The sequence below is a fragment of the Dromiciops gliroides genome, chromosome 3, assembly GCF_019393635.1.
Source record: "Dromiciops gliroides isolate mDroGli1 chromosome 3, mDroGli1.pri, whole genome shotgun sequence".
NCBI classification, from domain to species: domain Eukaryota; kingdom Metazoa; phylum Chordata; class Mammalia; order Microbiotheria; family Microbiotheriidae; genus Dromiciops; species Dromiciops gliroides.
The window spans coordinates 260,869,161-261,142,419 of NC_057863.1; the positions used below are offsets into that span (position 1 = coordinate 260,869,161).

At 36.3% G+C, this 273,259-nt stretch overlaps 5 protein-coding genes and 2 pseudogenes across 5 annotated transcripts; 5 read left to right on the plus strand and 2 right to left on the minus strand.

The window, feature by feature from the left end:
• Positions 1 to 567: 567 nt before the first annotated feature.
• On the minus strand, positions 568 to 105,103 carry UBASH3A (ubiquitin associated and SH3 domain containing A). The gene is made up of 14 exons (XM_043996378.1): positions 104,975 to 105,103; positions 101,344 to 101,397; positions 84,492 to 84,678; positions 75,128 to 75,326; positions 52,496 to 52,665; positions 43,661 to 43,869; positions 39,787 to 39,910; positions 31,734 to 31,833; positions 24,013 to 24,135; positions 21,268 to 21,360; positions 15,389 to 15,533; positions 11,637 to 11,743; positions 9,940 to 10,049; positions 568 to 871 (listed from the first exon to the last, which is right to left on the minus strand). Exons 1-14 carry the CDS (start codon positions 105,085 to 105,087, stop codon positions 737 to 739), a joined length of 1,869 nt encoding a protein of 622 aa, XP_043852313.1. The 5' UTR covers positions 105,088 to 105,103; the 3' UTR covers positions 568 to 736.
• On the plus strand, positions 37,999 to 38,659 carry LOC122746048 (annotated as a pseudogene).
• Positions 105,104 to 113,164: 8,061 nt separating the features above from the next.
• TMPRSS3 (transmembrane serine protease 3) lies at positions 113,165 to 163,976 on the plus strand. Its single transcript, XM_043997403.1, has 13 exons — positions 113,165 to 113,185; positions 114,560 to 114,710; positions 133,230 to 133,340; positions 134,208 to 134,324; positions 134,927 to 135,050; positions 136,803 to 136,928; positions 137,743 to 137,786; positions 139,148 to 139,313; positions 140,092 to 140,261; positions 141,029 to 141,124; positions 151,217 to 151,359; positions 153,779 to 153,931; positions 163,865 to 163,976. Exons 1-13 carry the CDS (start codon positions 113,165 to 113,167, stop codon positions 163,880 to 163,882), a joined length of 1,440 nt encoding a protein of 479 aa, XP_043853338.1. The 3' UTR covers positions 163,883 to 163,976.
• A 13,246-nt stretch (positions 163,977 to 177,222) lies between these two features.
• TFF1 (trefoil factor 1) lies at positions 177,223 to 182,695 on the plus strand. The gene is made up of 3 exons (XM_043991618.1): positions 177,223 to 177,291; positions 180,646 to 180,793; positions 182,619 to 182,695. Exons 1-3 carry the CDS (start codon positions 177,223 to 177,225, stop codon positions 182,630 to 182,632), a joined length of 231 nt encoding a protein of 76 aa, XP_043847553.1. The 3' UTR covers positions 182,633 to 182,695.
• A 21,993-nt stretch (positions 182,696 to 204,688) lies between these two features.
• Positions 204,689 to 207,897, plus strand: TFF2 (trefoil factor 2). Its single transcript, XM_043993454.1, has 4 exons — positions 204,689 to 204,812; positions 205,580 to 205,729; positions 206,634 to 206,780; positions 207,803 to 207,897. Exons 1-4 carry the CDS (start codon positions 204,734 to 204,736, stop codon positions 207,895 to 207,897), a joined length of 471 nt encoding a protein of 156 aa, XP_043849389.1. The 5' UTR covers positions 204,689 to 204,733.
• Positions 207,898 to 255,850: 47,953 nt separating this feature from the next.
• Positions 255,851 to 263,569, minus strand: LOC122747434 (annotated as a pseudogene).
• Positions 263,570 to 263,783: 214 nt separating this feature from the next.
• On the plus strand, positions 263,784 to 267,607 carry TFF3 (trefoil factor 3). Its single transcript, XM_043993455.1, has 3 exons — positions 263,784 to 263,865; positions 264,649 to 264,815; positions 267,587 to 267,607. Exons 1-3 carry the CDS (start codon positions 263,784 to 263,786, stop codon positions 267,605 to 267,607), a joined length of 270 nt encoding a protein of 89 aa, XP_043849390.1.
• Positions 267,608 to 273,259: the final 5,652 nt, after the last annotated feature.

Here is a 273,259-nt window from a genome sequence, read left to right on the forward strand (position 1 = left end):
CACTGGTACCTACTAAGAGTTTAAGGGATATACCCAGAGTGGGTGTTTAAGTTTTTGACATTAGGAAAGAATTATCCCCAGCCTCTCAGGAGTATTTTCCTAGAAAAGTAGATGTATTTGGTCTCATTTTCAAAGAGTGAGGCCAAAAAAAAAATACTGCAAATAAAATAAAATGCTTACATTTTTACTGGTGGACCTTGGATAATTGGAAATTATTGCTATACTTCACCACCCGATGAAAACTGTCAAATTTTATTTTCAAATTTTTAGTATTTAGGACATTAGAGATACATGCCAATATAACCGATGCTTAGGTCTTGAATACAATATGAGACCTTTGATGGATTAATGTTTTCTTAGATTGGAGTTCCCTAGAACAAAAATGACTACCAGATATACCACAATCCAAAAGTGTCAGTTTTACTTATACAATTCATGTCAAGAGACAAAAAAAACCCTTCCTATTTATAATTATATATATATATATATATATATATATATTTTAGTGAGGCAATTGGGGTTAAGTGACTTGCCCAGGGTCACACAGCTAGTAAGTGTTAAGTGTCTGAGGCCAGATTTGAACTCAGGGACTTCTGATTCCAGGGTCGGTGCTCTATCCACTGCGCCACCTAGCTGCCCCTATGATAACATTTTACAGTCTCATAAGGTGCTAAGTCATGAGGAAATATTTTTCATCTTTTCATTATGCAGTTACATTTAATAATATAGAGAGCTCTTAACAATCCTGTATCCAGTTTCTCCAATTAAATGCTGAATTTGACCCATGAGTTAATGTTTTAACTGGTGGGTTGTTCAACTGCCATTTGTTTTCTTCCACTTCTTCACAGAAACACATGCCAAGTGAAGGGATCTAGAAAAGAAATTTTAATAGTTTGTTAATGAGGACTTTAGGCCAAGATGGCTGCCTGAATGGAGCGAGCACCAAGCTCCCATACACTTACTTCAGCAAAATCCTTAAATTCATACTGGGCAGAATAATAATAAAGAAATCAAATAAGAAACTATAATAAGTTTCTTTTTTCCCTCAAGAAATACATGGAAGTTAGCCAGTTAGTCACGGAAGTTACACAGGAGCAAAGCTGAGAGAAGCAAAGGCAAATAAGCCTACCAGTGAGGAGTGACCTTTAGGACAGCCTCCCAACACAACCAGACTGGCCAGAGACATCTGTAGCATTGAGGGCTGTCTATAGTCAGGAAGAGCTAAGTACTCACCTAACCACTACCAAGAAAGCCTCAGGTAGGTAAGAAAGGTGAAGGATAGGGGCAGCTAGGTGGTGGAGTGGATAAAGTACCAGCCTTGGATTCAGGAGGACCTGAGTTCAAATCCAGACCCAAATATTTGACAATTACTAGCTGTGTGACCCTGGGCAAGTCACTTAACCCTCATTGCTCCACCAAAAAAAAAAAAAAAAAGGTCAAGGATAGGGACCTTGGGAATTCTAAGATTCATGGTACTGTCTTGAAATTCTGAAGATATCCCCAAAGATCCAGCATTTTAAAACTCTAATATCCAGGGGAAACTATTCTTGGGAGGTGCAGGTCAACATAAGAACCCAGGGTTCCCAGAGAAATATTAAGCAGGGCTGATCACCCCACTCAGAAGGATGGCAGGGGAAGAATGATTGGCCCTGGTGGACAGACTAATTTCAAGAACTAAAGTTAGAGGGAGAAGTAAACTAAAGAAGACATCAACCAGGTGATATTCTCTCTCTCTCTCACTATCTAGCTACCACAGACACACAAAATGCTTTTGCACACAAATGTACTTATGTTATATGAATGTATACAACATACATTTGTGTGTATATGAGTATGTATGTATGTATACAAGCATGTATGTCGTTGATCTATAAATATCCAAGAAAAGGAAAGAGTAGCTTTTTGTTTTGTTTTGTTTTGTTTTGGTTTTTGCAGGGCAATGAAGGTTAAGTGACTTGCCCAGGGTCAGACAGCTAGTTAAATGTCAAGGGTCTGAGGCTGGATTTGAACTCAGGTCCTCCTGAATCCAAGGCCAGCGCTTTATCCACTGTGCCACCTATTTGCCCCCGGAAAGAGTAGCTTTATAAAAACTGCAGGAAGATACTCAAAGAAAAAAATATATTTCCCCAAGGACTACATGAATATTTAATAGAAATGAAACAAGAGAAACAATGCATTAAAAACTATTGATAGGGGGCAGCTAGGTGGTGCAGTGGATAAAGCACTGGCCTTGGATTCAGGAGGACCTGAGTTCAAATCCAGCCTCAGACACTTGACACTTAACTAGCTGTGTGACTCTGGGCAAGTCACTTAACCCTCATTGTCCTGCAAAAAAACAAACAAAAAACTATTGATAAAAAATTGGAACAATGAATTGCTTAGAAAAGAAAGTGACACACTCTATGTAAGTAATGGAAACCTGAAAACTAGAATGGTTTTCTGTTTTTCTTTCTTCTTTTTTTTTTTTTGTAGGCAATGGGGGTTAAGTGACTTGCCCAGGGTCACACAGCTAGTAAGTGACAAGTGTCTGAGGCCAGATTTGAACTCAGGTACTCCTGAATCCAGAGCCGGTGCTTTAACCACTGCGCCATCTAGCTGCCCTGTTTTCTGTTTTTCTAAAACTGGCAAGACTGATCTGATCACTAGATATGATCTTTTCTGCTTCTTTCTGATGCGCTCTTGTCTAAGAGCTCAAGCCATGGAGATGTTGGAACCAGAATTGTACCTCTGAAGAGTCATGGTGCTTGGGATTTGAGCATGAGAGGGGTTTTGGATTGGGAACTGGTACAGTTCTGTATGGAAACCAAGCTAAGCTATGACTCTAATTCTCCTCCCCTCTCCAGAGATGGAGGTACTGCAGGAGGTCCCCACACGTTGGGGGAGTAAGTTTGTATATTTGTGATTAGATCCTTCTAAAATAAATATTGCTGAGTAAAAGTTAGACACTATTAGTAGATAAATGGAACTCAGGTGCCATAACAATTAAACTACCAAATAGAAGTATGTATAACATAATTGTACACACATGCACACACACATACACATATAACTATTTGTGTCTAATGGTAGCCATTTTTAAGGGGGGAGAGGGAAAAATTTACATGATAATTTTGTTGCATATTTGAAAGGAATAGCAAGTTGTACTTAGTAGATTTGCAGTTTCATGTGTGAACATCTTTTTATTGTATTATGTTATGGAAATTCTTGTTTTATTCCATAAATTAAAAGTAAAATATAAAAAAGAAAAAAAGTTTAATTTCTAAGATGTTTAGGGAAGTCGATCAAATATACAAGAATAAGAGCCATTCTATAATTGCTAACTGATTAAAGGATGTGAATAAGCAGCTTTCAGAGGAAGAAATCCAAGGTATTACTAGTCATTTGGAAAAATGTTAGGTGGCACAATGGATAGAGTACTGGGACCAGAGTCAGAAAGACCCAAGTCTATCCAGTCTTGGATATTATTATATTAGCTGTGTGACTCGGGGAAAGTCACTTAACCTTTGTTTGCTCATCTGTAAAATGGAGATTGCACTTACCTCCCAGGGTTGTTGTGAAAATCAAATGAAATAATAATTGTAAATTACTTAGTACAGTGTCTGACACATTATAAATATATAATTTATATTACATATAAATATGAGATATATAAATATTAGATAAATTTAAACTATTCTTTTTATTTTTCTTTTTTTCAGGGCACTGAGGGTTAAGTGACTTGCCCAGGGTTATACAGCTAGTAGTGTCAAGTATCTGAGGCTGGATTGGAACTCAGGTCCTCCTGAATCCAGAGCTGGTGCTTTACCCACTGTGCCACCTAGCAGCCCCCAATTTAAACCATTCTGAGGCACTACCTCATACCAACTAAATTGTCTAATATAAAAAAAGGAAATTTACTAATGCTGGAAGGGCAGTAGGATAATAGGTCCACTCATGCACTGTAGGTGGAGCTATGATCCAATCCAAATATTCTGCAAAGCAATAGGGAATTATGCCCTCAAAGTTATTAAACTGTGCATATTCTTTCACCTATTAATAATACTACTAGAACTATAACCTAAAGGCATCAGAGAAAGATGAAAAGGGCCATGTGTACAAAAAAAATATTTATAGCAGCTCTTTTTGTCATGGCAAAAACTCAAGGGAAGCCCTTTGATTGGGGAAAGGCTGAACAAATGAAGGCATAGGAATATGATAGAATACTAGTGTACTTTAGGAAATGATGATGGTGAGGGTTTCATAAAAACCTGGGAAGACTTGTATGAATAATTCAGGTGAATAATGCAGAGTTGTAAATGGTAATTTTGGCACCTAGAGTAAGTACAGATTTTGTCCCTTTAGTCAATTTTGTAATTCATAATGTAAAAGTAATACAAGATTTTCTGTGTAAGATGGAGAATTACTACAGCAACTTACAGAAGAGAGTTATTGATGATACTTTCATTTTAACTAATTATTCCCATTGTCTAGGAGCTAACTTTAGATGTATCTACTTTGCTAGAAATTTATTTCCTGCCAAAATCTTTATTTCCTCCTCTAAGCATCTGTATTCCCTTTTTGCTAGGTGTGGCCCCAGATGAGGATGAAACCTTACAGGTGGAACACCCCTAAACTGAATGTGGGATTCACTCACCTAGCGCTCTCTGAGTCAAGTTATGTGTTAATTTTTTTTAAAGCCTAGGTTCAATTTCGTCAAAGTAGATTGCATACTGATTACAGGTTGCTCCATACAGAGCAACCTACCTAAGCCTTGGCAGGACTCCAAAGGGTATGTAATCAATCAATTGGAGAAGGTAGGTTGGATACCATTTTCCTAATAGTCAATCATGAGGTTTATCTCCATACAACTACATTTACCCTTCAACATTATCCAGTATTCTTCCATTCTTGTCCCTTTCTCCCACTGTACAAGTTCCTAAGTTGCCCTGCTCCCATGTTGTGCTGTTAAAGCACAATCTGTAACTTAAACATTACTTGGATACCTACAGCAAGTGTCAATGGGAATATGTTCTCCTTCTACTTTCCCCAGTATACCTGCTCTCATCACTGTGCGGATATAGCAGATAGGACTTGGAGGGTGGGCTCTGCATTTTGAAGTCAAGACTTATGAACAAAATCCTTATTCATCCCCTCCTTCGCCCTTTTCTTTTGGACAGAGTGAGCTGCTTATGATAGTAGGATCACAAGATAATGCCAAAAGATTCATTATGGAAAATACTCTCAACATCCAGAAAAAGAATTATGGAGTCTGAATGCAGATTGAAACATACTATTTTCACTTTTGTTGTGATTGTTGTTTTGTTGCTCTTTCTTTTTTCTTGTGGTTTTTTTTCCTCTTGTTCTGATTCTTCTCTCACAACATGACATGTTTAACATGATTGTAATGTGTAACCTATATCAAACTGCTTGCTGGCTTTGGGAGGAGGGAGGTAAGAGAAAGTGGGAGAAAAATTTGGAACTCAAAATCTTACAAAAATGAATGTTTAAAACTAGCTTTACTTGTAATTGGAAAAAATAAAATAAAATATTATTAAAGAAAGAAAGATAATAGGATCAGTGGGTTGTGATCTGCATTGAGAAGCCAGTTATATTAATTTTCTTCCCTCAAATCATTCTTCCATTCACCTAGCTTATCAGTCTTGGTGTTATCTGGAACTCCTCATTTTTGTTCCTTTCACATATATGATTCCTTGCCAAATCTTGCCATCTTTATCTGTAAAACATCTCTCTCATTTCTCCCTCTCTCTCCATTCACACAATCATCATCCAAGTTCAGATCCTCATCTTCTCTTTTCTTGACAATTGCAATGTCTTCCTAATTGGTGTCTCTGCCTCAAGTCTCTCCCACTTCTAAGCCCTCTTCCATAAAGCTACAAAATGATATTCTTAAAGTATATATCTGATCATGTCAGTACTCCACACATTCCACATTGACTCTAGGACCAAACAGAAATTCTTCTGTTTGTAAGTTAAAAGCCCTTCACAACCTGGTTCCAACTTAACCTTTATTTCCTCATTATTCATTATTGCCCTTTTTGAAATTCTTTGATCCAGCTAAACCGGTCTTCCTGAAAAAATGAAATATTTAAATGTGCATAAGAAATAAAGGTATAATACTCATTAAGCAGAGCCATATTAGAAAAAAGAGAGGAATTTAGATTTATATTGAAAACCATCTGCTGAATTGAGATTAGAGATAATTCACTTATGCTTGTTTTTGCATTGTGCTTGGTGATTATCTATATGCTGAAAAACATGATTCCTATAAAGCTGTTATGTTCACTGACTGTTATGACCCATTATTTGATTGTGGTATTATACAAAAAGGAATCTTAAAAAATAATTGACCTGCTGAGGTAAAAATAAACAAAGAATGGAATGATTAGTTGCTAGAAGACAAATGTAATTTACCCATTTCTGCTATTCACCCAGAACATACACAAGGATGTTTAGAAAATAATGAAACAAATTAAATCATACTGTGTACCATGAAATTAGTATATTAATAATTATTTTGAATATTAACAATTTGTAAAAGTATTTTAATGGAGGCAAAAAGGTTTCATATTGTTATTAAATAAAAATCTAAATATTTAAAATACTTTGCAAGATTCTTTTAAAATGTCTATTTTTATATATGTTGTATAATGTATGTAATATATATTATATACATATGTACATTATACATGTATACATCTATAAATAAAATACATATTTTGGGAGGGTATACTGAATTTTTATTCATATAAATGTAGCATGGTAAAATAAAAAAGACTGAGGTTTATAATCAAGCTAGATTTAATATTTAATATTTTGTAGATTCTTCCTCTTGTAAATTTCACATTCTGAAGAAACTTGATTAAAGGTCATGTTTTTTTCTTGTAATTACCTTCAGCTTTGTTTTCTATTTTTTCCAATTACATGTAAAAACAATTTTTTTAACATTGATTTAAAATTTTTTGAGTTCCAAATTCTCTTTCTTCCTTGCTCCTATCCCCTCTCAATGAGAAAGGAAGTAATTTGATATCAGTTATACATGTGCAGTCATGCAAAACACATTTCCATACTAGTCATGTTGTGAAAAACAAAAAGGAAAATAAAGAATTAAAAATAAACATGCTTCAATCTGCATTTAGACACCATCAGTTCTTTCTTTCTTGCCTCCATCTTTGTAACATCATTCACTTTTCAGAGAAACATGATTAACCTGAAATGTCAAATCTCATTAATTTAAACTATCATAGCAACTCCCATCATTTGGGAACCTTTGTCTTATGACTCAAATCTCAGGTCTTGTCTGTGGTTAAGAGATTTCAGAAGGGGAGGTTCAAATGCTGTAGTCTCAATTCTGACTATGCCATTGATAGCCATTCAGAAGAAGACACCCATGTTGTTCAAGATTTTTTCTGTCATCTTGTCGATTGTCATAAAAGACTCGATCAGCTTTCACTCAATGTCTCTGGCATTATTGAGGTATCCATTGATCTACTTTGTTAGTAGATTCACACTCTACTAATAAAGTGATAATGCTCAGACCTCTATACCTCAGTTTACTTTAATGTCAATCATGAGAACATTAAAAATATTTGGAGACTGGTAAACTAAATATCTAAATTCCCTTCTGTCATCTGTGGAAAAACTTGGACACATAAATGGGTAAACAGGACAGTTTCCATTACTTCATTATCATGATAATTCAAAGTAATGTACAGGTGAACCCTAAAAGTTCTAAAAGAAAATTTTATTCTTTATAAGAACATGGTAAGGAATGAAGGTGAGAGAAAGGCAAGGGAAGAAAATATTGTGACAACCGTGGGAAATTTGTAATGCCTTATTGTTGTTTTAATTTCCCTATTCTCCTTTCATCTGTCAAGTCTCAGTGGGCCTGTCCAACATTCATCATCTTTAATAATGAAAAGAATCTCTCAGCAAATAGAGAGTGAAGCTCAGAGCCAGGAAGTCCTAGGTTTAAGTCTGATATTTACTGGCTATATGATCTTGGACCAGTCAATTAACCTTTAAGTGTCTTAAGCAACTGTCTTGGACTATAAGTTGTAAAGAAGGTATTGACCTTTATTGGTAGAGGTCATTTACTCATCTAGAAGATACTTATATTAATCAAAACACCAGTCTACTCCTAGCCCCAACTTTATTTTGGTCCTTCCCCAGTGTTGTCCTCAGTAATTCTGTCCCTTCATTTTAAAATTTATTTTTATGTCACAGTCTCATGCATGTTGGGCTGCTCCCAGAAGAAAATCCCTGTGTAAGCAGAAAGCAATGTCTGAGAAACCTCTGAGCTCATGATGCTGCATATGGTGGTCATAAAGGAGAAAGAAGTGGGGTTTGAGAGAAATATGGGTAGAGAAAGAAGGTATGAACTTTGGCATAGCTAATAAGCATCTCCAGAGCCTCAGACATGTGGAGAAAGCTAGCCCTCACATCTATCCTTTGATTCCCAGACTAACAAGCCCAGACAACTTTCATAATTCCCTAGCCAAAGAACCCATTTAATCTTACTTATTCTAAACTGTGTAACTTCTCTGATTTCTGTTTTGTGTATGTTTTTTTTTAAACTTTTTTTGGTGAGGCAGTTGGGGTTAAGTGACTTGCCCAGGGTCACACAGCTAGTAAGTGTTAAGTGTCTGAAGCTGGATTTGAACTCAGGTCCTCCTGACTCCAGGGCCGGTGTTCTATCCACTACGCCACCTAGCTGCCCCACTTCTCTGATTTCTGACTTACTGCTTGCTTAGATAAATGTTTGCTAGCTATTTCTGGTTGTTATTGTGGTTGTTGTTGTTGTTGTTGTTGTGTGTGTGAGATTTTTGGTTAGAAGGAACTAAGGAGGTTGAGAATAAGCTAATTATTAACTTTTCATTCTGAGGTAGGACTATTTCCAAAGATAGTGACCAGGGAAAATTATTTTTATTCTGACTTCAAAAGAGACTGCATATAATTTTATCCCAGTGTCCCTCTTGGAGATAGAATAGATAGTAAGTGCCCTCCTGCTCTGCCCAAAGATGGAAATAGTAGTGTCCTCTGGAGATGTGTAATGGGGTTTTATAGATCCCCTATTTTCTTTTCTCTCTCTTTTTTGTGTGTGAGGTAATTGGGGTTAAGGGACTTGCCCAGGGTCACACAGCTAGCATGTGTCAAGTGTCTGAAGTCAGATTTGAACTCAGGTCCTCCTGACTCCAGGGCCAGTGCTCTATCTACTGTGTTACCCAGCTGCCCCCAGATCCCCTATTTTCTATAATCAAATATATACTTTCCACATGGGTTGTCCTGGATCCTTACAGCTACCATCTATATTCATTACATGAGTGAGCCAACACTCCTTCCCCACCCCCTACCCTCCCCCACCAAAATCTTCTTAGATTTATTTCTGTAAAGGAAGACAGAGTAATGAACTTACTCCTTCAGAGAAAACCAATTGAATCATCAAATCGATTAGAACTAGGAAGGGCAAAGGATCATAAGATCTAGAAATTCAAGGGATCTTAGTCATCATTCGGTCTAACCCTATCATTTTCTATATGAAAAGAGGAAGGTTGAGGGAGGTGAAGTGATCTCTTCCAGATCACATGATTCTTAGTACTCAAGACTAGATTTCTCTTAGCTCCCAATTCATTTATTTTTCCATAATATTATATTACCTCTTGAATTAGTTTCTCTCTCTCTCTATCTTTTTGTGGGGCAGTGAGGGTTAAGTGACTTGCCCAAGGTCACACAGCTAGTAAATGTCAAGTATCTGAGGCCAGATTTGAACTCAGATCCTCCTGAATCCAGGGCCAGTGCTTTATCCACTGCACCACCCTCTTGAATTAGTTTTTCACTGACTCACTGAACATTGAGACTGGTGGCAGGCATCAGGACATAGTATATAGCACCCAAAGAGAAGATAGCATTCCATATAGAATTTCCTACTGTAAAACCATTTACCTTTCTGACTAGTTGGGCAAAATCACTGATGTCTCTGGGTGGGAGATCAAGTAGTGGTCTAGTGCAGGAGTCTAGAGCTGAACCATGGCTTATAATTGAGATTACACCACCTGGGAAAAAAAAAAAAAAGGAAGAGGAAAGATGACCAAAGAAATGACTATTGAAATTACCCAATGTTTAGGTTGGGGTTCCCTGAATATTTTATACGGTGAAGTCAGGAGTGTGCTGGCAAATGTTTAACAACCAGTTTTCTGAAAATACGATACTTAAAAGGAGAAGATTCAGCAGCTATTGCTAACAATGGGCATCATGACTAAATACTTCAAAGTTTAATCTGCTTTTTTTTAAATCATAAAAGTATTTCATTATTTTCTAGTTACATGTAGAGATAGTTTTCTTTTTTGTTTTGTTTTGCGGGGCAATGGGGTTTAAGTGACTTGCCCAGGGTCACACAGCTAGTAAGTGTTAAGTGTCTGAGGCTGGATTTGAACTCAGGTCCTCCTGAATTCAGGGCTGGTGCTTTATCCACTGCGCCACCTAGCTGCCCCAAGAGATAGTTTTCAACATTTGTTTTTATAAAATTTCTAGTTTCAAATTTTTCTCCTTCCCTCCCCTCCCTCCCCCCTCCCCAAGACAGCAAGCAATCTGTTACAGGTTATATATGTATAATCACATTAAACATATTTCTGCATTTAATCTGCTTTCTTTCTTTCTTTCTTTCTTTCTTTCTTTCTTTCTTTCTTTCTTTTTTTTTGCAGGGCAATGGGGGTCAAGTGACCTGCCCAGGGTCACACAGCCAGTAAGTGTCAAGTGTCTGAGGCTGGATTTGAACTCAGGTACTCCTGAATCCAGGACCGGTGCTTCATCCACTGCACCACCTAGCTGCCCCCTAATCTGCTTTCTTAACATTTTCTCTATCACTTTCTTTTCTTTCTTGCGGGGCAATGGGGGTTAAGTGACTTGCCCAGGGTCACACAGCTAGTAAGTGTCAAGTGTCTGAGGTCACATTTGAACTCAGGTCCTCCTGAATCCAGGGCCAGTGCTTTATCCACTGTGCTACCTAGCTGCCCCAACTTTCTTTTCAATAAAACAACAAATAAATCCTAATTTTTAGTATTTTCTCATATCCAAGGTACAAGTGTTCATACTGAAGATTAAAACATTTGTCTGTTGCAAGCCCCCTGGGTGAATGTATTTTTTATTCCCCCAAAACCTTGAGATTATCTGGGGAATAGAGAGTGGATGAGGTGTAACAGCATAATGGTGGAGTTTTATGTTTTTTTTAATCAGTACATACCTAGGTACACGCATACAAGTCTCTCATACCAAATTTGGTCATAATATCCACAATTAACAGTAGCTACTGTATTTCCCCTTTTTAAATAAAAAAAATGTCAAGCTGATTTGATTTTAACTTGACATATTTACATTTGCTCTAATATCTTTGCTCTAACCTAAGATAGAATATAGGGAATGAAGGCCTGAGAAAAACAAAAGAAACTATAACTTAAAAAATTTTGACATCCATTAAATCAATCCATTGAATGAACCCCAAAGTTGTTGTACTCTAATTCTACTGTAGAAAAAGACACTAATTTATGTAGATAGTAGTTTTCTTGGCTAGTTTCTAATACAGAAGCAAGATTCTGAAGGTAGAGGATATGAAAATAGTCATATTCATTGCCAAAAACATTTGCTTTCACCTGGGCAGGCAGCCACAATCTGTTTCATAGTCATAGAACACCTTTTTACATAATCATCATAACTTTCTGATGGCATCAGGGAGGAGAGTGGGAATTCAGATCTAAAAAAGAGAATAAATGGAACAGTAAAATGTCATGGTGAATCAGGGATGTCCTAGATAAATTTGGGGATTTTTTTCCAAAATAACAATATAACAAAGTATAAAGCAGTTTCCCTAACAAAGCAAAGCAAAGCAAAACAAAACAAAACAAAACAAACATAACAGGGTATTGGTCTTTGGGTGAAGGCAGCTGATGGAATACAGGAAACTTCCAGTGATTCACTGGCTGAGGATCAACCAGATCTTTGGTAGGGTTTTTTTGTTTTTGTTTTGTTTATTTGTTTATTTATTTATTTTTTTGTGTGGAGCAATGAGGGTTAAGTGACTTGCCCAGGGTCACACAGATAGTAAGCCTGAGGCCAGATTTGAACTCAGGTCCTCCTGAATCCAGGACCAGTGCTTTATCCACTGTGCCACCTAGCTGCCCCCAGATCTTTGGTGGTTTTTTCAGAAAAGCAAGCTGTTCTTAGTTTGAAGTTGACTTAAGGAGTTGGCTCCAGAAAAGGGATTGAATGCTTAAGGAATCTCTAAACTCTGTGATCCAGTGATACTAGCTTCCTTGCAGCTCCTTGAACAAGATATTCTGTCTCTAAGCTTAAAGATTTTTCTCTGGCTGTCTTACATGCCTTAAATGCCCTCTTTCCTCACCCCCCACTTCCTGGTTCCCTGGCTTCCTTCAAATATCAGCTAAAATCCCACATTCTCTAGAAAGCCTTTCCTGGTCTTCCTGATTTTTACTACTTTCCTTCTGTTGTTTCCAATTTAGCCTATATGTAATGTGTTTGTACATAGTAGTTTGCATATTGTCTCCCCTATTAGCCTTGAGACTGGGGACTATTGTAAGTCTTTCTTTGTATCCCCAGTGTTTAGTACAATGACTAGCATGTAGTAGGCACTTAATAAATGTTTACTAGAAAAGGGGGAGATTGCATATGGAACCGGACTTATTTTGTATGGTTTGTCTTTTCTCCCTGCTACTTATATCTTGATTTTTTTATTATTTCAGTTTTATTTGGTAATTTAAACACTGGCCTGCTTGTTGATGTCCTCTTCCAAATGTCCTTCTACACTTTTAATTTTTTTAATGATTCATTAGTTTTCTTTTTTCTTTTTAGTATTACTTCCACTATCTTCTTGCTTCCCTTTTAAAAGAAAAAAAGCTTTGTCTTATAACAAATACAGTGATGTAAAACAGATACATATATTGGTTATGTCTGAAAATTATGTCTCTATCTAATTCATTAATTTTGTAATAAGAGGTTGAAAGCATGATTCATCATTAGTCTTCTGAGGTCTTAACTGCTCACAATATTGGAAGAATTGTATAAATTGTTCTCCTACCTCTGCTCACTTCACTATGGAGCTAACCAGGGGTATCTCTAGTCAATTGTCCATAAGGAAATTAATTTTTTTGGATATAGGGAACTGTTAGTGACTTAAAAATACAACACGGTCCTCAGGTCTGAGTAGCCCCCTTCCCTCAAACCGCACATTCACAGTCATACAAGAAAGCATTTGACTAAGTAGGGGAAGGGGGGAATGCAACTATAAATTCTCTTTTTGATCAAGATTTTTCTCATGTATATATTCACAGAAGACAAGACTCCTTAATATGTGCGACTTCAAAGATAACTGTTAAGTGATCCTCCTAGCAAGATCAGGGAGGTCTCCCCCATTTAGGATTTTACCATTGTCACAGAGGATGAGCAAAGTATTCTCTATAGGAGGTGATGTCTGCTAGAAGTTCCTGCTTGCTGATAACTTTGGGCTGGCCACATCTAATCTCAAAACACCACAGGGTTCCTCAAAAAGATCAATGGACATTAAGAATTAAGCAGTCTTGTAATCAATCAAGGAAAATTCAAGTAATTGAAAAGGTGAAGGTTTCTTTGATTGTCACAGAGGGGCAGCTAGGTGTTGCAGTGGATAAAGCACTGGAGGACCTAAGTTCAAATCTGGCCTCAGACACTTGACACTTGCTAGCTGTGTGACCCCGGGCAAGTCACTTAACCCTCATTGCCCCACAGAAGAACCCAAACCCAAAAAACAAACAAACAAAACCAAAAAAACCCCAACAAAAAAGAGAACTTTGTAGTGTTTTGTATTTCTAGATGGGAACTTCATGAAAAATTAAACAAAACTAATAAGACCTGGTAAAATAGTTGCTTGGGTTGTTGCAAAATTAAAGAGATTTAAACTGAGGCTACTGGTTAAAATAGTACTTAGTTAAGCTAGTCCTCAGTCAATAGCCACCTTGTTGCAAGACCATACTCAAAAATCTTTTCCAGCTTGGGATAACTTGAATTTTCCGACACGATGCCCTAGAACATGGAAGAACAAAATAGCAATTGCCTTCTGGGGACATGTACAGGGAGACTAGAAACTCTCCTCTTCCTAACTCTTGTCTTTATCCCAAGAAGGAGGGATCAAAATGCAGGAAGCTATTATTCCTCCCCAATCTATCATTTACAAAGCTGCCAAAATGATTTTAATGTAATGGAGGCTTGCCACACATCCAGATCTCATAACATGAAGGCATTCTGATTCTGGGAGGAAATATCCTGTTTTCTACCACCTGAGTAGGAACAGCTTCTTTTGGTTGGCCGCATAGCTAGAAAAGACTGAGTCTTTAAAACTCCATTTTCCTCCCTGTATATTATTTCTTTTTTTTTTTCTTTCTTTCTTTCCTTTTTTTTTTTTTTTGCAGGCAATGGGGGTTAAGTGACTTGCCCAGGGTCACACAGCTAGTAAGTGTCAAGTGTCTGAGGCCGGATTTGAACTCAGGTACTCCTGAATCCAGGGCCGGTGCTTTAACCACTGCGCCACCTAGCTGCCCCTGTTTCTTGTTCTATTTAGAGGGTCAATATCACACACAGGTCACAATTCAAATCCCTCTTTAAATCCCTTCTAAATGAAGCCTTTTCTGATCCTTTGCTCCATTTCCAAAGTTACCATGTATTGATCTTTTATGTAGTTGTAATACTTATTGATGTACAAGGTCAGCTAGGTGGAGCAGTGGATAGAGTGTGAGCCTTAGAGTCAAGAGGACTTGAGTTCAAATCCAGCTTTAGACACTTACTAGCTATGTAACCCTGGGCAAGTCACTTCACCCTGCTTGCTTCAGTTTCCTCATCTGTAAAATGAGCTGGAGAAGGAAATAACAAATCACTCCAATATCTTTGCCAAGAAAACCGCAAATGCGGTCATCGAATCACTAATTGACAAAACAACAACAATTTGTCATACATGTTAGAATGTAAGTTCCTTGAAAGCATGGAATATTTCACTTTGGTCTTTGTGTCCCCAGCACCTAGTAAGTACATTGATTATACTCTAGTATGTATTATAGCATGTTAAGCATGATACTTTTGTCTTTAATTAATTCAATCTTAGAAGAGTTTTCTTTTTCTTTTCTCTCTCTCTCTCTTTTTTTTTTGGCAAGGCAATTGGGGTTAAATGACTTTCCCAAGGTCACACAGTTAGTGTCAAGTCTGAGGCCAGATTTGAACTCAGATCCTCCTGACTCCAGGTCTGGTGCTCTATCCACTGTACCACCTAGCTGCCCCAGAAGAGTTTTCTAAAGTTTAAATGATGTGAAACATGGGAATCCAGAAAATTAAAGGGAAAAATACAGGGTTGGCATACCTGTAATCGACATCAACATTATACTTTGCCTTGGTCAGTTCAGCCAGTGTCATGAGGGCAGGGATTGTTTCACCTATTTCCCATTTAGTCCATTCAAAGAGTCCAGGTTCCACTCTTATTTTCAGTGATTTCTCTTGTTTGAGTTCTGGATTCAAAAGAATATGCATTTTATGGTGATCTGGGTTATATGTAATTGAACCTTAGATTCCAGCAACTAGCACATAAACATGTCCAAATACATATTTTAAAGAAAATAAGTAAAAAAATGTGATACCCTCAAGAAAATATTACTGAAAAAACAGCTGCACAACAAACCACATCATTATGAAGGTAATGAATGACCCCATCACCTCTATTTTTGTTACCATAATTGTATACCAATAAATACCAGTGTCATTAGTGAGTCTAGTAATTGTATACTCAATAAATGCCAGTGTCATTAGTGAGTCTAGTAATTGTATACCTAATAAATACCAGTGTCATTAGTGAGTCTACTAAAATTATAGACAGTACAGGAACCAGGAAGTTAAGTATGTAAATGAAATCATGACAAAATTAAATCAGTACAATTGTATAGGTAAACTAAGTGTCATTGATATAAGGATGAAAATTCATCCAGAGAAGAAATAAAAACATTATCTAACCTAAAAAACTATATAACTTGAGTGATATACAAATGACCAACTATTAGCCACAGCATTTATTAAACATCTTCAAGATAGGGCCTTAGTTCTCTGTAGGGTAGAATTTCTTTAACAACTGAGTACTTGATTAATATAATGGCAGCAGAGAGAGTTGCAATTAAGGCAGAGCTGTTCCAGGGTAATTGAGATTTCATATTGATCTAAAAGGTCTGTAGCATGTTCCAGGGACAGCAATTCAACAGACTTGGGAGAAGACCTCCCTTTCTGTTGATGAAGGTGGCTGACCTTGACTTCCAAGGTGGACTTTTTTGCCTTTGCTTTTGTGAAAACAAGAAGCAGAAGTCTTCCAGCATATGGGACTAAGAGAAGAGGGTCATCATTGCCATAATAATAGGTATTATGGGGTAGAGCAATGCCAAAGAGATACAGCTTCCTTTGCCCATCCTCCTAGCTATTATCATATAATTTCCCTCCCTTTCCTGGCTAAACTCCTTGAAAAAAACCTCATGTATAATCAAGAATTTCTACTACTTCTGACTTTCTTCAAATCCCTCTGGAAAGTGGCTTCCAAACTCATCATTCAATTGAGACCACTCTCTCCAAAGTTATGAACGATGTCTTTTTCTCCTTATGTTTTTAATTTTTTTTTGGTGGGGCAATGAGGGTTCAGTGACTTGCCCAGGGTCACACAGCTAGTAAGTGTCAAGTGTCTGAAGCTGGATTTGAACTCAGGTCATCCTGAATCTAGGGCCAGTGCTTTATTCACTGCAACACTTAACTGCCCCCTATGTTTTTAAATTTTTTAAAATAAATATATTATGGATTATAAACATTCCTTTAAAAATTGATTTCTGAATTCCATCTCTACTTCTAGTACTCCCCCACATTGATAAAGCAAGAAATATATACATCTGAAATCATGCAAAACATATTTTCACATTAACCAACCAATGATTTCTTAATTACCCAAACTAATGGTCTTTTCTCAATACTAGTGCCTTCTCTTTGAGATGACCTCTACTTTTCTGGAGGTTAGGGATGATTTTGCCTTTATTTACATCTTCTATGCTTGACACATAGTAAACATTTAAGAAAAGCTTGTTAATCGACAGACTAACCAAATTTAGAAGTCTGTTGAACCACTGAGATAATATGCACAGGGTTTGAGCAATTCTTGAGTTGGAATAGATCTGATTTGTGAACATTTGATGACTGTTATTGAGAGACTGGGTAACTTTATACTTTACCAAATAGCCCCACAGACTGGTTGAGGACCTTATAAAGACAATTAACCCGGAGGCAGAGCCAAGATAATGGAGTAAAAGCAGGGACTCATCTGAACTATCCTAAATTGCCTTCCAAACAACTTCAAAATATTGCCTCAAAATGAATTCTGGAGTGGCAGTTCCGATAAAAGGATGGGGCAAAATAATTTTCCAGCCCAAGACAATTTAGAAGGTTGGCAGGAAAGGCATGTCTCACTGGGTGAGAGCAGAGTCCAGTCCAGTGCAGGCCCACCCTGGAAAGCCAGAAGCATGTCTTGGGGAGGGGGAGGGGAAGTGGTAGTTTCTCAAGCTCTCAGCCCACAGATGGTAAGGACAATTGGCCAGAAGGAGATTACAGGTCACACTTTACTAGCACTAGGTGCAGAATTCTGTTGCATCACCCATACCTGGTTCTGAGTCCCAGTCCCAAGGCATGAAGGAGCACTAGCACACAAAAGTATAGGATTCCAGGGGAGTGGGGACCCTGGTCACAGTTCCAGTATAGAAAAAAATGTTTGTGGTCATTTGCAGACCAGAGCAAAGGCCAGGAGAGCAATGATCTCTCCTTAGATCATAACACCTTGGAAGAATCAAAAACTTACAGACCCCCCCAAACAAGCTCTGAAAACAGCAGTACTAAAAAATCCTAAAGTTTGGGACATTATCTCCTTCACCCGAGGAGCAGAGCTGAACTTTTACCTAAAGTTGAAAGTCAATAAATGGGCTAGAAAAATGAGCAAACAAGAAACAAATCATGTGACTATAGAAAGTTACTATAGTACCAAAGAGTTACTTTATAGAACTAGAAAAAAAATCATCTGGAAGAACAATAGGTCAAGACTATCAAGGGAATCAATGAAAAAAATTGTGAAAGAAGGTTTCTGGTTATATGAGGAGAGGAGGATATTGGTAAGAGTATCAGATCCCATGTAATGTGTGCCTGACATATAATTATATATACTAATTGATGCATGTGTTAATTACTAAATGTTTTGGGTATGCTTCTGCTTTATTATTTTGCTTATCATATTCATCTGCTTATATTCTGACATCATACATTACTGTAGATATATTTGTCAGCTACGCATAATTTTATTGTTTCTGCAGGTTGGATGTTCACAAACATGGATGTTTGTACATGTTTTCTAATTATGTATGGTGATTGATGTTATCGTTTTGCTTTGCTGGTATGTTTATTTACCTGTCTTCTGTGGCCATATGTGTTCAACTATAGTATGTTTATGTAATATACCCTGCATGTAATTTATACATGTAGTTATTCACTAAAATAGTATGTCAAACAACATTTTACACTTATATATCTATTGCATGCATTTTAATGTAGATTTGTTGTGAATTGCAGCCTGACACAATTACCTGAAATATTATGTAAATTATACTTGTCCTGATGAGTCTTGATGTTTACTTGCAGGTTTCAAATATGTCAGAACTGATTTTTCAATGGACTTCAAAATTTCTGACCTCACAGATTAGTATAATTGGCTTTAGATGGCAGTGATTCAAGAAACATGCTTTCTTCAGGCAGAAGCCTTGATTCCAAACATGGTTATTTTTACCTCTTTCATTTGTGAGAGCAAGAAATAGAGTTCATGAGATCTAGGAAAAGAGGGTTGCCACTTCAAGAAAGGTGGGGTTACAGAGGTTTATAGACATTGGTAGGGATGTTTAACATGCACCATGCGTATCAGTGCTCCCAGGCACAGGAATCTGTTGATTTGCAGAGACACACATTTCAGAAACTGATAAAGTTGATCTAACCTATGAAAGAATATTTTTCCAGGAGCTCAGCTTTATATACTAATCAGTATACCCCAAATTTCAAGGTCAGAAGAAGAAACAAAACTTTTCTGAAAATTATGTCAAAAGGGAGCTTTCCACCTCTATTTAAGAAAGAATAATCTCGGGGTGGCTAGGTGGCACAGTGGATAGAGCACCGGCCCTGGAGTCAGGAGTACCTGAATTCAAATCCAGCCTCGGACACTTAACACTTACTAGCTGTGTGACCCTGGGCAAGTCACTTAACCCCAATTACCTCACTAAAAAAAAAAAAGAAGAAGAAGAAGAAGAAGGAATAATCTCACCTAAATAACATTGCTCATGAAAATTTGTTCCATGATTTTCACATGAATATTGGTGCTTATATGGTTATATCATCAATGGGTATAGAATCAGGAACTCTGAAGGTCAAAGGGAGTGTGCTCCTCACCTAGAAGTACCCAAGAGGGCACAAGTACAATATGTATATGCTCAATATCCATTGTTAAATGGTATTAACCCAGCCATACCAAGACACTATATCTTTTTTTTTTTTAAGTGAGGCAATTGGGGTTAAGTGACTTGCCCAGGGTCACACAGCTAGTAAGTTAAGTGTCTCAGGCCAGATTTGAACTCAGGTACTCCTGACTCCAGGGCCGGTGCTCTATCCACTGTGCCACCTAGCTGCCCCGACACTATATCTTCTAACAAAGTTGGAATATATTTAAGTTATACATTTGATTTTGCTTTAACCTTTTAGAGTTATGGTGTTAATTATGGTGGTAAACATCAACACTCTAGTGAGAATTAATTATTCCTCTGACTTTCTTCTTTGTTAATTGAGATTAGGATACTGAAAGAAATGGTGTAGAGAATCGGAAATTTGGGAAATGGGAGTACAGGGAAGTGTTGAAACAAATAGGAAGCATGAAAGTATTTGGGGCCAATGGGTGATTAACATAGGCAGACTGATTTCTGTTCAACAGAAGAGAAAAAGCTCTCCATAAAATAAGAAGTGTCCAACAATGCTGTCTCATCAGACGTTTTCATCAGAGGAATGAAAAACATTTAAAATCACTTATTTTTAATTCAAGTACATCTATCTTACATAGAAAACCATAGCAAGTTGGGAATGTGACTAAATTAAGCTAACACAGTATCACTTAGCAAGTAAAATAATAGATAGAACTTGGGACTTTTGACCATGAGATAATTATTTTTACTATTAAGTAGTACTTTTCTCTTCTTACATGGTGGAAAAATATGCCTGCAAAGCCTCAGCCTTTAATGGACAAGAGTATTACTCAGCTCCATTCTTAGTAATAGTGTTTTTGGGAGATGTGTCTATTGTCAATTTCCTCATCCTCTGATGAGGAACTTTAGAGTTGGACTCTGGATTTGGAAATGACCTCAGACTTCATTTAATCCAACTTTCTACTTAATATAGCAATTCCTTCTCTCTCTCTCTCTCTCTCTCTCTCTCTCTCTCTCTCTCTCTCTCTCTCTCTCTCTCTCTCTCTTTCTTGGTGAGGCAATTGGGATTAAGTGACTTGTCCAGGGTCACACAGCTAGTAAGTGTTAAATATCTGAGGCCAGATTTGAACTCAGGTCCTCCTGAATCCAGGGCCGGTGCTCTATCCACTGTGTCACCTAGCTGCCCTTCCTTCTATTTCTAAAAGTATAGTAGGAAAGAATTTAGTTAAAGTGGGAAGGGTGAAGCTTATTATGCTTATTTTATCCTTCAGTGGAAGTTATCTTGCTTTTCTTACAGTCTTGCTCTATTGAGAAATTTTGATTAGGACGATATCTAGCAGTTTTTAGAAGTATGTTTTACAATTATCTGATTACTCTCAGAGAGTAGGTGTGGTGATCTCTCTGAATTAATTATCAGTTAAGTTCTCAGTTAGGCTCAATTCTCTTTTGTCATTGGAAAGAAGTAGTATGGAACAGGGGAAAGAGCACAGGCTGCAAGTCAGGAAACCTAGGCTTTAGTTCTATCTTCCATTTAAAAGATATGTAACCCTCTAGTTATTTGGCCTCTTTGGGCCTCAATTTCCTCAACTGTTAGAAGAAGGGATTATTAGACTAGATGAATTCTAAGGTCCAGTGTAGTACTAACATTATAAAATTCTGTGGATAATCACTGCAATTTTTCCAATGAGATGATGGAAATTCATTTAATTATTTAACTTACCTTCAAGGATGTATTTTGCTGTCTGTATACATCGTAGTGCTGGTGAACAGTACATATAGTTAATTTTGATGCCACTATCTAGTAGAGCTTCCCCTGGAAAACAAAAGACATCAAATTCCTTTTTTAACCTAAATTTAACCACAGATGAGCTATAGCTGACTTTCTTACTAATGTATAGGGAAGAGAAATGCACTCAACCAAATTCTCCCTCAGTATAATGGAAAATAGGATATCTCTTTCTATAGATTCCTTTCCTTTGACAAAATTTTTTCATTACTACAAAAAATATACAGAATGAATATAGGCCAGTAAAGTTGATTTGTAGGGGGAAATCTATCGTCATATACACATTCACCTACACAGACACATGTACACAGACACATTCATGCACAAAGAAGTCAAACAATAGTTTGACATACTGCAGAGAGAGATGATTATCTGAGTTTAAGGATATCTAGATTCTAGTTCTAGTTTTGATACTTCTTGGGTTTGTTTTTTTTGTTTTGTTTTGTTTTGTTTCGTTTTAGTGAGGCAATTGGGGTTAAGTGACTTGCCCAGGGTCACGCAGCTAGTAAGTGTTAAGTGTCTGAGGCTGGATTTGAACTCAGGTACTCCTGATTCCAGGGCCAGTGCTCTATCCACTGCACCACCTAGCTGCCCCTAGTTTTGATACTTCTTAATTCTGTGACCTGTACCAGAATATTTCATTTCTCTGTGACTCATTTTCCTCATCTTTTAAAAAATGTTATTTTATAAAATTTTAAATTAGTTTAAAAAAATTAATTTATTTCTCCTATTATCCTTTCTCCTGATTGAGCAGGTAATAAAAAAAGAAACTCAAAATAGAAAGTCATACATAACTATGTAGTTCAGCAAAACACATTAGCTATGGGGCAGCTGGGTGGCGCAGTGGATAAAGCACTGACCCCAGGGTCAAGTCAAGTCAGGTCAAGAGTACCTGAGTTCAAATCCAGGCCTCAGACACTTGACACTTACTAGCTGTGTGACCCTGGGCAAGTCACTTAACTCCCATTGCCCCGTAAAAAAAAAAAAAGAAAAAGAAAAAAAGAAAATACTATATAAAAAGAAAAAGAATAGTAAAAAAAAAAAAACCACACATTAGCTATGTCCAAAAATGTATGTTTCTTTCTGTATTTGAACTTCATCACCTCTCTTTTCAGGAGGGAAGTGCAATGTGTCATCTTCATTCTTTTGGACTTGTAGTTTATAATTTTTTCTTAATCAGTGCTCTAAACCCTTTCAAAGTTTTTTCTTCCCTTCTTTATAATGGGGTCATAATTGTATTAATTATTCTCCTAGTTCTTCTCACTTTATCACTTCATAGAGAGTTTTCCCAGTTTCCTCTGAAACTGTCCACATCATTATTTAAGGCACAATGATATTCCATTACATTTATATACCACAATTTAGTCCAATAGGAGACTCCCTCTTTGTTTCTAATATTTGGCAACCACAATAAGAACTGCTACAAAGTATTTTTGCACATAGAAATGCTTTTCATATTTCTTTGATTTCTTTGTGGTAACAGGTCTCATGGTAGTATAATTGGTCAAATGAAATACATAATTTTGGAATAGTTCCATTTCCTCCCACATAGTTATTGGTAGCTTAGATGGGTTCCTTTTTTTGGGGGGGGGGGTGAGGCAATTGAGGTTAAGTGACTTGCCCAGGGTCACACAGCTAGTAAGTGTTAAGTGTCTGAGGTTGGATTTGAACTCAGGTCCTCCTGAATCCAGGGCTGGTGTTCTATCCACTGTGCCACCTAGCTGCCCTAGATGGCTTCCTTTTAAAAACTGCCTGTTCACATCTTTTAACTATTTACCTCTTGGGGAATGGCTCTTAGTCTTATAAATTTGAATCAGTTCCTTATATATCATAGAACAGAGAACTTTACCAGAGAAACTTACTACAAAGATTTTTTCTCAGCTACTAATTTCCCTTCTAATTTTTGTTATATAAATCTATTTGTGCAAAAACTTTTAAAATTTATATTATTAAAAATTTCCATTTTACCTTCTATGTTCTTCTTTATCGCTTGATTAGACATGAAAACTTTCCCTATCCATAGATACCCAAATTAATTTCTTCCTTGCTCCTCTAATTTGTTTAAGATTTGGCCTTTTATATCTTAGTCTTTTATCTATTTGGTGCTTATGTTGCTGTATGATGTGAAGCGTTGGTCTAAATCTAATTTTTGCCAGACTAATAACCAATTTCCCTTGGAATTTTGGTAATATAAGTGAGTCCTTTCCTGGTCTTTGGGAGTATCAATTTACTCATCCTTTAAATGAGGATATTGGACCTGATGTTCCCTAAGATTCCTCTTAGGTCTAAAAGTCTATGATGGGGAAAGTATAATTTTGGACATAATATTGAATTGAAGAAGTTATAGATTAAGAAAAAGGGGAAAGAACCAATAAATGCTTTGGGAATGCAACTAAAAATACCAGAAAACCAACAATTAAAAAAAAACACACTTCAATTAATACCAAAACAGAAATCCTGGAAATAAAGAAGGAATTAACTAAATTGAAAACAATAAATCATTGAATTGATGACTAAAACTAGGGACAAAAGAATTAATAGAGTCTGCAAAAATAAATGTAAAGCATAATTTTATTTTTTAGAGTGATTGTATACAAAGTGATAAATCTCCCCATCTAGTTTTAAATGTCAGTTCTCAGTATTAATGACATGCTAAAGAAAAAAATAACTAATACATACCTGTAAGTTTGGACTGGAAAATGCCACAGGAGGATAAAGGTGGATCGTTTTCAAAATTTTTGAGTCCATTCTTCCTTTCTGGCAGATTAGAAGGGAAGTTCATATCTGGTCTATAGTATTTTCCTAAGGAATAAATTAATGTTTTAGTTACAATTAATTTCATCAAGTCCGTGAAAATATATATTAAAAAACATCTTACTGTCTAAGCTCAAGATTCCAGATGATTCCAGAGGTCATCTAATCAAACTTATGCCAGTACAGAGTTTCTTCTACAATATTGCCAACATGTGGTCCTTTAACCTTCACCTTCTTTGAGGTGAAACGCATTACTTCTTCAGGCAGTCCCTTCCACTCTAACAGCTAGGAAGTTTTAAATTATACAAGGCTAAAACCTGCTTCTCTACATCTTTTGGCTTTAATTTAACTTTTCAGCTTTACTGTAACAACAGTGGTACTCACTGATTTGACACTAAAGAATAGATAGTGTTCACAAACCTGAGCTAGCTCTTGATTTTTTGCTAGATAATACACAGACTAAGGGAAGAATATACATATAGAAACTCCCAGACTACTCATTGACCTGGAAAGATGTTGTAGCATCCATGTGGCCTCTGCAAGGAACCAGTGGCATTGAATTGGTGCCAGAAAGAAGTTGAGTCATACAAAGACAGAAAAGAGATTCAGATATTTCATAAGGCATGGAGGGATGAGAGATGGAAATAATTGTGTTCACCTATATTAGAGGGAGACCTGCAGGAAGTGTATCTAAGCAGCCCCAAATTAAAGATTCCAAATAGCTTGAAAACACTATTCAGGGGCAGCTAGGTGGTGCAGTGGATAGAACACTGGCCCTGGAGTCAGGAGTACTTGAGTTCAAATCCAGTCTCGGACACTTAACACTTACTAGCTGTGTGACCCTGGGCAAGTCACTTAACCCCAATTGCCTCACTTAAAAAAACCAACAAAAAACCAACAAACAAAAAAAACACTATTCAACCTGGACCTATCCCTTTGTTAGTACTATGAATCACATGGATTATTTATCTCTACTTGTGCAATCAGCTACTTTACTGAGGACCAAAAGATATAACCCTTAAGCAGTAGCACAAGAATGAATATGGTGTGAGTTCAGCTTTCTTGGTGTTCTTGTCCCCCTGTGTATATGCCTTCACTGATCTCAGGCCAAGGCTGCCTGCACAGAGCTTCTTGTCAGTTTCTTTTGCTGGACCATACCTTCTAACTGTGAATGTAAATCTACACTTTCCCTTGTGTCCTTTTCATTCTTTATACTTTCTTGGTAATCTTATCAAGTCCTTTGAATTAAAATATCAACACCATGTTGTTGTTCAGTCATGTCCAACTCTTTATGACTCCACTTGGGATTTTCTTGGCAAAGATACTGGATTGGTTTGCCATTTCCTTCTCCATAAGTGACTTGCCCAGGATCACACAACTCATTAAGTATCTAAGGCCAGATTTGAACTCAGATCTTCCTGACTTCAGGCTCAGTGCTGTATATATTGCACCACCTAGCTGTCCTATCCATGCCATAGATGACTACAAAATTTACCCTTCTAGTTCTCTGAGTTCTATTTCTACATCACCAATTGACTGATGGACATTTTCACTTGCATGTTGTGCAAGGCATCTCAATATTAACATGTATACAATTGAATTATTTTTCCCCTAAAACCTTCCCATCCTCAAAACTTCTATATTTCTGTTCAAAGCACCACCACCCTTCCAGTCATCTAGGTTCATAATCCTGGAGCCATCTTCAATTCTTCCATCTCAATTCCATCCCCACCCCCATACAGTCTACATGCCAAGTTTTTTTCAGTTCTTCCTTCACAATATCTCTTTAATCTAACTCCCTCTCTTTATTATTTTTTTTTAAACAGGGCAATGAGGGTTAAGTGACTTGCCCAGGGTTACACAGCTAGTAAGTGTCAAGTGTCTGAGGCTGGATTTGAACTCAGGTCCTCCTGAATCCAGGGCTGGTGCTTTATCCACTGTGCCACCTAGCTGCCCCAATTCCTCTCTTTAAATTACTACATTAGTCAACTTTGAACTTGAATACTTAAATATTTTTCTAACCAGTATTCCTTAGTTTTGCCCTTTATTTTCTACACAGTGGCCAAAATAATCGTCCTAAGGAAAGGTTTGATCATATCATTCCCCTGCACAAGAGATTTCACCTACTCTTTACTGCCAATAGGATAAAACACAAACTAAAGCCCTTCACAGTCTGCCTCCAAACTATCTTTCTAGAGTCTAGATTCTAGACTATTTTCATGTTACTTCCCCTCTTACACTTTACATTTCAGCCAAACTAGTCTACTTGCTAGTTACCAAATGTGACATTCTACCTGTTGTCTCCATGCCTTTGCATAGGATGTCCTCCAACCTACAATGTTTTGCTTCTTTCCCTCTGGCTTTTGGAATCTCTAGCTCCCTTTAAGACTCTGTTTAAGTCCTACCTCTTATGGAAGGTCTTTTCTGATCTCCCAAGATGCTGCTGTGATGAGCATGGGATGACTTTCCCCATGCTTGATTCTTCTGAATAAGAGCAAGTAGACCTGGTTGATTGTAAGCATTGCTCATGTGAGTAAGCTTCTTAGCTATATATGTGTATAGTATATACACACTGTGGTAAAAATTATTTGTGGTAAAAATTACTGGAATTTAGCTGACTCATTTGGGAGGGGCCACACCTGGCCCACCCTGAAGTTACGCATGCTACTGAGGTCAGAAAGAGAACTCTCCATAGGCAGTTTTTGAAGGACCTCCCCTTTTGGGGGAGGGAGATTGAATGCTGCTTGAGGGGAGGCGAGTAGTAGAGAACACTCGCACTCGCCCACTCTCTCTTCTCGGTTTCCTGGTGATGAGAGAAAGCTAGTGTGGTGAGTGAACACAATAAACCCTGCATTCCTTTGAATTACCTTAATTGGAAATGATCTAGGGATTGTATAGACTTAGGTTAGAATTAGGAGGATTTATCTGTATTTTTTCCCCCTATTTCCTTATCTTTGATATTTTATTAATTTCACCTTTGCTGTTTAATTAATTCCCAAATAATAAAATCTGATCCTTTGTGGAAAAGAAGCTGCAAGGCTCCTTTCTTATTGGCCTGGGAGAAATATCTAAAAGGGCAGTTTGGAGGGGAGGGAGCTTTGAACTAGAGGTCCCTCATTATTTCCGGGACCCCAATATTTTGGCGAGTCACCCAATGAATGCTCCATATATTAAATTTCAGCCCTTACAACACACACACATATATACATATACACATATGTATATATGTATTTATTTATTACCTGAGTACATGTTATTTTCCCAGGTAAGCTGCTTGAGGGGACTATTTCCTTTTTGTCTTTGTATTTCCAGCACTTAGAATGTTGTCTAGCATAGAAGGTATTTAATAAATTGCTTGTTGATTTTAATTGAATTGAAAATCATCTTCTGTGTAACTTTTGTCCATTAGTTCCTAGTCCTGTTTTCTGGGTCAAGCAGTATTAGCTTATTTCTTCTCCCAAATGACAGTCTTTGAAGCAGTTCATTTGGTTGATCAAATAAAATATATATTAAGCACCAGGATAACAAACTATGTGATGTCCTCCCAAGTTCTTTTCTTCAACAACATCAATTCTTTCAGTGGATCCTCAGGTAAGATAGTTTTGAGTCCCCTAACCATCTTTCCCCACCTCCTCTAGCTTCTCAATGGCCTAACTGGAATATGGTAACTATAGTAGGATATAATAAATACTTCTTCTAGCTGAATTTCCCCCATACTGCTCTTGATTAGTTTGCTTTTAGAGAATGGGGCCCTAAGAAATCAGTCAGCTCTCTAGAAAAGTATAATGCTTAGAAAAACATAAATGATCATTGAATTTTGTGTGGAGGATAGATGGTTGTGAGATTTTAAAGTAGCTATTGCCTGATGAGCTATTGTGAAGGAGACTATCTGAGATCTTTCTTCAACCTTTTAAATTTCATTGGCCATTTCTTCCTGAAGTGTGGCTCGATGTTATCCCACTTACCCATATATAAGCTCTATTCTCTGTATTCCCCTTAGTATCTAGCAGAGTACCTAGAACACAGTAGGTGCTCAATAAATACATTACATTTTTGTTTGAATGAGTATTTTGTTGTAGTTTTATATAGTACAATTTGTACTACAATTTGAAACCTACAATTTGTAGATTAGCAATTGGAGTGTTTCTAGATCTTTTTGGAGTTGTTTCCTGCTTACTATACAATGCTTGTTGATGTGATAAAATGGAAGTTAGGTTCCTCAATGGAATTTATGCCTATTAAGGATTTTAATGTACAACAAAACATAATATACTTCATCTGAGATGCTCAGATCACTTCTGATAACTATATACTGTCTATATGATAACATATAATATACAGTCCATAATGTATATAATATGCATTCTATAATGACTTTTACCTGAGATGCTCAGATTATGTTCCCAAAATTTCCCTCCATATTACACAGTACAGAAAATAAATTAAAATGAACATTACTATAGCATAAAATACAATAAACTGCAAGTCAGATGACTGGGATTGCAACTCTGCTTAGCCAGTCACTAGCCCAGTGAAAAACCATGTCTTTGAGTATCTTTTTCTTTATTTGAAAAACAAGAGTTGAAGCAGGGTTTCTCTCTCATTCCTGAATTCTGTGATTCTTTGAGTGATAACTACTATAGCAACAATAGCCAGGTTTACATTGCAATTTAAGGTTCTAATCCTCACTACAACCTGGGAGGTAAGTGTTATTATTATCTCAATTTTTCAGATAAGGAAATAGAGGCAGAGAAATTAAATGACAAGCATGGTGTTACCCAGATAGTAAATATGGAAATGTAGTTCTGAATTCAGGTCTTCCTGACTCCCAGTTCTGGGCTCTTATCTACTAACTGCCTCTGTAAGCAAAATTACTTGGTTAGTTATATTGTATTAAAGGCCTTCCCCGGGTCTTGTTTCTGAAAAACAGAACCTTTTATATTAAACCTGGGATTTATTCCTAAAATGATCCTTGTACTTTGAAAATCTTTGACCTTATAGCCTTTGAGCTGTTATTGGTTCAAACAAAATAAATTCACTAGGAATTCAGCATTCCTAAGAACTTTCCAGAGACTTTTTATCACTGTTGAATAATTTAGACCAATAAGATTTAGAGCTGCGAATGATTTAGAGCTTAGAAATAACCTAATGTATCCCATGTTAATTTTACACCTGAGGAAACTGAGTACTAAGAAGTTACGACTTGGCCAAAGCCATACAAAGATAATAAGAAATTGAGGAAGCATTCAAAACTAGGTGGGATTTTAAATTCAATGCTCTTTCCACTCTACCTCTTTATTGGTTAATGGTTACAAATTATAGCATTATGTAATCTTTTTTTCCCCCGTAAACATATTTTGAACATTTTGATTTTGTTTTGGTTTGGGACTGGACTTGTCTTGGTATGAGGAAACTGTTTTTTACCAACGGAGACTGGCACCTGCTATGCAATACAGAGAACTGCCCAGGGTGCTGAAATGTCCAGTGGCATACCTGCAGGCATATAACCAGTACATGTAAGGGGTGGGAACTGAACTCAGGGCTTCTTGATTTCAAGGCCAGCTCCGTATCCACTATGTCACTTTGCCTTTCACTGGGAACATATTACACACATGTTTGAAAGGTTACCATAGCAGACCCTCCAAAATTTAAGAGATACAGAGAAGAGGGAGAGACAAAGAGAGTGAAGGCCAAAGGAGACTCTGTCCAAGCCTGCTCTTGACTTCTTTTCACCATCACATTATTGAAGAACTAGTAGTTAGAACCACCACCAGCAACAAGATAGAGAACATAAAAGCACCAGTTTTGAGAACTCTCCCATACAGTGCTTAGATAGCCCATGATAAGACCTTTGGAGGAATCATCACCTGAATCCAGAGTGATATTCCCTTACCTGTGACTGGTAAGGAAGATTTGTTGATATCTGTTCTGGGGGAGTTGGCTGATTTTTACACCAGGGATAGTTAAAAATCTTGGCAGAAGCATGTGAGCCTGAGCCTAAAAGTGATAGCTCACATTTACAAAGTAAGCTTTCAAAGCACATTACATATATTATTCTACTTAATCCTCAAAGCAAGCCTTTGAGGTAGGTACTATTATTAACCCCATTTTAAAGATGAGGAGACCAAGAGGGGTAAAGCACAGAGCCACAGAGTAAGTGTGTAAGGCAGGATTCACACTCAGGTCTTCCTGACTCCCAAGACCAGTGCTCTATACACCATATTGATTTAGGCTATGATCTATAGGCTAGATCAAGATCTTATCTTAAAATTGGTCTAATGAGTCCCTAAGTCTGAGAGGAGTCAATCATGTCATACTTTGATGGACTTGGAGTCAGGAATATATGAGTTCAAATCCATTCTTAGACATTTACTAGCTGTGACCCTGGACAAGTCATTTATTCTCTACCTCAGTTTCCTATTCTGTCAAGTGGGACAATAATAGCAGCTATGTCTCAGGACTATTATGAGGATAACATTAGCTAAATATTTGTAAAGTGCTTTGCAAACTTTAGAGATATAGGTAAATGCTGTCATTAATATTATTATTATTGGTGTGCAGTAGATATTCCATTTATTACTTTTGTTCCTTTTGCTGATCCTATGCCTGCAAGTAAAAACCATGACATATGTGGTAGACATAATTTTATTAAATTGGGGCTCTTCTTCTTTTTTGGGGGTGGGGTGTGGCAATGAGGGTTAAGTGACTTGTCCACGATCACACAGCTAGTAAGTGTCAAGTGTCTGAGGCCAGATTTGAACTCAGGTCCTCCTGAATCCAGGGCCAGTACTTTATTCACTGTACCATCTAGCTGCCCCAATTAGGGTTCTTCTTAGAGATAACAGCAGACTGATCGAGGGAAGGAGGATTTTCTTGGTGGGATGGAGATAGATCTGGATCTATAATGATTGGGTAAATCCCCCCTAACCAGACTAATGAATAAAACCAGTAGACCCCCAGGAAGAGATAAAATTGGCAAATGATGCCAACTTTCTGAGAGGTATAAAGGTTTTGACTTTCCTTTGGACCTCTCTCAAATGTGTGGAATGAATGCTGCTGTGGTAAGCATGGGATGACCTTCCCTATGCTTGATCATTTTGGTGAATAAGAACAAATACATCTGCTTGATGGTAACCATTGCTCCTGGTGAGTAAGCTTGCAATATTAAGGGAATTGTTCTTTTTTGTGTGTAGTTAACAGTGTGATTAATGGCTTGGTTGTTCTTGTTGTTGTTATTTTTTGTTAGTTTTCAGGAAGCGGAGGGGAGGGTGATGTATCCAGAGTGGGAAGAAGGACTCATAGTATTTTTTTGGGGGGGGGCAGGGTAATGAGGCTTAAGTGACTTGCCCAGGGTCACACAGCTAAGTATGTGACAAGTGTCTGAAGCTGGATTTGAACTCAGGTCCTCCTGAATCCAGGGCCGGTGCTTTATCCGTTGTGCCACCTAGCTTCGCCTCCCCCCCCCCCCCAGGACTCATAGTATTTTGAACCTAAAGGTGGATAGAATCTAACGGTAACAATGTGGGGCATTTGTCATATAACATACAATGGTCACCAAGGAATCATATAGAGAAGCTGATGTAATGTCTGGAGAATTGATTTCAACAGATTAATCTAATTCAGAACCAGAGTTTGACTTAACTTACCATCTATAGTTGAACATTGCTGCAACCAAGACTTCCCAAAAATTTGATCCACCCTTTCCCCATGACGCACCACCAAAAGACTTCTTCTATGTGTCAATACCTGAGGAAATCAGCAGAAAAAGAATTTCAAACATTTGCTACAATAATTTAAGCTCAACCTTTGTATAGTGCTTTTACAGACCATCAAATGCTTTTTACATTTTTTGATGCTTAAATCCACTCTGTGAGGGAGGTAAGACAAGTACTATTATCTCCTTTTTATAGAAGAGGAAGTGAAAGTCTAAAGATATTAAGTGGCTTACATGCTATCATACAATTAGTAAGTGGGACTTGAACACAGATATTCTGATTTCAAACACTATTCTTTCTTTTTTTTCCATATAAATATTTTATTATTTTCCAGTTACATTTAGAGATACTTTCAACATTTGTTTTTATAAGATTTCTAGTTTCAAATTTTTGTCCCTCCCTCCACTCCCTCCCCTCTCCCCACGACAGCAAGTAATCTTTTTTTTTTTTTTTTGGTGGGGCAATGGGGGTTAAGTGACTTGCCCAGGGTCACACAGCTAGTAAGTGTCAAGTGTCTGAGGCCAGATTTGAACTCAGGTCCTCCTGAATCCAGGGCTGGTGCTTTATCCACTGCCCCACCTAGCTGCCCCCACAGCAAGTAACCTGATATTAAACACTATTCTTTTTTTTTTTTAGGACAAAGAGGATGAAGTGACTTGCCCAGGGTTGCACAGCCAGTAACTGTCAAGTATCTGAGGCCAGCTTTGAACTCAGGTCCTCCTGAATCCAGGGCCAGTGCTTTATCCACTGCGCCTTCTAGCTGCCCCCTCCCCCAACACTATTCTTTTTAACACCAAACTGCCATAAAGATCATTACTTCTAATAAGATTGTAGCATACTGATATAGAAATAGGACTTTCCCCCATAATCATGGTAATTTCAGCATAGGTCTTCTTTACTTCTTCTCAGACAATACTTTTCACAGCTTCCATAGAATAGACAAGTATTTGAAAATATTAAAAATAGTATTGAAAATTTTGACCTCTTAGCAAGATTCTGAGTTGTGAATGTTCTGCCTCTTTTTCCTGGGGCTCTTTCCCTTTCTTTCTTTAGAGAAAATCCTTTACTTCAAGGATCATTTAGAGGATCATCCAAGATCATTCCTCTATTGTGTTAGAATTTATCTAAGTTTTTAAGGGTCACTTTGATGACGCCAACAATTATAGTTTACTTTCTATTTATACCAATGATTCACTTAACTTTTCATTCAAGCCAAGCACTTAGCTATTATGCCATCTGGTATTTATATACTAAGTATAGGTTTTATTTAATTTTCTCTAGTGCTTTTAAGTATTAACATACTTTTCTTGCTTATTTCTTTTAACCATATTTATTTTTATTGTTGCCTTGCCTGAGATCATGATAACCACCTCTGATGTTTTGAATTCTGATAAAGAATATTAAATTATCCTTCTACAGCTCATTTTGTGTGTTTGTGAATCTTTAGGTTTTGTGTTTACTCTTTTATTTGTGTTTTACCTTGGTCTTCTCTCTCTCTCTCTCTCTCTCTCTCTCTCTCTCTCTCTCTCTCTCTCTCTCTCTCTCTCTCTCTCTTTTTTGGTGGGGAAATAAGGATTAAGTGACTTGCCCAGGGTCACACAGCTAATAAGTGTCAAGTTTCTGAGGCCAGATTGAAACTCAGTTCCTTCTGAATCCAGGGCTGGTGCTTTATTCACCCCTTGGTCTTCTCTTAAGGCTTTTATTATTTCATTGTGTTTGTTTTGTTCTTTTTACTCATACTTTCATTTATTTGTTTATTCATTAATCATTCAGTTCATTTATTCATTCATTTATTCATCTGTGTCTGTTTGTTTTTGCCATTCTTTTGTTGAGATTTTGTACTCTGGCTAGCCTCATCTGGTGTTTTTGAATGGGATGATTAAACCTTGTTTGGGCCCATCTGGATCTAATTAGTGATGCCATTTCAGATAGCATAGTTGATGTTAGGCCCAGTGTTAACCTAAATCTTTGGCTTTGGTCTCAACTTCCCTTTGTTCATTGAGGGTTTCAGTGTCACCTGGTCTTTGTCTTTTCCTTCCATAATCCCTAATCAGGAGTTGATTCCACAACCTTCTGGGTACTTTACTTTTTCCAATACAGTTAGCAATCCCATTGGTCTCAAGCCTCCTGCACAGCTCAGTGGGTGCTAATTCCCTGTTCTTGAGTTGGCTCTGTCTCCTGCTGTGGCTCCCAGTGCTACAGGAAGTTTATTGTTAAGCCTTTTCTCCCCAAGAAATAACATCTGTAAAGTGTACATTACCTGGCATACAATAGGTACTTAATAAATGCTTATTCCCTCCCAATAAATTTCAAAATTATGTTAGGTAGTGTTATTTTTATTATATTGGCCATGAGCAGTGGCTCTCTAATTATTTGTCTATTTTTATTTCTTTCAAGAGTGTTTTGTAGTTAAAACTTTTACATCTTGTATGGGTCCTATAAATTAACTCCTAGATATTTCATGTACTTTCTAGGTCTTTATGAGTGGAATTTTTCTTATTGTTTCTTCCTAGTTTTTCTTAGTATTGAACAAAAATGCTAATGCATTTTGTATCTACAACATTAACATTATTGTATCGTTTTAATTTAGACTCTTAGTTTAGTACACCATTACGTCATCTTCAAATAGGGATAAATTAGGTTCCTCTTTGCTAATGTTTGTACCTTTTATTTCATTCTTGTTAATTCTAATACTAGAATTTCTAGAACTATGAAAAATGATAGTAGCAAGAATGTGATTCCTTGTTTTACCCCCTTCTTTTTCTGCACCTTCCTTTTGTAACTTTTTTTTGGTGCCCTCCCCCCAGACCCCACTTTCCCTTTTGTTTTTAGTGTGACAGTTCTCAAAATGTAGTTCACGGACTCCTGAGAGTCTCTGTGATTCTTTCAAGGGGTTTGAAAGGTCAATAATATTGTATTCACACTAATTTGTATTCATAATAATGAATAAAGTATTCATAATGATTTTGTTGTTGTTGTTCAGTCGGTTTCAGTCATGTCCAACTCTTTGTGACCCAATTTGGGGTTTTCTTGGCAAAGATACTAGAGTACTTTGTCATTTCCTTCTTCAGATAATTTTTCATCATTCATAAAGATACTAAGACATTATAATTTCTAATATGGTAAATGCTGACAGCTATAACCAACATAAACAAAAGCTCTTTGTGGGTTGTTCTCAATAATTTTAAAGAGAGTAAAGGGGTCTAGAGACTAAAAGGTTGAAAACTGCTGTTCTGTTTGAAGAATCACTGTTCTTCATTGCCAATAATGTTAGCTCTTAGATTTAAATCTATACTTCTGATCATACTAGAAAAGGGATCTTCCATATCTCTCCATTGTAGGATTTTTAATGTAAATGGATGTTGAATTTTATCCAAGGCTTTGGGACATTTATTAAAACAATCATGTGGTTTTTCTTATCTTTGTTATTTGTCTAATTAATTATGCTAATTGGTTTGTTTAATGTGTAATTATATTCCTGTTATATATCCAGCTTGGTAATAGTGAATTATTTTCTATGAGAATTTTATTTTTAAAATTGCTATTTGTCTTTATTAGTTAGAGTCGTCTATAATTCTCTCTGTTTTATCTTTTCTATGTTTCAATATCAGGACTATTGTGGGGATTTGGCAGTATGCTTTGTAACTCTATATTTTAGAGTAATTTTTGTAGTATCAGTATTAATTGCTCTTTAAATATCTGATAAAGTATGCTTGTAAAAACATTTGACGGCTATTTTCTTTGTCTATTTTTCAAAAGAATTTCTCAACTTCTTTTTGAGATTGGGTTGTTTTAAGATCTCTATTTCTTGGATTTCTTTGGAGGGGGAGTATTTTATATATTTTTAGATACTCATCATTTTCTTTCATAGTATCATCTTTACTGGCATTCCCAGCTTTACTGGTATTGGGTTTGGGGTTTTTAAACATTTCTCTCTTAAAAGACTCTGGATATATTTGAGCTGAAAAATATTAAATCCTTTGCAATAAGAAAAATTTTGTGGTAAATAAGGCAGGAAATTTTTTTGATAGGTTGTAATATTATCATGGCACCATCATTATGTGGGAGACTACTTTTTTTCCCCCCAAAGAGCCAAGAGTCATGGATCAGAGAAAAAGGGAGGGGAGAATGCAGAGTTGAAATTTTTGCCTTTCCTGAGTGCTCAGACATCAATGTCATCATTGCTGGCCCTGACATTGTTGAGAAGTTAATTATTGGTGTTTCAAGATTCTGGGCTTTGTGTCCTCTTCTTCCCTTCCATTTTCTTTACCCCCTCCCCATTATTGGCATTGATCTTTCTTCCCATCTAGGTGTCAAATTTGGGCTTTGAGAGACTTAACACCCAGAAAGAAGGTGATAGTTCTACTGTATTCTTCCCTAATCAGACCATATCTGTAGCACATTCATTTTTGGAAAGGATAGTGAAAATTTGTGGATTGTCAGAGAAAGACAACTAGGATAGTGAAAAGCCTTGAGGTTTTTCTTTTGGAGGATGGCTAAAGGAATTGGGTATGTTTATTTTATTTTATTTTTGTGTGTGTGTGTGGGGGGCAATGAGGGTTAAGTGACTTGCCCAGGGTCACACAGCTAGTAAGTGTCAAGTGTCTGAGGTTGGATTTGAACTCAGGTCCTCCTAATTCCAGGGCCAGTGCTTTATCCACTGTGCCACCTAGCTGTCCCCAATTTTTTTTTGTGGGGCAATGAGGGTTAAGTGACTTGCCCAGGGTCACACAGCTAGGGTATGCTTATTTAGTAGGAGAGAAGACCTAGGCAGGAAATGATAGCAGCCTTCAAATATCTGAAGAGTTTTCCTGTGGAAGAAGGATTAGGTTTTTTTTCCTGGTTGTCCCAGAGGGCAGAACTAGGAGCAATGATGCAAATAAAGGTTTGATACAAAGAAAAATTTATTAATGTAACTGATTGACCAATGACTGAATTTAATATCTGTGTGGACTTCAGGACACGTGCAAGTATTGGTTTTATTTTGCTTACTACATGAATAAGAGTAGCCTTTCTATTGACTGCTGAACCAGAGTTGAAAATGGCTTTGAAAAGCACAAAGGCCTTGGGTCTTCATCTCACCAGTGGGTCTACTATCACGTGGGCCAGGAATACATGGTTTTTCTGTTAATTATTTGTGGTGTCTATTCTTTCCTGATCTTAAGTGAAAGAGTATTATAGTAAGTTTCAATCTAATGAGCTTTCAAAAGTCAGGAGAACAAACCACCAGAGGTCCAGGAGCCAGAATTTGAGGGCTATCAAAACAACCCTGAGGAGCATCCAGGGCCCAGCTCAGTGGTGCATTGGCACTTTAGCCAAGATATGGAGTCCTTTAAGAGGGCCAGACTTATTTATCAGTTATGCCACATTTGAGAATAAAAGTGGTAGGGGCGGAGATTTGGTACCTCTGAGCCATGTGCTTTGTGCCTGTCTCCCCATGAAAAGTCCAAGGATTTCTTTCATGGTTTTCCTCCCCCCACCCTTCCCTTCCCTTGCTCCTAAATAAACTATCACCTTATTCTAACTACTTTTTGTGTGCAAGAGGGTGTAATTATTTAAAGAGGAATTCCTAAGAACCCCAACTCCCACCAACCCATACCCCATTTCCCACCATATCATTTGGCGCTCGAACATTGTAGGGACGCGGGATTTTCCTCTTTCCTCTTAGCACACAAAACTGGGGGGTGGGAACCTCCCTTCTGGGTTTCCTTTCTCCCTTTCCCGCCTGACTCAACCTCCCGTTTGAGTCACAGAGAGGTAGAGAGAGGGTCAGCTTTCGCACGCGACAGTGGAGGGCAGCCTGAGTTTCCCTCCCTCGCTGAAAGCTCAAACAGACGTCTGGACCACGCTTGGCACACAACCTGGAGGTAAGGCCCTACCTTCTGGGTTTCTCTTCTCCTTCTGCCACCGGACTCAACCTCCTGTTTGAGTCACAGAGAGGTAGAGATGGTCGGCATCTGCACGACAGCAGAGAGCGGCCTGGGACTCCTAGATGTCCGAACCACTCTAGGACCCTCAGACTACACGTTTCTGGAATGAGTATAAAGCCTGCACAAGATGGCACAGTCTGAGGACATAGGTTTTTTACTCTCAACTCTGCAATTTGATGTTGCTTAACCTTGGACAAATCACTTGAATTCTCTGAGCCTCTAAAATAAGGGCTCCGTCTAGAGCAGAACCCGTTGCTGCCGCCGAGATGTTGATGCCCAAGAAGAACAGAATTGCTATCTACAAACTCCTTTTTAAGGAGAGAGTAATGGTAGCCAAGAAAGATGTCCACATGCCAAAGCATCCTGAGCTGGCAGACAAGAATGTGCCCAGGGCAGCTAGGTGGCGCAGTGGATAGAGCACCAGCCCTGGAGTCAGGAGTACCTGGGTTCAAATTCGGCCTCAGACACTTAACACTTACTAGCTGTGTGACCCTGGGCAAGTCACTTAACCCCAATTGCCTCACTAAAAAACAAAAAACAAAAAAAAGAATGTGCCCAATCTCCATGTAATGAAGGCTATGCAGTCTCAAAAGTCTTGTGGCTATGTTAAGGAGCAGTTTGCATGGAGGCATTTCTACTGGTATCTCACCAATGAGGGCATTCAGTATCTCTGGGATTACCTTCACCTGCCCCCCTGAGATTGTGCCTGCCACACTCCGAAGAAGTCGTCCTGAGATGGGAAGGCCAAGGCCTAAAGGCCTGGAGAGTGAGCGACCTCCCCGGCTTACTGCCGGTGAAGCTGACAGAGACACATACAGACAAAGTGCTGCTCCCCCTGGTGCTGACAAGAAGGCTGAGGCTGGTGCTGGGTCAGCAACAGAATTCCAAACTATTTTAAATTTGAGCTTATTCTCCCCAGGGAGCTAGGTAGTACAGGTACCTTTGGAGAAAACATTCTAGAATGGGGACTTAAGCCAACACCATTAGAGAAAATGTCACCCCAACCCTTAGGCTATACACTTAGAATCCTGAGGGGGAGGTGCAGACATACTCTAGGAACTCAAGTCACTAGTATGTGTATAGGGTAATAAGGTAAGTAGATCTTGCTACACCATTATAGTAATTTCAAAGTGGATTAGGTTGTATCTAAAAGTGCCCTTTCCCTAGATGTCTTCAAGCAAAGATTTAATGAACACTTCTCTAGTATGTTGTAGAGAGTATACTTGTTCTAGTATGGTTTGACCTAAATGTCTTAGAAGGTTCCTTCGAATTCTAATATTCTCTTAATTTAATTCCATTCAGAACATTGCTTCTGCAAAGCTGCTATTTTTTCTTTTGTTATTTTTGCTATTCTCTGATGTATTCAGCTTAGTGTCTAAGTGTCTATGAAGTGTCTACATGGAGACACTTTTTCACTCTTCCTCCTCCATTTTCTTTCTTTAAATTTTTTTTGGGTGAGGCAATTGGGGTTAAGTGACTTACCCAGGGTCACACAGCTAATAAGTGTCAAGTGTCTGAAGCCGGATTTGAACTCAGGTCCTCCTGACTCCAGGACCAGTACTCTATCCACTGTGCCACCTAGCTGTCACACCTCCTCCATTTTCAATTTAAAGACATCTTATTCAGATGAACAAGCTTTCAGACCCAAGCATTCTCTGTGACTTACTTTACATATACTTTTTCCCTAGCCAAGAGCCCAGACTTGTAGAATCTTATGCCAAATTTACTTTTCCCTTACAATCCTTGTTTGTCTCCCTGATAGCTCAGGTATAAAAATGGTAGGTATTTGTGAAAAAGCCCAAATATAAGGAAGACCCCTTTCAACTAAAACCAGAAGGATTCAGAGCAGATGTTGGGTAAGTAGGCTTTATGTCTCATCAACAGTATAAAGTTTTTATTGCTAAAATAGTACAATTTCTAAGAGAATTATGTATCAATGTTAAAAAAATGAGATGAAGTTCATAGAGCATATTTCTTATGAATTTTCCTTACAAGCATAATATTTCATTCAAATGTGTGGCTGACAGTAGTTTTAATATAAAAATGTTGATTACCTGCAAAGTCTGCATTTTGCTTGCTTTTGTTGTCATTAATGAGTGATGCAATTTATAGTTCATTGGAATACTGTGTTCACTGTTCTTGGAGTCCAGACCAATGGCTAGACTAAATGTATAAGTTCTGTTAAAAATATAGAAACAATGGAGAGACATTGAAAAATTCAGTCAGAAGTTTGGGGTTTGTGTTTCAAAAAGTAACACCATACCATTCTAAACATCTCATCAGCATCAAAAAATATCTAAGAAACATGCTTGTACATAAGCTATATGCTTGGGGTTTAATAAAGTCTGCTATCTAGAAATCTTCAATTATTATTAGCAAATTCATTCAACAAGGCATTTGCCAAGTGCTCACTATGTATATTGTGAAGGATACAAAAAGAATAAAACATTGTTACTGAAAAAACAACTATTATGAAAGGTAGAGAGTCCTACTCCATTGTCTCATTATAAGGTGGAAGTAATCCTGAGTTCTCAAAGATGAGGAAATCAGAGTGCAAGTTCTGGTAGGTTTTTCTAAGCTAGAAAGGCTTTGAAGTTATGTATGATCCCAGTGATGGATTTTGTTCTGTTTCAAATTCTTTGGCCAAAGACGTCCATGAAACAGGGTTAGGAATATGAAAATGCATTGAGATGTGACATACTGTAAGAGTTTAGATGAGAGAGAATTCTGTCCAATTTAGGAACAGGGAGGCAGGGAATACTATGAGAGAAAATATTTGATCTGGGCCTTGAAGATAGTCAATAATGAACAATTGCAGTAAACACAAGAAAAAACACGTATAATATGTATAGGGAAAAGGATAAAACATTTAATCAGGTGGATTGGAAGCATATTGAAAAGCCTTTTTCATTCCACTAAAAATAATTTCTAGTCCAATTTAAATATTGGTGATGTATCGGGAGAGTGAATAAGCATTTGTTTCTCAAACCCAATTTTTGTTGTTTATATGTTCATGGGTATTGAAATTTTGCCCACTTATTTTAGTTCTGTCCTGTGGGGTTAAGCAGAAGATTCCAATCCCTCTTTAATGTATCATCAGTTCTTCCAATAATTGAAAACATTTATTGTGTACTCTTCATTTTCTCTCCTCCAGGCTATCTGCCAGCCCCATCCAATTCTCATGTATGACATAAATATGAGGCTATTTTCACTATTGCTTGACTTCCTCTGAATGCTTGGTAGTTTATCATCTGTGCTATGATGACTGTGGTGCTACTTCTATTCAACTCACAAGACTCTGTGACTGTACTGGAGGTGTTATATCTCTATACTGTCCCTAATATTCCTGGTGCTGCTCTAGCTTATTATCTCTTTGTCACTACCTTACATCGAAACCTACTGTGAACTGCCAAGATGTGGCATCATCCATTTCCTATTGTCAACTATTCAATAACATTTGAATGCTTCAATATTCCTTAAAATCAATTCTGGACTAAGAGAGGCCTGCGATTGAGCTCATCACTAATAGCTCTTAGTGGAACAACATTTAAATACTAACAGGAAAAACTAAATGAATTACAAAGAGAAATAGGCATTAAAATTATAATGGTGGTAATCTCATTGTATTCCTTTATACCCTAGAAAAATCTATTAATGATTTAAAAAAAAAGAAGTTAAGGACTTCAAAATGATAAACCTTTTGCTAATTATTGAATGGAAATAGAAAGGAGTTAACATATTTTCTATCTGTACATGGCATCTTTTCAAAAATTAATCACATATTAGGACTATATACTGTTTGGGTCTAATGGTAGCCATCTAGGGGGCAGGGAGGGATGAAAAAAAGAAATTTTCATGACAATTTTGTTGTATTTTTGAAAAGAATAGCAAATCATCCATAATAGATTTGCAGTTTCATGTGCAATCATCTTTTTTTATTGTACTATGTTATGGAAATGCTTGTTTTAATCCATAAATTAATTAAAAGATCCTAAGAACTGTTAAAACCCCCTAGATAAACCATTAATTAATTTAAAAGGATAAAAAGAAAATCAAATTATTAGTATCAAAAATGAAAAAAGGAGAATTCATAACAAATGAAATAAATGATGAGATTAGAAAATATTTGCTGCACATTTATGCCAATAAAGCCACAACTCATATAAAATACATGAACACTTAAAAATACAAAAATACTCAATTTAACAGAACAAGAAATCAAGAATTTAACAACCCAATCTGAGAGTAGGTAACTTAACTAGTCAGAAAAGAAAAAAAGAGTACTAAATTATAAATAAATATCATCAAACATTCAAAGTGCAAATAACTCTGATATTATCTAAACTATTTGTAAAAATGAGAAAAATACATCCTTCCATAGCATGAACGTAGTCTTGATATTTAAACCAGAGGGAGTTAAAATTGAAACCAAAAACTATGGACTAATAATAATCATAATGATCTCTAATAATAATTTCTTTATTTCTTGAAGGGCTGCTTGCCCAGACTTTATAATCTCCAGAAACTCATCGTTCTGTAAGATTCTGAAACTCACACCTCATTAGTACCTCCTCCCCCAGCTACCTCTCCCTCTGGTTGGAGAGGGTGAGGACATAGACATGGGAGAGCTTTTCCAACATCCTACACCATTTATAAGGAGGGTGCCCAGGGAATCTACCTCATCAATTCCCACTCAATTGTTCTCCCGGATCCTGGAAAAACTCATTAGCCTATCACTCTGTAACTCATACTTCCTCATATTGTTTCCTACCTCAGCTACAGTATTTCATCATCTCCCTGAACTGGGTGCTCTTCTCCACTCCTTTCCTCTCACATCTTGTCTTCTCCTTGTGAACTCTTTGAGGGAAGGTACAGTCTTAGGCATTTCTTTGTATGATCAGCACTTGGCATAGTGCCTGGCACATAGTAGGAACTTGAATGAATATTAACCCTGACTCTAATAAGCATTCAAATATTTTGTTTCTCTTTGTCAGAGGTTGGCAAATTATGGCCAAAGGATCATAGTTAATGACCCTTTCTGTATACTATTTCACATGTTGGTCTTATCATCTTCCATGGATTCAGTTATGACCTGTGTGCAGATAATCCCTAGAACAACTTATGCAGGCCTGACCTCTCTGCTGACCTTCAGTGTCACGTCTTCAACTCTCTATTAGACATATCAATCTGGTTGTTCCATAGAGATCTTAAACTCAATACATCCAAAACTAATGCAAAGATTTAATAATCTACATTATTGGAAGGAATACTCACAATGATGAAATCACCAATGCATTAAAGTATTGAAACACCTTTAATTTTGATAATATTTTCCAATTTACTAAGTGCTTTCCCTTATATTGTTTCCTTTCATGCTCAAAAAACTCAGGTAGTAACATTTTTCTTTTTCCTTCCTTCCTTCCTTCCTTCCTTCCTTCCTTCCTTCCTTCCTTCCTTCCTTCCTTCCTTCCTTCCTTCCTTCCTTTTTTTTGTGTGTGTGGGGGGCAATAAGGGTTAAATGACTTGCCCAGGGTCACACAGCTAGTAAATATCAAGTGTCTGAGGTCAGATTTGAACTCAGGTCCTCCTGAATCCAGGGCTGGTTCTCTATGCACTGAGCCACTTAGCCATCCCCAGTAACATTTTTCAAACAACAAAATTTGCTTTTTTCAAAGATGATGGCAAAATGTCACAAGCAAACCAGGAAATTTGCTATAAATTTATACAAACTAATAAGGAAACACAAATCATTTAATAACAGTGAGATGATTCTAAAGCCAATACATGTGCACACACATATATTTAGCCTAGTTTGGGGGATATATTTTAGGAGTTGAGTAGTAAGAAAAGAATATGTTCTCCCTCACATATACATATACACATACGCTCTAACTTGAATTGCCACTCCAAGGTAGTATTTACACTAACCTGTGTTTAACCCAAGTATCAGACTCATTGGCTCTCTCTGTGTAATTCTCAGGCACAAAGCCCCTGCAGCCTGTTCGGTGGGAGATCCCAATAACCCATCCTTCACTGGCTTCAGCTTGCTGGGTTCGATCAACAAAGATGTAGTCACCTGCAGTAAGCATCAGCTCGTCCATGTTTTGAGGCTTATACTGGAAGAGCGCTCTCAGTGTCTAGAAAAGTAGAAAATTCTTTTCAGGACTTGCAAAACATACAATTTGAGAAGACTTCTTTAAAATTCCTACCTCCAGAATCAAAACAATGATATACATTGTAAATCAGCAGTGTCAAATTCAAAATACAGGCAGCTAGGTGGCAGCAGGCCTGGAGACAGGAAGACTCATTTTCATGAGTTCAAATCCATCCTCAGACACTCACTAGCTGTGTGAACCCAGGTAAGTCACTTAACCCTGTTTCTCTCAATTTCCTCATCTGTAAAATGAGCTGGAGAAGAAACTGGCAATCCATTTTTGTAGCTCTGCCAAGAAAATCCCAAAAGGAATCATGAAGAGTTGGACACAACTGAAAAATGACTAAACAGAAGTCAAATTCAAATAGAAATGGGGGCCACTAAGCTGTACATTAGAATCCTTATGGGCCACATCTTGACTTAGTTTTAAGATGTAATATTATCTATGTTTTATTGAATTTTTATTTCTTTTGTTAAATACTAACAGATTTCATTTTAATCTAATTTGGGCCCCATTCAGGGGTGTTGTGTGTTGAGTGACATCTCTGATATAAAGACTAAAAGTATTATTAGTCTCCATTTCACAGGTGAGGAAACTGAGGCTCAGAGGGGTAAAATTATTTGTAATTTGTTAAATTATTTGTAGGTGTAGTATCAGAAATAGACTTGAACCCAGGTCTTTCTGACTCTCCACTATGCTGGGTCATGTATCAATGGTGTCAAACTCAAATAGAAATGGGGACCGCTAAACTATACATAAGGATTCCTGAAGATTACGAACCCCCCCTCCATTAACATTCTCTTCATTTTATTGCATTTTATTTATTTCATTAAATATTTCTCAGTTATGGGTTTTTTTTGGGGGGGGGCGGGGCAATGAGGGTTAAGTGACTTGCCCAGGTTTCACACAGCTAGTAAGTGTCAAGTGTCTGAGGCTGGATTTGAACTCAGGTCCTCCTGAATCCAGGGCTGGTGCTTTATCCTCTGTGCCACCTAGCTGAACCCCCCCACCCCAATTATGTTTTAAAAATCTGATTCAGGTGGCACATTTGACACCTCCACTGGACATATTATTTAGACAAATTTAATTCTCTTATTTCCCAATTCTTATGTAAGCCAGTGCTTTCAAATTATTACTTGCCCTAAAGCCTATGGTGTTTGTAACATAAAGAAAAATGATGGAGTACTGATGACAATTATATATATATATAAAAGGAAAGCCTCAGAAGCATGATTGCTCAAAGCAGGAATAAGGTTATGCATAAAGGTGAAGGTGAAATAGTAAGATTTGAATGCTGGCTTTCTAACAGAGGGGGTTATGGGAGAAGTTAAGATCAGTGATGAATCTGCACATGAGTATACTAGATTGAATACTCATGTTTGTCCATGAAATTTACATTTTTTTATTTTTTAGTGAGGCAATTGGGCTTAAGTGACTTGCCCAGGGTCACACAGCTAGTAAGTGTTAAGTGTCTGAGTCCGGATTTGAACTCAGGTACTCCTGACTCCAGGGCCGGTGCTCTATCCACTGTGCTACCTAGCTGCCCTGTCCATGAGATTTAGACTCTTCTTTCCATGACGTGCAGAAACACAGACTTGTTTACCCACTCTTAGAGGAAGTCAAACTATCCAAGCTGGTGCCAATTATTTTGGGGAATTGGGACTGTGGATTATGAGGCCATAGTCTGAGATAGACTTCCTAGCAGCCATTCAGAGACTGATGGTAGAGAAAATTGCAGTGTGTGGTCTGGGAGCTCCGCTCCATTGAGGAGCCTGAGACCTCAGGCACACAATCCTCTCTCCCTCCCTTCTGTGACCTTTTGGTAGTAGCTGGTATAGGACTTTTCCCAGATACCTTAAAGAAGGTAAGTAGAAGGAGGTTTGGAGACCAATATACCTGTTCCATTCTTCAGGAAACAGTTCATTTATGATTTTAGCAGGTTTAATAAAGCCCACAGCCACGGAACATTTGACCTCCTGTGTAATCTCTATATTGAGTGTCTTTAGCATATGCTGAATGCCTGTGAAAACATCTCTCCCTGAGGGAAAAGTGTGGACTTTCCTTCAAAGAGACTCATCATACTATGTAAGGGAAGTACATCAGAGGGATGGTGGTACATGCACAGACATCCTGTAGCAGTCCATGGGAGGCTCTTTCTTCGGCAGAAGTGACATTCAAAAGACTTTAGTCAAGTTCTGGCCTTTTTTGCCTCACTATCTTCAGCCGCATTCTTGGTAGATCGCCATGAATCCTTGCAATTCTGTTAAGAGGGAGGCCTTGGAGCTTTCTCTTCTTATGAAACCCCACAGTCCTGTGAAAAGGACTTGATTTTTAAAAAGAAACTCTTTTTTGGGGGGTGGGGGTGGGTAAAGGACTTGATTCTTGACCCTTGCATTTGTTTGTTTTCCATTTTGGGTGAAGACCAGATTTCAAGGTCAGAAGAGATTGAGTAAATGCTAACTTTTATGGCCAGTGCAGCATTGACCCCTTTTCTTTTTGTATTTCTTTCTTTTCTTTTTTTCTTTGCGGGGCAGTGAGGATTAAGTGACTTGCCCAGGGTCACACAGCTAGTAAGTGTCAAGTGTCTGAGGCTGGATTTGAACTCAGGTCCTCCTGAATCCAGGGCCAGTGCTTATCCACTGCACCACCTAGCTGCACCACCTAGCTGCCCCCCACCCCCACCCCAGTGCAGCATTGATACACCCAGTAGCAAGGAGTGTCCTTTGAGGAGTAGCCTTTAATACCCAGACCAGGGTAGCTGAAACAAGGACTAATTGAGTGATCAGGCCACATATGGAAATGAACTTGGTGAGACCAGTGGCACATAGGAACTGAACTGAATGTGTCCTTGAGAAGTTGTGGGGAAATGTTTATATATGTCCTTTCTATGTCTTTGAAGTAAATATCTTTTTTAGAAGCTAATTGGGATTAATCAGTTAAATGGAACTGGGAGAACAAAAATGGGGGGAAACGGTTATAGGGATTCAAAACAATGAAATTAAATAAGCTCCAACCCCTCATGGTACTCTACAGCTTTGAGGGGGAGGTGCAGCCTGAGAGACTGAAAGAAGAAAGTACAGTATACTTGATAAATATCAATATTAACATAGAGGGTCAAGACTGAGGTAAGGAATTTCTCTAGGTTAAGCATTAGGTGGCATTAGGGGCAGCTAGATGGCGCAGTGGTAAAGCACTGGCCCTGGATTCAGAAGTACCTGAGTTCAAATCTGGCCTCAGACACTTGACACTTACTAGCTGTGTGACCCTGGGCAAGTCACTTAACCCTCATTGCCCTGCAAATAACAAAACAAAACAAAACAAAAGAATGGTGGCATTAGAGCTATATATTGTTCTGTTAAAGAAAAACTAGAGGAAAAATGATGCATCATATCATAGATATTTTTGGAACCTAGCTGAGAGAATTTCATTCCTGCTGAGTCTTTTGAATCCTACAGCTTAGCAGCATTTGTATTATATGGTGTATTTTCTTTCTAAATTAGTTGGCATATGGCAAAAAGGTGCTGACGTCTCTATGCTGTGTATGCTGAGGCCTCAGTGAAAATTTAATCCAGCATGAAACAAAACAAAATAAGCAATCAAACTGTAATCCTGGTGGTTGTTCATGCAGTCAGAGTAAGATGCTTTTGACACTTGTCACCTACCTCTCCTTTTTGTCTCTGGGGATTTAATCAGTTATTCTCTGTAAAAATTATTAGCTCTATTTATTTATTTTAGTCTAGAAGCAACATAAAAGACTACCAGGTTGACATGATCATCTGCTCTTTTGCTTTATGGACTTTATATTAAACATGTAAGGAGTATAATCATAATAGCTCATGCTCCCCATTTAGAAAAACTCCTAATATTTAGACAGAAGTGTAGCTCTCTTGCCCAATTAAAATTTTTTTTTTTTTTGGTGAGTCAATTGGGGTTAAGTGACTTGCCCAGGGTCATACAGCTAGTAAGTGTCAAGTGTCTGAGGTCGGATTTGAATTTAGGTCCTCCTGAGTCCCTCTAGGACTAGTGCTCTATCCATTGTGCCACCTAGCTGCCCTGCCCAATTTGAATTTAATGTTTGTCTAACTATCCTCTGGCCTCTTGATGATTGAGGCAAAAATTCAGACTACCCAAAATTCTGGGATTAAGAAAGAAAGTTTGTCACAGTGTCTGTTAATGAACAGGGAGGGGAAGAATAAATCATTTCTTAGAACTCCCTCAGTCCTTGAAGATTTGGATACAAACAGTCACTTCAACCCAACTCTTCTTCAAAATTCTGTATAGGTTAATTGCCCTCCCCAATCTCTTCCTTTTCTGTCACAATTGAGGTTTTCCTTTTCTTACTCTTTTGTCCATTGCTTCTGGCTACCAATTCCTTCTGGGTCAGCTCTTGAGGTCCCCCTTATTCCATTCAGTCTGTCATAGATTTTATAGCACTTCAAAAACTCTGTGCCATGACTCAATCTGCCTTCTGGCTCAAAGATCTTGATTGTTCTTAAGGCCAAGGGAAATGCTTTTCCCTCTGAACTACAAATCTCAAAATGCCAATCAATACTCAAAATTCATTCGTTTTTCAAATGAAACAAAAGGGGGGACTGTTATGATAGGAATGACGCCACCTACTGGAGACTTACTATAGGAAAGCTCCACCATGAGGAGAATGCCTCAGAGGGCAAGGCCATGCGGCTTTTCCTTGGCGTCAGGAAGTGACATTTGCTCATGGGTACTGTCTATCAAGGCTACCAGCCAATCAATTTGAGGAGCCTCCCATTTGCTGGGAGGAGACAGGAAGGAGGAAGGAGGGCTTGCACGGAGAGCTCTGTTGCTTTTTGGTTCCTGACTTCACCGTGGTGGGGGGGTGGGGGGGGGGGAGAGAGAGAGAGAGAGACAGACACTCCAGAGGATTTCACAGGAAAATTGAGGAAAGATAGGAATGTCAGGCTGTTGGAATTCTGTTCTCAATCTTTCTCTTTCTATCTTTGAATAAACCCTTAAAAACCTAAACTCATTTTATCACTGATTATAGTCAGTTTCCCCCAAAACTGAGGGGACAGATTAGAACCCACATTTAGAATTTTAAATTACACACATGTAACATTGCATTTTACAATGATTTTTTTTGTAGGTTAGGAATATTTCTCTTTTTGGCTCAAACACTTCAGGACATACATGAATATATATATACATATATATACACACACACACACATACCACTTCAGGACATACATGAATATATCTATATTATATATCTATATCTATCTATATAGATAGATATATACACATATATATACACATGCATATGTTATATATCCATGCACATTATATATATCATTTATATTAATGTATGTCCTAAGGTGGTATATACACATATGTATATGTATATATTTGTGTATGTATGTGTATATATATGTGTGTGTGTGTGTGTGTGTGTGTACACATACACAGGGATACACATATCCAAACCCTCACACTCCTATACCACGTGGCATATAGCATGTATATATCTGTGTGTATGTATATGTGTATTGTGACAAGTAAAACTAAATGTGTGGTCACTTTATTCCTGTCCCAAGTGTAGGGAAAATGAGCTAGGGTTTCTAATATAAATTGGAAACTTTAGCACCAGTTTTGGGCATTAAGCATTTATTAAAGCATACCAGGTATTAGTAAAAAGAAAACACCTGGGTCAGAAAGTTAAGAAAAGACCTATCTAGCCTAGAGCTCCAGCCTGGTCTGGTTCTTCTTCAAGTACTCCACTACAAGCCTGTCTGAGCAATGAACTGTGGAAGCTTTTTATGGGTTCCAGAGGAGGCAGTCCTTACACACTGCTTCAAGCTAATTGGCTAGCATCAATCAAATCTATTAGTTGACAGGACTTTAGAGTGGTCACGTGTTGAGGTCAGAGTTCATAGCCTCTGAGAACACTCTCTCTTGGGAGTCAGGCAGGTGTGGCTTAAAAAAAACCTAATTAATTAATTTATTTATTTTGCAAGGTAATCGGGGTTAAGTGACTTGCCCAGGGTCACACAGCTAGTAAGTGTTAAATGTCTGAGGCTGGATTTGAACTCAGGTCCTACTGAATCCAGGGCCGGTGCTCTATCCACTGCGCCACCTAGCTGCCCCATGGCAGATGTGGTTTTAATCAAGTCAACTTTAAGTGAGTTAATCAGCAATGTCAATCACTCTCAGTCAATCCAATCAGTCTAAATCAATCTGGGGCCTTTGGGCACTGGCAAAAGCCCATTATTTTCTTACAGTATGTGTGTGTGTATATGCACACACACACACACACACACACACACATATATATATAGAGAGAGAGAGAGTGAGAGAGAGAGAGAGAGAGCACATTTCAACATCCTTAATGCGCAAGAAACAAAATAGTTTTCATTGCATTTAGATGAAGAACATATAATCTTTTACTTGAAAGAGTCAACTGGAAGGATAACTTCCTTGATATAAGTGTAAGTACTGCTCCTTTAAGATGTGAGCACTTTAGTTGTTGACAAGAGAAGAAAAAATACTTTTCTATAAACAAAGAAGAAATGTCAGGTTTTTCTAGGAGATTAACAGTTTGGTGGCTGAAAGCGGTCAGAAAAAGAACTTCTGTTTAACAAAAATGGCTAAAATCCATGAGTAAAGAAATAGTTTTCAGAAAAGATGGAAGAAAATTGTCAAAAGAAACAGGAAATAGACTTTTGAATAAGTAAAAAGACATACTTTATATTTTACTTCTTACATCCTTGCAAAGAATGCAAATTTTTAGAGACACTGAATATTAAGAAGACTGGTTTGAGGACTAAGAAATGGGTGAAGCTGTGTGGCATGGTGTTCCTGCAGTTCATTTCTGTGTAACTATTTTTAAGGCTTAAGAGGTTAAAATTCACAAAAATGTCTATCTGGCAACTGAAGACTATTACTTGACTAAATGAGGATTGTTGCTTTTATAACTAACAAAAAAGGGAAGTTAATGATTTTTTTACTTTATAAGGAAAAGATGAGTTACTGAGTAACAGAAGGTACTGATTTGAGCCTTTGAAAGTGGTGAAGAACCTGGCTGCAGTGATCAAAAATGGGCAGAAGAGAAGTAAGCAAGACAATAAAGACTGAACAGGAAGGGAAAAGCCAGTTTCTGGCAGATCTGTGTGGAAGAAAATGGCAGTAGGAAGATCAGATGCCATAAAGGCTTCAGCTACTAGTTCCTGATTGGCTGGAGAAAGCCTGATTTTTTTGTTAGAAAACTGATGAATTACCTTTTAAAGGTGTCTACAGTGTGAAAGAGGTGAAGCCTCTCACAAATGTCTATTGCTTTCTACAGCCTAACTCCACTGGTTAAATAGAGAAAAATCAGAAATGACAAAGACAAGCTTTGTAACAGATTTACTGTTGGAGAGGCTAGCTGACAGATGACTAGAAGAAGTAGACTCCAGGGAAGAACTGACTGAGCTTGTTTACATTTCCTGTGTAACAAGAGACTGCTGTATTTGCAGACTGCAGTCCAACTGGCACGAATTTCCAACGTGGCACAGCCATAGCAACATAATGGAAGTGCTTTAGATTTGCCTGGTTAGAGAATTCTGAAGACCAGGACAAGAGTTATTAGAGAAGCAGTTCTATGTGGTATAATTGTTCCCAAATGAACCTATGAGAATAAAGCCTGCGTGAGGACTCAAGTTGTGAGTTACCCTGAGTAGATTATTTTCTTGACTCATGTGTTTACATTTCTTTAAATATATATCCTCTCTCCTCATGGAGACTGAGTGCATTGGTAGGAGAATAGGACCCAGGTTTCTATGTTGTAAATCTAGCCTCAGATTCTTAATAGCTGTGTGACTTTGGGTAAGTCACTTAACCTCTGTTTGCCTTACTTTCCTCATCTGCAAAATGGGGACATTAATAGCACTTACCTCCTAGGATTCTTGTGAGTGTGAAATGAAATAATTTTTGTAAAAGCATTTAGCATAGTACCTGGCACATATGAGGTGCCATGTAAATGTTAACTATTATTAATTAGTATTAAATGGTTAATTATTCCTTCATTTCCTTATGTTAAATTTCTTTGTACTGATTATTAGTATTTTTGTTTTATTGTTAAGTAAATGGTCCTGTTTCAGATCTCATGGTATCATCATTATGAGTAGCTGCCTTTGTGTAAAAGGCAGCTTACAAGAGCTATTATAATGGGGGCTCAAGTGTTATAATAATGAGTATCAGGTATATATTTCTCTACAATAAGTGTTATAGCAATGAATCAGGAGAATATATTCCCCCTAGCATTTTCAAGTGTTACAATCATATATAGAAGGAAGAGATTTCACCCAGAATCCTGAGAGATTTTGAGTACAGCCATGGTGATGCTCCTTTTCTGGGAACTGACACTTGTGAAAGAAATGGCACACAGAAGAAAGTGAACTAGTCTAGAAAGTGAGTGGATGGTCCCCCATTAGGGGGCTCTGGTATGAGATTCACACCAGGAACAACATGCACATATTGACATAAGAATTCTCTTGATATGACGCCCTTCTCTCCTCTTTCCCCACCTCCCAATAAATTAAAGATGAAGTCTTTCTATAGACATTGAAGCCTCATGTCGAAGAAGTTTATATCTTACCTGGTAATGCACAAAGCGCATGTCCCTAGAATACAGAGCTGCAGTCCATTGACAACTCTGTAATTGGTTGATGGATTTTGCCAACTGTTCCAGAGTCTTTTGATGATGAGGATAAAATTTATGAGCAAGGGTAAGATGGAGTTGTTTGGTACATGGCTTTACAATGCAATCTATAAAAAATGTAAATATCATAAAGTTATTTTAGAGGTTTTCTATATTTAAAAAGTAATAAGACATGATATCTCATATTATAGCATTACACTGTTCAATTCTTAAACTTCTGTGTCACTTTTTGGGTTTGTCAATTCCACTCAATCCAACTGTAAGCTTCTTGAGGGCAAGAATTCTGTCTTATGCTTCTTTGTGTCCCTTGCAGTGCACATTGCCCTGAACATAGACTAATAGAATATAGTGGTGTTAAGAGTATTAGAGATTATCCAGTGAAAGACCTTCATTTTACAGGTTACAATTTCAATTTACTAATTCAAATCCAGTCTGTTCAACTATATCTATACATTTGGGCAGGGTTTTTTATGCCTTAAGTAGCAAAAAAGCAATTATTGGTGGTTCAAATCCTAGTCTTCCAAATCAAACATTTCCTAAGGATATCCTTCTTATCACCTTAAAGAAAAACGATCTCAACCTACATATAAGAGGTGCCATATGCCACCACTTAGTGGTAACATCCTTTTGTTTGGTCACTTTCAGTTTTATTGATGTATTTTGGTTTTATATTGCACACATTTACAGATTATTGCCACTTTGTGAGAAGTTTCTTATAACAAAGTAAAACAGTGAATTAAAACAAATATTACAGTGATTTCATCTGAAATATTGTATATCTGTAGAACCCCCACATATCTATTTTAAAATCAACAAAAATCTATTTTTTCTTTCATTTCCCACTCATTGAAAAAATTCTTACAACAAATACGCATAATCAAGCAAGGCAAATTCCACCATATATGTCTCATTCTTCCCCTTTCTGCAATGGATAGAATAATTCATCATTACTCCTCTGGAATCATGCATTAATGATGGGTGATTGTATTGGTCACAGTTCTTACAGGTTACGAAGTTTGTTTTTACAACAAAAAACAAGAATAGTGATTATGACTTCAGACCAGGCAACAACAAAAGTAGACTTAATTTAAAGAACCAAAGGGAGAAATTACATTTTGCTGGAGGGTGACATGGATAATGAATTGATTTCAATTCTTTTTTTTTTTTTTTTTAGTGAGGCAATTGGGGTTAAGTGACTTGCCTAGGGTCACACAGCTAGTAAGTGTTAAGTGTCTAAGGCCGGATTTGAACTCAGGTACTCCTGAATCCAGGGCCGGTGCTCTATCCACTGCGTCACCTAGCTGCCCCCGATTTCAATTCTTAATATGTTTGTGCCCAGTGGCATAGTATATAAATACTTAAAGGAAAAGTTAAATGAATTACAAGAAGAAATATACAATAAAACTATAATAATGAAGAACCTCAATTTACCCCAGTGACCCTACATAAATCTAACGACAACAAAAAGCAACAAGGAAGTTAAGGACATGTATACTATTTTAGAAAAATTAAATATGTTATATCTCTGGAGATAAGTGAATGGAAATAGAGAAAAAGGTCATGGGAAAATGACAGCATGTTAGAGAATCCCATATCACTTGCAGATACCCTAGTGAAGTTTAAAAATGAACCATTTAAAAAAGAATAAGGAGATATACTTCTACTCAGACCTGCTATGCATAGAGGTATGGCTAGAATTCTTCATAAACCTTGAAGTAACAAGCCCAGATAGGTAGAAAGAGTAACTGAAAGCAACTTCATGGCAACTGGAGAGAAACAACCAGAAGAGACCAGCAGTGAGGGAGGGTCCCCAAGCAGCTATCAGTTTAAAGGTTGCTCAGAGCCTCATGGTAGGACATGAGATCTATTGCAAAGGGGAAAAAAGCCCTATGGAGGGGGGTAACTAGGTGATGCAGTGGATAAAGCACTAGCCCTGGATTCAAGAGGACCTGAGTTCAAATCTGACCTGACACTTGACACTTACTAGCTGTGTAACCAGTCACTTAACCCTCATTGCCCCGCAAAAAAAAAAAAAAAAAAAAAGCCCTATGGAGTCTAGTAAGGGGAACAGTTGTGAGCTCCACAGAAATAGGGGAGGACCCTTGAGTGAAGCTCTGTTTAGATATGATCAAGAATTCCTGTAGCAGAAAGAAAAAAAAGCCTCAGAAACAGGGGTACTTAGACCTCTAGCCCAAGCCCAATTTAGCATCCAAGCAACCTGGGCCTGAATCACAGCATGAGACAAGGTCAAACAATTCCTACAGAAGGAGAGTCCTGGTCATGGCACTACACTCAGAATTAGTCAGGGCCTGCCTTTAACCTTCAGGAGTGCAGGAGCAAAATCTGATCAAAGCACAGCCTTTGTCCCATTAAAATACTAAATAATGTGGAGAGGGGCAGCTAGGTGGCGCAGTGGATAGAGCACCAGCCCTGGAGTCAGGAGGACTCAAATTCAAACCTGGCCTCAGACACTTAACACTTACTAGCTGTGTGACCTTGGGCAAGTCACTTAACCCCAATTGCCCTGAAAAAAAGAAAGAAAGAAAGAATGTGGAGAAATGACTTGAACTAAAAGATGCCTAGGAGGTATAATCTGAGAAAGAGAGCAATCCTAAAATAGGTCCAAGAAAAGCAAGGAGTGATCATGAGCCAGAGGTATACTGGACAAGAAGCAGAAAATATAACAAACACCATCTATGTGACACTGACTCTGGGAATGGAATGAGATGTCAGATCCAGCTCTCAGGTAATTCTGAAACCTGAAGTGGAATAATCAGGACAAGGAGTTCAAAAGAAGAATGAGTCTAGGGGGTAGCTAGGTGGCGTGGTGGATAAAGCACCAGCCCTGGATTCAGGAGTACCTGAGTTCAAATCTGGCCTCAGACACTTGACACTTACTAGCTGTGTGACCCTGGGCAAGTCACTTAACCCCCAATACCTGCAAAAAATAAAAAAGAAGAATGAGTCTAAAATTTTGTGACTCTTAATCTACAGAAACTTTCAGTCAGTTTATGATCATTAGGTCCAGTAGGTTTCAACCAGAGATGAGCCAATCATGTTGCCCAGACCTAAACTTTAGCTAAGAGCTTTGCAAGCTCAGACCAGAAGGGCAATAAATTCTCCCTGGATCCAATCACTGTGGGCACATTGGAAGCATTCAGGTCCCAGTTTAAGCTAAGAGAATACAAAACAGGACCAAAAAACCCCAGATATTCCCTTCAGAAAGTGCGCAAAGCCTGGCTCTAACATAATGTCCAAAAGTAAGAAATTAAATTTGGAAGCATGAGTAAACAAAAAAGAATCTCACAATTAAAAATTCTAATATTGATTAATACACCCAAGAGACAAACCCAGAAGAAGAGGACTCTAAAATATCTATAAGCAAAGGCTTAAAGAAAAAATTAGCCTGTATGCAAGTTCAATCATTATTCCTTGAAGGAATGAATTAAATATTTATTAAAAGGATAAAATAATATTATAAATGCAATGAAAAAGTTATAGGAAAGAATTTAAAAAGTAAGAACTATGAAGGAAAGAGTTGGAAATAAAATTAACAGTTTAACACAAGAAATACTAAAACTTTACCTAAGTAACAAACTCCTTGAAAAATAGAATTGACCAAATAGATGCTAAAAATTTCATTGAAAACAAGAACTATTAAAAACGAAGCCTAAACACTGAATAAAGTAGAAGAAAAGTTAAGATATTTCATTTTTAAAAATGACTTGGATCAGGTCAAAAAGAGATAATTTAAGAATCAGTGGTCTAACTGAAACCCACAACCAAAAAAAAGAATGTAGCTATCATATTTCAAAAAAACAAAACAACAACAAAGAAAACAATCATGTAAAAACTGTGCAGCTCTCTTGGAAGGAAGGGCAAGATGAAAATAGAAAAAAAAACTACAGTAAAACTATATAATTGTGGGGACCTCAATATACCCATTTTGGATAAATTAAACAAAATATAAATGATAAAGAAGTTTAGGTACTCAGTAGAAGTTTGGCATGATAGACTGCTGCTGATTATGAGTGGGAATGAAAGGAGTATACATATTCTTAACTGTTCATGGAAGTCTTATAAAAATTGACCACATATTTCTACTCATTAAGAGAGCATTTGCCTCATTTACAATTACAATATGTAGACATGCAATTGGGGTTAAAGGTACAGAATTGTTGGTCATGACCCTGTTCTCTCTTCCACCCACTCCAATCATTCCTGAGTAAATAAAGGTTCTCCTCCCTTTCATAAAAGTCATTTTCCTTTCACAATGGAAAAGGGTGGGCACAAGGAGTCAATTTGCTCCCAGTGGGTGGGAGATACTATGAAGTAAATAAGGAAAGATTTACTCTTTATTAAACATTTGGGTGTCACTCAATCCAATTCTTTAAGGAAACACTTTTTGTTTATAACGTATTCCTTATCTTTCCAAGCAGCTTTCCCCCTGGAATCTATAAAGGGACTTTGACGAAAAATATTCTTAATATTTCTCAGTTTTGCTATAAAAAGGAGATTTTAAGCTGTCACTATTTAAAATCCAAGAACAAACAAGCTATGTAATGAGGATTAACTAGAAACTTTTCCAAGTTAGCAGTAAATCAGGGATATGAAATATCACACTTATTACTTGATATAGTATTAAAATTCTAGCTACCATCAATGATAAGAAAACGAGTCGATGGAATTACCTTAGCACCATGGCATATAGGGAATTTGCCAAGCTTTATCTTTTATTTTTATTATTTAGCTTCCTTAAATAAAGTTTTCCTTGGGCTGTTTTTACAGAAAAATGGTGTACATTTGGATAGAAGCAAATAGTAATGGGATTTAATAATGATCAGTTTCCAAAGATCATCCATAACAATGTCAGGTATTACAATCTTGACAAGCTCCTCATTGCTCCATGGTGCCAACATAGAGGAGCTAATTATAGGTAAAGAGGAGGCAAAATTATCACTTTTGGGCATGTGATACAATTATAAAAATTTTATTGAGATAACCAGTAAAATTGCAGGATATAAAATAAACCCACACAAATCATTAGCATTTGTGTATATCTCCAATAAAATCTAAAAATGAACAGATAAGAAATTTATTTTAAAAATAACTACAGAATGTATAAAAATACTTGGGCAGTGTACCTGTCAAGATATATGTAGGAAATATAGGCAATACAACTAAAGGATACTCCTTACACAAAATAAAGATGGACCTAAATAATTGGAGTAATTTTAGTTCATGAATACAATAAAAATGACAATGTTACCTAATTATTTTACTTATTCAATGAATACTCATCATTATGTTATAAAACTAGAATATACTATGGCATTATTTTATAGAACGAGAAAAATAATAATGAAATTCACCTTGGAGGAATTAAAGTTCATGAATAGTAAGGGAAATAATAAAAAAATAAACATAGGAAGAAGGGGACCTTATAGTATCTGATCTCAAATGAGAGATACCACAGAGCAGAAATCATCAAAATGATTTCATACTAGTTAAGTATCAGTGAGACTGATCAGTGGCAGAGATTAAATATACAACATAAAGAAGAAAATGGTGACAATCACGTTATTCTTTAAACCCAGTACCTCATTTCCCGGGGAGGGGAGGGGGTTAGGTTAAGACCAGATTGCCAACATTCACTTGGATTATGGAGAAAGCAAGGGAATTCAAGAAAAAAAATTACTTCTGCTTTACTGACTATACTAAAGTCTTTGATTCTGTGAATCACATTAAAATGTGGCAAGTCCTCAAAAAGATGGGAGTACCAGATAATTTTACTTGTCTCTTGAGGAACTGGTAGGTGGAACCAGAAGCAAGTTAGAATCAAACAGGGAATAATTAATTAATTTAAGATTGGAAAGGGAGTATGACATGGCTATATATTGGCACCTTCTTTATTTGATTTATATGCAGAGTATACCATGCAAAATAACAGGCTGGATGATTCAAAAGCTGGAATTAAGGTTGCCAGGAGAAATATAAACAATCTCAGATATGCAGATGATTTCACTATGATGGCAGAAAGTGAAGAGGAATGAAGAAGGCTCTTGATGAGGTTGAAAGAGAAGAATATAAAAGCTGACTTGAAGCTTAACATAAAAAACAAACAATTGGCTACTGTTGGCAAACAGAGGGAGGAGAAACGGAAGCAGTGTCAGATTTTATATTCTTGGGATCAAAGATCACTGTAGACAGTGACTGCAACTATGAAATTAAAAAGATGCTTGTTCCTTTAAAGGAAAACTATGGCAAATCTGGCCAGCCTACTAAGAAGTAGAGATATCACCTTGATGATAAAGGTTTGTATAGTCAACGCTATGTTTTTTCTGATAGTTGTGAGAGTTGGACTATAAGGAAAGCCGAGTGCCACAGCATTGATGCTTTCAAATTGTGGTGCTGGAGAAGACTTTTGAGAGTCCCTTGGACAGCAAAGAGATCAAATCAGTCAATATTTAAAGAAATTAATTCAGCCTATTCACTGGAAGTAAATTCAAGTATTGAAGCTGAAGATTAAATAATTTTGCCCAATAATGAGAAGATGGGATTCATTAGAAAGGACCCTCATCTTGGGAAAGATTGAAGGCAAAAGGAAAAGGCCTGGCAGAGGTTGACATGGATAGATAATGTCATGGAAAGAACAAGCATGAACTTGGACAGACTGTGAGAGATACTGGAAGACAGAAAGGCCCAGTGTGCTATGGGCTGTGGCTTCATGAAGAATCCGGCATGACTGAATGACTGAATAACAACAAACAAATCTAATGCAGTTAATAATTAGAAGGTAATTCCCAGATCCTTGGGGAAAAATCTTTGCAGAAATAAAAGGAATGACTCTTATTCTTCCACATTTCAATCAGTTTTTTATATTTCTTGGAAATGATGAGGGGCAGCTAGGTGGTGAAGTGGATAAAGCACCAGCCCTGGATTCATGAGGACCTGAGTTCAAATCTGGCCTCACACACTTGACCCTTACTAGCTGTGTGACCCTAAGCAAGTCACTTAACCCTCATTGGATACAATAAAATAAAATAAAATAAATATATTTCTTGAAAATGAGATCTTTATTAGAGAAACTTATTTAACCGGTGGAACTCTGCAGCTAGTAGTAATATCCTTGTTCCCATTAAACCATGCTCACCAATCATTGTTATAATGATTGTTGTATAGTGTAGGTTGTTCTTTAAACTGTTCTCTTTAGATCAATCTAAAGTTTCTCTAAGAGAAAGGTTTCCCACTACCTGACCTTCCAGTGAAGGGAATCATCCCATAGAAGATAGTAATAGGATATGTCCAGCACCATTTTGCCACTGGCTGTTCTCTCTTTCATTTATTTTTTTACTTACTCATTCATTCTTTTATTCTTTTATTTTTTATTCATTCATTCATTTTTTATTTTATTTTTTGGTGAGGCAATGAAGATTAAGTGACTTGCCCAGGGTCACACAGCTAGTAAGTGTCAAGTGTCTGAGGCTGGATTTGAACTCAGGTCCTTCCGAATCCAGGGCTGGTGCTTTATCCACTGTGCCACCTAGCTGCCCCGCACTGGCTATTCTCAATTCTCATCCACACTTTTGCTCCCATTTGTTTGCTTTATAGCTCTGGTCTCATTCTCAGTGGGAACTCTGAGCCAGAAACCATGCTTCCCATTTGAAGCCTACTGGTTTCTACTTGGGTCAGCAACATCCTCTCACCTGTGCTTTAACTAAATTAATAATCTGCCTTTCTGCCCTTCAGATATAATTATATAACAACAACAACAACAACAAACCCCACATTCATATGTGTCTCTAATGGCTGAATGTGCAAACTGATCGGCCTTAAATATTGTATACTTTGCTACTCCTTGTTCTTTTGGGGAAAACAGATCTCATTTTTTTTTTGTTTGTTTGTTTTAGTGAGGCAATTGGGGTTAAGTGAGTTGCCCAGGGTCACACAGCTAGTAAGTGTTAAGTGTCTGAGGCCGGATTTGAACTCAGGTACTCCTGACTCCAGGGCCAGTGCTCTATCCATTGAGCCACCTAGCTGCCCTCAGCTAAATCTCACTGTAAATATTTCTCCCTGCCGTTCCAGTGAGGGACATAAAAAGCTGCAAACAATAAGCCAAAATGTGCCCTTCCTGTTCTGTGGTCTGGCTCCCCTAAGTTAAAACATGTCTTGTTTCTGGTTATGAGTCCAGAGTTGAGAGGGGGCTCCTTTGCTTGAGAGGGAAACGGTGAGGGCACAGCTCTGATCTGGACAAAGGGGTCATTCTCTGTATTTCTACACTAATAAATCTAGACTGGGTTCAAATCTCTTTTGAAGCAGTTTCACTACTTGTTTGTTCTCACTACATTGCTATCATACCTAAGTATGAATGACTTGCCATACACAATAGAGATTAAGTGACTTAAACTGGAATTCAAACCTATGTTGTCTGCCTCTGAATCCCTCAGTATTTCTACTACTTTCCTTTTAATTTACAGTGATAGAGATTGAGATAGAGATTACATTTATAATTTTATTGATAGTTGGAAATCCACATTGAGGAAACTCCTACCAATATAGGATTGACCCCTTCATTGTAATACAATGGAGGCAGGACTTAGACCCAAGTGTTTCTGACTTGAGGCTGACTCTAGCTAGTGTATCCTAGTGCCTCTCTTGTAAACCCCTTTGTATTTGAAATGAAGAGACCTAAGACAGAATTTCCCACAAGGCTCCTTTAACAAGGTGAGTCCTGATGGCATCATTTATCTGATAATCAGGGTGAATTCAATATTGACAGTGAGTTAGCAGTTTCACAGTTTACCTTTGCTGGCTAGTCTATCACCTTATGGAGGTCATCTTTTAGCTGCATAATCAGTCTCCAACTTTAGAGTAAGAATGATAGTAATATCCCAGTAAACAACTTAGAGGTTAGCATTACAGATGTGTCAGACACATATGCTTTAAATGTCAGTCATGAAAATGTCAAGTACTTATGAGCAATCTCTGAACCACCAGAGGTGACGAATACAACTCATTAAACTGTGGTTTGGGGAGACATTCCAAGTGATAATTCAAACCATGAAGGTGGGGTGGCTATATTAGTCATCTGTACACTTGGGAAAGGCCAGATTTCCCTTGATAGTCATTGTACCAGTTAAAAAAAGTTTCGATTTCGGAATCAGCCCTAAGCTTTCTTTTTTCTTTTCTTCTTTTAAACAGTGACTACATTGCTATCATACCTAGGAAAGAGACAAGACCAATAATCATTTGCTCTGCATTTGAAGTTGTAGAAGATCATGGTGAAATTTGGTTGCCTGGAGAAGTTCATCAGTATCCTAAGTCAGTTTCATGATGGTATATTCACATGGGCTCTGGATGAAGGACAATGCTCTCATGCTTTCCCAATCACCAGTGGAGTGAAGCAGGGCTATGTGCTTGCTCCCATGCTTTTCAGCATGATATTTTCCACAGTGCTGTCAGATGGCTTTAGTGAGGAAGAAAATGGCATCAAGGTCAGCTACTGCACTGATGGTGAACTATTTGACACAGACAGGCTACAAGCCAAGATCAAAGTGGAGGAAGAATTGGTGCATGACTTTTTGTTTGCATATGATTGTGCATTCAATTCTCTACTGCCTATGCTAATTTTGGCCTGACAATCAACACCAAGAAAACAGAGGTCCTCCACCAGCCAGCACCCCACCATCCATGGTGAGACCATTAGTCAAAGTAAATGGAGAAATTTTCAATGCTGTGGATAAGTTCACTTACTTTGGCAGTATACTTTCTAGGAATGTCCACATAGACGATGAGTTTAATGCACACACTGACAGAGCTAGCTCAGAGTTTGGGGAGCTCCGAAAGAAAGTATGGGAAAGGAGAGGATAAACTTCCTACCAAACTGAAAGTCTATGCAGCTGACTTTATTGTTGTATGCCTGTGAAACCTGGACATCTATCAGTGTCATGCCATCAAACTGAACCATTTCTACTTGAATTGTCTTAGGAAGATCCTGAACATCACCTGGATAAATAAGGTATTGGATACTGAAGTTCTCTCTCAAGCTGAACTGCCAAGTGTTCAAATTCTACCCCAGAGAGTGCAACTCTGATGGGCTGAGCAAATGCATGTTAACCTAAAAGACTATTTTATAGAGAACTCACGCAAGGCAAGCAGTCATACAGTGGTCAGAAGTAAGACAAGGATACTCTCAAGGTCTGTCTGAAGAACTTTAGTATTGATTGTGAGACATGGGAGATGCTGGCACAGGACCACTCAGTATGGCATGCGCTCATCAAAGCAGGTGCTATATTTATTTATTTTTTGCAGGACAATGAGGGTTAAGTGACTTGCCCAGGGTCACACAGCTAGTAAGTGTCAAGTGTCTGAGGCCAGATTTGAACTCAGGTCCTCCTGAATCAAGGGCTGGTGCTTTATCCACTGTGCCACCTAGCTGCCCCCAGGTGCTATATTTCTTTTTTTCTTTCTTTCTTTTTTTTTTTTGGTAAGGCAATTGGGGTTAAGTGACTTGCCCAGGGTCACACAGCAAGGTGCTGTATTTCTTGAGCAAAGCAGAATCACAATAGCATAAAGGAAATGTAAGCTGCACAAATCTAGAAACAACTCCATCCCAAATATTCTAATGGACTATTTCTGCCCAACCTGTAGTAAAGCCTTCTGAACTTTTATTGGACTGATCAGCTACAGACAAATACACTGTATCTTGACCCCAACATTGTGCTGTCATGGGTCCTCTTCAAAAACAAAAGACAAACATCTGGTGTCAACTTTCTAGGCCTATGGAAGGATGATAGCATCTATGTAGCACCAAGTTCATAGCTAATCCACTCTAAATTAGGTCAGGACCAAGAGTCTCACAAGAGAATGTGAGAGGGAATCATATATCAGGATTGTGGAAGGGGTCAAGGCTGGAGTGAAGTCTAAGACCACTACTCTTCTTTTAAGATTAAAGAGCTTTAACATTCTAAGTTATAGTTTAAACACATGTGTTGTTTTTTTCTTCTTGATAATACCCATTAAATTGAATTCACATGGATAGTTTCAACAAGTAATTCAGGGCTTAACTAGAAATTTGTCTTCATTATAGTAATTTCCATTTTGGGTGTTCTGAAGTAAGCATACAAGTGCTCTTAGATCTGGGATTCCTGTTTAACAGGTTTAGGGAAAGGAGGAATTTTTGCCTTTGAAATGACAAATGAAAGTCATAGGTCACCATTTGTAAAAGGGAACATGGACCATTGCTGTAGCAATAATGCAGGCCCGTTTCAATCTGGCCTGACTTTTTAGTGTTACTGTTGTTATTGGTTCAGTCATATCTGACTCTTCATGATGCCATTTGGTAAAGATGATGGAGTGGTTTGCCATTTCCTCTTCCAATTCATTTATGTTTCTTGTTTGTTTGTTTGTTCTTTAGTGAGGCAATTGGGGTTAAGTGACTTGCCCAGGGTCACACAGCTAGTAAGTGTTAAGTGTCTGAGGCTGGATTTGAACTCGGGTACTCCTGACTCCAGGACCAGTGCTCTATCCACTGCGCTACCTAGCTGCCCCACTTCCAATTCATTTAACAGATAAGAAAACTGAGGCAAAATTAAGTAACTTGGCCAGAGTTACACAGCTAGTAAGTTTCTGAGGCCAGAATTGAACTCATAAAGATATGTCTTTTTGAATTCATTCTATTCACTGTGCCATCTACCTGCCCTCTACTGTTGTTAATTCAACCAAAGCCTCTTTGTGACTAGTCGAGCACTTTTTTTCTTTTGGTAGGGGGGAGTTCTACATATATTCTGTTTTAAATTTTTTTCAGTAATTTTTGCTTTTATGGTCTTCCTTTCTGTCTTTTTTTTGGGGGGGGTGAGGCAATTAGGGTTAAGTGACTTGCCCAGGGTCACACAACTAGTAAGTGTTAAGTGTCTGAGGCCAGATTTGAACTCAGGTACTTCTGAATCCAGGGCTGGTGCTCTATCCACTGTGCCATGTAGCTGCCCCTTCCTTCCTTTCTTTCTTTCTTTTTTTTTTTTTTGGTGAGGCAGTTGGGGTTAAGTAACTTGCCCAGGGTCACACAGCTAGGAAGTGTCAGTGCCTGAGGTTGGATTTGAACTCAGGTCCTCCTGAATCCAGGGCCAGTGCTCTATCCACTATGCCACCTAGCTGCCCCCTTCCTTTCTTTTTAAAAACACGATCTATTTATTTTTTACAAATGCTTATTAGTTCTTCCTCTCACACCTATTAAAACAATAAAAAAGAAAAAAGAAGAAATCCCTTAAAACAGGTATGTATGGCTCCCAAAAAACTAATTCCCATATTGGTTATCTCCAAAAATAGAGACCTCATTCTGCCTTTTATCATGTCTGGCAGAAGGTGGGTGTTATGTTTATCTTGGTCCTCTGGACTTGTGATTCATCACTGAGTTGGCTGAATTCTAAAAATGTTCAAAGCTATTTTTCTCTAGATTCATGTCTTCATTGTATAAATTGTTCTCCCAGTTCTGTTTACTCTGCATCAGTTCATAGAACCCTTCCCAGTTTCCTTTAAAACTGTCCATTTTGACATTTCTTATGCCACAATAATATTCCATTACAATCATATACTAAAATTTGTTTAGTTAATCCCCAGTAGGTAGCTACCCCTTTTGTTTCCAGTTTGGGACTAGTATGAAAAAAAGTTGTTATAAATATATTTTTCATATATGTCCTTTTCCTCTTTGATCTCTTTGGCTTAGTAGGGGAGGTTGTTGAAGTTTTGAGGTTATTTGCATGGGTGTGACCCAATATCCATTGGAATAAGGAGAGGTTACAGAAATTTCACTTGGTCTAATTTAACTGGAAATGGGAAGTGGGAGGTTAGGGACAGAAAAAGTCTAGATGGTTGATGAAAACCATTTTTTTTTTTTGGGTGGGCAATGAGGATTAAGTGACTTGCCCAGGGTCACACAGCTAGTAAGTGTTAAGTGTCTGAGGCCGGATTTGAACTCAGGTACTCCTGAATCCAGGACCGGTGCTTTATCCACTGTGCTACCTAGCTGCCCCCAAGGACCATTTTTTAAAAAATGCCTGTTGAATATGGATGTGGGAATGATCCAACAAGAGACTTTAAAATGTTGATAAGTTTCTAGTCCTGTGGGCACTCTCCCCACACCCACCCACACATGCACACATCCACACCCACATACCACCATTACCACCACCATCACATACCCTCCCTCCAACACACACACACACACACACACACACACACACACACTTCTTTTGAGGGGAGAAAAAAGGACAGCAGCAGCAGATGGCAGCAGAAGCTTAGTGAGAAGCAGAGAGAAACAGTATCCTCAGAGACAGAACAAAACAGAAACCAAAGCAGTAAGAATGGACTCATTACAATATGATCCTGGGGCCATCAACCGTATGGGGAATGTACCATCTCTCAAAAGGCCAGACATCTGTGGAATACTGTACCTCTTCATGTTGGGAGGCAGAAAATGACTATGCTACTTGATTTCCTCTTGTTATTTAATTTATTAGCCTGTTTCAATTCCATGTGTTGCTATTTGTTTTGTGGTTCCTACTTGGTAGAGAAGTCATTGGATGGAGGTTTTACATAATTGTAATTACCCAGAAGAGCCTATACTGACCTTGGGAAAGAACAAGTTCTCAGAGTCATATTATCTAGAAAATGATAATTCACTTTATTATTAGCAATAATTGTCGACCTCTCTATATCACAATACCTCTTTATTTCCTATATGAAATCACATAGAGAAGGCTTGACTTCTATTTTTAAAAACATTAAAAATAAAACAAGTTTGGTTTCCATTTTTATGTAATGTAATCGAGTAGCCGATTTGGAAGATTATACCAGTATAAAATATGAGGCCAGACAATGTTTAATCCACTTGCAATTTCATTTGTTTATAGGAACCTTGTTTCCATTTAGCAACCTACTGAAAAGTATAATCTTTGGAAAGATATTTTCAACCATTCCTGGGCATTTGTAATATGCCTACCAATTCTTAAAATACACATGAAAAACCTAAAATTCCAAGTTCAAAGACTATGCCACCATTAAGTCTGAGAACTGTTTCTTTCCATTGGTTTGCCTTTGTGGAAGGAAGCTGCACTTAAATTTTAAAGTATCAGGTTCTATAGGCTAAAAGTGTGTCTACAAGATACTGAAGCTTTTGGTTCAAAAGTGAAACACTTCTAAACAAATTATGGAACATGAATGTAATGGAATATTACATGTATGACAAGCATTAAGAATACATAGAAGTATAAAATAGCTTACATAAATGAATGTAAAGTGAAGTAAGCAGAACCAGGAAAACAATATACACAATATCTATAGCTGTGTAGTAGGACACCGCCCCCCGCCCCCAGCAAATAGCCAAAAGTGAATATTGTAAAATTATAAAGGAAGAGGTATGTGAAGACATCTCCCCTCAATCCTTATAAGATGTTGGGGTAGGGAGAGAGTTCCATGAATATAAGGCATCACATGTAATGTTAGAGTTTTTCAATTTATTGATCAGTTTTGTCAAATTTGCTGAATTTTCCCCTCTTCTTCCTCCTTTGGTAAGCATCACAATAAACTGAAATTAGAACCAGAACTCTACATCTCTGTAACACAAAGTGTAATAACAAGATTTTAAAAAATAATAAAGTATATTCAACTACATTGTTCTCATTAAAATATTATTAAATTTGTTTAAAATATTTCTTTAAATTTTATCTTACTTTTAACTTCTATTTTCTATGTTTATTATAGTAGTACAGTAGTACATGTATTATACATTTAATTTATAAATTTATAAATAAATATAAATACATTGGGATGTGTTCGACTAAAGAAAAAAATTATGAGGTATGCAATAAAAGAAATTGGAGACCACTAGTCTAGATCTGATTTCTTTTTTTTTCTTTTTGCAGAGCAATGAGGGTTAAGTGACTTGCCCCATGGTTACACAGCTAGTAAGTGTCAAGTCAGGTCCTCCTGACTCTAGAGCCGGTGCTTTATCCACTTTGCTACCTAGCTGCCCCTAGATCTGATTTCTAATACTACCACTGTGTGACATTGGAAAATCACTTCCTCTCGCTAAGCCTTAGTTTCCTCATATTTAAAATAAAGGATTAGACTAGATGAGCTTCAAGGTCCCTTCCAGCTCTAAATCTGTGGTCCAATATCTTTTCCTCTTCTAATACTCCTTTCTTCTGGTGTCAACTGTAGCACTCCATCTCTTAGTACCCTTCTTCATATAGGTTGCTCTCTCTCTCATATTCTCTCTTTTTTATTGCGGGGCAATTGGGGTTAAGTGACTTGCCCAGGGTCACACAGCTAGTGTCAAGTGTCTGAGGTTGGATTTGAACTCAGGTCCTCCTGAATCCAGGGCCAGTGCTCTATCCACTGCTCCACCTAGCTGCCCCTCTCTCATATTCTCTTGACACACAGCTACAAGAGGAAGAAGCGTTATAATATTTCTTCATTCCCACTGCCATTTTCACAGAATCATATAATTTTAGAGTAGAGGGGATCTCAGTGAACACTATGCTAAGCCATATACAAATAGAATCCCTACCACAACATTCATAAGTGATCATCCAGCCTCTGCTTGAAGTTTGCCAATGGGGGTGAATCCATTACTCCTATTCCACTTTCAGATAGTTCGAATTATTAGGCAAATTTCTCATATATTAATCTCAAATTTGAATCTTGGCAACTTCTACTTGTTTCTCCTGGTTGTGCCTTCTGGAGTTAAATAGAAACCCTCTTCCAGAAGACATTTTAAATATGAGAGAACAGCTATCACTACATGCCAAGGACTCAAAACCCTTCTCCATCTTGGTTGCCCCTCTTTGGATGTTCAGGGTTGTGCTGGATGATTCTGATTAAACTCAATCTTTATTGTCAAATTTTTAGTGTGAGCCTATACACCTTACAGATCACTAAATGCTACAAGTTGGGATTTGATTTTTTAAATTATCTAAACTTTAAAAAGTAATAGAGAAAATGTAATACTGTAGGTTAAACTCAAAAGTATGTCGTGTTTTTGGAGATTTGGTTGTTAAATATTTACCTGTGTATACTGGTTCTCCAGCTTGTCAAGTAGCTAGATGACACAGTGATTCTACTGGACCTGGAGTCAGGAAGTCTTGAGTTCAAATCCAGCCTCAGACACCTGCTAGCTATGTGACTATAAGCAAGTCATTTCATGTCTGTCTGCCTCCCTTTCTTCATCTGTAAAATGGGGGTAATAACAGTACCTGCCTCCCAGGATTGTGGTAAGCATAAAATGAGATAATATTTGTAAAGCCCTTTGCAGACTTGAAGAGTTATATAAACAAGAGACATTACTAGCTATTATTATTATCAATGTTCATCCTAAGCTGTGGCAAACAGGACTGAATATAATACTCCACATATGGAGTACAATGGAATTGTCACTGCTTTATTCTGAAAATCCTGATTTTTCTTAATGAAATCCAAGCTCATTTTAGCTTTCTTGGCTGTTATATTACGTTGTTGATTCACATTAAATTTATAGTTCACTAAAATTCTTGTATCTTTATTTAGCAATCTGATATCTAACAATATGCCTCCCCCCAATCCTGTATTTGTGAAATTAACTTTTTGAACCTGTACAGAACTACATTTATCTCTATTAATTTTTATCTTTTTAGATCAAGCCAAACAAATGGTCCAGCTTGTCAAGATTAATCAATTGACAATTATGTATTAAATGCTTTCTATGTAGCTAGCCCTGTCCTAGGTGCTAGGAAAACAAATATAATAATCAGTCTAGTTATGTGATAAACAAAATTTAATTAAATTTTTGTGTAATCTCAATCTTTCAAAAACCTCTCCAAAACAGAAATTACACACCAGAGATAAACTTAAACAGTTTCTCAGATTTATAACACCAGGAATCAAAAATATTTCTCTTTTCTCCCTCATCTCTCCACTCCCTATTAGCTATAACATCTCACAGCAGAGCCAGAGATATTTTCTCAAAAGTAGAGCTACCTAAAGCAATGGAAAGTCAGTTCAAAAGAATTCCAGATGTAGTTGATAGAACACAAACACACACTATAGATATACACAGAAAAGACCAAAGGACATATGGTAGAAGAAAAGAACCAGCTATGATCTCAAGAGTCCTAGAAGTTGAGTCAAGTTATGAAGAGGAACATGCTCTGGGAGACAAGCTAAGTAATCTACCCAGCTGAGATGCTGAACCCATGGAGAAGCTTTGTGAAGAATCTATTAAGAAAGAAAGAACTTAGACACATGTGATGCCTATCTGTACATTGTACATAGTACCTTACAATGATAATACTTTAATATTGTGTTCACTTTTTCATAGATTCAATGTGTATTAGTGGGGGAGTATACCTCAGGTTCAGGGGGTTATATTTTGTAGCTACTGTTCATACTATACCAACTTAGGAAATGTCTTTGCTAATATGCATTTCCATATTTTCTGTTAATGGGAAGCATGGTGATGGGGGCTCATGAACTTCAGAATTAGGAATGAGTCAGAGTATGCACAACAAAAATGAGTCTGGTAATATAAGCTAGAATTAGGTTATTAATGGATATAAATAGAAAATGGATTTTATATTTTATTTTAGAGGCAAAAGGAGCTATTTGAGGTTATTGAGTAGGGGGATGATAAGATCACATATGTTTCAGGAAAATCACTTTGGTAGCTACTTGGAATAGGGAGAGAATTAAGACAGGCAGACCAATTGCATCTATTGCAATGGTGTAGGCATTAGGTAATGAGGTCCTAAACCAAGTTACTAGATATGTGACTAATGAGGAGTAAGATAAAAGAAGTGTGTGTGGGGCAGCTAGGTGGTGCAGTGGATAAAGCACTGGCCTTGGACTCAGGAGGACCTGAGTTCAAGTCCAGCCTCAGACACTTGAAACTTAACTAGCTGTGTGACTCTGGGCAAGTCATTTAACCTTCATTGCCCTGCCAAAAAAAAAAGAAGAAGTGTGTGTATAGAAAAAAAATTCCCAACTGTTTGGACACATAAGGTAAAGAGGAATGAGGAATTTACAATAACTCCACATTTGGGAATGTGGAAGATTGGAACAATAGTAATACTCTTGAAAGAAATAGGAAAGTTTAGAAGAGGTATTTTGGGAAAAGTTAATTAATTCTGCTTTGGACAGACAGAGTTTGAGGAGGCCAATTTCTTTGGACTGTAGAGTGGGACTTTAATTTAGAAATGTGAAATAGATAGTTGGTAATATTGGTCTAAAACTCAGGTTAGAGAGCAGAGCCAAATATATAATTTGGGAGTCACCTGCATAGAGATGATAATTAAACCTAAGTAAGCTAATGAGGACAACAAGTTTAGAAAACAAAAAAGGAGATCTAGAATAGAACCTTGGGGTTATGTCCACAATTGGGGGGGCATTATATGAATGATGAATCAGCAAAAGAGATTGAGGAGTGGCTAGACAGGTAAACAGAGAATAGAGAGAGAGAGTAGTGTCATAAAAATTCAGAGAAAAGACGGTATATATCTCTCAGATTTGTGTCATTTACAAGTTTGATAAAGATACTATTTATGTTTTTATCCAAGTCATTGACAAAATGAGATAGAGACAACCATAGATTTCTGGAACACTTTTTAATGGAGATGTACTACCAATTTGATATTGAAACATTAATGACTTGGAGTCGTTCAACCTAAATCTCTCCATTTCTTCCACAAGAATAGAAGGATAGCCATTCCCCAGTTGATAAATAGTCAAAAGATATGAACAGGCAGTTTTTAGAAAAATAAATCAAGGCTATCAATAGTCATATAAAATGCTTCAGTCACTGATCAATAGAGAAATGTAAATTAAAACAACTCCAAGGGAACATTTCATACCCATCAGATTGACTAACATGACAGAAAAGGAAAATGATAAATGCTGAAGGGGACATGGAAAAAATAGGTACAGTAATGCATTGTTAGTGGTGTTGTGAATCAGTCCAATTATCTTGTAGAACAATTTGGAACTATGTCAAAAGGGCTATCAAACTGTGTATACCCTTTATTCCAGCAATACCAGTAGTAGGTCTGCATCCCAAAGAGATGAAAAAGGGAAAAGTCTTTTTTAATGTTAAAAAAATATTTATAGAATATCCTTTCATGATCGCAAAGAATTAGAAATTAAGGGATACCCATCAATTGGGAAATTGCTGAGCAAGTTATGATGGAATATTATTGTGCTTTAAGGAATCATGAGCATAGTTTCAGAAAAATCCAAGATGACATGTGAACTAATGTAAAGTGAAATGAGTGAGGAGAACCAGGAGAATATTGTATAATAGCAATATTATAATGATGATCAACTGGGAAAGATTTAACTATTTTAATCAATACAATGATCCAAGACATTCCCAGAAATCATGAAAAATAATATTATCTACCTCCCTTGAAAGTGTCTTCCCTAATAAAACAGCAAGGTCATTCTTCTGACCAGTGGTGATTGTCACATTTTCTGGAGACAGAGACTGAAAACATATCAGAGGCAGTAAAGATATTGGCCATAGAAGGATATTTATTCCAATCTTCTGTACCCTATTCCTCTGTCACAGTGCTCCATGCACTCATTCCATTGTTTGGCTCAAAACTGCCGGTATTATTCCCCATGTTACCACTACTATCGCCATGGTTTTCATTGGTGTTGGTTTTTTATGGCCGTTCAGTCATTTTTCAGTCATGCTCAATTCTTTGTGACCCCATTTGAGGTTTTCTTGGCAGAGATCCTGGAGTGGTTTGCCTTTTCCTTCTCCAGCTCATTTCTACAAATGAGGAACTGAAGCAAAAAGGCTTAAGTGACTTATTGAGGGTCACACAACTAGTAAGTATCTGAGGCCAGATTTAAATTCATAAAGATGAGTTTTCCTGACTTCAGGCCTGGCACTTTTCCACTGTGCCACCTAGATGCCTTTTGGTATGAGTGGTTCTGCATAACCGGTTGGGTTAAAGGTTCCCCCATTTTGGGCAGAAAACCACCCTCCCTTCCTACCAGAGCCACCTGTGTCTCATCTGTGGAGACTTTGGCCTCTCTCTGTACCTCTTCCAGATGGACCTTCAATCAGCACCATGAAGTCCGTCTTCTTGACCCTGAAATCCTCATCCACGACTGGGGTCTATTCCCTGCTCTGGTGACTCACCATGTCTCCTGCTAAAGTTTCTGTCTTGGTCTTTATAATCTTTTCCTTCCTCATTCCATCTATCCACCATCCTTTTGCCCCAGACTTCCTTCTTTTCCCCAACCATTTCCCAGGAATTCACATCTGGGTTCTTTTTCAGCAGCACACTGACAGCTCTATCGATATCTCCATTACAGTCACATAAAACAATCTCACATTCATCCTGGTTTTTGCCTGTAATACAAATCAGTTGTTTCACTTTCTCCTCAAAGTCAGCATTGTTGTGGCCCAAAATCATCTATGTAAATTTAATCTGTTTTTGAGTAGCCTTTTAGCCTTTGCTTGTGCTGCATTTGCTTTTGTATCTTTGTCTGCTCCCAGTTTTCCTGGACTCAGTGCTCACTGATATCATCATTTATTATATATTATACATATTATAAGTAACAGTGCTTACAAGGTAGAATGCTCTTTTTCCTGCACACTGACACCCTGAGCCACACAAAGCTCCCTCCCAATTATATTTTAATCTGGTTTGGACAGCATTTGACAGCAAATTCTTTGAGTTTGACTCTTTTTACTGTTCAGAAAATGGCAGAAGTTGGAGCTGTCCAATTATCGAATTTTACTGTACCAGTGTAATGGATTATTGTATTGGACTGAAACTGATCCTACCCATAGTACCAGGAATTTATGCTACCATATACATCTTGTGCTACATGTCGCATACTTAAACTATGTCTAGAGAATTTCTTTGGTTTTACTAGTTTATTATTCTGTGAAAAGAGGAAATGGGGCTAGTCTGGTAAGATATATTCCTTTTGAGGGCAGCTAGGTGGCACAGTGGATAGAGCACTAGCCCTGGATTCAGGAGGACCTGAGTTCAAATCCAGTATCAGACACTTACACTTACTAGCTGTGTGACCTTGGGCAAATCACTTAACCCTCATTGCCCTGGGGGAAAAAAGGTTAAAAAAAAAGGATATATTCTTTTTTTTGTGTGAGGCAATGAGGGTTAAGTGACTTGCCTAAGGTCACACAAGTAGTGTCAAGTGTGTGAGGCCGGAATTGAACTCAGGTCTTCCTGACTCCAGGGCCAGTTCTTTATCCACTGCATGGCCTACTTGCCCCTGGTAAGATATCTATATCTATATCTATATAGATATAGATATATAGATAGATAGGTAGATAGATAGATAAAGATATAGATATAGATATAGATATATTTTATTATTTTTTGGGGGGGGGGGTGAGGCAGTTGGGGTTAAGTGACTTGCCCAGCATCACACAGCTAGTAAGTGTCAAGTGTCCAAGGCTGGATTTGAACTCAGGTACTCCTGAATCCAGGGCCAGTGCTCTATCCACTGCACCACCTAGCCGACCCCAAGATATATTCTTAACGAAATTATAATGAGTCTTTGATAGATGTTCACTAACCATTTCTTATACAATCTATTACATAATTTTTCCAGACATAAAAATTAAGCCCAGTATTATAAAGTTTGAATACTTTGTCCTCTTTCATTTTTGGAAAATCATGAAAACATTTACCCTTTTTCAGTCATGCAATACCTCACCCATTATCCATAATCATGCAAACATTACTGAGAGTAGTTTAGTAGCTACATTCACCAGTTCTTTTGAGGATGTACTTTACTTGAGCCAAGTGACTTGAATTCATTCAGGGTAACTAGGTGTTTTCATATTATCTCCTCAATTATCCTGGGTATCAACTCCTTATTAGCTACTTTTGCATTTCCAGTGGAAAAGTCATTCATTCTCTTTAGCAGAAAAAAACAGAAACAAAATGATAATTGAGCAACTTTACCTTCTCTCTGATTCAGATACTCCCTCTGCTACCATCACTTAGCAGTCTTTCTTTCTTTAAAATTAAATCTGGATGTCCAGTTCATATTTTTTTTTTTTGGGTGAGGCAATTGGGGTTAAGTGACTTGTCCAGGGTCACACAGCTAGTAAGTGTTAAGTGTCTGAGGCTGGATTTGAACTCAGGTCCTCCTGAATCCAGGGCTGGTACTCTATCCACTGTGCCACCTAGTGCCCCTGTCCTGTTCATATTTTAATTGTAATCTATGGACCTCCATGTAATTTTCTTTTTCAAAAATAAATTCAGCACCTGTCGCACATTTGTCTTTTTTCCCCCTAACTCCTTATTCTTTGAACACACTGGCCTCCTAGTTTCTTACTGTCCTCAGTTCCCATGACCTGTCTCCAGTTTACCTCAACCACACATATGCATTAAATAACTCATACCTTCAATTCCCCCTTTCCCCTATGCCATTAAATGAATTTCTTCTGGATACTAGAATTCCTTTGTATGGCTTTGGCTTATTTTCATATCACAAATGAAAAATTTTCTTATTTAACAATCTCTGTTGTTTCAATGGAAGGTGGTGGCCTACCTGCCAATATAGATGCTTCCGCTGCAAAGTTCATGGCAAATTCTCGAATAACATCTGCAGAACTATCACTAATGAAGAATCCAAGGTAACTGATAGAAGAATGGAGATTCAAGGGGATAGTAGAAGGGAAGGAGCTCAAAATCTTGTCACCAGCTCTCTTCAGGGCCTCATATAAATATTCCACTTTCTGGTCTTCACACTAAGAGAAAACAAGTAAAAAAAACGCACTGTCCCTGAGAGGAATCATATAAGCTTTGAGTATAACTAATAGATAGCTATTGTTCTTGCCAGTCAAAGTGAGACCCTTACTGAATAATCTTTCATCTGTGGGTTGATATCATTGTTTGGCATATAAGCAGCTGCTCTTCCTTCCCCTCATTACCCTTATGCCACAAGTAAGGATTCTTTTTTTTTCCTTCTTAATTTGGAGCACCTGGGACATTCCTTCTCACACATTAGCTTCCAGAAAAGCTATCTCTTATTGGGTGTATTCTCCCATAGCTTACCATATCAATGGGAAAGAATTTACATGTGGAGAACACACATGACCAGAAAACATGACTAGAAGGCACATATGTAAAAAGAAGAGCATGTATGGCCAGGATAATACACCTTTAAGGTTTTAGAACTTCCAATGTTCTCTGGTGCTACCATTATACTATTTTTTGTTACTCATTATCAGTGTTTCATCTCTATTCTTTATTGGGTATTTCATTTCTTGTTGTCTCTATTGGGTATCTCCACTACCAAGTTTCTATCACATTATGGGCTGTAGCTTTTTAGGAAAATATTTTGGATCTTTGTTTCCATCTACCTTGGTATAGTGACTAGAAAGTCTGTTCCTGATAAAGGCAGGCTGAGAGGTCTTTAGTTTCTATCTTAGGTTAAAAGCCTTCTCTTCTACCTCAGAGCAGCCAATAAAATCCAACCATTGTACCTCCAGCTACAATAAAGTTTATTCAATTCACTGTGTCTCATACTGGTTCAAAATTCATGGGCCATAGCAAGTCTCTGAGTAGGATAAAAAAAAAAATCTCTCTGTAAATCCTATTTAACCCCTAATAGGAATTCTGTGCCCATAAAACATGATTATCATTACATGGACTCCCAAAAAACAAAGCCACAGAAGCTATGCAGAGATTGGGGCTAAAAATAAACTTTGTAAGCAACGTCCTCCCTGCTTAGCATCAAAATAATATTGAACATGAACAAACAATAGTAGAAGACTTCAGTCCCCTGGTACACATTGCTCATTCAGTCAACTAGCATTTATTAAGTGCTTACTATAGTTTAAGCTCAGTGCTAAACCCTGGAGATAACAGAGAAAGGCAAAAACATATAATCAAACAAACAAAAATAAGTCTCTGCTTTCTAGGAGCTCACAGTCTACTGGGGGAGACAACATGCAAACAACTATTTATGAATAATTTTTAGACAAAATTTCTTTATTATATATATTCAACTCAATTCAGCAAGGATTTGTGATATGCCTGATATATGCTAAGTGCTATGCTAGGTTTCAGGGGTTTAAAGACAAGAATCAAATAGCCCCCATCTTCACAGAGCTTACTTTTGAAAGAATCCATTTCTTTTGGGAAAAAACATACAGGCTACCTGGAGAACTTCCTTGATCAATTTGCTATACTGTAAGACGGTATTTACCTTCTCTCCATTCATACATATATTGCCCTAGTTCAGGTTCTTATCACCTGGACAGTTATAAGAAGCTTCTAATTAGTCATTTTGCCTCAAGTCTCTGCCCACTCCCATTCTTCCTCCACTCTGCTCTCAAAGCATTTTTCCTAAAGCATAGATCTGATTATCTCACTCAGTAAACTACAGTTCTATTTTAGCTCCAGGATAAAATTATGAAATGCTCTGTTTGGCACTGAAAGTTCTTTATAACCTCATCTCTTTCTCCCTTTCTAGTCTTCTTGAATTTTCCTCCCCTCTATATATTCTAAGATCCAGCTAAATTTGCCTACTTACTATTTTTTTGGGGGGGGGGCAGGGCAATGAGGGTTAAGTGACTTGCCCAGGGTCACACAGCTAGTTAAGTGTCAAATGTCTGAGGTCGGATTTGAACTCAGGTACTCCTGAATCCAGGGCCAGTGCTTTATCCACTGCGCCACCTAGGTGCCATGTGCCACCTAGCTGCCCTATACTTACCATTCCTCAAATGTTACTCTCAATATCTTGTTTGATGCCTTTGTATGGGCTAACTAACATGCCTAGAGTGCTCTGTCTCCTCACTTAAGCCTTTTAGTTTTTATGGCTTCCTTCAAGACTCACCTCAAGGGGGAGCTAGGTGGCGCAGTGGATAAAGCACTGGCCCTGGATTCAGGAAGACCTGAGTTCAAATCTGGCCTCAGACGCTTGACACTTATTAGCTGTGTGATCCTGGGCAAGTCACTTAACCCCAATTGCCTCACAAAACAAAACAAAAAAGACTCACCTCAAGTTCTGCTTTTTGCAGTCTTCCAGCTAATAGTGCTTTCTTCTCAGAGATTCCGTTCCATCTACTCTATATGTATCTTGTTCCTGCCTAGTTATTTTCATGTTATCTCTCTCATTAGAATGCTTCCATGTAAATTTAGGGCAGAGTTAAGGTGAAAGGCACAAAATGACACTGAGATAATGTTGGATTGATACTCAAACTCAAGTGAAATTCAGTGAAGTAGAGGACTAAACGTGGCCCAGATGAGGGATGTACTCCCTGTTACAATGCACAGAGTTGGCTGGGAGCCTAGATTTACACAGGGTTTTCAAACAAAAAGTCTTCCATGGAAGGTGCCATGTTGATGGTGGGAGTGATGGACTCAGGGAGGATCAACCAGTAACAAAATGGGAGAGAGATAAAAAAAATTAACTAGGAAGGCCTACTTAGGAAAAGGAAGGTATCATTATAATAATGCCATATCAACAGCTTGCAGAAGAGTTTCAGCAGACAGTTCTAGTTAGAACTACATTCAGATCAAGTCCCAGTCATGCAGGAGTTGTGTGATAAGATAGATGGTACTAGGAGAGTGGAACCACAGTCTCCTCTGGCTATTCAATTGTGAGCTCCTCGAGGCAGCATCTATTCTTCCCTTTGTATAATCTTTGACCCACATATGGGAAAACTTGAGTTCTAAGTCATCTTCAAATATTGCAATGGAATGAACTTTGGATGAGTCCTTAATAAGGCAAAGATAAGTCAAGTGTCTAAGGACAGATTTGAACTCAGGTCCTCCTGAATTCAGGGCTGGTGCTTTGTCCACTGTGCCACCTAGCTGCCCTCTGAACAATAATATTTTGAGGAGATGGTAGAACCAAGTGAACGTTGTTAATGTGGGTAGAGTCCTGAGAATATTTCTAAGTAATGGTAAAGGAATAAGTAGATAGATAGAGAAATGCTGAAGCCAAAAGATAGAAGAGAAATGATAAGAAGCAATCTCTAGGAGACAAAGGAGTGTATAGAATTAATGACACAAATAGAGAGCTTGGCCTGGACAATGAAAGGGAAACCTCTTTCACAGAGTTGGAGTAAAGGATGAGGGGATGATTGAAGATGAAAGATTTTGAGATATAGAATAGGAAGGTTTAGGGAACCTCATGCCAGATGGCCTTAACTTCCTATTAAAATTGAACACTTGCTGAGATCAAGAGGCATGGAGTGATATTAAGGGAGCAGCTAGGCTCCCACAATAGAGTGCAGGCTTAGAAAAAAAAAAAGGCTTAGAAAGAGCTGAGTTCAGATTTGACTTTAGATACTTAGTAGCTGTATGACTCTGGGCAAGTTGCTTAACCTTATTTGCCTAATGTGATGTTTAAAATCTAAATTGTGGTCGCCTTAAATTAGAAGCTTTAGCACCAGTCCTTGGGCATTAAACATTTATTAAAGCATATGGATATTTCCATGGAGTTCAGAAAGTTAAGAAAAAAGCCTATTTAGCCTAGAGTTCCAGCCTGGTCTGGTTCTTCCTCAAGTCCTCTGCCACAAGCCTGCTTCAATTATGAACTCTCTCCAGCAAACTGATTGTGGAAGCTTTTTATAGGTCTGGAACAGAGGCAGTCCTTACACATTGCTTCAAGCTGATTGGTTGGCATCATCCAAATCCATTGCTTCTGAAGGTGTTCTCAAGGTGTGATTACAATCCAGTTAACTTGAAGTAGGCTAATCAGCAGTTAATCACTCTCACTTGATTCAATCAGTCTAGATTAATCTCCAGGTGGGTCTTTGAGTATCTGCTAAATCTCATTATTTCATCACACTCAGTTTCCTCATTTATAAAATGAGGAGAGGAGATGGCAAATCACTATAGTATCTTTGCTAAGGAAACCCCAAATGGGGTTATGAAGAGTTGGACACAACTGAAATGACTGAACAACAACAAGAAGAGATATTTGGGATTTGAGAATCAAGAAAGAATAAAACAATTTCTGTTTCATTGAGATTAGATTAACATGAATATGTAGTATACTCAATTAGCATGGTTTCATTAACTTATATAACAGCATTCAGTAGTATAGGACTTTGAGAAGGCACATAATAGGAGTGGGATAAGCCAGAGTTGAGAACTGATATGTGTGAACAATGATAGAACAAGGGGACAAGAATTTCAGGGATAGACAGTATATAACTATTATTCACGAGGAGTAACCCCATCGTAAGGTAAACTAGAGTGTAGTGGTAGCTCTGCAGTCAAAATTTGTTCTCTACCTACCTTAATTTGATTTCATTTGATACCAAAGCTATCTTTACTTTTGGCTACTTATACCTGCCTGTTTACTGCTAGAATCCAGAGCAAACACAATCCTAGTCTGCTATTATCAGATATTTATAGAGCACTTACAATATGAAAGGCACTGTGCTAAGGGAGATGTTGCAAAAGTGACATTGACTTTGAAAAGACTTTGATGGGAGGCAGAGCCAAGATGTGGAGCAAAGGCAGAGAATTGGTTAGGATCTCCCAAATTCTCCTCCAAGCAACTTTAAAATAATGCATCAAAATGAATTCTGGAGCAACAAAACCAAGAAAAGGACAGGGTGAAATAATTTTCCAGTCCAAGATACCTTAGAAGCTCAGCAAGAAAGGTCTGTCTCACTGGGGTAAAAGTAGAGTATGATCTAGTGCAGGCCACAGCCCAGAAAACCAGCAGCAGGCTTTAGAGGCAGCATCAGTGACTTCTGGACCTCTTAGCCCACAGACAGTAAAGGGATCAGAAAACTAGTCATAAGGAGATAACAGGCAATCCTTTGTTGGTACTGGGTATAAGACTCTCTTGCATTGCCAGGATGAGAAGGAAGAGCACTGGTATACTAGAGCATCTAGCCACAGGAGTGCAGGGGCCCTGGTCACACTTCCAGTGTGGAGAAGAGTGCTTGTGACTCACAAACCAGAGCACAGGCCAAGAGAAGAGTGACCACAACTCTCCTTTTATCATACTACTATGGAAGTACTAAAAACTTACAGACCCCAGAACTAGTTCTAAAAACCACAGCATGAAAAACCTGAAGTTTAGGACAGTGCCCCCACTATCCTGTAAGCAAAGTCCAACTTTCACATAAAGTAAAAAGAAATAGAAAAAAAACCTAGAACTTTCTATAGAAAACTTCTATGGTGACAAGGAAAATCAAACCACAAACTCAGAAGAAGACAACTAAGTCAAAGCAGCTACATTCAAAGCCTCAAATCAAAATGTGAATTGGACTCATCACCCCCCCCCCAAAGAATTTCTAGAAAAGCCCCAAAAGGATGAAAAAAACCAAATAAGAGATGTACAGGAAAAACTGGGAGAAGAAATGAGAGTGATGCAATAAAATCATGAAATGAGTCAACTGCTTGATAATGGAGGCACACAAAAAATACTGGAGAAAATACCTTATAAAACAGAATAAGCCAAATGGTTAAAAAAAAAGGCACATAAATTTACTGAAGAGAAGAATCACTTAAAAAGCAGAATTGGCCAAATGATAAAAAGATGTACTTTAAAATTCACTGAAGAAAAGAACTCCTTAAAAAAAAAAGAAAAAAAAGAAAAAAACTCCTTAAAAAGTAGAATTAATTGGTCAAATGGAAAAGGAGGTATAGAAGCTTATTTTTAAAAATTCCTTAAAAACTGTAATTGGGTAAGTGGGAGTTAATGATTTAAAGAAACAATAAAATGAAATCAAAAGAATAAAAAAATAGAATAAAATATGAAATATTTGATTAAAAAAACCTGGCATGGAAAATAGATAATTTAAGAATTATCAGATTACCTAAAAGCCATGATAAAAAAATAGAGTGTAGATAATCATATTTCAAGAGATCACAGAGGAAAACTGGCTTGATATTCTAGAACCAGAGGATAAAATAGAAATTGAAAGAATCCACTGATAACTTCCTGAAAGAGATCCCCAAATGAAAATTCACAGAACTCCCAGGTCAAGGAAAAAATATTCCAAGTAGCCAGAAAGAAACAATTCAAATATGGAGCCATAGGAAGGTAGATGAGAGTGTGTATGGGGGGATGGGGAATGGGGTTTGGATGATGGCAAAAAGGCATTCATAAACACTGGAAAATGGAAAGTATCACCAGGTAGGAATTCTTTAATCATTAAATAAAAATTTAGAGAAAGTCAATGTTATTATAACCTAAACAATCTGATCTAAACAATCTCTGTAGAATGAAAGGAAGGAACAGGATGCCTGAATGAACCTCATATTCAACACTCTTGACCACATAAAAAAAAGAATATCCCCATTTCCAAGCAGCACTCCCAAACCTCAACCAGACAATGTCAGCAAAGGCAGAATTATGTCCTTCTCAGAGGACTGTGGGCTACATTTCCTGAAGTTAGCATGTCAGAAGGGAAATCTATGAAATTTCAATAAACAGAAGCACATTTTAACTGTTTCTCTGTAAATAAAGACTACACTTGCATAGGGAGGGTATTTTAAGAAAAATGGCCAGGCTAATACAGCAAGATTTTAAAATACCTCTAAAAAAGCCTAAATCAAATAATTTATGAATTTTTTACTCCTTTGATTCCAAATATATATCCCCAAATACAAACCATAATGTACAAGTTATACAAATTAAAATAAAGGAAATCACAGTTTCATTTATTTGTAGGGTTCTTTACATCAGAATGATCCCAGGGAAATGTTATTTATCCTTTTGTCATCACTGATTTTATTTTTGTTTTGGTTATTTTTTTGGTGAGGCAATTGGGGTTAAGTGACTTGCCCAGGGTCACACAGCTAGTAAGTGTCAAGTGTCTGAAGCCGGATTTGAACTTAGGTCCTCCTGACTCCAGGGCCGCTGCTCCATCCACTGCACCACCTAGTTGCCCCTTGTCATCACTGATTTAGAAGCTAATAGTGTAAAGGAGAAAGGAATATCTTATGTCTTGACAGCACAGATCCTTTGAAGAAAGTATACCTTTTGTGTTACCCACAATTTTCTGTAAAATACTAGATGCTTGGGTTTCATTCTTGTTGTTGAGAACTAAGACAATGATTTTTACTCTTTATAGTACCATATAATAAAAGTCTGAGAAATCCTTTCTTTCTGTAGATGGAATGTCCACCCACAGGCACTAAAACTTCATGAAATAAAATAGGTCCTGAGTTATATCAGGCTTATACACTAAATATAGTTAAACTTATGATGACTACTTAATGAATACAGAGAACTAAAAAACACTATATATAGTTTTTAATATCAGAAATAATTGTTTTACTTTACCATATACTACCATTCATTTCCCCCACATCAAAAGCTATAATGCCTTTCTCCCTGTCTCTCAATTTCTAATTGCCCACTACTCTGAACCCTATGTAGCACAAAGAGAAAATACTATTAAGATATTTTCCCTTAAAACATTTTTTTATTAGCAAAATAAAAACAAGCTTATATAAAATATTATTATAACCTAAGTGATACTCTCTTTCCCTAAGGCAAGAGATCAGACTGCAAAGTTGATGGAATGTTGCTTCTCCCAACATGTCAGCAACATGAGACTGAATAGCATTTATCTTCCCATAGGAGGCTGGAGACCAGGCAGGGTATGTGTGGGTACTATGGTAAGGTGGCCACCTTTTCACTTCACAATTTCAGAGGAAGCTGGAGATCAGACAGGAGAATGACCAGCATGATAGCACGCATGTGACCAAATTGGAAGGCTTACTGTCTCTCCTAATTAGACTCCTAAGGGACTCTGGAAATCAGGAAGGAGTAGGACTCTGTGAGATAGAAATCTGGTGGCCTTTTCGCTTCATGCAAGAGACTCTCATAGCACAATGGAAAAAGTAAGGTCAGATGGAAGGCTCCTTGACTCTCCTCTCCAGTTTCCACATAGATGATGCTCCATGACTCTTCACCCAAAACCTCTGAGAAAGAGGTAGCATATATAAAGTATTAGGTGGGCTCTTGGAGAGAGTTAGTAACATTTGAAGTGATGCATCATGGTATGTGGCCAAAAGGGAACATTTCTAAATGGAGAAGAGGCTCACCCACTAGATGATGGCACACTGGAACAAAGCTCTAGCTATCCTAACCTAGTTATGATTCTGTCTATAACAGAGAAGACTCGTGGTCCTCCCAACTCTGAAGGAAACTTAAAACCATAAACCTTGACATGCTCACTTGCCATGCAACTGTTGCTATTTTTCTGTTCAAAAAATATTTGGAGATGTAAACAATACAATCACTGCCCTTGAGGTTACAAGTGAATGAGGGTAGGGTCTATATCAGGAAAATGTACAATTAGCTGTAACACAAATTAGAATATGATCTAATGAGTAAGAGAGGTCTAACAAGCTGGCATTAGTAACTTAAGGAGGAAAAGAATCACTTCTCATTAGAGAAGGCTTCATGAAGAAAGGGGCACTTCATCTGGGCCTTGAAGATTAATATGGAGGGATTCCTAGGAATGTTGGAAACTGTGTGCAAATACACATAGCTAGAAGGAAGCAAGACAAGTCACAGAACATTTAGTATTGTCAGTATTCTAGCTTGGCTAGTACAGAGACCTTGTAAAGAGAAGCAGTAAGAAAAAAGACACAAAAAAGGAATTTGTAACATACCATGGAAAGCCTAGAATGCCAAATTAGGGAATTTTTTTTTTAAACACTGATGATTTATGTGGATTTATTTTGTATCCTGCCACTTTACTAAAGTTGTTAATAATTTCTTTTTCTTTTTCTTTTTTTTTTTGTGAGGGGCAATGAGGGTTAAGTGACTTGCCTGGGGTCACACAGCTAGTAAGTGTCAAGTGTCTGAGGCTGGATTTGAACTCAGGTCCTCCTGAATACAGGGCTGATGCTTTATCCACTGCACCACCTAGCTGCCCCCAGGGAATGTGTTTTTTAAGAAATAAAGGAAATTGTCTTACCGTGAAGAAGTCACAGAGTGTCACATGGGGGAAAGTTTCATGTGCTCTGTTCTTGCCACACTGGCGTTTGCTTTCTCTCCAAAACTCCTGTAGGTTTTCCAACAGAGGCCCAGTGGGACACAGGTAGAGGGCATATTCTTGAGGGATTGGGTCATCTAAAGAAGGATCATTGTAATGAAAATGCAACCTGCAAGGAAGGATTGGATAATTTGGCCATTTACAAGTCAGAGAGAGATTTTTCACTGTCTGGTGCAAAATCAAAAGAAAAAAAAAGCAAAACTTGATCCTTAAATTATCTCTAAATGTTCTAATAGCTTCTTCACATCCTTAGTACTTTGAGGTCCTATCTGGAAATTATTTTAATGAGAAACGTTTTTCTGATATGTTGTTTCTTGTATTGCCATAGTTTCCTGAAGCATCTTTCTTCTTTCTTCTCCCAGAGAACTATCCCACATTACAAATAGTATTTCTTTTTGTGGGAGGAAATAAAAAAATCAGCATAAAAAAGTCTGAAAAACATGTGCAATGTATAACACATGTGGACTTCCTACCTCCATGAAGTGGTAGGTTAATGGTATCATCATATCTTTTCATTTGAATTCTGTTTGATCTTTATAATTTTTTACATTTACTTTTGATTTTTCTTGTGTGTTCTTTCCATTTACATTGTTGTAGTTACTGAGTATACAGTTTTCTTGTTTCTGTTTGCTTCACTCTTCTCTGCATCATATAGATATGTACAAACACATATATGTATATATTTATATGTGTGTATATGTGTATATGTATATACACATATAAATGTAGGAAACTGGGAAAATTTTTACATCAAGTTTCTCAGATACGGCTCTCATTTCTCAAATATTTAAGAAACCGAGGAACAATTATGACAAAAAAGCCATTCTCCAGTTGATAATGTCAAATGAAATGAAGAAACAGTTTCCAGAAAAAGAAATTAAAGTTATTAGTAGTCATATAAAAATGCGATAAATCACTAATAATTAGAAAAATACAAATTAAAGCAACTATGAAGTACTACTTCATACCCATCAGTTTGGCTAACTTGACAGAAATGAAACAGGACAAATGCTGGAGAGGATTTGGGAAAATAGGTACATTAATGCAAACCATTGGTGGAGTTGTAAACTAGTCCAATCATTCTATTTTTTTTTTTTTTTTGGTGAGGCAATTGGGGTTAAGTGACTTGCCCAGGGTCACACAGCTAGTAAGTGTCAAGTGTCTGAGGCCAGATTTGAACTCAGGTACTCTTGACTCCAGGGCTGGTGCTCTATCCACTGCGCCACCTAGCTTCCCCTTAGTCCAATCATTCTAGAGAGTAATTTGAAGCTATAACCAAAGGGCTATCAAACTTTGCATACCCTTTAACCCAATAATACTACTGCTAGATCTCTGTCCCAAACAGATCAAAGAAAAGAGAAAATTACTCATATGTTAAAAAATGTTTATAGCAGCTCTTTTTTTGTGTTGGCAAAGAATTAACATTTAAGGAGATGATCATCAATTGGGGAATGTTGGAAAATGTTATGGTATATGATCGGGATGGAAAACTATTGTTCTTTAACAAATGATGAATGTGATAGTTTCAGAAAAACCTAGGAAGACATATGAATTGATGCAAAATGAAGTGAGCAGAACTAGGAGTAACTGCAATATTGTAATGATAATCAACTGGGAAAGACTTAGAGTCTTTGATGAACACAGTGATCCATGACAATTCCAAAGGACTCATGATGAAAATTCTATCTACCTCACAGATTGAAGCATATTTTTTTCCTTTCCTTTTCTTGCTTCCCTCCCCAACGTGGCTAATGTGGAAACGTATTTTGTATGACTTCATATGTGCAATGGACATCAAATTTCTTATCTTCTCAATGAGTGAGAAGGGGTGGAGAGGAGAGAATTTAGAACTGAAAATAAAAGTGTATATATATATATATATATATATTACAAAAAGAATGATTTCCCCTCTGAAGACTGCTTTAGCTGCATCTCATAAGTTTTGGTATGTTGTTTCCTCATTATCATTTTTACATAGTTATTGTTTCTAAGATTTTTTTCTTCGACTTACTCATTGTTTACTTCATTGGTAAGTCTCAATTTGGGTCTGTGTCTAAAATCTCCATACCCTAGTACATGGTCCATTTTTGTAAAAGTTCCATGTGGTGCTGAGAAATATGTTTATTTTTTTGCTGTTCCATTAAATGATGTAAGACTTTTTTTTTTTTTTTGTGAGGCAATTGGAGTTGTGATTTGCCCAGAGTCACACAGCTAGTAAGTGTCAAGGGTCTGAGGCCAGATTTGAACTCAGGTCCTCCTGAATCCAGGGCTGGTGCTCTATCCACTGCACCACCTAGCTGCCCCTGATGTAAGACTTTTAATTCTAGATACTTCAGCACTTTGTTCAGTTCCATATTTTCCCTTTTGTTTATTTTTCTGTTAGACATGTAAAACTGGGAGAGGGATATTGAAGTCTCCTATTACTATTTTGTTACTGTCTATATCTTCTTGAAGCTTAGACAATGTTTACTTTATGAAGTTGAATGCTAAGATATTTGGAGCATATACATTTATTATTGATATTGACTTGTTGTCTATGGTTCCTTTCATCCCTGTTTATTCTTTTTTATTCTTTGAATGTTTGTTTTTGCTCTGAAACCATGAAGGCAACTCCTGATATTTTTTGGATTCCCTGAATACATAATAGTTTCCCCCCCCCATCCTCTCAGTTTTATTTTGTGTAGGTTTTTATTTTTTAAATGAGTTTCTTATGATCAACAGATTGCATGTTTTTTTTTAATCCAATCTACCATTTTTCTTTTTATTGTATTGGAATGTTTAATCCATTCACATTGAAAACTATGTTGCTTAGGTTTATATTTTCCTCCATATGTCTCTAATATTGAGTTATTTTTTAAGTTATGGTTTTTCTCTCTTCTGTTGTAAATACAGTATTATGTTGTTTCAATTACTTTAAGATTGTTTTTAAGTAGTCTCTTTTCCCACTGGCTCTCTCTCCTCTATCCCTTATCCCCTCATCTCATTTGTTGCCCTTTGGGTTTTGTTTATTATTTCATTTTTTCCCTCTGCTTTTATCTGGTTATATAATTCTTCCCCCTCTTTTTTCCTCTCTAGTCAAGTTGATTGTCTCTTCTTCTCCTCTCCTTCAAGTAGTCTTGAAGCCTGGAAAAAATTATTTTTTTTTCTTAAATGAATTTTTAAATTGATCCACTGTGTATCTCAGGGTTTTTGCCTTTTTTTGTAGGTAACCTATGAATTCTTTCAATTAGAATTTCATTTTCTATGTTCAGAAGTTTTGGATAGTTGTCTTCTATTTTTTCCTGAATTATGGTGTTTAGTTTTTTGTCCTGTTGTGGTATTCTGAGAGAACTATGAACCTAAGGTTGTCTCTACACATTCGACCCAGAGGAAAATTTTCTTTTAATTTTAATGTTTTTGGGGTTTTTTTTTTTTGCTTTTCTTCTAGATTGTCCTTCATTTATATGTATTTATATTCACAATTAATTGCTTTCTCTTTTAATTCTGTGGTAAGACTTTTCATTGCAGATTCCATTTTTTCTAGTCTACCCATTATTTTTGCTGTACATGCCATAAATTCTGCTTTCATAATTCTCATTTCTCTTTTGAACCACTCAGGAATAGTATATTGTGCTTCAATATTTTCCTCAAATTCTACAGGGTCTCATCAAGTGTTGAATCATTTTCCTTTATTGTGTAGATGCCATTCATAGATGCCTGAACTTGTTTACTAGATCTGGAGGTCATACTTCCTTCTGCTAATACTGTTTTTCCTGTAGATTTATCTGTTTATGTTCAAGGTTTTTGAGTTTTATTCTTCCTGATATATTTGGTCTTTCTCCTCTCTCCCCCTTCCCCCATTTTCCCTATCACTAACTCTCTGACTCTTCTCTAATTATGGTTTCCTTGGGGGCTGGATCTCAGAGCATCTTAGTTTTCTCTTACAGTAAGTAATTCAAAGTTCACCAACCTAGGTCTTTGCCCCAAATGACTTCAGATGATCAGAACTGGTTCCACTAGATGCTGTACTCTTTCCCTCAGGCTTAATGGAGTACTTCATAGCCCCTTCCATACATAATGTTCTATCTTGTGGTCCTGTCCTACTCACTCTATTCCTTAGTTTTTTTGGCACAGTACCAGAAGTCCAGATCTTTACACTGCTATTGCTACAGGATTGTCTGTCCTGGCATTGGCTTTTTTGTCTTTATGAGGTGGTTGGCCTGGCTCCAGACTCTGTTGGTTTTATAGGCTTGTTGGCTTCCACAACAAAATTTAGAGCTTTGCAGCACTGGTGTTACAGGGTTGTGGGCTTTAGTTGGCATTTGCGTTTAAAGAACAGTGGTCACCTGTCTGTTGTGGCCAGGGCAAATTTCCATAGCTAGGGTCTTCACTGCACTTGAAAGAAAAAGGAGGGACTAGGGTGTAGGTGTGAATTTCTTTGTAAGTCTATGTCTGTCCTTGAGTCTGCTAGTGCAGCCTCGCTATTAGTAGTGTGGGAAGTGGGAGAGGGTTGCTGAGTAAACTCAGGGTCAGTGAGCATCAGTTCATTTTTAAAAATCTTCTTATAGGTTATGAATCTCAGAGAATTTGGAGATAGCTGAATCTGCTTTATCTTTGACATAAATTTTGTGTTTTGGAAAAGTTTGAGATATTGTGTGGGATCAGAGAAAATGTCTGTTCTTCAATCTTGTTGTTCACATGACAAATTGAAGTTATTTTTAAGTGAACTTTGTCTAAACAGTATGTTTACTTCTACCTTGAGAGTTTAAATTTAAAGCATATTTAACTCAGATACTTTTCAGGCTTTCTCATTTACCCCTGAAAATTGATTCTTGACTCAAATATAAAACACTTTCTTTGTCTTTATTTTAATAATAAATCAATTGTTAGAGCAGGGCAATATGGTCCTCACAAAGCAGATTTAATAAACTCCCATGAAACCAGGCCAAGAGTTTTTGTATTTGACATGATATTAATATTTTCTCCACCCAGTCCTCTATAAGAGCAACTTAGATTACACAACTCTGGAATGTTGTAAGATCACATAATTTAGAATTGGGACTTTAAAGATCATCTAATCCATTCTTCTCATTAGGCAAATAAGGAAACTAAATTTCAGAGACATGAAGTGACTTGCCTGTTTGTACAGTGAGTTAGCAAACCAAATATTGATAGCAAATACTTTTGCCCAGCCCTACCCTCAAGCAATGAAAGGGTCAAGTAATAGGTAACAGGAAACTGCTACTGTAAGCAGAAATAATAATGTTTACTAGTTTCCCATTCCTTTTTTGCCCTGGATTTCTGATTTTATTGGTGTAAGCACCTCTCAATTTCCTAAATCCTCTCTGCCAATGCAAATCAATAACTGTTTTTCAACTTAAAGTCTTAGAGAGTTGCCTGGGGCATAGAATATGATGTTCAGTGTCACACAGCCAATATGCTTCAGAGGAAGGACTTGAATTCAATCTTTCTTTGCCATGGTCAGTTTCCTGTTCCCTAACATTTATCAGTGTCTTATTTGCTGAACAGTCCTTTGAGAAAATGTAAAAGAGATGATTACTTTGGCACTTGCTTCTCAAAATGTCTTTGGAACTCAGTGGACAACTTTGGAAAGTTGTTTCACCTATCTTGGCCTCAATTTTTTTGGTAGACAAGAATATATTCTTATTTACATTTTTTTTTTTTGGTGAGGCAATGGGGGTTAAGTGACTTGCCCAGGGTCACACAACTAGTAAGTGTCAAGTGTCTGAGGCCGGATTTGAACTCAGGTCCTCCTGAATCCAGGACTGGTGCTTTATCTGTTGTGCCACAGAGCTGCTCCAAGAATATATTATATATATATATATATATATTTTTAGTGAGGCAGTTGGGGTTAAGCAACTTGCCCAGGGTCACACAGCTAGTAAGTGTTTAAGTGCCTGAGGCCGGATTTGAACTCAGGTACTCCTGAATCCAGGGCCGGTGCTCTATCCACTGTGCCATCTATCTGCCCCCCAAGAATATATTCTTAAAGGAATGGTTCAGTTCTACTATTCTCTGACTTTTTGAGGGCAATCTTTTCATATCTTCCCATCCTAGCACTAACTTTCTCAGACTTGCTACCTGATTGGCTGGTAGTTGGAAATGATTGACAGTGGTAACAAACTTCAGGGAAAGAATAATTAAAAAAAAACCAATTAATGTGTTTGTACATATTGGTTCTATTTGAAGCCATACTTTATTCTCCAAATCTGACTTGTAAAAAAATCTAAGCATAGCCTATAATTGGTATCTAAATGATATACTTTTAGGGATATTTGATTGAACAAATTATTGATGAAGCACTACATGCTGTGGGAGAATATAAAGATGAATAAAATACTCAAGGAATTTAAAATTTGGTAGAAGTGAAGAGAGGTACATGCAAATAATTTGAGTTAGGAAAGATTAAATACACATTAGGACCATTGATATAATTATAGGTTTTAAGCTAAAGTGTTTACTACTAATTAAGTAAAAGTAAGTACAAAGTGTTTAAATACCCTAAAAGCTACACCATTTATCCAGAACCCCAGGATGCCTAACTGTTGGACCAAGCTCTTTTTAGAGTATAAAAAGCTTGTCATCTTCATAAAAACATTGATTTGGCACCTAAAGTGACTCCTAATGTCATTGAAGAGACTACCTTCTTTTTAACAAATATATGAGAAAACATGGACATGATTATATATAATATGTATTATTGGAGACAACATCTACATCAATTAAGTAACTTTCCAGTATTTGAGCATTGGAAACTAGACATAACCACCCAGACTACTTAAAAAAAGGCACCTAGATTTTCCCAGGGACTTAAAGGGTTAATTTAAGTAGCATACCACTTCCAGAAACTGGGAAACTTTCTGCCTAATGAACAGGTGTCAACAAATTCAATAAACATTTACCAAGCCCTTACTATGTGAAGAAAAAGTATATTTGACATTGTTTCTGTTCTCATGGAGCTCAACAGTTAGTAGGGCCTTAATGAAGTCAAAGGAGCAGCAACATGGTACAGTGGATAGACTGCTGCCCTTGGAGTGAGGAAGACTCTTTGTGAATTCAAATCTGGTCTCATACATATATTAACTGTTTGACCCTGGGCGAATCACTTAACCCTGTTTGCCTCAGTTTCCTCATCTATAAAATGAGCTGGAGAAGGAAAAGGAAAACCACTTTTGTATCTTTGCCAAAAAAACCCAAATAGGGTCATGAAGAGTTGGGCAGGGCTGAAAAGGACTGAATAAAGGGAATACTTCTATTATGTCTTGATGGTCTTAAAAACTGAAAGAACAGAGAACACATGGGAGGGAGGAGGTGAAAGAAGGGGGAGTGGAAAAGAATGTTAGAGAAAATTATCTCACATAATCAGAGTATACAAGTGGACATTTATACATACAAGGAAGAGGGGTTGGGGGCAGGTGTTGATACTTGAATTACATTCTTATATGAACTGGTCAAAAGAAGGAAGAATACACACACACAGAGTTGGGCAAAGAAATACATTTCATTCAACTGGGAAATTGGATGGAAAAGGGGAATGGGGAGGGGGAGTAGGAAGGGTAGATTAAGGTAGATTAGTCTTAACCAAAACAAATTTTAAGCATGTATAACTTTTGTTTTGTTTTGTTTTTGGCAGGGCAATGGGGCTTAAGTGACTTGCCCAAGGTCACACAGCTAGTGTCAAGTGTTTGAGGCTGGATTTGAACTCAGGAACTCCTGAAACCAGGGCCAGTGCTTTATCCACTGCGCCACCTAGCCGCCCAAGCATGTATAACTTTAATAGCTCTTTTTGAAGTAGCAAATAATGGAAATCTGGAGGAGTGTCCATAAATTAGGGAATGAACAAATTATGGTATATAAATGTGATGAATATTAATATGCTGAACTCTTTTAACATAATGATCAACCATAATTTCAGAAGATAATGATGAAACATGATAACCATCACTTGTTAGAGAGGTGAAGGACTCACAAGAAGACCTTACTCCCCCTCCCCCATGTATGGCTAATGTGTAAATTTGTTTTGATTGATTATACAGGTTTGTAATGAGTTTGAGGTTTTTTGGGGTTCACAGTTGGGAACTTTTGGTGTGGTAGGGTGAGAAGACAGATTTTGCCTAATTAAAACAAATGAAAACATTTTTAAAAGAAAAAATTCATTTCTTACTCTAGCACCTGGCACATAGTAGGCACTTGGGAATATTTATTGACCGATTGACTCCTTCTGAACTATTAACTCTGATTTCTAAAAAATAAATTTCAGGAACTTCTAGTAAAAGGCACCACTAGGATTTGGGTCCTATGTGCCCTCCTCTACCTCGACATAAATGGTTAATGTTTGTATATTGTAAGCAGAGTGCATGTATTAGCCTAAAACAAGAGTCAGCAAATTTTTCTGGGAAGGACTAGATAGTAAATAGGTTCATATAGTAAAATTTTCTTAGTTTCATAGGTCAAGAGGCAAAATCAAGGATATCATATAGGTACTCATATAAGCAGAGAAAAATAAATTCCCACAAATTTGACAAAATTCAAAATATAGTAAGATTCAATGACTTCTGTGATCCTTTAGCATTTAAAGTTTCAACAGTTTTGTGAATTGTGTTGAACTTCCCATAATTGTCTGAAGCAAATATGTTAATCAATCTCTTATAATGACTTTAGGTTAAATATAGAATCTTAGCGTTTTAAAGGACCTTAGAAGCAATTCAGTCTAACCTCTGTCTGTAACATGAATTTATATACTCTACAACATCCTTGATATAATGATAAGCATGCTGAGTATGGGGTCAGGAGACCTGGGTCTGTATTTTCTCATTAACTATCTGATCTTAGGTGAGCCATTTCATATCTCTAAGCATCAGTGTCTTCCTCTGAAAGGGGCATAATGACATATGCTCTAGGCAGAGGTTAGGTAACTTGCCCAGGGTCACATAGCTATTAATTGTCCTTTCCACTGGGCCACCTAGAGATTATTAAGGTTCTTTCCAACTTTAACATATATGACATTATTTAAGCAGTCCTGAGAATAAGGGAAATTTAGTGACTCTCTTAATAGGATTGGGGCCTCAGTTGATCAATAAGAAGGAAAAAGGAGATAGGTTTGAACATTAAGATAGGGGAGAAACAGAAATGGATTAACTAAGAGAAGCAAGAGCTAAGGGTTAGAACTATTAGAATAGGGTCCAGTTAAAAACCTGGGACTTGCAAAGACAGGAGAACTCAGACCTACAAGGCTGCTGTGATTCAGTTGGGGCAGAACATCAATGACCTCAGTGGCTAGAAAAGACCAAGAAGAACTCTAGCTGAAGGCAAGAGAAGTAGAGAATTTCAGAATAGAGGAAATATTTCAAAGGACTGCCAGCCAAATCTATACCTAAACAATATTTCTTCTTTACAGATACTGTGACTGTATGTTGATGTGTACACACACACACACACACACACATTTAAAAGCTGGAAGAATCCTTAGAGACTACTAAATCCAATCTCCTCATTTTATAGAGGAGGAAACCGAAGCCCATAAAGGCCATCATGCATCTCATTAGTGACAGCGATGGGATACAACTCTAGGATTCTTGGCTCAGTGTCCCTGGGTCCTTCCACTAAATGAAAGGGACTCTCATTTCCTATTTTGTAGATAGGTTAATTCTTGATTACTCATGATGAGAATAATAAAGTTATTTTTGTGAATTTAAGACAACTGAGCTTAAAAAATGTTGCTTCTTTTGAGAAGATAAATGTGAGCAAAAAAGCATCCCTTAATTCACATGAACAAGAGTAAGAATCCTGGATATGTGATCATGCCTCCTACAGTTGAAGGGAACTTCAGAAGTCATCTAATCAAGCCAGGAATCCCCACTAAAGTATCCATAACAAAAGGTAATCCAGATTCTACATGAAAACCTTGAGTTAAGGGGAATCCAATAGCTCCTGAGATAATTCATTTTACTTTTTGAGAACTCTAATCATTAGGAAATCCTTTCTTATAGGAAACCTAAAGCTAAAACATGGCATCTTGAGCTGAACTCATGAATTTCATATAGGGTCTGACCAGGGCAAAAGATAGCACAACAGCACTTCTGTCATTCTGGACCTTATGCCTCTGCTATAGTAGGTTAAGATCACAGATTCTGTGCTGCCATGACACACATTAAGCTTACACTCCACAAACCCCCTCCAAGATCAAGGGAAATAAAGTACCGAAATAGCAATGAGGAAGACTCTTATCATGTTTACATATTCCATCAGGGATGGAATCCAGATTTAGCCAAAATTCCAGTTCAGAAGGGCGTGTGAATTCCAAATTAATAAAGTAAAGGGAGGTTTTAGGGTTCAGATAGCAGTAGGCTTTAAAAAAACTCTTTAAAAATGACATGGTTTGGGGCAGCTAGATGGCGCAGTGGATAGAGCACCAGCCCTGGAGTCAGGAGGACCTGAGTTCAAATCTGACCTCAGACACTTAACAATTACTAGCTGTGTGAGCCTGGGCAAGTCACTTAACCCCAATTGCCTCACTAGAAAAAAAAAATGACATGGTTCAACATGCAAAAGAAACATCAGTACCCATGATTTGCAACTGTCCTTTTTTCTTCTTAAAAGAAGTATGTGCTTCTGTGTGTGTGTGTGTGAGAGAGAGAGAGAGAGAGAGAGAGAGAGATTCATGTGATCCTAGCAAAGAAAGTCTAGAGAGCTAGAGAGTCAGGCGTGGAGCTTGGAGAGGAGTGATGACACAATTGAGTCTGGGCTTTTTCCTTAAAGTGGAGATTCTGGTAGTAACCAGCCAATCAGAAGAAGGGGCTGCAGGAGGGAGTATACCTTCAGTATGAAGTCCAGGAGTAGAGTGCTCTTCTAGGATGAAGAGTCAGAAGTAGATCCTGAAAAGGAATGAAGACATGTCTGGCCTGGGATTTTTCCTTAAAATGGAGGTTCTTAGAGGAACGAGCCAATTAGAGGAAGGGGCCACATACTTCATAATATACTCCAACTATGGAGGACTGGCAAGTCACAGCAGCATTCTGACATATAGCTTCTGACCCCAGCATAGGAAGAAAGACTCAAGGGGAACATTGGTTGTACCCGAGACAGCATATGGGCTATGGCACGGAGGAGTAGCAATTAATTCTGGAAGATTGGGTCTTAATCTGCTGTGGACCCCAGTAGTAGTGGCTGGCAGACAGAGATGAGGGCTCTACTGAGAGTAGCAGGCTGCAGGAGAGCAGAGAGCTCTCAGAATTGGTCCTAGTGCTAAAAACACCTAAGCAGGAGAATCAGCGCTGGCATGAATGGTGGCAAAAGGCAGACTGACTGTCTGATGTTACTTGTAATCTAGCACTGCTTGGCCTCTCCATGTGGCTGCCAGGGGAATCCCAAGTGAGGACTTGGAGGGAACAATGGGTGGCATTGTTGGGAAAGTCTTGCTTTCTGGTAACAAGAGGAGAAGTGAACTTTTCTACCCACCTCTCACAGAAGAAAGGAGGGAATCTCTCAGAGGTCTGTTATAGGGGATAGATTTCATATTCCACCCCTTTCCTGCCATGTATGCAAAGGGAGGGGTAGGTTCTACCTGATTCATGAGGGAACACAAAGTGGGGAGTGTCACAAAAAAATATCCCTCACCTATGATAAGGACTGATAACCAGTAGGATCAAAAAGTTTTCTATAATGTCTAATTTAAATGGTTTTACTACCTCTTAATTGGCAGGTTTTCTTTCTTCAAAGATGATTTAGACATGTTCTTCTGAAGGCTTTGGAAATGTTAAGGGGTGGAATTATTGTGGTATATAGGAAGTGAAATTGTCTTTTCAAAATTTGTTATGGGTACTGGTGATAGCGTTGTAGGTATCATTGATGTTCCTGATGCTATTACTGATCATCATTTTTGTTTTAATAGCAGGAGATCTGCTCTATTCTGCCCTTCAAATTATCCTCACTGCATGAGTTGTACCTTTTTAGAAGACTGTATTATCTTTTGTTTTTGTTTTTTTAAAAAAATATTTAAAATCAATGAATATTTTTCTTCAGTTATTTATGTTTTTGTTGTTGTTCAGTCATTTTCATTTGTATCCGTGATTCCAGTTCAGATTTTCTTGGCAAACATACTGGATTGATTTGCCATTTCCTTCTCCTCCTCATTTTATTTTTTATTTATTTTTTTATTGTGAGGCAATTGGGGTTAAGTGACTTGCCTAGGGTCACACAGCTAGTAAGTGTCAAGTGTCTGAGGCAGATTTGAACTCAGATCCTCCTGAATCCAGGGCCAGTGCTCTATCCACTGTGCCACCTAGCTGCCCCCTCCTGCTCATTTTATAAGTGAGGAAACTGAGGTAAACAGGTTTAACTGACTTGTCTTGGGTCAAACAGCTGCTAAGTATCTGAGACCAGATTTGAACTTAGAAAGATGGGTCTTCCTGACTCAAGGAATGGCATTGTGCAACTTACCTGCCCACTATTATGTTAATATTGCTTTAAGATTATTTTAGTGGTGGAAGGTCTCCTTAAAGATTTTTGGGATCATATTCCCAAGGTCTAGGTTGTGGTAGAGCAGCATTTGTTTTATGTAGACTTATTTGGTTTCACTTTAAGGTGGCAGAAAGGCTGTTCTTGGCATCATCATTACTTTCACTTCTTTTAGGCATGAAAAACACAGTGTATGGGGAATTAATATTGAAGGTTTAGTAGAATTTCCACTGCCCATTTAGAATGAATGCCTTTTTGACCTAATGTGGCCAACTGTCATGGTAAATATGAAGGGCTAAGGGAATATACATTTTATCTGAAAAATTTTTAACCTTGAAATTATATCTTAAAAAAAATTTTTTTTTTTGCACAGCAATTGGGGTTAAGTGACTTGCCCAGGGTCACACAGCCTGTAAGTGTTAAGTATCTGAGGCCAGATTTGAACTCAGGTTCTCCTGAATTCAGGGCTGGTGCTCTATCCACTGTGCCACCTAGCTGCCCCAAATTATATCTTTTTGATTGTTATTAAATTGTTGTCATAGAATTTTCTTATCTAAAAGTATCTTGTTGCATTCTAACCACAAGCCTGAATCACCGGAGTGTAGTGACTTAGTTCTGTATGAGGTGACATATGAGAGTATGAGGTTGACACTCAGAATTGTTTTGTTACATTTTTTATTAATGATTTGTAGGTTGCTGTCCTATAATGATTTATTTTTTTGAAACCTTTTCACATCCTTTGACAACTTATCTATTATAAAAGGGCTCAGTTGTATATTTGTGTCTTTCTTTTTATCTTAGTTATTAGTCTTTTATTGGTGTGATTTGATTGAAAGATACCTTTTTCTGCTTGATAGTTTCTCTTTTTAGTCTATCTACATGGACTTAGCTTATGCAAAAGCTTTTAAATTTTATATAATTGAACTTTTATCTTTTCTATTTTATGAACAACTTTTCCTTTGTGGTTTTTTGTTTGTTTGTTTTCAGTGAGGCAATTGGGGTTAAATGACTTGCCCAGGGCCACACAGCTAGTAAGTGTTAAGTGTCTGAGGCCCAATTTGAACTCAGGTACTCTTGACTCCAGGACTGACTGGTGCTCTATCCACTGGGCCACCTAGCTGCCCCATTGTTAAAATTTTTTAAAGAATTCTTTCCCTAGCCATAGCTATGAAACATATCTCCTCCTGTTTTGTAATTTTAAAAAAGTGACCATTTATATTAGGGTTGTACTTCTTTGGAGCTAATTGTGGCATATGTCATAAAATTTTTGCCAAACTCCTTTTCAGTTTTCCCAGAACTTCAAAATCAATTTCTTAATAAGTTATATTCTGGAGTTTATCAATCACTGGAATAGTGTATCCACTTAGTTTCTAATTCTTTGCTACCACAAAAGAGCTTCTACAAATATGTTTATACATGTGGGTTCTTTTCCTTTCATCGATCTCTTTGGGGTACAGATGTAGTAGCAGTATAACTGGGTCAAAGGGTAGGTACAGTTTCATTACATTTGGAGCCTAGTTACAAGTTCCCTTCCAGAATAGGTAGATCAGTTCACAAGTCCAGCAAACATACATTAATAGATCTGTTTTTCCACAGCTCCTCTAGCATTACTCATTTTTCTTTTACTGTCATCTTTGCCAATCAGATGAATGTGAGGTGGTACATCAGAGTTATTTTAATTTTCAGTTTTCTAATAATAAGTGATTTAGAACGTTTTTCATATGGCCATTCATAACTTGGTTTTCTTCCTCTATTTGTATATTTTGACCATTTTAAAATTAGGGAATGACTCATATAAATTTGAATCAATTTCTTATATATTTTAGAAATGAGACCTTTATAAGATAAACTTGCTTCAAAGAGCTCCCCCCCTGCTTTTTTTCTAACTGGGGCTGAATTATTTTTGTTTGTCTAAAAGCATTTTAGTTTTATGTAATCAAAATTGTCCATGTTACCTCTCTGTCTTTTGTTTAGTCATGAATTTTTCTCCTTTCCATAGGTCTGAAAAGTAATTTATTCCATTCTCCTCTAATTTGTTTACAATGTCATCTTTTATGACTAAGTCACAAGTCTTTGGAGGTTCTCTTAGTATGTGTTCTGAGATGTTGATCTATATTTAGTTTCTGCCAGACTGCTTCCTACTTTTTCTGATAGTTTTTGTCAAAGAGTAAGTTCTTGACCCAACAACTGGCATCTTTGGGTTTATCAAGCTCTAGGTTACTGTGCTCATTTGCTTCCATATATTTTGTACCTATTCCATTTCATTCATCAAGTTCTTTATTTCTTACCCAGTACCAAACTGTATTGATGATTATGGCTTTGTAGTATGGTTGGAAACCTGAATATCAAATAGGTTTTTTGGGGGTGGGGCAATGAGGGTTAAGTGACTTGCCCAGGGTCACACAGCTAGTAAGTGTTAAGTGTCTGAATCCGGATTTGAGCTCAGGTCCTCCTGAATCCAGGGCTGGTGCTTTATCCACTGCGCCACCTAGCTACCCCCTGAAATAGTTTTAATGATTGCTACTTTATGATATAATGTGAAGCCTGATAATTTCTAAATTTCATTTTTTTCTAATTTTTCCCTTCATTCCCACTTTTTTTCATTATTCCACTTTAGATCTCAACCTATTTTTCTTCCAAATGAATTTTGTTTTCAATCTAATTTTATACTGCAATTTGATGGTGATGGCAAGAAATCTGTAAATTAGGTGTTATATTATCATCATTTTATGATATAGATATGGCTCAACTACAAGCATTGGCTATTACTCCAATAACTTTAGTCTTCCTTTATTTCTGTAAAATTGTACTTATATAAATCTTTCATATATCTAGACATATTAATTTCTAGGCATTTTATGAATTCCTAGGCTTTTTGTTTGTTTATTTGTTTGTTTGTTTAAATTTTTGCAGGACAATGAGGGTTAAGTGACTTGCCCAGGGTCACACAGCTAGTTAAGTGTCAAGTGTCTGAGGCTGGATTTGAACTCAGGTCCTCCTGAATCCAAGGCCAGTGCTCTATCCACTGCGCCACCTAGATGCCCCCCATTTTTGTTTTGGTGAGGCAATGGGGGTTAAGTGACTTGCCCAGGGTCACACAGCTAGTAAGTGTTAAGTGTCCGAGGCTGGATTTGAACTCAGGTCTTCCTGACTCCAGGGCCGGTGCTCTATCCACCACGCCACCTAGCTGCCCCAAATTCCTACGTTTTTGAATGGATTTTTTCTAAGCATCACTTCCTCCCAGCTACTATTAATACTGTATATAAATATTTATTATGTTTGTGGATTTATTTTGTATTCTGTTACCATTCTGAATCTATTAATCATGTCAATTAGTTTCTTTGTTGATTCTCTAGAGAGGGAAAATTTTATCTCCATATTTATGTTTATCCTTTTAATTTCAGCTCTCATTTTATTACTATAGCTAGCATTTCTAGAACTTTTAAGAAAAGAGAGGAGAGGAGATATCCTTGCTTTTCCTGTGTTTACAATAGGAAAATTCCTAGTATTTATCATTTGTAAACAGTGCTATTAATAATACAATACCAAATATACTCTGCACAAATTTTAATTTTCATCCTTTTGACTATATTACTTCCAAATTAATAAATAAATGTATATGTAACTGTGTGTGTTCCTAGCACTATTTATGATAAAGAATACTAGAATCTAGAAGCTTTCTCAATAAGGATATGAATAAAGCAAGGGCACAATAACTCCTACTTTTAGGCAATGTAATGGAATATTTAGAAAATGCTAGGGAATCAGCAAATAAACTAGTTAAACTAATTAATAGCTTCAGATTAGTAGTGAGTATACATGGATACACACATATATGCTTTTGATCATAATAAAATGATATAATAAAATGACAGAAAGCAATTTTTTACAAATGATTAAAAATGCAAAGTGGGGGCACAATTTATAATATACAAAACTTCTTTAAGCTGACTAACTACCAAAAAAAACTAAAAATTTGCATGTTTTTCTTATATATAGATATAAAAACCATTCTAAAAGAAACTTATAGATGATCATTTTCCTTCCTTAAGAACAAAAGTTGAGTATAATTTTTGCTATGCAAATGACTATGTTCTATTTTTAAAAACCTGGCCACTTAATTTTTTTCTGTCTCCTATTTGATACATATTAACTTTTAGTGTATAGTTTATTTTATTTTTACTTATGAACACATAGCCTAGTACTCTATGCAACTGAGAGTTTAATAAACATTTTGCTGGAATATAGGAGTTCTAAGAGGGGAGAGAAGAACCATTCAAATTGCCACAAATTCAACCCAAAATCCAAATTTACTCACCATTCTGATGCCTCTTCTACTGTCCTTCTTCCCGTAGCTGCTAGTGCCTTTTGTCTGTGGAAATGTAACATAGACCATAGCTCAAGACTTAAAGACACACAAATGAAAAGAAAAATAAGTAACATCCTAATGATCTTTTACAGTTGTCACTAAGTCTTTTAAAGACACAAACAAAATGGAACCAAGAAACCATTTATCAAATCTAGGCCCCAAGCCACGATTTTTTAGAACTAAGTTTAAAAATCCAGAAATGAGATGGATATAAATGGAAACTATGACCTCATTTATACTTATATAGTTCATGTGTTATAAATAGTTTTCAAATATTCTATAATCATCCCCATTAATTATTGGAATGTAATAAAAATTCATCAAATTAATAAGAACTACAAAATAAGTCACAAAAAATGGAGAGGCCCAAGATATGGAGAATTGTAGAATAAAAGAACACTGTGATTACTCATGAAAATGCATCCATACTCACCTTTTAATGCATTTTTTGTAATGTATATTGTACAATGCTTATTTATATAATAAATAAGAGGTATATGGTAGAGTGAGGGAGGTATGGAAGTGATAATAACAAATCAAGCTATTTCTTATTATAAAGATCACAAATTCCATAGTGGGTACACTATTGTAAAAGCCTATACAGTTATACCATGTATTGGTTTATTTTCCACCTGATTGTTTTATTAAGATTTTGAAGCTCACCTCGCAGGATAAGATACCTGATACTCAGGTCCTCTCTTGAACTAAACTGCCAAGCATTCAAACCCTACTGAAGAGAGCGAAACTCGGATAGACTGGCCACATTGTTTGAATTCCAAACATATACTTGCCTAAAAGACTATTTTATGGAGAATTCACAACAGGTAAGTGCTCAAATGGTGGTCAGAAAAATTGATATAAGGACACTCTCAAGGGCTCTCTTAAGAACTTTGGAATTGATTGCATGACATAGGAGACACTGGCACAGGACAGCTCAGCATGGTGTGTCCTCATCAGAGAAGGAGCTGTGCTCTATAAGCAAAGCAGAATTGAAGTAGCTCAAAAGAAACGTGAGATGTACAAATTTTAAAAATTGAACCCAAATATTCACATAGATTATTTGTGCCCGACTTTGGTAGAGCACTCTGAGCTTGTATTAGTCTGATCAGCTATAGTTGGACAAACTGTAACTTAACTCTAATATTAGTGATGTCATTTTGATCTTCTTTGAGAATGAAGGACAACAACCAACCAACTAACCAACCATTTACCACTCAACTCTTTTTTGTAAAAATTCCTGAAAATGTGTTCATTATATCTATACAATTATTTTGTTGAAAGAGAAAATAGTGCTTCACAAATAATGATCTATAGATATCATTAATAACGTTTTGTTCTGTCTCCGACAACCCTGGAAAAGCAAGTGGGGTCAATAAATATTACAAAGAGAAACTAAATCTTTTCTTAAGGAAACTCAGCTGCTGAATGAATTACAAAAGGCTTTTCTATCCTTGAAAACTCATATCATTTTCTTCTAGCCATAGGAATACTGGTCTAGAATGGCACTGATTTGGAATGGCTTCTGAACTAATGTCAGACCATACTTCTAGGAGAGTTTGGGTTGGACTTAATTTCCAGAAAACTATGGCTTAATCTCTAGTTATTATAAATCAACTTTTCCGAAGTCAGGCTAGAACATGCAGTGAGAGAAAGAGGATAATGTATACAAGGTTGGAAAACCTTGGTACATTGGATTTTGGTCATGAAGTGCTTTAAAGGCTAATCAGAGGAGTCTATGCTTTATCCTAAAGGTCCTGAAATTTATTATTATGGGTGTGGCATGGTCATACTTGTGCTTTCAGAAAATCACTTTGGCAGCTGGTTGGAGAATGCGTTGGAGTGGGGAAACACTTAAGGTAGAGAGACTAATTTAATTTTAGACTAGGCCAGAGGTGACAAGGGCCTGTACCAGGGTAGTGGCTATGACAATAGAGATAAAGGAACATATGTGAGAATTCCTGGGGAGCTGAAAAGGACAAAATTTTGCAGTTAATTGGATGGAATGAAAGAGGTCAGGTGGAGAAGGGACAAAATAAAGTGGAGTAAAGAATAACACCAAGAATAACTAAAAGAATGTTGGTGACCTTGGCAGAAAGAAGAAATTTCAGAAAAGGGGCGTATTTTGTGGGAAAGATGAGTTTTATTTTGAGCAAGTTGAGTTTGAGATGTTAAATGTTTATTTTTATATTTTCTGCAAGAAATATTCTGAATTCTGCACTATTAGATGCTTATTAAGTGTTTGTTGAGATGGATTCAAAATAAAGAATGAGACATACAGTTGGACATAGCCAATGTATGAATTTGTTTTGCTGGAGGTAGGGGGAGAGGTACAGTGGGATGAAAAGATAAATGCTCATATAAATAAATGCTAACTCATTTATTCATTGAGGCTGGGTGACTCTTGCTTGAGGTCAAACAGCTGCTGAATGTCAGGCAGAATTTGAGCCAATGGTCTTTCTTACTCCAAGCCAACATTCTATCCACCATACAATGTTGCCTCTTCCTAAGGCAGAAGTCAGGATATTTGTCACTGAGAAAGAGGTCATCTATGTTGGAAACCATTATTTGCCAAATTACGCTAGCCCAACAACTAACAACCAAAACAAAAATAAAAGACTTATTTGTGGTCTAAATGAGAAATGTTGTTGAAATGTTTGTTGAAATAAATCACTTCTCAGCATACTATCTAGCATAGAAAATAGTGTTTGGATGATTAAAATGATAATGATTATAATTCAGTTTAGGGAAAAAAGCATTGAGCACAAAAGGTTATTTCATCCAAATTATCCTATTTTAATGTCAAGATTTCATTTTTAAAAATTTGTCTCTAGCCAAAACCTCCTTGTGCCCTAGCAGTACAATTTATAGAACTTTTCATCCTGGTAATTATGGATCTGAAAACATATTCTTTCTAATGAACCCTGAAGTCAGTTTAACACAGAAGCCTTAATCTAAATTGAATCACAGAGTATCTGATAAATAATGAATCATTGGTGATAACAGTGCCTCGGTTTTCTTTTCTGCAAAATGCATGTTAATAATTTATAACTTTTTGATAGAAAGCATATTGACATGGCAGATGGTGAAGAAGGAACCTAAGAAACATATGATCATTCCATTCACTAGTAAACTTAGCTATACACAAACCTATTTACTACTTTACCTTGGTAGTTAATAAAACCTAATATTTCCCACATTGTTGAGACATATAGTAGACACTCAATAAATTCTTGTTTATGGATTAATATCATACTCCTTGACACACAAACATTTCACATTATAATTAAGCATTAAGCAAACTATTTCTGAGTTACCTGGAGCATGTATTCAAAATATTTACCTCCCCCAAAAAATCCCCAAAACTTTAAAGAATGTTGTTTTCTTTTTAAAGAAAATGAAAAGTCTAATCTTCAGTTAAATTTCTGGAGGAAGAATTTCAAGCTTGAGATATAAGCCGAGAATGAGAAAGTGGTAGTAACAGATGCTTGAGGCTTGAATTTCAAAGAGCTCAAAGTTACAGGTTCTCCAAGGCAAACCTTCAGGCATATCAAAAGCAAAATGTCTAGAAAAGAGTACTCACGCTGTGTGTGCTGGGAACCCCATAGCCAGAAGTGCTTCCAAAAAAGGGAAGGTGATTTGGTCCTTAAGCTTCTTAGAGATCTTTGTGTAGAGCTGAGTTTCTTTAGTAGCCATGCTTTCCTACCCCCAGTTAAATAGGTATGCCTGACAGACTAAAATCAGTAAATTTAGTTTTACAAGGGAAGAAAGATTGAGGTTGTTAAGACCAAACCCTACATCTACTTGTGATCTCTCTGACAAAGCTGACATCCTGTTTGCAGGATGGTGGTTTCCTCTAGGCACTTAAGTAGTATGAATTCTTATTTTTTTTTTTCTTCCTACTACATGCTTTTACTTGAACAAGTCCATAGAGACTCTCGTTGTTCAGTCACACTCGTGCCAGGGAAACCTGTTTGGAAGAAAGACAACTAAATAGTTGTAGCAATCACTTCCAAATTTGTTTGTTTCTTCCATGTTTATGGTGTGACTTTTTTTTGAAAGTCATCTCATAGCCAGTTGATTTAATTAACCGTACTTGCCTGAAAATAAATGTCAGTTTCCCACTGCATGAAACAAATTTGAGGTATGAGATTCTCTTATTAAATATATTTTTTATGAATTATTTTCAGCTTTAAGAGATTGAATTCATATTTATTGCATATCACCTTAGAAGTTAATATTCTGGAGCGGATCCAAGATGGCAGAGTAATAAGAAGCACAGCAAGCTACCCCCTTCCCCCATATTCCTCCAAACATATCAAGAAAATGTACCAAAGTCTTGATTATGAAATCCTAGAAAAAGCCCCAGGGGATCATTTCTAAAGCTCAGGGCAGCATAGAGGACATACAGAGAAGTCTGTGGACTCTGGTGACAAAGTCTGATGAGAGCCAGAATGTATGGAGCATTCTAGTGCAGGGAGAGGCAATGCACCAGGTCAAAAAGTGTCCCCAGATCCAGGGGCCTAAACTTGTGGATAGTGTGAGAATACGTGTTAACTGGCAAATTGCCACTTTCTATTCAGTTCCAGGTCAAAGACTCAGGGCAGACTGAAGAGGAGATATGACCCAGAGGTAGTATTCTGGGGTGTGGAACAGTTATAGGCCCTAGGTTGTATTTTTTTTTTTTTGGTGAGGCAATGGGGGTTAAGTGACTTGCCCAGGGTCACACAGTTAGCAAGTGTCAAGTGTCTGAGGCCAGATTTGAACTCAGGTCCTCCTGAATCCAGGGCCAGTGCCTTATCTACTGAGCCACCTAACTGCTCCCCCCCTCCCCCCAGTTGTATTTTAAAAGGAGCAATTTTAGAAGCAAGCAGCAGCTGGGTGGCTTGGACTCCAGGAGCTTAGCAACATTTCAGGTTGAGATTCTAGCCCTGACTGAAATCCACAGAAAATTAACCAGGGCAGAAAATAAAGGGAAGATTAGATTTCTGTCACTCAGAACCAGCAAAGATTTCTAGCTAGATGATAGAGGCTGAATTCTACAGCAGTCTACTGTTTCTCAGACTTAAACACAGTTTAGGGACTTGTAGAGCTCAAACCAGGGTGAACAGCAATTGTGTTTTGTCCTGGATCAGATCACTTTGGAATACTAAAAGTTTGCAAGTACCCAGCCTGAGCTTTCCCTGATATCCTGAAATAACACATGTAATGCCCAAAGAAAGCAGCAGCAGGAGCAGCACAGATCTTTCCTCCAAGTGCTGTAGAGTCCAATCTTAACATTAAGTTGTGAGTCAGGAAGTAGGTTGGAAGAATGAGTAAACAAGCAAGCAAACAGACAAACGGTAGATTTCTGTAGTAATTTACTACTGTGTCTCCTGTGCCTAACCTATTCCACTGATCCACCACTCTATTTCTTAGCCAGTACTGCCACTTTATAGTATAGTTTTAGATTTGGTATGGCTAGCATACCTTCCTATGCAGTTTTCCTCAGTACCCTTGATATTCTTGACCGTTTGTTCTTCCAAATGAATTTTGTTATTATTTTTTCTAGCTCTATAAAATAATTTCTAGGTAATCTGATTGGTACAGCACTGAATAAGTAAATTAATTTAGGTAAAACTGTCATATTATTATATTAGTTCAACCTATCCATGAGCAATTGATATTTTTCCAATTATTTTGATCTGATTTTATTTGTATGAAAAGTGTTTTGTAATTGTGTTCACATAGTTCCTGGGTTTGTCTTGGCAGATAGATTCCCAAATATTTTATGTTGTCTACAGTAATTTTAAATGGAATTTCTCTTTCTATCTCTTGCTGCTGGGCATTGTTGGTCATATAGAAATGCAGATGATTTATGTGGATTTATTTTATATCCTGCAACTTGACCAAAGTTGTTAACTGAACAAAGAAACAAATAAGAATGATGCCATAAAAAGCTAGTATAGTGACAGGGATGCTCCAAACACAAGTAGAGAAGATGACAATGACTCTAAATCACCTACAAAACATGTAGGTAGAAAATCAACTATGATTCTTGGAAAAGATAAAGCAAGAGTTAAAAAAGTTAAATTAAAAAAAAATATAAATGAAACTATGGAGCTGAAGGAAGAACATTTCCATGGAAGAAAGAAGTATAAATTGAATTAATAGCTTGTCACAAGAAGTACAAAGATTTAGCTAAGCAACAAACTTTCTGAAAATTAGAGTGGACAGTATAGAAACCAATCAACAAGAAATATTAAAACAAAGTCAAAAGACTGAAAGAAGAAGAATTGGCATATATTAGAGCAAAAACAAATGACCTGGAAAACAGATCAAGGAGAAAAAAATGGGAATTATTGGATTATCTGATCATGACAAAAAATAGAACTTAAACATCATGTTTCAAAAGATCATAAAAGGGGCAGCTAGGTGGCACAGTGGATAGAGCACCGGCCCTGGAGTCAGGAGTACCTGAGTTCAAATCCGGCCTCAGACACTTAACACTTACTAGCTGTGTGACCCTAGTCAAGTCACTTAACCCCAATTGCCTCACCAAAAAACCCCCCAAACAAATGAACAAACAAACAAAAAGAAAAGGTCGAGGAGTCAATGTATTATCTTAATGACATTAAGAGAAGAATGGAGAGGGGAAGAGAAATACATTAGTGATAGAGGGGAAAGGACAATTAAGGAAAATTGCCTCACCTATTTTGCAGACACAAAAAGAAGTCTATATAGGAGCCAAGATGGTGGAGGAAAGGCAGTGAGCTCCCAAACTCATGACACAATCGCTCCAAAAAACATCCAAATAACGCCATAGGAAAATGCCCTGAGCAGCAAAACTCACAGAAGAATGTGCTGAAATCATCTTCTAACCAAGAATGGCTTGAAAGGTCAGAAGGAGGGAGCTGCTGTGCTGATACAGGAGTCGGGCCCAACCCCACAGTCACCCTGACACAGATCCAGTCTCAGGAAGTCCTCACCAGAGAAGGAGACCCCCAGAGCCTCTGAATCAGCTGAAGCACCAGTGTCGTCTGGAACTAAGCTCACAGTCTGGTGAGTGGGCTGAGCCCTGGGCAGGGGAGAGAGGGAGGGTCTATGCTGGTGCTAAGGCAGAACTTGGATTTTACACCCCTGCTGAGAACCAGGAGGTAGGCGCGAGTAGCAGTGGCCCAGGTGGGGGAGGGGCACAGGCTCATCTGAGCTGACAACCACAACACACAAAGCTGGTTGATTAGCAAGTTGGTCTGGGGTCATCTAGGACCAGGAAACAGGCCAGGTGAGGGAAGAACCTGATTCTCCTTAAATCATACCACCTGGGACTTATTAAGCTTGGGATACTGCAGCCTGGAGACAGTGCCCCACTTTAAGGAGCTAAAAGTCAAGTAAAAGAAAGGCAAGATGAGCAGAGAAAGGTGAGGACCATAGAAAGTTTCTTCAGTAACAAGGAAGACCAAGGGGCACCCTCAGAGGAAGATGTCAACATCAAGGCCTCTATATCTAAAGCTCCCAAGAAAAATATGAATTGGTCTCAGGCCATAGGGGTGCTCAAAAAGGACTTTGAAGATAAAGTTAGAGAGGTAGACGAAAAAATGGAAAGAGAAATGAGGGTGATGCAGGAAAGACATCAGAAAAAAGTCAACAGCTTGAAAAGCCAAATGGAAAAGGAGGTACAAAAGCTCTCTGATGAAAATAATTGCCTAAGAATTAGGATTGAACAAATGGAAGCCAGTGACTTTATGAGAAACCAAGACACAATAAAGCAAATCCAAATGAATAAAAAAATAGAGGGCAATGTGAAATATCTTCTGGGAAAAACTGCTGACCTGGAAAATAGGTCCAGGAGAGATCATTTGAAAATTATTGGTCTACCTGAAAACCATGATCAAGGAAAGAGCTTAGACACCATCTTCCAAGATATTCTCAGGGAAAATTGCCCTGAAATTCTAGAAGCAGAAGGTAAAATAGAAATTGAAAGAATCCACCGCTCACCTCCAGAAAGAGATCCCCAAAAGAAAACTCCTAGGAATATTATAGCCAAATTCCAGAGCTCTCAGGTCAAGGAGAAAATATTGCAAGCTGCCAAAAAGAAAGAATTCAAGTACTGTGGGGCCCCAGTCAGGATAGCACAAGATCTAGCAGCTTCTACATTAAAGGACTGGAGGGCATGGAATATGATATTCCAAAGGGCAAAGGAAATGGGATTACAACCAAGAATCACCTACCCAGCAAAACTCAGTGTAATCTTTCAGCAGAAAAAATGGGACTTTAATGAAAAAGAAGACTTTCAGATATTTGTGATGAAAAGACCTGAAGTGAATGCCAAATTTGACTTTCAAATACAAGACCCTAGAGAACCATAAAAAATTGGAGCTGGGGGACATACCTGGGGTTGTACAGTGGGCAACTGTCTTGTGTCTGAAGCCGGGTTTTGGCTAGGATCCCCCTGGGTCCAGGGATGATGATTTGTCCACTGTGTCACTTAGCTAGATGATAGCATCTTTAGGGTTAAATTGAGGGGTAAAGGGAATTCACTGGGGGAGGAGGAAGGGCAGAAGCGAAATCCTACATGAAAGTAATAGGAAAAGGCTTATGGAATGGGGGAAGAGATGGGAGAGGATCAGGGCAGTAAATGAATTTTACACTCATTAGAAAAGGCTCAAAGATCTTAAACTCATCAGAGCTGCCTCAAGGAGGGTCTAACAGACACACCCAACTGGGTGTAGTAATCTATTTAATTTTAGCAGTAAATGAGCCTAACACTCATCAAAATTGGCTCAAAGACCTCAATCTCATTAGAATTGGTTCAAGGAGGGAATAATGTACACACTCGATTGGGTGGAGTAATCTCTCTAACCCTGCAGCAAAATAGGAGGGGAAGGGGATCAAGAGAGAGGGGCAAAAGAAGGAAGGGCAGAGTGGGGGAGGGGACGGACAGAAGCAAATCCCTTTTGAAGAGTGATAGGATGAAAGAAGATGGATAATAGAATAAATATCATGGGGAAGGGAATGGGATGGAAGGGAAACAGTTAACAATAGTAATCGTGAAAAAGAGAAAAGGGGGGAAAATTGTACAAAAAATATTTATAGCAACTCCTGGTGGAGGCTAAGAATTGAGAATCAAGGGAATGTCCATCAATTGAGGAATGATGGAAAAAGCTGTGTTATATGATTGTAGTGGAATGGTCTTGTGCTACAGGAAATGACAAACAGGATGATCCCAGAAAAACCTTGAAAGACTAATGAACATCAATGTGTAGTGAAGTGAGCAGAGCTGAGAGGACATTGTGGGTAGTGACAGCAGTATTGTTCAATGAGCAATTGTGAATGACTTAACTACTCTCAACAGTGCAATGATTCAAGACAATCCCAAGGAACTAATGAGGAAGCTTACTATGCACCCCTAGAGAAAGAACAGATAAAAAGAACACTTGTGGATTGTACAAATATAACCTGATTGTGATCTTGTGGAGCAGGGAGGAAAGGGAGGGAGAGAGGGAGAAAAATTTGGGACTCTAAATCTTATGAAAATGAATGTTGAAAACTACCTTTACATGTAAATGAAAAATAAAATGTTTGTTGCAAAAAAAAAAAAAAAGAAATCTATATAGACAATGAGGAAGGGGTAGGGGAAATGGCTGACTTTGAACTGTACTCTCATCTGAACTGTTTAAAGGAGAAAAGGATGTATACACAATTGGGTACAGAAATACATTTTACTCAACATGGAAATAGTAGAGAAAGAGGTGAAGGGGAAAAAGGGAAATTAGAGGGAAGGAAAACAGTCTATATAACCACGGTATTTTAAAGACAAACAAAAGAATTAGGAACTCTGATTATCATAACCAACATTACAGAGCACTAATGGTAAAATATGCTACACACCTTCTTATCGAGAGGTAAAAGATTCGATGAGAATGAGATATGTGCGTATAACCAATGTAGAGATTTGTTTTGCTTGACTATTACTTATTTGCAGTAGGGATTTTCTTTCATTCTGAGTTGGAGGTGTGAATATGGGAAAGAAGGCACATCTTTGCTGATTAAAAACAAAATTAAATTGTTTCTAAAGGAGTTAAAAGTCTGTTTATTTCTTTGGGAAATAATACCAAAAGATTAATTTGTTTAAAAGATATTTGTTCTGCCCAGCTCCAATTTTTCTCCCTTTTAAAAACTTGAAGAATAAAATTCCTATCTTAAAACTTACAGGATAAAATCTTCTTTCTCAGCTACTTAATCCTAGAACATTTCATTCTTCCCATGGAAAACATATGTAGCAGTGAACTCTTTGGCTCTCCTTCTTCTCCTTCTTTTCCTTCTTCTTTTCCTCCTCCTCCTCCTCCTCCTCCTCCTCCTCCTCCTCCTCCTTCACTTGAAACTCCCACACAAGTACTTGAATATACAAATAGGGGCTATCTAGGAGAAGAGGATGATTGACAGCATCAAAACCTGCAGGGACTCCAAGAAAGGCTGTAGAGGTGTTATTGTTCAATCATTAAGTGAAACAGATTTTTTAGAGTCAGTGAATGGTATTATGACCTCACGGTAGAGTACTCTCAGAGCCATGGAACCGTCAGGTGAGGAAACAAAAATTGGGAACAGAAGAAGTGATAATATTCTCCTTTCTAAAGGCAATGGATCAGGCAGGAAATGATAATGGAATGTTGTTTCTTCCCTTCCTCATAGGAGGCTTCATACTAGGTAGGAGACAGACAGAATACGACTATAAGGAACCTGCCTCTCTGCTTCACAATCCAACAAGAGGTTGAATGTTAGGCTCTTAACTGAAACTCTTTATTCTCAGTGTGATAGTCTTTCCAGTACAAAACACTGCCTCTTTCCAACATAACTCACAGGTAGGGAGGGCTAAATGGAAATGAACTTAAGCCTATACAAGGTAAGAGACTGAACCAGCTATAGCTGTATAATTTGCTTTGTCAAATTTCACATATAATTAGGTTTTGATATGATATAATGATTCCTTTGGTTTGCCTCTTTACAGAGGACAGGTACAGACTTGGACTCATCTGATATCTTTTCTTCAAATTATGTCATTTTGAGAACAAGCCAGGGGTGGCAGACCTCCTTACTAATTCACTTATTTTTGCTTTTAGTCATGAGCTGCTACATATTGGGAATTTCGTCTTGTCTTAGTGCCTAATATTTCAATGAATATGGTAGACAACTTCAAATGTGTACTGTGTTTCATAGAGGGATCTGTTGAGATAATTTAGTCCAATTGCTTCATTTTCATAAGAGAGAACAGAGGCACAGAGTGTAGGTAGTGAGTAGTAGCGTAAAGATTCTAAACCTTGAACTTTAAACTCTTTAACTACTATACCATTTATCACTATTTTTATTGGACCAGTTAAATAAAGGGGGCTAAAGAGCTAAGCCTCACCCCTAGTGAGAAACTACCACTTCACTGTCCCTAGCTTCCTATGCTATTCTTAATGAAAATGAAAACAATCTTTTCAAAAGATTTTTTTTTTGAGAGGTCCCTGGAAGGGTTTGATTACCTTACCTGCTCACACTAATTAAAAAAGAGGCAGCCTCTTTTTCTTTCACCTTCCCCATTTCTGTAGTCCTGCCATCTAGGCTATCAGATATCCATGTCCGTAGATAGCTTGAATTTCACAGACCAGAGCAATAATGTCATTTGCTACTATTACTGAGCCGGCAGTGCTGAGTGAATTGGTGAAAATATTTCCAAAGTGGACTAATTTGTTAGACTAGTTTCTCAGTGAGTTTATTTTTATAATGAAAAAGGAAAGCCCTTTTGTTTTGGATGATGGATTCTCCAGAAATGGTGAGTAACATGGGGGTGGGCAGTGACGTATCTTTGAAAAGAAGAATTCCTCATGTTCTTCAGTGTGCTATATACTTGATTACCTGTTTGAGAGAGAAAATTCTGTAGTCATAATTCTGACATTTCAAAAAGCATTTCACACTCTTTCTTTTCTTTTTTTCTCTTTTCTCCTTCCTCCTTCCTTCCCTCCTTCCTTCCTTCCTTCCCTCTTTCCCTCTTTCCTTCCTTCCTTCCTTCCTTCCTTCCTTCCTTCCTTCCTTCGTTCCTTCCTTCCTTCCTTCCTTCCTTCCTTCCTTCCTTCCTTCCTTTCTTTCTTTCTTTCTTTCTTTCTTTCTTTCTTTCTTTCTTTCTTTCTTTCTTTCTTTCTTTCTTTCTTCCTTCCTTCCTTCCTTCCTTCCTTCCTTCCTTCCTTCCTTCCTTCCTTTCTTTCTTTCTTTCTTTCTTTCTTTCTTTCTTTCTTTCTTTCTTTCTTTCTTTCTTTCTTTCTTTCTTTCTCTCTCTCTCTCTTCAATTCTTTATTAATTTCTTTATTTCTTCCTTTCTTCTAAATAATTTGCTGAATGCCAATTGTAAGTTGTAGATACCAGCCATTTAAAAAACAAAAAACCCAAAATGGCTGAAGGATAAATGTAGTAGTTATGTTCGATATTCCACATAGTAACAGAATGGAGAAGGAGGGGAAGGAGAAAATATTAGCATGTTCTTATTTGGAATTAAATTGTACATTAAAAAAAAACATTAAAGACTAAATTTGTGTAATAGGGAATGGGGCTGGCCAAATAGTCTAGGATCAGCTCTGGACCCCCTGTTAAGTGTTTATATAGTTTAATAAAAATGGCTTTGAAACATTACTAAGGCAAAGGGAATACAAAAATAAAGCGATGGAGAAGAATGTAAAACATCTATTAAGATATATGTCTTAAATTTGTATAAACTATAGCTACGCAAAAGTTCCTGACCTCCACATTGGAGAATAGATAGAATTCTTTGATTAGGGAATAAAAGCTATCCTGTTGGATTGGTTGGAAGTGAGTTGCCCCATGCGTCTTCAGACTTTGTTACATAATGGTAGCTAAGGGGACAAAAGCACATAGAGGACACCCAGCACCACCATTTGTTCTCACCCTTAAATAGGTCATATATCTAATGACCAGAAAAACATTTTTTTTTTTTTTGTAGAGGAATAGCAATATTTAGAATTGCCTTGAGAATTAAAATTTATCTTAGTTGCACCAGCATGGCTACAGACAGAACTCTTAGAAAGTTATAGGCTTCACCTCATGAAGAATAGCTTAAGGATGATCACAAGACAGAGGATCATAAAAAATTTGAAAATTTTCTTTCTCTCCCTCTTTCTTTTTCTTTCTTGAAAAGGAGGTGGAAGTGGAGTTGGAAACCAGCCGTGGAAGTTCTGAAGTAGTCAATACGACGAATCCTGAATTGTCAGCAGCTGAGGCCCCCTTTTCTTTTAGATCATTTTTTGGTTTTGATGATTTAAAAATGGAACCTGGTGAAATTGGACCAGGTAGGTTTTTATCTCTCATACCAATGGCTAATGTTATAGAATATGCCTCTTAATAATTTCTCCATGTGTTTTTATGTCTTTGAGGGTAGAACATAAGCTTCTTATGATCATAGGATACTAGTCACAAAGAAAAATGAGTGATTTATGGGTTTAACACCTCTGTCGCCTTTATCTAGGTATACAGAATGGATAGTTATTGAATTTCCTTATTGAAGATTTTCATAAAGAAATGTTTCCCTCAGTAGTTTGTTTTAGTATGTTTTAGTATGTGTTTTAGTATGATGACAAGCAAGTTCTCCCTCCTTTACCTTTCTGGGCCAGGTCATTATAGCAAGGTTGCTGTGAGGAACTTCCTCTAGTATTTCAGATAGACGCTTTTTCTTGCAGAACTGCTAGGAGGCCTTAAGATTATGACTTGCTCAGGGTCAGAGAAGGGATTTGAATTCAAATCTTCCTTTCTTTGAGGGAAACTATCCATTATGACACATCGTTTCCTCCTACACTATTAATTCTTTTTTATGTCTAATAAAATCTTCTACTTTATTTTAAGCCCATTTTCTCTGTTAGTATTCCAGGAGTGTGGAAGCATCAGAGCCATTATGCTAAAAGAAATAACATTGAATTTAAACATATAAGACCTAGATTTGAGTACTGGTGTCACACTGTAGCTATGTGATCTTAGTTTAAGTACTTCTGTGGCACTCAATTCCCTCATCAGTGAAATGAGTATAATATAATTTGTATCATATACTTCATAGAGTTGTATGAGAAATAAGTAAAATGCATGTGAAGAAAGTGCTTTGTAACCTTAAAGCATTATACAAAGTGTTTTATAAATTTACAACAATGTATGTTCTGATAATATGACTGTCTCTCATTAAGACCTTTTATAGAAATGAATCATTATCCCTTATCTACTTTAATTCAGATCAGATTTCTTCTTATGTGAAATCAGGTGATTGGTTTTAAGTTTCCAGAAATATTTATAGTAGGTTGAGGAGGAGAAAGGAGGGAAATATGTTTTGCACCTTATTCTCTGATGCATGGGAAAGGCAAGGTATTTAAATTATAAATGAATGAATGAATGAAACGGCATTTACAGACTCCTTACTAAGTTCCAAGCTCATGCTAAGAAAGTGGAGATATAAATACAAAAGTAAGAGAAGGCCCCACCCTCAAGGAATTTACATTTTAATGTGGAAAAATCACCCCTTCCCCCCCCCCCCATCCATTAGTAGTGGCCAAGGAGAACATTGAAATAAGAATGTTATCTGGAATTGTGAGTAAGGCCATTGGGTAATAAATTGACATACTTCATCCAGGAGCAATAGCAGGTTTGATAAGATCATCAGTGGTTCATAGTTTCTGACCTGAGTCAGTGGGGAATAAAAGTATTCTGGGAAAGATAGTTGGTAAAGAGGTATTTTGTTTTTGGTGAGGCAATTGGGGTTAAGTGACTTGCCCAGGGTCACACAGCTAATAAGTTGTCAAGTGTCTGAGGCTGGATTTGAACTCAGGTCCTCCTGAATCCAGGGCCGGTGCTCTATCCACTGTAACACCTAGCTGCTCCTGGTAAAGCAGTGTAATCCTTAACCCAAGGCTCATTGGAATGCGACATTTTTCTTATTAGTGGAACTGAATGTTCTACCTTGCTAAAGTTTTTGGTGTGGGTTTGAAGAAGATAAGGAGAAAGTGGCAAGAGTAAGAATTGCTTAAGACTTTTCAAAACAATCTGTTGATTTACTTATTCAGAAAGACACTGAGATGGCTATGAAAGACAGGATCATGTGAGAATTTGGTCCAAACCAAACAACTATATTTCATTGCCAGTGTGAAACCATTGGAGCCCCCTAGAAGATGGGAGGAGATATTAATTGCAAAGATAGGAGAGCTATTAGCAAGCAAATAAGGGACCATTTAGCATTTCTAATTCAGAAAAGAAAATCTTGCGGTTTTGATCTTATGTTTTGAACTCTAGTCTTGAATCTGTTTTTTTGAAATTGTAACATGTAGAATGAAATACGTTCTAGTTTAAGATGCCAACTTGAGAAAAAGATCAATGCAATACACTACCAGTAACACATTTAAATTCATTCATTTATTACCTAGAGCTAGTGTTCTTAATCTATCTTTTATCATGGATTCCTTTGGTATTCTTACAAAGTCTGTGGACCCCTTCTCTGAAAAATGTTTTTAAAAGCATAAGATAAAATACTTAAGATTATAGAGGAAGCCAATTTTATTAAAGATATAAATTTCTACATAATTTGAATTTATCCATATATGAATATATGAATTTTTTAAAGACTTAATTTTTCCTGTGGAATTTTACAGACCCCTTGAAATCTATATATAGGCTTGAGTTTAAGAATCCCTCATGGGGAAGGAGTTTTTCTGTTCTCCAAATCTTCCAAATCATCTATTTTTGTTCTTCTACTAAGCAGTCCTCTTTTTCATCATTACTTAATTGAGAGTGAAAGTAACTTTACCCATTACTATTTGTCATACTTCTCTTCTCACTTTCTGTATGCTAACATTCAATCTTTGTTTCATTCAGTTACCTTCTCCTATTTTGCCTTTGCTTATTTTTCTTTTCTTTCCCTCCTTTCAAACCTCTTTCCATGTCTTTATGCATGTATCCTTTTTGAGTTTCAGTAGATCAATATAATAAATTAACTAGCATAGCTCACATTCAAGCAGCATTTTGACTTGCAAACCCCAAAACTCTTAGAGATATGTAGAACATGTATCATTACTCCTATTTTATGGATGAGGAAGCTGAAGCTCAGAGAAATTAGGTGTCTTATGCTTGACCACATAGTCTAGAATTCAAATCCAGGTCTTCTTACTCCAAGTCCACTTCTCTTTCCACTACAATGTGATTAAGCATGTGCTATTTACAAGGCACTAAGATATGCTAATATAAATAAGAAGTGGCTCCTGACCATGATCCAATGGAGATAAAAAAACAAAGCAAAACTCTGTACACAAAGAACAAGGATACAAAATGGAATTTACCAAGTCCATAGAAGACAAATAAGCAAATTGCTATGAAAATTTCCATCACCAAGATCATTTTGGGCGAGGGAAGGTAAAATATTATGGAGGAAGCAGCATCCGAACAATATCTTATGGATGAGTTGCATTTATTATTATTATTATTTTTATTTTTTTGCAGGGCAATGAGGGTTAAGTGACTTGCCCAAGGTTACACAGCTAGTAAGTGTCAAGTGTCTGAGGTCAGATTCGAACTCAGGTCCTCCTGAATCCATGGCTGGTGCTTTATCCATTGTGGCATTTAGCTGCCCCTGAATGAATTGGATTTACACAAAGATGGGAAGGGAGTAAAGGGATGAGAGTGTTTTATTTATTTATTTTTGTTTTGTTTTGCGAGGCAATGGGGGTTAAGTGATTTGCCCAGGGTCACACAGCTATTAAGTGTCAGGTGTCTGAGGCTGGATTTGAACTCAGGCCCTCCTGAATCCAGGGCCAGTGCTTTATCCACTGCACCACCTAGCTGCCCTCCAATGATAGTGTTAAAAGGGAAGAGGGGATGAATTAAAGCAGGAAAGAGTGAGATGAATTCAGGGAACAGTTCATACATGACCCTGCCTCAGAGACTATTTGACATTTTGTCAGAGCTACATACATTTCAGAGGACAGACACACAGATCTGCATATCACACAGTGAGGACTTCTTCACTTGCTGCTAAAAACAATATAGCAGAGTTAATAGGATGTTGCACCTGGAGTCAAAAAGACCTCAGCACTTTCCTGCCTCAGCAATTTATAGGCAGTGGCATATAGAGTGAGTCATTTACTCTTTCTGAAGCATTATTGCCTCATCTTTAATTGGGGTAAATGGCACCTCAAAAGCTTTTTGTGAGGATAAAATTAGGTAACTTACATATAGTGTTTTACAAAATGTAAGTGCACTACCATTTCTGAGTTCTTTTATAGTCTTTGTTCTTTTCATCTCATTCTCATTTTTGTTTTCAAGGTGTTCAAATAGAAATGGTTATGGAACATGTCACTATCTTACTCTTTTTTTTTTTTGCCTTTTAAATGAAATTATTTTTTTAAATTGACAAGCATTTATTTCCTTTCTTTCTTTCTTTCTTTCTTTCTTTCTTTCTTTCTTTCTTTCTTTCTTTCTTTCTTTCTTTCTTTCTTTTTGTGGGGCAATGGGGGTTAAGTGACTTGCCCAGGGTCACACAACTAGTAAGTGTCAAGTGTCTGAGGTTAGATTTGAACTCAGGTCCTCCTGAATCCAGGGCCAGTGCTTTGTCCACTGCGCCACCTAGCTGTCCTGACAAGCATTTATTTTCTTTCCTTACCTCCACATACCTCCTCTCTAGGAAAAAAAAAACACCAAAAAACAATAAAACCCTTGTAACAAATACACGTAGTCAAGCAAAACAAATTGCTACTTTGGTCATAACTATATCACATTCTGCATTCTCTGTCAGGAGGTGGTATCATTGGTCTTTTGGAATCATGGTCATTTACCAAATTTGTCAGAATTCTTAAGTCTTTTAAAGTTGTTTGTTTTTTAAAATATTGTTATAATATAAATTGCTGTTCTGTTTCTACTCACTTCCTTCTGCATGAGTTCATCTAAGGCTTCCCAGGTTTTTCTGAGCCTGTCCTCTTTGTTGTTTATTATAGCACAGTAGTATTAAATTACATTAACATACTTTAATTGTCCAACCATTCCTTGACAAAAATCATCTCTAGTTTCTTTGTCACCATAAAAAAAGTTGTTATAAATTTCTCTGTACATGAGGCAAATGGATGATTCTTGTAGATAAGAGTTCCAGGTCTGGTGTTAGGAAGACCTTAGTTCAGCCTCAGATACTTACTAGACATATGACGCTGAACAAGTAACTTAATCTCTGTTGGCCTCATTTTCTCATCTGTAAAATGGGGATAATAATTGCACCCACTTCCCAGGGTTGTTGTGAGAATCAAGTGAGGTAATAATTGAAAAGCACTGGCACAGTGCCTGAAACGTAGTAAGTGCTACATAAATGTTAGCTGTTGTTCTTGTTGTTATCATGATAAGTCCTTTTTGTCCTTTTTCTATAATCTAATAGAGGTTTTACTGAATCAAAATGTATGTGTATTTGAGTAACTTTTGGGATATAGTCCCAAATTGCTTCATAGAATGGCTGGACCAATTCATGGAGAATTGATGTGCCTAGTTTCCCGTAGCCCTTCAAAGATTTGTCATCTTCCTTCCTTCCTTCCTTCCTTCCTTCCTTCCTTCCTTCCTTCCTTCCTTCCTTCCTTCCTTCCTTCCTTCCTTCCTTCCTTCCTTTCTTTTTCTTTCTTTTTTTTTTGAGTCTAATTGGTTTGAGGTAGAATTCCAAATTGCTTTAATTTGCATTACTCTAATTATCAGTGATTTAGAGCAGTGGTATCAAATGCATAGAAATGGGCGGGACTAAACTGAGCATAAGGAGCTGTGCAGGCCATACATTGACTTTGTTTTCAAATATAATGTTATCTATGTTTTATTGTATTTTAATTGCATTTTAATCTGGTTTGGGCTGTGCTTGGGAGTGCTGTGGGCTGAATGTAGATTGAAGGCCTTGTATTTGATACCTGATTTGAAGCTTTTTTCATATGGCAATTGATAATTGGACTTTCTTCACTTTAAGAACTACTTCTTCACATCATTGATCAGGAAGCATGGAAGAGGAAATTGATAAGGAAAGATATAAAGAGGAAATGAGGATGCTGTGGTGGAAGTCAACAAAAATGATAATGGGATAGTGATTATTTCATGTGTCAAAGAAGGACTCATTCTTATACATTTAGGTCCTTACATATTTTAGAAATGAGACGTTCATCTGGGAAACATGCTTCAAAGGTTTTTCTCTTAGTTAACTGTTTCCTTGTTTAATCCTAGCTGAATTGGGGGTTTCTTTAGTACTAAAATTTTTAAGTAATCAAAATTGTTTATTTATGTTTTATGATCCTTTCTTTTATTTGCTTTATTCTGTACTGTCCCTTTGGAATTCCAGTTGTAGATCTAAAAGGTAAATTCTTTTCTTCTCTAATTTGTTTATGATGTGACTTTTTAAACAAAAGATCTAAGGCATGTATCCATGTGAAGATTTGGAGCTTATCTTAATATATGTTGTCAGGTGTTGATCTAAACCTAATTTTTGCCAGACTGCTTTACAGTTTTCACTGTAGTTTTTGTTTTGCTGGCAGAACAATGAGGGTTAAGTGACTTGCCCAGGGTCACACAGCTAGTAAGTGTCAAGTATCTGAGGCCAGATTTGAACTCAGGTCCTCCTGAATTCAGGACTGGTGCTTTATCCACTGTGCTACCTAGGTACCCCCTTGACTGTAGTTTTTGTCAAATAGTGAGTTCTTATTCCATTAACTGAGGTCTTTGAGAACCTAGGCTTCCTTTGTGTTGTAGCCCTAATTTGTTCCACTGACCAACCTCTGTGTATTTTTAAACTAGTACCAAGTTAATTTTATGCTTATTGATTAGTAGTATTGAGATGTGGTAGTGCTATACTAACTTCCTTTTTTAAAAATCACTTTTTTTTTTTGTGGGACAATGAGGGTTAAGTGACTTGCCCAGGGTCACAGAGCTAGTTAAGGGTCAAGTGTCTGAGACCAGATTTGAACTCAGGTCCTCCTGAATCCATGGCTGGTGCTTTATCCACTGTGCCACCTAGCTGCCCCCAAAATTACATTCTTTGTGAGTTCTTCCAGATGAATTTTGTTATTCTACTTTTATCAAGTAATCTTTTGTCAGTTTGATGGACATAACACAGAATAAATAAATTTAAGTAATGTAATTTTTATTTATTCAGCCTATATATTAGTAATTACTACTTCTTTAATTCTTTAGTCTGTCTTCCATGCCTTCCTTCATTCAGTTATCAAAGTGATCTTCTTAAAACATAGATCTGACCATATCATCCTTCATTTGCTAAAATTCAGTAGCTTCCTATTGTCTCAAAGATGAAATATAAAAGCTTCTTTGGCTTTTAATGTCCTATATAAGCTGGTCCCTTCTTTCCTTTTTCACTTTTTCATACCTTACTCCTTTCCAAATACTCTTTCATTCAATGACATTGGCCTTCTTGACATTTCTTATATAAGACACTCCGTTTCCTAGCTCTATGCATTTTCATTGACTATTCCCATTGCTAGAATTTTCTCTCTCCTTATCTCTACCATCTAGCTTTCCTGGAAATATCAATTAAAATCACACCTTCTGTAAGAGGCCTTTCCCAGTCTTTTTTTCTTTGGTGGGGCAATGGGGGTTAAGTGACTTGTCCAGGGTCACACTTGCCCAGGGTCACACCCAGTCCTTCTTTCTTTCTTTCTTTCTTTCTTTCTTTCTTTCTTTCTTTCTTTCTTTCTTTCTTTCTTTCTTTCTTTCTTTCTTTCTTTCTTTCTTCCTTCCTTCCTTCCTTCCTTCCTTCCTTCCTTCCTTCCTTCCTTTCTTTCTTTCTTTCTTTTTGCGGGGCAATTGGGGTTAAGTGACTTGCCCAGGGTCACACAGCTAGTAAGTGTTTAAGTGTCTGAGGTTGGATTTGAACTCAGGTCCTCCTGAATCCAGGGCCGGTACTCTATCCACTGTGCCACCTAGCTGCCCCACACCCAGTCTTTCTTAATGTGAATTCCTTCCCTCTCAGATTATTTCAAATTTATCCTGTATATCTCTTGTTTGTGCATAGTTGTTTGCATGTCATTTCCCCCATGATATTGTAAACTCCTTGGGAAAAGGGACTGTTTTTAGCCTTTCTTTGTGTCCCTAGTACTTAACATAAAGCTGGTCATGTAGTAGGTCCTTAATATGTGTTTATTGACTTGTCTCAACTTGTCCATAATCATAGAGTGCTTTACAGGTGATTTGTGGAATTCTTGCGTGTATCTTGGTAGGTAAACTATCAAGTATTTTACACATTCTTTGATTATTTTGAATGTGACTTTTCTTTCTCTTCTTGCTGAGTTTTATTTGTAATACATAGAAATACTAGTGATTTATGTGTATATCATTTATATCATGCAATTTTGCTAATGTTATTGCTTAAATATATTTTTAGTTTACTTTCTAGAGTTCTCTAAACAATCACATCACCTGCAAAAAAGATTATTTTATTTCTTCTTTGTATATATTACTTCATTTTCTTTTCCTTGTCATTCCTTTAGCTAGTATTTTCAGTACAAAAAATAGTACTGGTGTACAGCTTAGATATATGTATGTTTTCTATTTTCACTCAGTATTTGCAAGAGATAAATTATATCTACTTTTCTAAAATTCTATCCAGTCCCTTATCTCCTTTCCTATATTTTGGGTTAGATATGGTTAGCTTTGAAAGGGGTTCATTGAAATCCTCCACTACTGTCTATGTCTCTCTGTACTTTGTTTAAGGTTTCCTTGACGTAGCTATATTTCATGTCATTTAGTGCATATATGTTAAGTATTGATATTACTTCATTGTGTATGGTACCTTTTAATAAAATGTAATGTTCCTATTTATCTATCTTAATTAGGTCTTTTTTGTCATTATTATTTTCTTTTTTCTAGTTCAGTTGAAGCACAATATATTTTTAATTGTCCTTAATTCAACTTTTTCTTTGTTTCAAGTGGATTTCTTATAAACAAATTATTTTTGAATTCTACTTTCTAATCTGGTCTGCTAATCTCTTCCATTTGGGAGGTGAGTTAATCCCATTTACATTTAGTGTTATATTCATTAAAACTGTGAATTCCTTTTATCCTCTTATGCTTTTTCTTCTCTTTGTTTCCTGTGCCCTTTTTGCAAGGAGGGAAGTAGAAAAGAAATGTTACACTACTAATATTTTATGCTAGAGACATTTTGCTTCTGCTACTCTCTAAATTTTTTCTCTTCCCCTCACCCAGACCCCAAAGAAAAATATAACTTGGTCCTTACATCAGCTATGATTCTTAGAAGAAATGGAGCAAAAGTATTTTTTTAAAATCATAATATAAATGAAATGAAAACTCTCCAGAAAATAATTAGAAATGAAAGCTTAAGTGAAAAGGCTTGGAATAATTAATAGCATATTACAAGAGGTTCAAACCCTTTCCAAGTGACAGATTCCTTAAAAATTAGACTTGATCCAAATAGAGGTTAATAACTTCATGATATAAAAGTATCAAAATCTTCAAAAGACTAAAAAATAGAAAAAAATATAATATATATCACATGAAAAAACTAAACGACCTCCAAAACAAGAGAAGAAAATAAAATTTAAGAATCAATTAACTACTTGAAAGCCATTATGAAAAACAAAGGAAAAAAGCTTGGCATGCACATGCACATGTGAGTGTGTGTGTGTGTGTGTGTGTGTGTGTGTGTATTTGTGTGTTTATGTTGGGGAGTTACTATCTCTTATAACAGGTGTGCAAGTTATATATTATAACAAAAATGAAGTGGGGCTAGTCAGTATCACTTAAGACTCAATTCCATCTCAACTGATCAAAGGAGGGTAGAACACAAACACATGTATAAATTTGATATAGAAATACATTCAACTTAAAGGGGGAAAGAAAGGGACTGACTGGGATGGTGGAGACGGCAGAACTGAAATGGTAAAGATGATTGGTATACTAATGCAGACATTAGTCACGATCAAAAACAAACTATAACCTTAGAGAGTGACTCATGAAGATGGGTTTAAAAGAATAGAAGGTAAGGTATAAGAACCTGTGTTTGTCATCTCAAGAAAAGGAAAAGAAGCAGGAAGAGAAGCAGAAGCAGGCTGAATCAAGTATATACCATTCATGCTGAGCACACTCAATATTTCTTACCATCATCCTCTTATATGTAGTTAAGTTGCAGATTTCAAAGTACCCATTTCAGACCTAGATAATTATATTAATAACCAATAAATTAATAATTAATTGCAATGGTATATATACTTTTTTCAAAAATAAGAAAAAAAGAATCCTAAATTCCTTTTATGACATAACTATGGTATTGATGTCTAAACCAAAAGGAGGCAACATGGAGAAAGAAAACTAGTTCAATGCCCTTAATGAGTATTGATAGAAGAAAATTTTAAATAAAATATTAGCAAAGACTATTATAGTAAATGTCAGAATGATTATATGCAATGACCAAATTGCTAATCAAGATTGGTTTAATAATAGGAATATTATAAACATAATAAGCCATAAATTGACAGCAAAAACAATAAAATCACATGCAGTAAAATTTTTTTTTGACAAATTACACCATCAGTTTCTATTAAAAACACAAAAACCATAGAAATAAATGGAACCTTCCTTTAAAGGGTAGATAGAATTTATGTAGAACCAAGAGCCAGTATTGTCTATAATTCCTTATAGTGGGGTTAATAGAGACTTTCCCAATAAGATTAAGGGTAAAGCAAGCATGTCCATTAACAGTAGCATTTTTAATATGTGTTAAAAAATTCTAGCTATAAAAACAGGACAAAAATAACTAAAGGAATAAGAACAGTCAAAAAAGAAATGAAATTATTGCTTTTTTACAGATCATATTTATAGTCATAGAGTCAACCAAAAATTAAGTGAAGCAGTAACTTTAACAAAGTTGTAGAATATAAAATAAGTCCACATAAATCATTAGTATTTCTGTATATTGACAACAAAACCTATCAAGAAATAATAGGAAGAGATATTTCATTCAAAATAGATACATTCTACCTACCAAACTACAAATTGGCACTATAGTGAATACAGCTGAACTTTCCTTATAATAACAAAGACAGACCTAAAAAATGGAGAAACATTAAATGTTCATAGGTAGGCCTAGCCAATAGAATAAAAATGACAATACCATTTAAATTTATTAACTTATTCAGTGCTATAACAACCAAATTTCCAAAGCATTGTTTTGGAGATGTAGTAAAAATAATAATGAAATTCAATGGGAGAAACAAACTTCAAGCATCTCAAGGAAAAGAATCTAAAGAGATTAGCAGTCCTAGATCCCAAACTATATTACAAAACAGTAATCAGCAAAATGATTTAGTACTGGTTGTGGTAAAATATGAAAGTTTTTAACAGTCGGTTAGGATAACTGAAAGACGCCAGTTTTTCAAGGACCACCCTTTTGGGGAGGAGACGAACAGTCCGCCTGCTGCGCACATCAGACGGCCTGGGGGACTCGACTTCCGGGGTGGAGAGAACGGAAGTGAGGCTTTTGCCTGCTTGGCAGGACTCCTGACGGCGCGGCACAGACGGTCTCTCTCCAAAGGTGGCCTTTTCGGTTTGGTGAGTTTTTATAAGGAATATAGACTAAGCTTAGACTTAAGACGATTTGTATTGTGTTTCAACTTTCCTATCCTTCTAATCAACATCACCTTGTGACTACCATAACAATAAATAAAAAGGTCTATCTAGAAAACCAAAAGCTTCTTCCATTTACTAGTTTGGGAGATAAATTAAGGGAAAGGTTAAGTAGGGGAGATTTATGATCTAATATCCAATTTTAAATCTCACATGGTTAAAAAAATAGAGAGATTCATCGGTGGAATCAATTTGATCCACAACATGAAGAAATAAAAGATCCTACTAACTATGTATTCAATAAACCCCAAAGCCTCAACTATTGGGATAAAATCTCCTCACCTGACAAAAATTGCTGGTAAAACTGGAGTAAAAAGTCTGGCAAAAATTAGGTTCAGACTAATACCTCACATTATAGCCCAAGACAAACTCCAAATGTATAAATGGCTTAGATATTAAATGTCACATAAATTAGAGGAGCAAGGAAGAAATTACCTTTTGTGACTATGGATAGAAGAAGAGTTTATGACAAAACAATGGATAGAAAGTATTATAGAAGGCAGAAAGGAAAATTTTGATTGCATAAAAGTAATTTTTTGCACAAAAATCTAGGGTTTTTTTTTAATGAACAAGAACTAAATGTTCTATTCTTCTCACCTCACCTCTCAGTTTAAAAGAAAAAAAAGAAAAAGAAAACCCAATAATCAATATGCAGTCAAGCAAAACAGATTCTCACATTATCCAAGTTCAAAAATGTATCTCATTTAGCATCTTTAATCTATTGCCTCTCTGTTGAGAAGTGGGTATGATAGATTATTACCAATCCTCTGTAATCATACACTGTCATTTCATTCTTCAGAGATCCTGTCTTTTGTCTTTATAATCTTGTTAGTATATACATTATTATCCTAGTTCTATGCTCTCTTAATTAGTTCATACATGTCTTTTCAGGTTTCTATGAAGTCATTCTCTTCATTTTTCTGTTTAAGCCTATAAAATTGGTCAAAGTCTATGAACTGGTCATTTTCTTTCTTTTTCTTTTCTTTCTTCTTCTTCTTCTTCTTCTTCTTCTTCTTCTTCTTCTTCTTCTTCTTCTTCTTCTTCTTCTTCTTCTTCTTCTTCTTCTTCTTCTTCTTCTTCTTCTTCTTCTTTTTTGCAGGGCAATGAGGGTTGAGTGATTTGCCCAGGGTCACACAGCTGGTAAGTATTAAGTGTATGAGACCGGATTTGAACTCAGGTCCTCTTGACTCCAGGGCTGGTGCTTTTTTTTTTTTTTTAAGTGAGGCAATTGGTGTTAAGTGACTTGCTCAGGGTCAGGGCTGGTGCTTTATCCACTGTACCACCTAGCTGCCCCTGAACTGGTAATTTTCAAGGAAGAAATCCAAGCTAACAACAAACATGAAAAAATAATTCACGTCATTAATAACTACTGAATGAAAGTAAAAGTAATTCTGAATTTATGCTTATACCCATCAGGATTGCAAAGTTTAAATCCTGCCTTAAACATTAGCTGTGTGAATCGGGGAAGTTGCTTAATCTCTTCTAGTCTCAGTTTCCTCACTTGTAGTATGGGAGTAGAATAGCAACCACCTCACAGAGTTGTTGTGAATACCAAATGAGATAATGTGTGTAAACCTTAAAAACTTTGCAAACCTTAAAGTATTGTATAAAATTAGCCAATATTATATCTTCTTGTTTTCTTTTGTCTATAGATAATTTTTGTGATATCAACTGCTTTGTGTTTAGTATAAGACTATTAATTGTTCTAAATTAGGAGGCATCTCTGGTACTCTCTTGGAAATAGTTATGTGATTCTCTTAAGAAATATGGAATTGGGAGGCAGCTAAGTGGCGCAATGGATAAAGCACAGGCATTGGATTCAGGACGACCTGAGTTCAAATCCGGCCTCAGGCACTTGACACTTACTAGCTGTGTGACCCTAGGCAAGTCACTTAACCCCAAATGCCTCACCAAAAAAAAAAAAAGAAAGAAAGAAAGAAAAAAGAAATATGGAATTGGGGCAGCTAGGTGGTGCAGTAGATAAAGCACTGACTCTGGATTCAGGAGAACCTGAGTTCTAATCTGGCCTCAGACACTTGACACTAACTAGCTGTGTGACCCTGGGCAAGTCACATAATCCTCATTGCCTGGCCAAACAAACAAACAAACACAAACAAATATGGAATTAACTTATGTCTGACAGGAAGCTGGTAAACTGTGTTGCTAGTAATTATGAAGTATTTGGGTGGGTTTTTTTTTTGGTTAATTATAAATATTTGAGCCATTAATGTTGGACCTTATCTTGTCTGACAGCTTTCCAGTTATGCAGAGAAGCTAGAGTTTGTTACCTCCCTTGATGTTACTGTTATGGTCTTTTTTAATATTAACTGTGGACAAACTTTATACAATTTGAAATTTCATTTTGTTGAATTTCTTGTAACCATATAGATTAGAAATTTTTGGAGGAGATCTGCCTTATCCTTGATTTCTTTACTTCTTAAGCCTCTGTAGTCATGTTTTGTATTGATGCTGAATTGTTTGTTTTGTTCTTTGTGCTGCTTTGACTGCACAGTCTGAACTACTTATTTTTACTGTCAGTGGATGATTAATGGCAGCTAGAATTTCTGTGGTGCTTTTTTGTTTTCCTTTTTTGTTGTCTTTAATTGGGAAATATGGCATTAAATTTTCTACTTCAAGGACAAGCTGGATATTGATATGCTCATATAGTTCCTTTCCTCAGTTTTTCAACACATCTCTCTTTTTACTTTTCCCACAAAGTTTTTTGACTCCTCTTTTTTTTGGGGGGGGGAAGGCAATTTGCATTAAGTGACTTGCCCAGGGTCACACAGCTAATAAGTGTCAAGTGTCTGAGGCCGGATTAGAACTCAGGTACTCCTGAATCCAGGTGCTCCATCCACTGTGCCACCTAGCTGCCCCAAAATTTTATCTTTTTTTAAAAGTAATTTAGGTTTAGGAATTTGTTTGATTATCTTGTCCTGGTAAGCAAATTTTATCATGTGAATTAGAGCTGAAATTGCTCTTGACAAAAAGCAGTATGAAACACTTGCATATAAATCGTAAGATCTAATTCCAATTATGCACCGGTGCATAATGAAAGTATTTACGTGTAGTATTTCCTCTGACACACTTTCCTTCTGTCTTTTTGGGAGGCAGTCAGGGTTAAGTGACTTGCCCAGGGTCACACAGCTACTAAATGTCTGAGGCTGGGTTTGAACTCAGGTCCTCCATAGTCCAGAGCTGGTACTCTATCCACTGCAATACCTATCTGCCTCCCTCTGAGATACTTTCACATTTTGGCACTCAGGCTTGCAGTACAAGTTCTCAGAGGAGCAACTTTTAGTGGATCAAGTGGGTACCAACATTCTTACTACTTTAGCCCACAGGCCTCAACTGGTGTTCTTCACAGTGACGATCAGTTATTAAGATGCTATGGTAAAAACAGTAGCTGTAAAATATTGCCATCCAATTATAAGGAGTTATTTTGCCCAATTATTTGCAAAAAATCTAAAAATTTAAGTGAAATGGAAGAATATTTACAAAAACATAAATTGCCTAGATTAGCAGAAAAGGAACTAGACTATAAAAAAAAAGACCTATTTTGGAAAAAGAAATCAAACAGGCTACAAATGAACTTCCTAAGAAAAAAGGCACCAGGAACAGATGGATTTACAAGTGAATTCTATCAAACATTTAACAATCAACTAAATTCCAATATTAAATAAATTATTTGGAATGCTAAACAAAGAAGAGATTCTATCAAACTTCTTCTTCTATGAAATACATATGATACTAAACCACGAAGAGGCAAAAAAAGAGAGAGAAAATGATAGACTAATTTAATTAATGAATATGGATGTAAAAATCTTATATTAAAATACTAGGTAAAAGATTAAAAGAATATCTTACAAAGATTATTCATTATGACCAAGTGGGATTTATACCAGAAATGTAGGGATAGATTAACATAAAAACTATTAACATAATTGATTATATAAATAATAAAAGTTAAAAAATTATATGACTATATTAATAGATGCAGAAAAAGCTTTTGATAAATTACAATACTTATTTCTATTAAAAACACTTGAAAGTACAGATATAAATGGATTTTTTCTTTACCTAAAACTATCAGCAAACATTATTTGGAATGGGGATAACCTAGAAGCCTTCCCAGTAAGATCAGGTGTGAAACAAGGATGCCAGCTTTCACCAATAATATTCAATATTGCATTGGAAATCCTAGCAATAGCAATAAGAGAAGAAAAAGAAATAGAAGGAATCAGAATAGGGAATGAGTCAATAAAACGTTGCAGATGATATGAAGATATACCTGGAAAATCCCAAAGACTCAACTAACAAGTTAAAAACTTCGGATTAAGGAACTGTCAAAAAATTATGCTTCAATCTGTTTTCAGATACCATCAGTTTTTTCTCTGTAGATGGATTGCAATTTTCATAAGTCCTCCAGTTATATTAATTATTGCATTGATGAAAATAACCATGTACTTCCCAGAAGATCATCTTACATTATTTCTCTGCTTCAGTTCATGTAGGTCTTTCCAGAAGAAGTGATTTCTTTTTCTTTTTCTTTTTTTTGTGGGGTAATGAGGGTTAAGTGACTTGCCCAGGGTCACACAGATAGTAAATGTCAAGTATCAGAGGCTGAATTTGAACTTATGTTCTTCTGAATCCAGGACCAGTGTTTTATCTACTGCACCACCTAGCTGCTCAAGGGACTTTTTGTTTTTATTTTATTTTATTTTTGTGGGGCAATGAGGGTTAAGTGACTTGCCCAGGGTCACACAGCTAGTAAGTATCAAGTAATTGAGGCCAGATTTGAACTCAGGTCCTCCTGAATCCAGGGTCAGTGCTTTATCCACTGTACCACCTAGCTTCCCCTGCAACTAACAAATTAGTTGAAACAATAATTTTAGCAAAGTAGCATAATTTAAAGTAAATTCACATAAATCATCACCAGTCTTATATATCACCAACAAAATCCTACAAGAAGAAACGGAAAAAGATACCTCATTTAAACAGTATAAAAGACTTAAAATACTTCCAAGTACACCTGCCAAAAAACCCCCCCAAAACACTAGGAACCATATAAACAAAATTATAAAAAAATTATAAACAAAATAAAGTAAAATCAGATTTAAATAATTGGAAAAATATTCATTTTTCATGGGTAGTCAGGGCTAATATAATAAAAATGACAATGTTTACCTAATGAATTTATATACTCAATGGCATGCCAATTAAATAACCAAAAATATTTTACTGAATTAGAAAAAATAATATCAAAATTCATTTGGAAGAACAAAAAGTCAAGAATATCAAAGGAACTCATGAAAAAAATATTAACAAAAGAGGTTTAGTAGTACCCTATCTTCAACTATATTATAAAGCAGTAATTATCAATGCTATCTTGTACTGGCTAAGAAATAGAAAGGTAGATCAGTGGAACAGAGTAGATAATTTATAGCAGAAAATGAATAGAGTAATCTTGTATTTGACAAATATGAATAACAAAGTTTTAGGGGAAAGGACTCATTATTTGGCAAACATTTTTGGGAAAACTGGAAAGCAGAATGGCAGAAATTGTATATAGACCAATATCTTAAACCATTTACCAAGATAAAGTCAAAATGTATACATAGCCTAGTTATCGAGATATTACAAGAAAAATAGAATATGGAACGTATTACTTATCAGACTTATAGATAGACAATTTATGAATAAACAAAAAACAGAGAGTTGTATAAGGTATAAAACTGATGATTTTGATTACATTAAATTAAAAAAGTTTTATTTGTACAAATAAAGCAAATGCAGTCGAGATCAGAAGGCAAGCAAAAAATTTGGAAGAAATTTCTATAGATAGTTTCTCAGATAAAGTTTTCATATCTAAAATATATATTTAAAAACTTTGTAAAATCTACAAGAATGTGAGTCATTCCCCAATTGATAAATGGTCAAAGGATATGAACAGACAGTTTTCAAATGAAGAAATCAAAACAATTTATAGTCATATAAAAATGCTCTAAATCATTATTGATTAGAGAAATGTAAATTAAAACAATTGAGATATTTTACATAGATCAGTTTGGCTAAAATGATTGAAAGGGAAAGTGACAAATGTTAGAAGGGATGTGGGAAAATTGGGACACATTCACTGTTGGTGGAATGGTGAGCTGATCCAAACATTTTTTAAAATTTATTTGGAATTTTTGCTGACTAGAGTGATGTACACTGAGACTCCAAGTGTCTGAGACTGTCAGGATATCTGTGGATTTTTAAAATACTGGTGAATTGGACTCTGGCAATAACAATTCCTGGGTTAGCACCACAGGTAGAGTAACAAAACTGCTTCTAAGAGTCAAAGAAATTGATGGAGCAGCATGAATTGCAGACTTATTCTACTCAAATTGTCATCATTAGCTAGATATGGAGAAGTTCTCCCTTGTGTTTTGGTTACAATACCCCACCTGCTCTAAGTGTTTCAGTGCAAATAGCAATCCCACCTTGTCATTTAACACATGATATCTTTGTTGCTGACGTGTCCCAGAAACAACTCTATGCAGTGGGAGGTATCAGTAAAATTCCTCCATTAGTCCTGATCCCAAATCCTATGCTCTCCAGGCTATAGACCACTTGATCTGACCCAGGAATCATTATGACAGATGGTCTCTATTTTCTAAGTAAAGCAGGAGTCAAAGTCTTATACTAAGAGAAAGCAATGTCCTCCTCTCTCTATTAAAGTTAGGATATTATTTCCCCCTTGGAGGTATTAAGGCCATCCATCCTTGGGACTATATTGGCTCAGGGAACTAAACATGAATTCAGGCTGTTTATATCACTTCCCGGTTGTCCTAGTACTAAGCAACTATGAGAAACTCCTTGGACACTGTAATACTTGGCTGGTGGATTACACTGGGCAACTCAAGCAAGAGAGCTTTTACTCAGTCGAATCAACTGTCTTCAATGCTTGTCCTTATTGAATATCCTTTTCTTACTATAGTAAGTCATTTTTTGTTAACTGTTCAATGCATTTTTTAGCATCTCATTTGGTTTCAACATTGAACCAAAATGGCCAGAAGATTGGCTTGAGTGAGGCCTATCACAGAACTGATGGGGAGGGAGTGACTTAGAGGATGTTGGGAAATAAATAGCATTTTTCAATTATGGCTGTTATTCTCATTCTTCCGTTTGGCTTATAGATGCGGATGCACTAGCTGCGCAGATCCTTTCTTTACTTCCATTAAAGTTTTTCCCAATCATCGTCATTGGAATTATTGCACTAATCATAGCAGTGGCCATTGGTTTGGGCAGTGAGTACAATTTATTATTTAATAGGTCTTAAAATAATTATTAAAAGAGTTAAATGTTCATGAGCTTCCTCTTGAGATTAGTGTTTTGCTGCCACATATGCTTAATTACTGAAGCAAAATGCCCTATCAGTAAGGTCATTCTGCTGTCTAAAGCAGTGTGGGCAAAATCCAAGGCTACGTCACTAAGGAAATTGAAACAGTGAGAAACATTCAAAAGGAGATACTGTAATTGAATAGTGTCAGGTGTGTCAATATTGGCTGGAGTACCCACACACACACAAAGAACCCCATTCATTCATTTATCAAATATTTCTGCGATTTAAAAAAAACAAGTTGGAGGCAATTTTAGTGAAAATTCATTGTTTCAAAGTCTCTCATAAAAGGAAAAATATTTGCTCATCAATTGAATTTCCTGAAATAATGATTTAATAAGTCAGTGGAACTTCTGGAGCCATCATTCATTTGTTCCTTGTCCACAATAAGGGAGGAAAAAAAAAAGAAAGAATAGGATTAATGATCAGACTATGTTTAAGGCTCCCTCACTAAACTTGCTTAGCCATTCAGTCCTTTTAAGTGCTGGAATGTCTCCTCAGATTCAGCTTTCTGATAGTTTCTACTCTGTGAGAGGAAGCTATATCTCTTCTGGGTTAAGAAACAGAAGCTGAAAGGGACTAGAAAAGATAAAATAGCAGAAAAAAACAGTTTCTACTAATTTTCTTATTAACTTAAAAAGGACTGTACAAGAACTTTCTTATTATTTTTAATTGTGGTTTCATCACAGAGGTTTGTTTTCCTTGTATTCAAACCTGCAATCTTGTTAATATTCTGGGTTGTTGTTTGTTTGTTTTTTAATCCAATCTCCTTTAGTACACTTCAATTGCTCTGGGAAATACAGGTGCAGATCATCTTTTCAATGTATTGAACTGACAGCAAAGTGTGATGGTATCTACAACTGTAAAGATGGAGAGGATGAATACAGATGTGGTAATTTGATTTATTCTTCTGCTTTATTATTGTTAGTGGTATGAGTGAGAGGAAATAAATTCAGTTATTCCTTTTCTTTATCTGTAAAAAAAGTCATACTCATGTTTTTAAAAAAATAATCAACAAATATTAAGTGCTTATTCTATGAGGCCCTGTGGTAGCCTATGTGAATAATATGAAAAAGTAAGTTCTGTTCTCTGCCCACAAAAAAACTAGTTGAGAATATATATCCATATATCTATATCTATATATGTATGTATGTATGTGTATACATATATAGGTACCTATATAGACATATATACATAGCTATTATATGTATTTATACATGTGTATATACACATATTTGCCACATAAGCGATACAGACAAATGTTACAGGGTATAGATTACTGTGGATTGTAGCAATTAGGAGGTGAGATTTAAACAAGGTTATGAATGACACCTGAATAGTAATAACAAACAGAAACAAACAATGGAAGAATTGTAATTAACTTGATAAAGAAAAAGTACTATTTGAATTATAATATTGTATAATAAAATCTTTTACATTCATCCTAAAGTTATATGTCAACTAACCATATTTTTCTTTATATGTTTCTACCAGTCCGTGTGAGTGGACATAATGCTGTGCTTCAGGTATTTGTTGCTGCTGCATGGAGAACTATGTGTTCAGATGATTGGAAAGGTCAATATGGACCTATAGCCTGTGAACAATTAGGTTTCTCAAGGTAAATGAAAAAAAAATTCCAATCTATGTGTTGTTTGTTTTGAAGAGTTAAGTGCAACAGGTCAAAATTTTGAAATGTTATAATATATGGAAATAGTATGAAGTCTTTAAAAGGTTCAAGGTTTAGTATGAACATCAACATAAACAGAAATATATTCTTGCTTCCTTTTTGGCTATGTCCACATGAGACCAGGGGCAACTAGATGGTGCAATGGATAGAATGCCAGGCCTGGAGTCAGAAAATAAGGGAGGGCTGTGCAAGGTCACCAATCTCACTCTTTCCTCTAGAGCTATCTGGGTCCAGTGGCAAGATATATCAGGATGACTGGAGATGGCCCCGGATGTTTAAGGCAACTGGGGTTAAGTGACTTGCCAAGGATCACATAGCTAGTAAGTGTCTGAGGTGAGATTTGAACTCAGGTCCTCTTGACTCTAGGACCAGCACTCTGTCCACTGTGCCACCTACTTGCCCTTGCTGGAATAACTAAACAACAACGTTTGATCAAAGGAACTTTTTTAAAAAATTAGTTTGTAAAAAGTAGTCATTCTAATCTACCAGTGTCTCATCAAAATAAAGCTATCTGAATGAAATTTTCATTTGTTAACTATTTATGTTTTATGTATATATAATGGCATCAGGTAAATACATTCCCCATCCTTATTTCAATTTCTTCTTCCTTTTTCAGTCCTACTCTTTACCACGTTCATTTCCCTTTGAATCTGATCTCTCCAAGTGTTCTATGTCTCTAAAATTGTAGAACTCTCCAACATGGAACTTAAATAAAACTTTACAGTAAACATTCCCCACCCACTCATCCACCCCAGCATTCTTTCTCTGCCCTAAATACACACCATTGCTTCTCAGTTGACAGACTGTTAGCTCCCTTTTAACTATGCTTTCTTTCCCTCATCAGAACTATCTTGCGTCCCATTGCATTAGGTTTTTGCTGATCTGATTATCAAAGGATCATAGATTTCTAGTTGAAAAGTATGGCAAATGGAACCACCCCAAACCCTGGGGGCAAACTTAATATACTAAACCTACTGGCTCTGTCAAAAAAGATGTGGAAAGTGAAAGATGAAATGACTGATGAAACAAATGTTTTATTTTCCCAAGCCTATCAATTTATTAAGCAATGCTTGGTAATTGCCCGATAAACTGGACCAGACTTCCTCATTTTAGGCCTGGACCCTGAATATAGGGGGACACAGGCTTTTATCCATTAAAAGCAATTAATTAAGACCACCTAGTTAAAACCAAACAATACAACATTAGATAATCTGATTTCTAATTGGAGGAAATATTGGGGATTTTCCAAGTTGGGAGGAAGAGAGTAAATAGGTATAATGCCCTGAATTCAGAAAAGGAGGTATCCAACTCCCCCCCAAGTGTCTGTAAATAATCAAAGAAACATGGAAACAATACCTGATTGGTCAGGACAGGGTCAGTTTTCAGATAAGACATATAAGTTGCTTGAGATGTACTTTTATGAGAAAACTTCACTCACTTCCCACAATTAACCATTTACTATCCTAATCTTCCAGTTCCCTCAATTGTACCTCGAAGTCCAAAACCTCAAAGAAGTTAAGTGATTTGTCCCATGTCACACAGGAAATAAATAAAGGAGCCAGTCTAAATCCTGTGACTCTCACTACACCACCCTAAGGTTCTAAGTTGAGTTCAAATTCATCTGAGTTATAAAAATAAATATAAAAGTAATGATAGTGGTTTGAATTTCTTTTTTGTTCATAGCTATATAAGTTCACGCGCTATGAGGGTAGAAGCAGTTGAGGAGGAGTTGCAAGAAGAATTTGTTTCCATTAATCATCTTATACCAGAAAATAAGGTGACCTCTTTACACCATGCAGTATATGTAAGGTAAGTTAATAATTCATTGATGTACATAATTTCTCTACCAACACAGAAGGAAATTCCTCCATGCCTCAGAAAATAGCCTTCATGACTTGCTGAATTTCTTCTTCCATCCACCCACCCCCAAACATCTCATTTGAAGACTGTCCTTTGTGAAATGCCATTCTAATAACAGACATGTCTTTCAAGCTTAATTGTACCTACCAGAGCTTGTGGTGACATTCAAGGACCCAGGATAATGAGGAAGAGTTGGATATTAGCATAATTATGAAATAAATGATGAAACTGTCTAAAAATCAAAGAAATGAAACACATTAGATTCCAACTTTGAGAGTATTGGAAATAGTCACAAAACCATAAATAACTTGATTTAATTCGTTGTCTACAGAATACCCTAGCTGTTTACATATTGCTGGAAGATGCAGGAGCTCAGATACTAAGGATGAATAAAAAGTTCATCCTTAGTAAGAAAAGCAATGAGGATCACTAGTGTTTATTGTTATAGGTTATGAAACAAACTACAAAATAATTTCAGGAAACTGATCAGGAATGAATAGAGACAACTTTAATAATGTGATCTAAGCCATACAGGTAGTCTTGTATCTGAGCTCCTGCATCTTTCTATAGGTACAATTAAGCTTGAAAGGCATGTCTGTTATTAGAATGGCATTCCTATCTCAATATAAACCATACTGAATAATTACAGCTTACATTTTTATGGTTCTTTTCAATTTGCAATATACTTTCTTCATAACAATCTATGAAGCAGCATCATATAGTACTTAGAGCAATGACCTGCTAACTATTATTTCTATTTTAGGGAGAAATGCTCTTCTGGACGTGTAATCATCTTAAAGTGTGTGAGTAAGTATTTTAGAATGTCGAAGAATTGAAAATAGAAAAGGAAGAACTCTCATTTGAGAGAACTAACATGTATGTCTGTCTATTTGTCAATCTCATATTCTCCCAAAAGGCCACTGTGAGTCTCATCTTTTCATATCAAAGGCCAAGAAACATATATAGTATATTTCAGTATAAGAAGGTTAGTTTGTCCCAGATATATAGTAGGGAGTCAGAAAGGATGCCCTTCATGTAATAGGATGGATATAGTCCCATGATATTTATTTGCCATGTAACAGTTTTGGAACAGAAGATTGTTGCTCCTTCCTTACAAAAAAAATGTTGCTCCTTCTTTGCAAGTAACCATTATTTGTTTATTCTCTTGCGGTAGTTCTACTCTTGTCAAACCAGGTCAAGTAATGTCAACAGCAATTTTTAAGCACCTATTATTGTCAGATGTTGTGCTAAGCATTGAGAATGCAAAGGAAGACAGAAAGTCCCATATATTTCTACAGCACTTCAAGGATTTCAAAATACTTTCTTCAGTGCAATTCCTTGAGGTGGGAAGTGCAATTAGATTAGATTACTAAGGGAAAGAATATTGAGATAGGGTATTGTCTGGCATGGATACTTTGGAGTGGGGACAGATGGAGGACACTGGCAAAGGAGACCAAGAGAGATCAAACAAGCAGGAGAAAGAAAAAATGACAACCTGAAAAGATGGCAGAGTTAAGGATGGGAGACATTTGACTATATTTGTAGGCAGTGGGGAAAGAGCTAGGTGATGGGAAATTAGAAAACATGAATTTGTAGTGGATGCATATGGCAAAATTCCATGGCTCTGGAAAAGGACAGAGGAATTGAGAAAAGAGCAGTGAAAAGGCAAAGGAACTATGGATTCTAGAGTGCGTGGAAGGGAGTGTCTTGTTGAACTTTCTAAGTATAGATTTAAAACTATGAAAAGAGGGTGATGAGCCACAATTGATGTGAGACTGCGTGTGGGGGTAGTAGGGCTGAGGAAAGTGGGGGGGGGGAATAGGAGATTACAAGCAGAGAAGTGAATTGACCTTACTTTAATTCAGCTTACTTGATGGTTCTATGTAACATGGCTCCCTCTCTGACAGCAATTTGAGACATGGAGTGGAGAGAGGCAGTGAAAAATGGCTTGGAGGGGCAACTAGGTGGTGCAGTGGACTTAGCACTGGCCCTCGATTCAGGAGGACCTGAGTTCAAATCTGACCTCAGACACTTAACACTTACTAGCTGTGTGACTCTGGGCAAGTCACTTAACCTCAATTGCCTCACCAAAAAAAAAAAAGTCTTGGAAATGGGTCATTTACTAAGGATTTTTTTTAAAAATTACTTTTTGCTACTCCCTCTTTCAGCCTGTGGTCTGAGGATAGGCTATACCCCACGCATAGTTGGTGGAAACATGTCATCACTTATGCAATGGCCCTGGCAAGTGAGCCTCCAATTCCAGGGATATCATCTCTGTGGTGGTTCTCTCATCACTCCTGTGTGGATTGTCACTGCTGCCCACTGTGTTTATGAGTGAGTACTGACATCTTTCATTATTTGATTGCTACTTAAACAGTGCCTGCTAAACCCATCCCCTCCATAATTTCATAAAGCACAATAGTGTTCCATCACATTCATATATAATAATTTGTTTAGTTATTCTCCAATTGATGGGCACCCTCTCTGCTGTAAATATTTTTGCATTACCAACTCCTCCCCACCCCTTGTTTGTATAGATTTCTACTTGCTCACAATAATTATGTGAGATAATTTTCCTTAAGTTTCAATCCATCCCCCTGCAGTACATTCCCTTCCCACTCTCTTTCCATCATTCACTTAAGCTAAACAAGCCTTATAATGTAAATAATTTATCCTTATTTAGTCCCTTATAATTGTCCATTCAGGTTTTCCTTTTTATGTTTCTTTGAACTCCTGAATTTAAACTCCAAGCTTCGATGTTTTTTATCAGGAATGTTCTCTATTCATTTAAGGTTCATATTTCCCTTATAACATTATTCTCTGTTTTGCTAGGTAAGTTATTCTTGTCTGTAAGCCTATATCCTTTGCCTTCTGGAATATCTGATTCCAAGCTCTCTGCTCCTTTAGAGTGGTGACTGATAAATTATGTGTGATTCTTCCTGTTGCTCCTTAGTCTTTTACTTGGAGTTAAAAGCCAAATAGAGCATAACATATGACATGAATGCTAACATTTATTAGACCTTCTGTAACACTAATTTCCACAATATTTTTGGGTGAATATTTTGTTTCATTTTTGTTTTCTGTACCTTTACCATCTTTAATTCCATTTCAGCCTGTACATGCCCAGTTCATGGACCATACAAGTAGGTCTGGTGACCTTAATAGATACACCAGCTCCTTCTTATTCAGTGGACAAAATCATATACCACAGCAAGTATAAGCCAAAGAGACTGGGGAATGACATTGCACTAATGAAACTAGCCATGCCTCTCACTTTCAATGGTAATTTAAAGTGTGGCTTCCTTGTTTTCTTGCTTTTTAAATTAAAATGATTACATGGATTTCCAATATTGTATCTTTTCCCTCTTCTTGGAACTATCCTGAAAAGACAATCTTTATCCATCTCCTGAGTTGAGTTTTATAATTGTCTGAATTCCCCAAAGTAGATGGTATTACATTTCATTCTGTTCTGTGGGAGAATAAAGAAACGAATAAATGCTTGATAAAGGTAGAGAAAACATTATGTCGCATTGAATTGTATTTAACAAAGGCTTGCAAATGGAAACATTTTAGGCATACCTAAAATTCCCTTTTTGGATTCAGTTTAAAATAGGAAATTACTCTACCTTCTCCAAAGAAAGTGTAATATAGTTTTTTCACACTTTGTTACAAATCCCTAGCAAAGGGATCTATAGATGTCACCTAGTATGCTAGGTGACATATACAAAGCAAATTGTAAAGCAAGTAATTCTAAAAAAAGGGAAAGAGAGAAAGAATACATGAAAATAAAAATAAATATTATGTTCAGAATGTTAATATGATCATTGACATATTACTTGTAGTCATCCTTGTTCTTTTTGAGGGATGTTTTTATGGGGAAAATTCTGGGATGAATTGATAGCTCTTAAAATGATCAAGAACTCATATTTTTCATGTGATTTCATTTTATCCATACTGATAAATTCTAAAGTGAAAAGAGATTAAATTTTTACTCCACATTTCTTCTTTAGTTGAATCTAAAAGAAAAAAACCATTTCTTTTGTAAACAGATATGATTCAGCCAATTTGTCTACCTAATTCTGAAGAGGATTTTCCTGATGGGAAAATGTGCTGGACATCAGGGTGGGGGGCCACAGAGGAGGGAGGTGAGTGCTGTAAAATTTAATATTGTGAAATCTGATATGTTAATATATAGATCTGATGGAAATCCAGAGATTTTCATAGGATTATGTGGAATTGGAGAAATTTTTCCTTAAGCAATTTTGGATGATCTTATGTTACATTCTGGAAGAACAAATGGGGAAAGTAGGCTCATTATCACTATTATTATCAATACCGTGGTTTTGATTTTTTTTTTTGTAAATTCCTTTTAGCATCTTAGTTGCCTATAAAAATCTGAGATACTTGTGTCTACTAAGGGACAAATATTTTTTTCTCTGTAGTATTTAAGACATTCTAACCCACATATGTGCCTCTCACAAAAGTTGCTTCAGGTTCAAAAAATTTTGTTGGACTGTATCCACTCATAAATAGAGCTCACAATCTCCTACCAATGTGCTTATCAATGAGTCAGTCAGCAGACACAATTAGTTCAAAGGCAAGTTGTTTCATGAAATGGCAGTAAGAAAAACTTGTGGGAGCAGCTAGGTGGCGCAGTGGATAGAGCACCTGCCCTGGAGTCAGGAGGACCTGAGTTCAAATCCGCCCTCAGACACTTGACACTTACTAGCTGTGTGACCCTAGGCAAGTCACTTAACCCCAATTGCCTCACCAAAAAAAAAAAAAGAGAAAAACTTGTGATAGAACCTTCCTATCATTAACCTGGGACACACATGCATAGCCCATCACAAATGTATATACCATCCAAAGATGATAAGATGGTAAGAGTTGATGAGTAAAGGAATCATGCTGGAGCAAACATATGGAACAAATGTCAAATAAAAATACTCTCTACACTTTTCCTTGTTCATTTCTGTATATATTAACTAAAAAGAAACTGGAGTCCTTTGTAGGAGAGGGAATGTTATATAACATGATATAATTATTCTCTTTAATAAACTTTACAAGACTTACAGCAAGACAATATATGCCAGTCAACTGATAAAATGTTCTTATACTCAGTTTGCTACTGACATCTTTATTTTATAAATGTTCATACTGAGAAACTTCATGCGGAACACAGGTTCACAAAGATTACCTAGCAGAATGAGTAATGTCCCTTATACCAAATCTGAATAATTATTAACAACAAAAAATTATTTTTGTTTTTCAATCTTTGAATTGATTTTAACATAAATTTAATCTTTATGCTTGTATTTATCAGTCATGAAGAACAAGGCAAGTAGACATTAAAGGAAAAGGTTTTTTAAATGTTAAAAGCAAAAGGAACATAAATAGGAAGCTCATATGTCTGGTGCACAGATGTGGAGGGTTCACATGTTAGTGACAAATGTAGCCAGAGCACATGTGGAGGGAACATGTGAAGACAATTCACATGTATATAATTACAAGGCTGTGACTATCTTTTGAGGATGTCATAGCACAGTTTTTGTTGAACATCAACCCTACACTACCTCATGCCCTGTTTCTGTTGCTACTTGCATCTTTTTTTTTTTTTTTTTTGCCACCTACTAGACTTCAAGTTCTCAACTGAGGTGATTCCTCTTCCCTTTTTTAATTTTTTAACTTAACGCTCAGGGGTTAAGTTAATCCAGAGTTTCAGGGAACCTCACAAACAGTCCCTGGGTTTGATAAAAACAGCTTTTTAACATATAAAGAGACTGTGGTCATTTAGTCTGCCCTTTTGAACTTATTTTCTCCTACTGTAAATATCATTGGTCTAAAGTTTTCTAGAAATTGGGTTCAGAAATTCTTAGCAACTTTCAATGCATATGGGGACCTGGTATCCTCCTGCCCAAGTCCATTTCAAGGGAGTTGACCAAAGAAATCCATTAAGAGCTATGTGGGTCTGAGGCACCATGGTTTCTTTCAGTCCCCCAAGATTTTTAGGGTCTTGCTATGAAAATGAAAAGACAATATATATACACACACACACTCACTAGATGAGGTTGCTTTTACACTTATTACTCTTTACCTCAAATCCTTCATTACAGACTCCACTGCCCAGGCAAAAGTGGCCATGAACAAAGATACCAGGTTTTGAATCAATTTACATAATTTTATAGTTGAAGAAACTGAGTTATAATAAATGATCAAGCATCACAGAGTTAAGCAATTATAGAGCTAGATTATCTAGTTTATATGAGTTCATGCCACCTCTCTAAGTTTTGTTCAGTATTCAATTCATTTTTTTACTAATAGATGCTTAATCATGGAATCTCAAAACTAGAAGGAATTTCTGAAGTCCTCTCTATGACATTCCTGAAAAGTAGTCATATAGCCTGTCATCTACTTGATAACATTTCGTTTAATTTTATTAAATTACTATCCATTAGGTATATTGTCCATCTAGTTTTTTTTAAGTTCTCCCTAATGTAAGTATAAAGACCATATTTTTGTTATAGAAGGAATATTGTAGTTCCTCTTCCTTACCTATTTTTTACTTCAGTTTATGTAGTATTAGTAGAATTTGCTTGCAAATCTATCTAGTCCTGGTTTTTTTGTAATTCATTTGTGGCTTATTCAATTTCTTTTCTTAAAATAGTGTTATTCTATTTCCTGGTCTGATAATCTGGGCAATGTATATTTTCATAAATATTAATTTATTTTATTTAGTTCATCAGTTTTATTCATATATAATTACATAAAATAGCTCCCCATAGTTTCTTTTATTTTTTCTTCAGTGGTTGGGAATTCACCTTTTTAAATTTTTCCTACTGCTAATTTAGTTTTCTTCTTTCTTTTCTTCTCATTAAGTTAGTCATCTCTTTTTAAAAAAATAGCTCCTTTGGGGGCGGCTAGGTGGTGCAGTGGATAAAGCACCAGCCCTGGATTCAGGAGGACCTGAGTTCAAATCTGACCTCAGACACTTGATACTTACTAGATGTGTGACCTTGGGCAAGTCACTTAATCCCAATTGCCTCACCAAAAAAAACCCCAAAACAAACCAACAACCCACAAACAAACAAAAACAAAAACAAAAGTGACTCTACCTATAATATTGTTCATTTGGCCCTGAAAATATTTTTGGCTTTCAATTTTTGATTGTACAGTAGGTAAGTGATAAAAAAACAAAACAAAAAAACCACATTGACCAAAATTGTTTATAACGTGACTGTACATACTTATTATACCAACTTTCTATTATAAACAAATACTTGGGCTACCATGTAGAATACAATATAATAAAATGTAAAATTTTTTCTTTAAAAATATTATGTAGGGGGCAGCTAGGTGGTGCAGTTGGATAAAGCACTGGCCCGGGAATCAGGAGGACCTGAGTTCAAATCTGGCCTCAGACACTTGACATTTGCTAGCTGTGTGACCCTGGGCAAGTCACTTAACCCTCTTTGTTCTGCAAATATATATATTATGTACATTGTTGTTGGTCAGTCATGTCCTACTCTTCGTGACCCTGTGGACCATATTGTTCATGGGGTTTTCTTGGCAAAGATATTGGAATGATTTCCCATTTCCTTTTCCAAAGGCAATCCAGTGGCAAACAGAGGTTGTGATTTACCCCAGGGTCACACAAGTAGTAAGTGTCTGAGGCCAGGTTTGAAATCAAGTCTTCCTCACTACAGACCCAATGCTCTGTCCAGTTGGCTACCTGATATCCAATATATACAGTAAGTCTGTAGGGAACTGAAGCATTTATCTCTATCAGAAAGAAAAATGTAACTAAGTATGTTCACATCAAGCATTTATATATCTCAGTGAAAAGTTTTTTTAAATTTTTGATTACTGAAATATATATTTTCAGTCCACTTTACCTTGTGTGAGAAAAAAAAACCATCCAATTTCTCTTTCAAGTTGTGTTTCTTTTTTTTTTGTCTTATTTTTAAGGTTGACATTTTCATTGTTGATCTTAACTAAAATTTTGAATAAATAAATTATATTTTTGTGTAAAGCAAATTTTTTCAAATTAAATTGTGTTTTTACCAATTATCAAATATTTATTTTTTCTCCCTCCAATATTCCCTTTCCTATTAGAAAAAGAAAAATGAGAATAAAACTCTCATAACAAATATGCATAGGCAAACAAAAGAAATTTTCCTTTTGGTCACATCCAAAAGTATATCTCATATTACCTCTTTTCCATTGATTTTTGGGGAGCAGCATCAATCATTGTACTAATGATAGTTCTTAGAGCTTTCCAAATTGTTTTTTTTACAGTGTTGATGATATAGTATGAATTGTTCATCTAATTCTACTAATTTCACTATCTGCATTGTTTCACAGAAGTCTTTCTAGATTTCTCTGAAATCATTGCTGTCATCATTTCTTGCAGCATAATGTTATTCATTATATTTATATACCATAATTGGTTTAGTTATTTACTCAGTTGATGGATTCCCACTTAGTTTCTAGTTATTTGCCTCCAAAAAAGAGCTGCTATAAACATATATATATATATATATATATATATATATATATATGCCATTTTTCCTTTTTCTTTGACTTCTTTTGCATTTAGGATTGGTGGTTCTATTGCTGGACTCAGTATTTGCACAGATTTGTAAGTTTTAAGGAATAGTTTCAAAATTGATTCCCAGAATGGCTACACCAATTCACAGCTACATCAATAGTATATTAATATGCATGTTTTCCCACAACACCTCTAGAATTTGTCATTTTCCCTTTCATCAAATTTGCCAGTTTCATGAGGAAGATTGTCCTGATCCCCTTTAATTCTAGTGACTTTCTTTTGTTGATTACTTCCAAAGTATTCTTTTTAAAGGTTATTTGTACTTAGGTATTTCCACATTCTCTCCCTATTAGATGGTAAGTTACTTGATAGCAGGGACTATCTTTTTATTTTATTTATTTTATTTTTTTGGGCAGGGCAATGAGGGTTAAGTGACTTTCCCAGGGTCACACATCTAGTAAGTGTCAAGTGTCTGAGGTCGGATTTGAACTCAGGTCATTCTGAATCCAGGGCCAGTGACATACTCACTGCACCAGCTAGCTGCCCTGGGACTATCTTTTTAAATAATATTTTAGTTTTTCCTAGAAATGTAAAGAGATTTAAAAAAAAACATTTGTTAAAATTTTGATTTCAGATTCTCTCCCTCTCCCCTCCTTGAGACAGTAACTATTTTGATATAGGTTATACATGTGCAATCATGCAAAAAAAATTTCATATCAGTTATGTTGTGAAAGAAGACACAGACTAAATTAAAAAAAAAACAAAACAAAGTGAAAAATAGTATGCTTCAACCTTCATTGAGACACCATCAGTTCTTTCTCTGGATGTGGATAGCATTTTTCATCATGAGTATTTTTTTTTTATGCTTCAATCTATATTCAGATACCATCAGTTCTTTATCCGGAGATGGATTGCATTTTTCATATGTCCTTCAGGGTTTTTTTGATCCTTGTATTGCTGAAAATAGCTGTCATTCATAGTTGATTATCTTACAATATTGCTGTTACTTTGTATACAGTTCATTTCACTTTGCATCAGCTCATGTAAGTCTTTCTAGCATCCTGCTCATCATTTCTTATAGTACAATAGTGTTCCATTATCTCATCCCACAATTTGTTCAGCCATTCCCCAATTGATGGGCATCTCCTCAATTTCAAATTCAACTTTTTAAAAAAATCTTTTTGTATACTAACCTAGTCATGGTATTACTAGGCCAAAGAGTATACATGGTTTTATAGCCCTGTGGCCATAGTTCCAGATTGCTCTACAGAATGTATGAATCAGTCTACAACTTCACCAAGAATGCATTAATAGGGCAGCTAGGTGGTGCAGTGGATAGAGCACCAGCCCTGGAGTCAGGAGGACCTGAGTTCAAATCCGGCCTCAGACACTTAACACTTACTAGCTGTGTGACCCTGGGCAAGTCACTTAACCCCAATTGCCTCACTAAAAAAAAAAAAAAAGACTGCATTAATGTCTCATTTCCCCCATATCCCCTACAACATTTGTCATTTTCTTCTGCTGTCCTATTTTCCAATATTAGGTAGTACCCCAGAATTGTTTTGACTTGAATCTCTCCGATCAATAGTGAGTTAGAGCATTTTTCTTCATATGGCTATAGGTGTCTTTGATTATTTCATTTGAAAACTTCATATTTTTTGATCATCCATCAATTGGGGAATGGCTCTTATTTTAATAAATTTGACACAGTCCTCTATGTGTTTGAGAAATGAGGCTGGTCAGATAAACACTTCAAATTTTTTTTTCACAGTTACTACTGCTAACTGTATTTTCCTCCATCCTATTCCCTCCCCATGACATTTACTCTATTTTCTGTCTTCTTTCACCCTGTCTCTCCTCAAAAGTGTTTTGCTTCTGACTGTCTCCTCCTCCAATTTGCCCTCCCTTCTATGACCCCCCCCCAATCCCCTTCCTATTTTCCAGCAGGTAAGATAGATAACCCAATTGAATGTGTATGTTATTCCCTGTTTGAGCCAATTCTTATGAGAATAAGGGTCACTCACTCCTGGAACCTCCCCCCATCTTCCCCTCCATTGTATAAGCTTTTACTTGTTTCTTTTATATGAGATCATCATGAGTATTTTGGAATTTTCTTGGATCATTGTATTGCTGAGAAGAGCTAAGTTATTCACAGTTGATCATTGTACAACATTATTGTTACTGTGTACAGTGTTCTTCTGGTTCTGCTCACTTCACTTTGCATCTGCTTCTGTAAGTCTTTCCAGATTTTTTAAAAAAATCATCGAAACAGGGGCTATCTTTTGACTTTGTTTCTCTAGTGATTAGCACAGTGCTTTGCATAGACACTTAAATGACTTGCTGGCTGATGTGGCATGTCTGAATTTTTAAAAATTTTCATTTCTTTAATTAGTGATTAGGGATATTAAAAATAGATTATCTAGGTAGATTATATATCTTCCTTTGAGAATTATCTGTTCATATCCATTTATCAATTATTTAAAACTTCTATTCTTATAAATTTGAATAAATCCCATATGCATATATGAAATGAGACCTTTATCTTCATGTAAAGTCCCTCCATTATTTAACTGCTTTTCTTTTAATCTTAGGTGCATTGAGTTTCTTGATTATATGAAATTGATATTATAAAATAAAATCCATCTATGTTATCTTCTGTAATTATCTTTATCCTGTGTTTGATAATCAATGATTTCTTATGAATAGATCTGAAAGGTTAAAAAAGTTCCCTGTGTCTCTCTCTCCCTCTCTCATCTGGGCCAGAATACTCATAAACATAAGGATTGGTTTGACAAAAATGATGGGGAAATTCAGAAGTTGATAAACAAAAATTGAGAACTTCACAAGGTTTACCAGCAGGATGGTTTATTCATCTCTAAGAAGGAAGCACTTAACTCCACCAAAAGCAAAGCACAAGCAAAACTTAGAGAGATGTAGGATACTTGGCTCAGTGAGAAGGCAGATGGAATTCAGTTCTATACTGATAATAACAGTCCAAAAGTGCTTTATGGTGCATCTCAACTACTCAGTGCTGATGGAGCCCCATTGATTAATGATGAAGACATGATTCCAGAGAGAGGTGTTGAACACTTCAATAATGAATACTTCAACAGACCATCATCAATCAATGCTGAAGCCATTGGCCATATGCCACAGGTTGAAATCAATCTCTCTTTAGACAAATTCCAACTGAAGAAGAGGTTTTGAATGCCATTAGGCTCTTCTTGTGTGTCAAAGCACCTGCTGTTTACACTATCCCAGCTGAGATTTATGAAGCAGGGGGTCCACTGCTCATACAAAAGTCAACTGAAATTTTCTGGGTTATATGGCAGGAGAAGGTTATCCCCCAGGAGTTCAAAGAATTCTACATAGCCCATCTCTATAAAGGTAAAGGAAATAGATTGTTCTGTGACAATCACTGGGGAGTCTCTCTCCAATTCATTGTTGGCAAGATCCTCACCAAAGTACTCCTTAATAGATTATTCTTTCACCTGGAAGATGGTCATCTAACCAAGAGCCAGTGTGGCTTCAGAAAGGGCTGAGAAATGGTCAATATGTTGTTTGCTGCTTGACAATTCCAGAAAAAATGTCAGGAGCAGAACAGAGATCTTTACACAATGTTCATAGATCTAACAAAGGAATGTCTCAGTAACGCATATACTTTTTTGGGGGGGGGGCAGGGCACTGGGGGTTGAGTGACTTGCCCAGGGTCACACAGCTAGTACGTGTCAAGTGTCTGAGGCTGGATTTGAACTCAGGTCCTCCTGAATACAGGGCCAGTGCTCTATCCACTGCGCCACCTAGCTGCCCCCATATACTTTTGATTATAAGAAAAAATTGTGTCCCTGAAGTGAGGGGAGAGAGGACAAAGGGCTATTTATGGTCAGTATTTTGTCCTAGAAAGACTTGTCTAGATCTCAGTTGGACCTCTCATGTACTTAACATATCAGGGTCAGGAAAAAGGGATGTAAACCAATATGTATATGTCATAGAAGTATACATGTCTTCTTTGTATTCCTTGTTTTGATATTTTAAAAAATTATTATTGCTTCAGTTCCTGAGCATGAGATGTGTCTTTTTCCTTTGATTATGTATCTGATATATTTACATGTTTATCCATTTATGTTCATCACTTCAGCCAATTACCCTTTTCATCTTTTTAAAATTTATTTTATTTTTGATTTAATGAAATAAAACAATCATTTCCATAATTCAACAAAAATATGAAATCACAAATCTATTGTGAACAACTTGCTATTCCTTTTAAAAAAGTTCCTTTTTCTTCTTTGGAATTATTTGTGTTAACAGAATTTTAGGTCCTAGGATCCTATTTATAACAAATTCTGTCTTTGATATCTCCTAGCTCAAGAGGAAGAAATCACGTTTCTCCCTCATAAGAAAAGGCTCTTTCTCTTCCCTTCTACCAGTTTTCTGAGGACAGTTAGGGTTATGTCCCTAAATCCCCTGAGAATGGCCATGCTGTTGCCTGTGCAACAGCCAGAGAAATGCAATGCAATTCAATCCACCCATCAATCAAGAAGTATCTATCAAGTGCTTACATGGACTTAGTATTATTAGAGTCCTTTCTTTGTGTTGAAAATTAGGACATTTTATGGGACTACAACATTTGCTACACTTAACCCATCTCTACTTCCCCCTGTCCCAGGCCTCAACCACTGAAAGAATCCTGTTCTTGAAGATGTTAGTGCATATCATCTGTAATCCTTCAATATATTTTTGTAGGAGGGGAGAATACTTACTTGTTCCTTATCAGATTAAACTGTTAAGAATGTAATGAAATAGGTGTATGAGCCATTCTTTCCAAGGAACTGGACAATCAAGTTTTTTTTTGTTGTTTGTTTTTTTTTTAAGAAGTCAGTGTGTTGGCTAGCTCGTAAGCCTCTTTAAAACATTGGATTAATTTACTTCCCTTCACCAGGTAAAATTTCTATCTTTTACAACTATGTGAATTTTTGCTGATGATTTCAAATGTGATGAAGTTGAAGATTCAGAAATCCACTCAAAAGAACTATTTGAACTACTCCCTTTTTGTCTTCATAATTAATTTTGTGACTGTTATTTTTTTTAGGGTCAAAGTGTATGGCATACTATAGTACGTGTTGGAGCTTTCTTGACTTGGGGAAATATATTGAAATATGAATTTGCAAAAAAATAAAGGATTCATTTTTCACTTTATTGAGATATTTATCAAAGTTCCTTTTAATAAGAAGTACAGCTTGGTTAATAAAAATCCAATATATGTATGATTTTTTTGTGAAGCATTTCTATCACATAAAGGCAAATATGCCTACATTGATTAAATGGAAGTTGACCAGTTTATAAGAATATCTGCTTCCCTAACATTATTTATTTATTTTTGCGGGGCAATGAGGGTTAAGTGACTTGCCCAGGGTCACACAGCTAGTAAGTGTCAAGTGTCTGAGGCTGGATTTGAACTCATGTCCTCCTGAATCCAGAGCCAGTGCTTTCTCCACTGCACTACCTAGCTGCCCCCTGCCTAATGTCATCTTGACATAAAATATACTTTCCTTACTCAGACTTATCCCCTCAGTTTTATACATAATTTTAAATCTCCCCTATTGAATAAAGCAACTAGTTAACTGAATTTAGCTTGTGAGAAGGGGACATTTGCCTATACTGAAATAGACCTATACATATTTTGAAACAGGAGATGCCTCACCAGTCTTGAACCATGCTGCAGTTCCTTTAATTTCAAACAAAGTTTGTAATCATAAGGATGTGTATGGTGGAATCATTGCTCCTTCAATGCTTTGTGCTGGCTACTTAAAGGGCGGTGTGGACAGTTGTCAGGTAAGGGGTCTTCACAAAAACTTATTCATAGGAGCTATGAAATATTTACCTATTTAAGCAAAAATACATGTGTACTATAGACTGTGTTGAATTGTTATGTTATATTCACTTCTGTTTTCCTCTCTCTCTTTTTGTGGGGCAATGAGGGTTGAGTGACTTGCCCAGGGTCACACAGCTAGGAAGTGTCAAGTGTCTGAGGCTGGATTTGAACTCAGGTCCTCCTGATTCCAGGGCCAGTGCTTTAACCACTGTGCCACCTTGCTGTCCCCTTATGTTATATTCACTTACTACAGCTATTCACTTTGTGGATAATTGAAAGGTCCAGAATGACCAAAGAAGAATTTGCTTGAGAGGATTTTACTTGATTTTCTTGGTCTGTATTTCAATTAGGGCCGTTCATTGCAGAAATTTGAATGAGTGTCTTCAGTGTTGGTTTGAAGAATTAAAAAAATAAGACAATCTGTTTCTACTACCCATAAATTATTCCTTACAGCTGGTTAGAGATGGGTATGGATTCTGTGGTTCTCCAAATCTGTGTCACTTCCTGTTTTTGTAGGGCTCACAAACAAATAAGAGTTTTCATACTTTTAAAAAAATTTTTGTATTGAAAAATGTGAAAATGATTCTTAGCTCAGGGGCTGTACAAAAAGTCACCAAAAATAGTTGATGGGATAGATTTGGCCCTGGGACCATGGTTTGCTGATCCCATTCTAGAATATCAACCCAACAATGAATCAAGCCTGATTTTTAGCATTTACTATTTTAGAAGCTATATGTGCTTACTCTGAAAATTTAACAATCGACTCTTCAGAGCCATTATAAACTGACTCCTGCAGACCTCTAGGGCAGCTACCAAGATAGGTTTCTAGATTTCTCCTTTTGTAAAGGAAATGTTCCATCTCTATTATGTGTCAAGATTCTTTCTTTCTTCCTTTCTTTTTTCTTTCTTTCTTTGTTTCTTTCTTTTTTGAGGAGGTTTCAGAATTGGTGAAGAGCAAAGCTGCTGTTTATTAATTCTACTTACAGTTCTATGCTTTAATATCTTTGAGCTCAGTATGTAGTTACGGGTAGGTGGAAATATAGGATTATTATGCTTTCCAGTTTATACAAGGTAGACTAACAAGGGAAATGTAGAAGACTTATCTGTAGTCCCAAGAACTATGGAATTCTTTGTGTCTAGGGTGGACATATAAATGAAAATATAATTGAGATAATTGGGAGATCTGATTCTCAGCTGATTTCAGGGGTGAAAGCATTAAACACAATTAAAATCATGCAGGCATTCAGGATAGTAGATTTATAATATAGTTACGAACATTACCAAGGAGTTGTATCTTAAATTTTCCTGGCCAGTCAGGAACCTTGGATTACTCTTTCAAAATGAGGATCAAAGGCCTCTAATGGAAGGACTTAATAATTTTTCTCCTTGGGATTCTACATATCATGTTTTTAGATTCTATAAGGTTGGGAGGAAATAAAGTTCCAGCACACACACTAAAAATTTCTTTTGGTGGGGCAATCAGGGTTAAGTAACTTGCCAAGAGTCATACAGCTAGTAAGTGTCACGTGTCTGAGGTTGGATTTGAACTCAGGTCCTTTTGAATCCAGGGCCAATGCTTTTATCCACTGTGCCACCTAGCTGCCCCACACAAAGGTTTTAACCTGTTGAAAAGACCTCTTTATTTCATATTTTTAAGTTTTTATGTGTACCAATATACACAATTATTTCTGGGGCCAGAGAGCTCGAGACCCTGTCCTTTTCAGCTCTTAACCTAACTAGACTAGGTTCAGTGCTGGGAAAAGGTTGGCATCTAAAGAGAAAGATTGTGCTCTCTCCTGGCACACCTCCCCCTATCCTGTGCAGAGGTGAATCACTTAAAATCATATGTTTGGTTCATTTCTAGAGTTTTTCCAAAAGAGGGGTACTCAGTGTGTAACTTAAGGCAAGTGGACAACTATTTATTTCTTCCATACAAGAAAATGCTTAACATGAGAGACTCAAAAACACACTTTGACAAACACTTAAACAAGTAGCAACTGCACATTTTTGTACTCTCTTGAGTAGGTAAGATTTAAAACATAAAAGTGAAACTCTGACTGCAAGCAACCATTTCACTTTTATTGCCCCGTCCAATTTTCTCAAAGTCTGGAGCACTCTAGGCCATGGCTTGTGTACTGGTGGTCATCTCCTTCTCCAAGATGTCCTGTAATAGATTTAAAGGGCACTTTAAATAACATATCTGCTGCCTACTGGGGGATCCAACAACTCCCAAACTTAAATTCATGAAATTACTTTGAAATGTTCATTCTTTGCTATTTGGTCACCTATGCTTAAGTCAACAATGCAACACAATATAAGAGGTTAATTTTATGGTTCTTCTATCCATTGATCTACGTTTCATTTTGTTTTCACATTAAGGGTGACAGTGGAGGACCTTTAGTTTGTGAAGAGATGAAGATCTGGAAGTTGGTGGGTGCTACCAGCTTTGGAATTGGCTGTGCTGATGTAAATAAACCAGGAGTCTACACTCGTATCACTTCTTTTCTGGACTGGATACATGAACAGATGGAGGTTGGTATACAACTCTATAACCAGCTTCCTCTATTTCTGTTGAAATTGTATCCTAACTTCAAGCTCCAGAGAACTCTCTGGTTCAAACTAAAGAGACTCCATCAGTTCCTATAAAGATAAGTAAGGATTATTCCTTCAACTGACATGTCTCACAAGATGAGCTATTGTTTTAGATAAGATTAGGGTCTACAGAAGTGTGGATAGCTAGAATAAGGTAAAGTAAGAACTCCGGTAGCAACACACATACATGTATATTATCCCCTCAAATATTTCTTGATTTGCTTTGATACATATTTATCAGCTTATAAGGTAATAGGATCTGGAAGGTAATAGATTTGGAAGGGACATGAGGGGACACAGAGTACAACCTCCCTTGCTTCTACAGATAAGGAAGCTGGTGTCCAGAAAGTGATTTACCCGTCACACAGGTAGTAGGTATATCAGAGAATCTATACTCTCTGATTCTAAATTCATTGTTCTTTCGACTATACTATACTGCCTCCTGATGACTGGGGATTTCACCCCTTGAAGTTGTGGCAGAATATTTTTTATATTTTCTTAAGGAAAATGATGAAATGAAGACTCAAAATACCCAGAGTTATTTCCTTTTTCTCCCTCTAATTATTTTATGAAAGGCTACATGTGGAAGTTATCTTCATGTACCAATGGATCTGAGACCTATATAACTCATATATTGAAATGTCAGAAGATGTTCCATTTGAAAACGTTCGTTGGCTACCATTTTGTATAAATTGGACAAATATAATCTAGGAACTTTGCACTTTTGTAAATATTCATCCATTTTATTTAGTGAGTTTTACTGACATATAATATGTAAAATTGTTTTTTAATAACTTTATTTCTTTTTAAATGGTTGTGAATTCACCCTTTTCATCTTTTGTTACTATTGATTTGGTTTCCCCCTTTTCCTTAACAAAGTAGCTAATGCTTTACCTGTTTTATTGTTTAATAATAGTTTATGTTTTTATTAATTAGCAAAAGGTTATTTACTTTCAATTTCATTATCTCTTTGATTTTTAAGATTTCTATTTTGGAATTAATTATGAGATTTTGATATCTTGGTTTCATATTATTTTAGCTATATGCCCAATGCATTGTTTTGTTCTTTCTCTCTATTATTTTTTTAATTAATTTATTTTTTTTAGTGAGGCAATTGGGGTTAAGTGACTTGCCCAGGGTCACACAGCTAGTTAAGTGTTAAGTGTCTGAGGCTGGATTTGAACTCAGGTACTCCCGACTCCAAGGCCAGTGCTCTATCCACTGTGCCACCTAGCTGCCCCCCCTTTCTCTCTATTATTGAAGAAAATGTTGAGTTATAAATTTCTTCTACAGACTAGCTACTTCTCAAAAATTCTGTTATGTTATTTCATTGTTGTCATTAACTTTAATGAAATTATCTATTGATTATATATTTTGTTCTTTTACCCATCCATTCTTTAGGAATAATTTATTTTGTCTCCTATTAATTTTTTAAACTAATTCCTTCAGTGTATTTTTATCATGTTATGGTTCATAAAAATGTATTTCATGTTTTTGTCTTTCTTCATTTGTTTGTGAGGGTTTTCTAATAGCTGCACATTTATGTTACTAAAACACTTGCAAAGCAATTTACAAATATATCATTTTTATCAACAACCCTGTGAGGTAGATGCAATTACTATTCCTATAATACAGATAAGGAAACTGATGTAGACAGAGTTTAAGTAATGTGCAGTTAGAGAGTCAGTAAGTGTCTGAGGTCAGTTTGAACTCAATTCTTCCTGACTCTGGGTATAGGAATCTATCTGTTGCATCAGCAAATTGCCTAATGTAAGGCCAATTTTTAAAAAAGGTATCATACACAGTCGAGCAATATATACAATCTTTTCTTTTGCCATTCACTAACCTCCAGAAGTATAATATATCTAACTTTTCTAAAATTCTATTCAGGGCCTTAACTTTTTTCTTGTTTATTTTCTTTAGTTCAATTTATCTGGTCTGAAAAGATTATATTATAGTCTCTTTCACTATTATAATTTTATGATATATTTCTCCTTTTAGCATTTCCTATAAAATTTTTAGATGATATATCATTTAGTACATGTATATTTGGTATTAATATAAATCCATTGTCTAAGGTATCTTTCAGCAAAATTGTAGTTTTTCTATTTTAATTGAACCTATGTTAGCTTTGTCCTTGTCTGTGATCATGATTTCTTCCATGCTTTTAAAAAATCCACCTGAATCATTATAGATTTTGCTCCAGTTCCTTATCTTAATTCTCCATTAGCCTTTATGTTTTAAATGAATTTCTTATAAATGGAATATTGCTGGATTCTGATTTTTAGTATGTTCTGTTGTCTCCTTCAGTTTTATGGCTGAGTTCATCCATGTTTTCTCAGTTAGGATAATTGTATATTTCCTTCCATCCTGTTCTTTTATACTTTCCTTTAATTGAATTTGTTGCCCTCCATAAAGAACAGAATTAAGAGAGAGATGATGTATACTTAGCATTTGTTCTCTACCTCTGATACAATCTACTCCTCCAGTGCCTCTCTTCTCCTTCTCTTTTACAGAGCCCAATCAGTCAGTCAATAAACATTTATTAGGCATCTGCTATGTGCCAGGAATTGTGCTAAGCACTGGGTATAAAAAGAGGCAAAAGACAGTAGTTGAACTCAAAGAGATTGCAATCTAGTTTGGGAGACAACACACAAATAAATATTTACCAAAAAACGTATATGTAGGATAAAAAAAGAAATAATTTAAAAGAGGGAATTCATTGGAATTAAGAGGAATTAGGAAAGGTTTCTGGTAAATGAGATTTTATTTTATTTTTTTAATAAAGTATTTTATTTTTTTCCTGTTACATGTAAAGATAGTTCTCAACTTTTATTTATACAAGCTTTCCAATTTCAGATTTTTCTCCCTCCCTCCCCTTCCTTCCCCCTCCCCTAGACAGCAGGTAATCTGATATAGGTTTCATATATATAGAGATATATACACATAATAACATTAAACATATTTCTGCATTAGTCATGTTATAAGAGAAAAATCAGAGCAATGACGAAAAACCTCAAAATAGAAAAACAATAGCACCAAAACCAAAAGAAATAGTATGGTTCATTCAGCATCTATACTCCACAGTTCTTTTTTTTTTTTCTTGGATTTGGAGATCCTCTTCTATCATGAGTTCCCTGGAACTCTTCTGTATCATTGCACTGGTGAGAAGAATATAGTCCATCACAGGAGATCAACACACAATGTTGATGATACTGCATACAATGTTCTGGTTCTGCTCATCTTACTCATCATCAGCCCATGCAAGACCCTCCAGGTTTCTCTGAACTCTTCCCGCTCATGTTTCTTACAGCACAATAGTATTCCATTACATTCATATAACACAACTTATCCAGCCATTTCCCAATTGATGGGCATCCCCTCGACTTCTAATTCCTTGCCACCATGTAAAGAGCAGCTATAAATATTTTTGTACATGTGGGTCCCTCTCCATGATTTCTTTGGGAAAAAGACCCCAAAATGGTATTGCTGGATCAAAGGGTATGCACAGCCTTTTGGGCATAATTCCAAATTGCTCTCCAGAATGGTTGGATCAGTTCACAGCTCCACCAACAATGCATTAGTGTTCCAATTTTTCCATAGCTTCTCCAACATTTATTATTTTCCTTTTTTGTAATTTTAGCCAATCTGATAGGTGTCAGGTGGTACCTCAGAGTTGTTTTAATTTGCATCTCTCTAATCAATAGTGATTTAGAGCATTTTTTCATATGGGAATAGATAGCTTTGGTTTCTTCATCAGAAAACTACCTGTTCATATCCTTTGACCATTTCTCAATTGGGGAATGACTTGGATTCCTATAAATTTGATTTAGTTCCCTATATATTTTAGAAATGAGGCCTTTATCAGAAGTACTGGCCATAAAAATTGTTTCCCAGCTTTCTGCCTCCCTTGTAATTTTGGATGCATTGCTTCTGTTTGTACAATTTTTTAAAATTTAATGTAATCAAAATAATCAATTTTACATTTTATAATATTCTCTATCTCTTGTTTGGTCATAAACTGTTTTACTTTCCAAAGATCTGAAAGGTAGACTATTCCTTTCTCTCCTAATTTACCTATGGTATCACCTCTTATGTCTAAATCATGTATCCATTTTGACCTTATTTTAGTATAAGGTGTAAGATGTTGGTCTATGCCTAATTTCTGCCATACTATCTTCCAGTTTTCCCAGCAGTTTTTGTCAAATACTGAGTTCCTATCCCAGAAGCTGGAGTCTTTGGGTTTATCAAACACTACATTACTAGTGTCTAAATGAGATTTTAGTGGGGTCTTAAAGGAAGCCAATGAATTAAGGAATCTAGTAGGCTGAGATGAGGACAGAGTGCATGGGAGATACCCAGATAAAATGCTTAGAGCCAGGAGTGTCTTGTTTGTGAAACAGCAAGGAGGTTGATGACACAGGATTTTATATTTAGAATTTTATTTTCCAAATTACTTTTAAAAAATTTTGATGTCAATTTTTTAAAACTTTGTGTTCTAGCTTCTCTTCCTCTGTCCCCCCAAGAATTCAAGCAATTCAATATGTTATACATGAGCAGCCATGCAAAACATTTCCACATTAGCCAGGTTGTGAAAGAAAACAAAAACAAAACTTCAGATTAAGCAACTATCAAAAATTATGCTTCACTCTATTTTCAGACACCATCAGTTCTTTCACTGTAGATGGATTGCAATTTTCATAAGTCCTTCAGATTTATATTGGATCATTGCATTGCTGAATATAATCAAGTCATTCACAGCAGATCATCTTACACTATTTCTGTTATTTTGTATACAGTATATTTCACTCTGCATCAGTTCATGTAGGTCTTTCAAGGTTTTTCTGATAGTATCTTGCTCATCAATTTTTTTGTTTCCAATAAAGTAACTAAACAAAAAAAATTGTTTCAATCTGTATTAAAATACCATCAGTTCTCTCTCTGTAGATGGATTGCATTTTTCATAAGACCTTCAGAGTTGTCTTGGATCGTTATATTGCAGAAATTAGCCGAGTCATTCACAGCAGATCATCTCACAATATTCCTGTTATTTTGTATACAGTAGATTTCACATTGCATCAGCTCATGCAAGTCCCTCCAGGTCTTTCTGATAGTATCCTTCTCATCATTTTTTATAGCAAACTACATCAATATAGTACTTTAAAGAGAGATTTCCTTACAACAAACCCATGAGGCTGATTATTAAAACAACAGTAATAGATAACTTTTATATAGTACCTTAAACTTGACAAAGAATTTTCTTCACAATAGCCAAAAAAGTACCATACATTTTGCCATCATCATCAATCAATCATCACCCATCAATCCTCATCATCATCCTCATCATTGTCAATCAATCCTCCTCCTCATCAATCAGTCCTTATCATCAATCAATCCTCATCTTCCTCCAATTATCATCAATCCATCGATAAATCCATCATCATCAATCATCATCATCTCACATTACTATTGCCTCTGCTTCAACATTTTTTCACAATTACTATTGTTCACTGTTTCCCTCTATCCTATTACCTTCCCCTAATATTTACTCTATTTTCGATCTTCTTTTACCCTATTCCTCCTCAAAAGTGTTTTGCTCCTGATTGCCCCCTCTCCTACTCTGCCCTCCCTTCTTTCACCCCTCCCTCCTTATCTCCTTCCCCTCCTACTTTCCTGCAGGGTTAGATAGATTACTCACACCCAATTGAGTGTGTATCTTATTCCCTCCTTGAGCCAATTCTGATGAGATTAAGGTTTTTGAGCTAATTCTGATGAGTGTAAGGCTCATTCACTTCCCCACTGCTCCCCCATCTCCCCCCCCCAAAAGTCCTTCCCTGCTTCTTTCATGTGAGATTTCACCCATTCTACCTCTTCCCTTTCTTCTCCCCCAGTGCCTTCTCCTCCCCCTCAATTTTACCCTAAAGATGTCATCATGGGACAGCTAGGTGGCACAGTGGACAAAGCACCCACCCTGGATCCAGAAGGACCCAAGTCCAAATCTGACCTCAGACACAAGACACTCATCAACCCTGACCACCCCACAAAAAAAGATAAACAAAAAGTAAATGCTTTATAGATATCATCCCTTCATAATCAATTCCCACCTGTGCCCTCTTTCTAAATTTATTCCTATCATCTGCCCTAGTACTTGAAAAGCTCTTATGAGTTAGAAGTATCATCTTCCCATGTAGGAGTGTAAACAGCTTAACCTTTTAACATTTCTCATGATTTCTTTTTCCTGTTTACGTTTTTATGCTTGTATTTAAAAATCAAATTCTCTATTCAATTCAGGTCTTTTCATCACAAATACCTGAAAGTCCTTTTTTCATTGAAGTCCCATTTTCCTCCCTGAAAGATTATACTAAGTTTTGCTGAGTAGGTGATTTTTGGTTGTAATCCCAATTCATTTGCCTTTTGGAATATCATATTCCATGCCCTCTGATCCTTTAATGTAGAAGCTGCTAGATCCTGTGCTATCCTTAACGTGCTCTACAGTATTTCAGTTGTTTTTTTAATGGCTGCTTGCCATATTTTCTCCTTGACCTGGAAGCTTTGGGATTTGGCTATAATATTCCTGGAAGTTTTCCTTTGGGGATCTATTTTAGGAGGTGATTGGTGGATTCTTTCAATTTCTATCTTACCTTATGCTTCTAGAATATCAAGGCAATTTTCCCTTACAATCTCTTGGAAGATGATGTCTAAGCTCTTTCCCTGATCATGGTTTTCAGGTAGTCCAATAATTTTCAAATCATCTCTCCTGGATCTATTTTCCAGGTCAGCTGTTTTTCCAAGGAGATATTTCACGTTGCCCTCTATTTTTTTATTCATTTGGATTTACTTTGCTGCGTCTTGGTTTCTCATAAAGTTACTAGCTTCCATTTGTTCAGTTCTAATTCTTAGGCAATTACTTTCTTCAGAGAGCCTTTGTATCTCTTTTTCCATTTGGCTTTTCAAGTTGTTGACTTTTTTCTCATGATTTTCCTGTATCACTCTCATTTCTCTTTCCAGTTTTTACCTCTACCTCTCTGACTTTATCTTCAAAGTCCCTTTTGAGTGCCTCTATGGCCTGAGATCAATTCATATTTTTCTTGGAAGCTTTGGATGAAGGAGCCCTGACATTGCTATCCTCTTCTGAGGGTGTACCTTGATCTTCCTTGTCACTAAAGAAACTTTCTATGGTCCACAACTTTTTCTGCTTGCTCATCTTGCCCATCTTTTACTTGACTTTTAACTCCTTCTTAAAGTGGGTCCCTGCTTCCAGGCTACATTGTCCTAAGCTTCAGAGGGTCCCAGGTGATACTATTTAAAGTGGGGCAGGTTCTTCACCTGCTTGGTCTATGCTCTGGTCTGTAAATAACCCCAGGCCAACTTGCTAATTAACCAGGCAACAAAATTTTGTTTGTTGTGGTTTTTAGCTCCAAAGAGCCTGTGCCCCTACCCCACTTGGGATACAGCCACTCAAGATTTCTTCCTGGTTCCCCACTGGGGTAGGCTAACCGAATTCTTCCTTAGCTCCTGAAGACACCCCTGTATTCTTCCCCCAGCTAGCCATTCAGCTCTCTCACCAGACCATGATCTTAGTTCCAGAAGACACTGGTGCTGCAGCTGATTTGAAGGTTCAGGCATAAGTTTCTCTGCCATAGCCTGCCTGGTGCTGGATTTGTGTCAGCGAGATTGTGGGGTTGGACTCCACTGCAAGCCTAGCACTACAGCCTCCTCCTGACAAACTTCTAATCTGTCTTTGGCTGGAAAATAATCTCAGCCCATATTTTTGTGGGTTCTGTTGCTCTAGTTGTTGTCTTATGGCTGTCTGGAGTTTTTTGGAGTAATTGTCTCAGGAACTCTGAGCACTTAATGCCTTTCCTCTACCATCTTGGCTCTGCCCCTCTTGACTAGTTTTAATGGTCAATGACACAGGATTGAAGAGTACACAGTAGATAGTATGGTAAAGGAATACTGGAAAGGTCAGAAAGGGTTAGGTTTTAAAGGGGAAGGACCTCCAAACAGAAGATTTTATATTTGATCCTGTCGATATTAAGGATACAATGGAGTAGGGGGATAATACAGTCAGACATGTGCATTAGGAAAATCATTTTAGTGGCTGAACAGAGGATAGATTAGAGTAAGGAGAAGCTTGAAGTAGGCATATACTGCAGCAAGCTATTGAAGTTGTCTAGCTATGAAATGATGAAAGCATTCACCAGAGTGATGGCAATGTCAGAGGAGAGAAGGGGTCATATTCAAGAGATGATACAAAGGTGAAATCAATAGACTTTGGCAACAGATTCAATATGAGTAAGGGATGAGCTATAGTGTGGAATCTTGTTTTTTGTTCAGGAATTTCAGTTGTGTAGAACTCTTTCTGACCCCATTTAGGGCTTTCTTAGCAAAGAGACAGAAATGGTTTGCCATTTCCTTCATCAGCTAATTTTATAGATGAGGAAACTGAAGTAAACAGGATTAATTGACTTGTGCAGGGTCACATTGCTAATCAGTGTCTAATGCTCGATTTGAACTCAGGCCTTCGAGACTCTAGGCCACGGACTCTATGCACTGTATCATCTAGCTGCCCAGTGTAGGATATGACTTTATCTGGATTTCCCCATTAGGATTTGGTCTGGTGCATTTTCTATGATCTGTTTATAGGAGATTGTGGAGAAAAGTTCACTGCATTGCTTCCTATTGCTCAACCATATTGGCTCTATCTCTCTTTGTCATTGTTTTTAAATGAACTTGCCTTTCATCTCCATCTGTCAAAGTCCTTTCTTTTAAAGTTCAATTCATGTGTAGGTTTTCCTGATATTTTACTCATTTTCACCTCTTGGTGAAAGTTATTTCTCCTTCTTCAAATTTCTCAGAAAGAACTTTGCTTGGACCTTTCCTTGACATTCATCTTGTATTCCCCTTAAACTATAGTTATTTAGGTTATGTCATAATCTTTTAGTTATGTGAGTATCCCACAAGATCTCCATTAGAGTGTCTGTTTTATGAGAATAGAGTCAATGTCATATCTAGCCTATCACAATCGCATGGATATTGTAATGATTGGAATGGCGCCAACTTCTGAAGACTTACTGTAGGAAAGCTCCACCATGAGGAGAAGGCCTCTGAGGGCAAGGCCATGCAGCTTTTCTTTGGTGTCAGGAAGTAACGTTTGTTTGTGGGGGGAAGAGGAGGCAAGGCTGGCTCTCTCACTCTCTTTCCTCAGGACTCGGGTGGAGAAGGGAGCTAGAAATGCACTCTCCCTTTAATAGATGGATGAATCTAGGCCTTTCTCTTTCTCTTCACCAAATTCTTATTCTCCTTAATAAATGCTTAAAAGTATAACTCTTGCTAAAGCTTATAATTTCTTGGTGACCACTCATTAGATATTTTAGACAGACTAGCTAGAATTTTAGCCCCTTACAATATCATGTTTAATAAATGTTTGTAGAATGGAATAATTAAATCAATTAATTTCCAAGTGAGCTGAGTATTGAGTTAGTCAATATGGCTTACTGGAAGGCTTATAGAAGGAATTTCTATAGGCAACAGGAAAATATGGAAGGATTTAATGAAAGTTACATGTTATCTTCTTCAAGACACAAATGGGAATCATGCATACTTTCAAATATTCTTAGATATATCTGCTGCCTCTGATGTCAATGCAAACAAGTTGCTAACTAATATGTGATCTCTGGGGCGACTGGGAATGTTTTACAAAAGAATTAATAACACATTTCTATAAACTACACTATGGACTTTCTGTTGTGTGCTCCGAAATAATTTTTAATAGCATTCAACAATTTCAGTAGTACTGAACAGAATGTTAAAATTTCTAGAATAGAAAGAGTTTAAACATTTAAAAAGATTAATCAATGTTTCTATTTTTAGAGGGAACTAAAAACTTGAAGACTACATGGATGAGCAAAAGGATTTTTTTTTCTCACCTTCAATTCCCACTGTACAGAAAGTTGTACTGTCCTACTTTGGAAGTAAAATTTTACTTCTTGTTACAGAGGCCTTCATCACTTTCCTTGATTATTCTTTTCATATTTAAAGAACATTTTTGGATATTGATTATAGTGCTTGGCACAGAGTAAGTGCTTAATAAATATTAATATCTATTATAAATAGCAGAAACCACACAAAATGCACTGGTTTCCCCCAGGTATGGTATATCTTGGAGAAATGGAAGGAACTATGCTAAAAGGAATTTTATCATCACTTGAATGAAACACTACGTGGAATTAAAGAAAAGTGTTATTCTTGACTTAATACCTTTACCCCTAAAACCAGGACACTACCAAAACGTTCTTCTTCCAAGATCTATTTACATGTCAAAATCATGTTCATTAATAAATCATTTTCACATATTAAAATTAATTGTTGCTGTTTTTGTTTTGAAATTTTTATAGTTTTCTCTGAGGAGAAAGCTAATTTAACTTTGATGTGAATTAATTAACACTCAAAAGTCTGCTGGTATTAAGAGAAATGAAAAGCTTAAATCCTTGTGTATGGTGCAAGTAATAAAACTCTTAAGATTAAAAAGAAAGCAAAATTACTTTTAACCTAGTGTTTGTTTGTTATTTAAGTCTAAAAACCCTCTGCTGGGCCTGGGGACTCAGTCACTCCCTCCTCTCCCACTTCTCTACTAAAAGGTCCTTCTGTCTTGGATATAGATAGATGGATAAATAAATAGGTAGATAGATAGTATATATTTATTATATTATATATATATATTCATAATTCATTCATTTATTTTCTGCACACAAAATAAATAGTAAACACAAAATACTCACAAGCATAAGTTTAAAGTCTTAAAAAAAGAAGGAAAAATAAATTCTGTTGAATTTTCTTGAGTCTAAACATAAATCATTTTGCAGGATTACTGTTGGGTATTTGCTGTCAGTCAGCTTTGAGCAAAGGACCCAGGGTTGATGAGCCTCTTGAACTCCCAAAATGGATTCCAAGTATAGAAACTTCCATCTCATAATCAGTATTCATTTACCCAAGATCAGGAAAGAACCGACACAGAAAAGACAGTCCAAAACCCAAGATCAGGTTTGGGCTTTACCTGCAATATGCAAGCTGCTCTTACCCTTGTGCTTTATAGGAAGTATATACAGAACATGTTGAAAATGACATCATAAATATATAACTAAAAAGGATGTCAGAGGAATGTAGCCTACCCTCCCACCATTTTTCAGATGAGGAAACTAATACCCAAGAAGATCAAATGAATTGTTCAAGGTCATACAGAAAGTAAGCTTCAGACATAGGATCTGAAGTGATATACTCTAAATCCAGAACCAGGCAGTGCCTATTTCCCTATACAATGGTTTTTCTAATCCAATATATGGATAGGGTATACCCCAGAAATTTCTAGGATTAAAGTCACTCCATTGTGCTTTTATAAGTTTTTTGTTCAATTACAAATCTTACATGAGATGGCAATTGTCAGACACTAAATTAATTTAATATATGTTAGCTTATCTGATTAGCCAGCTAGTCACTTAATGAGATTTTGAGGGAGACAGAATATGTAAGTTATGTTGGAAGAAAAAGGGGGGAACTGGTGGCCTAAGAAAGACCAGGTGAAATAGAATTCTGAGAAGCAGGATTTCTTGAGAAGTGTGTTAAAGGGGAAATGTGCTAAAGACCAACTTTGCCTAGAACCAACACTATTAAACCACAAAAGTAAACTCTTTCCCATGGAAGAAATACAGGAAAGGGAAATGAATAAACATTTACATAATACCTACTAAGTACCAGGCATAGTCCTAAGCACTTTAAAAATAGCTTATTTGATCTTGGCACTATATAGTGTTTTAAGGTTTACAAATCTTTTTTATGTATATGAGCTCATTTGAACTTCACAACAATGTATAACAATTAATACAGTAGTTATGATCATGGAAAATAATAGTCACTATGGAAAATAATTTCCAGATTAAGAAACTAAACTGAGACTCAGAAAGCTAAAGTGATTTACCTATGGTGACACAGTTCACAAAGATCAGAGTAAAGGTTTCAGAACCAGGACTTCTGGAATCCCATGATATAGAAAAAATTATTGAGTGTAATATATATATATATATATATATATGTGTGTGTGTGTGTGTGTGTGTGTGTGTGTGTGTGTGTGTACATATATATGTGTATACATACTAATAGCTATTCCCCAATAGAAAATGGTCAAAGGATATGGGCAAACACACCAAAGTATTCACAACCACATGAGAAAAAAATGCAGCAACTCACCAGTAAGAGAAATGCACATGAAAATAACTCTGAGGTTGTCAAAAGTGACAAAAATGGCAACAGTCAATGTTGTAGAGGTTGTGGGAAAATAGGCACTTTAATATATTATTGGTGAAATGGTACCACCATTTTTAAAAGTAATTCAGAATTATGCAAACAAAATGACTAAAATGTCCATACCCTTTGAACTGGAGACTCCATTACTAGATTTATACTCCAAGGAATTCATTAATAAGAAAAGGTCCCCATGTATTCCAAAATATTCATAGCAGTACTTTTTGTGATAGCTAAGAATTAAAAATGAAGTATATGCCTTTCAACTGGGGAACAAACAAATTGGGATACATGTATATAATGGAATATTAATGTGATTTGTGTGGCAAATACAGAAAAGAAAAAAAAATCTATTTGAATTGATGCACATTGAAATAAGCAGAGCCAAGGAAACAATATACATAGTAACTACAACAACATAAATGGAAAGAACAATACTATACCAAAAACCAAAAGCAAATATAACAAAATCATGTAGATCAAATGGTACTCAAATGAAGAGATATGAAAAGACATTTCCAGCATAGCCTTTCATGGAGTTTACATATTATATATGATTTCAGGCTTTTTCAGTGATTGATCAGTTGTGCTAACTTTTTTCTTTCTTTCCAAAAATTATTATTTGTCATCAAATGGCTCTCTGGGAGGCAGAGAGGAACACAGGGGATAATAGTAAAAAATATAAAATATCAATAAAAACTTATTTAAAAGAAAATCTTCCCATCACCCCCATAGTGAGGTGTTCAGTAACTTACTCTCAGTCATAATGTAATTTCTTTGCTGGTATCTTAATAGAGTCATGTATCTTCATCCTATGTGCCTTTGACTTCTGATAGTCATGGTCATCAGCCATTCCAGGGACACTGCTAAGATACAGATGGGAAGTCCAAAATTCTTGAAGTAGACAAGGTTTTTCTTTGGTCAAAGGGAGTTGATGAAAGAAACCCAATCAGTGACAAAATGTGTCCTTCTACCACCCTGAAATGGTTCCTCTCACATAGGTTTTACAAGAATATCTCATTCACATTAATCTGTAAGAATCTCAGTACTGGACAACAAAGTAATATCAATGCCTAACATATATGCACCAAATGGTATAGCATCTAAATTTTTGAAGAAGTTGAATGTGTTGAAAATCTCCAGGACCAGATGGATTCATGAGTGAATTCTACCAAACTTTTAAAGAACAATTAATTCCAATACTATATAAATTATTTGAAAAAATAAGTACTTCAAAAAAGCCAGGAAAGACATATATGAAATGACGTGGGAATTGAGCAGAACCAAGAGAACACTGTACACAGAGACAGCAATATTGTTTGATGAAGAACTATGAATGACTTGACTATTCTCAACAATACAATGATTCAAGAAAATCTAAGACAAAGAATATTGATACAATCCACCTCCAAGGAAAGAACTGATGTGGATGGAACAAATTGAAGTGTGCTATTTTTCACATTCTATCATTAAGTGAAAAATATGGTGAAGTTTTGCATGATCATATATGTATGATCCATATCAGATTGTTTGCCTCCTCAGGGAGAGGTAAGGGGATGGAGGGAAGGAGGGATAGAGATTGGAAAAAAAATAATAATATTTAATCTGGAAAGGTGGGGAAGAGGTGTGCTGAGAAGGGTACAGGTGCTATATATATATGTATTTATATACACACACATAAATATATACGTTGTGCATTTATGAGTTATTTAGGTATTGTTTATATGGTAATTATATTTAAACAAATTTGTCATATAAATTATCTATATAAATTGATATGTCATTTATAAGATAGTTATTTAAGAATTTAAAATACTAACATATGTATTAGAATATATCTAGGTATTTCTAGATGTAATAATGTAGAAAATTTACAATATATATGTCATACATGTATGTATGTGTATCTTTGACATATGTATAAAATATAATCATATATCACAAATAAAATTTAAAAATTAAAAATAATCTCAGTACTGAACTAGTATAATGTACAGATGATTCCTATGGTTTGACCAAATTTTCTCAGTTAATCTCAATACAACTCCTGTGAAACTTCAGTTTCAAGACCTTTTTCCTCTTTATCTAAATGCTACAATTGAGATAAAGATTTATTCTCACTGCAAGGTATCAGAACTTCTTATCATGTATTTTAAGTGGGGTAAAGGTAACTTGATTGACTTAACATCGTATCCTTATAATAAAAAAAAGGCAATGTTAGGGAAAAGACAGTAGCAGATAAGTCAGTCAGGAAAGTATTTGAGAAGCTGAGCCTTGAAGGAAACTTGGGATTTTAAGAGGTGAACATGAGGAGGAAATTGAGTCTAAGCATTGAGGTCAGCTTCTGCAAAGGCATATGGGAAACAAAGTGCAATGTGTGGGTAACAGCAAGAAGGCTTATTTAGATGGACCATAGAGTATGTAAGGGGAATTAATGAATAATAAGGTTTAGAAAAGTGGGTTTAGAGCTAAGTTGTGAAATGAGTGTCAATAAAAGGCATTTGCATTTGTTCCTAGAGGCAATGGGGACCACAAATAATATAGTATCAGGAAAACTGAGAAGGAAGAGAACATTAACAATGGATTGGTGTGCAACAAGAAGAGTTTTGTATAGATTGATTTTGAGTTGAGTCATCAAGAATTCTGAGAGACAGAGATGAAAAGGGAGGTACATTTCATGGATGTGAAACACCTTGTGCAAATATAAAGAGGTGGGAGATTTCCAAGTCTGGTGAATGACTAACTGTCTATTTAGTCTTGAATATGGCTTTCAAGAAGGAAAATAATTTGGAACAACTCTGGAAAACTATTAGCCAAATTGTGTGTGTGTGTGTGTGTGTGTGTGTGTGTGTTGTCTTAAATGTCAAGCTGTGGAATATGTCTTTTATTCTATAGATCAGTGATTTCCAAAAGTGGGAGACCATAAGTAAGCTGTGTCTTCAACACAAGGGATTTGCAATGATCAATCAAGTAAGGGCAGGTGGGAAGATATGTCAATTTTCCCTGCCCATCCTCAATCCTATGCTTGTCTCCAACAAAATTATCCCAATTCCTTTAACCTGGATGACTGAGATGTTAGTTGTGCCCTTAATAGCAAAAGAGATATATAGAGTGTCATGTAATAAGTTCAGTTTGGGACTCAAGTTTGAGCTGTCTATGGGATATTTTAGTAGGCTGATAATGAAGTGTGAATAGAGTTAAACTAGGGGTGTTCATACAGATTTGGTAGTTATCTGTGTAGAGATGATATTTGAACCCTGATGGAAGCTGATAAGTTTTCTAAAAAATCATGTATAAACAGAGATGAGAAGAGGGCTCAAGAAAGATCCATAAAGTATATTCATGCTAAGGCATTGAGATAGATTATGATCTAGCAAAGTGGACTGAGTAATGTTTAGACAGAGAAAAGGAGAAATAAGTTCCATGAAAGCCAAGGGATGAGAGAGTATTCTGGAAGAAGTGGTCCAAATTACCAAAAACTGCAGAGAGAATAAGAAAGTCATTGATAATCTTGGGTAGGGAAGCTAAAGTAGAATTGTGGGTGTAGGAAGCCAAAATGTATGATAAGAAGTGTGATTAAAAAAACAAAAAAGAACCAGGCTGATCAGGTAGCAAGAAGGAAATAAAACAAATACCATGAGTGTGTACTGGTGTAAACATAATGATAAAATACTTAGTGTATAGTTTCTAATATTAGGTGAACTTTCTAGGGAAAATGTCAGAATTTATAAAGAAAGCTTGTGCTTTGAGTATGAGAAGACATGGATAGGTACAACTAGCACCATTTGAGGAACAACTCACCTCATAAAGATCACAGATTTATTGAAGTAACATTGGTTAGAGCTTCATGCAAGTGAGACAGAGGTCTTTGATCTCTACCTAGGTATGCTTTTTGTTGGTCCCCCCATCACTTACCATTCTGTGATACTATCTATTCATCTATATATCCAGGATGAGATGGATAAATCACAGAATCACAGTTGTTACTGATTATATACCTCATAATTTGAATGATCAAAGTGGGAATCAGAAGACCATGGTTGTACTAGGTCATTTTAGATGGGTCAATAATATTATATTTACTTTTAAACAATGGTATATATGATAAATGGGATATTGTGATATTGTTTGGAAATGCATTAATTGTTTCACAGTAATTGATGGCAATATGTAGAGGTCTAGCTGGGAATTACTGTGCCCTTTCAAAGATCCAAGAGTTGTTCTTGTCAGCACACCCAAATTTAGAGAAAGAAAATGTGGAGATATAATTCTTTCCTCCCATAAATATAACATTTCTTTAACTTTATATTGTTTTTATGGGTCTCACTGACTTGGATCACAATTCTTTTGTGTCTTCAAAGATAATCATTAAGAGTTTCTTTGGTCAAAAACTCCATCACCTTCTGTCTCACCTAACAATGAGCCTTTTTGAACCTAGTCAGGTTGGTTCTTCAATAGAAAATAGTCTGGGGCAGCTAGATGGCGCAGTGGATAGAGCACCGGCCCTGGATTCAGGAATACCTGAGTTCAAATCCGACCTCAGACACTTAACACTTACTAGCTGTGTGACCCTGGGCAAGTCACTTAACCCCAATTGCCTCCAAATAGTCTCCTCCTAAGCTCATACTCAAACCTAGCTTCTATTCCAATAGTATAGCCTTTGAGAACCCAGGCTTTACTCTATGCTAAGCAAATATGGGGATTTAAACACAATCCAGTAAGAGGAAACAATCACTAAGTCTTGTGCTTTATGAGTATTATATCTAGGGCAGCTGTGTCATTTTCTTAAATCTAGTTACCTCATTCCATTTATATAACAAATTCTCCTTGTACCATGAACATGACAGCATAATGTAACAGTTGAAAAAGAATAAATTGGGGCAGCTAGGTGGCACAGTGGATAGAGTACTGGCCCTGGAGTCAGGAGTACCTGAGTTCAAATCCGGCCTCAGACACTTAACACTTACTAGCTGTGTGACCCTGGGCAAGTCCCTTAACCCCAATTGCCTCACTAAAAAAAAAAAAAAAAGAATAAATTGGCTATGCCACTTCCACTTTCTAATGCTATAACTCCTGGACCACATCTGAGGTACATTCCTGTCCCTCCCCACCCCCAAAGAAAAAGGAAAGGAATTACCTTGTCAACAGAGGTTTATATAGTCAAAGTTATGGAGTTTTTTCCAGTATCAATATATGGCCATGAAAGTTGGACTATAAGGAAAGCTGAGCACCTCAGAATCAATGCTTTTAAACTGTGGTGCTGGATAAAATTTCTGAGAGCTCCTTGAACAATAAGAAGATCAAAGCAGTCAATATGCAAAGAAATTAATTCAGGCTATTTACTGGAAGGTAAAATACTGAAATTGAAGCTTAAATACCTAGGCCACATAATGAGAAGACAAAACTGATTGGAAAAGACCCTGATGTTGGGAAATATTGATGACAAAAGGAAAAGGGGACAGCAGAGGATGAGATGGATAGATAGTATCACAGAAACAATAAACATGAACTTGGGCAGAATTTGAGAGATAATAGACAGTAGAAAGGTCTGGCATACTATGGTCCATGAGGTCATAAAAATTTTGATATTACTGAACAACAACAGAGATGATATAAATTAATTGATTCTTTATTTTTTCCATGATGAAATTGTCCAAGACAATGCCAATAGATAAATGATGGTTTGAATTTGTAGAACTTTTGATCATGTTACCCAAACAAATCTGAAAGTGTAATTTGAGGCAGATGTTAGAGTTGGATGCAGAATTGAAAAAAACATACACATTAAATTCCAAAGTGGAAACTGTCCTACTATCACCACATCACCTATCTTTTATACTATAAGATTTACCTATTGCAGTAACTAAAGAGTTGTTGACCAATATATAGTATAACTGTTCAAAGAAGTGAAAGACATTTTCCATGACTAAGCCTCCAGCATTAGCAAGCAATGTCTTAAGTGATTTCAAAGGCACCAATATTAAGCAACATTCACTTTAAAAAAAAAAAATTTTTGCGGGGCAATGGGGGTTAAGTGACTTGCCCAGGGTCACACAGCTAGTAAGTGTCAAGTGTCTGAGGCCGGATTTGAACTCAAGAACTCCTGAATCCAGGGCTGGTGCTTTATCCACTGCTCCATCTAGCTGCCCTCGCAATATTCACTTTTAGACAATTTATTTAGCTTTTGTCTAGTAGTGTTATTGGGGAACCTGTTTTTCTTTTAAAATAAAATAGGAAAAACCCATTGCATAAGGCATTTGTGAAATTTTTAGAATAGATTGCATTTAACTCAGAATAGAAAGAAATGGTAAGAAATAAATGTCATAATTTCCAGATCAATGGCTCACCCAGGCAAAGTTCATTGCCAAGCTACGCTTTCTTCATTCGTGTCTTTAGTAATGTTCTTGTTTTCTCTTTCCATTTTGAGTTTAAAGAGAGCACACATTTTTGCTGAGGCTTCATTGTTTCCTCTCTTTCTTCATTCATGTATACCATTATCATTTCCTTTCATCACCTTCCTTCACAGTGCTTCACTTTTAAGAGGTTCTTGCACAGGCCTAAAGTTCATACTTATTTTGATTCAAAGACAAGAGGAAGAACCATTTGTTGAGGATGTTGGGGAGGGATTTAATTCAACAATTAAATTCAACAAACATTTTAAAGTGCTAGTTACTGAGGACACAAAGACTTAAATGAAACATTTGCACTCTTCCGGGGGATGGGGATAATAAAAAATTAGAATGAAGTTTAAATTTTGACATAGAATCACAGAAGTCAGAACAAAATATGAACTTAGAACTAATTAGTTATCCTGCTGCCCCCTTTTTGCAAATGAAGAGACTGAAACCCAATGATTTGGGAAAAAAAAGGCTCTCTATAAGTATGCAGCTAGTCTCATGCTAAAGGTGGGAACATCTTTAAAACTATGCAAAATTATAACATTGCTAAGATGGGGAGATGATTAGTGGAAGAAAAGAACTGCAGTAAATATAGAAATTCTGATTTCTTTTCTACCTAAACAAGAAAAGCAAAGAAGAAATATGAACAAATATAAATTATCTTCCTAGACAATACCAATTTTTGTTCCATTGTTGCCCTTATTTAAAGATGAACAAGTGAATCTATGAACTCCAAAGAACAAAGCATTTTAAACAAAAAACCCTTAAGTATATGTCTTAGGTACAGAATGTAGAGACCTCCCCCCTTTGTTATTTGTCTAAAAACAGGCAGAGGTAGAGCCAAGATGGTGGAGTATAGACAGCACTGAGTTGAAATATAACACAATTACCATCCAAACAAATTTAAAATAGCCCCTCAAATAAAATTTTGGAATGTTGGAGCCAACAAAAGATCAGAGTGACATTTTTTTCCAGCTTCAAACAACTTAGGAAATCAGCAAGAGATGTCTGTGACACTGGGGTGGAGGGCAAGCCCAAATGAAGTAACAGCATTGGTGGTTTTCTTTAAAGGTCCCTGACAGTGGCAGTGGCAGTGGCAGCAACAGTTTTAAGAGCTCTCAGTCCCAAAATGATAAAAGGGTAGTGCAACTGGGCAGAAAGAGATAATAGGGGACCATTTTTAGGCACTGGGTATATTTGGTGTTGATTGGTAACTCTTATTGCACATACTTAGTTCTGGGTTGAGAAGAACCCTTATGGTGGGTCACAAGGGAGCATGGACTTTCGTCCCAGTTCCAAGGAAAGAGGCAAATTAGCACTTGTGGCTGCAGGAGATTAAGGGGACATGGTCACAGTTCTAGGGTCAAGAAGAGTACTAGTAATTTTAGCTGTAGCAGAGCAGGGCCCTTTCCTGGATAAGGACCAAAGTACCGACCAGAAGAATAGTAACCACACCTCTCTTCAAATCATACTCACATTGGAAGCACCAAAAATTTGCAAACCCCCAGAACTATCTCTGAAAACAGCAGCATGAAAGATCCTGAAGATTAAGATGGCACTTCCCCAAACCCAGGTGAGCAGAGTTCAACTTCAATATAAAGTTCAAAGTAAAAAAATAGTCTAGAAAAATGAGCAAACAACAACAAAAAGAACTTGACTAAAAAAAATATTGTAGTGACAGGAAAGATCAAGAAGCTCAGAAGAAAATAACAATGTGAAAACAGCTACAAGTGAAGTCTCAAAGAAAAATACTATTTAAACCAAAATCCCAACAAGAATTCCTGGAAGAGTTAAAGGAGATGAGTGGTAGAGGAAAAATTGAGAAAAGAAATAAGAGTTATGCAAGAAAATTATTAAAAGAAAATTAATAGCTTGGTAAATTAGGCACCAAAAATACAGAAGACAATAATACCTTAGAAAACAGAATTGGTCTAAGGATAAAAGAGATAAAATGGAAACAAATATAAAAAAAAAACTCACTGAAGAAGAGTTCCTTAACAATTAGAATTGGGCAAAAGAGTAAAAACATAAAGAAAATGTGAAATAACTCTTCAGGAAAAAACAACTGGCCTGGAAAATAGATCAGGGAGAAATAATTTAGGAATTAATGAACTACACAAAAGCTATGATTGAAGAATCTAGACATCATAGTTCAAGAAATTATCTGGGAAAGTGGTCCCAATATCTTTTATCTAGGGGGTAAAATAGAAATGGAAGGAATTCATTGATCACCTCCTGAAAGGGAACCCAAAATGAAAACTCCCAGGAATATTATAGCTAAATTCTAGAGCTTCCAAGTCAAGAAGAAAATATTACAAGCTTCCAGACAGAAACCATTCAAATACTGTAGAATCACAGTAAGGATCTCATGAGATTTATCAGCTTCCATGTTAAAGAAGGATGTACTAGGAGGAGGAAGAGAGAGGTAAAGTGGAGAAAATTTTCTCAGATAAAAGAGGCACATTAAGAAACAGTTTTTATAGTAGAGGGGAAAATGGGGATGTATGGGCAATGCTTGAACATTGCTCACATTAAAATTGGTTCAAAGAGAGTAGAATACACATACACATACACACTCAATTGAGTATAGAAACGTATCTTACCCAATAGGAAATAGGTGGGAGAGGGTAGAATAGATGGGAGAGATGATAAAAGGAGGATGGATTAAGGGAGGCAGTGGTCAGAAGCAAAACAGACTTTTGAGGAGGGATGAGAGAGAGGGAAATTAATCCCTGTCCCAGGGAAATGGAAAAACCCTGTTTTTATCATACTCTCCAATAATTTTTTTAAAAAGTCACTTAGATTCCATAAGCCTGTAGCAGTTAAAGTCATATTATATTACTTTTGTTCAATTGCAAAAATCTGTGATAACATGGGACCCCTAAAACATTCAATATAAAAGAACAATATCATGATGATTTTCAGTTTCTATCTGAAGTACACTAAGCAAGATAATAACAGCAGAGTAATGATAATGATGATATATAAGACTAGATCCTCCAAATATATGCCAAGTTTGTATTCATATACTTTACACAAAGCCAAAGAGCAAAACATTTGTGCCAAAAAGCGTAAGCATGTAAAAAAAAGATCATCAATCTGGTAATAGTTGAACAGATTGAGTAACTTTTGTCTATAAGGATACATTTATTGCCTTTTTAACATGTTTGCAGTTTCTCTCTCTGTGCCTTAATCAATGCTCAATTTTTGTAAAAGTTCTATGTCATGATGAGAAATAAATATATATATTTTAGCAGTCACATTTAGTAGATGCCACAAGTCTTTTAGGTTCAGTTTCTCCAATGATTTATTCCATTCCATGTTTTCCTTTTATTTATCTTTCTGTTAGATTTATCAAAAACTAAGAAAGGGACATTTAAAGCTCCTGCAACTAATATGTCATGATGTCCTCTTGTAGTTCAGTAAATATTTATTTTATCAATCTAGGGACTGAGGTATTTGGAGACTATGTTTAATATTGTCAGTTTGTTGTATATTTGAAGACTGAAAACATGGACCATAAAAAATATCGAAAATGTCCTAACAAAAATACAGGATCCATCTCCCTAAGACAGCTTTATAAAGATAGCATTTTCTTTTAAAAAAGGAGGAAGAGTATTACTGGGAGGAAGTAGGAAAAGAAGACCAATTTTTGTTGATTAAAAATAAATTTTAACTATTTAAAAAAAACTCTATATACCTGTGACCTCAAAATAATATAACTATATGTAACTATTGTTAAGATCAAACAGGGAAGTAAATATAAAGGACTGTGCTTTGCTCATGTAAGTTCAAAGTAAATGTTGTGTGAGATGAAAATAATCATATCTAACAAGAACTAAAGAAAATGGCTATTTGAAGAAATATTAATTAGAACAAAGAAAGACCTTTCCTTCACATTTTTAACATTCTCTTAGAAAGGTAACTAGTCCTATTGACTTATGATCTAGTCATTTCTGTCCCTGCAGTTGCTGTTCCATGAATTCCAAAATCCTAGAATATCTGAGAAGGAGACACTAACTGGAGAAAGCATATCTTCTCAGGCTGAGCTAATATCATCTTCTTTATCTCACCATAAATGAGAAAACAAAAAAACAATGAAAAAACTATTAGCATAACTGCACCCTTCTTTGGTTCATCTTTCACCGAGTCACTTTTTAAAATTAAAATACTTTTAACCTTCCAGAAAAGCCCCTTCACTGATATGAAATGTATCATGGGCAGGTCATGGGATACTCCCATAGGATAAGGGCGACTATCTTTATTGTAAAACCCTGTAACAAGATGACTACACAAAATGGCATTTTTTCTCTATCAACAAACTTCTCCATTGGCTTTTAGTAGGTTTAAGAAACACCTTTTAATCAACTGAGATTATTTCAAGCACAGGACTGCCAGACCCTCCTTAAGTAAATGTTATCTAAAACTCTTTAAGTAAATATAGCTGGGTCTATATAATAAAAAAAATTTAGGCTGATTCTCATCCTTGACACAAATTCTTCTTTTGACCCGAGAGAAAGAAGACAGAAGACTAGAATGGAGTACAAGGTGTTTTGCACACTGTTCATCACTCTGATGCTGGGATTTGGTGTGCTGAGCCAGGAAGTCCTTGGTAAGACGAACTTTTTTTAGCGTGTATTATGCTGCAGCTCCAGAAGTAATAAAATAGATGCCATAGTTTTACCACTCTTGGAAGGTGATCTCTTCCCCATTTTAAGTGCCAAGGTGCATGTGTGTGTGTGTGTGTGTGTGGGGAAGTTGGGGGGGGTCAGATGGGAAGCAATGACTTAGATAAAATGGAAAGTCCATATGACACAATAAGATACAATACAATTTCCTATTAATTTATTTCTCCCTAAATCATTGCTGATAGTAGATTAATTATCATCATCATATCACCACTACTCTTATTACTTCAAGAATGATTGCTGCTCCAAGAAGTGACACGTTTCTGAGAAGAATATTTGGTATAGAAAACAAAAGGAGTGGTGATAAGCCTTGTGGCTTGGCCAAGAGTTAGAGCAAGAGGTATAGCTGAACCAAGAGGGCAAAAGTAGGAACTATGGAGGAAGATAATAAGCAGATAGATTTCAGATTAACATTAAGAAAATCTCCCCAGTAATGAGAACTCTGCCTTTTGTAGATGATATTCAAAATGTGCTATTCAAAATGTGCTATTCAAAATGTGGGTAGGGATTGGACCTCAGGACTCCTGAGATCCCTTCCAGCTTTAAGTCTATGCATCTATGAATGAGGGGCTGGGAGACTGAGAAAGTTTCTATTGAATTAAAGGACAACAGGGGCAGCTAGATGGTGCAGTGGATAGAGCATCGGCCCTGGATTCAGGAGGAACTGAGTTCAAATCCGGTCTCAGACACTCAACAATTACTAGCTGTGTGACCCTGGGCAAGTCACTTAACCCCAAATTGCCTCAATAAATAAATAAATATATATTTTTAAAATTCTTTCTTTCTTTTTTTGCAAGGCAATGAGGGTTAAGTGACTTGCCCAGGGTCACACAGCTAGTAATTGTTAAGTGTCTGAGGCCGGATTTGAACTTGGGTCCTCCTGAATCCAGGGCCAGTGCTCTATCTACTGCGCCACCTAGCTGCCCCCAATAAATAAATTATTTTTTTTAAAAAAGGATTAAGGGACAACAAATGTCCTGATTTGCAAAATAGGGTATAGAATGGCAAAATTCCAAGAAAATATTATTAAAGGGTTAGCTATTAAGCATTAAGCATTCATCAAGTACCTACCATGTGCCAGGCACTGGTACTAAGCACTTTGTAAATGTTATCTCATTTGCTCACCACAGCAACCCTGAAAGATAGGTGCTTTATTCCCCATTTTCCAGTAAAGGGAACTTAGCCAAACAGCAGTTAAGTGTCTTGTCTAGAGTTACACAGCTAGTTACTGAGACTGGATTTGAATTCAGATCTTCCCGATATAAAGCCCAGCACTTAATCCACAGTGTCACCTATCTGTCCCTATCATGAAGCCAATAAATCAGCACTATTCTTTACTAAGATCTACACGAAGTTAATTCCCTTTGCTTTTCTTTTTTTGACAAGCACATCATTAGAATACTTTATATATCTTATCCCAATTTTAGCCAATAATTTGATGAGTTACTCATACTATTCTTATGGAAAGATATGGGACAGGCAATATCTCAGGCAGCTCCTTTTGAAACTGGCTGAATGACTTAACAAAGAATAGTTCAGCGGTTTTGTGTCACTTTGAAAGGAGGTACCTGGTCTTATCTTTTAAATATCTTTTGTTCTCCTTATGCTATTTAATATTTTTCTCAGTGACTTGAGGGTATAAAATGGCATGCTTGTTGAATTTGATGAAGATATAAAATTATCTAGGATGTTTGGAGATAGAGAGTCCAAAAATAATCTCAGTAGAGGCTTGGCTGAATCTAAGATGTTATTGAATAGGTATAGATGTACTTATCACTTTGGAGCTCAAAATGTCTACTTCACAAGATGGAAGAGGAGTGGTTAGACAGGAGTTTGTATGAAGGATAACAGGCTATTCTATTGGACTACAAGCTCAATGTGAATGAGCAATATGATATGTGAGCCAAACAACAACAGCAACAAAAACCAAATATATTCTTAAGCTCCTTAATAAAAGCACAAAATATGGAAATAAGGAGCTGATAATTTCACTGTACTTTCCCTTGGTTAGAGCATAGTATTATTGTATTAAGTTCTCAGTGCCATGGCTTAAAATGGATGTTAATCCTTCAACAGAGCAAAACAATAAGGATAACAAAGAAGCTTACTCTATGAACTGAAGACACAGAGGATGTTTGGCTTGAAGGGAAAAAAAGTCTTAACCTAAAGACAGCCTAAGAATAAAAAATTTGGCTCATATATTGTTGACTCACATTGAGGTTCCAGTAGAATAGCATATTCTGTTTAAGACAAACACATATAACTCTCCCTCTTCTATTTCGCCCTTATAAAATTGATGTTTTGAGCCCAAATGTAAAAACTTTACCTCTATCCTGATTCAACTTAATCTTCTTAGATTCATCCCAGCCTCAGGATGACTATCGAAAAGTACTTGAAAGGTTTTTACTGTGAAATGGAAATGGCACTCATTTGGCTTGGCCCAGGGAATAGAACCAGAAACAATGGTGGATTTTGCAAAGAGATAAATATAATTTTGATGTAAGGAAGAATTTCCCAATAATTTAAGTTCTCCAGAAATAAATAGGGCTGTCAGAAGATTATAGGTTTCATTTCACTGGACAAAGATTGTATGATCATTTGGGTGTGTTAGAGACAATATTATTGTTTAAAAGCAGCATGCTGTATTGGAAATAAAAATGTACTTGAAGTAAACAAAACTCATTCTGATATATGCACTAGCTATGCAATTATTGCCACTTAACTTCTTTGAATCTCAGTTTTCTCATCTATAAAACTGCCATAAAAATGCTTGTCTGAAAGGAGTGTTGTGAACAGCAAATGAGATAACAGACGTAAATTATTTTTAAAACATCATTATTGTTGTTGTTCAAGTATGGGTTGGATCAGGAAATTTCATGCCCTAGTGAATAAGAGGGCTAAACTTGAAGTTGAAAATAAATAAATTCAAACCCTGCCTTTGACCCATATTGATATCATGACCATTAGCAAATCACTAAACCTCTAAGTGACACCTGGGCAGGCAACTGTATAAGAATGTAAGTTATAGATGAATTACTCATTGGTATATGTATAGGGGTTTCTATGGTAGGGGTTCCCCACATTGAGGAAATCACAGGTCTAGAATACCCTTCCACTATTTCCTTTCCCCCCATTCCCTATAAAAAGGATCAAGTAGATCATTTCTGAGATCATTTCTAGCTGATAACTTAGGACGAATATTTAATGGATGAAGACTATCTGATGCTACATGCCTTATTTACTTTGGATTTTATGTTACATATTCTTAGAGACATGTGAAGTGGAGCCAAAGCTAAGGATTAATTGTGGTTGGCCTGGAGTCACAGAGCAAGAATGTAAAGCAAAAAATTGTTGCTTCGATAACACTGTCAGAGGAACTCCCTGGTGCTTCTCCCCTCAGGTTATAGAAACAGAAGAGGGTATGTATCTTTGGAAAGTTATTACTTCTTCTTGCTTATAGTAAATGGAGAGGATGAATTAGGTAATGTGTAATGTTTCTTCCCAAATCTAAAAGCTATGTACTGTGAAGTCCTACTCTGATGTCTCACCATGTTACATAGTTGATCCTAGAAATCAAAGTAGAATACAATTCTGTAATTATATACAAAGAAGGACAACAAATTTAACTTAAGACTTAAAGCATAAATAAAACTTAAAAGAGAAAGAGCCTCTGACAGGAAAGATACTGATTGGAGAGGCAAATTGCAGTTTTTATTAGTTTAAAATAATTTAACAATAACCTTTTCCAAAGTAATCTAAGCTCACAATCTTCCCCTAAAATATTCCTATGCCTTTAAAGCAGAAGTTAAAAAAAATGTTTTTTTTTAACATTTTGTGAGTACTGTGAATATCTTTGGCAGTCTGGTGAAAATTATGGACCCCTTCTTAGAATAATATTTTAAATGCATATAATAAAATATATAGCATTACAAAAGAAACCAATTACATAAAAATAAAGTTACCAAAATATTTTTAAACTTTCATAAATCCTGGGTTAACATAACCATCTCTAAACAGAGAGAAGTTGAAAGAAAAATAAATACCATTTAACTACCACCAAAATTAATAAAAATTAAATCATTAGTCTATCAGGGCATGTATGATAGATTTTATGACCATTACACCAGTTTGTTTCTTTGTACAACCACACACAATCTTCATTCTTATCTATGGTGAAACTATTTGTATAGGGCTTTTGGAAGGCTAGGTAAGTGAAATGCAAGCTTTGGCAGGTCCTACAAAGTTGGAAGGTATAGGATAGGTGGCACAGTAGATCTCTATCTAGAGTGTTGTGTCTGGAGTCAGGAAGACATCCTTCTGGGTTCAAATCTGGCCTCAGACACTTATTAGCACTTCAACTGTGGGCAAGTTGCTTAACTTTGTTTACCTCAGTTGCCTGCTCTGTAAAATGAGTTGGAGAAGAAAATAGTAAACCATTCTAGTATGTCAGCCGAGAAAACCCTAAAAGGGGTCACAAAGAGTCCAATATGACTGAAAGAACAACAAAGTTGAAAAGACTTATTATAAGCTTGAAGACAAATTGCATATTGTTGGATAGAGATCAGTCTCAATAAGCTGTTATAGGTTCCTCATCAGAAGCTTAGGCACCAGTTTAACAGTGTTTTTGGCAACATATGAAAATGCTTACTACCACATAAAAGGGTCAAAATCTACATCAAGAAAGGAAGTATTCACAAAAATGAAATCACAGATCTATTGAAATATTTAAGATGGGAAATTGGTGATTAGGCAATATAAGATTATAAAAACTTTCCTTACTGATACAAAGATTAGATTTTTACATAGAAGAGACAAATGAGTGCTGAAAGTCATCTATAACTAAAAAGTGGTCACCTCGATGAAGTGACATGTCCTGGAATCAGAATTTTAAAGGAAGGAAATAAAAGAAAGAAGAAAATGAACTTGGAAAGAATAGAAATTTATCATGCTGATGCTCAGTACTTTGACCTCTGCCATTGTTTTTTTTTTCCCACAAGTTTCTCAGCACTCAGTTTTATAGTCAATTTCACCAAATGATTTTGAGAGATGACCAACTATTCATCTGGTTTGCTTTTTGGCTCATTTGCTGCAGGGAAAAGATCAGTTGTTAATGTGGAGGAAATTAGTCAGTGGTTCTTATAGAATGAAGTTTAAATTTAACCTCATTGAAATAATTTTATTTTTTCCAAATAGGAACAATGTTTATTTTCACTAACAAAATTATATATATTTTTTGTTTTTTAGAATGCATCTTTTAAAGAACTCTTACTACAGGATCTTGCTTGCTTCGTCTATTGGAAAACTTACTTTATGGCAATGGGGGATGTTTGTAGCTTTTATTGAATATTCTATAACTTTGTCATGGATGTATGTCACTTTTAACTTTACATTTTCAATGAAAAAATTTACCACTTCTTTGAAAATACTTCTCTGATAGTTAATATTATAATTTGAGCTTAAAATAAAAAATAAAAGGAGATGTGAAATTTTACAAATGTTTCTCAGTTCTTTTAAAATATCTAAAATTATTTTACTTCTTGAGAAATAGAGTATTTGCATATCTATTTGCAAATTAGTTCCTAGCATACAATCACAGAAGAAAACACTGTGAGTATTATTGGTTTTGTTATTTGTTCTTCATCTTGGAGAGGACCGTAACATCAGGAGGTGATGTCATGACTTGCAGTGAGTTGGATTTAATTGAGGGAAGGCTGTGCAAAGTCACCAGCCTCACTCTTTCCTCCAGAGCCATCTGGGTCCAGTGGCAAGATATACATCATGACTGGAGATGGCCCTGGGTGTTTGAGGCAATTGGGGTTAAGTGATTTGCCCAGGGTCAAATAGCTAGTAGTGTCAAGTGTCTGAACCCATATTTGAACTCAGGTCCTCCTGACTCCAGGGCCAGTGTTCCCCACTATGCCATCTAGTAGATGAGTGAGTACCATAAGGAGGTAGTCATAGAATGGCACCTCAGTTTTTAAAGAAAGCTATAATCATTTATTCATTCAATAAATATTTAATTGTCTGCTATGTGCCAGGAACTGTGCTAAGTGTTGGGGAGGTAAAAGGAGGCAAAAGACAGTCCTTGACTTAAAAAAAAAAACAAAAAAACCTTAAATCTAATGGAGGAGACAACCTGCAAAAAAATATACAGAACAAACTATATACAGAAAAAATAGGAATTAAGAGGAAAAACATTGGAATTAAGAAGAATTGGGAAAGGCTCCCTGTAGAAAATGGAATTTTGGTTGAGACTTAAAAGAAGCCACAAAGGTCATTAGTCAGAATGGATGAGGGAGAATATTCCAGGCATGAGGGAGAGCCAGAGAAAGTGCCCAGGTTAGAGAGATGAAGTGTCTTGTTGATGTCTGAAAGGTAGTTGAAGATTCTAAATTGGAGGTCAGAAGAGAGATTGGGGCAGGAAAGGTAGATTTGAGAATCATCAGCACAAAGATGATAATCAAATCCTTGTGAGTTTCACTAAGTGAAATAGTACAGAGGAAGAAGAGACAGGACAGAACCCTGAGGGATACTGCAGTTAAAGGTCATGATATGGAAGAGGATCCAGCAAAGAGACAGAGGAGTAGTCAAATAAGTAGGAGGAAAACCAGGAGAAAGTGATGTCCCAAAAAACCAAAGAGAAGAGAGTATCAAAGAGAAGACAGTGACTGACAGTGTCAAAGCTGTAGAGAAGTAAAGGAGAATGAGAATTGAGAAAAAGTCATTGGACTTAGTAACTTCAGGATCATTAGTAACTTTGAAGAGAACAATTTCTGTGGAATGATAAGGTCCAAAGCCAGATTGTAATAGTTTAAGAAGACACTGAGAGGAGAAAAAAAATGGAGGCACTTATTGTAGATGGCCTTTTTGAGGAGTTTAGTTAAGAAGGGCAGATGAGAAATACAATGATACTTAAGAAGAATGGAAGGATCAAATGAGGTGGGTTGATTTTTTTTCAGGATAGGAGAGACAATATTAACTGAGCCAGGAGAGAAGGAGAGATTGAAAACAAATGAAAGAGTGGGAATGACAGAGTGAGAAATCTGCTAGAGGAGATATGATGAATTGGGATCACTTGAACTAGTAGAAGGGTTAGCTTTGGAGAGGAGTAAGGTCATTTCGTCATGTGGGATAGGGGTGAAGGAAGAAATAGTGGCAGAAGGCATTTCAGAAACAGGAGATAAAGAAGAGGGGGGAAGGGAGTTCTTAGTGAATGGCCTAAATTCTATTCTGTAAAATATGAGGCAAGATTCTTAGGTGATAGGATGAGGGAGGGATAGCTCTGGGAGGTTTGATCAAGGATGAGAAAGTTTGGAAGAGCTTCTGTGGAAAGTGGGATAGTGAGTTGATAAGGGAGGTTCAGTAGGATTTCCTGGCAACAGTAATGGCCGAGTTGAAGTTGTATAATTTAAATTTATAGTGGACTTGGAGGGTATGTAGACAATAGCTACCAGGATTTTAATAGGGTGGCAGATATGAATGGGGCAGCTAGATGACAAAGTGGATAGAGCATGTCAGGATCCCCATGTTAAGACCACCCCTCTCTTTTTACTATTAGAAGACACCTTGTTTTCTAGAGCTAAGGCCTAACAAGCAAGCTGTGTTTTGAGCTTGGCATAACAACAATCCTTTTCATTCACCCTCTGTATGAATGCTGCTATTACTAAATCATAGAATTGGCTCAAGCCAGCACCAGGTGGTTCCTGAGCTCCAAGAAGCACCTGAAGGATCCACATTCTGGCCATGAAGCCCTGGTATAAATAGACTTTTTCACTAGGCAAATTTGCCTCATTTTTACTGTTACCCCTTACTGCTATGGCTACACTTCACTGCTTAGTTCTTTGTCTATCCATAACTGTATGTATCAAGACTTAGCCTCACTGCCTTGGGTCTCCTTGGTCTTAGAGGAGACCCTGGCATATGTGTCTAGTTTCCTTCCTCCAATGGAATAAAGAAAACTTTTTGCCTATAACCTCTGGTTTCTTTTTGTTTCATTTTCTTTTCAGAGTTAACAGTTGATACGTAACCTCTGTGGCTCTTTGGTGAGAGGTGACAGTAGGTGTAATAACCTTTGTGGCTTTTTGGTTTATTTTTTTTTAGTAACAGTTGTTTCATAACCTCTGTGGTTCTTTGGTCATTTATTTTCAGTTTGATAAGCACTGGGCTTCAAATTAGAAAGACCTGAGTTAAAATCTGGCCTCAAATATTTACTAGCTATGTGATCCTGGACAAGTAATTTAACCACTATTAGCCTCAGTTCCTCAACTATAAAATGGGGAAACTCTGGAGAAGTAAATGGCAAACCATTTCAGTATCTTTACCAAGAAAGAGTCAGATACTACTAAATGACTAAACAACAAATTACAATAATGGGCAGCTACATGGAACAGTGGATAAAGTACCAGGACCGGAGTCAAGAAGACTCGTCTTCCTGAGTTCAAACCTGGCCTCAGACACTTACTAGCTATGTGAATCTGTGCAAGTCACTTAACCCTGTTTCCCTCAGTTTCCTCTTCTTTAAAATGAACTGCAGAAAAGATGGTAAATCACTCCAGTATCTATGCCAAGAAAATCCCCAATGGGGTCATGAAGAGTGAGGTATAACTGAAATGATTGAACAACAAAAATGTGAATCTCATGAACTTTAAAGGAAGAGAAGCTACTAGGTAAAGAAGGAAATGGGATAACCTGGAAATGGCAATGGGGAGCTAGGAGTATTCCAACTCCCCTGTTTCAACCAGTAAGCGACGGAAAATGAGGGAAGGCACAACTTCAGGGAAAACCAAGTTTCAGCAAAAAACTAGTAAAGGAAAGGAGCAGGAGAGGAGAAATGTTTAAGATGAAGAGATGTTTATTACATATGGAACAGGCTTTCCAGAAGGAATGGCAGGACCAGGTGAAGTTAGGATGAATCTTTGGGCTGGGAGGGTTGAGGGAAATTGGAATGAAGAATGAGGATGTTGGAAGTATAGAGGAGGGTTCGGATAATAATCAGAGTCACTGGAATAAGAAGGGTATGATGGGGGCAGCTAGGTGGCGCAGTGGATAGAGCACCTGCCCTGGATTCAGGAGGACCTGAGTTCAAATCCGACCTCAGACACTTATCACTTACTAGCTGTGTGACCCTGGGCAAGTCACTTAACCCCAAATGCCCTGCAAAAAAACACAAAAACAAAAAAAACAAAGAAAAAGAAGGGTATGATGAGGTGTCTGAATATTCATCATTGAGTGGGGGGCAACATTCCTCTACCGTCAAAGGACAGAGACAACAGGAGATGCTCTTGGCACTGAAGGTTCTTTAAATCTCAGCTGGGAGATTGGGCTGGCAGCAGGAGATGGAAGATGCCTCATGCTGTGCAGATGGAGGTGGCTGATTTGGGGCAGATGGAAGGTGTCTGGTATGGTCTCTAGAAACATTTCCTCAGAAAACACACTGCTCAGCAGGAGATAGAAAGTTCAGGACATTAGGGTACCCACAATATGAGGTTTTCTCAGCTGTGGAAGCTGGTTATGATGCACCAGCAGGAAGTAGTCAGAGTAATAATAGAAACTCTAAAGCCCTAAATACTGTAAATCTAAAGTGTGATGAACACTTCTTTAACTCAATAAAATTGGCTACTGATATTAAATTGGCTATGAATACTACTGGGTTATTGATACAAAATTCACCATTCATTTTGCAGGGTTTTTAGCCAATATGAATCTTTCCAACTGATGGCAATAACTCTTATTATTATTATTTTTCTTCTTCTTTTTTTCAATAACTCCTTTCCCTTTAAACTGGGCACCACAATCTGCTTATTTCTTGCTTTAAACTGCTTCAAAGTCAACATACCATTTGCTAGCCCCAGGTTTTTTATTTTCTTGCTGTAACCTCTGTCCATTTCGAAATGTTCTTCACTAGTTGCTTAAAATAAAGGCTTTCTGATGAGCTTGCTTCTTGTTGAGCACCAAGACTTACAGTTAAGAGAAATAGGATCAAATCCTAACACTGAGTAACTGTGTGATAATGTACAAATCACTTAACTTATCTGAGCTTTAGTTCAAACATCCACAATTTAGGGATAGTAGCTACCTAACTCATATGATTATAACGATGAAAGTTCTATATCAATTTTAAAGTGCTACATCAATGTCATTTGTTCTCAACCAATCAATCATCAAGCACCTCTTATGAGCTTGGGTAACATGCAAGGCCCTAGAAATAGAAAGACAAAACTGGAAAAGGAATTTTCATGGAGATAGAAGCAATGACCCTAGAAAGATAGTTATCAATACACTAGTGAGTAAATGTAAAGCAAATTTGGGGTATAGGGATTTATAATTTTTGGATTATTATTTTTTTTTAGTGAGGCAATGGGGGTTAAGTGACTTGCCCAGGGTCACACAGCTAGTAAGTGTTAAGTGTCTGAAGCTAGATTTGACCTCAGGTACTCCTGACTCCAGGGCTGGTGCTCTATCCACTGTGCCACCTAGCTGCCCCTGGATTATTCTTTGGCTTTGGTTGGTAAAAGCCATTTTGTACAAGGGATGTATATTGAAGGAAAACTTAAAAAGGGGGGGGGTAATAAAGTAGCAAGAAAAATGGAGAGGAATCATGAACCTCAAATTTAAAAATGGTATATTTAGAATTCCACGTGACATGACCAACAAAGTGAAGGATTAAATATTTTTCTCATTCTTTCAAATTCTCAGAACACTCAAAAATATGAGTTATATGCAAGAAGCAAAGTGATTACAGATATCTCCACAGATCAAGATACCAAGTCTCATGTGGTAACAGCTGGATGAACTAATGTCACAGAAGACTAATCCCTAACAGAGTGGCTCAACTCTTGCTTCCCTAACAAGTCCCAGACTTTGGCAAAGTAATATAACAGGAAGCACAAGCTTGTGCTCTGGAACCCATTTAGCAATTTCATTGTTGCTACTACAATCTCTGCAACCACACACTGATTCTTCCCTCAGCCTATCAAAACAAGTAAAAGAAATCATCTCTATCCACCCCAATACTCTGTGTGTGGCAGAGGTGGAAATATAGTAAATCAGAACTCTATTCTGTTTGGAGTAGAAGCACATTACTATAGCAGTTCTCAGACAGAGAAATAAAGAATAGAGGCAACTGTAAGAGGTCATCAGAGTATGGATGGAGCTTCATAAGGCCTGAGGGAAGAGAGACTGGCATCCAGATGGGGACAGTTCTGCCCCACCCACCCCCAAAGACATTTGGAATAGAGTCAGAGGCAGGTGGGAAATGAATTCTGTAACATGGGAAGATGATGAGATAGCTTTGAGGTATGGTCCTGGGTGATCTATCATCTAATGTGAGGGCCAAAATTTGATATACGGAGCATTATTTGGGTGACTCACCTTAATATTGGGGTCCCGGAAATATGACAGACCTTTTAGGTTCTCCCTCCACTCTGAACTGCCCTTTTTAGATATTTCTCCCAGGCCAATAAGAAAAGAGCCTCTAAGCTTTAGTTCACAAAAGGATCAGATTTTATTACTTGAGAATTAATTAAACAACAAAGGTGAAACTAATAAAAATCAAAGATAAGGAAATTGGAAAATAGAAATACAGAGAAATATTCTTAACTCTAAGATTAACCTATTTAATCCTCAGACCATTTCCAATTAAGATAGTTCAAAGGAGTTTAGGGTTTTCCGTAATTAACTCACTGAACCTGAAAGTCCACAGTTGCTTGTGCCACCAGAACAGCTAACACGCCACCCCAAGGGGAGTCACCAGAAAGAGAGCAAACACGCCACCAGTGCAAGGGCCAAGACTGAAAAGACCGAGTTCCGGAAGACGCCTAGCATTCCAGAAGCCACCTGCCTCCTTTCAGGGAGCGTTCAATCTCCCCTCCCACCAAAGGGGAGGTCCTTCAAAAGCTGTCTCTGGAGAGTTCTCCTTCTGACCTCAGTAGCATATGTAACCTTGGGGTGGGCCAGGTGTGGCCCCCCCAAATGTTCAGCTAAAACTGCAATATTAATCTTTACCACAAATAATTTTTACCACACTAAGGAAAAGTATTCAGAAAGTGAATGGTAGAAGAATATTTTAAAAAAAGACTGAAGTTGGCAAAGATTTCAAAAGAAAGAAAACATAGTCTAAAACCTTGAACACAAGTAGATATATCAAAAGAAAATGTATTGATGGTACAAGGGCAGATAAACCAGAACAAATGAAATGAGAGAAATATTTCGTAAAGTATTTAGCAAAGTGCCTGGCTCATAGTAGGTACTGATTAGTGTTTATTCTATTCCATTCCAAACATGTCTGAATAAATATTGCAAGACAAAGGAATCAGTATGTGAAAAGGTAGAGACACCTCTTGATTTCAAAGAGAACATGTAAATGCATGAAGATATTCCCTTCAGGTTAAGAAAGAAATAAGGATTACAAAAATAGAATTTATGGCATATACAACAGAAATACTTGACATAATAGAATAAATGAATCCATGGTGGAAAATTTCACCAAAGAAGTAAAAGAGAAAACAATGGATGAAAAAGATAAATATATAGAAATTAAAAAGTGTTGAAGAAGAGGAGCAAAAAGAAATAAGGTGAAAAGAAAATATGATTTACAAATAAATAAAACATTGCTCTTGAAGACAGGATGTATGAAGACAACTTAAGAATCAAAGATCTCCCAAAAGAACATAATAAGCTTTTAAAAGTAATAAATATTTTTATTTATAGTTTTGAGTTCCAATTTTTATCCTTCCTTCCCTTCTGTCCCCCCTCCCTGAGGTGGTAGGCAATCAGATAGGGGTCATACATGTACGATTATGTAAAAAATTATCATATTTGTCATTTTGTACAAGAAAACTTGAATAAAAGAAAAAATGAAAGAAAGTGAAGAATAGCATGTTTCATTCTGTGTTCCATCAATATCGGTTCTTTCTTGGAGGTGGATAGTATGTTTCAAAAATAATCCTTTGGGATTTCTTGGATTATTGTATTGTTGTGAATAGTCAAGTCATTCACAGTTCTTCATCAAACAATATCGATGTCTCCATGCTCAATGTTCTTTTGGTTCTCCTCACTTCACTATACTTGAGTTCATACAAGTCTTTCCAGGCCTTTCCGAAATCATCATATACCACAGCTTGTTTAGCCATTCCCCAATTGATGGGCATTCCTGTGATTTCCACTTCTTAGCCACCACAAAAAGAACTGCTACAAATTTTTGTACAAAAAGGTCTTTTTCTCTTTTGGGGATAACTTTGGGATATGTCTAGCAGTGATATTCCTGGATCAAAGGATATGCACAATTCTATAGCCCTTTGGGCATAGTTCCAAATTGCTCTCCAGTGTCCCAGCTTCCCCGTACCCCCTCCAACATCCAATATTTTCCATTTTGGTTGTATTTGCCACTCTGATAGATGTGAAGTGATACCTCAGAGTTGTTTTAATTTGCATCTCTCTGATCAATAGTAAAGGACACAATGAGTTTAAAAAAAAATAACCTGAACATCATCATGCAAGATATAATACAAGAAAACTGCTCTGAATTTCTGAATACTGATAATAAAGGGCCAATGAAAAGGCTGTATTGATCACCTCCAAGAATAAGGGGGGAGAGAGAGGGACTATGCGCCAAACTCTGAGATATATATGGCCAAATTTAACAATTCCAATGATAAATAGAAAAATCTTCAAGAATTCAAGATACAGGTTTTTCAATACAAGAAAAAGAAATTCAAATAAATCAAGACTACCCTGTACCCAACAGTTACTGCAGAAGGGAATACATTTATCTAAACAGGAAATCATGAGAGATTGCTGAGAAGAAAGAAGGTAGAATAAAAGCCAGTATAGAATCATAGAGGGCTTAGTAATGAGCAGAACAAACTCCAAGCTCAAAGAATAGATCATGAAAAAGGATTTAAAAGGAAAAGTAGAAAGAGTAAGAATCTCTGATTATGGTTTATGAAAAACAAGAAGTAGATTATGTAAAACTTAAAAACCTGGTCCTGAGCACATTTTTGCCCCCTCACCATCTTTTTTCTTTGTAAAATAGAGTAGAGAGAAAAGGGAGCAAAAAGTAGAATAAGATGGATGAATTATTACACACAATTAAAGATCATAGCTATAAATGGGAATGGGATTAATTTACTCATAAATTGGAAAAAAAGATAGCAAAATTAGAAAGCTGAATCCAACAATATATATTTTTTAGTTTTCAATATTTGTTTTTATAAGATTTTGAGTTCCAAATTTTTCTCCCTTCCTCCCTTCCCTCTCCCTCCCTAAGACAGAAAGAAATCTGATATAGATTATATATGTACAATCACATTAAACATATTTCTGCATTAGTCATGTTGTGAAAAAGAATCAGAACAAAAGGGAAAAACTCAAAAAACAAAAGTAGAAATAAAATGGTTTAATCTGCATTCAAATTTCACAGTTCTTTTTTCTGGCTGTGGAGAGAATTTTCCATCATGAGGGCTTTAGAATTGTCTTGGATCATTGTATTGCTAAGAGGAGCTAAGGCTATCACAGTAGATCATCACAAAATCCAACAATATATTGTTAATGAGAAACACAATTGAAATATATTCACCAAGAGTTAAAATAGGGAGTTGCATCAAAATCTATCTTCAGCTGAATTAATGAAGGTAGGGGTAACAATCATTTCAGACAAGCCAATCAAACAACAACTTGACCAAGAGAAGTAAAAATACATTTTGCTGAAAGCAAAAGAAGGTGATTAAAAGATAATTGGGGAAACCACATTTTGCTGAAAGAGATCATGAAAAATGAATTTATACATTTTTATTTTTTTAAGTTTTATTGCTGTATTTTGTTTTTATAGCGTAGACATTTTCAATTACTCCAACTTCATAAAATACCTCTTGTAACAAAACAGTTGAACTAAACCTAGTAATAGTGACCTCATCTAAAAATGCCCTCATTTTACATCTCTATCTCCCCAAATTCTCTATTTTAAAAAATTAGCATAAATCTATTTTCTCTTCTTCCTACCCCCATTCCACTGAAAAAGGATGAAAAGAAGAAAAGCAAACTTTATAACAAAGATACAGTCAAGCAAAGCAAAACAAATTCATTTAATGACTGAAGACATATATATAGATACAATATACATGTCTATATACATATCATATTTACATATTTATGCATATACATGTTATATATCTATCTATCTATACACACACACATACAATGCTGTACTGGAAATCCATCACTTCTCTATAATAGTATCTTTATCATCAGTGCTCTGGAATAATTTATGAATGGTTATTGTATTGATCTTATTTCTTACAACATTTGAAGCTGTTTTTACATTACTGTAAAAAATGTTCTGGTTTTGCTCATTTTATTGTTCATCAGTTCATTAAAATTTTCAAAATTGTTTATTTTTATAATATTCATATATAGTATAAATTTTGTTTCTTCTGTTTCTGCTTACTTCACTCTGCATCAGTAGCTATTGGTTTTAGATGAATAATTTTTAAAATTATTTTAAGAAAAAGTAAATTTATTACTGTTTCTAGTGTTTTTTAACAACAGAAATTGGTATTATATTCTTTCAAAAACTCCTACAATTATTGATATGATTTATATTTTTATTGAATTTATTATTATTATTATTAAATTGTTCACATTTTTCCAACATTAAATCATTGCTGCATTCCTGGCTTAAATCCAATTTTGTTGTAGAATATAATCTTTAATTGTCCATGTTTTTTAAAAACACATAATGTGAGTGAGATTTTCCCCATCCCTTAGTTATAAGAGATTCACCACAGTTCTAAGTGATTTGATTAAGAAAATAATCAATATATTAACTAAAAAATTTTGATTTATTATATTTAGATATTATTTTGTTACAATTATATCAGGTCAAAAGGTTAAGTCTTTCTTCTGTCTAACTTTCCAATATCAAGCATTAAGTAATATCACAAGATATAGCAGTCAGCAATGCTATATTTTAGTAACCATGATTGACATACTTTTCTTAAAAGAGTTCACGCTGCTGACCAGTGGCCTGAGAATGATCCACCCTATTGTCATCATAATGCTGACATTTATGGTCATTTAGGTAGTTCCTCATATTTCCTAAGAATATGTTCTAATTTTAGAAGCACAACTAATAAAGATTAATAAAATGTTTTATAAGTGTAACTTTTGGAAGGGTATATAAACCCATGGATTGTGTAATTCTGGGTCTTTCAGGTCCAACGCCTGGATGACCGGCTTTATAGGGAGACTAAAACTCTCTCAATAAACCTATTGGCTTTGTTGGGGTACTAACCCTCTCTCAATAAACCTATTTGCTTTAGCCTGGAAACTTTGTTGTTTTTGTTCTTCCGTCGGACTTAAAAATTTCCCCAACATTATTAAAGAATCTACTTTATACCAGGCACTGTGCTAAGCACTTCATAAATATTACCTCATTTGATCCTCACAACAATCTTTTCCAATTTTTTCCTAGGTGGCACATTGGATAGAGCATTGGCCTTGGAGTCAGGAGAACCTGAGTTCAAGATACTTGACACTATTAGCTATGTGACCTTGGGCAAGTCACTTAGCCCCAATTGCCTCAAACATCCAAGGCCATCTCCAGTCATTTTGATGTATATCTTGCCACTGGACCCAGATGTCTCTGGAGGAGGCTGGTGACTTTACACAGCCCTCCCTCACTTAAATCCAATTCACTGCAAGTCATGACATCACCTACTGATGTCATGGTCCTCTCCAAGAATGAAGGACAAACAACAACTAGACAATTTCCTTTTAATTGTGTCATTTCTTCTAGCTACTTTAGTACTTCTACTTCTAGTTCTTGTGGTCATTATATTTATCTGAGATTATTTCCTTCTTTCTTTTGTTCTTTCTCTCCTTCCTTCCTTCCTTCCTTCCTTCCTTCCTTCCTTCCTTCCTTCCTTCCTTCCTTCCTTCCTCCTCCTCCTTCTTCATTTTCCTCCTCCTCTTCCTCTTCCTTGTCTTTGTCTTCATCTCTGTTTCCATCTTCATCTTTGTCTTCTCCTCTCTCCTCCTCCTCTTCTTTCACCTGTTCTTCTTCCTCCTGAGTTTCTTTTTCTTTTCTTCTATCTCCTCTTTTTTTCTAGGCTGTGTCTAGATTGGTACTTTGTGATAGGACCAGGCTTCTCCACTACTTGCTTTGGAGGTGTTCTTCAGGCAAAGTTTCTGAACAGAGTTCCTAACAGTGAATATAAACATTATACTACTGTTTGTTTGGGATTTTTTTTCTCTGTGCTCTTCTGGGCTAATAATAAGAGGTAGGTTTTACTCAATTATTCTCATACTCGAGTGATGTGTTGGTCATAAGTTTTTAGATTTACTTCTTCCTTGAAAATTCTAAAACATTAGATCGATGAATAGTCATGGTTTTCAACCAAACATCAGTATGCATAGAATAACTGTTTGTCAGATCCCAGAGTAATCTCAGTGTGGGAAGGGACAGAGGAAGTACCAACTATGAATGGATGGCCCACATTAAGATTATCAGGATCTATAAGAGGTACTAGATTATCTTGTCTGATATATGTAATAGCTCAAGAGTAATTGGTAAGGAGTTCACTTATATAACCCATAGATATTTTAGATTAATTTTATTCTATCTGCTTCTTAACCAAAAAATTAGCAATAATTGGCATTACAGATATCACCCAAATGAAGTAAGGCTTTAAAAATAAAAAAATAGACACATTGTTTTAGAATTAACATTATTTTTTCATTTAATTCAAATAGATTTCATTGCTACCTACATTTTCTTTTATGTCCCTACTCATTCCATTCCTAGATAGCCATCACATGTAACAAAAAATAAAAAAAATGAAAGAAAAGAAACAAGTTCATCAAAACCAATCAACACATTGAAAAAGTCAGATGTTATGTGTTCCATACCTGTAGAACCCAATTCATATAACAGAATTGGAGAAATTGTCTTTTCATACTTTATCTTCGAAGCCAAGCTTAATCATTATCATTTGGAAATTCAGTTTCAATTGTTTTGTTCCTATTCTTTCCATTTACATTGCTGTAGTTATACGTATTGTTTTCCTGGTTCTACCTAATTCATTTTGCAACAGTTACTGTAGAAGTTGTTGAATGATTTTCTGCATTCATCATTTTAATAAATTTTTACAGCACAATAATATTCTACTACAATTATGTACCGCAATTTGTTTAACCATTCCTCAAATGATAGGTATTTTTTGTTTCCAGTTCTTTGCTATTATGAAAATAAAATGCTCCTTTAAATATTTTAGTGTATATGGACCACTTAATTATTTTTTGTCCTTGATCTTACTGAGTTATAAGCTTAGATCATTGGTTCAAAGAGGATAGGCAATTTAGCTACTTTATTTGCATAATTCAGAATTGAATTTCATTCTTATAGTGAACTTCTAGGTGAGTAAACTCTTTGCCAAGTCCAGGAAGCACTAGAGAATTAAGTGGCTTGCCCGAACTAAAGTTGCAAGAATGTGACAGAGGTGGGATTTGAACCCAGGCCTTCATGGCTCTAAGACTGACTCTATCAACCAAGTAATGCTATCTCTCTTTTCTACTTTTTAGAATTTTTTCTCATCCACAGCTCTACCAACAATGCATTATTATATTTGTATTTTCACAACCCTTACAACATTTACTATTCCCATCTTTGTCATCATCATTCCCATCTTGGCAAATTTGCTGTTTGTGAAGATATTTCATTCTTCTGGGGAAAGGTAGGCACAGTTATATCTCTTATTGTTAGCTCAAAACAGAGTATTGCATTTGAGGAGCATAGTACACATATAATAGACTGCATGTATGTAAACCTGGATGCTACGCAGTAAGATTGTATGAGACCCCACTGTGCAGACACACCTGTTGCAATTTGATGATAGATTTATAGAATCAAAGACTTGGAGGTGTAAGAAACCTTAGGGATTACAGTATTTTAGTTTCCACTAATTACATGTAAAATAATTTTATCATCTTTTAAAAGATTTGAGTTCTAAATCCTATCTCTCCCTTCCTCCCTTTCTGCCTCCCCATCTCTTTCCCTAAGATGGGAAACAATCTTATATAGGTTATACATGAGCAATCATGAAAAAACATTTCCATATTAGTCATTTTGTGCAAGAAAACCAAAAAGAAAATGAAAATGAGGATGCTTTTAATCTATATTCAGACATCAGTTTTTTCTCTGGAGTTGGATAGCATTTTTCACGATGAGTCTTTTGGAACTGTATTGGATCATTATATTGCTGAGAATAGCTAAGTCATTCACAGTTCTTCATCATACAGCATTGCTGTTACTATGTACAAAGTTCTCCTGGTTCTGTTCACTTCACTTTGCATCAGGTCATGTAAGTCCAGGTTTTTCTGAAATTGTCATGTTTGTCATCTTTATAACACAATAATATTACATTACAATCATGTATTACAACTTGTTCAGCCATTCCCCAATTGATGTGCATCCTTTCAATTTGCAATTTCTAGATACCATAAAAAGAATTGCCATAAATATATTTTTACAAATACGTTCTTTAAAGGGGACAGCTGGGTGGCTCAGTGGATAAAGCACTGACCCTGGATTCAGGAGGACCTGGCCTCAGACACTTGACACTTGCTAACTGTGTGACCATGGGCAAATCACTTATCTTCATTGCCCAGCAAAAAACCAAAAATAGTTTCTTTTCTCTTTAAAAAAAAAACTCTTTGGGATATAGACCTAGTAATAGTATTGGTGGATGAAAGAGTTAAATCCCTTATTTTGCAGCAGAAGGAACTCAAATCAAGGAAAGTGACATAGATTTCTCGAGGCCATATGGATAATGACAAAATTTTGATTTGAACTCATTTTCACAGCTATATGCATCCCTCATTGGCAACTTGAAGTATTTGAATTTAATAATGAAGACATCATGGATACCAATAAACTAATTTGAATGTACTTATATAGAACTTTGCTTTAACATTCAACTAACCTCAGTGAAAGTGAAGATACATAATGGGAGGTTGTGAACCATAATTCCAAAATCTGATTCTCCTGAAAAAAAAATTAGCCATGGCATATGTTTAGCAATTCAGGGATTTTACTTTTATACTGAAAAGTAAGAGCTGCGTGATTCCACATGTAAGTCACTCCTATAGGACCTTACACTCTTGGAAGAACTTTCCTTAAAATGCCCATGATCCCTCCTCGATTCTCTTTATATTTGTGTGCCTTATTCCGGGTCAAAATCTTTGACCTTAGCAGGGGAGAGACAGGTCCTGTTTTTCTGTTTCCAGGAGAGTGAGACCATTTGGTCATGAGCAGGAGAAGGGAGATAGGAAATTGGTTTAAGTCAATTTAAGTTTGTTAATAATAGTAGCTGTTTAAAAGACCTGGTTCTGGAGAAAGCTAACTAGTATCCTGTCTCAGAGTATAAACCTGAAGCTCCTGCCACTCTTTTATTAAGGAGAAATATAAAAAAAATAAACAAAATGACCTTATTCCTCAATTGAGACATTTTTTCCTCAGATTCTACAAATAAGGAATCTTCCCCCCCACACCCCGCCTCGACTTAGTAGAAAGTATACTTTGAAGCCTGCATTCTTTGAGGTGTAATTCACAATATGATCTCAAGCAAGTCTCTTTATTTCTTCAAGTTGGTTTATTCCTTTAGAGAGTAAGATTTTGTACAAGGTGATCTCTAAGTTTCCTCTAAGCTCTTCAATAAACATTGGTAGGTAACAATTCGTTTTTTAATAAAGAAGCATTTTTAAAAATTAGTTCACTACTCCTTGATTTGCCCCCTAAGTTTTCTGAATCATAAAGCAAAGTAGAAAAGGGCTTGATATAATTGTTGTTTTAAAAGTCCTAGAATTCTTGAACTATGAATAGCTCCATAGACGTCAATGGGGGAAAAAAATTAAACTGGAGAAGATAAAGTTGTGTAACATGGCCAACAGCTCATTGATAAGTTGCCTACGAGTGTCTTTTATTTTAAATAACCTGTTACACAGTCATAGTCTAATATAGGGCAAAAATCTGAGCCAATTTTCATACTTGACAACTTCTGCCAAACCACACAGAGGGAAGAATGTGTGACCCTCACGTGTATAGTAGCTCACAAACTGACAAAGTAATTTCATTTTAATGAAAAATTCATTTGTTATGTCTTTATTGCATGCTAGGTAATGGGCATACAAAACCAAAATGAAATAATAAAGAGTCCTCAAAGAGGACTTCTCTAGGAATGTCTATGTAAACTGTTATATTATGTCCAAAAAGCAAAAATTTTGTTTCTTCTTTGCCTGAACTTATTCCCTCAATTTCTTTGTCTTGATTTTTGCTGCCGATTAATATTTTTGCTTCCTCCCTTACCTTTTTTTTTTTTTTTTTTTGGTGAGGCAATTGGGGTTAAGTGACTTGCCCGGGGGTCACACAGCTAGTAAGTGTTAAGTGTCTGAGGCCAGATTGGAACTCAGTTCCTCCTGAATCCAGTGTTGGTGCTCTATCCACTGTGCCACCTAGCTGCCCCCCTCCCTTACCTTTTTGAAAAGACTCTCAATTCCCCCCCCCATTATTTATAAAGTTGGGTCTTGGTTTTAGACACATGCCACATATCATATTTTCATTTATATCTATTTTCCAGTATTTATTCTTTTTTTTTAAAAAAAACTAGAATGAATGTTATCTTTTCTCAAAAGGTTTTATGCACTTCTTGATAAAGCTATATGATTTTTTGTTGAATCAATAATCAATGCTAACTACGATGCTGATACTTTTCCTAATGTTTAACCAATCCTTTCTTCCTGTTTTAAATACAGCTTGGTCATAGTGTATAATCTTCATGACAATTTGCTGTAGCCTTTTTGTTAATGTTTTCCTAAAAATTTTGTGTCAGTGTCCATTAGGAATATTACTCTTTACTTTTATTTCTCTCTTTTGGCTTGTCTTGATTAGTTACCCAGATCATATTTGTATCATAGAAAGATTTGATAGATTCCTTTCATTTTCTTTTCTCCAAAAATATTTATTAATATTGGAACCATGGAGTTGAATTTGTCCCTTTGGGGAGATTATTTATGGTTTATTCAACTTTTTTCTCCTGAGATTCCATTATTTCCATTATGTATTTCTTGTTCTGTTAACCAGAGTTTGACTTTTCAGAATTTTTATTTTGGCATTTAAATCAAAATTTTTAAATAGTCAGGTTTTCTAGATTTTTTTGGGGGGGGGGGTAGGGGAACGAGGGCCCAATGTCAAGGCTCAAACTAATCTAGGTAATATATGTGCCTTCCATAAGTTCTAGGAGGTGGGGGAAAGTATCCCTTCCTTTTCCCCCTTTTTAATGGAAAGACTCAGAGAAACAGTTCCATTTCACACATTCTAAAGAGTACCAATGAGTAAACTCCTTTTTTTTTTTTTTGGTGGGGTAATGAGGGTTAAGTGACTTGCCCAAGGTCACACAGCTAGTAAGTGTCAAGTGTCTGAGGTCGGATTTGAACTCAGAATCCAAGGCCTGTCCTTTATCCACTGCACCACCTAGCTGCCCCTAAACTCCTTTTAAAGTATACTGAATGACAGCTCTTCCTATTTCAGTGTCCAATCCCTTGAATGCACCCTACTTCATTTGCTGCCATTGTGGACTCTTTCGCATAGCATAAATAAGTAAATAAAGAGAATCACAGCTAAGAGTCCAAATATCTGCATTAAGATTTAAACAACTGATTATAGTTGGAAACTGAAAGAGAACTAGGATCCTAATTGATCCATTTCCTAATAGCTCTTTTCTGACAAATACACTATCCTAGGTTGGTGCCTAGTCTGTGTCATTCTAAGTTGAGTAGAAAAATTAAGTCATCCTAATGAGTAGAGAAAAATCTAATAATGGTAACAGATATATATATATATATATTTCATTTTGTGTATAATTTACTTGCATTTATCAAATTAATAATAATATTTTTTTAAGATTGACTTAAGTAGGGGCAGCTAGGTGGCACAGTAGATAGAGTACTGGCTCTAGAGTCAGGAGGACCTGAGTTCAAATCTGACCTCAGACACTTAACACTTACCAGCTGTGTGACCCTGGGCAAGTCACTTAACCCCAATTGCCCCCCCCCACACACACATACACACACAAAGAGATTGACTAAAAAACAACTTCTATAAATGTTGTTTGTTTATTCCACAAACTGGTCACCTGTATTTGGAAAAAAATATTAAGGTGGCATCAAGTTAGTAGAGTTATGTCTCATTGATAATTTTTGGTCTATCAATAATGAGGATATGGGAATTTTCTTCTAAATTTAATTTCTAATGATCCACTTTTGTTTTTTCAGTCTATTACTTAATTAAAAAAAAAAACTTCATGGCTTTTCCCTGTATATTTCACCTTTGTTCTTTCAGGGAGACATCCCGTGTAAAAATGATATTTTCAAAGACAAAAAAATGGAAAAATCAGTATAACTTATCAATACAAAAGGGGGAGGTAATGTGCCTTTTCCTATCTTGTCCTTTAGAATTTTATAATATTCACTTTTGATATTTTCTGACTGGTTTCTTTTTTCCAGTCAATCTATCATAGTCTTTGTTTATTGTTTTCTTGGTTCTGCTTACCTCATTCTGAATCAGTTCTAGTAGATCTTTACATGCTTCTTTGTATTCATTAAATTCATTTTTTCTTACAGCATAGCAATATTCCATTATAATTCATGTATCTAAACTTGTTTAATCATTTCCCACTTGATGGACATCTACTTTGTTTCCAATACTTTGCTATCACAAAAAGTGCTGTTATAAATATTTTGGTGTATATGAGGATTTTCTTCCTATAAGTAGGACTATAAACCTTCTTGGACTATAAACCTAATAATAGAATCTCTCAGTCAAAGGGTATTGAAACTTTAGTTATTTTATTTGCAAAATTCTAAATTGCTTTCCAAAGTGGTGGAACTGATTCATAGCTCCATCAACAATGCATTAGTGTGCCTATCTTCAACCACTTCAACACTGACTATTCTCATCTTTTGTCACCTTTACCAATTTTCAGGGAGTGAGCTGAAACCTCAGAATTTGTTTCATCTTCATTTATATAATTATAACAATCTGAAGCATTCTTTAATGTGGTTCTTAATGATTTTAATGCTTTTTTTTGAAAAATGTTTTTCATTCATATCCTTTGATCACTTATATAGTAGGAAATGGCTTTTGTCACACACAGCAGTGCACATGTGCTTGAATCCACATTACATGACTATCTGGAGTTGAATAGCATATTTCCTCATGACTTCTTTGGAACTGTAGTTCATATTTTTATGATCAGAGTTCCCAGGTCTTTGAAACTTGTTTGTCTTTATAATGCAATTGTCATTGCATAAATCATTCTGATTCTGCTCACTTTACTTTGTATCAATTCATGCAAATCATCTCAGGCTTTTCTAAAAACCATCCCTTTTTACATTTCATACGACACAGTGACATTGACTCCCTCATATAAGATGGCTTGTCCAATCAAACTGCATAAATAAATAAATCTTTTCATTACATCTTATTTTGTTATACTTTCTCCTTGTTCATTTGTTATTTTCTTGATTTGATTTTCTGTCCTTTTCCTTTTAAACAGTTTGCTTTAAAGGTCCATCAATTTTATTAGTCTTTAAAAAGACAGGTTTTTAGTTTTATTTATTATTTCTGTAGTATTTTTAATTTCCTATTTACCTATTTCACCTCTAATTTTGAATATCTCCCCTATGGATATGGTTTAAATTTATCTTGTTTTGGGTTTTTTTACTTTTTAAGTATTTTAAAGTAATATTTCAATAATCGATTTTTAACTATAAATAATATTCAATTGATCAATCCTCTTTTTCTATTTTCTTAATATATGTTTGTAAAGATACATTTTTCTTCTGAAGACTGCTTTAAATACATATCCCAAATTTTGATGTGCTAAGTCACCATTATTTTGGTATGTTTAATTTTATTTTAAGATAGTAATTTATCTATAAATCTTCACTGTGTAGGACACAGCTGAAACCCAGAAAACAAGAAAAAATGGTCTCTGGGCATTAATAACTCATGAAATAAATGCTCATGTATTTTTATTATATGAGAGCCTTCAAGGTCTTCACTTAGATACTATTTACTTTTGTTTTATATACAGTATTTCCAAGCTTTGATATCTGGTATTTGAAATGTTCCCATCAATAGTAATAGGGAACAGCCATGTAATAATGTTATGTGCTTTACAAAACACATTCCCTAGAATAGCCCCATAATATGTTTGTGCCAGTAATATTATTTCTGCTTGATAGATGAAGCTAAGCAATACTAAATGGCTTGCCTAAGTTCATATTGATAAATAGTAATAGAATAAGGGCTCAAATTCACATTTTCCTCCCTTTGTACCTGGTGCTATTTCTATATTATCCATTCTTTCTTTTCTCAACAAATACTTCAGCTTTCTGCTTTCTAGAAATCAAATTATTAGTTTCTTTTTTAAAAAGTTAGCTACTTAAAGGAAATAGGTTTCAGGTATATGCAAATTTCAATTATGAGGATGGACTCTTTTCCTTGTTAATTTCCAATTAAGGAATTATTGTGTGTGAATTGTTTGTTTTTTTAACCACAAATGGACAAAAATAATTTAAAAGATTTCCCATCCGAAAATCCATTTTACTTCACATCATTCTTTATATACTTTGAATTTTATATCAACATGCTTATCCTGTAGGAGAAACTGAGACTTAGTGACCTTTCTAGAGACTATACATTGTCATGTGTAGAGTAAAGAGTAAAAACAGGGATTTCTCACATACAATCTATTTTCAGACTGCCCTTGTAACCATGGAAATGTCATGTTACCTTCCTGGACCTCAGCTTCTTGATGTGTAAAATGAGTGAGATAGACTTTATGGCCTCTGAAGTCCTTTCCTAGTACTAGATCTACGTCCTATGGGCCAATGATTCTTAGCCAGAAGATTGGGCTTTTTTTCAGTGGTTGTTGGCAGACTTTCACTTTAAGAAACTAAGAACTTGGATTTCATCAGTGTGGGAGATCTCATATAGAAATCCCCATTGATACAGATCAGTAACTTTTGTGTAATTTGTATCTTAGAGACTTGTCTAGGATACTGAGAATTTGTGACTTTTTTTTTTTACTACAGAAATAATTGGGAAAAAAAAGAAGGCAGATGAAGTGAGAATTTTTTTTTAATTAAGAAAGCCTTACATTTTTGGGACAAAACATAATTTTCATCGTTTTGTTTCTAGCTTTGTGACTTTTGGATAGCACTGAAGGCCAAGGTTTAGGATAGTAGTTTCTTGTCTATTGATCTGCTGTTAGTAAGGAGGTAATTTTCTCTGATTAAAGTTAAGAATGGAACAGGAATATTCTTGGATACTAGGTTTCATTTCTTTTTTTTTTTTTTTTGATGACGCAATTGGGGTTAAGTGGCTTGCCCAAGGTCACACAGCTAGTAAGTGTCAAGTGTCTGAGCCTGGATTTGAACTCAGGTACTCCTGAATCAAGGGCCGGTGCTTTATCCACTGCACCACCTAGCTGCCCCCACTAGGTTTCATTTCAACAACAACAACAACAACAACAACAATAAAATGACCTTACCAGAAAACATTTTCCAAACTGAAGCTGATGGCTGATAACAGCATCCTAAGGTCATGTAGCTAACATTTAAGAAGTAAGATTTGAATCACCCATTTCCTAACTCCACATTCAATTCCTTCATAAACACTATACCATGTTGGCTTTCCTTAGTATGTATAAATCCTGTTGTTTGTTAATATGATTCCCAAGGATTGGGATGGGTCAAGGTGAGCACAAAGTAGAGTAGTCCCTCTTTATATTAAGAGCTGGTCCCTTGTATTCTCCCCAGCTTGCCTTTATTAATAAGTAACTTTCCCCCCTTATAGCCATAAACCTTATCACAAATATTTAACTTTTCTTGGCAGCAACATACACTATGCTATGCATGTGTGTGTACACAGTAAATTTTCTGCCTCTGGATACTAGCTTAACTATGTTATGTTGTCACTGGACTTTTTTCTCTTACTAATTTGTATGCTTCTTAGATGATTAGTTGGTGACTCATCACCCTAAATAGGAAATTTCGCTTTCACCAAGGCTATTTGATCTCAATTTCTCATTGTCATGTCCTGTTAGTCATGCCTATCTGAATTCTATTCTCAAACAAAGAAATTTTAACTTTAATGGAGTAGAGGAAAGAAATGAGGTTATCTGAGCTTCCTGAGCAAACACAGAGGAGATTATAAAAAAACAAAACAAAACAACATACGTGCAATAAATTTACAATCTCAGGACCCAGTTTCTACTTTGGTGTGTGAAGGCTAAGCACCTAAAATGGAACCTCGGAGTCCTTGGTTCTTGGTGATTCTCCTTATCTTAGGCCTGTGCACCGTGGCTGGAGGGGAAAAACCATGTAAGTAGAAAGTTTACCAAAGTTTAACATAGGGCCAAGTACATAGTAACTGCTTCATAAATGTTTGTGGCTGACTGACTGAAAGTTATGTATATGTATTTGAATGGGCCCCTTTTAATGGAGCCATCAGTTGTGTGGTCCTTACTCCCATTTCTCTTTTAAAAGGAGGGGGAAATGAACATTAAGAAGTTAACTCAAACTGCCTTGATGCAAAATATCCTAAGAGATGGCTAACTAGCTACTGGAAGAAATGGTTCTCATGACCCTTTCTCATGTACCTTTCAGTCACATGAACAAAGATGATTTGAGGTGGAAGATGAGGAAGAAAGCTCTTAATAAACTTTTGATTGACTTGAGCTTCTCCATCATTCTTTTTCTTGACCTTAATTAGATAATAGAAGAATTTAAGTAGTTTGCAAGGAAGTAAAAGTAAAGTTAAATTGTGAGGTGTCTCAGGATCTTATTGGAGGCAGAGGGTATCCACTCACTGAACTCATTGAACAGGCAAGTCAAGACCAAAGAACAAAAACCAAAACCAAACCCCAACACCCTACTACCCTGAAACTATGAATATTGTGTCAGTTAAGGATTTTTAACTCCTATAACAAATATGACAGCTGCTGTAGCTATGTATTTTAGCTTCAAATTGGTAAAATCTACCAAGATATCAATAAGCTTACAAAGGAAAGTTGGAGTTTGATTTTCTTTTTAATCTATGCAAAAATAGTTCAAAACCCTGAGGGTAAACTTAACTTTGTTTTATACAGCTGCATGCCAGTGTTCAAGGTTAAACCCAGAGAACAGGAAGAACTGTGGCTTTCCAGGAATTTCTAGTGAGCAATGCTTCGCTTCTGGATGTTGTTTTGATACTCAGGTCCCCGGAGTTCCTTGGTGTTTCACCCCTCTGCCAAAGGAAGGTAATATAGCCCAGGGGAGTATAACCATTTCTCTTTATCCTCCAACCAACTCAAATATGTAAAAATGGGTAATAAGGTAGTTAGGTTCTCAGAACTTAGCATGGATTCCATTTCTATAATCTGATTTGTATATTTTCATAGTAGAGAATTGTGTGCCACAGCTAGTGTGTGTGTGTGTGTGTGTGTGTGTGTGTGTGTGTGTGTGTGTGTGTGTGTGTATCAGATAACTTTGGTTCACTCAATTAGGGGTTTATTTGCCTAATAAGCTACTATTTGCTCCCTGTTAAAAAAATCTCAGTTATTTATCCTGCTCTGTGAATTCTGAAAAACTTCTAAAGGTAAATGTAACCAGTTTTAACTTGGCTTGGTTGAACTGAATTCTTAAATTTGGAAGATTAGAATTTACTATTCTTAGAAAGTTTTATGATGAAAGTTTATTAATGCTAACTGAACAAATGAAATTTATGCAAATTATACATATGTACATGTTCATATTTATACTTAATGATTATAGTTAGAAGTATTTTCAACTCAGTCACATTCATAGATACTCAGTTATATTCTCAGAGGGAATATAACTCTCTATTATATGATATATCTATCCTGGCAAAGAAAATCTCTCTAAAGATGCCTAACCCAGCTTCAGTTTTCCACTAGGAATAAGAAATAGGAATAAGAAAATGCCCTTATTGTCAGACAGTAACAATAGCCTTAAGAAAGATAAAATATATTGGAAGCAAATTATAATTTGCATAATGTTTTGAAACAAAGGACAGTACTTTTAACTATAACGACTTGTTCCAATTTCCCAACCTTATGATGACCCCAGAAAAGTATGAAAAAATCTAATAAATCCCTAATCTAATTAAGTTTCATTATCATTTTTTAAATCAAATTTTCAAAGGATCTGAAGAGTGTGTCATGGAAGTAAAGGCAAGAGTAAATTGTGGGTATCCAGCAATTCCTTCAGAGATATGCAAAAAACGTGGATGCTGCTTTGATGACCAGATCCCTGGAGTACCCTGGTGCTTCTATCCTCTTCCTGTAAACGGTAAAATTTATGTATATCTATATATCTATATCCATATCCATATCTATATCTATATCTATATCTATATCTATATCTATATCTATATCTATATCTATATCTATATCTATATCTATATCTATATCTATGTATATATATATGTATATGTATACACACATATATAAAGAAAACCTGAAAATCTCAAGATTTTAACAAAAGGACTTGATGAGATAAGCTGAGGCTGGAGAAGGGTGGAAACTGCTTCATTGATATTAAAACCTGCAGTTATACTACCTCAGAATATTTGCCTGTTTTCTTATTCATCCATCCTGGCGTTCTTTTTTAATCCTATGTAAATATATGCCTCTAGCCAAATACTTTGAATATTCTAAATGGCTACGAATCCTTTTCCTTTGAAGGCTGATTTTTGGAAAAATTGAAAAGTCATCCTGAGTCAGGTCTCATGTATAAAGTGGGTGATTTATCTGGGTAATACCATTTACAAAATTCAAAATGAGGTACAGTTAAGGTAAGACAATAAGGACTCATTATAAGATATATAACCAGACTTTTTGTATGTGGCTCATAAGATATTTCTGTATGTGATTCTCAAAAGAAATTCCAAAAATATATTGATCAATGGCAATATCATTGGGATGAGTATTAAGATGACTTCCCAAAGAGAGACTTTTAGATGGTTAATATGTGGCATGTTAGCTTGAAATTTTGTCTTATTTTATCAGTCCATATTTAAAATATAACTTATTTCTAAATATTGGCATATGACCCAACACTATTACCAATGAGGCTAATTCTGCCTATAGACATTTGACTTACATGGCAGTGGGAGGAATGTGTTGATTTTGTCTAATACAAATTACCCTGAATTACCCTGGATATATGTGTAACATGCTTTCTAGGTTCAATATTCTAATTCCCACAGGAATATTGGGTCCCCAGATTGTAGCTGACATACTTATATATGTTGTGTGCTATATTCACTCCCAACCTCTTTTTTGGTAATAATCCTCTTTGATGTTTGGTAGGGAAAGGAGTTTCTGTACTTTCATGGTCTCATGCCTTTCTCAGTGTGGGTACTCCTGCCATAAATGCAGATTGCAATCCTTCTCATCTTTTGTGAATTGTTCATGCCTTCCCATAAATCCTCCATAGAGATGTCACCCAATATTCTGTGGATCTTCCATTAGGTATCTTGGCATGTTATCCATGCCAGTGGAACATGTGTTCTATCCATCAAATATTGCTTCCTCTTAGTACATGATTTCTCTTCTTTTTAAATTCTGGAACCAGAATATTATACATTTGAAGTGTCCGTCCAAGATAGACATGCCAATGGACTAACTCCAAGAGTAGTCCAATCAATTACGTATTATATTGTGGACTCCATAGTCTGTCCTGAACCTAGAGAAAGAAAAACCCAAGTTCAAATCTAGCCTCAGATACTTATTATTTGTGTAACATTAGACAAAACACTTGACATGTCTGCCTCAGTTTCCTCAGCTATAAAATGGGGATAATAATAGCACTTCTCAGGGTTTTTGTGAGGATTAAATAAGATGTTTGTAAAGAATTTAGCACAGTATCTGGCAAATAGTACATACTTAATAAATACTAACTATTATGATTATAATAATCATTATTGACTTAGTTAAGTATAACTACTACCTGTATTATAAAGATATTTATCTAATAATTTAGGAACTTAGCAAAGTATATACAGTTTTAGATCTGAAATTAAAAAAAATGTCTGTTGCCTTCAAACCTCCTGAACTAAGTTTTCCCTCAGTCAAGTTTTCCTCTGACATATGTTGGGGAATATCTATTTAAAGTTACTGTCCATCTTATTTTTTTAAATTCAGAAGCTTAGCACACAAGGGGCTATTTACTTAAAAAAAAAAATAAAACTTTTCTGGGGGGTAGAGGGAGGGACCAGAACTATAATTAAATAACTACATTCCAGAAATCCTTTTGATGATTCATCTATGCATAAGTCACTAGATGTGAACCCACTAGAGAAAATTTTGCTCTGAAATTCTACTTTATTCTATGTGAGATTAATTATAGTCTTCCAAAAAGCAAACTACTTAGAAGATTTAAATGGGAATCATATTCCCTTTGTGCTTATAATTTATTATCTTTGATTTCTATCTGGGTTTTACTAACCATTTTTCCTATTTTTTTTTTAAATTTTCAGAATGCCATTATTAAAACTATTGGCTCCAGAAAATGAATCTTCCTCATTAGATATTCTGAGAAAAGAAGAAAACAAAGCATGTACTCATCTTCCTAAATTTCATTTTCTGTAATTATAGTAATTTTTTGGTGTATAGATTAGAGATTTTGCATTTTTATTCTTTTCAATGGTTGAGTACATAACTTCTTCAAATAAAGAGTTACTTAATATGTATTAAATTATGTTTGTCTTCTCTCATTTTAATATTCTTTGTGCAATTTTCTACAATTCTTTATCCTCTATTATTCTTCCTCTTCCCAGTCAATGGTAGTATGCTTTTAAAAACATAGAGCATTCCTCATTTAATTTTTGTGAGCATACTATTCTTAGAATATGTATTATTATACAGTTCTTTGATGCAAAAAATACTGCTTCTAAGGTGATTAGCAAAAAATAATATTAAACACCTGCATGTATTATATATCTAGTAATTGTTCTAAAAACATTTGACTCAAGAATCAGATGAATGGGGATGATGTTTCATAATATCTAGTTACTTTATCCAAATATATTATAGACTATACTTTTTAAATATTGTAAGCCATTATCAATAAATTATGGTGATCTGTTATTGAATCATTCAGACTAAATCAGATTAAACTGCATTTTGCTTTACTGTGGCAGTATGGAATAATGACTAGAGATCAAGTTTACGAGTCAAGAAAACCTGGGCTTAAGTCTTGATTCTGACACATACTGGAAATGAACGTAGAGGTGGTGGACTTGTGACTGCATCATAGCAAGAGATATTCTCAGTCCTAGGCTGTGTACTGGGCAAAAAGCAGGAAAAGAACAGCAGCAATTGAATGCCTTTACTCCTAGAACAATGCTTCTTTAACTGTGGTTTGTGACCCCATATGGAGTCACATAACTAAATGTGGGGGTTTCCAAAAATTTGGCAACAATAAAATGTTATGTATACATATTTTATATACTTATATACCTGGGGTTGCATTAAAATTTCTTGGGCAAAAAAGGTCATGAAGTGGGAAAAGTTTAAGATGACCTGTCCTAGAACAAGGTCCAAGATTCAGTCTCCAGGTCTGAGTTCTATAGCTAAGTGAGGAGGAAAGAGAACTAAGTTCAAGATGTAGGGAAACCTACTATTCTGTTGCTCTGAATTTGAAAAGCCTTCTATTTACCTGACAATCTGAGCCAACACCAGTGTACTGAGGTTCCAACAAGGGGAAATCCCATAGTTGAGTTACTCAAGAGCTTGAAAAGTTCAGACCAGGAGGGCAGTAATCATTCACTGTCCCAAATCGGACAGCTTTGGGCAGATGGAAATTTTGCAATGTGGAACTTCCAGGATATGTGACCAACTAGATAGAAGACAAGACTTTTTTCTTTTTGATCTTCATAACCTCTCTAACCTCTCCAAAATAGAAATTATGCCCAAGAGATAAGGCAATTTCAGCTTCCTCCATGGTTTAGGGCACTAGGAACTCTAATAAGGTCACAATCTGATGAACCACCAGGAAGGACAGCTAATCCTTAACCTCTAATGTGTTCACTCAGCACCAATCTTATTCAGACATGGATACACAAGCTGAACCAGATTTGCAAAATAATTCAATTATATCTGACTGCCTCCTCCCAGTGCCATGGAAAACCAAAAGATGGAAAAAACTTTGTCCTTCCTGGGACAACAGAGTAGCATTGTTTGGTGCTGCAACAGAATTCAACCAGAAAATTGAGGAATAGAGAGAACTGGGGCAGGGCACATGCGTGCAGTTCAGCAGCATTTCACTAAATTTAATAGGAGCCCAGAATACCTATGGGATCAAATCTATCCCTGCACCTCCAAGTCACTTAGGCCAGTGAATTGTAAATTTCCCAGAGTGGAAGAAGACTAGGAGAGCTTCCAGGCATAGCCCCCAGGCAAATCTCAAACAAAGAAGTACAAATATAAAAATAAGCACTACTAAAAAAAATGAAGATATCAGGGGGAAGAAAATTTAAAGACCCTTGGTAGATGAATAAGGATGATATTAAGAACAGTGAAGAGCATGGAATTCAGATCAAGTAAAAGTCCACACATCTATGAATAAATATTGCAAGATAAAGGAAACCAAACCAACACTTGATAAGGCAGAGGAACCTATGGGTTTCTAGGAGAATGTGTAAGTGCAGTAAGATGTTTCTGAATGGTTTAAAAAAAATAATTAAATTGTGAAAGCAGAATTTATAGTCTACACAGCAATAACAAATGTCAGAATAGAAAATGTTTTCTTTCCAAACAGGAAAGTCTCACCAAGAAAACAAAAAAATATTATTGATTGAGGATGCAAAAAAAGCAGAAGTAAAAGATAATCTAGAAGAAGAAAAACAAGAAAAATGTGTTTTTTTTAAAGGATAATTTCCATACAAGTAAAACATATTGATCTCTGACATGAGGATTAGGACATATCGAGGAATTAAGGGACTATTATAGTTTAGCTTGGCCAACTAGATAGCAGAATGGACACACCTGAGAAGTAAAGGAAGATAAAATTCTGTAGAGCTGTGGTGGTGCTAGAGGACAAAGATAACTCCAGAAGCCATTCCAATCCCACCCCTCATTCAAGCTTTTCCCATCCCATCCCCAAAAGGAACTTTCCATTGCCAGATGGTCACTCCATCTATCCTCTACGAAAGCTTTGGCCTCCCATTTGGGGAGGAGAATGTTTCTAAGCCATCTCATTCCTGTGAAAGGAAGTCTTTGACTTCCCTCTAGGTCACTTTCTCTAGTGCTCAAATAAAAGATCATCTTTATTCTATTTGGATTGTGTGTGAGAGTTATAATTCTTTAAAGAGGAACACCTAAGGACCCCCACCACCTATTTCCCCATGACAATCTCAACAAAAAGATGCAGAGAGACAAATCAAGATTATAGTTCTCTGGGAAAAAAAAAAGCGTTAATAAAGCTGAACACCATAATTCAAGAAACAATACAGGAAAATTGTCCAGAACTTTTGAAGATAAGACAAGTTTAAAAAAAAAAATCTAAAGCCCATGTCCAAAAAAATAATCCTATGCTACAGACTCACAGGAAACTAGTGGTTCAATGTAACAATTTTACTGACAAAAAAGAAACAAATTCTGTAATTAATTGATATGAGAAAGCCATTTAAAAATAGAGGAAAATAAATTCAAATAGCATAAGATTGCTCTGCACTCACCAGGAATGGCAGAAAGAAATGGAATAATGCGTTCTAAAGAGCAAAAGAGTTCAAGATGAAACTCAAGGTAACAAACTCTGCAAACCTGAGCTTAACCGGTTTTTTGTTTTGTTTTGTTTTGTTTTTTAGTGAGGCAATTGGGGTTAAGTGACTTGCCCAGGGTCACACAGCTAGTAAGTGTTAAGTGTCTGAAGCCTGATTTGAACCCAGGTACTCCTGACTCCAGGGCCAGTGCTCCATCCACTGCGCCACCTAGCTGCCCTGCTTAACCATTATTGTAAAAAAAAAAAATTCAACTAAAATGAATTAGAAGAATTCAAAGAACTAACCAAATTATTTCCTTTTCAAACACCCCAGATATAGAAATAAGATAACTAAGTACAGAAACCAAGGAAAGCAATAGCAAAGCAAAATTAAAATTTTCTTTCCAAAAGTACACAGGGAACTTTAAGAAATGACAAGCTGGATGATCTCAGAAAGGCCTGGAAAGACTTACATGAACTGATGTATAGTGAACTAAGTAGAACTAGAAGAATGTTGTGCACAGAGCCAACAATATTGTTCCAAGAAGAATTGTGAATGACTTAACTATTCTCAGAAATACAACAATCCAAGATACTCCCAAAGGACTAATGAAGAAGCATACTCTCTATCTCCAAAGAAAGAACTGATATAAATTAGACACAGACTGACGCATGCTATTTTTTTACTCTCATTTTTCTTTAATTTGAGTTTTCTTATAAAAAATTACTAATACGGTAATGTTTTACATAATTGCATATGTATAACCTATATCTGATTGCTTACCACCTCAGAGAGGGAAGGGAGGAAAGGAGGGTTAGAATTTGGAACTCAAAACTTTAAATAAAAATGTTTTTAAAAAATAAAAGTACACTGGGAGAAAAAGATGAAAGCAGAAGGCAAACAGAATGTGATGGTGAAGTAACAGTTAAAATATCATAGACTAAATGTCACCCCACCTTTTGGGGGGGATTTAATTGTAGACTGGGAGTACATATTAAAGTGGAGAGGGAAAGAAGAAGATAGAAAATATAATTAAGTCAAAGGTTAACAGGAAAGGAAAAATAACTCCTGTAACCTCTGAGGAAGAATAGATGCTTTTGGAGAATAAGTGATATGGAAAAGAAGGAATTGAAATTTGGGAAAAGGGAGAGAAATTTTGTTTCATTTGTGAGAGGGGTAAAACTGATTAATGCTTCCATGAGGGAAAAGAAATATTCTATAAAGGGAGATGAGGAATTTATGAGCTTCAGGGATTTGGTACTTAGATAATTCATCCTTCCTCAGGAGAATGGAAATTAGAGTTCCTGGGGCAACCAATACCCCAAATAGTGGGAGGACATGCACCCAGGGAGGAACTTTCATGGTAAATGGGAACATGCCAATATAATTTTTAAAATTACCACAGTTAATTTACAGTTTTAATGCTATACAATCAAATGATCAAAGAGACACTCTGCAGAAGTCAATCAAATAATAAAATTTATTTGGAAAAATAAAATATTTAGAAATAATGAAAAGAGGTAGGGATAAAGTAAGTGTGGCACTTCTGGATCTGAAACCATACTATGAAACAGCAATCATTAGAACTATTTTGAACAGACTAAATCAAGGAGAATCAAAATAATGACTCAATAACCTAAATAATGGAAAAACAGAAAATATAAATTACCCAGAAAAGGATTCTCTTTGTGAAAAAAATTGCTGCAAATCTGAAATGCAGTCAGACAGAAAGTGGGTATAGACCAATACTTTACGCTACATTTCATAGTATATTCTAAATGGATTAGTGACCTTGGTGTTAAAGATTATACTATTTAAAAAATAGATAAGAGGTGTACACCTCACAGAACTAAAGTAGGAGGTGAATTCTTTTTTTCCATTTATTTAGAATTTATTTTTCCCAAATTACATGTAAAAATTTTAATATTGATTTTTAAAACTTTGTGTTAAAACAAACCTTTGTGTTTCAAATTCTCTTCCTTCCTCCCTCCCCACCCCCCTTAGGAACTCAATCAATTCAATCTAAGTTATACATGTGTAGTCATGCAAAACATTTCCACATTACTCAGGTTATGAAAGAAAACAGACAAATAAACTTTAGAAAAAGGAACTAAAAAATATATGCTTCAATCTGTATTCAGATACCATCAGTTCTTTCTCTGGAGATGAATTTCATTGTTCTTAAGTACTTCAGAGTTGTCTTCAATCATTGTATTGCTGAAAATAACTAAGTCATTCACAGCAGATCATCTTACAATATTGCTGTTATTTTGTATACAGTACATTTCACTTTGCATCAGCTCACGTAAGTCTTTCCAGGTTTTTCTGATAGCATCCTGCTCATCATTTCTTATAGCACAATATTGTTCCATCATAATCTCATCCTACAATTTGTTCAGCCATTCCCCAATTGATGGGCATCTGGGAAATGAATTATTAACCAAACAAGGGATAAAGGAAATTGTAAAAGATAAAATGTATGACTTTCATTACGTGAAACTGAAAAGCTTCTGCATAAAGAAAAATAATATACCTAAGAAGATAAGTAGTTTAATCGGAAAAGAAAATATTTGTTTCAAATTTCTCTTGATAAGGCTTTGGTATCTAACACAAATAAGCAACTCTGTCTCTCTGTCTCTGTCTCTGTCTCTCTCTCTCTTTCTCTCTCTCTCTGTCTCTCTGTCTCTCTCTGTCTCTCTGTCTCTCTGTCTCTCTCTCTCTCTCTCACACACACACACACACACACACACACACACACACACACACCATTTTCCAAAAGATAAATTGTCAAAGTATATGAACATTTCTTAAAAGAAGAATCACAAATTATCAAGATCCATATTATAGATTTCTCCAAATCTCTAATAAAAGGAATGCAAATCAAAACAATGTTGAAATTTTAATTTACACCCTGAAACTTGGTAAAGATGACAAAAGATGAGAATGATAAAAAGTGAAGGTTCTGTGTATATTACAGAAGTGCATTTTTGTTGGAGTTATTAATCATTTCTGTCATTTGGTATTTAATTTATGGAAAACAGTCTCATTAATGCATTGTTGGTGGATTTGTGAACTAGTGCATTAGAAAGACAATTAGTATTAATCACCCAAAGTTGCTATATTGTGCAATCCATTTCACGTAGCTAAACAACTTCTAGGCCTCTATCCTTAAAAAGATCAGAAAAAGAGGATATAGACCCATATGGGAAAAAATATTTATAGTAGCTTTTTTATGGCAATAAAAACCTGGAAACTTAGGGAGTGCTCATCAATGGGGAAAATAGCCAAGCAAATTATAGTATATGAATGAAAGAATATCAGTGTGCTGTAAGAAAGAATCAAAAGAATGTTTTCAGAGAAACCTGAAAAGACTTATATGAATTGATGTCAAGTGAAGTGAACAAAACCATTCAAACAATTTATATATTGAGATTTTAAAGACAAATGTGAAAAACTTAAGAATTCTTACCAGCACAGTGACTAAATATGATTCCAGAGGATTGATGATAAAGTATGCTACCCATGTCCTGAGAAAGAAGCCATTTATTCAGTATACAATGACTTTTTTCAGACAATGCCAAGGTAAGAATTTTTTTTTTGCCTATCCATGCATATTTGTTATAAGGATTTTATTCTTTTTATAATGAGTTGTTGGAATGAACTAGAAGAGAGAAAGATACTTTTTTGTTAACTGAAAAAAATAGTGCCATTGGCAGTTGTTATAAAAAGCACTTTGCATTACAGTCCACATGTCATTATTAAGCTCAATATCTAAAATCCCAGCTTGATAGTCACTACAGTTGTTCCTTAAAAGCTTTATAAACCCATTACATTAACTCGAACAGAATGCACCCCAAACTTGGTCAGCTGCCTTGTGCATATGTTTCATTGACCATAAAGGCTTCAGGAAAGTTTAGTCAACATGCATTGCTATTAGAAAATTCCTTACTTCCTACAATTATTACAGAGCTTTAGAAACTTCTGTGATAGCAATTAATAAGAGAAATTAAAGGTACATACATTGATAAAAATAAGACAATAATCACTCTTTGCAGATAAAGAGATGGTTTACTTAGAAAACCCTAGAGAACCAGCAGAAAAACCAATTTAGACAATTCATAGCTTCAATCAAGTTGTTATTCTTTCATTTCAATTGTGTCTGACTCTTCATGACCCAATTTGGGGGTTATTTTTAGCAAAGATATTGGTATATTTTGCTATCTCCTTTTCTAGCTCATTTTACAGATGAGGAAACTGAGGCAAACAGGGTTAAATGATTTGCCCAGGATTCCACGGCTAGTAAGTTTCTGAGCCAGATTTGAATTCAGGAAGATGAGTCTTCCTGACTCCAAGCCTAGCACTCTATCTACTACACCACCTTGCTGCCCTTCAGTCAAGTAGGAGGGCACAAAATAAATCTTCAAAAATAGTCAACTTCTTAATATATCAATAGTCAGACACATAAAGAAGCAATAAAAAGAAAATCTCATTTAAAAAAGTTTAAAATTCAGAAAATGTCAGAGAATTGATCTACCAAGATATACTAAATAATTGCATACTATAATTGAAGAAATAAAGAATGATAACTAGAAGAACAGTCATTTCTAATTGTTGTACTAAAGCAATATTAGAATATTTCTATCTGATTTAATTTACAGATTTAGTGATATACCAATTATACTACCAAGGGAATACTTTATGGAGCTAAAGAAAACAGTAATTAAATTAATTTGTAGGAACAAGAAATTTAGTGTCTTAGGGAAAATTATGGAAAAATTAGGAATAAATGGAGAATGCTGCCATACTATCAAAACTGTTACTAGTTTTTTTTTTGCTTGTTTTCGAATCTAGAATTTTGGATCAATAGAACGAATCTTCCTCTAGAATCTTATTACATTTATAAAATAATTTTGATTCTTTTCTTGTTTCATCTCTTCCAGAAATTTTCATTTAATTTGTACTTCAGCAATGTGTATGTTATTTAGGTTTTGCTCACATATGTTATGTTTGAGTCTTAGACCTCCTTGTCATCATACAGGTATTTATGTTTGGATTTTTTTGTCTGATCATAACCTACTTTCTTCCTTCAAACTTTATCTTATTGTGAGGTTATCTACATTTCTGGAAAGAAAGTCTAGAAGGGCTGTGCTTGTGTATTCTTGGATTCTGCTGATTTCTTCTTGCTCTGATTTACTGTAAATGTCAATTCCTACACTATGCAGTGTGATCCTTTCTACAAAGTTTTACATATGTATCTGTTTATTTCCCTGTGCCAAAGTGGGCTGGAAAAAAATTACTCACTCTGATTTTCCTTGGATTTCCCAGGCAGGATTCAGTGTGGTACAGTTTTAAAATTTTTGTTAGAAGATTTTTGGGGGAGACCTAGGCTCTTCATTTTTGGTGAGGAAATTGGAGTTGTGACTTGCCCAGGGTCACACAACTAGTAAGTGTCAAGTGTCTGATCCAGATTTGAACTCAGGTCCTCCTGATTCCAGGGCCAGTGCTCTATCCACTGTGCCACTTAGCTGTGCCTACACACCCCTGGGTTGTATTTCTTCTTGTTACTCCTAAGTCTTGGCTGATCTCTAATGTATTTTTGGCATATTTTAATTTGTGTAATTCACCTGATATCTGTTTTCTATTTGTCTGCTGAAAACAAAAATAAAACCTTAGTATTCAATGTAACTTTTGTAGTGGAAAGGAGGTAAGTCTTCAGTCACAAGTTTGGAGAATGCTCCTCCATTAAAAGAAAATAGCCAATGAAGCTCCTTTGACCTAAAAATTGTGTCCAGCTATACTAGAAATATTTAGGGGAGCATATAGATGTAAGTCTAGTATGATCTGTCTCTGTCTGTCTCCATCTCTCTGTCTCTGTCTCTGTCTGTCTGTCTGTCTGTCATGCACTCAACATGAGTGGCCAAACTCATGGCCCCTTCTTCTCCTCTGAAACCAGGAATACCAATCACCTTTTGAGAGATGAGCAATATTCCAGAGATTATCTATCTATCTATCTATCTATCTATCTATCTATCTATCTATCTATCTATCTATCTATCTATCTATCTATCTATCTATCTATCTATCTATCTATCTATCTAACCATCCATCTATCCATCCATCCATCTATCTAATCTATCTATCTATCTATCTATCTATCTATCTATCTATCTATCTATCTATCTATCTATCTATCTATCCATCTATCATACCTTACAAGCTATATTTAGACAACCTATAGGCACAGATATATAACCTGTATGAGCAGCCCATAAACTCTCCTCTTCTAATTCTAAAATGTTTGTGTTTGCCCTCCATTTCAGTTTCCAGTCACTTTACTTCAAGTTTTATTTTTCCCAGTTATCATTATGATGGAACTTTGAACCATGACAAGACAGAGGAATCAGTACCCTGTCTAAGGTAAATTTCAAAAACAAGTACTAGAAGTACTCTACTACACACACTGTCTCAGTAAAGAATGAATAGGACTATTCACTTTTCACTTTTTGACACTGAGATTGTGTTACTCTTTATTTACTAAACTGTCATTTCTTCATACTATAGAGAAAAAAATGTTAATTAGTGTTGCTCTGGGAAAAGTACAGTTACTGTTGTTACTGTCTCTGCCTTAACTATTAGTTCACCCACTTCCTTATGCCGGAAGTGTCAGTGACCTCAGACGATTGAGATAAAGAACAGCAGTTCTTCCTGCCTTCTTGGGTGGGGTTTTTATTTTCCTTTCTTCATGTGCTATTGGCTTTTCTACAAAGAGGTCTAAGTTACCACTTTCTAGCTCTGTTCATATGTGTGACATCAATGAATTAGATCTTTGAAATATTTATGTCTTCTCCCTCCATTAAGAACAAAACCTCTTTAAGGATATGAATTTTTCAATTTTGTCTTTATATCCTCAACACTTAGTGCCTAACATATTATATTAAGTACTTAATAAATGTTTATTTATTAGTTGAATGTACTGCAAAGAAATAAAATATATTTAAATAAATAAATTGGTTAGGAAGCATTTAATATATGAAAAATAATGTATTGAGCCCTGGGGATCCAAAGAGAAAAGGAAAACACTCTCTGCTTTCAAGGTGCTCACATGCTAAGAAGAAACAACCCATCTGACATGTTTCTCTATGAGTCAGATGAAAGTAACTCATAGTCCTTAGGATGTAGCAACAAAGCAGATAGTCATGCCGCTTCTTCAGTGTCATTTCCACTAATAAAATCACATCAGTTTCTGATACCGATCCATTTGATAATGACAAGGATTTTGGTGGCAATAACTTTCTTTTCTGGGTCTTCAATAACTTCCTGAAAGAGCAGTAGTTAGTTTGCAACTCCACAAAGGTTGTTTCTCAGGATGATATCTGAGTATAGTAGACTGAATGCATTGTTATTCTCAAGGTTCTTAAGGTTCAAGGATTTCTCACAAATTCTGGTTGGTATTACAGACTAGTGAAGTAGGATGGATTACAAAAGGTGGCACATGGCTGGTGTTTGGGACTAGAAATGGTCTTCCAGATGTTGCATGTGCACTGATTGAAATGACTGAGGAAACAAAAGGTTGAGCTCCAACTTTATCAAAGTTTCAGGATACAAAATAAACCCACATAAGTCATTAGCACTTATATATATTACCAACAAAGTCCAGCAAGAACAGATAGAAAGAGAAATTGCATTTAAAATAACTGGACAATATAAGATACTTGGAAGTCTACCTGCCAAGAGAAAGCCAGGAACTATAGAACCAGAACTATAAAACACTATTTGCACAAATGAAGTCAGCTCTAAACAAATGGAAAGATATTAATTGCTCATGGGTAGGCTGAGCCAAGATAATAAAAATGACAATCCTACCTATTAATTAATTAATTAATTAATGTATTTAGTGTTATACCAAACAAACTCTCAAAAATATTTTATGGATATAGAAAAAAATAACAACAAAATTCATCTGGAAAAAACAAAAACGCAAGGATATCAAGGGAATCGAAAAACATACAAAAGAAGGTGGTCTAGCAGTACTAGATCTCAAATTGTATTATAAAACAGTAAAAATTTGAACTCCTGAGCATGTTTATTTATTGGCAGAGTATACAATCACACAACAAATAAAAGCCAGACCTGTCAGCTAGGCATTGAACCCCCAGTAGAGGGAGAGACAGATTTTTATGCATTAAAATAAAACAATTAACAGGATAGAAACATTGATTCAAGTTTAGGTAATTTGATTTTTTTTGGCAGGACAATGAGGGTTAAGTGACTTGCCCAGGGTCACACAGCTAGTAAGTGTCAAGTGTCTGTGACCGAATTTGAGCTCAGGTCCTCCTGAATCCAGGGCCAGTGCTTTATCCACTATGCCACCTAGCTGCCCCTAGGTAATTTGATTTCTAACTGGGGGAAAGAGTGGGAACTTTCTGAGTTGGGAAGGAGAAAAATTAGTTTTATGTCAGAAAGGAGGAGAGAGAACAGGTAGACTTTTATAGATGTGAAACACGATGTTAGTCAAGTCCCATGATTAGCAAACAGGTGGAATTCACAGGAAAATGAAATTAGGTCTCAATGGAGTGAGTTTTACAATATGGAATCAGTTTGGTTCACCCAGTTCCCACATTCCCACACAGATCAAGGTATCTGGAGAGTTGGAGACTCCAGTCTCTAATACGCTAGATTTCTCTGAGTTGTAGCCATTTCCTCATGAGATCCACCTTACCCATCCCTGGGAAGAGAGTTTTATTCTCCTGTTTCCTCCCCAAAGAAGGTATATCCAGTGAAATCAGGTTAAATCTAAAGCCTTGTAATAGCATTTACATTTCAGGAAGCAGATGGCATTCCTAATGTAGTGGTATTCTTCTGTTAGCTGTTAGCTCTGGTTATGCACACACAGGTGTATGCTGGGTTGGGGAGAGCGAATGTATTTGAATGTCAGTGACCATCCCTTAGGATAATCATCTGGGAGTTTGGAGACCAGTCCTATGTATAGTGCTTTCTTTCCTATTAAAAATGGCCTTTCAATAAATGAGATAAAGTATGCATGTATGTGTTTAAAGTATAAATATATACTTTAAACATACATATATTTTATATATAAAATGCATGTGTATGTGTGCATGTATTATCCATCAGAGAAATTGGTCTGTATTTTTCTTTCTCTATTTTTCTTCTTTGTGGTTTATGTATCATCACCATTTTGTATCACAAAAGGAATTTGGTAAGATGATTTCTTTGCCTATTTTTCTAAATAGTTTCTATAGCATTGGAGTTAATTGTTCTTTAAATAGTTGGTAGAATAAAATTGTGAATCCATCCATCTGGCTCTGGGAATTTTTTCTGATGCAGCTCATCGATGGCTTGTTCAATTTCTTTTTCTAAGATGGGGTTATTTAGGTATTTTATTTCCTCTTCTGTCAATATGGGAAGTTTATATTTTTGTATATATATATATATATATATATATATTTCACTTAGATTGTCAGATTGGTACATATGGATTGGTACATAATTGGGCAAAATAGGTCTTAATAATTATTTTCCTCTTCATTGGTGGTGAAGCCATCCTTTTCACTTTTGGTGTTGGCAATGTCGTTTTCTCTCTCTTTAAAAAAAACAACAACAAATTAACCAATGGTTTATTTTATTGTTGTTGTTATTTTTTAAGTTCCTAGTTTTATTTATTGGTTCAATATTTTTCTTTTAGTTTTTAAAAATTTCTTTGTTGATTTTTAGGATTCCCAATTTGGTGTTTAATTGGGGATTTTAAATTTTTTCTTTTTTTTGTTTTTTAGTTTCCTGCCCAAATTCAATGATCTGCTCTTTCTCTGTTTTATTGATGTAAATATTTGTTTAGAGATATAAATTTTCACCTAAGTACTTATTTGGCCACATCCCACAATTTTGGTGTTTTGTTTCTTTATTGTCATGCTCTTTAATTAAATTATTGATTGTTTCTATGATTTCTTCTTTGACCCACTTATACCTAAGGATTATATTGTTTAGTTTCCAATTATTTTTTTTTTTTTGGTGAGGCAATTGGGGTTAAGTGACTTGCCCAGGGTCACACAGCTAGTAAGTGTTAAGTGTCTGAGGCTGGATTTGAACTTAGGTCCTCCTGAATCCAGAGCCGGTGCTTTATCCACTGTGCCACCTAGCTGCCCACCAATTGATTTTTAATTTAACTTCACATGACCATTTGTTGAATGTAATTTTTATTTCATTATGACCTGAAAAGAAAGCATTTAATATTTCTGCTTTTCTGCATCTGATTGTAAGATTTTGATGCCCTAATAATACATGGTCAATTTTGGTGCTGGTGCCATATATCACTGAGAAAAAGTTATATTTATTTCTACTCGCATTCAATTTTCTCCAGAAGTCTGCCATATCTAACTTTTCTAAAATTCTATTTATGTCATTAACTACTTTTTTCTTTATTTTTTAGTTCTATTTATTTATTTCTGAGAGGGGAAAGTTGAAGTCCCCCAGTAGTATAGTTTTACTGTCTTTTTCTTCTTATAACTCATTTAACTTCTTTAAAATTTGGATGCAATACCATCTGATGCATATGTATTCAGTACTGATATTACTTCCTTATCTATGGTACCTGTTAGGAAGATATAGTTTCCCTCCTTATCTCTTTTAATTAAAAGTATTTTTGATTTAGCTTCATCAGAGATCACAATTGCTACCCCTACATTTTTTTAAACTTCAGCTGAAGCATAATAGATTCTGTTCCACCTATTTACCTTTATTCTGTGTCTCTCTTCTTCAGATGTATTTCTTATAAACAACATATCTTGTTTTTAATCCACTCTGCTATTTCCATTTTATAGGTGAGTTCATCCCATTCAAATTCACAGTTGTGATTTCTAACTGTATAGTTCCCTCCATACTATTTTCCCTTTGTTTTTCTCTTCTCTCTGTCTCTGTCTCTGTCTCTCTCCCTCTCCTCCTACCTCCCTGTCTCCTTCTTTCTCTCTCATTAATTCATCATGTTATTATCTCATTAGACCTCTTGATGTTTTGGCCTGGTGCAACAAACTTATTTTTTTGAGCAGTTTTGAAAATTTAGCAGTAAGGGAGAAAATGTCTACCATTCCATCTTATTGGTCATGTTCAAAGATTATTTGTTAATATTTTAATATTATAATGGCTGTGGTTTTTCCAGTGAAGAGGTTTATAATGAGCAGTTAGAATGTCATTTACTCTTTCTCTGTTTTCACAACCATTCTTTATCAACCATATTTGGCTTTTTTTCCTGGTCCAGACCATTCTCTAGGGGGTAGAAAACAGAAGCAAAATAAAAGTACTGCTTCTTCTTCATCTTATGATCCACTGTGGAATAGAGGTCCTGTCCCTTCTTGTGGTCTTTTCCCCATTAATAGAACTCAAACACCACTTTTTACAGTATTTATCTTTTCTTGAAAGACTCCATTTATTTCAGTTTTACCTTTTTTATGTGTTTTCAAATTTTAAATGCAATTAATTTTAACAGAAATTAAATAACTAGAGAAAATACTTAGAAAAGGCAAATCTACCTTTTAATAACATAAAATTATTATTAAAATAATGGACTCAATGTAAATTAGAATGGATCAAAGAGAAATAACCCTGAGACAACATGAAATATGAGAAAAGAATCAAATGACCAAAAAAAGATAAGAAAATTAAGGAATTTCTTATGAGAAAGAAATGAACTGTAAAACAGGACAGGAAGAGATAATATAAGAATCAAACTGCCAGAAAGTCAATACAAAAAACTAATAAAGCCTCAAAATTTCATTTAAAATTTTTTCATCCAGCAAACATTTATATTCTCTCTCTCCCTGCAAAAAAAATACCCTTGCAATAAATATGCATAGTCAAATAAAACAAATTCCCAAATCAGCCATGTCAAAAAATGTGACTCATTCTTCAGTCAGTCCATAGTGTCTTCGTCAGGAAGTGCATTGGTCCTCTGGAATCCTGGTTGTTTATTGTCTTTATTAGAATTCTCCACTCTTTCAAAGTTTTTCATTTTTTACAATATCATAGTTATTACAGTATAAATTATTGTCCTGATCACACTCATTTCCTGCTACATCAGTTCACAGAAGTCTCTCCAGGTTTCTCTGAGACTATCTTCTTTGTTTTTTATTATACCTTATTAGTATTTCATTACATTCATAAACCAGAAATTGTTCAGCCATTCCTCAATTTGTTGGTACCTTTTTAGTTTCCAGATCTTTGCCACTGCAAAAAGAACTTTAATAAAGAAAGTAGTTTTTCTTCCATCTTTAATCTCTTTCAAAGCTTACACACTTCAGTCTCTGATACTCATTAGTTTATTATTATTGAAGAATAAACACAGAAAAGACCAAGGCATAAACTATTTGATAGACTACTTATCAATGAATGAATTAGACATATAAAGACATATAAAGGCATTAAGTGAATACAACCACAAAACACTCTTTATGGCAATTAAAAACAACTCTAAATAACAGAAAATTATTGGTTTTTTATGCCTGGGTCATGCCAAAATAATAAAAATTACAATACTACCTAAATTAATTTACTTATTCAACAATATGCCAATCAAACCACCAATAGATTATGGAGATGAAAAAGAATAAATTTCATTTAGAAGGACAAAAAGTTAAGAAAACTAAGAGAAATAATGAAAAAACTGAGAAGGAATGGGACCTGCTAATACAAGATCTCAAAGCATACCACAAAAGAATAAATCATCAAAACTGTTTTGCACAAGTTTAAAAATATACTTTTCAATCAGCAGAAGGAATAAAGTACACAATAGACAGAAATAAACAAAAATAGTAGCAGAGTGTCCAATAAACATACAGATCTCAACAAATAGGGTAAGGACTCACTATTTGACAAAAATTTCTGAGAATGGGACAGTCATTTGGCAGCATCTAGATTTAAAGAAATATCTTCCACCACATACCAATATTAGTTACAAATGGATGCATGACATATATAAAATATTAAACTATAAAGTGATTAGAAGAACAAGGAAGGAAATAGCTTTTATAACTATGGATTGGGAAAGAATTAAAGACCAAGTAAGAGAAGATTGTTGTTTTTGTTATTCTGTCATTTCAGTCATTTCTGACTCTTTGTGACCCCTTTTGGGATTTTGTTGGCAAAGATTGCTTTGCTATTTCCTTCTCCAGCTCATTTTAAAGATGGGGAACTGAGGCAAATACAATTAAGTGACTTGCCCAGGGTCATACAGTGATTTAGTGTTTGAAGTCAGATTTGAGGATTATAGAAGAGAAAAGGGATAATTTCAATTCTGTAAAATTTAAAAGTTTTTGCAGCAACAAAATCAATCAACTAAAATCAGAAGGGAAATAGTTAACTTTAAAAAGTCTTTGTAGTAAATTACTCTGTTAAAATTCTTGTTTCTAAAATATAGTGTGTTTTAAAAGATTTTGTGCAGTTTTTAGCTTTAATAGCTTAGGGAACTGATTCAAATGATGGAAGAATCATTTTCTCCAACAGATATAAGTGATCAAAGAACATTAAACAAACAGTTCTTTTTTTTAATAAATAAAAGTATTTTATTATATTCCAGTTACATATGAGGGTAGTTTTCAACATTTGTTTTTTATTTTGTTTTGTTTTGTTTTGTTTTGTTTTTTTGCAGGGCAATGAGGGTTAAGTGACTTGCCCAGGGTCACACAGCTAGTAAGTGTCAAGTGTCTGAGGCCAAATTTGAACTCAGGTACTCCTGAATCCAGGGCCGGTGCTTTACCACTGCGCCATCTAGCTACCCCCTCAACATTCGTTTTTAAAGGATTTATAGTTCCAAATTTTTCTCCCACCTTCCCTTCCCTCCCCCCTCCCAAAGACAGAAAGCAATTTGACATAGGTTATATATGTGCAATCACATTAAACTTATTTCTGCATTAGTCATCTTGTGAAAGAAGAATCAGAGCACAAGGGAAAAACCTCAAAAAAGAAGGGGAAAAAACAACCCAAAAGTAGAAACAATCTGCATTCATAACCCACAGTTCTTTTTTCTGGATGTTGAGAACATTTTCTATCATGAGTTCATTTATTTGTTTGTTTGTCTGTCTGTCTGCCTGCCTACCAGTTTGTTTGTTTGTTTATTTCAAGTTTTGAGTTCTAAATTCTATCCCTCTCTCATTCCCTCCCTCCCTAACCTCCCCCCTCCATGGTAAGCAATAAGATATAGGTTGTACATGTGCAATTATGTAAAACATTACCATATTAGTCATTTTTAAGACTCAAGGAAAGAAAAAGAAAACACAAAATAGCATGCTTCAGTCTGTGTTCAATCAATATCAGTTCTTTCTCTGGAGGTGGATAGTATGCTTTATCATTAGTCCTTTGGTATTGTCTTGGATCATGGTATTGCTGAGAGTAGTTAAGTCATTCACAATTGTTCATAGAACAATAATGCTGTCACTGTGCACAATGTTCTCCTGGTTCTGCTCACTTCACTATACATCAGTTGATATGAGTCTTTCCAGTTTCTTCTGAAATCATCCTGCTTGTTATTTCTTATAGCATGATAATATTCCATTATAATCATATACCACAGCTTGTTTAGTCATTCCCCATTTGATGGGCATTCCTTCTATTTCCAGTTCTTAGCCACCACAAAGAGTTGCTACAAATATTTTTTGTACATTTTTTTCCTTTTCTCTTTTTCACAGCTACTATTGTTAATTGTTTCCCTCCATCCTATTCCCTCCCCATGATATTTACTCTATTATCTATCTTCTTTCACCCTATCCCTCCTCAAAGGGAATTTGCTTCTGACTGCCCCCTTCCCCAATCTGCACCCCACCTTCTACTTTCCTTCAGGGTTAGATAGATTACTCCACCCAATTGGGTGTGTGTGTTAATCCCTCCTTGAGCCAACTCTGATGAGATTAAGGTCTTGGAGCCAATTCTGATAAGTGTAAGTTTCATTCACTGCCCTGCTCTCCCCCCATTTCTCCCCCCATTCCTTTCCTGAGAAATTAAGATAGTTAACAGCCATGTGAAAAAATGATCCAAATCACTAATAATTAGAGAAATGTAAATTAAAACAAACTGACATTTCATCTCACACCCACCAGATTGTCAAAATGACAATTGTTATAGGAGCTACAAAAAAAATAGGGGGGAAATGCACTGTTAGCAGAGTTATGAATTAGTATAGCCATTCTAGAAATCAATTGTAGGCTTATTCTCTAAAAAAAAAATCAAAGAAGGAAAAGATCTATATTTGCAAAAATATTTGTAGCTATAGCAAAGAAATGGAAATCTAGGGTTTACTCATTAATTGGGGCATGGCTGAACAAATAATCATATAGTAATATAATGGAATATTATTACACAGTATGAAATGACAACAAGCATACATGGCTTCAGAGAAAGCTAGCAAAATTTGTATGTGCAAATTTGAACAGAATCAAATTGGAGTGAGCTGAACTAGGAGAAAAATATATACAATTACAAGAACATAGCAAAGAAAAACAACTTTAGAAACTTAAAAAATGTGATTAGTGAAATTACCAACCACAACTCTAAAGGATTAATGTTGAAATATACTATCCAACTCCTCACAGAAATGGTTGTCACAAAGGTATATAATTAGTTTCCAGGCATAGTCAGTGCAGAGATTTGTTTTGTTTCAGTATGAATATTTGTTACAAAGGCTGTGTTTTTCTTTCTCTTTAAAAAAATAGATATAAAGGGTTTGGGGAGAGATCTGGGCCAGCAATAGTATTGTTGAAGGAAAAAGGGGGTTGGGAGTGTTTAAAAATGCACAAAAACAAACATAAAATAGAGTTCAGAAGGAAACAGATGAGAAGGTGAAAACAGAAACAAAAATAAAATTATGTAGTAGAGATCCGTGATTTCATATTGTAAGGGGCTAAAATTCTAGCTATGATGTCTAAAATCTAATGAGTGGTCACCTTAAATTAGAAATAATATAGCACCAATCTTTGTGCATTAAGTATTTATTAAAGTATATTAGGGGCAGCTAGGTGGTGCAGTGGATAGAGCACTGGCCCTGGATTCAGGAGGACCTGAGTTAAAATCCGGCCTCAGACACTTGACACTTACTAGCTGTGTAACCCTGGACAAGTCATTTAATCTCAATTGCCTCACAAAAAACAAAACAAAACAAAACAAAGTATATTAGGAGTTAGTAAAGAAAAACACGTGGATAAAGTATTAGATTTTCCTGCTCTCCCTAAGCTGCTTCCCCTGCCGCCAAGGTGAAGTCTCCAACCCACAAGGCTCGCTCCTTGGCTTCTCCCAGAAGCCTCCTGAGAAATCAGAAACAGGGCTGTCCACACACACACACACCTCCAAGCTAATTGATTGGTAGTACTGATTGACAGGTCCCACAGGTGGTTCTATAGATGTAACTTCCCGACGCCAGGTAATTTCTGGACACTAAAGTGCACATGGTTTCTAAATCATATGCTTTCTCCTCATGGCAGAGCTTCCATGCAATATCTCTCCCAGCTGGGGGTGTCATTCCAATTCTCACAATATACAGTAATTTGCTCTTTTCTATAGAGAAATCTATTTATTTTATTTGGTGTTTGTTAAGTTCAGAATTTTAAGAAAGTATAATATATATGTTATATATTTATATGTATATTTAGAATGTCATAGATTTTGAAGGGTAATGTCTTTGGAGATGAAAGCCTGATTACTCCTTGTATTATGAATATGGAAATTTTCTATATGATAAAAGATTGCAGAGCCTTCTATTTGGGGTTTGTCCTTAAACTGTGTCATCCCATGAAACCTTCTTATTCAATTCTTTCTATTCTGTCCTACACTAATCTTACATCTTGAAGGAACTTCCTTTTTACTGATTACAGCTAATTTCTTCTTCCACAACTCTGATTGATTTAGCTCCTTGATCCAATGACCTCATGCTCCCAGACCAGAAAAATGTGTGTTTTTTTCTCCTACAGCCTGACTGAGCCCAAGTATAGGTCTATCTCTTGCCTAAAACCTTCTATGATGAGGTGATGTGATATGCACAATCACACTGATATAGAAACATCATTGTATTTTCCTTGAAAACAAGGTACGCATGGTTAGAAATGTCATATGTTGTCTATTCATCATCTAAATTTGTAAGCGACTTGAAACCCTGGTTGTATCTATGTGTGGTTTTGGATATTTGTGTTATTTGTTATTATGTAAGGTGTTTCCTCAAAAGTCTTCTAAATTTCTTTTTTTTTCTTTTCTTTTTGCGGGGCAGTGAGGGTTAAGTGACTTGCCCAGGGTCACACAGCTAATATGTGTCAAGTGTCTGAGGCCAGATTTGAACTCAGGTTCTCCTGAATCCAGGGCCAGTGCTTCATCCACTGTGCTACCTAGCTGCCCCAAAAGTCTTCTAAATTTCTCAAGAAAAGTAAGCTTCCCTATTTATTTTATAGCTTCTCAAAGCATATGACTCTGTGGTTTGTACTAATGGACCCTTGATAAATGTTGACTGACTGATTTCTTTGTTTAATAATGCTTAATTCCACCCATATGTATTCAATAAATATTAGCTGACAATTTGGACAAGCTTCTTAAAACCTTTGAAGTAAGATATCATACAAGTACTTTATGGGGTTATAAATTATGCAATTAGAAACGTGGCTATATGATCTCTTGCTATCTAGTACATGGAACAAGGAGATTATAAATACTCCTGTGGGCATTTTTGTAATCAGAAAAACTGTGGAGGTTCCTCATGAGGAAATGGTCTTTATGATTTCATGTGAGTATTCATGATAGAAGTAACTACTTCATTTAGGATTTGTTTTCCCTGATAAACATTTAACAAGTTAAATATCTCATTGCAATAATAAAACATCCTTTGAAATTCTGGCCAACTTAGAGAGACTAGAGAAAAAGCGTCACTGGTGATGCAGCATATTGTAAAAAATGTCCACACAGGATCCAAACAGCATATTATATTTCAATTCAATAGTTTTTAAGCACATACCATGGGCAAATCACTAGTGATATAAAGATTACAAGTAATACAGTTCCTGGTCTCAAGAAAGTTAACATCTAATGGGTGGTAGAGGTAGAGCAGATAAGACTTGTACTTGTGAACAAATGAGTAAGATATAAGCAAAATGTGATAAGGGTAAAGGAAAATTGGGCAAAATGCCATGGGAAATTTGTAAAGGTAGAATGAAATCTTGTGCATATAGATTAACTGAAGAAATGATTCAACAATTCAACTCAACAAACATTTCCCAGCTTCCTACTGTGTATAAAGCATGGTGGTAGACACTAGTTTACAATTTAGGAGAGGAACTGACATGGTACACAACTAACTAGGACAGCCAGGTGGTGCAGTGGGCAGAATGTCAGGCCTAGAGGCAGGAAGACCCAAGTACAAATCCAGTCTCAGACACTAGCTGTGTGACCCTGGACAAGTCACTTAACTCTGTTTACTTACGTTCCTCATCTGTAAATGAGCTGGAGATGGAAATGGCTAAACCATTACAGTATCTCTGTCAAGAAAATTCCACATGGGGGTCACAAAGAGTCAGACACAACTGAAACTATTATGCTACAGTAACACAATCAACTAGAATACAAAATATAGTCTGATAAGTGCACAAGAAGAAATATAAACAATGCTTTCTGTGGTCTAAGGAATACACAATTATTTTGACTGAAGGGAACTAGGATAGTTTTGATGGAGGACATGGCATTGGAGCTGGATGAAAAATAAGTGGAATTCTAATCAAGCAACAAGCACATATTAAGGACTTACTTACCTTGTTTAGTTTATGTGCTAAGTGTTTTGTTAGGTGCTGGGGATACAAACATGAAAATGAAGTCTTTTTCCTCAAAGAGTTTATATTCTATCAAATTACACATGTAAGTATATGACATACACACATATACATATATACATACACATAAACTAATATGAGATAATTTCAATGGGGATGAGGGGGAGATACCAGCAGCAGAGATGATCAAGAAGGGCCCCACATAGAATCTGGCACCTGAGTTGGACTCTGAAAGAAACTAGGGATTTTAAGAGGAAGATGTGAGCCCCAGTTTTGGGAAATGACATGTGCAAATTCACAGAAATAGAAGGTAAAATGTCAAACAATATTGTCTTTGAAAGTAAAAACTTGATTATTAATTGTGTGATAAAAATAAAACATTATATAGTGACAGCAAGAGGTCCAGTTTGGTTGGATCATAGAGAAGATGAAGGGGAGTATTGGGTAATAAGTTTTGGAATGTGGGTTGCAACCAGATTGTAAATAGTTTTAAATGCCAAATGGAAGAAGCTTTGTTTGATTTTAGGGTACATAGGGAGCTACTAGATCTTCTTGAACAGGATATGATCAGACAGAGCTTTAGGCATATCATTTTAGCAGTTGTGTAATGTATGGATAGGATAAGTAAAGAGTGGTAGCAGATTTACCACTTAGAAGATTGTTGAAATACTCTAGGCAAGAAGAAAAGATGGCCCAAACTAGGGTGGTGGCCATGTGAATAGAGCAAATGGAACTGATGCAAGAGATGTTTTGGAATTAGTATTTATAATACTTGGCAACTCAATGGATATACTGAATCATGGAGAGATAGGAGTTGATGATGACTTCAAGATTATGAACCTGAGTGAAAGGAAGAACTCACAAGACAAGGCACTCAGCTGTGCCTTCGCTTGATGGGGGTGGGATAAGGGTAAGGTGCATAAATAGTGAGTTCTTTTTTGGACAATGTCCAATGGTCTGTTAGTGATGTAAGACTTGTAAGACTGAAGTTCAGGAGAGATTGGATATATAGGTCTGCTAATCATTGGCATAGTAATAATAATTGAACCCTTGCAAATTGATGAGATAACCAAGAAAGAAAATATAGAAGAGAAGACATTTTAGAACAGAGCCTTGAATTAAAACCATAGTTGAGTGGTGAGATGATGAGCTAACAAAGAAGACAGAGAAAGAGTGGTCAGGCAGGTCAGAGTAGAACCAAGAAATATCAGTGACATTAAAACTCAAGAGGAGAGATTATCCAAAAGAGAGTAATGCATAGTGTCAAAGACTAAAGAAATACTAATGACAAGGACTGAGAAAAGGTCACTAGATTTGACAGTTAAATTTCATCAGAAATTAGAAGGAGAAAATTTCATTTTTAGGGACTAACAAAACTGGAGAGTATGGGATTTGTATGAAAGATGACAAAAACCAGTTTAGCTAGAGCACCAAATATATATCAGGTAGGAAATGTTGTGAGATAAGGCTAACTTGCTGAGAAATTTATATGTAAAGCATATATTTTTCACAAGCCTAATCACCACTCCAATGATAATCACATGATTATTATTGACAAACTTTATTTTTGTTTTCTTATTATTTCATCAGAGAAGAGAATTCCTGTTGTGGAAATTCCCCCCACTCAGGTAGATTGACAATTCATCTGTAATTTACAGCCTCAGAGAGTTGCTTGGAGGCACTGAAATGTTAAGTGACTTGTACAGGACATTTAGTAATTGTGAGAGGCAGGGCTTGAACTTACTTCTTCCTGACTCAAAGACAAATAGAGCAAACACAGCTATGAATAAGGCTTGAGTTCTAGTATAAGATGGTGGAGGATTTTGTTGTAATAATAATAATAATAAAAACTTATAGCAGTTGGAATTCAACAGTATGATTTTGCTCTTATTGATTAATTGTTAACTCATGGAAGGTAAGGACCATGCTTTAAATTCCTCCTGCATTCCTCTCACTGTAATGATTGGAATGATGCCACCTGCTGGAGACTTACTGTAGTAAAGCTCCACCATGAGGGGAAGGCCTCTAAGGGCAAGCCACATGGTCAAGGTCCTTAGCGTCAGGAAGTGACATTTACTCGTGGGTACTGTCTATCAAGGCTACCAGCAGATCTACTTTTTTTTCTTGAAGACATAGTAAGATAAAATAGAAAGAGGTAGGGAAGAGATCCAGGTTTTAGCTTCCATTCTGCCATTTACTAAGTGATTTTGTTTCATTTCCCTAACCTCTCTAGACTTCAGTTACCTTACTGATAAAATTATAGGATTGGGCTAGATGATTTTTAAGATTCCTTTCAACTTTAATATTAGGTAAGACTTAATCACATCCTTATGTAGTTTAAATTATATTTTTCCAATTCCCAAGTATTTCTTTTTCTCTCTTTCATCTCCACTCCCACTAGAAAAAGAAAAGTATGTAATTAATCTGCTCCATCAAACAAAGCAAATTTTCCATATTGGCCATGTCCCCAAACGTCTGCTTCATTCTGCATGTTTAATCCTTCACCTTCCTGTTATCCCTATGGATAACATTTTTCATCCATCCTCTGTAACCATGGTTGATCATTTCATTGATCAGTCCAAAGTTATTTAGCTTTACACTGTTTTAGTTATAATATACATTGTCCTACAATGCTCACTTTACTCTACATCAATACAAATGTCCTCAGGTTTCTCTGAAAATGCCTCTATCTCTTTCTTTTAGCACAACACTGTTCCATTACATTCATATACCATATTTTGCTCAGCAAATCATCAACTTATGGGTAACATTTTAGTTTCCAATTCTTTAGCTCTTTAATAAGAGCTGCTTCTAATATTTTTGTACAAAAGGGGTCTTTTTGTCTTTTACATCCTCATCTATTAAATTTTGAGACATCTTTTACTCAGCCATTTCAGTATTCTAAATTATGCATTCTTTTGTATCCTTTGAGTCAAATATTTTAGGAGCATGGGTACAGGAACATGATATTTATGTAAATGGATTTAAATCATTAATGAAAAATATCAAAGTTAGAACCACATCTTTTATTCTATCAGTAAAAATCTGAAAGAATTCTCTATTTCTTTTGGTGAAATAACTTACTCAATAATAAAGAAATAATTACTTAGGAGTCAGAGTAAGAAAAAAATAACACATTAACTCTATTAAATTTGCCATACCTTTGAGAAGGCAATGTTGTTATGACAAGAAAAAAGTAAAAACCTTTTAAGTCTCTTGATGGCTGCTAATAATCTTTTAAAAATAATTCTTTTCTCCCTAGATTGCAGATTTCTGCATAGCATACCATGTCCCACATTACTGAGGAACAGAGACTGAAATTCATACTCAAATATAATTTTTAAGATATATATTTTAACATAGCTAGAAAGTTGGGGTTTTACTGAAGAGGCTAGATAGCCTTCTAAATATGAGCAAGCAAGAATGAGTAAAGGAATATAATCTGGATCTTCTAAGGCCCTGAAGTTAGGACTCCAGATGCTAAAACCATATGACTGCTAAAATTAAAGTATTACATCAGAAAGCATGATCTACAATTCAGTCACACAAACAACTTCACTCTACTCTCTACTTTCGCTCTTTTTTTGCATGGCAATGAGGGTTAAATGACTTGCCCAGGGTCACATAGCTAGTAAGTGTCAAGTGTCTGAGGTCAGATTTGAACTCAGGTCCTCCTGAATCCAGTGCTTTATCCACTGCACCACTTAGCTGCCCCCATCTTCACTCTACTCTCACCCCAGTACAACAGACCTTTCCTGCCGAGCTTCTAAAATGTCTTTGGCTGGAAAATGATCTCACTCTGTCCTTTTGTGGGTTCTGCTGCTCCAGGAATTGTCTTATGGCATTATTTGAAGGTATTTGGAGAGGTTTTGAGGGAGACCTCCAGGAAGTCACTGGCTTTCCTCTGCCATCTTGGCTCCACCACTAGAATCCACATGAACAACTTCAAAGAAAAGTTCTGCATCTGAGTACATACATAGAGAATGTAATAATGCAGTATCTGCATCAAATAAATTTTAATGTTCAAAGCTCATGTGCCACTATAGGCAAACACTATCATTAATCAATGAATACACAATTATTAACTACATCGCAATTAAAGGTACAAGTGGTACCACAGGAAATGAAATACATAGTGTTTAAGACTTGTGCTCTTAAGGTTACAGTTATCCCCCCCCGCCCCCCCCCACAAACATTTAAGTATTTCTTCCTAGAAAAAATAGGATGATTAAAGAATTAGTGAACTGGTGCTGATTGCAATGAAGCATACAGTGAATTATCATAAGGGTTGTAACTATGCCCATCATGCAAAGGGCCAGATTTTAGAGGGTACTTTAGAACTACCCATTAGGTTTCTAAAGCCAAGTGATTGTTCTATCTCTTGCTAAAGTTGGTCCCTATTACTATTGCTTGACTCAGATGCAGGAAGGAGTTTAGGCCAAGGTCTAGCATTCTCCTTCCCCTTAGTCCACACTTTGTCTTCTGGCTCTAGTCACTTCCCTTTCTACCAGTTTATAGGTAGGCTATCCTATAGGCAGGATCCACAATGTCCTCTTTTTTTTGTGAGGCAATTGGGGTTAAATGACTTGCCCAGGGTCACACAGCTAGTAAGTGTTAAGTGTCTGAGGCCAGATTTGAATTCAGGTCCTCCTGACTCCAGGGTCGGTGCTCTATCCACTGCACCACCTAGCTGCCCCCACAATGTCCTCTTAATGTCTTCTCCAGCATCTCAGTGGGAATCCATTTATCATTACCTGCTAGTTTCCACCAAGTTTCTCCCCCTGGTTCCCACTATTTTTGTAACCATAAACCATCCACTCCCAACCCCCCAGTATCATGAAAGAGGGCCTATATAATCTACTTGTCAAGATCTAGTTTGCTGTAGTCAGATCCTCCCTCAGAGGACCTTCATGAGGGGTCCCCTTTTTACATAGCAGTGGAGTTGGCAAGGAGTTCAATGAGTCCTTACTTCCTTGGCTTATTCTTGAGTGAGGTGGAGGCCTTTCTTGTTGGCTGCATAATGTGTTTATTTCTATGGCCAATGTGAACATGGATCCCTCACGCTACTGAAGGGATTCATCAGGTGAAGACTTAATCAGCCATGTCATTCCATTTAGATTTTTCTGGGAAAGATTTCTTTTGGTGAGGAGTAAGAGTAATATATGGCAATCTGTTTTTCAGTTTGCCTGCTACACACAGGCCCAAAGGGATGCCTGCCCCCAATCCATATTGGGTTAGACTTGATTTCCCAATTAGATACTCCTCAACTAGACATTGTCACTACAGCATGTTTAATAATCTGGCAATAATAATACCAATAACCCTCCACTTAATTACAGTTCCATTACTATTATTGTAGTCACATAGAAGCTATAACCTGGGCTGAAGTTGCTGAAAGGAATTCTAACATGTGGGCAACCTCAAAATATAGTAATTTGGATTCCAGAGTCTAAGGGACTCATAAAATATCTAGTTACCCCATTTGGTCATTGGATAGTTATTGGAACATATACCCTAAGGTCCCTCCAAGGAGAAAAGCTAGCCAAGGTACCTTGTCCATCCCTATTCCTGTTTGTATGATTTAAAGGGGTTGAAATCCATATAGAGGACCAATATCTGAAGTATGTCTGATTCCCCTCCTTTGGAGAGAGATGGAGATTACAGGGTTTGGAGCCTGTAGGTTTCGGTCTAATAGAATATAAACACAACTAAGGAGATTAGTACTGAAGGAAGTTGCATCAGGAAACTACTGGTCCAATCATGTACTATCCATTGGTAACAAGGCCCCAAGGATCTTCTAGAGAACCTTTCACCATTTAGGGCTTTTATAGTCTTCCTGTCATGGGTAGGTTGGGAAAAGGAAAAGGAATGAAACAACAAAAACAAAAGAAAAATGTGGAGAACGAGAACCAGAAATTTCAGACCTTTCTTTCCCTCACCTTTGGAAAAACCTTTTAGTAAAGAGCCTTTATCATGGTCAGTAATAAGGGAAGAGAGGGAAAAATTAAAATAAACAAAATTGTGTAGGTGAACAAAGCCAAAAATATTAAGCCTTTCTCTCTTCCTTGGGAAAGACAGTCTGAAAGTGTCATATGTCTCATATGGTCCATGTGATGGGTGATAGCTCATCTTTATAGCTCACAAGTGGTTTTTCTAATGCAAATTGCTAATGATAAGCCAGAACAGCAAAAACAACATCAAAACCACAGCACAGATGTTGGTAACTCTAGTTTAGCCACAGATTTCTTTACCTGAGATGAGGTGGTGATGATGAGCAATAGGAGCTTCAGAAGCATCAGGGCCTCTAAATGGACACTGGTGCAGTCAAAAATTCTTTATCGGGCATCAGGGTCATCTTTGGTAATTTAGCATATTCTCATATCACATCACATCACATCATATTACATCATATCATGTATATAATGTATCCTGGGTTGTAAATTGATACCAAAGCTCTCCCTCTACTCCCCACCCACTAAATATTTCCTGGTCCATGTGCCAAAACATCTCCCTCAGTAAAAAACTACATGAAAAGAATGATTAAAAAATATTTGTCTCCTTAGAGGCCTCTGTGAAGAAGTCCGTCATTCTTCAAGAGCAGTCACCCTCATCTAATGACTCATAATTATCACCAAATCAACTAAAGGATCCCCTTTCTTCTAGGTAAATATCATTATATAGCAATAGTTTCATGTTTCCACGCTCTTAAAAAGATGACTCCCAACCGCAATATGCCTTGTTCCTTACTGGGAAGGAGTTCCCTGAAACATCTCAGAGAAAAGGAAGTCAGCCGATTGAGGGGGACCTGAGATGCTCCTTCAGGGTGTCCAGAGCCCTTTTAGGTAAATAGGACCTTAAGGCCAAGGCAACTCTATTCTGAGGAAGGAATAGAAAGGGCTGAAGAGAATCAGCCAGAATTATGTTAGAAAATAGTGCATTATTATTGGATAAGTCTTTCTGGAGACTAGATCCAAGAAACTACTGGTGAAGAGAGACTTTTCTCTTCATAGGATGTCATTGATTTGTCAACAGACAGCTTTGGAGAGATTGAACACCTGACATGTGCAATTAAATGCAGTCAGATAAATAATGATGTGGCCTTTTATCATAGGGGCAAACATCTCACCCTGAGTTGGGAGAGTGCCATTTTGCTAGTTGGGAAGACGTTTAGGGCCACTTGAGGTAGGAATAACTGCCTTGTCCTTAATGAGAGGGATCATATGGTTCTGTATTCAGTGAAAGAGTATCACTAGCCAAATGCCCAAATTAACACTTAACCCACTCTCTAACCTCTGCTCTTTTTTAAAAAAAAAATAGTTTGAGGCTGGTTGTTTAGCATATATCTTATTCATTCATTCATTCATTCATTTATTTATTCATTCATTCATTCATTTATTTATTCATTCATTTATTTATTTATTCATTCATTCATTCATTTATGTATTTATGTATGTATGTATGTATTTATTTATTCATTCATTCATTTATTCATTCATCCATTTATTTATTTATCTATTTATCTATCTATCTATCTATTTATTTATTTATTTACGGAACAATTAGGATTAAGTAACTTGCCCAGGGTCACACAGCTAGTAAGTGTCAAGTGTCTGATTTGAACTCTGGTACTCCTTAAACCAGGGCTGGTGCTTTATCAACTGTACCACCTAACTGCCCCTGTTTAGCATATATCTTAAATGCATCCTGATTTGCCCCACAAATAACAATATACAATGGGAAGTATCAACAAAAAATCCTTCATTGATCATGTCTCCAGGCCCCAGACCACTTGACCAGATCCATGACTACTATCCTGGAACTAGCATAGATCTTCTTTGCCCCATCCTTCAAGGTTCTTTTAGCATCTTTGTTGGAGCTCGGGAAACGAGAAGAACTTGCCTAGATCCCTGCTCCCTAAGGTATCTCTTGTTACCAGATCAGATACTGCTGAAGTTCACTTGCTTATGCCTATCTTGTAATGAATGGTATTCCTCGGGAGCCAGGTCCTTACAGGTGACAGCTAACTAGGCCAGTGGAGGAGGCAGAATTCTAGCATCTGGACTGGTCCCTGGCATAAGCGCCACCTGTTTGTGAAGAAGACTAGCACCAGAGGGACCCAGGCAATTGTGATTTCTAATGTACCAATAGAAGCTTCCTGTACTCTACCCATCTTGTTGGAAAGATTATCTTAGGGGGGCAGATAGGTGACACAGTAGATAAAGCACTGGCTCTGGATTCAGGAGGACCTGAGTTCAAATCCAGCCTCAGACACTTGACACTTACTAGGTGTGTGACCCTAGGCAAGTCACTTAACCCTCATTGCCCAAAAAAAAAAATAAAAGTCATGTGAAAGATTATCTTAGATCACACAACCCAATGGGCAAGTCTGGACAAAAGGTATGACCCTGTGTCATCTGGTCACTGGCAACAAGGTCCCTTTAAGAACCAAGCACTGCTTTTTCCAAAGCAGTGTAGCACATGACTGTTCTGAGAAGGTGAAGCCCCATATGCCCAACAGTGGCTTATTCTCACCACCCCTTGGTGCCTGACAAAGTCTCCAAGCATCCTGGTTTTTATAGACAGAGACCTTCCAGAAACATAGGCCTTGCAGGGCTGTAAGGTTCCAAGGGGTGAGACTTCTAGACATGCTGCTTTATATTTTCCAGCCTGTTCTAGGTGCCCATTTAAAATACATAGACTTATGGGTGACAGTAAATAGGGACCATCAGAATATCCAAGTGAGGAATGAGGGTTATGCAGAACCTAGTTTCTAATAAGTCTCAAGAATTCTTTCTTAGATCAAAGAGAGGCAAGTTTCAGTAAACTGATTTTAGTTGTACCCGGAATCTTCTAGGTTTTCCCCAAACTTTACTGAGTGAGCTGGCCTCATCTGAACCATTCAACATTATGTTATCAAAGTAGTGCCATATAGCTGAGGTGTCAAACTAGCCCACAGATTTCCCTAGTGCTTCCTGAGTCAGATTAAAATGTAATTGTGGGGGGCAGCTAGGTGGCACAGTGGATAAAACATCGGCCCTGGATTCAGGAGGCCTGAGTTCAGATCTGACCTCAGAGACTTGACACTTACTAGCTGTGTGACCTTGGGCAAGTCATTTAACCCTCATTGCCTTGCCAAAAAAATGTAATTGGGAAATATTTAACAAAATAAAAATAGAATATAGATAATATAAATATGTGGTTTTCTAAGTGGGGCCCACAGGGATGCTTATGTATGCTTAGTGGTCTTTTCTACTTGCATTTGACACCTCTACAACCTTGAAGAGATCAAAAATAGCTGTAGAGATAAGCCCTGTCATTGTGTTAAAATCTCTGTAGTTTACCGCATGCTGCCAGATGTCATCTGCTCACAGGTATCACAGGTTTGCTGTGAAGAGATTTTGTATAATGAAGTACTCTAGTACTTCTGGAATCCTCTTAGATTGTATGTATTTAACCACATGGGATGGTTTGGGTAATTGTACAGGTTTCCATTTGGCCCTACCCACCATAATATACTTAGAGGTTACTGAAAAGGCTCATTCAAATACTGAGCCCATAGCACTCCTCTCCATAGATTGTCTTCTGTAACTTCCCCTGAATGATTCAAATAGGGAAGGGGCTTTGGAAGATACCTCAGGATCAGGCGGGGTTGAAGGGTCCCTTAGTGCTCTGGTACTTAATCTCCCAGTTCAATTTTAATAGAATCACCAAGGTTGGTAAATACTTTCTTATCTACCCCTTATTTCAGAAGCCACATCCAAAGCTCCCTTCTGGGTATGATGTCATCACCATCTGCTCATGTAACAGGGTTGCAATGAGTTTTGTGATGCCCCCTCCCCCACCCCATCCCCCATTTTAGTGCCTATTTGTACTGATGGTGGTATTTGTCCAAGTCACAAATGTTATAACCTCCTGCTAAATTTTCTCCAATTAATCGGTCCAAACCTCTATGGCTGTGTGGGAGGGAAGATCCATATCTAAAGTATGAAGTTTTCCTGTAGGCCTCTACCCAAAAGGCCAGATTTAATTGCTAGGAATAGGAATAGGGTGTGATAGGCCTTAAAGGGGCCTATACAAATACAATCCTATCAATACTATTTCTTCCAAGAACTTCACTTCTTCCATCTGTGAACTGGCTGCAAGGAGAATTTGTCTTCACAAGCCAATAAGATGTGAATAAGTCCCCATCTCAGCCCACATAAAAAGACAAATAGCATTTTCTCTTTGAAGGTTCTAATAAATGTACTTGTCTCTGAAAAAGTAAGTCCTCAGAGAGTACCCCCATACTACGGAAGTCCACAGTAGAGAGTCCCTTCACACTAGTTAGTTTTTCCATGCAAGTTAAAGGCCCAGAGCCATTTCTTCTGAGTTCATTCCTTCTCCCCTTTTCTCTGTCTTCAAATCCCTTGACATCTTCCTGTATTATTTTCTATTCTTTTGTTCTTTACCTTCTTCTCCACCTCCTCCTCCTTCTCTTCCTCCTTTTTCTCCTCCTCTTCCTAATCCTGAAATAGCTAGCATTTGTCATTTTGAGGTGTTCAAAGTGCTTTGCTTACTTAACCTTTTACTAACTTTTTATCCTTACAACAAGGGATTTGAAGATAGAGTCTGGATTTGAAATCAGGTTTTTGTGATTCCAAGTCCAGTACTCTGTTCACCGTGCCATCAAACTACTTTATATTTCTTTCTTTCTTTCTTTTTTTTTTTTTTGCAGGGCAATGGGGGTTAAGTGACTTGCCCAGGGTCACACAGCTAATAAGTGTCAAGTGTCTGAGGCCAGATTTGAACTCAAGTACTCCTGAATCCAGGGCCAGTGCTTTAACTACTGCACCATCTAGCTGCCCCCCCCCCCCCCCGCCCAAACTACTTTATATTTCAGTCTATGATAAGGTGCCCTTCTCTTACAAGGACAACCCCTGTTATGTGCGTCCATGATGCCATCCCCAGATTGCCCACATATAAAACGAGATACCAAATCTTTGTCATTATTACCTCTACAATATATTTTGCATATTTGTTCCTTTTCCCCACATACATAGGCACTGTCTTAGACAGGCACTCCTCTCCGTTTTCCTAGATAACTTTTTTTTTTTTTTTAAGTGGGGCACTGAGAGTTAAGTGACTTGTCCAGGGTCACACAGCTAGTAAGTGTCAAGTGTCTGAAGCTGGATTTGAACTCAGGTCCTCCTGAATCCAGGGCCCATACTTTATCCACTGTGCCACCTACCTGCCCCCCTAGATAACTTCTAAATGTTCTCATGGCCTCAAATCTCTCACTACCCTAATCACATAGTCACCAAAGGAATTTTCCTAAATCGCAGCTCTGACAACAACATTCACCTACTCCATAATCTCCCCTGGTTTCCTATTGCCTCTAGGATCAAATATAAGCTTTTCTGTCATTTAAAACTCTTCACCATATGATCCCACCCTACCATTCTATCTTTCTTATACATTATTTCCCTCCAGGTACCCCTGTGGTGTAGCCAACCTGTCCTCTTTCCTATTCTCACACATGACACTATGTTTCTTGTTTACACAATTTTTAATTCCAGTTGCTGGAATTTACTCCCCACTTCTGCCTCTCAGAATCCCTGGTTTCTTTTAGTTGTTTGATCATTTTTCAGCCATGTCCAACTCTTCCTTCATGACCCTATTTGGGGCTCTCTTGGCAAAGATATTGCAGTGGTTTGCCATTTCCTTGTCCAGCTCATTTTACTCACCTTACATTTTACCTTGTATGTGAAGCTTTCCCTGCAGGCCATCCCCCAGCCCGACCCTATCAGCTTTTGCAGTGTAGCGCAGTTGTCTTCTCCGCGCTACAATGCATCTGTTTTGTACATGTGTTATATAAATTGTAACAATTGGAGTGATGCCACCTGCTGGAGAGTTACTGTAGGAAAGCTCCGCCATGAGGAGAAGGAGTCTTAGGTCAAGCCATGCGGTTTTCCTTGGCATCAGGAAGTGACGTTTGCTTGTGGGTAGTGTCCATAAAAGACGCGAGGTTTGCTCTCTCGATCTCTTTCTGGAGAACCTCAGAGGGGAGAGGAGTTGGAGACATTGGCTCCCTGAGATAGACAGCTGAATCTAGGCCTCTTTCTCTCTCTTCACCAAATTCTTATTCTCCTTAATAAATGCTTAAAAGTCTAAACTCTTGCTAAAGCTTATAATTTATTGGCGACCACACATTAGATATTTTAGACAGACTAGCTAGAATTTTAGCCCTTACTATATATGTATATGTACATATATATATACACACATACACACATTCATAAATACATATATTTAGAGAGAGTATGTGTGTGTATATATATATGTATGTATATATATATGTATATATGTAAAATCTATTTGGTATGAGTTCTATATACCTATATATATTGTCTCCCATGTTAGAATGTTTTTTTTTTTTAAAGCAAATACTGCTTTTCTTTTGCTCTTATATCCTAGCACACATTACCTAGCATGGTGCCTGAAAGAATTTGATAAATGTTTACTGATGGAGCAATAAAGAAACTGAGGCTCACAGAGAGCAAGTGACTTGCCCAAGGTCATACAGCTGAGATCAGACACTCCCACACACACATTATTAAATGAGTAATGCAATTAGTATCTCCATTTTATAGATGAGATTATGGAAGCCTAGACAATTGAATTGGCTTGCTCATGGCCTCACAGTCAGAACTAAGATTTAAAACAGATCATCTGACTCCAAGTATTAACCCAGGAATGTAAAGACCTGTGCTTTCGTCTTGGCTCTGTCATTAATGACTATAAAATATTGAACAAATCACTTAATTGGTCTGGCCCTCAAGCACCTTATTTACAAAAGTAGGATAATAATAATGGCCCTTCACTGCCTCATAGAGTTTTTTCTAAATATAAAATGAGATGATGTATGGGAAATTGCTTTGTAAACTGCAAGGTGCTATAAAAATATGAGGTGGAGTTAGAATGTCAGAGGTAGAAGCTACCTAGTCCATACTACACGTTTTTTGTTTGTAAGGTGTATGCATATATGTGTATGTGTGTGTGTGTGTGTGTGTGTGTGTTTTGCCCATGTAGGTTAAGTATATATGCCCATGGATTTGTCTAAATGCAGCTCAGAGGGAGGTTTGAGTAGATATCACTGAAATATCCACTCCTCTCCAAGGTAGATTTTGGTTCTTATTTGGAGGGAAGCGAAAGAAAAGGGTCACCAAGCTAGTCCTTTTGCTCTCCTCAGAGAGGGTATACCAAACTAGAATTCTATCTAAATAAAACTCCCCTCCAAATATCTCAGGTGTAGGGGAAACGATTTAATTCTTAGTTTCAGGCTGATGTTCTGGTCACTGTTCTTAAAGGGGAAGTATTGAAAGTTATGCTGACTCAATGACCCATTGTTCCCAGTCCTACTTGTAAACCAGTGTTGAGGGAGGCTCTGTTGAAGGTGGTATCACCCAATCCTCAGTTTTTGTATTACTTGTATTACCTTACTACCATTACGTAGGTCCTACCTGTCAGGAGTAGGACCACATGTCAGCAATTGGGAAGATGCTGAGGTGAAATGGCTCATCCCCTTTTGCTGACTTGGACCTCTCCAAATTGCCTTTGTCTCATTATGAAAGTTAGCAATAAAAGTTGGTTCTATCTTGAAACTTTTGCTGACCTCCAATGATCAGTCCCTCAGTGTGTTGCTACCTTGATGTATTTTTAATAAACTCCTTTTAATTCTTTTTGTCCAATTTTTGCCTCATTAATCAGGATGAAAGACTGAACAAGGAATTTTCTTTTTAACAGAATGCTCCAAGCTTATATCCAAAAAGCTTACCTCCCTTCCCTACCAAATGTTAGTTAGAGAGAAGACTATAAAAAGTAAATACCAAATCCATCTATCCATGTAGATATCAAACAGAAATCAGAGAAATTATTCAAATTAGAATATATTAGACTGAATGACCTTTCCTACTAGCTCAACAAAAAGAAAGAGAGGGAGAGAGAATCCCCCAGGTTTATCCAAATGGGAAAATTTGCTAAACTATCAGGGAAGAAAAGCTGGCAATCAAGGACACTGAATCACCACATCTTCTATATGTGACTTCCTAAAATCTTTTCTCTCTCTCTCTCCCCCAGGGTTTCATGCTGAGGGAAGCCTGGAACCATATGTGTCCTCCCAAAGCCAAAGAGCAAGAAGATCTCTTCTCAGTCAAGCTTTCACCAACTCTACTGTTCATGTATGCTTACAGTCTCTCTGATAATTATTCTTTACACAAATGAGAAGTCTTGTGCAAATACACCAATACTGAACTCTAGGTTCCCCAGTAACTTGATTCTAGAGAATTAGGATTAAAGCCCTATTTAAAGGAAATCTATCATCCAAGTTATTCTTCAATTGAGAAATGGTCAAAGGATATGAACAGGCAGTTTTCTGATGAAGAAATAAAAGCTATCTATTGTCATATGACAAAATGCTCTAAATCACTATTGATTAGAGAAATGCAAATTAAAACAAATCTGAGGTACCACCTCACACCTATCAGATTGGCTAATATGTCAAAAAAGGAAAATAATAAATGTTGGATAAACTGTTGAAAAATTGTAACAGTAATGCATTGTTGGTGGAGCTGTGAATTGATCCAACCATTCTGGAGAGCAATTTGGAATTATTCCCAAAGGGCTATAAAGCTGTGCATACCCTTTGACCCAGCAATACCACTTTTGGGTCTTTTTCCCAAAGAAATCACAAAAAAGGGATAAGGACTCACATGGACAAAAATATTTATAGCTTTTCTTTTTGTGGTGGCAAGGAATTGGAAATTGACAGATTGCCCATCAACTGGGGAATGATTGAACAAGTTGTGGTATATGAATGTAATGGAATACTATTGTGCTGTAAGAAACAATGGGCAGGTGGATTTCAGAGAAACCTGGAAAGGCTTATAGGAATGGATGCTGAATGAAGTGAGCAGAACCAGGAGAACATTGTACCCAGTATCAGCAACATTGTGTGTTGATCAACTGTGATGGACTTGACTCTTCTCGGCAATACAATGGTCCAAGATAGTTCCAAAGGACTCATGATGGAAAATGCTCTCCAAATCCAGAAAAAAAAGAACTATGGAATCTAGATGCTGATTGAACCATACTATCTCTATTTTTTTTTGTTTTCTTTTTTGAGGTTTTTTCTTTTTGCTCTGATTCTTCTTGCATAGCATAATTAATGAAGAAATATGTTTAATGTGATTGTACATATATAACCTATATTGGATTGCTAGCTGTCTTGGAGAGGAGGGAAGGAGGGGAGGGAGGGAGAAAAAATTGAAACTAGAAATCTTATAAAAACAAATGTTGCAAAATATCTCTACGTGTAACTGGAAAATAATAAAATACTTTTATGGAAAAAAATAAATAAAAAAGAGACTATGAAAACAAAAAATAAAAGAAATCTATCAGTTGACTGTGTAACTCAGAGAAAAAGCTTTGTTCCCTTTTCTGTGGTTCATATTCTACAAGAGGTCACATTTAACCTCACATGGCTCTTGTTAAGAAAAATAGATTTATAATATGCTTAAAATTCCACAAAAGATAAATTCCATCTAGACTTTAAAATGTTTTAGCATTATATTAGATTTTTTTTTCAAATTTGGGGGTTGTGGGAAGATGATTGCTTGAGAGACAATGTGGTATAATTTAAGTATTCTACCTCTGACCCAAGATAGCTATGTGGTCCAGAGACCAGTAATTTACTCTCAGTGCCTCAAGTAATTCTTTACAACTGCTGGTTAATAGAGACTTTTGAGATCTGCAGGGGATCCTCTCCAGATGCCCCCAAAATGATTTATTTCCTTGTTAACTAAAACTAAGGAAAATTACTTAACCACGCATTGATAATGAGTTCTGGATTGGAAGGGGTATTTTTACACTAAAAAAACATTTTAAAGGGCTCTAGATTACCTGAGTTTGCTATGATTAATGTTTGTAGAGTGAAAGACCATGTTCTCTGGTCTGATTTTTAATGCCAAATCTCTTCATGGCATTCCTTCCATTGCCTTACTCTAGCATCCCCTAGTGTCTGGGGAAGGAGAGACATTGTAATATAATCCAGATAGATATTTACCTTTCTGACTCTGAAGTTGAAGTCAGGGGTTTTTTGAACAAAGTAAAGTTTAGTGTTCTGGAATTCTTCCCAAGCTCCTAAAACAATGTTTATTTAACTTTTTTTTAGAGTGATCTTTCCCAATATGCTTTCCCTAGTCCCCATGGTGTTGGAATCATATTGGAGCTTCTTTGACAGGTATTTAAAAGGAATCTAGTTTATGTCATAGAGACATCTAGTTATGGAACCCAAAGGAAGTCTTGTGCTCATTTTACTTAGCTGGAGAGGTATTTCATATGACTGGATATTGAATTCTTTGCAACCTAGAGCTCAGTCCTACTAAGAACATTTGAAGTTCATTTGTTCTCTTCAAAAGCTCCCTGTTTCCTGGAACCTGAGGAAGCAGCCAATAAGAATGAGGGAAGGGGGTGGGGGAAGGGCACCAGGGTAAGGAAAGGGAGCAAAATTTTGATACAATTCTATTCATGAAATATTCATTAAATATCTGCTATATACAGAAAGTTTTACTAAATTCTGGGTGAGATACAATGGCTTCATCCCTCACAGAGTATTTTATAGACTAGTAAAAGTACATGAAACTTTTTCAAAATAAGTGTAATGGAAATTAATGATAAGTGATGAAAGGTATAAAGTGCTATGCAAGACCTAAGGGATCAACAAAGACCCTTATGTAAGAGGCAGCATTTGAGTTTGGATTTACAGGACAGATAGAAATTCAACAAGGAAAAAGATAGGGGGTGACACATTTAAGTCATAGAAAACAATGTGACCGAAGTTATGGAGCTGGGAAAGTGCATGGCATATTCAGGGACTAGTAAATGACTGTCTAGCTGGAACATAAAGTACTAGGGAGGAAGTAATATGAAATGATATTGAAGAAGTGAAATGGTATCAGATTGTAGAGGACTAAGGAGTTTGAAATTAGTAGACAATGGAGAATCATTAGAGGGACAACATAATCACATTCTGTAATATAAAGAAAATTCTGATGGGGAGAGAATAGAAGTGGGGAAATGTTAGGTTTACCAAAGATAGAATAGAAGTTAAAAGGAACACAGTTGAATATTCTGCCCAAAGTGCTTCAATTTGGTTGAATATTTTATCTTCCCGATGGATGAAGGTATATTTTCTGAAGAATTAGAAAATTTAAAGCTCTATTTTCCCAGACTTTCACTTGTTACAGTCATTGGATTCCTTGTTATAGTGGCAATAAATTAAACAGCACGCTGGCTTCCTTTGCCTAGAAAGGTAAACTGATATCTTGCAGGTGGGCAGAAAAGAGAAACCAATTAATATCTTCCACAGAATTTTTAATGACACCAATGAGACCAGGATGGTCATTGCTTTATATTCATACTTTATACATAGTTAAATTCAATAGACATTTATTGAATTAATGAATGAATTAAAAAGCATTTAAGTGCTTAGTATATGCAAAGCACTGTGCTAAGGGCTAAAGATAAAATTAGAAAAGCAAGATAGATTCTGCTCTCAAGGAGTCCACATTCTAATGGGGGAGATAACACATAAAGTATGTTTTTAGCTGCAAGTTAGATTAAATGACTCAATAATTATTAAGATGCACTAGCAAAACAGATGGTAAAATATATTCTTTAATGTCATTTCCATTGATAAACATTTTTTAAAATTCTGGACCATTTGGCAATGTCAAGAACTTTGGTCTCAAGATTTTTTTCCTTAGGTGTTAAGTAGCTGCTGAGGTAGAAGCAGCAGAACCTGGAAAGGTCATATTGCTAGGCCTTGTCTGTGGGGCAACTAGGTGGTGCAGTGGATCGATTACTGGCCTTGAAGTTCGGAGAACCTAAGTTCAAATCTCACTTCAAATAATGACTAGGTGTGTGACTGACTGTGTGACCCTGGGCAAGTCACTGAAGTCCAATTGCCTAAAAAACATCCAAGGCCATCTCCAGTCATCCTGATATATATACATATACACACACACACATATACATATATATACACACATACATATATGTATGTATGTATTATGTATATCTCTTGCCAGTGAACACAGATGGCTCTGGAGGAGAGAATGAGGTTGGTGACCTTGCACAGCCCTCCCTTACTTAAATCCAATTCACTGGAAGCCATGACATCACTCATGGTCCTCTTTGAGAATAAAGGACAAACAACAACAGGCCATGTCTGCACAAAGGTTGTTTCCCTGCACAATGGTCGTGGGTGACCTGGCTTAAAGCAGAGGATCACATTGCTAATCCTGGGTCTCTTGGCCCTGGAGTCCTGGGCTATCTCCACCACAGTCTGAGGGGAAGCATCATTCAATGTGGTGATCATGGTCTGCCCAATCTAGCAAATGACACCTTCCATTTCTTTCTCAGGGCACTCAATCTAGTTTGCCTGATTGCTTGTAGGTGGCAGTATGACAGCAGTTGTTACTTTTTTCTTTTCTTCCTTCCTTCCTTCCTTCCTTCCTTCCTTCCTTCCTTCCTTCCTTCCTTCCTTCCTTCCTTCCTTCCTTCCTTCCTTTCTTTCTTTCTTTTTCTTTTTTTTTTTTTTGCGGGGCAATGAGGGTCAAGTGACTTGCCTAGGGTCGCACAGCTAGTAAGTGTCAAGTGTCTGAGGCCAGATTTGAACTCAGGTCCTCCTGAATCCAGGTCTGGTGCTTTATCCACTGCACCACCTAGCTGCCCCCGATAGCAGTTGTTATTGATGGTGATGGGGATTGGACATCTATTATGGACAAAGCACTGGATTGGTACTAGAATGGACAGAAAGATGAATAAGACCTTATTCCTGCACTAAAAGAATTTTTAAATCTAATAGTGTAGATTAGAAATATGCATCTATTTGAATAATAATTCCCATTAATATAACTTCAGGTAGAATTTCATTTATAACTTTAAATAGTTGTTTTAAAAATAGGATTGTTATATTTAAAGGTCATTAGTTCAACCTCTTAATTTTACAGATGAAGAATAGAGATTTTAAATGACTTTCCTAAAGTCACACAGGTCATTGAACTAAAGTTTGAACACAACCGATTTTTTATTCTATTCTTTTCACTATCTCACACTGTCTTCTATTCATTATCTCATTTTATTCCCACTATGACCCTGTGCAGTATATGAGAAAAGAATGATTGATTCTGCATTATAAGATGAGGAAACTGAGGTTCAGAGAGAGTAAATGACTTAAATAGCCAAGGTCATAGACCTGATAAATAATAGAAAAGGAACCCAGATTCAGGTCCTCTGATTCTAAATCTAGTATTAATTTTCTACATTGTAATGATGCAAAATTATTAGTTTAATAAGAGAAATCCTTATGTGTTATGTGTATTTAGGGTGATCTGGGAAGATTTCATGAAATAGATGGCATTTGAGATTAACTTTGTCAAGAGGCAGAGATCTGGAATAGGACATTTTAAATGAAGGGAATTTCAGATTGGGTGGGGGTAGAGACAGTATAAGCAAAGCCATGGAAACATAAAATCATGAAAAAGGATCACAGAACCACAGAAATTTAGAGTTAAAAGGGGCATCAGTGACCATCTAATTTTACCCATCCCCCCCCCAAAATCCCAAATCTATGTTCTAGAATGATTAATAGTCCAGCTGGGCTGAAACAATAGGAAATAAGCTTGGGAAGGTAAATTGAAGACCAGTTATAAAGGTTTCAAATATCTGTCTTCCTTAAAAAGAGTAACAACTCCTGAAAGCAAGAGATTTTCATTATATCAGATGGGAATTTGAGTTCATGACTTCATTCAAAGAAGAGAATGATGAGCTAGGAAAAAAACAAAAAAACAGATCATTTTCTTTATCTTTTATGATCCAGTTCCTTAATTTATCTGGTTGGAATAATTCATAAGCTTTATGTGCAGGATAACATGGAGATGTTTGCTTGCCTGATAAGCTAAACCAGTTTTAATTTAAACATGAGACTTCTCTGGAGGTGAGTGAAAAGGGTTGTTATGCTGCTATTGCACCTGTCAAAGTTATCAGTTATAGTAATGTGTAAAGCAATTTGTTCCTTTCAAGATCCTGGTTTCAGGGTAATAATTGCATGGAAACAAAATTTTATTGCTTCAGTGGCATATATACCTGATACTGTATTCGTCAATGCAATGCCTCTGTAGCATTTATATGTAATATTTAGGTGATGCTTTTTTATGTGACACAGCAAAGTGGATAGATGGCATAGCAGAGTGACTAGAGAGCTAGTCTCAGAGCCAGAATGACCTGTGCTCAATTTCACCTCTGATGCAGACTTGCTGCTACCGTAAGCAAGTTACTTAAACAGTCAGTGCCCAGTGGTGTCAAACTCAAATAGAAATGGATGAATATTGACTTAGAAAAATTACAAATTAATATTATCTGTGTTGTACATTATTATTAATTTTGTCAAATATTTTCCATTATATTTTAATCTGATTCTGGTCACACTGAAGAGTTTTACCGGCTTTGAGTGTGACAGCTCTGCATATAACCAACTCTCTAAGATTACAAGGTACAGAGAAGATTTTAACCTGTATTGATAGAAAGAATTTCCTTGGGGGCAGCTAGGTGGCACAGTGGATAGAGCACCGGCCCTGGAGTCAGGAGTACCTGAGTTCAAATCCGGCCTCATACACTTGACACTTACTAGCTGTGTGACCCTGGGCAAGTCACTTAACCCCAATTGCCTCACTTAAAAAAAAAAAAAGCAAAAAAAAGCAAGAATTTCCTCTCCCTTTACCAATGATATCACAAGTCTTGTCCCTATGCACAAATATCGATGGGCAAAACCATAGAAATTCTATCTTCAACAAACTCATTTATTCTGATATTTAAATATGCAGCCTAAACCCTCTCCTAAGTTTCAAGTCCATTTTACCAACTGCCTGATGGTCATTTCCATGTGGATCTCCTTTTAGGAGTTCAAACTCAATGTGTCCATAACAGAACTTAGGTATTTGCTCCCTAAATCCAACTCTCCTTTAAACTTCCCCATTTGTGTTAGTGGCAGTACCATCCTTCCAGTTACCTAGCTTTGCAATATTGGTATCATCTTTTACTCTTCCTCTCTTTCAGTCCCATACTGTCACTTGCCAAATATCAGTGTACCTCTACGACATCTCTAACACCTCTCCTTTTCTTTCCACTTACAGAGGGTGCCTTTATCACTTTTCATGTTAGCTATTGAATTAAATTCTGGTCTCCTACCTTCAAACTCTCCTTTCTCCAAATTATCTTCCTCATAGATGCGAAATTGATGTTTCTAAAAAACTGGTGTGTCCATACCCTTATCTTTTATGTGTGCGTGGTGGGGGGGCAATTGTGGTTAAGTGACTTGCCCAGGGTCACAAAGCTAGTGTCAAGTGTCTGAGGTTGGATTTGAACTCGGGTCCTACTGAATCCAGGGCTGGTGCTCTATCCACTACGCCACCTAGCTGCCCCTATACCCTTATCTTACTCAAAAATCATTTATAGCTATTTAATGCCTCTAGGGAAAAAAATCAATATACTTAGCCTTACATTTAAAAGCCTCTACAATCTGGTCTTAATTTATGATTATGATTTATAAACTCTTTGTTCTAATAAAATTGGTCATCAGGCTATTTCTGATATCCCCATTTTGTATCTTACCATGCTGCCTTTGTCCAACTAGTTCATCATGCCTAGAATATACTTCCCCCTCACCTCTAACTCAAAGAATCTCTGAATTTTCCTTTAATGTACAGCTTATGGCCTACATGAGACCTGTACTGATTTCCTCTTCACCCTAATCATTAGTGTTCTCTCCCTATTTAAATTAATTCTTATTATTTTGTATTTCTTTACTGTGTTCATTTTGTATCCTTCCAGTAGATTGTAAATTTCTTCAGGGTAGGGAATATTTTGTTTTCCTCTTTGTATCTCCAGAAGATATCAGAGTGCCTTATACATATTAGATAATTAATGTTTTATTGAATTAATGGACAGTAACATAATAAGACAATAATTGTTGGTGACTTCAATGTGCTTCTTCAAGATAAACTTCGCACAATCTCTATCCTTGGCTCTCATCACTTTTCATTTGGACTATTACAGTAATCACCTAATTAGTGACTCTGTTCCCATTCTCTTACCTTTACAATCCTACTCCCAGCTGTCATGCTGATGTTCTTAAAGCATGAGAATATGTTTAATCATTTAACTGTCACTCTTATGCTCAAAAATCTTCAGTGGCTCCCTATTGCTTCTAGGATAAAATACATAATTTTCATTCTGTCACTTAAAGTCCATCAAAAGTTAATTCCCATCTCCCTTTTTGGCTCTAATTCATAATATTTTTAATGTGCTCTCTGTTCCAATCAAACCACATAAGTAAGAGAAATGTTAAAAATAGATTTCTCAAGTTAAAGAAGTGCTTTCTCATGCAAAGAAAAGTTTTATTTGACAATAGTGTTTCTCCTTTTTTTTGGAAGCAGGGAAGGCAGAAAATTGCTGCTCCTAATATAAAACCTTCCATAACCTATATCTATACTTTTCACAGATGGTCCCCTGTATTTGGAACATATTCCTTCCTTTCCTCCTTCTTCTACCTTTCCTGATTTGCCTATTTGTAAGGACTTTCTCTCAGTTGAAATTACTTTGAATGTCTTTATATATCCTTTGTATTTGCTCATGAGGTTATATTTTGCATCCTGTTCCCACCCTTACCTCCATCATCCACCTGTGGATTGTAAATTAATTCAGGACAAATTTTGTTTCATTAAGTTGTCTTTGTATCCTAAGAATCTAGCACACTGCTTTCCACATTGTAGGCACTTAATAAATTTTTGTTGGATTGAATGAATTGACTCGAATATGCTCAAATATTTTGCTATATAATCTCATTTGTCTTGTTCCTTCATGGTAGGAATAGGTCCAGACCACTGGCAGATATGAAAATTGAGGTATGGCAAGTTTAAGTGATTTGTCAAAGCTTCTAAGTCAATTGGTGGCATGACAAACTGGTATTCAAGTAGTATGAAGACTTCTCTGCAAGTCATATTACTTAGACACAGAGTTGTATTTTTGAACAGCATTCATCTTTCTTTGACTAAACTCTTGGCTAATTTTTTTTTTTTTTTACAAAATGGTAGGCATTCTGCCAACACACTGTATATTGATTTGCCAAGGCAAACTACATATATTTATGTCCTTATCATCTCCAAAGGTTTTGGAAGCCATTAAGCAGCTGGGATGCAGTCACTGTTGTGTAGAAAATTATATTGCCAGGTTCAACAGTGATCTTAAAACAGCTGAAAAGCACAGCAGCTGATTGGCAGGGAACTGACCTAACCCAGATTAGCAGATAATCTATGGTTTTCTATTATCCATATCTATAAAGTCCTCCATAGGCATGATTGATTAGGAAATGACTACACTAAGAATTAAAAACAATATGGTATATTAATATTAAGTGTCATATACATCCTGAAAATAAGCCTATTTCTCTGTTGGATGGATAATTAATGCACCATTTACTGTGTAATTGAAATAGACAAGTACAGTTACTCTAGTTTGGAGTCAAAGTCTGTGGTTTAGTGCCAGTTTTATATGGTAAGATGTGCATGTGACCCCAACCCTGGGCCATAAGGACAATCACTTTTTAAGATAGCTTACATGGCTAACGTAATTTCTTAGATGCATATAAAAGAAAAGAAATTCTCCAAATATGCTTATTGATTAGATTCCCTCCTAATTCCCATTGCTCTCTCAATCAGTAATACTCTTTCATATAGCTTCAACCTCTCTCTTCATTCACTCCTTCCACTCACCCTATAAACATATTAAATTTATATTTTTTCTATCCTAAAAAAATAAATGGGGGCAGCTAGGTGGCGCAGTGGATAGAGCACCAGCCCTGGAATCAGGAGTACCTGAGTTCAAATCCAGCCTCAGACACTTAACACTTAGAAGCTGTGTGACCCTAGGCAAGTCACTTAAACCCAATTGCCTCACTAAAAAAAATTAATCAAATTTTTCCTTTATAACTTTACTTCTTTCTCAAAACCATCAGTCTCTTTTGCCTTCCATTGATAGCCAAATTCCAAAAGAGTCTATACTTGCTACTTCCATTTCTATATGAACTACTCACTAATGAATTCTTGAAGTTTGGTTGTTACCATAAGTCTTCTAAAAGAGTTTTCTCCAAAGTTCTGATTACCAAAACTAATGGTTCTTTTCCTGATTGTATCTTTATCTTCTTCAACCTTTGATACAATTCCCCTTTTTTGATGGCAACTTCAGTACATGACTTTAATTTTAGATACTTATATACATTTAGTTAATTAACAATCAATCGAAGTCTAAGCCACTGCATACATAGATGTGTGTGTACACACACATAATATACATATATCACCTATACACACATATGTATATACATATACATGTACATATGCACCTATAACTATACTATACACACACACACATATATATATATATATATATACATATAAATTTAAAAATGTTTGGGGGTCTTCTTTTCTATAAGGAAATAAGTAAAACTTCTAAATTATCTTATATATCGAATCTTAGAAATTATTGTCATAATTTTATATTATTGACTTCATTAATTTTTATAACACAGCTATAATTGAACATTGTAACACAAACTATAGCAAGTAGTGTTAATGGTAAATAAACTGTACTCTACTCTTTCACTGTTGTCTACAACAACCAGAATTACAATGAAGAGTATTCACTGGCCCTAAGAGGTTTAACAGTAAACATCACTCTGAAATGATGCTTCATTGCACTGGTGTCTACTTTTCTTGATATGAATCAAAGTTTTCTACCTCATCCATGTGTTTTGTCTCTTCTACTTCTTTTCTTTCAAGCAACAACTTTTCCAACAAATAGCTTATTTGACGAAAGAAAGTTATTCTCTGGGAAATTTCCCTTAAATTCAGTTATTAAACTACCTTTCTCATGTAGTCTACTGTAAATTGGCACGCCTTCATTCAACACACATTTGATCTCTCTCTGTTTGACGATCTAACCTGGATAAGAAGTGATGACTAGGGGCAGCTAGGTGGTGCAATGGATAGAGCACCGGCCCTGGATTCAGGAGGACCTGAGTTCAAATCTGGCCTCAGACACTTAACACTAGCTGTGTGGCCCTGGGCAAGTCACTTAACCCCAATTGCCTCACCAAAAAAAAAAAAAAAAAGATCCAATATAAGAAGTGATGACTGCAGTTCTATTTTCAAGAATTGATATTGCTTTCTGAAAGTCATCCAGTGCTTCAAGCAACTACATAATCACTACACATTATAAGTTCCATAACTCATTATGTAAATAAAGCATTGTCCTGATCCAAAACAATAGTATCTTCAAGGTCTAGTCCTGTCTCTTGATCACCTTCACCATGGAATGAGAGCCTGGAGGATGGCAATGTGCTTGTACTAGAGTGGTAGTAGTGTCGGAGAAGGGAAGGGGCCTTATTCGAGAGATGTTGCAAAGGTGGAAAAAATAGTATATTAAAATATGAAAAAAATATGAATTGGGGAACACCTTTGTTAAATCTCTTTTCTTTGCATCAGAAAGGACTTCATAATCTTGAGAAATATGCATGAACATTTCTTCTTTATTTCCATGCTTAAGGAAAGTTTCTTATATACACACAGATAGAGGTATTTTGTCACAAATGAACACAGGGGTGTGCTGGTAAATGATTTACAAGGTGGTTTGGGGAGGGAGGAGAATGTAAGTACATTCAATTTTAATAGGCATTATTAACACTTAAAAGGTGGTAAACTCGTGGTGGGAGGGAGGGAGTAGAAGAAAGGAAGGGAGGAGTTCTTCACATAGACTTCTTTTTTTTTTTTTTGCAGGCAATGGGGGTTAAGTGACTTGCCCAGGGTCACACAGCTAGTAAGTGTCAAGTGTCTGAGGCCAGATTTGAACTGAGGTACTCCTAAATCCAGGGCCGGTGCTTTAACCACTGTGCCATCTAGCTGGCCCTCACATAGACTTCTTACTTACAAATATAACCATTCCTCCCTAGCCTTCTTCAAATGCTCTTCCTCTAGTCTTAAATGAGGATTTCTTAAAGGAATTGTCTAAGACCTTTTCTCCTCTCTCCTATCATTTGTACTTACTGTGTAAACTATTTCAATAGCCTCTGAATTGCTCTTACAGTCTACTTGCCCTCCAATTTATCCTCTATACTACTACATCATATCGTGACCATGTTATTATTCCATATTTTGTTTTTAGGATTGTAGCCACAGTGTTCCTAAGAGGAAGGGGAATAGGAAATAATTTCTTTTGGGGCAATATTTAAAATAACCATCTGATGACTTTTTTTTTTTGGCAGGGCAATGGGGGTTAAGTGACTTGCCCAGGGTCACACAGCTAGTAAGTGTCAAGTGTCTGAGGGCGCATTTGAACTCAGGTCCTCCTGAATCCAGGGCCAGTGCTCTTTCCGCTGCACCACCTAGCCACCCCTCCATCTGATGACTTTCTGCAAAAGATTTTAGGAATGGGGAAAAAATATCTCTAAAGACCTCCTTTCCTCCTTCTGTCTTATTAGGACAGATCAATCATGATCAGAATAGTAGTTTCACTTTTCTATCACTTAGTGCCCATCTGTCCCTCAGCAGCAGAGGATGAGCTATAGAATTTAGAGTTGAAAGCAATCATAAAAGCAATCTAAAGACAATCCAACCCAGCACTATAATTTTACAAAAGGAAAAGAAAATAGGCCCAGAAAGTTTCGTGACTTGCTCCATGTTACTTGTCCCAGGTAAGTAAATAAGTCAGAATTTGAACCCAGGTCTTCTGATTCTAAACCCAGTACTCTTTCCATTACTGTTAAAGGGATGGGGGCAGGGGTGATAGAATGAAATGGTCCCAAAGGTGTTTCTCTTAAAATTTTTTAAATGTGCTGTTAAAATTTTAGTGTGTATATCATTTACTCCCTTTTCCCAAGACTAGGGATAGCTTGACAACAAAGTGGAAATTGAATATTTTTCAATATCTAAACTTGCCCAGTAAGTTCATCTAAATGAACCAACATTTTTGCGAGATTTATGTGCATTTTAGCTTCTGCTCCCCTTGCCCCCAATCAAGTCATCGAATGCTTATTGATCATTGCTCTATTTCCTATGGAGAATACAAAGAAATTTGATACATTGACCCAATCTCTATGCTTCCTACACTCTCATAAAACCAAATTATTGTATAAACACAATACTCACACATGGCTTAAAACAATTGAACTAACTCAAGCATTCTATTCAATGACATGGAATGCCAGAATATGATCCAGAAGAGTATGAAGAAAATGCATGGTGAGGAACTCCAATAGCTGTGCTATGCTCCTGAATATGTTATAATCACAGAAAACTTATCTAATCCGAGCCATTTATTTTACACTTGTGTCAGAGGCTTCCTCCTTATAAAAAAAACCTGACACACTTTGAGAAACCCCACTTCTCTGCCTTATTGATCTCACCCAAATCCAAAAGCTTCAGTGTCTGATGTCAAGGATAATCACTGGTTCACCCTATCACACTGCCTGATAAACATCCATTTTAATTTTATTTACATTTTAATGGATACAGGGCATACATCTGAGCCCCAGGAAAGGACATATGAGGGAACACATTGTCTACATTAGAGAAAGAACTGATAATTAAAATTATATATAGGATGATTCTATGTATGTGCATGCATACACATTTTTGCATTTGATAGCTATCTTTAGAATGGGGAGGAGGGAAGAAAAGAAAAAAATACATGAAATTATTTATTGAAAAGGAATAACAAGTTATAGATAATAGATTTGCAGTTTCATGTTGTGGAAATGCTTCTTTTATTCCTTAAATTAAAAATAAATAATTAAAAATTTTTAAAAGAGAGTAGCAGTACTCATCAGTGGGGGACTCTTTCTCAGAGACCTGTTTCATCTCTCTGACGATCCCAGCTAAGGCTCCATAAGCAGGCAGGTTGGGTTTCTTCCTTCACAATGGAGTTCCTTCTCATGGCTCTTTTATATGACTGAGCAGCATTCCTCATTTAGGTAACTTTCTTTCTTTTTTCTTTTATTTGTGATATGTAATTATATTTTATACATATATCAAACATAGATATAATATACACAGACACATATATGACATATACAATGTTAATTTTCTACATTATTACATTTATATATACTTAGACATGTTCTAAAACATGTAATTTAGTATTTTAATTCCTTAAATAACTGTTTTATAAGTAACAAATACATATCAATTAATATAAATAATTTATATGACAAGTTTGTTTAAATATAATTACTATAAAAATAATACCTAAATAACTCATAAATACACAACATATATATGTATGTGTGTATGCATGTATAAATACATATATACCTCCCGTACCCTTCCCAGCATACCCCTCCCCCACCTTTCCAGATTAAATATTTTTATTTATATTTTCTATTTCCATCTCTATCTATCCCTTGCCCCCTCCCCTCCCATCTCCCTGAAGTGGTAAAGAATTTTATACGGGGTTATACATAAATGATGATGGAAAAATCACCATATTTGTCACTTAATGAAAGAATGTGAAAAATAGCATGCCCCAAACTGTTCCATCAATATTAGTTCTTTCCCTGGAGGTGGATAGTATGTTCCATCAATATTTCTTTGGGATTGACTTGGATCATTGCATTACTGATAATAGTCAAGTCATTCACAGTTCTTCATCAAACAATATTGCTGTCTCTGTGTAGGTATTATCTTGGTTCTGCTTACTTCGCAATACATCATTTCATACATGTCTTTCCAAGCTTTTTTGATGCTATTATTTTTTTCAAATAATTTATATAGTATTGGGATTAATTGTTCTTTAAAAGTTTGGTAGAAGTTCACTTGTGGACCCATCTGGTCCTAGAGATTTTTTAACTCATTCAACTTCTCTTTCAAAAACTCACATGCTATACCACTTGGCATATACATGTTAAGTATTGATATGACTTCGTTGTCCATGGCATCCCTCAGCAAAATATAGTTTCCCTCCCCATTTCCCCCAACTAGATCCATTTTTGCCTCTGTTCTGTCTGAAATTATAATTGCTACCCCTGCTTTCCTTGCTTCGGCTAAAGCATAATAGATCCCTCTCCAACTCTCTATATTCACCCTGCGTGTATCTCTCCATGCTATTTTTCATTTGCTCATCCTTCCCATTCTGACCCTGTACTCTCTCCTTTCCCACAACTGCCTTACCTATGATCACTGCCTTCCCCAATGTCCCCTCCCCCATATCAGTTCCCCCTCCCCCCTCCATTATTACCATCCCTATCTGAACTTCCCTATAGGGTAAGGTAGATTTCTATATCAAACTGAGTGTATTTGTTGTTCCCTCTCTGTGCCAACTTTGATGAGAGTGAGGTTTAATCTTTGTCCATGTCCCATATCTTCCCCTCAATTATGACAATCAATCAATCGATCAGTTAGTTTGTTTGTTTTTATATGCCTCTTTGTGTATGTGTGTGTTCACCCAATTCAGTTTTTCCATTCCTACTAATTCCATTCAATTTCTTTTTAGCCCTCTATTTTATTTTCTATGGTGTTATATCATCAATGACACCTTATGATCATACCCTCTGTCTACATATACTCTTTCTATTCATTCTTATATTACATTTTTTAGACTTACAAATATTCATACCTTAAATATTACCTTATGACCATAAGCTCTTTACATATACTCCTAATTGCATTAAAATTACTTTTACAATAATGTTCTTGAGAATTACAAATATTATTTTATCATACAGAACTAGAAATAGTGTCACCTTATTAAATTTCTTACAGCTTTTCTTTCTTGTTTCTTTTTTTACCTTTTTATGTTTCACTTGAACCATATACTTATGTTTCCCTTGAATCTTTTATTTGGAAGTCAAATTTCCCATTTAACTCTGGCCTTTTACTAAAAAAAAAATGCTTTAAATCCTCTATTTCATTAAATATCCATTTTTTCCCTGAAAGATTATACTCAATTTTGCTGGGTATGTAATTTTTGGTTGTAAAGCTAACTCCTTTGCCTTCTGGTATATTATATTCTAAGCCCTGCAATTCTTTAATATGGAAATTGCCAAGTCCTGTGTAATTCTGACTGTCACTCCATGGTATATGAATTGTTTCTTTTTGGTTGCTTGTAATACCTTTTCTTTGAGCTGTGAGTTTTGAAATTTGGCTATGATATTCCTGGGAGTTTTCATTTGGGGATCTCTTTTAGGTGGTGATCAGTGGATTCTTTCAATATCTATTTTGCCATCTGGTTCTAATATTTCAGGGCAATTTTCCTTGATAATTTCTTGAAATATATTGTCCATTTTTTGGTCATATCTTTCAGGTAGTCCAATAATTATTAAATTATTTTTTCTGGATCTATTCTCTAGGTCAGTTTCCTTTTTTATGAGAAATTTTACATTTTCTCCTATTTTTTTGGCTTTTCTGATTTTGTTTTACTGAATCTCAGTGTCTTATAGAGTTGCTAGTTTCCATTTGTTCAATTTTAAGTTTTAAAGAATTATTTTCTTAATTTACTTTTTGTAATTACTTTTCCATTTGGCCATCTGTTCCTTAGGGGATTATTTTCCTCAGTAATTTTTTGTATTTTCATATTATTATTTTGTATTTATTTTTCATGGTTCTGCTGCATGACTTCCAGTCTTTCCTCGAACTCCCTAATTAGATTTCAAAGTCCTTTTTAAGCTCTTCCAGGAATTAATTTAGGGCCTGAGACCAATTTGTACTTTTCTTTGAAGGTTCACCTGTAGTCATTTTGTTACTACCTTCCTCTATATTTGTGTCTTGAGATTTCCTTTTATTGAAGTAGCTATCAATAGTCAAACTTTTTTCATTGTTTTTTTTTTACTCATTTTGTGTCAGCCGGGCCGGAGGAGTGATCCCATTGATCTTCAGGTCCTGTGGTGGCAACCTGTTGTTGGGTTGATATGGTAACCTGTTACTCTGTTAACAAGCCCTTGAATAGTAACTTTGTTGCAATCTGCTAAATCCCTGGGGCTGGATTTGCTCTGGAAATTGTCTACTGGGAAGTCACAGGGGTGGGAATCTGTTGCTGACCTGCTTGGGTGGGGTTTCACTACTGTCCAGAAGGCTCAGAGGTCTGTTGTAGGCCTCTGCTGTGAGCCCAGAAGTTGTTTATGTTGCTACTGCTCCTGGACCTCACTTCCCTCACACCCACATAAGACAGACCTTTCCTGTCAGGCTGGTAGATTATTTCCCTGTTCCTTGGTGAGTTCAGAGGCAGTTATATGTTGGTTTAGAGGTGAAATATGGGAGAGTTGCACTGTGTTGCTTCCTCACTAAGCCATCTTGACTCAGAACCCAGGGGTAACTTTCACATCCAACCACTCTCAATAGGTGTCCTCATCTGCTGTTCCCTGTGACTGTCATCTGTTTCTCTGCTTCTTGTGCCCTCCTTGTCTCCTAACAGTTGGTGTTTATAAGCATTTACTTCTCAGTATTGCTTGGAAAGGACCTCAGAAGTCATCTGGTTCAACTCAATCATCTTAATAGGTGGGGGAACTAAGGTTCTGAGAGGTTAAGTGACTTTTCCAAAGTCATCCATGTTTCCAAAGTCATTCATCTCATCCAAACGAGATTCTCTGATATAATGTATAGCACTTTTCACAATTTCATACTGCCTTTCTGCTCCCTGGAACTATTTACAATCCTCCATTTCTGCTATTCTTTTCAGGTATTAATACAACTTGCTTCATTTCCCAGGGAAACAACTCTAATAACTGCCCTGTCAGGAAAGAGTGTTCTGGGCATGATTCTATGTCACATCTCCAGCCCACAGGGTCCATGTTGCTGTACAGCCTTCTTTTGTATATTGGAGTTGAAGTGACTTGTCTAAGGTCATGTTTTGGTTTTTTGGGTTTTGTTTTTTTGTTTTTTTGCAGGGCAATGGGGGGTTAAGTGACTTGCCCAGGGTCACACAGCTAGTATCAAGTGTCTGAAGCCGGATTTGAACTCAGGTACTCCTGAATCCAGGGCCAGTGCTTCAGTCATTGCACCACCTAGCTGCCCCCCCTGTCTAAGGTCATGTTATCTAGCAACATATCAGGAACTAGATCTCAGGTCACCGGTGTCCCAATCCAGTACTCCTCTCTACAACACTATCTCAAACAGTAATTTTTGTTGTCATTCAGAGAATACTCTACCCAGTTTAGAAGTCATAGAAATAATGAGTATTGTATTTTGTGCTTGTTCTAGGCAGATTTTTTGACAGGAACTTAAAGAGAAGGTATACTGGGTATCAAAATTTTTTAATTCTCTCATAACAGCAGAAATATGAAAGAAATTCAAATGAACTAGTATTACATATTTGTTAGGGAATAAATTCACCTACTCATCAGTCTGAATCCTTATCTTATCTTCCCAATTATCACATACTAACTCAACAGAAAATAACACCAACTTGCACTTGTTATTCAATATTGTATCCTCCATTTTAGCACATTAATGGAGTTTTGGATCAGGAAGAATATTAAATTGTCTTTTCAGATTAACATGTAATAATGAGGTGGAGCTCGAATACACAGAAAAAGCCCCTCCCAAGATAAACATCCTGAATTATTGAGCAAACCCAGGAGTATAAATGAGGCTCTTATGTGTTTTTTTCATATTTCTGAAGATTTGGGGTTTTAAAAGATTGCAGATTGCAATGGATCTCAAAGGTCTCTGCTTTGTGGCATTTGCCCTGATGTTAGGTTTCTCCAGTACAGTTGGTGAATATGTTGGCTTATGTGAGTATATCCTTTCATTTTCTGTGGTATAGTGAAGACAGGAATAGAATTGGGAAGAGTTACAAGGAACAAGGCAGGTAGGGAATCAAAACAAAGGAAGTAAGCAGGGAGGGGGTGTGCTATATTTTTTAAGTACAATAAGAAAATTAAGTTGATTCTTAATTCAAAAGTTAGGTTAGTAGAAAAGAATTTGAGAGACAGTTGTTTTTTAATGACAAACTTTTTTTCTTTTGAGAAAATTTTGGAACAGTGAAATCAGAGAAAATTGTATTGCCAAACAAACATTTTCACCTGTTATAAATGAGAGAGTTTTGGACATTGAATTATGAAAAGATATGCATAGTCAAAAAATGTGGAATGACTGAAAATGTTTCAGCAAAACAAGTCAGTGTGAGGTTTTGTTTGTTAGATATATGAAAAAACAATCCAGATTGCTATAGGTTGCAGCACAGATTAATATACAAGACAGTATTTTATACATAATTGATATTTTTTAATGCTTACATGAGAAAAACAAGAGGATGAATAACAGCCCTGTCTAGAAACTTATAGTTAAGAGCAACCCATCAAACACTTTTAGTGCTTAACTTATAAAAACCCATGATCCTTAAAGATTTCTTTTTGTTTTTCATTTACATTGAAAAAGTGTAGTATCTTAAAGGCCTGTTTGATGGAAGCAATATGACATCATAATTTGAATTTAGGATGAGGTTGGGTACAAATTTCCCCAAAGAAAGGGAAAATGCTTCCTAGGAAATTTAACTCAATTTTTATTTGAAACAGCTGCTAATCAATGTGCCGTCCCATCCAGTGAAAGAGTAGACTGTGGGTACCCTGAAGTCACTCCAGAGCAATGCAATAACAGAGGATGTTGCTTTGATTCCAGCATCCCTGAAGTACCCTGGTGCTTCAAACCTCTCCAAGAAGCAGGTAACTATTTTTTTTTTTTGGTGAGGCAATTGGGGTTAAGTGACTTGCCCAGGGTCACACAGCTAGTAAGTGTCAAATGTCTGAGGCCAGATTTGAACTCAGGTCCTCCTGAATCCAGGGCCAATGCTCTATCCACTGTGCCACCTAGCTGCCCCTAGCAGGTAACTATTAATGGGAAATTGTTTATTAAACACTTACTAGATTGGAAACATTATGTTAAGTGCTGGGAATACAAATGAAAAATGTAGCTATGTTGTGCTGAAGAAGCTCACATTCCAATTAGTAGAGAAATGAACAAAGGAAAGATCAGCTTCATGGCAGATGGAAAGGCAAAGAAGTGCTTAGGATCCAGTAAAGCAAAGTGGCAGAGCAGATAATAAGGCCTCATAGACATTGTAGGGTAAAAGAGGCCAGACAATCTCTGACTAATGAATTGTGGTAGTTAGGCTATGGACTGAAGTGGATTAGGGGTGGGAGGTAGGGGCATCATTAGCTAGGTCTAATATCCTTAGGATAGGAGAGAAGGTTTTATCTGTTAAAATACCAATGAGAAAGTATAGATTTTTTGATTTGGACTCATTCCTGAGCAAGACTCTGTCCTATATCGTCCCTAACAAATAGTCTATAAGCCTTCCTTTGAAAAGCTCCATAAATAGAGAATATAGTTTATATACTATTTCAATTTGGGGTAGCTCTAATTGGACCTTCTTCTCAGTTGAGACCCAAATATTAGGGAACTTGAGATCAAGTGCCACACTCTCTCATTAACCTGATCATATTCCATATATTCCATCCTAGGAAGTTTTAAGTCAAGCATTCATCTTCCTTTCCTTTTTTTATAACTATATTGTGCTTTAAAGGTACATTTTTTAAAAAAACATTCTTCAGGTGGACATATTGCCTTATTAGATGCTCTGAATCGTAAATGAAAGATTCAGAGATTTCTAAATGTGAACTATACCTTAATGATCTTCTAGTTCAATGCTCCCACTTTACAGACAAAAAAAAATTATGGCTTAGAAAAGTCAAATGACTTGTCTGACCACAGGTAGTGACAAAGTCAGGAATTAGTATTTAGATTCTATATGTACAGTGCTCATTTCATTGGAAAATTCTGGGATGTTCTCACTTTCATAATCAGATCCATACTTAATTATTTACTTTTTTTTTTGGAGGGGCAATGAGGTTTAAGTGACTTGCCCAGGGTCACACAGCTAGTATGTGTCAAGTACCTGAGGTCGGATTTGAACTCGGGTCCTCCTGAATCCAGGGCCAGTGCTTTATCCATAGCTCCACCTAGCTGCCCCCTATTTATTTACTTATAAAATTGATCTTGAGGAGAACTTTGATATATTGCTAAATAGATGCTACAATTCAACATTTCTTTTTGTAAAGATAAAAATGACATGTATTAATATACCATTTTGTATTTACAATGTCTTGCTGCACATCTTATTTCAAACTCACAACTACCTGGAAAAATAAATATTATTGGTATTATTGTTCCATTCCACAGATGAGGAAATTGAAGCTCAAAGAGAAAGAAATTTGACTTAAAGAGCTAGTAAATGCTAAAACAGAGATTAAACCTCCATAGCTCTTGGCACTAAACAATATTATCTTCCATAACCTAAAGTAAGTCAGTTATTTTCTCAAGGTGCCCAAACCCCTCTGCAAGCTATCATCATTCCTTATACTTTACAGCAGAGGTAGTTGCATCCTGGGAATTAGTATATGATAGAGCTCCTTGCAAACATGGCATTATTCTTTCTGGGTCAGTCAAAAGTGCTAGGACATGTGTTATTTTCTAACTTCCCCTAGGTATAGTATGAACCAGATGGTTGATAAATCAGGCAAATTATAAACTTGTAATGAATTAATACTCAATTTATTATCTGCCCCTGTTGCTTTCCTATCAAAAATGAAAAGTTGCCTTTATATCTATTTGTTGTTTCTTCCAATATAAATGGGGGAACATGACTGGTGGTGAATCAAGCTGTCAAGCCAGCAAATCCTAATGATAAAGGATAGGAAAAGTGATAATTGAAGTGAACTGGGGGCAGGGGAGCATCCTCTCTTTCATTTAGATTGCTAGCCCTTCTTGAAGAACCCCTTTGTCCTTTATTCAGTGGATACAATTATGTTTCAGATATTAATTTCATATCTCACCTAAGATTAACTATTATTATCATCATTCTTATTTTTATCATCAACCATCTGCCATCTGTTGCCTTGCTTAGTTATCTTATCTTGCTAAATGAGTATCCTTGAAGGTTTTTAAATTGGTTTTATTCCAAGGTAGTGAATATTACAGTTCTCAAATAACATATGAAGACAAAAAAATCCCTACTATTGTGCTTATCATTAAAATGACTCTGAAAGTTTTCTTTGGTTCCTGACAAGCTTGAAGCATGGTAAGAAGATAGTCATAATACCACTGGTTTTACTTATTCAATTTTTTTTTATTTTTAGTATGTCCATTTTAATATGAAGATGTCTTCTCCTGGATATCATCAGACAAAACCAGTAACCCAATCTTTCTACCTTGCACAATGTTTGCATGTGATTATTGTATTCTCTAATATAATATTAGCTTTTTGATCCAGGGAATTTTAGTTTGAAAGGTTTATGGTGAATTTGTGAATAGTATGAAAGAATAAAAACTGCATACTTAGCATACAGACAATCGTTTATTATTTAAAGGCTTCCTTTCTTAAAAAGCAACTGTAGTCTTTTACTCAGATTTTTAAAGAAGAGGTTGTGGGGATTGTGTGATTGTGTTTTTTAACAGAATGCTACCACTGGAGCTTGATGACAAAGATGCAATCTGTTTTTTTTCTTTCTTCTTTTTTTTGGCCTTTAATTCTTGTTTTCATGTCTAAATGTGCATTTAATATAGATTTTAATTTTGTGTATGGGATGTAAAATCCTTTTTGGAAGCATAAAGCAATATAAATATGTAAATCATAATAATGACATAGGCCATTAAATATCACAGTATATGAAGAGAAACTTTTCACAACCATATACTTCACTTATATGTTTAAGAAAATAGTCATTAACCTAAGTTGATTGTTTACAGTTGGTAAAGGCATTAAGAATGTAATTCAGTGTTTTAGTTTTCAAAATTATAATTGCCAATATATTTATGTATGCATAAATGTACATACCTTCCTATATAGTATATATTCACACCTGTAATTATAATATATATGCAATATCATACATGTTATATATATGGAGGAGGACAAGAAAATAGACAGCCTCCTGAACTAGTAACCTGGCTGAATTTTTCCAAAGTTAATTAAGTGGTTATGAAACATTGTTAGATGTCCCTCACTTATAGTAAAAAAATGAAATTATATAATTATAATTGATTGAATAAGGAGTTATTGTCCTGTATACTCATGAAGTCTGAGTAACTTCTTAGATTTACCCATTTTCTAGGCCCTAAATTTTAATCATTCAAAGAAATTATTAGAATTCAGAGAAATAAATGTATATTGAATTATTTTAATTCCAGATATTACTCTTGCTAAGAATTGTGTTCAAGAATAAAAAAATAAGATTCTAATGGAAAATTTCATGTTAAATATATCTCACTTGAACATATTTAAAGTTATAAAAAAAGCTGCTAAATGTGTATGTTACAACGTACTTTTATCACTTTTGAACCTTATGAGGTAAACCTATAATAACGAGGTAAACAATTTTAATAAATCTCCCATAACACTGAACTATTCCTCCATTCCATGAATTGGGGACCTACAGCAAATTAGGGCAGTGCCAGCCAGGTGCACATACAGTGAGGATTTTCTGTGCTCTGAGGTTGTTATGGTGACAGTGAAAGCCTAGGGAGAAGCCTCCAAATTGGGCTCCGGTGATACTTCTTATTGGGTCAACTTCCTGGTCACTGTGATTCAAAGAGACAAAGAAATAGATCATAGTGCTTCAAGGTGGCATCCTCTCTGGCCACCTACAGCTCATGGGGCTTGCTTTATCCTCCCCTTCACACAAATGCCCTGGCCTTCCTCACCTTTCCAGCCAGGCATAGAGGTGCCTGAGGCCCTGGGGCAACTCCTCTGGACAATAATAACTTACCTAACCAATTCCTCAATGATTAATATACTTCAATCCCATTATACTCACCCTATGACAATGTTTCTGAATTCCTAATTATGTGCCATTTTCCACTCACTGCTCTCTTATTTCTGTTCCCTTCAACCCAACCTCCCACCCTAAAGATGTCCAGTTCTTTGACTATACTCTCTGGAATTCCTGCTGCATAGGTAACATAGGTATCACCCCCTCTATTTTCTTGAATTCATTAAGAGATGGCTCCCTCTTGGTGACACAGTTTCCTTAATTAACCTTTCCAGCATTAGTTGTAACTTCATTCATATCACTCCTGCCTTTCCCCCAAAATCATGGTATTGGTTTGAGAGGATTACTCTTTGTTTCCCTTCTTTCAACTCTCCCCCCTTATCCCCTTCCCCTCCCACTTTCCTGCAGGGCAAGATATATTACTGTACCCATTTGAGTGTATATGTTATTCCCTCTTTGAGCCAATTATGATGATATTAAGGTTCACTCACTGCCCTGCTCCTTCCCCATCTTCCCCTCCACTCCATAAGCTTTCTCTTGTTTCTTTTATGTGAGGTACTTTACCCCATTCTACCTCTCCCTTTCCCTTTCTTCCAGGGCATTCCACTTAACCTTCATTTTATTTCAAAGATGTCATCATGGGGCAGCTAGGTGACACAGTGACAAAGCACCAGGCCTGGACCCAGGAGGCCCTAAGCCAAAATGTGGCCCCAGACATAAGCCACCCCAACCTGCCTGCCCCACAAAAACCAAGGATAAACAAAAAATAAATTCTTTACAGATATCATCCCTTCATATTCAATTCACACTTGTGGCCTGTGTCTAAGTATATTCCTTTCAGCTGCCCCAATACTGAGAAAGTTCTTATGAGTTAGAAGTATCATCTTCCCATGTAGGAATGTAAACAGTTTAACCTTTTAACATCCCTATTAATTTTTTTCCTGTTTACTTTTTAAAGCTTCTCTAGGGTCTTATATTTGAAAGTCAAATTTTCTATTCAGTTTGGGTCTTTTCATCATGAATGCCTGAAATTCCTCTTTTTCATTGAAGCCCTATTTCTCCCCCCTGAAAGTTTATACTCAGTTTTTCTGGGTAGGTGATTCTTGGTTGTAATCCCAGTTCCTTTACTCTCCAGAATACCATATTCCATGGCTTCCAGTCCTTTAATGTGGAAGCTGCTAGATCTTATGTTATCCTGACTGGCTACACAGTATTTGAATTGTTTCTTTCTAACTGCTTGCAATATTTTCTCCTTGACCTAGGAGCTCTGGAATTTGGCTATAATATTCCTGGAAGTTTTCCTTTTGGGATCTCTTTCAGGAAGTGATTGGAGGATTCTTTCAATTTCTATTTTATCTTCTGCTTCTAGAATATCAGGGCAATTTTCCCTGACAAGTTCTTGGAAGATAATGTCTAAGTTCTTATTTTGATCATGGTTTTCAAGTAATCCAATAATTTTCAAATTATCTCTCCTGCATCTATTTTCCAGGTCAGCTGTTTTTTCAAGGAGATATTTCACATTGTGTTCTATTTTTTCATTCATTTGGATTTGCTTTATTGTGTCTTGATTTCTCATAAAGTCATTAGCTTCTATTTGTTCTATCCTAATTCTTAAGCAATGATTTTCTTCAGAGAGCTTTTGTACCTCCTTTTCCATTTGAACCAATTTGGCTTTTCAAGCTGCTGACTTTTTTCTCATGACTGTCCTGCATCACTCTCATTTCTCTTTCCATTTTTTTCCTACACCTCTCTTACTTTCCCCCCTACCTTTCTTATTTTATCTTCAAAGTATTTTTTAAGGACTTCCATGACCTGAGACCAATTCATATTTTTCTTGGAAGCTTTGGATATAGGAGCCTTCACTTTGTTATCTTCTTCTGAAGGTGTATTTTGATCTACCTGGTCACCACAGAAACTGTTGATGGTATGCATCATTTTCGGTCTGCTCATTATCCTAGCCTATTTCTTGACTTTTAACTCCTTTTTAAAGTGGGGCACTGCTTCCAGGATGCACTGCCCCAAGCTTCAGGAGTTCCTGGGTTGTACAATTTAAGGAGAGGTTCATTCTCAGCTTCCCTGGCCTGTTTGATCTTTAACCCAGAATCAGAAATCTGATTCTCTGTGGTTGCAAGCTTGGTGTACCTGTGCCCCTCCCCCACTGGGCTGTTGCCACTCAAGTTTGCTTCCTGGACAGCACAATAGTGCTCAGCCTCAGCTCTAGCAGAGACCCCTGCTATCTCTCCCCGGCCAACAGTTGGACTCCCTCACTGGTCCATGAGCTGAGTTCCAGAAGTAGACCCTGATGCTAATGATCCCAGGGCTCTAGAGGTGCAGCCTGCCTGGGACTGGATCTGCGTAGCATGACGGCATCCCCTCTCACCCTGGTAAAACAATCCTTTCCTGCCATCCTTTTAAGCCATCTTTGGCTTGTAAAATTATCTCACTTTGTTCTTTTATGTGTTCTGCTACTCTAGGAATTGTCTTATGGCATTATTTGGAGGTATGTAGATGGATGGTGTGGGGAACTCTGAAAGTTACAGCCTTTCCCCCACCATCTTGGCTCCACCCCCCCCACCCCTCTTTATCTTTTTTGCACCATTCTTTACCTTCTTCTGCTTGGTTCTCTCTTCCTTCTCAGTTTTCATGACTAATCTTTTTTCATTCTTCCCCTGCAAGTCTGATTGGACCTTCTCTTTCTACTTTGCTGGATCTTCATTAATGTCACTTTGGCAAATCATGGGTTTTCCCCAAGGCTGTGCCCCAGGTCCTCCTCTCTTTTTCCTCCATTTTGTATTGCTATACTATATCTCAAGCTCACCTGGTTTCAATTGTCATCTAGATAGATAACTCTCAGATCTATTTATCTAGGCCTAATCTTTCTCCTGTCATGAAAATTTCTAAATCTTATGACAAAAAGAAACAGCAAAGTCTCCAAGCCATAGAAAATAGGTTTTTGAGAGAGGTCTTCTCTCACAATAAAGCTGGTCAGGCAGGAGTAGGACCTGCAAGACCCAAACCTCTCCCAAATCCACTTTTTTATACTCAACCAGAGCTTAAAAGTATTTATACCCTAATATTTTTAGTTAAAACTCCTCCCATTGTATCCACATAACATAAGTCAAATGGTACATGTTCATAAGATAAATGGAACAAAATACAATGGTCACACAAAAATATGTCACAATAATGGTCCTCAGAGTGTTCCAATGCATCATGATCAAAATAACCAAATCACCCAAGTCGTTGGAGTATCCAATGTGCCATGATGTCTTAGAGCAATTCGTGTCCCAGCCATTCTTCCCCTGATGCTGATTGGTTCCTTATAGCTCAGGAGATGTTACTTTTGGTATGTGTCCTTTATAATTGGTTGGACATCTGACCACAAAGTTGACCAGGTGACATGGAGTTCATGGGCATCAGTTTGAGAGACAAATTTACAATATAGTCTGTTTATGAGAACATGTTACACAATATCTATTCTACATACTGCATTATTATTATTGTCTAAATCCACTAAAGATTATTTAAAACATATTAAATCACAATTTTTAATACATGTTACTGATTAAATCACTTATACAACCTAACTGGGTGGGGAAAATCTTACATTATCCCTCCTTTGATCCAAAGACAAATGCTTTAACTGGTCTCTTAGATTATTAACAGTCTAAAAATGTATACAATTCAATGCATAGGGGGAAGTTTTCTATGGGTGGTACAACTTCCAGATGGGGCATTCCCCTCTAAGGCACAAAAGTACATACAAAGTAATGTGAATGGGTATACCTTATATTAGTACAAGTATGTTGATTCAGTTAAAATACAGTTACAAATTAAATAAATATTACTTATTAGAATAATAAGAAACAGCACAACAAGGATTCTTAATATTTCCAAAGTACGATGACCTGAGACATTTTATCCATCTATAGCCATGAAGGCTCACAGATTAATGAGGGCCATAGAGACCCTCAGATTGATATCACACCATGGAAGAAGGTTTTAATTGCAAGCCAACATGAACACATTTCTTAAATCTATAATAATGACATCTACATATCAATTGTGGACTCTCATGACATTTGAAAGACATGGGGCAGATACTGCCAACAATAAAACTCCCTGTATGACTTAACCAAACAGTCCTCTTATAAAATGAATAACAGCCATTATGGCATTGTATTCTATCGACAAATCAACTTGTTCCCCTGGTACAAATCATACACAGCACAAGTGTATTAAACAAAGTAATAGCAATGGTATTTGAAGACTAAGCATTATTTCCTTCAGGATCAGAATCTCCCATGTTGTTTGAGGATGTGGTAGGCTCTGATGAAATTAGAAGCAGAGGTATCAGGTA

Coding starts and splice junctions, on each gene's coding strand:
- UBASH3A (XM_043996378.1), bottom strand. CDS start 105,087: ATGGCTACTAAAGAAACTCAGCTCTACACAAAGATCTCTAAGAAGCTT. Junction 11,744..15,388: donor AATGTTGATGTCGATTACAG/GTATGCCAACCC, acceptor TCTCTTTTTTAG/ATCTGAATTCCCACTCTCCT. Junction 10,050..11,636: donor GGCTGCCTGCCCAGGTGAAA/GCAAATGTTTTT, acceptor TTTTTTTCCCAG/GTGGTGTAATCTCAATTATA.
- TMPRSS3 (XM_043997403.1), top strand. CDS start 113,165: ATGATGGATTCTCCAGAAATG. Junction 135,051..136,802: donor GAACAATTAGGTTTCTCAAG/GTAAATGAAAAA, acceptor TTTTGTTCATAG/CTATATAAGTTCACGCGCTA. Junction 139,314..140,091: donor GCTGCCCACTGTGTTTATGA/GTGAGTACTGAC, acceptor ATTCCATTTCAG/CCTGTACATGCCCAGTTCAT.
- TFF1 (XM_043991618.1), top strand. CDS start 177,223: ATGGAGTACAAGGTGTTTTGCACACTGTTCATCACTCTGATGCTGGGA. Junction 177,292..180,645: donor TTGGTGTGCTGAGCCAGGAA/GTCCTTGGTAAG, acceptor ATATTCTTAGAG/ACATGTGAAGTGGAGCCAAA.
- TFF2 (XM_043993454.1), top strand. CDS start 204,734: ATGGAACCTCGGAGTCCTTGGTTCTTGGTGATTCTCCTTATCTTAGGC. Junction 205,730..206,633: donor CACCCCTCTGCCAAAGGAAG/GTAATATAGCCC, acceptor AAATTTTCAAAG/GATCTGAAGAGTGTGTCATG. Junction 206,781..207,802: donor CTATCCTCTTCCTGTAAACG/GTAAAATTTATG, acceptor GATGTTTGGTAG/GGAAAGGAGTTTCTGTACTT.
- TFF3 (XM_043993455.1), top strand. CDS start 263,784: ATGGATCTCAAAGGTCTCTGCTTTGTGGCATTTGCCCTGATGTTAGGT. Junction 263,866..264,648: donor TGGTGAATATGTTGGCTTAT/GTGAGTATATCC, acceptor TATTTGAAACAG/CTGCTAATCAATGTGCCGTC. Junction 264,816..267,586: donor GTAACTATTTTTTTTTTTTG/GTGAGGCAATTG, acceptor GTTTTTTAACAG/AATGCTACCACTGGAGCTTG.